We start from the raw sequence: 278,013 nt of genomic DNA, 5'->3' as shown, positions 1-278,013 counted from the left end.
GTTTAAGTTTAAAAAACTTTGGCTCTCAAAAGAAATTTCAATCATTGTACTGTTGATATTTGGCTCTGTTGGCTCATGAGTTTGCTGACCACTGCTCTAGTCTAGTGTATTTTAAAGGGTGTATTGGGAGCTGGGGCAGAACTTAGGCTACACTGCTGGACAAGAGCACAAGGCAGAAGTCTCAGTGGAAAGAAGGACTATCTTGGATGCAGGAAGATTCGGAGCCAAACATGAAGGAAATCAGGGACTCAGGAGGGAAAGAGTGGGAGCTCCAGGCAATGAGGTGTCCCTGTCCCTACTGATTCCCCGTCTGCCACCATCCCTTCCTAGAGGGTTTAAACCAGGGAGGTAAGTTCAAGGCCCTAGACCACTTCTGCTGGATGCTCAAAGAGTCTTCTAAAAGGGTGTCTGAACTGCTACCTAATCCAGTCTGACATCTTGGGTAAATAGGCTACTGCATTGACAGAGAAGAGGGCCCTAACTTGGTACACACGGCTGACTCTTGAGGAGTAGGTCTGGCAAGGAAGCAAGGTGGAGGTCTAGCAGTCACGGGTAGACTTGCATGTGTCACTGTGTAAATCCCTGCGCTCTCCCTGGGCGGGAACACATACATGCCAAGGAAGAGGGACATGGTGCCGTGTGAAACTAGTGAGTTTGGGCCCCACCCGGCCTTCCCTGGACTTGTATTAAGGCCCCGGGAAAGAAAGGGGATGAGTAAAAATGTAAGGAAATGGTTTCACTTGATGTGTCCGTGAGACGGACAGGGTTCGCTGAGTGTAACACAAAAAGAGAATGCAACTTTCTGTTTTCAACTGTGCTAAGCTAATCTCTAGGCCCAACAACTGTGCTCTATTTTGGGGTTCTCTCGGCTCTGCCAGTTGGAAGTGGGTAGCTGCTCGGTATGTTCTTCCCCACAACCTCACAACCAGACAGTGTATGACAATGAGTGTTAGGCTCCGGCCAGATTCCCGCACATGTACAGCCTTATTAGGAACTCGGTCCCAGAAGTCACACAACCAGTTTTGTGACGCCCCCTCTACTAGGCACCCCATACAGATTGTATTTGTTTCTTGGGGCTACACTAACAAGTGCCATAGTCTTGGAGGTTTAAAATAACAGAATGTGTTCTCGCACAGTTCTGGAGGCTAGAGGCCTGAAACCAGGGTGTCAGCCGGGCCGGCGCCCTCTGAGACGCTGGGTAAAACCCTCCATGACCCCTCCAAGCTTCTGGTGGTGGCCGGCAACCCTTGGTGATCCCTGGCTTGCAGCTGCCGCACTCCGATCTCTGCTGTACCCTCACATGACTTTCCCCCTATGCGTTTCTCCTCGTTTTCTTCTTGGTTATAGCTGCAGGGCCCTATTTCCAAAAAGGCCACATTCACAGGTATCGGGATTGGGACTTCCGCATAGCGTATTGGAGGACACCGTTCAACCCATGACACACACCTTGCCAGAAAGGGCCACCCCAAAGCCAACACAGCAGTGTCCCGGCCACAGGATCCCCCAGGCTTCTGGCTGAGCCCGGTGATGATGGCCCTTGTAAAGGGAAGAGCAGTGGGGTCCAAAAGCTTTGGCTAACTGGCAAGTGTTAGACTACAGTTCTTCTGACTCTTGTGCCCCAGTTTGCAAGAGCCAGACTCACAACTTGAACTGCTCCGATTACATGGGAGAAAAGTAAGCTCCCTTCTGTTAATTCGTCCTCTAGGATCAGGTTTCATGAGTATGTTGTGCCATGGTCCCCTTTGGCAGTCTGGGAAGCCCATGAACCCCTTCTCAGAAAAAAAAAAAAAAAAAAAAAAAGCTTTTAAAGGAATAAAATAAAATACATAAGGTCATAAAGGAAACCTACTATATTGAAATACACGTCTCAAAATAGTTTTTAAAAATTTGTGCCATACTAGCAATATATGTGCTTCTTTATTAACACTTTAAAAAACAAGCTCTAGAGGCAAGTCTAGTATTATTGTGGTTTTAAAATCATGATGAGTGTAAACAATATTTGGAGATACAGAAACTGTAACATCAAGGGAAAACCTGAGATTCCTGCCGTGGCAGAACCATTGGTACTCCCCACTCCCCAGCTTGCCGGAGGGAAACAGTATTTTGGTTTGTGGATGGTGAAAACAAAGATGTTCTTTCCCCACCCAAATGGGAAGACTTCCTGAATCCGCGCCTTAGCCCCTTGGAGGCCAGGGGGCTCCAGATGAGCAGCCCTGTCCCCGTGGATGCAGAGATATATTCCTGAGTAGGAAGCTTCCACCGCCTGGGAAATGCCATGACACTGTCCGCACTCAATCACATCAGCACAGGTTATAGGTCCTCTAACTGCGGAATTCTGGAGCCAGGGCCATGCAGGCACCATGCAGGAGGCTGCAGACACCGGGGTCCTGGCCAAGGTGGGAGGAGCAGGTCTCAGAGAAGCAGCATTGCCAGCTGGAAGCAGGGCAGGAGTGGGGAATGGAGAGGGTGGGGCTGACCGGGAGACAGGCCAGCACAGGGGAAAGTAAACCATACAGATGGTCACACCAGCAGGTAATTAGCTAGATGCGTTGGTAAACACTTGGAAGGCACCCCTGGTCACCACTGGACATTCCTGTGTCATTTGGTGGGTGGCTGGAATAAATGAAATATGTTCTATTTGAATGTTTCAGGTGAGTTTCATCTACAAACAGCCCAAGTTCAAAGCTTGAACTTAAGCAGATAGTTTTAGAGATTTGAAACAAGCAAACCAAAAAATTCAATACAAATTTTAATCAATGTATATTATTATTAAATTCCAATTACTTTTATCCATTAGTAATTGCCATTATTAATTCAATGTGATGAATAATATTAAATTGCTGTTCATAATCCTATATAATAAAGAGGTAATATGCAAATTGACCCGCACACCATAACGCTTCACAAGATGGCGGCGCACACAGTGGAGGCTGGGTTCCTGTAACAAGCGATCAGCAGGGACCTGAGGCTGCATGGTGCCAGGCTGGGGCGGGGGACCTGAGGTCACGCCCCCCGCCCAGCAGGGCTTGACGGGGGACCTCAAGGCATGCCCCCCGCCCCGGTGCCAGGCCAGGGGACCTCAGGCCATGCCCCCATCCCGGTCTGGGGGACCTCAGGCTGCGCCCCCTGCCCTGCGCCAGATCAGGGGACCTGAGGCTGTGCCCCCCTGCCCAGTGGGGCTTGAAGGGAGTGGGGCCGGCTGGGTCTGGGTCTTGTGCGATTTTGAGGCACGGGCGTGTGGGTGGGGACTTGACTCTGGGTCCCGCAGCATGCCCCAGACTCTGACAGGAGGAAGATTTTCATATACATTTTACTAATTTTCTTTCATCTCTGACACTTCTATTATAGAGAAAGGACAAATAGCAATATTAAAATATTTCCTCTAATTAATTCCCTTTTAATGTGCACAAATTTTGTACACCTGGCCACTAATCTATATATATAAAAGCCTAATATGCTAAGTGTCTGACCTAGCGGTCGACCAACTGGTCACTATGACATGCACTGACCACAAGGGGGAAGATGCTCTGACCAGTAGGTTAGCTTGCTACTGGGGTCGGCCGATTGGGACTGGGCAAGATGGGGCCAGACATGCCCTGGAGCCCTCCCACAGTCCCTCCCCAGACACCGGCCCTGATCGGCCCCAATTGGGACTGGGCAAGATGACCCTGATTGCCCCCGATCACCAGCCAGGAGGAGGGACCCCACCCGTGCAGGAATTTTTGCTGATTTTCGGTCTAGTTGTTCTATCAATTATTGACAAAAAGGTATTGCATTGTCCAATTATGATTATGGATTTGCTTATTTCTTCTTTTAGTTGTATCAGTCTTCCTTCACATATTTTGCAGCTCTGTGGTTTGGTGCATACACATTTAGGATTATCATGTCCTCTTGGTGGACTGACTCTTTTATTATATAACTAGAGGCCCGGTGCACAAAATTCGTGCACTTGGGAGGGTTCCCTCAGCCCAGCCTACTCCCTCTCACAGTCCAGGAGCCCTCGGGGGATGTCCGACTGAGGGCTTAGGCCTGCTCCCTGCGGCAAGCAGGCCTACGCTGGCAGTTGGACATCCTTAGCACTGCCATGGAAGCAGGAGAGGCTGTGAGCCCAGCTTCTGGCTGAGCAGTGCTCCCCCTGTGGGAGCACACTGACCACCAGGGGGCAGCTCCTGCATTGAGCGTCTGCCCCCTGGTTGTCAGTACGCATCAGAGCAACTGGTCGTTCTGCCATCAGGCCAAAACTGGCTCTCTGACATCCCCCAAGGGGTCCCGGATTGCAAGAGTGTGCAGACCAGGCCAAGTGACCCCACCAGTGCACAATCGGGCCCGGGGAGGGACGCGGGAGGCTGGCCAGCCGGGGAGGGACTGCGGGAGGGCTTCAGGGCATGCCCAGCCTGTCTCGCTCAGTCCCAGTCAGCTGGACCCCAGCAGCAATCTAACCTATCAGTCAGAGAGTCTGCCCCCTGGTGGTCAGTGCATGTCATAGAGAGCGGTTGAGCGACCTTAGCATATCATTAGCATATTATGCTTTGATTAGTTGAACAGATGACCAGACAACTGGACACTTAGCATATTAGGCTTTTATTATATAGGATGACCCTCTCTGTTCCTAGTAAATGTCTTTGCTCTCAAGTCCCTTGGATTATTCACTTTAGATCTTTCTTCTTTTCTAACATATGCACTCAATGCTGTAAACACTGCTTTTGCTACATCCCACAAATTTTGGTAAGTTGTAATTCATTTTCATTTAGTTCACAATATTTCTAATTTTTTTGAGACTTCTTTGACTTGTGTTAATTCAAATATTTGGGGATTTTTCCAGCCATCTTTCTATTGATTTCTAACTTAATTCTACTGTGGTCTGAGATGATACTTTGTATGATTTGTTTGTTTATATTTGTTTTGTGGCCTAGAATGTCATCTAGGTGAATGTTCCAACTGAACTTAAGAAGAATATGTATTCTGTTGTAGTTGGATAAACTATTATTTAAATGTCAATCAGATCCAGTTGATTGAGATGCTGTTCAGTTCAACTCCATCCTTATTGATTTTCTGCCTGTTGGATCTTCCAATTACTAATAGAGAGGTTTTAAAGTCCCCAACTATAAGTGGATTTGTCTCTTTTTTCTTGCAGTTCTATGTTTTTACCTCATGTATTCTTTTTAAATATTTTTATTGATTTCAGAGAGGAAGGGAGAGAGAAAGAGAGATAGAAACACAATGATGAGAGAGAATCATTGATTGGCTGCCTCCTGTGGATCGAGCCCACAACCCACAGCATGTGTCCTTGATCAGAATGGAACCCAAGACCCTTCAGTCTGCAAGAGGATGCTCTATCCACCCCACCAAAGTGGCTCGGATTACCTCATGTGTTTTGTTGCTCTGTTGCTATGTGCATGCATGCTAAGGATTATTATGTCTTCTGAGAGAACTGATCCTTTTATCATTATATAAAGCTTCTCTTCATCACTAATAATTTTCCTTGCTCTGAAGTCTGTTTTATCTGAAATTAATTAATATGGCTACTCCCATGTTATAGGTTGAATTGTGTTTCCCCAAAAAGATGTTAAAATCCTAATCCCTACTATTTTAGAATGTGACCTTGTTGCATGTAATTAAGTTGAGATGAGGTCACACTGGCGTAGGATGAGACTTTAATCCAATATAAGAGATGTCCTTATGGAAAAGGGAAATTTAGAGACAGACATACGCAGGGAGACCACCATGTGAAGGCTGGAGTTGTGTAGCCACAAGCCAAGGACCTGTCAGAATCTAGGAGAGAGTCCTGGAACAAAATCTTCTCCTGCCCCTTCAGAGGGAATATGGCCTTGCTGACACCTTAATCTTGGACTTCTGGCCTCCAGAGCTTAAGACAATTCCTGTCGCTTACGCCACCTGCCTATGGGATTTTGTTACAACAGCCTCGCAAATTAATTCTTCCGGGTCTCTTTTGATTAGTGTTAGTATGACATATCCTAGGGCTTAAGTATGCCATTTATTTTTTATTTTCTGATTTTTTTTCTTTGTTTTTCATTACTCTGTAGATTTTTTTCTGACTTCCTTTAGGCTACTTGTATATTTTTTTGGAATTCTGTTTTGATTTACCTATAGTGGTTTCTTTTAGTGAATCTCTTTTTTAGAGCACTTTAGGGGTTACTCTAAGTATTATATTATATATACATAAATTATCACAGTGTCTTGTCCTTATTATACCAGTTGAGTGAAGCATAAAAATGTATTTCCCATTATGGCCCTCTACTGTGTCCCACTAATAATATAATTTTCTTATTATTTCCTCTACATACATTTAGAACCACATCAAATAGTATTATAATGTTTGCTTTTATCATCAAACATAATTTAGGAAAATGGAGAGGAGAAAGAGAAAATACTGTATTTTTGCTTACTATGTTCTTTCCTGTATTTCTCAAGGTTCCTTCTTTTATCATTTCCTTTCTATTTAGAGACTTCCTTTATTCATTACTTTAGGTTAGGACTGCTGGGAACAAATTATTTAGTTTTCCTTCATTTGAAGATATCTTGATTTTTTCTTTATTTTTAAAGAACATTGTCATTGGATATAGGATTCTGCTGTCATTCAGTTGTTTCTTCCCTTTAGATAGGATGTTTCTTCCTGGCTGTTTTTGAAAACTTTTCTTCTTTCTCCTTAGTTTTTAGACTTTGACCAAATGCATCTTGGGGTGGAGTGTGTGTGTGTGTGTGTGTGTGTGTGTGTGTATTCTATTGGGGGTTTGCTCAACTTCTTCAATCTGTAAGTTTAGATCTCTTGTTAAATTTGGAGAGGTTTCAGCCATTATTTCTTTCAGGACTTTTAAAATCCTGCCCTCTTTCTCCTCTTATTCTGGAAATCCAATGAGATAACTATTAAATTGTTTGTGACAGTCCCACAGGTTCTGAGGATCCTTGACTTTTTTTCAGTCTATATGTTGTCTGTTGCTCAGACTGAGTAATTTCTATTTTTCTATCTTCACATTCACATATCCTTTCCCCCATTTCATCTATTTTGACATCAAGCCTATATATTACATTTTTGGTTATTGTAGTTTTCAGTTGTAAATTTTTCATTTTGTTTTTCTTTAATCATCTATTTCTTTGCCCAACTGTCTATTTCTTTGCTAAGAATTCCTGCTTTTGGGAGAAACCAAGATGGCGGCATAGGTAAACACCTGAACTTGCTGCCTCGCACAACCACTTCAAAACTACAACTAAAAGACAAAATGGACATCATTCAGAACCACAGGAAGGCTGGCTAAGTGGAAATTCTACAACTAGAAGGGAAGAGGAAAGCACACTAAGACTAAGAGGAGCTGCAGAAGTAAAATGCAGAGGTATGAAGGCACACGCACAGAGAGGGCTGGAAACTGAGTACACGGCTGGCTTTTTCAATTGGGAGGGAGACACAAGCTCCTGACTGCTCTAAACTCCAGTTCCGGGCGAGACTCTGGGGACCCAGACTCATACGGAGAGAAACTGCATTGTCTGGCAGCAGGCGGAACTTGAGGGCAGCTTTCTCTCAGAGGTGCTTGCAGCGATTACCAAGGGACACTGAGACCGGGGACCTCTTAGGGCAGAGCTGATGGGAAGCCAATGCTGTTTGTTCCGCCCTGAGACTCCACCCCATCCAAGCTGTGCGCAGAGGCTTTTACATATGAATGGCCTGGTCCTTTGAAATCTAAACTTACCTATCAAACTGCAGCTGAGTCAGAGAGACCTAGAACATCCAAAAGAAGGCCCAAGGCCCCACAGCAGATTGCACTGCTTCACAGCTGGGCCTCATCTGGGCACCTCCAAAACCCAAACAAAGAAGAGGAATCTGCAGATCTCTTCATACCTCCTGCTGGGTGGCCTCAGGCAGAGGCTAAATTAGCACCTCCTTAGAGATCCAAGAGCCAATGTACCCAGGGGTCAGAGTAGGACCATCCAGATTACAACTCCTCCGATCCATAAGGGACACACTCAGGGGGCAGACTCAGTGAGCACCAAAGCCCCACTGAAGCAAGTCTTGCCTCATAAGGGTGTCTCCAGCACAGAAGTTCTCCCATCATAGACACAGCTGATCCTCACAGCCAATTGGCCTGGAGGTCAATTCCTCCCAGTGATACCAACAACAATCAAGGCTTAATTACAATAAGACTGTGCACACAGCCCACAAAGGGGTGCTCCAAGAGTGTCCACCTCAGGTAACTGGTGAGGCTGAGCCACTGGGCCCTATAGGACACCTAGCACACAAAGCCACTCTATCAACACAGGAAAGCAGCCAAAATGTGGAGACAAAGAAACAGGTTGCAAATGAAAGAATTGGAGGAAAACAAATGACTGGACATAGAGTTCAAAACCACGTTTATAAGGATTTTTAAGAATTTTCTAGAAAAGGCTGATAAATTTAGTGAGACCCTTAAGGATATGAAAAAGGACCAACTAGAAATTAAGCATACACTGACTGAAATAAAGAATAATATACAGAGATCCAACAGCAGATGAGAGGATCGCAAGAATCAAGTCAAAGATTTGAAATACAAAGAAGCAAAAAACACCCAACCGGAAAAGCAAAAAGAAAAAAGAATCCAAAAATATGAAGATAGTGTAAGGAGCCTCTGGGACAACTTCAAGCATACCAACATCCGAATTATGGAGGTGCCAGAAGAAGAGAGAGAGCAAGATACTGAAAACCTATTTGAAGAAATAATGACAGATAACTTTCCCTACCTGGTGAAAGAAATATACTTACAAGTCCAAGAAGCACACAGAACCCAAAACAAAAGGAATCCAAAGAGGACCACACCAAGACACATCATAATTAAAATGCCAAGAGCAAAAGACAAAGAAAGAATATTAAAAGCAGCAAGAGAAAAACAGTTAGTTACCTAAAAGGGAGTACCCATATGACTATCAGCTGATTTCTCCACAGAAACTATGCAGGCCAGAAGGGAGTGGCAAGAAATATTCAAAGTGATGAACAGCAAGAACCTACAACCAAGATTACTCTACCCAGCAAAGCTATCATTCAGAATTGAAGGTCAGATAAAGAGCTTCACAGATACGAAAAAGCTAAAGGAGTTCATCACCACCAAACCACTATTATATGAAACTAGAGGCCTGGTGCACGAAATTCGTGCATGGGGTTCCCTCAGCCCAACCTGCACCCTCTACAATCCAGGAGCTCTCAAGGGATGTCCTACTGATGGCTTAGGCCTACCCCCCATGGTTCTCTGCTCTCTGCGGACCTGGAGGTTTCACTGCAGCCATGGAAATGAAGCCCCCATGCCCTGCTCTCCAATTTTTGCCGGCCTCCCCATGCACCATGCGAAGGAAGCCCCAATGCCCTGCAGTGTGCTCTGTCTGCCAGGCCTGGGGGCTTTGAGGACACCAACACACTAAGGAAGCCCCCATGCCCTGCTGTCTGGGCTCTGTTTGCAGGGCCTGGGGCTTCCCCGCTGCCGCTGAAGCCTCCATGCCCTGCTGTCCAGGCTGTTTGCAGGGCCTGGGGCTTCCCCGCTGCCGCTGAAGCCTCCATGCCCTGCTGTCTGGGCTCTGTTTGCAGGGTCTGGGGCTTCCCTGCTGCTGCAGAAGCCGCCATGCCCTGCTGTCCGGGCTCTGTTTGCAGGGCCTGGGGCTTCCCCGCTGCCACTGAAGCCTCCATGCCCTGCTATCCGGGCTCTGTTTGCAGGGCCTGGGGCTTCCCCGCTGCCGTGGAAGCTGCCATGCCCTGCTGTCCAGGCTCTGACTGCCATGTCTGGGGGCGGATCAAAATCCCCTCCAGAGGCAGATCCAGCTTTGCTGCTCCTGCCAACAGGCTGGACACTCCAGCAGCAGAGCTGAGAGGACTGGGCACCACCATCTTGTGGCTATGGGACCGCCATTTTGTCATGGAGTGATGTTTAATCTGCATATTACTCTATTATTAGATAGGATGCTGAAAGGTATTCTTTAAGAAGAGGAAGAAGAAGAAAAAGGTAAAGATAAAAATTATGAACAACAAATACATATCTATCAACAAGTGAATCTAAAAATCAAGTGAATAAAAAATCTGATGAACAGAATAAACTGGTGAATATAATAGAATCAGGGGCATAGAAAGGGAGTGGACTGACAATCCTCAGGGGGAAAAGGGGTGTGGGGGGTGTCGTAAGAGACTGGACAAAAATCGTACACCTATGGATGAGGACAGTGGAGGGGGGGTAAGGCCATGGGGTGGGGTGGGAACTGGGTGGAGTGGAGCTATTGGGGGGGGGGGGCGGGAAAGAGGAACAACTGTAATAATCTGAACAATAAAGATTTTTTTAAATTTAAAAAAAAAGAATTCCTGCTTTTGCATTTGCTTAAGCATATTTATAATTGCTCATTGAAGTATTTTTATCATGGCTGTTTTAAAATCTTTATCAGATAATTCTGACACCTCTGTCATCTTGGTGTTGGTGTCTATCATCATTTTTTAATTCAGTTTGAAATATTTCTGGTTCTTATGAGTGATTTTAAAAATTGAATCCTAGATGGCTTGGGTAGTTTGTTATGAGACTCTGGATCGTGTTTAAACCTTCTCTTCTAGTAGGCTTTGTTGACTCTACTTGGGCAGAGGTGAAGTTGCCACCTTGTTACTGTCAGATTAGGGTACATTCCAGACCCCCACCTGGCCTCCTTTGACACTCAAGGGTGATGAGGCTCCTCGTTAATGCTGAGTGGGGGTGGAGATTCATTTCTCCCCACTGCGTATGTTCGTGGTCCAGAAAAGTAGGAGTTTGTCATTTACTGCTCCCCACGTGGCCTCACTGACACCGCCTGGGAGCAGCCTTCCTATTGCTGGGCATGGACATCCCGAGTCCACCAGGCTCCTGTGCCACCCCGCTCCGGGGGGTTGGAGCACTTCTTTCCACCCGGTAGGGTGGCGTCCAGGCCTCTCGCTCCGCCTTTGCTGGCGTAGGTGGGAAAGAGGCCACAGGCTTTTTCTGTAGTATTTAGCTGGAAGAGAGCAGTTATTGTCTAAACATTTCCTGCCTTGTAGGTTCTACCTTCCCTGGTCCTTTCACTAGAAAAAGTGGGCGTTGTGGAGATATTTTTGTTTGTTTGATTGATTGTTTGTTGTTTCTTGTCTGCATCATTGTCATTTCCAGGTTTCAAGCTTCTTTCATTCTGAGTCTAGAATGTAAGAGGCAAAATCATCATCATCATCATCATCATCATCATCATCATCATCATCCAGGGAACCCACCAGCACGCCATTCCTTGGATCCTGAAGCCCAAGCTAGCATGCCTTCTCCTCTCCACCTTTCATTCTCCTTATGTTGTTTTCTGTATAATGTCAATGGTGTCTAGTGGAGGAATAGGTAAAGTACATCGGCTCTATTTTCCTGGAAGTGCCCTGGTGCTTCTTTAAGATTTATTTTGGAAGTTTTTCTTATAAGAAGAAAAGGAATAGAGAAGCTAGCTGTGCCACATAAGACCATGTTGCCTCAGCAATGACCTTTTCGATGGTTATCCAGTTAGAACAGAGTTGTCCCCGCCTGTCTGACGTTCAGTTCCCAGAAGTAGACCTGAGATGGGAATTTGGGTGGAAGGGATATATGAGGAAATGAATCGTAAGGGTGTGGGGAAGTGGGTTTGGGAAGTGAGGGAGGCCAAACAAAGGTGCTTTGTCACAGAGGGTAACTTTGGCTTGAGCCCTCAAGGATCAGTGGAGACAGCGCATGTGTCCTCTCTGAGTTGTCCTGATCAGAGGCAAGAGCAGGGCCAGCTTCGTGGGAATCCAGTCATATGGGGCTCCATACTCAGAGGGCCCCATGCCTCATTTAATGCTCTGCTTTCCTCATCTTGAAGTTCTTAATAATTTTTAATCAAGTATTCGTTTTGCACTAGGTCATACAAATTATGTAGCCTTTCCTGCAAAGAAGTTGGAGAGACTTAAATTCCTAAGCATTCTGGGTTCTTCTTTAGCTCAGGTAACTGGGTTGTGGAGTGTCTCCCTAACATTCATGTCTGCTGGAACCTCATGGCCTTATTTGGAAATATGGTCTTTGCAGATATAACCAGTTAAAATGAGGTCCTTCTAAGAAGAGAAAACAGACACACACACACACACACACACACACACACACACACACACACCCCAGAATGCCAAGTGAAGATAGGCAGAGGTTGGAGTGAAGTGCACACAAGCCAAAGAACACCAAGGGTGGCCAGTAGCCCACCGGCAGCTAGAAGAGGCATGGAACAGTTTCTTCTCAGACCCTCCAAAAGGAACAAACCCTGCTGACTTTTTTATTTCAGACTTCAGACTTTTAGCTCTGAGAGAACACATTTCTATTGCTTCAAGCTGCCCACCTGACAACAGCCCTCGGGAAAGCAGTACACCAAGCACTGGCGGTTGGAAGTGACAGCACACCCAGCCAGCATGCAGAAAATTGGCAAAGGACCTACAGGGCAAAGGCAGAGCCCTTCTGGGGCCAGGAGGAATTGTGGGTTGGGGCCCTGGACATCTGTAAGGGCCTGCACTTACCCTGTGAGAATCCCCAGGTCCAAAGGAGCACATTAAGTAACAAGTTTAAAAAAACAGTGTTTCAGGCCAAGAGAAAGACAGAGACCACAAATGAAAAGAAAAAGCTGTTTATTCTTATAAATAAAGGGACCCACATTTGCATCTTGCACCAGGCCTTGCCAATGATGTAGCCTTGATAGCAATGACCCAATATACGGTGTACTAGTATATAAGCCACTCGCTGAGCTGAGGAGCCCCTGGGCAACTTGTTGATACACTAACACAGCCCGGACACCCTAAAATGTTAAAGACACCTGTAATGATAACAGTAGCACAGCAGGGAGGACCACCTGGGCACACTGCTCCTAACAGCTCAGAACTGCGCACACCAGCTCTGGCCTCCCTCACACACAGCCTCAGCTCACCCGCTCCGAGAAGGAGCTGTACCACGGACCCTTAGATTTGTGGTAACCTGTGTACAACGAAATTATGTTTACTTTGTTTATTGCTAAGTTTCGCCAATGGAGTCCTGGCGAGGCCCATAAAAAGTGAATCCTGAGCCTTCCCTTGACTTTGAGCTTCTAAGGCAGGGGTGGGGAACCTTTTTCTGCCAAGGGCCATTGGATATTTGTAACATCACTCACGGGCCATACAAAATTATCAACTTAAAAATTAGCCTGCTGTATTTGGTCAAACATTTCATTAACTCACCCCTAATGCCTTGGCAGGGCCAGAGCAAATGATTTCGCGGGCCTTATAGGGCCCTCGGGCCAGACGCTCCCCACCCCTGCTCTGCGGGAACACGGAGGAGAGGCTCAGGTTGCCCTCCACCTTCCTGCCAGCTTGTCACCCTGGATTCCTCAGACTAAGGTTGCAGTGTTATCACGTGTTTCTGGGTGTGTGCCAGCCCTTCAGAGCAAACAGAATTGCTGTCCAGAGGGGGGCTTATTGCTTCGGTCCACCGTGATCATTCCTGTGTTCTCTCCTCTTAATTGTGTTTCTCTGGGACGTTCACGCTGCTCTTATCACTGCTTCCAACACCAGCTGACCAGCAAGATGGGCTCCTCCTGGGCCTGCTCCCCAGCAGCTGGCAGGAACAGAAGCAACGCACTTGAGCCCTGTCCAGCCTCCGCCTGGGCACAGGAGGGAAGAGGTGGCCAGGCAGGGGCAGCTGCAGTAGGGGCTCTGCGTCCCAGTGACTCGGGCACAGAGGGAGCAGGATGCACCCAAAGGACAACATAGGCCTTCCTATGCCCGTCCACGCGGGGTCCGTGGAGGAGCATTAGAGAACATGCCTGTGACTCAAAAATAATCAAGCACAAAGAAAGGACCTGCCTCTGCGGGGGCCCCTGAGGGCTGTGCCAAAGCAAGCCCGCCACGGCTCGAGTCTTCCGTGGTTCCCTGGCAAATGAGCTCAGCCATTTCAGGTCCTCACTTAGCCCCTTCACCGGAAGTCACCTTAAAATATAAGCTCCACTGGGGCCTGACTACAAATGGGTGTGACGGATTTTACTCTGGTGATGGAAATGTTCTAAAACTATATTTGGGGGGAGGGGTTGCACGACTCTGCACATTTACTAAAATTTATTGTTATACACTTAAAACGGGTAAATTTTATGGTACATAAATTATACCTTGATAAAGCTTTTCAAGGAAAAAGAGGAAACAAAAAGAAGTGTGTGTGTGTGTGTGTGTGTGTGTGTGTGTGTGTGTGTGTATTCCCTTGATAATTCCTTTCCATTCAAATGCTCACTCCATGTTGAATTGTATTTGTTTTTAAGTCAATTTTGTGGAGGTATAATTTACATATAAACAAATATAGTCTGATGAGTTTTGACAAGTGTACATGTCTGTGTAACCACTGTCACGTCGTGATATAGAACATTCCCGTTCTCCCCGCGTGTCTCCTCGGGGCCCTCTGAGTCCGTTCTCCCCGGCACCGCAGGCCCAGGCCTCTGCTGATCTGCTTTTTGTCACTGTGGGTTAGTTTTGACTCTTCTTGAATTTCATAAAAATGCAGTCTTTTGTGTCTGGCTTCTTTTGTCAGACATATTTTTGAGATTCATCCTATGTCCTTCTTTAAAAATAAAACAAACTTGTGTTGGTGGTCTCTCCAATGTGGAAAGGCCCTGAGAAATTAAAAATGGTGGCAGAGTAGGAGGATGCTGCATGGACATGCTCCCAGGAACAAGCTGGAATTACAACTGAAATATGGAAAGGCTTCCTGAATAATCAATGGAAAACTCACAGGAGAGAACCCTGATACCCAAGGACCGAAGGTGGAGACCACATAGAGACTGGTAGGAGGCATGAAAGGGCTGGCCGGGCACCCACAGACGGCAACTGAAGTCCCAGAGAGATATCTCAGCATGTAGCATTATTTAATTATTATTAAATAAAAAATAATAATTTTTTATTTCTTGAAATAAAAAAATTAGGAAAAAAAAGTGGAAAGGCCAGATCTAGCACAAGAGTACATTTTCCGAATGAGGAAACAACTTCCTTCATTAGTCTAAGGCTCCTAGCTGATATTTTTCTCAAAAATGAGTTTGGGAGAGGAACTTTCATTTATAATTTAGATTGAATTTTTATATTATCTCTGTTAATTTTTTTTTTTTTTAAGAGAGAGAGAAAGAGGGTCAGGTCGGAGGGAGAGAAGACAGAAGTATTTTAAACTAAAACACCTGCCTGAAGATGCCTCATAGTTCACATTGTCAGGCCAGATGAGTAATTCCTCAGGAAGGGCAGAATATTTGATCTCACGGCACGTAGTAGACACTCAAGCACTTGCTGGAAGATGGAATGATTTTGAAAATGTAATGCTCACAGGAACAAACAGTATTTCTCCAACCTTGCCCAAACTGCTGTATGAAAGAGGTGTGAAATCTGCCCTTAGTTGTGGGCAAGTTTTGCTCACAAGATAGCAAGCCGTCACGTTGAAGATGCAGAGTGACTTTTTAAAACAGATAAACCAAAAGAACAAAATGTGGGTGTTGGCTGGCATAGGAGAGTGTGGAGTCAAAAATGAGGCCTGCAAACTATTATTGAAGCCAAACACTGGACTTCAAATGGTTGAAACCTTTTGGGGAAAGAGGTAAGACCATGAGATTTAGCAGAAGGGGCTCCACGGAGAGCGTTCTGCACGGATGAAGGAACATGGTCCCGAAGAGGTTAGATCTTTCTCGGCCCTGTCCCCTGACCATACACGCCATCTCCAGAAGTTCCCAAGAACAGGGTCCTGGAAGTCTGTTTCTATAACTAGCACCTGGAAAGACATTCAAAGCCTCTGCCTGGGCTGCCCTCTCCTGCGTTCTAATTAACAGTGTCATTTTCCAAGTATTTCAACTTAGAAGAGTACCCGGGAGTCTAAACACGCTCATTCCTTTGTGCTCTTTGTTCCCTGTGTGTCCCAGCTTCCATAAGGGATCAGCTTCCTTTTCACAGTCTAACTATTGTCTTCGATTCACTTTGGGTCACCCAGATCCCACAGCCTCCTATACCTTTTCCCACGACAGCTTGGAGCCTCCCACCCCACTGGCTCATCCCCATTGGCATCAGGACAGAAAGCTTTTATACCTACACAGGTGCTTTCTACCTAGGGAGCCCTCACCCAGTCCAGGGCCTGCCCCATCCCTCCCTGAGTATTATGGGTTGAATTGTGCTTCCCTAAAAATGAGTTGTTGAAGTCCTAACTGGCAGTGCTGCAGAATAGGACTTCATTTGGAAATAGGGTCAATGCAGATGTAATTAGTAGAGATGAGGTCATACTAGATGGACCTCTAGTCCAATATGACTGGTGTCCTTAATAACAAGACAGCCATGTGAAGACACAGACACACAGGTAGAATGCCATCCTATATAATAAAAGCCTAATATGCAAATCGACCGAACAGGAGAATGACTGGTGGAACAACCAGTCACTATGACGCACACTGACCACCAGGAGGCAGACACTCAATGCAGGAGCTGCCCCCCGCCTGCAGGCCCCAGGCCAGCCAAGGTAGGTGCCAGCGGGGTTCCCCCCCCCCCCACCAATCGCCCCACAAGTCGCCCCACAGATTGGCTCTGATCGCCGGCCAGGCTTAGGGACCCTACCCATGCACGAATTTCGGGCATCGGGCCTCTAGTGTGATAATGAAGGCGGAGATTGGAGCTATGCACTACAAACCAACGAACACCAAACATTGCCAGCAAACTAGCAGAAGATAGGAAGAGGCAAGGAAGGACTGACTGCCCTGGAGGCTTCAGAGGGACCCTACCGACACCTTGATTTTGGACTTCTAGCCTCTAGAACTGTGAAGCAATACATTTCCACTTTTTGAAAGCCACCTAGTGTGGTACTTTGCTAGGGCAGCGCTAGGAAACTAATTCAGTAGGTAACTCATCTGCCCTCACCTGTCACCTCCTGCAAGAAGCCAGTCAGAGGGAGGAGCCACTCCTCTGACACCCATGTTCTACCCTCTGTGTCGCTCTCGGGTGAAATGAGATTTCTTGAAGAATGATTTTCAAAATTTTTTTGCTTTCCTGCTGTTTCTCCCAAGCACATGATCAGCCCTTTTATAGTCAGGGATGTGATAGGACTGGGGAGAAAAACCTACCAGCGAGGTCCTCCCTGACTTTTGGAATCCAGAGCCTGGGCCCCTAGGGAAATGTGGAGGACTGAGCACAGACATGATATTTGGGAGAAATGAAGTTTAAAGAATGGGGCTCACTTCCATCCCTGCAGGTTAGAAAGGATGCCAGGTGTAGAGGGAGGAGATGCGAGCTTAGGACTGCAGCGTTTCAGGGAAAGAGACTGCAACTGGTTTCCCTAGAAGAGCTGGGTAATGTGGGATTGGAGAGGCCCGGGAATGGCTGAAGCCCTTTACCAGCATTTAATCCTTATAGATCCCTACAAAGTAAGCACAGGGTGGGCCAAAGTAGGTTTATAGTTGTGAGTACGTGGAACAGAATTTATTCTTGTATTATTACTTATTACCTACTAGAGGCCCAGTGCATGATTGAATCATGCACATGTAGGGTCCCTTACACGCTTTCGCTTTCAATCACGGGGAGCTGGGTGCCTGTCCGCTGGTGCACCAGGCGCCGGAGGCTTCTGAAAGGCCTGGTCCCTGAGTGGACAGGCACCCAGCTCCCACGCTTTCCTTTCGATCGCTGGTGCATCAGGCCTTTCAGAAGCCTCCGGCGTGGCAGAGGCTTCTGAAAGGCCTGCTGCCTGAGCGGACAGACACCCAGCTCCCACGCTTTCCTTTCGATCACTGGTGCATCAGGCCTTTCAGAAGCCTCCGCCACGCCGGAGGCTTCTGAAAGGCCTGCTGCCTGAGTGGATAGGCATCCAGCTCCCATACTTTTGCTTTCGATTGCGGGGGAGCTGAGTGCCTGTCCGCTCAGGCACTCAGCTCCCCCGCTTTTGATGGTCCGCTCGGCGGGACGTCAGCTCGCTGCCCCAGAGGCCCCTTCTGTGCCGCAGCACAGCCATGGCGCAGACGCTGAGCTCGTGCCGCTGCTGGCGACGCAGCTCAGTGTCCCTCCAGCCCAATCAGCTACCCCGGCCACCCCAAGTCCTGCCCCCCGTCTCCCCCCCCCCGCGCCTCCTGGCCAATCATGGGCATAGCAAAGGTATGGTCAATTTGCATATTTGTCTATTATTAGGTAGGATATTAGGTAGGATTGTATTCTTTTCCATAGCAACAACTGTAAACCTGCTTTTATTATTTACAAACTAGAGGCCTGGTGCACAAAAATTCTTGCACTGGGGCGTGGGGGGGGTTCCCCTCAGCCCAGCCTGTGCCCTCTCACAGTCCAGGAGTCCTCAGGGGATGTCCTACTGACAACTTAAGCCACAGTCTGGCCTCCCTCTGTGGGAGGCAACCGGACAGCCGATCAGGGGACAGTGCCGGCCCCCCCATCACCCCTCCCCCACTGCTGGTTGCCGGCACTCCCCCCCCCCATCACCGTTCCCTCCCTCTGCCCAATGGCACGTGCCTTGGCTGGTCTGGCACCACCTGCTCGCCGGCCCTGCGGCCCCCACTGGTCATTCAGCCATTCAGCCGATTTGCATATTACTTTTGTATTATATAGGATGAGGGAACAGAGGCTTAGAGTGAGTAAGTTGCACAAAGACACACTCCAGGTAGGTAGGTGCAGTAAGTAGCCAGCCTCCACTATGGCCTCCTGCTGTCACCAGTGAGGGGTCTTGCCCCCACCCCAAGATAGAAAACAAGAGAGGAGGTGAAACAGATTTTTTAAAAGAGGGTTGCTGAAAACAAGGTGGAGGGAGAGGAGAAAGGGAGTGAGCTTGATGCATCACAGTGCGCACTGAAGGAGAGCCTGGCTCCTTGAACAGGGGTGGCGCACACAGGCGGGGTTCTTCAGGCAGGTACAGAATAGACGTCTGGTGTGGACTAGTGCAGGGAGAGTGGAGCTCTTTGGGGTGCACCTGAAGAGAAACTTTAAACTTATCTAGGAGAGGCTTAAAATGAGCGGAAGACCATTCCCATCCACTTAAGAGAGGCTCGGCCTGTGTCACCATGAGCCCTGCTTCCTGCTATCACACCCTATGTAGTCCCAGCCTGCCCATAGAATAAAGACAGGCCTGTGGGCCCCAGCAAATATGGCAGAAATGATGGTATGTCGCTTCCAAACCTCAGTCCTAGAGGACCTGCGACTGCTGCCTTCTCTCTGGGATTGCTCACTCTTGGAGAACTTACTGACATGTTGTGAGGACACTCTCGCAGTCTATGACGAGTCTCACACAGCAAAGAACTGAAGCTTTCTGTCAATAGCCACGTGGGTGATCCCTCCAGCCCCAGTCAAGCCTTCAGATGACTGTAGCCCCGGCTGACATTCTCGAAGCGTCAAGCTGTTATCCTTTTTCAGAAGGTGGGAACCTCAGCCCAAATGCAAGTGGGCAGCAGCCCTAGGTGTGGCCATTGCTGGGGTTCACTGGGAGGTACCCAAGTCACCTGAAAGTGCCCATATTTAAATAGCACTGACTAAATATCTTCTGAGCTCTTCTGCATGCAAGGCACCGTGCTTGGCATTGCAGTATCCATCTTCAAGAAGCCAAGAGTGTGAGACAAGCACTCAGAGACTTAATACCCAAGAAAAATATTCTGGGTCCATGAGGTTGATGACATAGATCATAAGCTAAATCCTGGCCTGTGATGCTCAGAGGCAGCTGGGGATTGTGGCCTGGGCATGGGGATGGCCACTGGAGTGAGAGGCTCTGGCAATTGGGAGCTTGTGGTCAGGTTTTTCAGTACAGTAGCGTCAAGGGAAACTATACATATTTTTTCACCAGCAAAACCAAGACACACTTGGGGATAAAGGTCTGAAAGCTCCAGATCAAAAGAAGAAATGTATAGGAACAACGCTGAGAGTCCAGTTGAGCATGAAAATTCCGGTTGGATAGAGGGAGCCAGGAAAGGAAGTTTGAAGGCTGGTTTTGGAGACACTTTGCCAAGAGCAGAGGTGTGACTTGAGGTGTCAGAGTAATAGTCCTTGCCTCCCTAGAGAGTGGTAACTGGACTGAAAAGACTGTGAAGACTGCAGTCCAGGAGGTAGAAAGCAAGTTCACATCTGGTTATAGAACAGGGAGAGGCTGTAGGATCTGAAGAATAGGCAGCAGTTCTAGCAGCACCGTTGGAGGGATCGGATATGGGAAAGTGCAAGGGATGCTTGATGGACATCACACAGCAGTCACACACCAGTAGGGAAAGCGGGAAGAATGGGATCAAATTATAGAAGAAAAGGCATTTGACTGGTCATTCAACCCAATTCTTCAGTTTAGTTTTGTCTTCATGGGTGGGGGGCTCTGAATGCCAGCCTGCAGCATTTGCCCATTGTTCTGTGGGCACTGGGAAGACAATGGGTTTGTTGAAAAGCTGGGGTTGGGCTTCATTTCTAAGTTAGAGAACTGGCATTCAATTTAGTAGAAAAAGAAGTACCACGTGCTCTAGAGCTCTATTTCCCCTCCTGTTTGGACTATTTTCTATTTGAATCGTAAACCTATTGTAAAATGTTGGTCTTTGCAAAAGTTGGTGCTGCTCCATGGAAGAAATTCACCTGCCTTACCAGCCCGTTGGATTCACACTAAGCTGAAATGCCATAGACTACTTTTCACAGTTTTTACATTTTTATTAGCTTCTAGACAGAGGAATGTACTGTGATGGGCTTGTCGTTGCCCACACATATGCAAGTTTAACCGTGTGTGACAGTTTGATGATTTGATTGTCACTTCAGTTGAGTTATTGGCATTGGTAGTGTTGTGGCAGAATGCACGGGAGAATGATCAGCCAGCACTCCGAGGGAGGAAAGTTTAACCTTTATTTCGCAGATCTGCTAGTCCAGGGGAATTCCGGATCCAAAGCCTGAACTCAACTCGCGGGGAAGCTCTGACCTATAAATCTCCTCCTGTGGTGAGGGCCCTGGGGTTAGACTCTGCAGCTCTGCCCAGTCAGTCAGAGTGGGGAAGTAAGACTACAGTTTTAACCAGATACTGAACTAGGTCGAAAGCCTCCTCGCTTTTTCATTTTCAGTAGCACCAGGCAAGATTGAATTTAAACTTGAACGCAATTCCCTACTCACCACTTAACATGAGTCTTGAAAGATTATATATGATGCAGAACTAAAACTAAAAATAATTTTATATGCAAAATTCTCTGAGCCTTCTGGTTCTAAAATGCAGCATAAAGAGGGCAGTTTCCCTTTTCTCAGAGAAATCACCCAAAAGGAAGAAGTATAAGAAACAGGAACAAACCTCTTGAAAGAAATCGAGAGACATCTGCAATCCTAAACCAAAATAGATAAGGAAGGACTCCCAAGTTCAGCGAAGGTCAAGTAGGCACCAGAACAATAACGAGGAGAATATCACGGTGGGAAACATCAGGCAAATCCAGGAAAACCTAGTTCCTCAAAGTGAGTGACACACCCTAAGTGACAAAACCAGAAATCTCTTTTTTAAACAATAGGAACAGTGTACAGTGTTGAGCACTTAAATCCAAAGGCTGGACAAAGAACAAGGCAGGGCTGAAAGAGGAAGACAGACAAGCCATGACTGCAAGCTGGTGGCCAGGCGGGATGGTGTGAGCTCCTGCCCAGCATATCTCATCTGACTGCGGAGAAATAAAGGATAAAAGAACTCTCACACATACAATCACCTTTAGCCTGGAAAACGGCTCTGCCCCTCTTCACTCTAAACCTCCAGGAAGAGGTGTTTTGTTTTGTTTTGTTTTGTTTTGTTTTGTTTTGTTTTGTTTTGCTTTGCTTTGTTTTGTTTTGTCACAGAATCTAAACAAAGTTACCACATTAATAAAAAGATGAAAGTAACTGTGGGAGTGGCAGATGAACATTCACCGAAAAGACTGTTGCCACAGAACAGGCGAAAAATTGACTAAGCATAGTACCAGAAATTTTACAAAGAAATGAATGAAGTATTTGTTCATGGGGAGAGAGAGAGAGAGAGAGAGAGAGAGAGAGAAGAGAGAGAGAGAGAAATGCAGCAATTGAGGAGCCCAGGAAAGATAAGCCCAGGGAAGAAGAAATAAATGGGTTAACCCAGCATAGGGAAGCAGTGGGATAAAAAAAGAAAACAATTACAGAAACAAAGACTAAAATAGATGTAGAGAGAAAAGACTTAGCTGATAATACAATAAGATAAAACGAAGACAGAGCCCTAGCTGGTTTGGCTCAGTGTATAGTGTTGACCTGTGGACTAAAGGGCCCCATGTTCGATTCTGGTCAAGGGCACATGCCAGGACAGTGGGCTTGATCCCCAGTAGGAAGCATGCAGGTGGCAGCCGATCAGTGATTCTCTCTCATCATTGATGTTTCTATCTCTCCCTCTCCCTTCCTCTCTGAAATAAATAAAAATATTTTTTTAAAAAATAGAGAATGAAAAAAAGTGAGCAAATTAAGTTAAAATGACCAAAGAATTTTAAATGATTTGGCGATATCTCCAACTATGATTGAGTAGTTTATATCAGATCAACCTTCCCCATCTTCCCTATACCCCTCCCAAAGAACAACAACAGATTAGACACAGAGGAGGGAATTAGAAAGTTGCAAAATAGGCCAGTTGGAATATCTACATTAAAATCCCGAAAGGAAAAATAAAGGACAGCAAATACAGAAAAGAGCATAAGAGACACGTGGGACACAGTGAAAGAGTCTGATATACATAGAATTCAAGTCCCAGAAAGAGAAAAATATAGGGAATACGCTGCAGAAAGTCTGGCTTATAATTTTCCAAAAGTGGTGCAAGATATTGTTACAGAAGACCAAAGAAATACCAAGCACGCTTCCTAGAGAAAGGGGGGACCCCTGTTTATTAACACTCGTGGACTCAGGGAATAATTTCCAAATCAGAGTGAAGAAACACGCAGAGGGCTTCACTTTTATAACCTTCTGGGGTCTTTGTCTTGCAGATATGGTTCCGCCCCCTTTCATGGGCTTACAGGAAGGCCCCCAGGTGTTGGGGGTCCCCAAGCCATATCCGATGATCTGTCCTGGGGCCAGCGATAACGACCCCCACCCTCCAACCCCGCCCCAGGGCAGTGCATTGTTCACAATTTTTATGGCCTGACAGGCCTTGCAAGACCAGTTTCCTCCTCAATATCATGTCACAGATTCAGGAATTCTAGTACCATAAATACAAAGAAAACCATACCTAGGGACATCATTAAAAGGCTGCAGGCCAAAGATAAAGGGCACATTTTAGAATCAATTTTAATTAGAGCCCTAACCGGTTTGGCTCAGTGGATAGAGCGTCGGCCTGCGGACTGAAGAGTCCCAGGTTCGATTCCGGTCAAGGGCATGTACCTTGGTTGCAGGCACATCCCCAGTAGGGAGTGTGCAGGAGGCAGGTGATCAATGTTTCTCTCTCATCGATGTTTCTAACTCTATCCCTCTCCCTTCCTCTCTGTAAAAAATCAATAAAAAAAAAAAAAATTTTAATTAGAAATTGAGAATAAAAACACTTTACATTCAAAGAAACAACACTTCTAGCTGACTTTCAACAGAAAACTTGAAAGCTCAAAGAAATGCATTGTCATCTTTAGGTACTGAAAGAATATAACTGGAATTCTCTATCCAAGAAAAATAGCACCTAAAAATGAAAGAGAAATAAAATCATTTTCAAAACAAAAACAAAAAAAATAAAATAAAAACCTAAGAGACTATTATCAGCAGACTACCTAACTGAGAACTAAAATTTCTTCTTTCTACTATTTTAAAGTCACATGACCTCAGCTGGAGGTGCGGGAGGGAATGAAGAAAACCAGAAAAGTAAAAATGAGGGTAAGTCTAAATCAATATAGAGTTTAAAATAGGACTTTTTCTTGAGGAGTTTAAAATATATATTCTATTAAAATACATGACAATAGGACAAAGGTAGAAAGAAGGTAAGGAATGAAAGTGTTCAAAGGTCTTTGCACTGTTTAGGAAGTGGTGAAAACCTTTAAGGGAGACTCTAAAAGGTGAAAGAAGCATGTCACAATCTCTAAGGCAAATAAATAATAAGAAAATGTGTAACTAACAATAAAGGGAGAGACATGGAATGACATAAAAGTATTAAAAAAAAAACAAAACACCCTGTTAATCGAAAAGAAGTGAAGAAAGGAGAAATATAAGGAAACAAAGTAAATATAGGACAAATAGAAAAATAGTAAGTTGATTTAAACCCAATATATCAGTAATTATATTAAAGGTAAAGGGACAAATTAATTAAAGACAAAAAGACTCCCAGGGTTCATTGAAATGAGTCAAATTCTATTTTAAATATAGGGACTCAGAAAGATTGAATTAAAAGAATAGAAAAAATATATGATATAAACAATAACTAAAAATAGGCTGTAGTAGCTATACTAATATTGTTAGGGGCAAAAATAGAGTATTGGAGACTAGCTATAGTTATGGGAAATATTAATCATGCTCTATGAGCCATGATTGCCTTGTGTTGATTAAAGAAAGGACATTCTGACCTGGCTGGGAGTTTTACGCCCCCAGGACCTGGCAGTCAACCTTGGAACCATTCTCATTCAAGAACTGCCTATTATCATGCAAAATTAATGGCCTTGTTGCCCAAACAATGGAGTCCCACCCCTCCCTCCTACTTCCCCTTGCCTACTTCCCCTTGTAATCCTTGTTCTACCCAATATAAGCAGCTGGCTTATGGGGGGGCTGCAGAGCAGATTTTTGTGGGTGACCTGCTGCTCTCCTATACTGCCAGCAGTATTGGAATAAACGCTCATATTTGATTCAACCCTGTCTCTGCTTAATTGGCTCAAGTAGTGCAGCGACAGAGGGAGAGCGGTTCTGTGGGTGCACGTGGAGAACCCCATGGTCCTATGTGTTGCTCAGAGAGGTCTTCCCAGAAGGGTGGAGGCAGGGCTGAGGTACCAGAATGAGCTGGCCTTAGTATAGGAGGTTGGGGAAGGGCCAAGGGGAGGAGGCAGCGCTCTGTGGTTGTCATGGAAACCACTGAGGCCCTGGAAATCACAGCCTGCCCTTGTGCTGCTATTTAATTAAGCCACCAAACTGTGGCAGAAAATTGCCATTCCCTTAACTTATTTTTATACTTTATTTCATTCCAAAAAGAGTTAAGGAGGGGTGTAAGCACAAGCATACAGCACAACAGGATAAAAATAGAAACCCTTAGGCTGAATGGAAAGAAAGGACAACTAGGAGATGGACCCAGAGGCTCCGGCTTGTCTCCATCCTCGGCAAACCATCAGAGATTAGTCACCAAGGAAACCCTGCCTGCTGTGACATCAGGGATCCAAGGCACTTAATAGCATAGTAGTAGGGTCCCCAGGTAGTACCCAGCCAAACAATTGCCCAAGGATGAGGGTGATTTTGAGGAAGGCAGCACCACAGAGCCCTCACAGTTCCGTAAGTGCAGGGATCAAGAACGTGTAACCTACACCTGTTACTTAACACCCTGCGATGGGTTGAATTGAGTCCCCCCAAAAGCTATGGTGAAGTCCTAACCCCAGTATTTCAGAATGTGACCTTATTTGGAAAAAGGGTTCTTGTAAATGTAATCAAGTTATAATGAGGTCATTAGGATGGGCCCCAATCTAATCTAACTGTGGAAATTTGGACACAGAGACAAACACAGAGGAAGAGGAAGGGATATAGAGAAATATTGATGAGAGAGAAACATCATCGATTGGATGTCTTCTTCACACCCCTTACTGAGGATTGAGCCCACCACCCAGGCATATGCCCTGACCAAGAATCAAACCATGACCTCTTGATTGCTGAGTTGATGCTCAACCACTGAGCCACACCAGCCCAGCAGGAAGAACATTTTAACATGTAAGCTGTTTAAAATAGGATGGGCTGTCCAGGGAGCTAGTATGGGTATTGTCCTTGGTGAAGGTCACCAGTTAGGAAGGCTATAGAAGAGATGCCCATGTTAGTTGGACCAGGTGGCCTCTGAGGTCCATGTACAACTCAGAGTTCCAGGATGTAATATGTTACAAGCTACTCTGTGCAATGAGAATGAAACTAAATTCATCACCCTTCTCCAAAATCGGACCTCCGCCTAGATTCTTTGCCTCAGCAGATGATATCACTGCCTCACTGCTCACTGGGAGTCACCTTACACACCGCTCCTTCATCTATCTCCTTCCTGTCCCCAGGAGTTGTCGGGGAGCACAGGAGACTGCGTTGGAAAGTCTGTAAGGAGGAAAGTGAGCTGAAGGCGGCCCACCCCATTTATCGGAATTCCAACTTAGGGGAGTGTGGTCAAATGCGGCTGCCCCTAATTGTTCCTTGACCTTTCCAAGCAAGTCTGGTACATGCGGACCCTCAGGTGTTTACCAGAATCTTTATGCTTAATCTTTAGGTGTCCTTGCTTAAAGGACACTGCAAACACATGTGTCCTCCCAAGATTACTTACCCTACTGATTGTATCTAAAAGATAAACTTTATCTCAAACTGCTGTTACAATAAAAGCCTGAAGAGGCAGGCGATCGAGGCTGTCTGGTTCCTTTAGCCAGGCAGTCCCTTAGCCCTCTCTTTCACAGCAATCCTGTGTCAGAGTAATCATCCATTGCTCAGGGTCTGTTGGTCAGCCCTGGCAAGTAGTCACCACATCCTTGGAATTGTTGTTCCAAAACATCTCCCACATCTGTGCTCTTCTCCCTCCTGGGTGCCATGCCTCACTTGGCCTGTCTTTTAGCCCTATAGCTCTCTGCCCAACCTCTGCTGCTCTATACACTGCCACTAAGACAAGCTAAGAAGTGTGAAAGATGTTAATCCGTCTTATTTGCTATCACAGACTCTGTCTTTTTTAACCTTCTAGGAAAGACTTTCTTCCAGGTCAAGGAAGGAGTTGGGGGAGGGGCTGAGTATCACACTTGCTAGAAGCTCCTTGTGGGCAGGCAGGGCCTGGAAGACCTTTCAAACCTAACACCCTGGCGCCTAACCATGTGCCAGCCACAGTTGCCAATTAACTGTGAAGCCCACAACCTGTGAGGCCGTGTTAATATGATTGCTATTTGGCAGATAATGGAAACTGAAGCACAGAAAAGTGTTCAAAAAAAAAAAAAAATCAAAAGCCATCTTACATTGGGATGCTGTTATCCAGTTGAATGTGTAGTTCTGTGTCTCTCATCAGTCGGTGCGCCTCTCAAGGACAGGGATCACACCTTCTGCATCGTTCATTCATTCCCTCGAGTATCTAATTTGAACTTTGCCTTCAGGGGGTTGCCATAGCAGGAGCTGGAAAACCAGCATGCACGATTTTTGAAGGCCTATCTCAGCAGCTGCCATCACATGTCGCCAGATGTGCCTATTTAAATAAACTAAAATTAAAAGTCCAGTTCCTCAGTCCCACTAGTCACATTTTAAGTGCTTAATAAGCCACATGTGGTTAGAAACTACCACATGGAACAACACAGCTATGGAACATTTCATCATCACAGACATTTTCACTGACAGAGCTGGTCTAAGAGCATCCCACAACTGCGGCCCCTAAGGCCACTCTTGGTGTCTGTCCATTGCTCTCCTAGCCCCTCTGAGCTATGCCAACTAGCTTTAGCCCTGGGAACAGAAGACATAACGAAAACCACACATCCCTCTGTAAGAATCATGAGCTAAAGGCCCCTTACATTGGTTTTTGCTCTTTATTAGTTTCTTCTTTTAGTTCCTTTGGTTTTATTTGGATGATCTTTCTCTAGTTTTCTTGAAATGGTTAAAACATAAGCTGAGGCATTAGAATGTTAAGAGTTGATTTGAGCAAAAATTGATCATAGAGCAGTGCCAAACCTGCAGTGGTTCGAAGAATGCCACTGGCAGGAACTACTAGAAAGACTGTCACAGAGGGAAGTTGGAGGCAAAGCAAGGCAATTATCTGCTTTGCTGTAGTGCAAGCATTTGCCTTATTTGGGAAAGCCTAGCTGGCTGTTTGTTATTGGTTGTCAGTAGGGTTAGAGTTTTAACCTTGAGGCATTTCCAGGCTTAGGTTTGGTTTGCTTACAAAGGCTGGCTAAGGCCTTAGACCCACCTCAGTGTAATGGCTTCTTTATTTAATAAATTTAACAAAATGGATGCTTACAAAATTGACTTTCAGCTTTTTTTATCTCATAATATATGCATTTAAAGCTATAAATTTCCCTCTAAGCATGGCTTTAGCTAAATGTCAGATTTTTGTTTTTGTTGTCATTTAACTTGAAATATTTTATATTTTTCACTGTGATTTCTTCTTTGACCTCTAGATTATTTAGAATAATTACATTTCTCAATAAATCAATAAAAACATATTTTTAAAATGTTCTTCCTTACTCTTAAGACTATGAAATTCCACTAACTAAAAATTCAAAATTAAGAAATAGGTTAAAATCTTAGGCAAGATTTGTACACAAAGATGTATACAGGCAAATATTTTTACCAGTGATGATTGTAACAGCCTAAATGCCCCAAATTTGAAGTTTGTTGACTACAACTATTGAACTTTTAAAAAATATATTTTTTTAACTTTACCTAGTGGACACAGATGCACGCGCGCGCGCGCGCGCACGAGCACACACACACACACACACACACGCACCCGAGTGTTTGTAAAACTGGTGAAATCTGACTAAGTTCTATGGATTTGCCAATGTCAGTTTCCTGGCTTTGATAATATGCTGCAGTTAAGCAAGTGTTATCAGTGGGGGAGACGTGTGGAATCATGTGAAGACTACCACAATCAGAATTGCTGTATCACCACAGAGATCTCCACATGCTACCCTTTTATAGTAACAAGCACCCACTATCTTCTCACTTCCTTCGTAACCCAAAACAACCACTAATCTGCTCATCACTAGAATTTTGTAATTTCAAGAATATTGTATAAATAGAATTACATACTATGGAATCTTTTGAGGCTGGCTTTTCTCACTCAGCATGATGTCCTTGAGGACCATTCAAGTTGTTATGAGTAAGAATAGTTCCTTCCTTTTCATTGTTGAGTGGTATTTCATGGTATGGATGTTCCACTGCTTGCTTAGCCAGTCAACTGTTGAAGGACACCTGGGTTGATTCTAGTGTGGGGGGCAATTACGACTTAAGCTGCTATGCACAGATTTTTGTGTAAACATAAGTTTTTATTTCTCTAGGATAAATGTCCATAAGTGCAATTGCTGGGTGTGTAGTAGCTGCATGTTTAGTTTTACAAGAAACTGCCAAACTATTTTCCAGACGACAGTACCATTTTACATTCCCACCAGCAACATATTCTGGGAATACTTGCCTGCATTTGATGCTGCCACTATTTCTCATTTTAGCCATTCTGTTAGGTAGGTGGTGGTATATCATTGTGGTTTTAATTTTTATTTCCATAGTGGCTAATGATACTGAATACCATTTCATATGGTTAGTTGCCATTTGTGTGTCCTTTTTTGTCTTTTCATGTCTTTTGTCCATATTTCAGTTGGATTTTTAAAAAATATATATATATTTATTGATTTCAGAGAGGAAGGAAGAGGGAGAGAGAGATAGAAACATCCATGATGAGAGAGAATCATGGATTGGCTGCCTCCTGCAAGTCCCCCACTGGGGATCAAGCCCATAACCCAGGCACATGCCCTTGACCAGAATCAAACCTGGCACCTTTCAGTTCACAGGGCGACACTCTATCTACTGAGCCAAACTGGCTAGGGCTGGATTTTTTTTTTAAATGATGAGTTTTGAGAGTACTTTATATATACAAGGTGTCCCAAAAAATGTATACATTTTCTTTCTGATAGCTCAATTGAGGTTTCTTTCTTTTCATATTTAACCCATTGGAATTAATAATTCTTCAAAGTATGTATACATTTTTGAGACACCTTATAGATACAAGGGCTTTATTAGATACTAGAGGCCCGATGCACAAAGATTCGTGCAAGAATAGGCCTTCCTTCCCCTGGCTGCCGGCACTGCCTTCACTCCAGCCAGAGCTGCCTTTAGCCTCTCGCCTTCTTGCATCGCTTTGCATATTCCCTCCTTATTGGCTGTGGGCGCCACCATCTTTGTTGCAGAGTTACAGTCAATTTGCATGTTCCATCTTTATTAGATAGGATATGACTGGGGAATGAGCCCACAACCCAGACATGTGACCTGACCGAGAATGGAATCATGATCTCCTGGTTCATAAGTCAATGCTCAATCACTGAGCCACACCAGCCAAGCTATGATTTGAAAATATTCTTCCCAGATTTTTATCTTTTTTCTATACTTTTTATCTTTTTGTAGAGCAAATATTTTAAATTTTGATGAGGCCCAAATGTATCCATTCTTCCTTTTATGGATTGTGCTTTGGATGCTAAGCCTGAAAACTTTTCACCAGGTTTAAGGACCCTTGTGTTTTATCCTATGAATTCTGTGGCTTTAAGTTTATAACCCCTTTTGAGTTGATTTTTGTTTAAGGTATAAGGCTTAGGTCAAGGTTTATTTTTTCGCTCATGGATGTCCACTTGCTCCAGTGCTACTTGTAGAAAAGGCTGTCTTTCCTCCATTGAATTTCTCCTGCAACATTTGTCAAAAGTCAGTTGGGCATATTTGTGTGGATTTATTCTAGGTTCTCTATTCTATTCCATTGATCTATGCATATATCTCTCCATTGATAACATATGCTTTGACTAATGTAAGTAAGGCTTAATATCAAGTAGACTGTTTTTGATTTATCTATTCTAGTTCCTTTACCTTTTCATATAAATTTTAGAATAGTTTGTCTATATCTAGAAAAAAAACATTCTGTGCTTTTGATAGGAATTACATTAAGTCTATAGATCATTGGAGAGAATTGATATCTTTTCTATGTTGAGTATGACAATCCATGAATAAGGACTATCTCTCCATTTATTTATTGAATCAGTATTTTGTAATTTACATCATACAGATCCTGTACATGTTTATTAGATTTATACCTAAATATTTGAAATAATTACATGTTAGCAACTTAAAAAATTTTTGGATTCCATCTGTTTTTGTTAGTATACAGAAACATAACTGAATTTGTGTTGCTGATCTTTCATCCTGAGACTTTACTGAGCTCCCTTATTAAGATACTAGAGGCCCAATGCATGAAATTTGTGTAAGAGTAGGCCTTCCTTCCCCTGGCTGTGGGCACTGGCTTCTCTCCAGCACCCAGGACCCGGGCTTCCCTTGCAGAGGGAGGCCCCACCCATCCGCTGCAGCCTGCTGGTTGGTGACCTGGGCCTCCCTCTGCAAGGCGATCATGGGGCGATGGCCAAGCCCCTGACCAATCGCATCGCACCTGCCTTGGCTGGCCTGGCACCAATGGGTGTCATAGCATGGTCCTGGATGGTCGTCCTGCTGTTTGGCTATTCGATCAATTTGCATATTACACTTTTATTATATAGGATGATTCACATATATACTAATTCACCCTTGTAAACTGTAAAATTCATTCTTTTTTAGTATATTCACAAAGCAAGCACGTATCACCACTATCTAATTCCAGAACATTTTCATCACCTAATAAAGATCCCCCTACACATTAGTAATTACTTTCCACCCACTTCTCCCCCAGTCCTTGGCAACCACTGACCTACTTTTGTTTCTGTGGATTTGCTTATTCTGAACATTTTATGTAAATAGAATTATACAATGTGTGCCCCCTGAATCTGGTTTATTTAGTTCAGTCATATAACAATTTCAAGGTTCATCCATATTGTAACATGAATCAGTGCTTCATTCTTTTATGGTGGAATTATATTTCCTTGTATGGATATGCCCTGTTTTATTTATCCATTCTTTGGCTGATGAAAGTTTTGATTCTTCTCACTTTGGGTTATTATGAATAATATTACTATGAACATATGTGCACATTTTGTGTGGGCATATAAAAATATTTGCTTTCAATTCTCTTAGGTATATTCTTAGAAGTTCAATTGCTGGGTCATATGATAACTCTATATTTAAGTATTAAAGAAACCGCCAGACTGTTTTCAAAGTGGCTGCATCATTTTACATTCCCACAAGCAATTTGTGAGAGTTCCAATTTCTCTACAGCCTCTCCAACATGTGTTATTGTTTGTCTTTTTCTATTTTAGCCATTCTAGTAGGTATAAACCGTTATTTCATTGTGGTTTTAACTTTCATTTTCCCTATGACCAATGGTGTTGAGCACCTTTTCATGTCTTTATTGACCATTTGTATATATTCTTTGAGTAAATGTCTCTTCAGGTCATTTGCCCACTTTAAAATTTAATTACTTGCCTTTCATTGTTGAATTGTAATAGTTATTTATAATTCAAGTTAACTTCTGCATACTAGATCTTTATCAAAAATTTTCTCCCATTTACTAGGTTGTCTTTTTATTTTCTTTTTTTATTGATATATAATTAACATACAGTTCTGTATAAGTCTAAGGTGTACTGCATAATGACTTGACTTACATATATTGCAAAATGATTACCACAAGAAGTTTAGTTAATGTCCATATCCTCATATAGTTACCAAAAAATATTTTTTCCCTTTTGATGAGAACTTTTAGGATCCACTCTCTTACCAACTTTCAAATATACCATTCAGCAGCATTAAGTACAATTATTATGTTGTACATTACATCCCCAGGGCTTATCTATACTAATAAAAAGGCAATATGCTAATTAGACCAGATGTCCACAAAGCCGACAAAGCCACAGCTGCGAGGGCAGAGGGCTGGCGGTATGGGCCATTCCGGGGGTGCAGCCCCTCTTTCCACAGAGGTGGCAGAGGGAGAGGTGGCAGACCAAGGCCCTGGTCTGGTCCCACCACCCATGCCACGGCCCCTCCTTCTGCAGAGGCGGTGGCGGGAGAGGCCATGGCACCTCAGTCCTGGAGCCTCCGCAGAGGCTGGACGGGATGCAACCACAGTGCCTCAACCTCCCACAGCCCCTCCCCTAGCTGGCCTGGCCACAGATCGCCCCTTCCCACCAGTGGGCAGGGGGCAGGGCCAGCGCTAAGAAGCAAGGGCCGAGGGCGGTCAACAGTGGCAGCAGCAGCAGGGTGATAGGGATGGTGCCTTCCCCTGATCGATCAGGTCACCTCCTGCAGAGGGAGGCCAGACTGCGACTTAGGCCTAACATCCTCTGAGGGCTCCCAGACTGTGAGAGGGGGCAGGCCAGGCTGAGGGTCCCCCCAACCCAGTGCACGAATTTTCATGCACCGGACCTCTAGTTTATTTTATAACTGGAAGTTTTTACCTTTTGACCACCTTTATCCAATTGCCTCACCACCACTACCTGCTTCTGGTAATCACAACTCTGATCTCTTTTTCTATGACTTTGGTTTCTGGGGGGCAGAGGATTAGATTACACATATAAGTGAGATTGTACAGTATTTATCTTCTGTCTGACTTATTTCACTTAGCATAATACCCTCAATGTACATCCATATTGTCCCAAATAGCAGGATATCCTCCTTTTTTATGGCTGAATAGTATTCAGTTGTACATATGTACCACATTTTCTTTATCCATTCACCTGATAGTGTCCTTTGAAGCACAACAGTTTTTTTTTTTCTTTTGATTAAGTCAAGTTTATTTGTTTGTTTTTGGTTGTTTGTGTTTTTAGAATTATAGCTTAAAACAGTGTCTAACCAAAGTCACAGATACATACATATGCTTATGTTTTCTTCTAAGAGTTTCATAGTTTTAGGTCTTAGATATAGGACTTTGGTGTGTTTTTTTAGTTGATTTTTGTATATAGGATGAGGAAAGGATCAAGTTTCATTCTTTTTGAATGTGAGTATGCAGTTTTTTCTGTATCATTTGGTGAAAAGACTCTTCTTTCTTCCTTTGAATGGTCTTCACATTTTTGTCAAAAATCAATGGGTAATAGATGTATGGGTTCATTTCTGGACTCTCAATTCTGTTTCATTGAACTATATATTTATCCTTATGCCAATACCACACTGTCTTGATTATTGTAGCTTTATGGTAAATTTTAGAAATTAGAAGTGTAAGTCCTTCAACTGTGTTCTTCTTTTTCAACATTCCATAAGAATTCTATCTTTATACATTGTGTATCTGTCAATATAGATTTGCAATTATTGATTTATGCAATTGTCTTTTAAATCAAGTAGGGGGGAAAATAAGAAGAAAAAATACATTTATATTTTCTTTTATATTTACCTATATAGCAACATATACTGGAACTCTTTATTTTTTCAGCTGGATTCAAGTTACCATCTAGTGTTCTTTTACTTCTGTCTGAAGGATTTCCTTTAGCATTGTTGATAAAGCAGGTTTGCTAGTGATGAATTTTCTGTGTTTTTGTTTTTTTTTTTCAATTTGGTAATATCTTAATTTTGCCTTCTTTTTAAAAGATACTTAGAAATCCTGGTCAGTGTTTTTCATTCAGAACTTTGAATATTTTATTCCACTGTCTTTTGGATCAAGGGTTTCTAATCAGAAATAATCACCTAATCTCACTGAGGATTTCATGTGTATGATGATTTGCTTTTTTCTTGCTGCTTTCAAGATTCACATTTGTCTTTGGCCATCAATTTTATCCTTTGAAGCAGGCTGAGATTTTTTTGATGTACAAATTAATGTTTTTCATCAAATTTGGGAAATTTTGAGCTATGATTTATTAAAATATTATTTGTGCCCCTTTTCTCTTCTGGGACTTAAAAAGACTCCGAGAGTCTCTGTTCATTTTCTTTCATTCTTTTTCCCCTCTATACTTGAGACTAGATTATCTCATTTGATCTATCTTTAAGTTCACTTAGTCTTTCTTCAGAATGCTGAAATCTGTTGAGCCTTCTAGTGAATGTTTATATAAGTTATTGTACTTTTCTATGTGGTCCTTTTTATAATTTCTCTTTATTAATATTCTTTATTTGGTGAGACATCATTGTCATAGTTACCTTTAGTACTTTATACATGGTTTTCTTTAGTTCTTTTAACATGTTCAAAATAGCTGATTTAGAATCATTATTACCATGATTCTGGGTAGTTGGTTTTCAAGGCTGCAACAGAGCTGGGCTGGAGAGATAGGGGGAAGGAAGAATAAGTAGAGGACAACTTAAAATGCCAGAAAAATCACTGATCTTACTCTAATTCATCTATTGAATGAACACTGCTCTTGGGTTGCCAAAAGCTGTTGGCTAGTTTCCAAAATTCTGAAAAATTTGCCATTTTTCTTATTGTTTTTATGGAGTTTTGCCAATCCTTACTCTGCCATTTTTATTGACATTGCTTAATTTCATTGATTTTTGGTCTTATTTTGATTATTTATCTTCTCAGCATTGTTTTAAATGCATCCCTCAATTATCAATATATTGTACTAGAGGCCCGGTGCACGAAATTCATGCACGGGGGTCCCTCAGCCCAACCTGCACCCTCTACAATCCAGGAGCTCTCAGGGGATGTCCTACTGATGGCTTAGGCCCACTCCCCATGGTTCTCTGCTCTCTGCAGGGCCTGGAGGTTTCCCTGCAGCCATGGAGATGAAGCCCCCATGCCGTGCTGTCCGCTCTCTGCCTGCTGCTGCCATGCGCCATGCGAAGGAAGCCCCAATGCCCTGCAGTGTGCTCTGTCTGCCAGGCCTGGGGGCTTTGCTGACAGGGACACACTAAGGAAGCCCCCAAGCCCTGCTGTCTGGGCTCTGTCTGCTGGGCCTGGGGTGTTCCCGCTGCCTCTGCTCTAAGGAAGCCTCCATGCCCTGCTCTCCGGGCTCTGTTTGCAGGGCCTGGGACTTCCCCACTGCCACGCTTAGGAAGACAACATGACCTGCTGTCCCGGCTCTGTTTGCAGGGCCTGGGCTTCCCCGCTGCTGTGCTGAGGAAGCCGCCATGCCCTGCTCTCCAGCCTCTGTCAGCAGGGCCTGGCGGCTTCCCCGCTGCCGCGCTGAGGAAGCCGCCATGCCCTGCTCTCCGGCCTCTGTCAGCAGGGCCTGGGGCTTCCCCGCTGCCGCGCTGAGGAAGCCTCCATGCCCTGCTCTCTGGCCTCTGTCAGCAGGGCCTGGGGCTTCCCCACTGCCGCGCTGAGGAATCCGCCATGCCCTGCTCTCCGGCCTCTGTTTGTTGGTCGGACAGGCCAGACACTCCAGCAGTTGGGCTGAGGTGACTGGGCGCCGCCATCTTGTGGCTATGGGGGCCACCATTTTTGTCGCGGAGGTACGGTTAATTTGCATATTAGTCTATTATTAGATAGGATTTTATTTTCATCCAATTTCATTTATTTTTTTCCTTTGAGACTTCCTCTGTCACCATGGATAGTTTAGAATTCTGTTTTTGTTTGTTTATTTCATATATTTTTTATTGATTTCAGAGAGGAAGGGAAAGGAAGAGAGGGATAAAAACATCACTTCCTCTGGCCGCCTCATGTGAGATCTGCTGTCATTCAAATTGTGTTTTCCATCTAAGTAAAGTGTCATTTCTCTCTGGATGCTTCAAGATTTTTTTATTTGTCTGTAGGTTTGACTATAATGTGTCTTGCTGTAAATTTCTTTGGGTTTATTCTATTTGTGGTTCACTCAAATTCTTGAGTATGTTGTTTTATATTTTTTCCAAAAGCTGGAAAAATTTCAGTAATTATTTTTTAAATATTTTTCATCTCCATTTTTTTTCTTCTCTCCTTCTAGGACTCCATTAACATGAATGTTGGATTCTTTTTATTATTGTCCCACCAGTCATGAGACTGTTCTTTTTCTTTCAGTGTATTTTCTTTAAAAAAAATTCTTTTATTGATTTCAGAACGGAAGGGAGAGGGAGAAGGAGATATAAACATAGATGAGAAAAAATCATTGATCGGCTGCCTCCTGCATGCCCCCTACTGGGAATCTAGCCCACAACCTGGGCATGTGCCTGATGGGAATTGAACGGTGACCTCCCAGTTCATAGGTCAACACAAAACCACTGAGCCAGTGTATTTTTTGTTGTTGTTCAGATTGGTGGGTGTAAAATCTGAGTCTCCATCAAACACATCCCATCCTGGTGATTCCCTGAGCACTCACCCCACCCAACTAGCGCACAAACTGGAACCTCTTTCAGTATCTATCACGTACAAGGTTGGCCTTGGCCAATGCTATAGACTTCCCTGAAATCTCTGAAAGGTTGACAAACCCCAAACAAGCAGTGGCTGGCCTTGGCATGCCCTGTACCTCTTGCTAAGTGGCCCCAACCCCAACACTAATGGCACCCAGACTTGATTCACAGCGTAGCCTCTCCCACATGCCTCCTAGGCCAACTGCAGATCACTTTGTAACTCCTACTAGGTTGCCCAAAGCCAAGCAAAGCAGCAACTGAACTGGGCCTGCACCAAAGCTCTGCCCAAGAGGCCCCAGAACCAACACACCCAGTGACTGGCTTCAGACCACATCAGAGCACCACCCAATTAGCAGCTCCACCAATGATACAACCCTGCGGTGAACTCAGCAGGCATTAGAGCCCTGCTACTGCAAACCCCACTCCCTGGGGTACGTTTGTACACAACAGCTTGTCTGCTGTAGTCGTAGCCAGTCCCCACAGCCATTAACCTGAGGGTCAGTTCCACTAATTGATGTGTCAACAGCATTCTAGGTTCAACAACAATAGAATATCACGCACCATCCACACAAGAAACACCCCTGGAGCATCCACCTGAGGTGACCAGGGAGACTGGCCTCTGGGCTCCACGGGACACACACTACATAAGGACACTCTTCCAAGACCGGGAGATGTAGAAGACCTACCGAGTACATAGGAACAAACACAAAGAGGCTGCCAAAATGGGGAGACAAAGAAACATGCCCCAAATGGAAGAACAGGAGAATTCTCCACACAAAAAACTAAATGAGATGGAAGCAAGCAAGCTACCAGATACAGATTCAAAAAATGGTTATAAGAATGTCCCAGGAACTTAGTGAGAACTTCAACAGCATTAACAAAAAGGAGGGTGGGGTGACATAGAGGCCATAAAAAAAAGAACCCAGTCAGAAAGGAAAAATGCAATAGAAGGAATCAACAGCAGGCTAAATAAAGCAGAGGACCAAAACAGCAACGTGAAAGTCAAGGTAGTAAGAAACACCTAATCAGAACAGCAAAAAGAAAAAAGAATTTTTAAAAATGAAAACAGTTAAGGGATCTTTGGGACAACATCAAAAGTACCTGCATTTGTATCATAGGGGTACCAGAAGAAGAGAGAGATCAAAGTACTGAAAACCTATTTGAAGAAATAGTGACTGAAAATTCCCCTACCCTGGCAAAGGAAATAGACATACAAGTCCAGGAAGTACAGAGAGTCCAAAACAAAACGAACCCAAAGAGGACCACACCAAGCTACATTTTTTTAAAAAATATATATTTTATTGATTTTTCACAGAGAGGAAGGGAGAGGGATAGAGAGCTAGAAACATCGATGAGAGAGAGACATCGACCAGCTGCCTCCTGCACATCCCCCACCAGCTGCCTCCTGCACACCCCCCACCGGGGGATGTACCCGCAACCAATGTACATGCCCTTGACCAGGAATCGAACCTGGGACCTTCCAGTCCGCAGACCGACGCTCTATCCACTGAGCCAAACCGGTTTCAGCCCAAGCTACATTATAATTAAAATGCCAAAAGTTAAAGACAGAATCTTAATTGCAGTAAGAGAAAATCAGTTAGTTACCTACAAGAAAGCTTCTATAAGACTGTCAACTGATTTCTTAACAGAAACTTTGCAGGTCAGATGGAATTAGTACAAAATATTCAAAGTAATAAAATGTAAGGACCTACAACCAAGATTACTCTACCCAACAAAGCTATTATTTAGAATTAAAGGACAGATAAAGAGTTTCCCAAATAAGAAAAAGCTAAAGGAGTTCATACCACCAAACCAGTATTACAAGAAATATTAAAGGGACTTCTTTAAGAAGAAAGATAAAAAAATATGAATAATAAAATGGCAATTGATATATATCTACCAACAATTACTTTAAATATAAAAGGATTAAATGCTCCAATCAAAAGACATAGGTGGCTGAATGAATAAGAAAACAAGATTCTTACATATGCTGCCTACAAGAGCACACACAGATTGAAAGACACACACAGTCAGAAAGTAAAGGGATGGAAAAAGATATTTCATGAAAATGGAAACAAACAAAAAACCTGAGTAGCAATACTTATATCAGACAAAATAGACTCTAAAACAAAGGCTATACCAAGCAACAAAGAAGGACCCACTAATTCCACTTCTCAGTCTTTATCCGAAGAAAGCCAAAGCACTAATTCAAAAAGACGTATGCATCCCTATGTTCATCAAAGAATTATTGTATGGAAGCACCTAAGTGTCCATGGATAGATAACTGGATAAAGAAAAGGTGGTACATATATACAATGGGATATTACTCAGCCATAAGAAAGAGTGAAATCTTGCCATTTGTCACAACATAGATGGATCTAGAAGGTATTATGCTAAGTAAAATAAGCCAGACAGAGAAAAACAAAAACCACATGATTTCACTTATATGTGGAATCTAAAAAAACCCACACAAAACAAACAAAAGAGAAGCAAACATAGATATAGAGAACAAACTCACCCTCAAGGCCATGTGGGAAGGGAGTCAGGGGGGCTGGATGAGAAAGGTGAAGGGATTAGGAAGTACAAATTGGGAGGTACAAAATAACCACATGGATGGATAGTACGTCATAAGGAATATAGTCAAAATATTGTAATAACTATGCATGGTGCGAGGGGATACTAGACTTATCGGGGGTATCACTTCATAAGTTGTATAAATGTCTAATCACTATGCTGTATACCTGAAACTAAAATAATATTGAATGTCAACTGTAACTGAAAAAAAAACTTTTTAAGTTTTTAAAAGATAAATAGGATAACTTCCCCTGCTGGAATATATGAGTTCTTAATTACTAAAATTGGGACTAAAATTAAACATGAACTTATTCTAGTATATCTCCAAGAATATTTTGTAGGCTGCTAGTTTCGTGGGCTGTTTAATAGTATTATATTGAATCATCATTTGCCATACTGCATTATAATTATGTGTTTACATGTCTCTCCTTGTGACCTCGTTTCGAGACTGTCACCTCCTCCAGGGCAGTAATTAATGACTCATTTTGATATACTCAACATACAATATAAGGCTAGGGGTTGGCAGCATCATAAGTATTTGTTGAGTGAGCATAGTCTTACTTCAGAAGATGACAACCAGTGTAAAGCAATGATCAAATGACACATGGTCCGATTTTTTTGTAGCATTAAAGCAACACACTATAATCTCAGGCATAGTTAGAAACACAAAGTCTGAGGCCAGACTGCCAGGGTTCAAGTCTATACTTTATCTCTTGCTACCAGCGTAACCCAAGGCAACTTAATGAACTTCCTTTAGCCTCAGATTTCTCATCTGGAAAATGAGGATACTAGCACCCTCTACCCATAGGATATGTGAGGATTAAATTAGAAAGTAATGTAATATAGCTAGCACATAACATAGAAAGCACTCAGTGAGCAGTGGCTATTTATATTATTGCCTTTTCTGTTTCTCATCTGCCTCCCACCACCTCCCCTCCTAAGCATCAGTCAATTATCAGTATTCTCCCTTCTAGCTTCCTTATCCACCCAACCCCCTGCCTGTTACTACCACCCCTCCTCAGTGTCTTTCTACCCACTCATACCAAAAGGGCAGCATAAACTGTCAGCATGTTTCACCTTGTATTTATACCCACTTACACCTGGAATGCTTCATGCACAGGCCCAACTCACCCTCAAGGCCAGATGATATCTTAGCCTGCTCATGAAGCTTTACTAGCACTTAATATTGCCCTTCCCTCCTACATCATTTGTCTGGTGCACATGATTTGGCATTTGGCTGTGTTCTCTCATTGTTTCACATATGCAAGTGCTCTTCCCTCAGAAAGACTCCATTTCCTTCTGGCAAGGCCTCCTAGACTTGGGACCCTGGAAAGGACCACTGTAGAATATTTGGAGAGCAAGAGGTCATCAAACCAGCTCTGTAGATGTCTTTGGGGTTGAAGAAATTGTGTAGCAGGAGTCACATACTCAGCTTCCCACAGAGTCCAGGTGGCAGGTTTGTGTGTGAGATACTCAAGGTTTTAGATAACTGAACATTATAACTCAACTAGAAGCCTGGTACATGAAAATTATGCACTCAGAGGAGGGGGTGTCCCTCAGCCCAGCCTGCACCCTCTCAGTCTGGGAGCCCTCAGGGGATGTCCTACTGATGGATGTTCTCTGTGGGAGGCAACCAGGCAGGTCAATCAGGGGAAGGTGCCACCCCCATTATCCGGCCACTGCCAGCCTCCCTCTGCAGGAGGCGATCCAGCAGCTGATCAGGGGACAGCGCTGGCCAGCAGGGCCCTGCCTCCCCCATTGCCCCTTTGCCACCGCTGGTTGCAGCCACCTCCGGTTGCTGCCACCTCCTCCCCTCGCCATTGTCATCCCCTCCCTCTACCCACTGGCATGTGCCTTGGCTGGCCTGGTGCCGCCTGCTCACTGGCCCATCCCCCCACCGACTAGTCATTCTGCTGTTCAGTTGATTTGCATGTTATGCTTTTATTATATAGGATGTTACCCAAAGGGGTTTTATGGTCTTGGACTTCATGAGTAGAAGATAGGGTCCAGAACAAGAGCAAGAGTTCCGTATTCTCTCAGCTGGTGTGGCATAATTGTATTCCACCCTGCACACTAATGGGTTGTAGTGGCATTTCCAAGCACAACCAAAATAAGGAAGCAAGGATGTTGAGTAGTCTAGAAAAGGCATCAGAGGGTGAACAGGTAAAAGACATGAAGATATTCAGTTGAGGATATCTTAGCATAATGTCCTTTAATAAAAATTGTTAGAGCTTTCTCTAACCCTTAAAATCTAGCCTTGATAGTGACATGGTTATAGAAACTTAGCAGCAGGCTTTTTATCAACTTACCTTCTGTTAAAACTATTGACCAAGTGTCTTGGAAAGGTGCTTTTCTCCTTTTTTTCTCCCATGACAATCTTAACTACGAAAGAATCAGCCTACATTATTCTCCTCAGATAAGGGCTTTAAACAAATATAAACTATCCCATACAAAATGTGAGGTCTGGACACCAATGGGAACAATACTCTCTTAGCTGACTGTTAATTGTAGAAAGATGGTGGATATTGCGATGCTCACATTATGATTCTGCAGACGTGTTAGTCTCATCCACACATGTCTGCATGAGATCAGAATAAAGAGAGTCAGTAGACACAACCAATGATAGAGTTTATACTCTAAGAAGTAATGATAAAAAAAAACATTCTGAGAGATTTTAAATATCAAAAAAGACAAAGGAATGAATAGGACCCATAAGGCAGGAAGAGAACATTGGATAAAATAGAGAACCAAAGAGAGATTTTGAAAATGAAATATATAGTCATTAAAATTTTTAAACTCAATAGACCAGTTAAACAAACTAGAAGATGAGAGAGAGAGAGAGAGCTGGTGGTTTGGAGGGTGGGTCTGAGGACATTACACCAAAAAACTGAGAAAGAACAGAAATTAAGAAAATGAAATTAACATAATCTCATGAAAAAGATGACAAAATCCATATAAATCGAATAGAAGTTCTAAAGGAGAGAATAAAAGAATTAGGGAGAGGCAACATATTGAAGAGATAACAGCAAAGAATTGACCATAATTGAAGGAGGATGTGCTCAGATTAAAAGAATGCACTGAATTATGAGCAGGATAGGCAAAAATAAATCTACCTGTAGTCACATCATAGTGAAGCTGAGGAGCACCAAAGAAAAAAAATTAGGGTCCTCTTAAGGAAAGGAACTAAAGTAGGTTACTGAGAAGCCACATCCTATTCTACCTGGTGGTCTGGTGGTCTTTTCAGCTTCTGGCCAGAGACAGGAGCAAGAACTGAGAAATAGCCAGTTATTCTCCAAATTAAAGGTAGGAAATCTGAGAGAGACATTGGGCCCAAAAGAAAATGATGAATTAATTAGAACCATGTTGCAAGGCTTCATTGTTAAGATTTATTGATAATACTAGGGGCCTGGTACATGAAAATTCATGCACTGGAGGGGGGAGTCCCTCAGCCTGGTCTGCCCCCTCTCACAGTCCAGGAGCCCTCAGGGGCGGGAGGTGACCTGGCGATCAGGGGAAGGTGACGGCCCCATCACACCTCTGCTGCTGCCACTGCTGGCAGCACAAGCCCCAGCCGGCCCTGGTTACCTGAGCCTCGGGCGACCCTGGGTGGCTGGGCAGCCGCCATCCGAGGCTTGCCTGTGCCTTGGGCTGGCCCTGGGCAGCTGGGGAGCTGAGGGGACTGGGGGACTCAAGAAGCAGGCATGCCTGCCACCCCGGCGGAGCTAAGGGAACTGAGCGCCGCCATCTTGTGGCTGTGGGCACTGCCATCTTTGTGACAGCATGAGGGTCAATTAGCATATTCCCTCTTTATTAGATAGGATTAGCTGGGCTTTCACCCATTAATTGTGTGTGTGTGTGTGTGTGTGTGTGTGTGTGTGTGTGTGTGTGTGTGTTGGGGTTGGTATCAGGAATCATAAATTTTCCGTAATACATCTCCTCCTTTTTAGTACACATGCATAAAAGGACTGTGGAATTGTCCTCCCATAGCAAGGTTTTGTTTTTTGTGGTTTTAAATTAGGGTCCTAATATATAATTTCAGAGAGGAAGGAAGAGGGAAAGAGAGATAGAAACATCAATGATCAGAGAGAATCATTGATTGGCTGCCTCCTGCACAGCCTGCAACCTGGGCATGTGCCCTTGACTGGAATTGAACCTGGGACCCTTTAGTCCACAGGTCGACGCTCTGTCCACTGAGCCAAACCAGCTAGGGCCAGAGCAAGGGTTTTTAATCCTGGCTGCACCTGAGAATCAGCTGGGGAAAATTTTAAACATACTAACTCCCAGGTGATCTCGACACATGGATGCTTTTAAAAGCTTCCTAGGGATTCTGATGTGCAGTTATAGTTGAAGTCCATTATCTTAGAGTTTCTCAACTTCAGCACTTTTGACATTTGGGGATGGATAGTTCTTTGTTGTAGGGTGTCCTTTGCATTGTAGGGTGTCCTTTGCATTGTGGGATGTTTAGTAGCATCCATGGCCTCTATTCAATAGATGTCAATGGGAACCCTGCCCACAGTCATGAGAGTAAAAAATGTCTCCAATCTCCCATTGCTTCAGAGAATCCTTTGACTATGACCCTTAGGTGGACACACTCACGTACCTGAAACAAAAGTCTTAGAACATATTTCTTATCTTTAATACAAGAAATGTACTCTGGCTTTCTGGTCTTTTCCATTCTTTTCTATTTTTGTCTTTATTTAATGCTCATTGTGACTTATTAAACTTCTGGTCACTTTTAAGCCAATCCAATCTGATTTTTGCCTCATGATTTTATAGAAACTGTTCATGGTGAAGATCATCAATGGCCTCCTCATCCAATAGTTCCTTTGCAATCCTCGGTGTACCTGAGCTTTCACTACACAGAGCTGACCACACTTTTTTCCAAGATAGTTTCTTCCTTTCTACCATGACATCATACCCCCTGGTTTTCCTCTGCCCTGTTTTGGCTTATTTATCTTCACTTCATTGTCTGATATCTGTATTGTGAAGTTTCATAGAGGTCTGTCTTAAACCTTTCTTTTCCCCTCAGATCTTCCATATTCATATGGCTTCCAATACCAACTATATGTCAAAGACCCCCAAATTTATGTTCCCCCCAGACCTCTTTTCCGAGCTTGACACACACAGATCCAACTGCCTTCCTAACATCTCCCTTTGATGTTTCACAGACATTTAAAACAATGAATTCTTGTCCTTCCTCCAAACCTCCAAACCTTTTATTCTTCCAACTTTTTAAACCTCAGTAAGTGGCACCACCAATCTAGCAGTTGCTTAAGCCAGAAACCTAGGGGTCATACTTGACACCTCCCAGACATTTAATGTAACAAGTTTCTCAACCTGCAGGGTACATTCTGAGTCTTTCCATTTCCCTCCACCCCAAAGCCACCATCCTACTCCAGGTCACCATCACCTCTCACCTAGAGCACTGCCACGGCCTTCTAATGGCCATCCTGGTTCCGTTGTAATCCAGTCTCCAGCCAACAGACAGCAATTTCCTGTTTAAATCCCTTCGATGACTCCCTTTGCATTTGGAATCAAGACCAACGATCTCAGCCTGGCCTATGAGATTCTATGACCTCACCCTCCCTGTCTCCCTAGACCCACTTGACACTGCTTACCCACTAGCTCTTCAGCTCTCAACACACTGGCCCGCCTTCTTTTAGTTTTATGAATTCTCTGTCTTTTGTCCTTTATTCTTGTTCCTCTGCCGGGAACACCTTCTCTCACATTTCTGCAGGCCAACTCCTGCTACTCCTTCAAGTGTCAGATTGACCTCCACTTGTTCAAAGAAGTCTTCCTTGATAACCACCTTCCACCCAATCTAAATGAGTCCCCTATTATACTCTCTCCTAACACTCTCTGCTTCCTTTATTGTGCCACCAGAGTTTGTAGCTGGGTGATTCATTGTGTTCCCCCACCGGAAAGTAAGGTCTAGGAGACAAGGTCTATGTCTTTTATGCTCGCCTGAGCCTATGTCAGTGCCTGGCAAAAAAAGGTTCAGCACTTTATAAATATTAATTAGATAAATGAACAAACTGTGTTACTTTGCAGAAACAGAAAGTGGGATGAGGACCACCTGGATGACTAATAGGTGTTGAGGAGGTTAAGATGCCAAATTTGCCTTATTCATTTGAGAAAATTGATGGGAAAGGGGATATACCAATATAACTGTTTGGACAGACTCTGCAGGGTCAGAGGAGAATTTTTTGTCTTAAGCCAGTGGTCGGCAAACTCATTAGTCAACAGAGCCAAATATCAACAGTACAACGATTGAAATTTCTTTTGAGAGCCAAATTTTTTAAACTTAAACTTCTTCTAACGCCACTTCTTCAAAATAGACTCGCCCAGGCCGTGGTATTTTGTGGAAGAGCCACACTCAAGGGGCCGAAGAGCCGCATGTTTGCCGACCACCATCTTAAGCTATCTGGAGAGCGACATCAATGATGTAGGTAAGTATGACATCAGGCCTTCTTCCCTTCCATGACCTGCAGGAACGCAGCCAGGGTACCATGAGGATGCGCCAAGTGTCAGGTCAGAACAGATTAGGTTCAACCATCTACGACAGAGTGCCTGGTTCCCCCCTCTCTCAGTTTTCCTCTAACTATGGTGTGTCCACCGCACACCCCTCTCTCTGTAGTAATCTCAGCCCCAATGTGCATAAGATTATAAGACCTTCTCTTTTCAGACAACTTTCTGGCAAAACGTAAATATGACCTCTGACAACTGCTAACCTGAACACTTGAAGGTTGATTCCAGTAAGAACTAAGAATTTCTGCATAATTTTGACTTTCATAATTACAAGGTGATGACAAAAGTGGAGTTTTATAATGAGTTTTAACTATCGTCACCCAGAAAAGCTTCACTCCTGGCTGTAGAGTCACAGTCCATTGGAATATGATTGATGAAAAGGCATCTTTCATGCGGGTGAGGTTGCACAAATCACTTAGTATTTTAGAGCTCAGTTTCTCAGTGAAATGAATGAAGGGGCTGGATTGGACTTTGGGTTGCAACAGGATTCACACATGTTCAGACCTCACAGACGACCCTCTGACTCAGGGGGTTGGACCCAGATCAATGTATTCTAAGAAGCCTCTACAGATGATTCTGACATGCACTGCTGGTTACGAGTTTAGAATTTTTTAATTCCTGAATTTATATTAACACTCCCAGTTCGCTTAAAGTAAAACCTGCCCAACAATTGTACTAAAATTTCTCTCATGACATTTTGGTGCTATAATTGCATTTAAACTGTTGTTTTTTTCAAAAGACACTTTATTCGATGAATAATTTATTTATAATAAAGGAAACCCAAGTACTAATGCCTTATTAATCTCTATGGCTCTAATAAATATACTATTTATTTATTTATTTATTTATTTATTTATTTATTGTTAATCCTCACCCAAGGATATTTTCCCAATGATTTTTAGATTAAAACTCAGGATTAAAACTCAGAAAGTGGAAGGGAGGGGGAGAGACAGAGAGAGAGAGAAACATCACACATCAAATTGGTTGCCTCCCACACATGCCCTGGATCAAGCCTGCAACTGAGGTATGTGCCCTTGTCCGGAATGGAACTTGACCTTTCAGTCTACGGGCCGATGCTCTATTCACTGAGCCAAACTGGCTAGGGCTATATACCCATCATTTGAATGAAACTTAAGTACTTGATTTAGGAAGAATGCTACCACACTAAAGGAGGTATCTTTATTAGGAAACGTTCTATAATATTCATGATAAAAAAGGACAGTGTAGGCGTTTCCAGGAAAAACTACCTCATTTCATCACTGAACCTTTAGTCCTGAGAATCAGAGTAAAGTTCTTATATCAGGGATGAGAATAGAGAACTGAAACTTACCACGGAATTGAGAACAGAAGTGACGGGCAAGGCTAAAAAGCAGAACATTATAGGGAAATCGCCTTCTGTAACAGAGCCCAGTGGGTGAGTCGGAAAGAGCTGATGAAGAAGAAATCCTGGTGGATGGACTCGGATCCTTGCTGGGCAAGACAGGAGGCAGGAGTATGGTCTCAGCCAGCCAATGCTCCGCCCACCCAGGGAACAGATACGGAACCCACACTGCTGAGCAAGGTGGGGCAGGACAGCACCTCTACCGCTGCTAGTGCTCCAAGTCAAAAGCTAGCCTCAGAGTAGGAATTGGGTTAAGTTACATAAAAATGAAGCTGTTTTTCTGGCGCACCCAAGTTTGCGGACTGGGCTCCATCCCTGCCACAGGATTGCTGTTGTCAAGACTTTTGTCATCACTATCCCTTCATTCTGGGAGCCCTTGCACCTCTGCTCTGGGGCTCAAATGGAGAGCATTGACATACCGAGTCTTTCCTGCTACAAGACACCATCTCTCCTTCCATTCACCCAGGTCCAGAGTGTCCCTTTCTCCCCACCATTAAAAGTGGGAGAATGCATTCATTCATTCCTTCATTTCATTCGTTCATTCTAAAAATGTCATGTGTCAGAGACCACTTGAGGCAAGGGAAATATAGCAGGGCATAGATAAGTTCCTCCTCGCCTGAAGATTGTATCCCGAAGGTGAGAGACAGACAGTAAAGAAATAAATATATATCGCAGACATATAATGTAGTGACACTCCTCTGCAGATAAATAGAGTAGGGTAAAGAAATGAAGAGAGACAGAGGCATAGATGCTATTTTAGAGATAGTCAGGGGGCCCCTCTGTTGAGCTGACGGTTATGCAGAGAGCTCTGTGAAGTTATACAAAAGCTTTAGACAAATGATAACTACAGATAACCAGCCAACTGGCACAGCAGGGCGAGAGTTCCCTTGGCAGTGTACCCAGAGCCATGCCACAATCTAAGACTAAATCACATGACGTCTAAAAGACAGGTAAATGCCAGCTGGATGCGCATCTTTACCAAAGAGAGAAACAGACCAAAAGTAAAATCTGGTAGCAGCAGAAACGGGCTTCCACTTAAAACAACATTCCTTTAAACATATATAAAAGTACTTAGCAAAAGACTAAGATTATGACAAAATTTAAATATCTGAACCTATCAATTAGCATTTCCAATTAGTGTTTTTCCTTACACTGTACTGATCTGAAAATGCTGAGAGGTTGGGAGTTTGGTCCCAGCCATGCTCCAAGGTGCCACAGAGAAACCGAGAATAAAGCCAACAGAAGGCCTTCTCTCAACGGCAAGGGAGAGACAAGACAGAGAAGTGGAGACAACGAAGCTGGGAAATCAGGCGGCCCTTGGTTTGAACGGAAACTGAGACAGAGAAGTTATGTAACTGGCCTAAGATCACACAGCCAGTAAGACGCAAAACCAGATTAAAACTCAGGCAGATCTCAAGGGAATTGTGCTGAGGGGAGCAAAAAGCCAATCTCAAACCAGTATTATACGACCTGATTCTAGTCTTCAAGTAACAGAACTACAGAAATGGAGAGCAGATTAGTGGTTGCCAAAGGTTATGGAGGGAGGTGATAGCTGTGAGAGTAGCATGAGAGAGCCTCGTAGTAATGGACCAGCTCTGTATCTTGATTCTGACTGCATTTACACAAATTTGCATGTGATAAAGTGCAATGGAACTAAACACACACACACACACACACACACACACACACACACACACACACACGAATGCATTAAAACTGGTGTAATCTGAAAAAGCTTTATGCATTGTTTCAATGTTTAATTTCCTAGTTTTGACAGTACTGTAGACTATATTTCTGTGAGATATTGCCATTGGAGGAAACTGGGTGAAGGGCACCCAAGATTGCTTCCTGTTTTTATTTTTTACAATTGCATGTGTAAAATACACTTCAAAATTAAAAGCTAAAAAAGCATTGTAGAGCAGAAGCCTAATGTGTTAGCAATCGAGAGCTAAGGCATTCATCTGTCATTTGTGCCTATCCAAAATCTTCTAAACCAAGCATGTCAAACTCAAAGGCTAACACAGGCCAAATAAACAAGGTTGAAGTTTATGTGGGCTGCAAAAAAACAAAAGCTTCAATTTTCTTAGAAACATAGGTTTATTTCAAGAGACATGCTTAATCCAAAGGGCTAAAATGAGTCATCGTTAACATAAAATAATAGAACATTTTAGTAAAAATTAATATTTTTTCTTGAATATTTACTTACCAGACACTGAATAACTGCACAAATTAATAAGCGTAATGCAAACTTATTTTTCATTATCTCTGAAAGCAAAATATTTCCTGTTGTGCACACCAAACTAGTCAGTCCAAGACTAATGACGTGGCCATTGGCTGCTAAAATATTCACTGCTAGTATTAGGTGAGAGAAACTGCGCCTGCATGTAAGGCGTGTGAGGGAAATGAATGCGACACGATTGTAGTGATCAGTCATTACCGAACATTATAATTCGTTATTATAATTATTATAACAGGATACTGTAAAAATTAAGTTACAAAATTTTTATTCAAATGTTTCTTACATACCGTTATATTGTCTGGGCTGCAAAAATATTCGTTGTGGGCCGCGAGTTGGACATGCTTGTTCTAAAGTCTATTTGATGATTTCCTGGATTGTGAATTCACCTTCAACTGTAGAAGCCAGATCCTACCTTTCCCAGCCTTCCTTCCCACCACGATCCAAACATTTGACTTGGGCTCCACCTGTCAGATGAAATCGGTGTGAGACATGGAGTGGACACCCCTGCAAGGGCCCGGGGAGCCATGGTGCTGGTGAGGTGCCGGTCAGGCAGCGTGGTTCTGGGGTCAATGCTTCTTACCAGCCTGATTCTGAAAAGGGGTTGAGCCTAATATATCCCGTCAGCCCTTCTAAGGACATTGTGATCTTTCTAATAAACTTCCTCCAGTTTAAACCAGAGCAGCGGATACACGGTTTTAAAGCTGAGCTCTTAGTCACGAGGACAGAGCTGAGCATCATGTCTAATAGTCAAGATGATCTCCAGAATGAAAGAAAAAGTGAGTGAAGCGGGAAGCCAGAAGAATGGTCATTCAAACAACCATTTTCAGATTAACTGATTTTTCTCTATTGTTTGTCTGTTTTCTATTTCATTAATTTTCACTCCTATATTTACTATTCCCTTCTTTCTATTTATCTGAGCGTAATTTTCTGTTTTTCTAGCTTCTTAAGATGGAAGTTTACAGCATTTGTTTTAAGCTTTTATTCTTTTCTATTGTATTTAAAGTTATCCTTTTCCTTCTAAGCAATGCTTAAGCTTCATGCTACAAATTTCAATATGTCAGGTTTTCATTATCCTTCAGTTAGACATATATTCTAGTTTCTCTTGTGATTTCTTCCTTGAACATGCATTATATAAAATCTTTGGAACAGATTGATGAATCTCAGAGGGAAGGTGGGGGTGGGGTGGTGGATGGGGAGAGATTAATCAAAGAATTTGTATGCATATATGCATAACACATGGACACAGGCAATAGTGTGATGAAGGCCTGGGGGGCAAGGGGCAGGGTGGAGAGGATCAAGGGGGGAAAAAAAGAGACATCAGTTATACTTTCAACAATAAAGATAAATTAAAAAAATAAAATTTTTAATTTTCAAACATGTGGGGATTTAATTTTCCTGATATCTTTTTAAAATATATATATATTTTTATTGATTTTACAGTGAAGGGAAGGGAGAGGGATAGAGAGAGAGAAACATCAATGAGAGAGAAACATCAACTGGCTACCTCATGCATGCCTCCTAATGGGGATGGAGCCCCAAACCCTGGGCATGAATCCTGACCAGGAATTGAATCAGTGACCTCTTGGTTCATGGGTTGACACTCAACCACTGAGCCACCCCAACTGGGCTCTTTTTAAAGCTGATTTCTATTTTAATTCTTTTGTGGCTGAAGAACATAATCTATGATTTTAGACCTTGTAAACCCACCGAGGATTGTTTTATGGCCCAGCAGATGGTGTATCTAGATGAACTAACATGCACTTGAAAATAATGAGCATTCTGCTCTTTCTACCTGGAGCATTCCATAAACATCAATTCAGTCAAGTTTTTGGACAGTGTTGTATAAGTCTTCTCTGTTTTAATGACTTTTGCCTACTTTTTCTATTAAGTACTGACAGAAGAGTATTAAAATCAGCACTATAACTTTGGATTAGTCTAGATCTCCTTTCATTTTCATCAGTTTTTACAATTTCCTTTTTATTTTGAATACTTACAACCCCTTGTATTAGTTACCTATTGTTGTGTAACAAATTACCCCCAAATTTAGCAGCTTAAAACAACATTTATCAACAGGAATCTGGGTACAGCTTACCTGGGTGCTTCTGGCTCAGAATTTCCCAGAAGTTGGCCATCAAGGTGTCAACCTGGCCTGTCGTCATAGTCATCTCAAGGCTCCCAGTTAGCTTCCAAGCTCACTCACGTGGCTGGTGGCCGGCCTCGGGTCCTTGCTGGCGATGGGCTAGCCTTGCCCCGTGGGCCTATCCCCAGGGACACTCATAACATGGTAGTTTTCTTCCCCCAGAGGGGACACAGAGAGCTTTTTGTAACCTAATCTTGAAGTAAAATCACATCTCTTTTGTCATATTCTATTCATTAGAAGTGTTATTAGATTCAGCCCATACTCAAAGGTTAGAGAGGGTGGTTTTCAGAAAGGTGTGAATGACAGAATGTGGAGATACCTGGAGACTATTGTAGAGGTTTCCTACCACACCCCTCAAGGTACTTAACAAAGGATGAAACCTCAGTCATATACAGTATATACTTTGTGATACTGGATAATTTCATGGCACCCATGAAAGTGATGAGTGACCAGTCCTCAGAAGACTGGGACTTGAGGCAGCTCCAGGGACTCTGCAGCAGAAGTTTGTAGATGGTTGGATGTAAGCTCTGCCAGTTACATAACTCAGAATTTATCCTCGATGTCCATACCGCTTAGTGAAAATTTCAAGAGAATCTGATTGGACCAGACTGGGGTAGGCATCCATTGCCAATCAACTATGGCAGGGAAAGCAGATCATGAAGAATAAACCCAGGTGCCAGAGGTCCACCCCCGGGCATGGGAGCAGTGCTCACAGAGGAGGATAGGTTCTGTCCCAGGTGTCACCGGTGATACTCACAACCAGCACCCCTGCTATGAACAGACTGGAGTGATTGGAACAGAGAGTGGGCTGGCTCAGGGGTGAAGCATGCAATGAGGACCGGGGCCTTAGAAGGCAGGGAGGAGCATCTGTAGTCACTCTTGTGTGTCACATCCCAGGTCTGGTTGTGGCCCAGGCTCATGTCCCTCACATTTTTGCATATTTCAAAAGTCTCTGTGAACCATGTTAACTACCAACAGAACTTTAGTGCCCTGCCAGGGTCACCGAGTAACCCGGGAAGAGGAGTGTAGCTCAGAGTTAGACACAAGTCTCACTTGTTGGACTGTACAAGCAGCTGTGGCTTCTGGAAGCCCTGAGCACTCGCCTCTTTAGGGGGCAAGAACGGGTGGTTCTGAGGTATGGGCATTACCTGCTGCCACCTTGGGCTAGTTTGGTTGTTTCCAATATTTGCCAAGCACACAAGTTTCCTGGGACTCAATGATTTGTGCTCTCAGGCCAGGCCTCCCAGGTCAAAGTGATGGCCGAGGACCCTTTGTTAGCCATGTCTAGAGAAACTAGATCTGGGGCTGAAGCAGCTGGAGGCCTATTACTGTATTTAAAATTTTATTATGGAAAATTCCAAGCATACCTAAAAATAGAGAGACTGGAATAATAAACCTCTATGCATCAATGATCCAGCTTCAACAATGATCAATTCATGGCTAATCTTTCATCTATAACCTTACCCACTGTCCCCACTTACCCTGTACATTATTTTGAAGCAAATCCCATCACATTTTATTCATAAACTAGAGGCCCAGTACAAGAAATTCGTGCACGGGTGGGGTCCCTAGGCCTGGCTGGTGGTCAGGGCCGATCAGGGCCAGGCTGATCAGGGCCGGGCCAGAGAGGAGGCAATAGTCGCTGGGCCGGGCGTGGAAGAAATGGGTGCTGACACCGCCATCATCGGCACTCTGCTATCATGCAGTTCCCTGCCTCCCCCGTCCTCCTTCCCTCGCCACTGCACTGCCACCACAGTGGGCGGATAGGGGCCTGCTGGCTGGGGGGAGGGACAGGGCATGGGAGGTTGGTCGCCGGCCCCAAGGAGGGAGCCAGCCCTTTGTGGCCCCTGGAAAAAGGGCTGCATCCACCACCACCCACCCCCGGTTCCCCATCCCAGCCTGGGGACCAGGGGGAGGGACCGTGGGAGGTTGGCCAGCTGCGGGAGGTTGGCTGTGGGAGCACACTGACCACCAGGGGGCAGCTCCTGCATTGAGCGTCTGCACCCTGGTGGTCAGTGTGTGTCATAGCAACCTGTTGTTCCGGTCACTTAGGCTTTTATATATTTAGATATTTCAGTATGTATTTCTAAAAGATAAAGTTTCATTTAAAAAATCTATAGTAATCATTATTACACATATGATAATTAACAATTTCTCAAAAAAAAACAACAATTTCTCATAAAAAAATCAAGCTAGTATTTAAATATTCCCTGTTACTGCTCTTTCAATGTACAAACTCTAAACATTAAAATTTGAGTCCCCCAACTGCTTCTAAAAGCATTCATATTTCATTGATGACTATATTCACCATAAAAATATATTAAATAAATAAGAAAATATGCATGATAAAAAATTTAAATTTGTTCTTTACAACTAATATTCATGAGAAACTAAAACCAGTTTCCATCCTCTTCTCCCAAGCTGCTGTTTCTTATTTCCCAAGAAGAAAAGAAGTTAAAGCCTGCGGTGGTCATTGAATATTCCCGCCTGCCTCTCTTCTTCCAGACGCCGGAGGGTTATACTGCCCCAGGCCCTGGAAGTTGGGTGTGGTCATATGACTGGTTCTGACCAATGAGTTGTGAGTGGAAATGATGAAATGTCAGTTCCCATCAGATAATTCAATGGCCTTTATGAGACCCCACACACCCAGAACCCTCTTTTAACTTTGCTATAGTGACCCACGTTACCCCATCAGCCAGGGTCTCAGATGAACATGTATTGGAAGACAGACCCAAATCATTAAGTCATATTTTGAAGTTGTTTGTTATCACAAAGAAAAATGTTATTAGAACAAGAAAAATACTAGAGGTAACCTGGTTTACCTTGACTCATGTAAAGTGCTTATGCTTGAGCACGTGACCAGGGAAGTTCAGGCTATGGTTAATATCATTTTAGTGAAACCCTTTTAAGCAATCATTTGATTCACCTCTTACAATGTCATTGAATTGATTTGTACTGTCATTTAGGTAGAGCGGTGGTATTTTCATTCTTTAGCCTTGACATTATAATAAGATTAATACAATAATTATAAGAGCACTCTGCCAAATAAAACACTATTATAAAGATATTAAGTTAAATGGATCTAAAGATGAAACAAAAACGGAAACTCTGGCCTGGGGAGTCATGTCTCTGCCCTGCCGAGATCTCACACAGGTCCCTTCATTAACGGGCCTGCTTCCTTTTCTGTAATGATAATCATTATTGCAACAGTGGCATTGCTGAGCATCTGTTATGTGCTAGGTAGTTCCATGAAATTTAGTTTATTCAGTCCTTACAATGAGACTTCAGTAGTCATTTCTGCCATTTTGAAACTGTGGAGATACTGAGAAATTTGCCCACAGTGCTGGGAGTAGAGGGGACACTATATTTAAGGTCAACTCCTTGTTCTAAAATCCTGTGAATATTTGGTGTGAAGTTACGAGTAAAATCACATTGTCAAAAAATCCTTTCTCCAACAAAAAGAATAGTTCCTTTATTTGCAATTATATTTTCCATCATGTGCAGACATATTTTATAAATATCAAGGACTCTGCTATGACTATTCCTGGCCTGTGCAATAGCAAAGGGGTTCGAAGCACCAAATCTTTGTGATGGAACACAGATGCTAACTATGATGTAGGTTAACTCTGAAGCATGAATGTTACCCTTGAGAAGTTGCATAGACTATTTCTTTGATAACATTTTTTTTCATTTTTTAAAGCTCTATTTAAATGAATTTATTGGGGTGACATTGGTTAATAAAATTATGTAGGTTTCAAATGCACAATTCTGTAATGTAGCATTTGTATATTGCATTGTGTGCCCACCATCCAAAGTCAAACCTTCTGCCGCTATATTTTTTACCCTCTTTACCCTTTACAACCCCCTTAACCCTCCTTCCCTCTGGTGACCAGCATACTGTTGTCTGTGTCTATGTGTTTTTGTTTGCTTATCTTGCTTATTCATTTGTTGATTTCAGTTTTATATCCCACATGAATAAAATCATATGGTTCTTGACTTCTCTGCCTAATGTACTTTGCTTAAGATGGTAATCTCAAGAACAAGTCAAAGATTTGTTAATTTGTGGTCATGAAGACATTTTTACCAGCCATGTTAAGTGGTTATAAAATGCCGGACTTAAAATACCAAATTTAACTTGTGTTTAAAATAACAGAAATTGAAGTGATGACATTCAGAGAAAGCAGAGTTCACTTTCTGGAAAACACTGCCAAGGTGTGTGTGTGTGTGTGCGTGTGTGTGTGTGTGTGTGTGTGTGTGTGTGTGTGTGTGCTGGGATGCCTACTTTTAGCTGTCTGCTGTTACAGTGTCCGCACAAAAGGGCCAATTCCTGATTCCTCGTTTAGGGAACTCATGCCAGGCTTGGCAGAGAGAACTGTGTCTCCTTCTACCTCATTTTCATCTCAGTAGTGGCCATGATTTTACTGTCAGACATTATTAGTGTTTTCATCATTTCTGGTTTCCATCTGAGCATCTTGCATATGTTGGCCTTCCCCTTACTGGCCAGTTCTGGCATTCTTTACAGCTACAAATAGCTAAATAATAGGGAGAGGTAGAAACAAATGTCCCTCAACGCATTGTTCAATTTCCTTTCCACCCTGAGTGATTTTCCAAGGCTGCTAATTACCATCCAACCATGGCATTTTAAGTACAAATGAATGATGGTTGAAGTAGGTTTCTTTAACAATGGTGTTTAGTAAAGTTCAGAAACTCGGGACAGCCTAAAATTAATTTTCAAAGTACTTACTGAGCACTAGAGAGGACAATGGTAGGGGAGGTGGGAGGAATTAGAAAAATACTAGAGGCAGCCTCTGTCCTCAAGAATATTATTTCCCTTCTTTTAATGGAAAGACCACCAAACAACAGGAACATCTCAAAAAGTCATAAGATTGTATCTTTCCTACCTCAGCTTCACCTCAGCAGTTTCCTTTTATTTTTTTACTGTCATACATTATTAGTGTTTTAGTTGTTTCTCATAATTTCTGGTCTCCATCTGAGCATCTTGATTATGTTGGTCCTCACCTTTACGGACCATTACTGGAAGTTTTACAGTTACAAACAGTTGAATAATAAGTATTCTAGGAGAGAGAAAATTAGAGAGGTACTGGATCCTATTGTGGAGAATTTGAAATGGCAGGCTGAAATTTTGGTTATTTCAACTTAAAATTTTGCCATGAAAATGCTAGGTGTGTAGAATGCGTCAGTTGGTTTGGAAGGGAACTAGTGAATAAAACCATAGTTAATTCTAGCATCTAAATGCAATATGCTTATTAGTTGAGGGGTGTGTGTGGTAATGGTTATGGTCTTTGATCAGGTCTTAGTTCATGTGAATTTGGAAAATGCAAAGGAGTCTAGTTTTCTTGAAGAATATATGAGTAAAGAGCTTCAAATTGGATAAAATCCACAAAAGCATCAAACTCAGCCCACCACCTCACAAGCTACTTCCTCATGCTACAGCATGGACCTGCATGGGGTTTATTTGTCCACCCCATACATAGGCTACAGCAATTTACCTAGCAAGTTGAATATACATAAACCTGGGGCTTGTGAATTAATTTTTTTAAGAATAATAGTTGGGGAAACCTACCAAAGAATAAGGCACCCAGCAGACAAAATGAGCAGAATACTCTATATATTGAGGAAGATTGTCAATATGCTACATTTTTTCTCATTCACTTGATTGCTGCGGGCTTTATTCATACCCTGGACTAGATGAAAGAGACAAAGAAATAAAAACAAAGGAAAATCAGTCGAAAAGGCGGGATAAATACAGAAATTGGTAGAACCCAGAGTTGCTTTCCTTTAATCTCTCTCTCCTCTTTTCTCCTTTGGTTCACTCCCTCCTATTATGTTCTGTACATGTTTATCTTACCCACTAGATTTTAAGTTCCCTTGAGGGGAAGGACCATGTCTTGCTGATCTTTATCTTTTGGTCTATTTATCCATCCATCCACCCATCCAATCATTCATTCATATTCCACAAGTGTTACTGAGTGCTTAATATATTCTAGAAACTTGGGATACATCAGTGAACAAAAATAGATGGGGGGAGAGGGTTGGTGGAAAACATGGTAACAATGTATAATGATTAAGTTATATGGTATTATAGAAAGTAACAGGTTTTATGGAAAAAAGGAAAATGAGCGCAGGATAAGGAGGACTGGGCCTTGGGAGTGGGTATATTAAACTTTAGTATTAACAGTATTAACAGTAGTGATCAGAGTTTGCTTCACCAAGGTGATAACTAAGCCTAGATTGAAAAGAGGTGAGACGGTGAGGCAAGCAGAGAATTAGGGGAGGAGAAAGCACTTGGGAGAGAGGGGAGACCCGGGGCATAGGCCCTGGAGCAGAAGCATACCTGGTATGTGGTGAGTTCAGCTGAGACAGACTGAGCCTGGAAGAGTGCAGTAGAAATGGAAGGCCAAGATCACAGTGAACCAAATCATGTGCCACAGTTAGTATCCTAAGAGCTTTGGCTTCTACCATGAGATGGGAGGCCCTGTAGGAGGGGCACAGGATGACCTATATGTTTTTTTAAATCTTTATTGTTGAAAGTATTACATATGTCCTATCTCTCCTCCCCCATTGACCTCTGGAGCCCCACCCCCACCCCCTAGCCCCAGGCCTTCACCACCCTATTGTCTGTGTCCATGGGTTATGTATATATGCATTTACATTCTTTGGTTGATCTCTTCCTACCCCTCCCCCCTCCTTGGCCTGTTTTAAATGTGTCATTTTAGATACAGTGTTGACAAGAGACCATATATGTTCAAATTTATGTCAAAATGTAAAGCAAAGACCACAGGGTCTCAAACAAAAAAATTTCAAGGCTGAGTATATGTACTTGCCAGGCAAGGAAACAAACCAGTGAAAAAGTTCACTAAGTAACTCATTAGTTGGGAAAAGTCAAGATTTTAAATTTTTTATTTATTAAATTTATTGGGGTAACATTGGTTAATAACATTATATAGGTTTCAAGTGTACAATTCTGTAATACATCATCTTTATATTGTGCTGTGTGCTCACCACCCAAAGTGTAGTCTCCCTCCATCACCATGTGTATATTTGACCCTAAAGTCTTTACCCTCTTCATCCTCTCCCTAACCCAATTCTTCTCTCTTGTCTATGAGGTTGTTTGTTGCTATTTTATATCCTACATATAAGTGAAATCCTATGTTCTTTGTCCTTTTCCAAGTCAGGGTTTTTTAAATGCTAGAAAGAGGAAGGGGGTTCAAGATGGTTATACTAATCAAGGATTGAAAACCAGCAGTCTGGATAGTTTGGGATAAAACAAGTCCTTTGTCTGCTGGACAGGAATGAGTCTCCAGTTAGGTCTAACAAGGGTCTGGCCAAGGGGGTCACTGAAAGTTCACAGTCTTTCATCAGCTTTAGTTTGTTTTTAACCAGCTGAGGTATAACAGCATTCCATTTTGATTTCTCCCAGGCAAGTGCTGTTAAGTGGAAAAATTTCCTGTTGCAGTTAGAAACAAGGAAAGCTGTTAGAAAGCTCTTGTAAAAATCCAGGCAGAAGATGATGGGGCTCATTTCAGTATGTACACAGAGGTGGTGAGAAGCAGTTAGATTCTGGATGTATCTGGAGAGGAATAAAGAATGGCTCCTGGGTTTTTGGCTGGTGCAACCGATGGCTAGAGTTACCCTGGAAATAGGAAAAGCTGTGGGTGGAGCAGGTTCCAGAAGAAGATTAGGAGTTCGTGGGAGTTCAAGATGTTTATTAGATGCCTGAATGGGGACAGCAATAGAGACTGGTTGGCTGGTAAAAGAAAGTTGCGACTTGAAAGAGTATAAGATGGTGCTGAATACCAGACCAAATGCATTCACCTGGGGAGCAGTGAGAGAGCTCTGGGGACTCCAATAGTGTTTTCCCCACCTCGTCCCCAATTTTAATTCATATGTATTTAATTATAATGAAAGTATTCTTGTAAGCCTTCTCAAATATTCTGTGGAATGAAGATCTTTGAAAGTTTCACTGTGCCTAATACGGTGTTTTGAGAAAAGTAGGTACTCAATAATAGCTACCTTTTACAATCTCCTACTATATGCCAAACACTATTTTATATGTTTACACATTTATTAGAAGTCTTTTTACAGATAAGAAAACTGAGGCCAAAAGAGTTGAGTAATTTGCCTAGGAGTACACTGAGTAGCCAGATTATTATGATCTCTGAACACATAATAATCTGGCCACTCAGTGTATATCCTATATAATAAAAGGCTAATATGCAAATTGTCCCCTAGACCAGGAGTTCAACCAGCAGGCAGGCCGGCCAACCGCCCATGTCCCCTCCCCCTGGCCAGGCTGGCTGGACCCCACCCATGCATGAATTCATGCACCGGGCCTCTAGTACACATACACACACACACACACACACACATACACACACACTGAGTGGCCAGATTATTATGTGTTCAGAGATCATAATAATCTGGCCACTCAGTGTATATAAATAGGTAAGAAAGGCAGGGCTGAGATTTAAGTCCAAATTCATCTGAGTCCCTTTAAATTCTGCTTTCAATAGTAGTTTACTAATCTGGGTAGAGGAAAAAGTGAGCAGAAGGTGAGGAGTTCCAACAGCTTGTAATCCCTGGCACATATCAATCTAGTACAACGGTCTTCAAACTTGACTATGTATCAGAACCACTCCGGAGGCTTGTTAAAACACAGACTGCTGGACCGCAACTGTTTTTCATTGCACAGGCCTGGGATGTGGCCTGCTGATTTGTATCTCTAACAAGGCCCCAGGTGATGCTGATGCTGCTGGTCTGGGATGACACTGAGAACCACGGGTCTGGCAGGTTTTTCCTGATTTTGCCAGCTAAATAGTCTGTCTCCACCTGCCAAATGCCCAGTCTAATTCCCAAAAAAGGGGAGGGGGTTCCGGAGCTAGTCAGAACGTCATAAGGGCCCTTGTGATAGTTACTTCAGTGTGGATCAGAACTCTCTGATTCCCAAGGCACATGGGTATTAGAGGAGAGGGAATGAAGGGGTGACAGTGGCTCAACTCCAGGTGTCTTCCAACACACAATTTACCAACCTGTCTAGTGAGAGTCCTTCTTTTAGCATTATTCCCCCGGCAGCCTCATCGTCCTTTCCTGGGAACTAACTTCATCATCACCCCTCTGGCTCCCACTGTCCATCAGGCACAAGGAAGGTTCAGGTATAGTGGGCCCTATAAACTTACAAAACTATTGAGGAGGCCCCTTAAAAACAAGAATACAAGATTATAAATACACAATTAAGTGCAGGGCCTTTGAAGGAGGGGCCCTAAAGTTTAAACTTCATTAGCTTCATGGGAAATCAGTCTCCCATCAAACATGTCTGTATATGTCTAACTCCAATTATACACATATCCAAGTTATTTCCCATGGGGCTCATGAGCCTGGGGCTAATCAGAGGACGTGGTTTATTTCTGTGTAAGAGAACCTGAATATTTCATGGTTGGGAGGTTCGTCTGCCCTGAACATGGGAAAGGGCTGCTGACTCCTTGTATAGCACATTAGCAGGTAAGCTGGGACCCAGCTCAGGCCCTCAGTTACCTTAGCTGCCTTGCTCAGTTTTCTTGTCTCTGTTGCCTTAGGTCAGTGGTCGGCAAACTCATTAGTCAAGAGAGCCAAATATCAACAGTACGACAATTGAAATTTCTTTTGAGAGCCAAATTTTTAAAACTTAAACTTCTTCTAATGCCACTTCTTCAAAATAGGCTCACCCAGGCCGTGGTATTTTGTGGAAGAGCCACACTCAAGGGGCCAAAGAGCCACATGTGGCTCGTGAGCTGCAGTTTGCCGACCACGGCTTAGGTTATACAAATACGAAAAAGCCAACTTAAGAGATAATGATATTCCTATTTCACTACATCAAGAACAAAAAGATTACTCAATTTTAACACTAATATTCAGAAAAGTAAAATTGCTTTTCAAAGTCATTAGGGTAAAGCCACTAAAATGAATTAATTTGTAAATAAAATAAATTTAAGGGCTTGCCTAGGGTAGCACTTGGAGGTCCTTTTGCCTTTCTGAAATCTTATTTTCCTATGTAATTTGTTCTAAGCTGTATTAAGGGTGGATTTAGCCTTAAAAACTACAGAGATTCACTCAACAAATACTTCTAAGCTCTGGAGTTGAGGGAATTACTAAAATAGTCACTAAGTTAGGAGTTTGGGAAAGTTACTAGGATGAGTAAAAAGGAAGTCCCTTAAGGAGCTTAAATTTGGAGACAAGAGCCACATGCACCAAGAACCCCAACCTAAGGGCATCTAAGAGGCATAAATGAAGGCAACTCAAGGGGATGGCGTTTGATTTAGGCCTTGTAGGAAATCCTATCTAATACAGATGGAATATGCAAATTGACCATCACAAAGATGGCAGCACCCAGTCCCCTCAGCCCGCCTGAGTCCCCCAGTCCTTTCAGCTCCACGGAGGGGGAGTGTGTGGGGAGGATGGGCAGCAGCAGGCGCATGGTGAGGCCAGACCTGCCCTCAGCCCCCCAGCCACCCAGGGCTGGCCTGAGGCGCAGGCAAGCCTTGGATGGCAGCTGCCCAGCTGACACCCGAGGTGCATCAAGCCTCAAATGTCACTGCCCAACTGCCTAGGGGCACCCGAGGCTCAGGTAACCAGGGCCGGGCTGAGACTTGCACTGCTGGCAGTGGCAGCAGCAGAGGTGTGATGGGGGCGTTGTCTCCCGCCCCTGAGGGCTCCCACACTGTGAGAGGGGACAGGCTGGGCTGAGGGACCCCCTCTCCAGTGCATGAATTTTCATGCACCAGGCCTCTAGTCCTATATAATAAAAGAGTAATAGGCAAATTGACCGTACATCTGCTACACCCACAAACCACGCCCACCAGCCAATCAGAAGCGAGTATGCAAATTAACCTAACCAAGATGGCTGCAGCCACGGAGAGAGCAGGAGGCTTGGGTTTCCCTGGCAATGGAGGAAGCCAAGCTTTCTGCCTACCCTGGCCCGCTCAGGCCTCCGCTTAAGGCTACAAAGTTTCAATTATAGAAGATAAAAAAAACCCAACAAAAATGGTGGCAGCCACGGAGCTGGAGAGAGCAGGAGGCTTGAGTTGCCTCCGGCGATGGAGGAAGCCAAGCTTCTGCAGCCCTGGCCTGCCTTGGCCTCCGCTCAAGGCTACAAAGTTTCAATTATAGAAGATAAATAAATCCCAGATACCAGGGCCTCGACTTGGGTCGTTGAGGGGCGTGGCCAGCCTGCAAACCACCACAGGCCCCTCACCCAGGCCGCCCCATGCCCCAAGGGAACCCCTACCCTGATCCAGGACACCCTTCAGGGCAAATCAGCTGGCCCCACCCGTGCACCAGGCCTCTATCCTATCTAATAAAATAATAATATGCAAATTGACTGTCACTCCAACACACAAGATGGCTGCCCCCATGTGGTCAAAGATGATTGCCCCCATGTGGACACAAGATGGCCACCACAAGATGGCCAACAGGGGAGGGCAGTTGGGAGGGACCAGGCTTGCAAGGGAGGGCAGTTGGAGGCGATCAAGCCTGCAGAGGAGGGCACTTAGGGGTGATCAAGCCTCCAGGGGAGGGCAGTTAGGGGTGACCAGGCCTGCAGGGGAGGGCAGTTAGGGGCAATCAGGCTGGCAGGGGAGCAGTTAGGCATCAATCAGGCTGGCAGGGAAGTGGTTAGGGGGTGATCAGGCTGGCAGGCAGAGGGGTTAAGGGCAATCAGGAAGGCAGGCAGGCGAGCAGTTGGGAGCCAGCAGTTCTGGATTCTGAGAGGGATGTCCGACTGCCCGTCGGGCCTAAATGGGCAGTCGGACATCCTCGAGGGGTCCCAGATTGGAGAGGGTGCAGGCTGGGCTGAGGGACACCGCCCCCCCCCCCTGCCCCTGTGCACGAATTTCGTGTACCGGGCCTCTAGTCTATAATAAAAGCGTAATATGCTAATTAGACCAGACAGCCGAACAACCTTCCAGACGAAGCCAGGGCTGCGAGGACCAAGGCCCTTGCACTAATTTCGTGCATTGGGCCTCTAGTATGTTAATAAAACGTCTGAAGACAGCGTAGGGCAGCAGGGCCCCCTGGATGCTGAAGACCAATCTGCCCTCTCCCTCCAGGGTCACTGCTGCTTTACACACACACACACACACACACACACACACACACACACACACAGCAAAGCGGGCACAATCCAAGGGCAAGAAGTTTCCAGTAAGCGCTCCTGACACCTTGTCCAGAGGATACAAAGATGAACAGCGCAGGTCACCGTCCTCCTGGGAGCGCCACCAGGCATTCCCAGGCGGCGGTGCGAGCGGCGGAGTCACTGCGAGGGATTTTCCGCGCTGGGCTGGGGTGGGTCCGCAGGCGCGCTCACTCCTCTGGAGGCTCCCGCACTGCAGCGACGCGGATGCGGTCACAGCTCCCGCGTCAGCGCAGCAGTGGGCCTGCCCGGCGCCCCGCCTCGCCGCGCCCGCAGCCCCGCCCCCATCCCACGGCGGCTGCGCCGCGAGGCGTGCCGGTCTCCACGTGATCGACGTCACAGCCTCCGCGAAGCGTGCGCCGCCATCATAAGTCCTGGCGGCCGCGCCGGGCCGCCTCTCTCCTCCTACCTGCGGGCAGCGAACGGGTTGGGGTTGTGCTGTCCCCGCTCCGCTGGCCGGTGAGCCGTGGGCCTGCGAGAGCCTGACGAGCAGATCGGGCCCTCGGCGTCCGGGCGACAGTCGACCGGCGGCCCCCGGTGACGGCGGGGCGGTGCCCAGGGCCGCGCCCCGCCCCTCGCAGGCCTGCGCCCGTAGCCGTGGCCGTACCCGTCTCCAGTATGGCCGCCCGCCGTGCCTGACCCGCCGCCTCTCCGCCTCGCCTCCTCGCTTGCGATGTGGAGGCCGCGGCCGTGACTGACACGCTCGCTCCCACGCACACACGGGCCCAGACCCACGCCCGGAGCTGAAGCCCTGGGCCCTGAGCCGCTCTCGTCCCCGGCGCCGCTGCCCGAGCCCAGAACACGGCGCCCGCGCCGCCGCCGCCGCCGCCTCGCCGAGAAGGGCCGCGCCAGACTCGGAGCGCGGCGGCCCCCGGCCGGCAGGGATGGGGAAGCGGGCCGGAGGAGCCGCAGGAGCCGCCGCCGCTTCCGCGGCCGCCGGGGCCGGTCTGGAGCCCGCGGCCGGCCGCGGCGGGGGCCCGAGGAGCGCGGCCGCCGGCCTCCTGGGAGCGCTGCACCTGGTAATGAGCCTCGTCGTGGCCGCGGCGCGAGCCGAGAAGGAAGGTGGGTGTCCCCGGCCGGCGTCCCCGGCCCCGCGCTGTCACCGCGCCCTCGCGGAGGCCGCTGTCGGGCTGCCACCGAGAGGCAGGGCCGCGGCGTGGGGCTCTGTGCGGCCGAAGTTGCCGGGTCGAGCCCGGTCGCGAGCGGCGAATTTGCCGTCCGGAGACCAGCTCGTGGCGTTGGCCGCACCGAGTTGCTCTTGTCCGTGATTCCTTCCCCTGGCCCTCCTTGTCTTCTGTCACTGCCATTTCAAAACTTCCTGACTTCTCGGATATTCTTGCCACTTGTCCCACTGGGAGGGGGGGGGGGTATTTTTAGACTTGATCGCTGTTTATAGGCAAATTTTAGGACACTTTTTCCCTTGGTTGTGGTTTTAATAACGGCGTGCAAACAGTTCACTTTAAAATGTAGTAGTAAAAATGGCAAGACTGGTGGAAAGTCTTCGGAACACAGCTTACAACATTTCCCTTTGAATTTGTTCAAACATTTCTAGGATGGGAATCTGGTTTCTTCAATTTGCCCTTCAGGATCGCTTTGCAGTGTTGGCGGACGTTTAGCTTAACAGTTCTCTCTCTAATACAGTTCTAGTTAGCGTCCCAGGAAGCTATGGAAAGTGTTTACATTTTTTATTCTAAGATAGTGATTGGGTGTCTTTGTCTTCAATATGAAAGTTTCTAGTTTGCAAATCTTCATAATTTCCAATCGAAAGGGCTGGCCTCTGTTTTAAAAACTCTCATTAGTATTGTATGATTATAAACAGGCACTTGCACAGGGTTAAAAACCACTTTGTCACCTAGAAGACCAAGTCTGTAATTTGTCAATACTACCTGTTTTTGAGCCTAGGGAAATGAGTCACAGAGTCTTCCTGAAGAAAGTACTGAAAGTGAATGGTTTTTACAAAGCTAAGCAAAACTTGTTAGCTTAGCTTTTGTTTCACACTGAACTGCCATGGCAAGAAAATTTAATGTTCTACGTTATGACCAAAGTTACTTGCTTTTTATTGTTATTGAAAGCACCAGCAAATGCAAACCAAATTAATGTTAAAGTGCAAATGTGCTTCCGTTTACTGTTTATTATTGTTCAAAACATTACATTTCCTCAGTTCACTCTCTAAGCAACCTTAGCCTGGGTTAACACAGGTGGAAAGTATTCAAAGACGTGGCATCTATAGAAAGGATTAATGGACAGATGCAAGTTTATTTCCAGAATAACATATTGATGCTTTAAGACCAGTCAGGCCTGGAGTGGTGGTAGTTCATCAGTGGTTACCCAACTGTCGTGAGTTGATTGTTCTTGTGTGTCCATGGTGCCCAGCACAGTCTGGTGTGTAGTTGGTATCCAGTAAACCTAAAATAGTACAATAATGTAATGGGCTTCTCTCCTTGAGTTTAAAGTTGTCCTTGGCAGGCATGCGTCCTTGCTTTTCTGTACCTCAGCTTACCGTGCACAGTGCCAGGCACACAGTAGACATTTAATATTTGTTTGAGTGTATGACGTTCTTCATGGGCCATTAGCACATGGAAATAAAAGAATGATTCAATCTAGTAAAACTTTAAGTTTGTATTATCCTACTGCTTATTTTTCCAAGAGCCATATTATACATTAATTCTTTGTATATAGATAAGGAAACAAATCCCTGGTTTGAGAAATATCAGCCTAAATTATATTTGCTAATTTCCCATTTGTATAGTTTATAAGTTTTAGTGCACCTCTCAGATCCCCATAAATGTAAGGGCCAGGTGAGGAGAATGCCTGCCAGGATGTAAAGTATGAAAAGAAGTCATTGAGTCAGCCAGTGGTCCTGGCAGAGTCAGGCATCTTGTGGCCGTGTTGTGTCTGTGTGAACAATTAAATGTACAAGTGAGCTGTTTAATATATTGATGGTAATTATACTTACATAGAACAGAGGCCTCTACCCATCATGAATGGGTCTGGTTCATATCAAATATTCCTGAACGTAGTTCCAAAAATGGCTTTTGCTTTCAATCTCCTGCTGATCAAATTCTAGTGTTTTTGCTTAAGTAGGAGAAATGAGATTGATTTTCTCACATGATTGTGATACTGTGAGTTTGACATCTGACAGGGCACAAACGCAGCATTTGCCCCAAAAGGATGCTGTTGATTTTTTTTTTTCAGCAAATCTGGGCATATTTCTGAAGGTAACTGAGTTCTCTTTGTCCATTGACACCCTAGGGATTTTTGTGCTTATTTTAGTAATGTAAACTAGTTTTCTTTTTCAAAGTTAAGATTTACCTGTAATTGTAATGATGGTTCTCTGGGTATTTTTTAAGTTTGTATAGTTTTTCTCCATTGCAGTATAATTTCATCAAAAAAATCTTAAAAGCAAAATAAAATTCATTGTCTCCTGAAGAAAATCAGCAGAAATAGCTAGATTACCTACTGCAGATTTTCATACTTGGATTAGATGTTGTTAATTTTCTAAAGTCAGTGAGCCATTCCTTGTCTTACCATCCTATATGTCTTAACGTAACTATATCTTAACATCCATCTTTACTGACCTATGAGGCTGTATTATGAATAGTCCAGAGAAAAGGGACTTTGAGAATGTTTTAGTTGTGCTATACAGTTTGTAAGGACTTTGCAAGAGTTGCCAGAAGTAGAAGTTACTATAATTACTACAAATAACTCGTTTTTCTGGATGTGTCAAGATTTTTCTTGAAGCTAAGATTTAGCTATTGAGAATCGTGAAAGCAGGTGTGTGTGCATGTGTGTATAGTGAAAATATATTAAAAATATATCTCTGTATATACTAAATGTATAATTTTAGTAGTATTTTGATTTACCAATCAGCCCATTATGACCAGCAAATGGGATCTTTTTAAAAAAAAGCATCATGTCGGGGGCATGTGGGAGGCGGCCAACCAGTGGTTCTCTCTCATCATTGTTATTTCATATCTTTAAAAGCATCATGTCATGTAATATATACTCTTGTGTGTTTTTTTCTGGCATGGTTAAGAACTCTATTTCTGATACAGAAGCCACCAGTGCATGCTAGTCTTGTAACTCCTGCCAAAGTTTGACTTGCTTGTTTTATGGTAAAAACTAGTGGCCCGGTGCATGAAATTCATGCACATTAAAAGGGAATTAATTAGGAGAATTATTTTAATATTGTTATTTGCCCTTTCTCTATAATAGAAGTGTCAGAGATGAAAGAAAATTAGTAAAATGTATATAAAATCTCCCTCATATCAGAGTCTGGGGCGCGCCGTGGGACCTGGAGTCAAGTCCCTGCCCACCACCTGCATGCACTTTGAAAACGCAGGAGACCCAGACCTGGCCGGTCCCAACCCCATTGGGTGAGACCCAGACCCAGCCGGCCCCACCCCTGTCAAACCCCTCTGGGCAGGGGGCTCAGCCTCAGGTCCCCCAGCCCAGCGCTGGGTCGGGGGCACAGCCTCACGCCCCCTGTCAAGCCCTGCTGGGCGCGGGGGGAGGCGCAGCCTGAGGTCTCCCGGCCCGGCACTGGTGTGGGGGGCACAGCCTGAGGTGGCCCAGCGCTGGGGTGGGAGGTGTGGCCTGAGGTCCCCCATTAAGCCCCACCGGGCAAGGGGCATGGCCTGAGGTCCCCCATCAAGCCCCGCGGGGCAGGGGGCATGGCCTGAGGTCTCCTGGTCCGGTGCCAGGATGGGGGCGGGAGGGCGCAGCCTGCGGTCTCCCGGCCTGGAGCTGGGGCGGGGGGCATGGCCTGAGGTCCCCCGTCAAGCCCTGCTGGGTGAGGGGCACAGCCTGAGGTCCCCTGTCAAGCCCAGCGCCGCCCCCGCCCCTGTCCGGGCTTCTTTTAATTTATTATAAATAAAATGGTCATTTTATATGTCTAGTAAATATAAATTTGGATAAAATTCCAGAAATGACTGTTTTAGTAGATGATAATTTATATTTCAATTTTGTTTTAATCTGTATATGTGACAGATGTGTAGGAGGATATAAAAATGTTTCACCTACAAAGTATACAAACAAAGTGCTTAGGAATAAAGGCCAAAAGAAGGAGTTAAAAACCTAATTTGATTAGGTGATTTGTTTTAGGAAGTAGAATTGATTAGGAGTAGTATTTACTTTTTTTAAAAAAACTATTGTTGAGAGTATTACAGATGTCCCCCATTCACCTCCATTATCCCGCCGCCCGCCCCCCCGCCCCCCTATCCAGTTCCTGTGCCACCCCAGGCCTTCATCACCCCATTGTCTGTGTCCATAGGTAATGCTATGCATATAAGATCTTTGGTTAATCTCCTCCTGCTCCCTCCCCCCCTTCCCTCTGAGATTCATCATTCTGTTCCATATTTCATGCCTCTGATTCTATTTTATTCATCAGTATATTTTTTCATTAGATTTTTTTGTTCTTTTATTTTGATTATAGATTCAATTGTTGATAGAAATGTATTTATTGCCATTTTATTGTTCATAATTTTAATCTTTTTCTTCTTCTTCCTCTTGTAAAAGAATACCCTTCAACATTTCCATCTAATACTGGTTTGGTGGTGATGAACTCCTTTAGCTTTTTCTTGTCTGTGAAGCTCTTTATCTGACCTTCAATTCTAAATGATAGCTTTGCTGGGTAGAGTAATCTTGGTTGTAGGTCCTTGCTGTTCATCACTTTGAATATTTCTTGCCACTCCCTTCTGGCCTGCAAAGTTTTTGTTGAGAAATAAGCTGACAGTCGGAAGGGCGCTCCGTTATAGGTAATGAACTGCTTTTCTCTTGCTGCTTTTAAGATTCTTTCTTTGTCTTTAACCCTTGGCATTTTAATTATGATGTGTCTTGGTGTGGGCCTCTTTGGGTTCCTCTTGTTTGGGACTCTCTGCGCTTCCTGGACTTGTAAGTCTATTTCTTTCACCAGGTGGGGGAAGTTTCCTGTCATCATTTCTTCAAATAAATTTTCAGTATCTTGCTCTCTCTCTTCTCCTTCTGGAATCCCCATAATGCAAATGTTGGTAGGCTTGAAGTTGTCTCAGAGGCTCCTTACACTCTCTTCATATTTTTGGATTCTTTTTTCTTTTTGCTCTTCTGATGGCGTGTTTTTTGCTGCCTCATATTCAAATCATTGATTTGATTCTCAGAATCCTTTACTATACTGTTGAATGCCTGTAAATTATTCTTTTTTATTTATTTTTTTTTTTTTTTATTGATTTCTTACAGAGAGGAAGGGAGAAGGATAGAGAGCTAGAAACATCGATGAGAGAGAAACATCGACCAGCTGCCTCCTAAACACCCCCTACCAGGGATGTGCCCGCAACCAATGTACATGCCCTTGACCGGAATCGAACCTGGGACCTTTCAGTCCGCAGGCCGACGCTCTATCCACCGAGCCAAACCGGTTTCGGCTGTAAATTATTCTTTATTTCAGTTAGTGTATGCTTAATTTCTGACTGGTCCTTTTTCATGTCTTTGACATTCTCACTAAGTCCTTTGAATCTCTCTTTGAGTCCCTTGAAGCTCTCATTAAGATCCTTGAGCAACCTTATAACCATTGTTTTGAACTCTGTATTCAGTAGGTTGCTTGCTTCCATTTCTTTCATTTGTGACATGTTTCTTTGTCTCTGCATTTTGGCTGCTTCCCTGTGTTTATTTCTGTGTATTAGGTAAAGCTGCTATATCTCATGGAATTGGTAAAGTGGCCTTGTGTAGTAGGTATCCTCTAGGGCCCTATGGCTCAGCCTCCCCAGTCACCTGAACTGGGAACTCTAGGTACACCCCTGTGTGGGCTAAGTGCACAGTCTTGTTGTAGTTGAGTGTTGATTGCTGTTGGCATCACTGGGAGGAATTGACCTCCAGGCCAATTGACTGTGAGGACCAGCTGTGTCTGCAATGGAAGAGCTTCTGTGCAGGAGACACCCCTTTGGTGCAGGACTTGCTTCAGTGGGACTTTGGTGCTTACTCAGTCTGACCCTTGAGTGTGTTGCTTGTGGATGTGTAATCTGAGAATGGTTTGAAGCTGTCCACTGGGTACACTGGCTCTAGGGCCTCCCGGGAGGTGCAAAGTTAGCCACTGCCTGGGGCCACCCTTGTATTGGGCTAGGACAGTGGTCGGCAAACCGCGGCTCGCGAGCCACATGCGGCTCTTTGGCCCCTTGAATGTGGCTCAGCATTAGAATCACTTCAAAATAGACTTGCCCAGGCCGAAAACCGACTTCTGTGCATGGGCCATGAAGTTTCAGTTGCACTGTACGCGCGCGCCCGCACATGGTATTTTGTGGAAGAGCCACACTCAAGGGGCCAAAGAGCCGCATGTGGCTCGCGAGCCGAGGTTTGCCGACCACTGGGCTAGGAAGTGCCCAGGCAAGGTACAGCTGTGAAGTAAGGCAGGCTGCTGGTGCTAGTGCTGGGTCTTGGTCCTCTTATTGATAGGTATGGGGCCGTGGTCGGCAAATTGCGGCTCGCGAGCCACATGCGACTCTTTGGCCCCTTGAGTGTGGCTCTTCCACAAAATACCATGGCCTAGGCAGTCTATTTTGAAGAAGTGGCGTTAGAAGAAGTTTAAGTTTAAAAAATTTGGCTCTCAAAAGGAATTTCAATCGTTGTACTGTTGATATTTGGCTCTGTTGACTAATGAGTTTGCTGACCACTGGTATGGGGCATGCTAACATCAGTTGTTGCTTGTTTAGGAGATTTTAGGAAAGTATGAAGCTTGACCAGGACAGACCATATGGAAAAGCTGCTGCAAACACCTTGGGTGGGGCTGCAAATTGCAAAGGGGAGGTTCTCAGGGAATCACCAGGGCAGAGCAAAAAGTGTGAGCCAAGCTTATGGAAACTCAGATACGGCTTCTAGTCAGCTCTGCAATGGGGGAGATCCTAGGACAGGAACAATGATCACCACCCCCTAAATCTGGGAGAAAGCCACCCCTAAATTCCTGCTCCAATGCCAGACAATCAGTTCCTCCTTGAATGTCCCAGGTTCCTTTCAAGCCACCATCCCCCAGCATTGGAGTCCAGAGGGATTGAGCCTGAGTAAGTCTTGAGCTGGCCCTTTCAAAGGAACTCCCTGGGTCTCCAGCAGCCTCTGTGTCAATCAGCCACGATCCAGCTTGTTTTTACAGCCCCTAGTGGTGGGGACTCCATTTCCCAGCACTGGAACTCTGTGCTTAGGGGTCTGGTGTGGGTCTGAGACCCCTTGCTTCTCATGGGAGGCCTCTGCAGCCACATCTCTCTCTCCCGATTATAAAAACACCACACGTGGGTGTCCGATGAGCCTGTTCTGTGCCTCCACCTCTCCTTGGCTTCCGCCCCCTCACCACTAACCGGTCTCATTGTGCTTTCTTTACTTCTATAGTTGTAGGACTTCCATTCAGCCAGATTTCAGGTGGTTCTGAATGATGGTAGTTCTATATTTTGGTAATTTTGATGTGGTTGTGGGTGGTGGCAAGTACCTGCGTTTACTTACTCTGCCATCTTGGTTCTTCAAAACATATTTACTTTCTTCTAATCAAATTATTACATTATATAAATGTAAAAGTAATTTAAAAAGTGGTTTTCTTAACAGAGGTGTTTTAATCCTTTGTATAGGGGTGCAGAGTGGCTACTCTAATCTAGGGCCTAGTAAGTAGAATTAATATTATTTAAAGCTGTTCACTGCTGCCAGGAGCCTTGGAGTCCTGTAGTTGGAAAGTGTCCTCTCTTCCTCTTGTTAATGACTATTTCCTCCTCTTTATAGTCCTTGCAGGACTCAGAGACACCTGCCAAAAAGATCACCTTTGGGGGGTGGGGTAGATAGAAAATTATCTAACTTATTATCATCTAGAGTAGTAATAAGCCAAACTACTCTTGTGGAAAATTAAATTATTGCTGGTGCTTGATATTTTAGAAATTCTCCTTCATCTGCATGTGGCTTGAGCTTTCTGATTGTCTTTTCCAGACTGCCAAGAGGCCTGTTTTCTGTGGCTGAATTTCTCTTGCTATCTGTTGTAGGCAGCATCAGGCATTGTTGATAGCTGCTTCTTGGAACTTTTCTGCCTTGGTTTCTGTGACTTTGTACTTCTTGGTTATCATCTTGTTGTCAGTCACTGTCCTCTAGCTGCCGTGAGGATGTCTTCCTTCATGTGCATGTCTAGGCACCAACACGTTGCACATGTCCAGAGCAGAATTATCTTGTGCCACCTCCACTTTCCCTGTTTTTATTAATGCCATGATTATTCTGTCTGCCACATTGATCTCATTTTTGACTCCTTACCAGGCAGCACCAATGCCTATTAATTCTCTTGGTGAGCTCTTTCAGCCCCCAGCCTTGGGCACTGCAATGGGCTCTCACCTCCCAACTTTCTCTATTTCTCTTCAGTCCTGCAATCCCCTCTGAATTTGCTTGACCTCATATTCATTGGGTTTCATTCATTTCTAACTTAATTGTGTACTGCCTTATTTAGCTACTTAAATTATTTTATCAGTGTCATTCTTTGTCCAGATTGGAATTTCTGTAGGGCAGAACCTCTGTTAACATCTACAGTTTATGCATAGCAGACATTCAGTTTGAATGAAGGTTGACCTAAAATGACCTTCTCCCCTTCTCGAATCCGAGACCTCGATTGAGGATCAAGAGTACATGTAAAACTCTGAACTTAAGATGTAGATGTTAGGAATTCCGCTCTAATTGGACATAAGGTGACACCACCTTTTTCTTACCTAAATGAGTAGTAAACAACTACTTGAATCATTACTTTGTAACTTTTGGATTTTAAGATTTCAGATTCTCATAAAACTCCAATTTATAGATAATGAATCAGGCACAAAGAAATGAAGTAATACAGGCACACCTCAGAAATATTGCAGTTGGGTTCCAGACCACAATGAAGCGAGTTGTTTTTTTTGTTTTTTTTTTTTGCTGGTAGAGGGTTTTTGCCTTTATTTATAAAACACCAAAACATCTGTGAATAAAATGAGGTGTGCCTGTATTCCAAGGCAACAGATCTGGTAGGTAGTTGAGCCAGGATTTCATTCCAAGCCACCTGGTCAGAAGCTAAGCTATCTAATCCTGAAGGAGTATTTAAGGTAGTAGTAGATTTTGTTGTGTTGTACTCCCGCTGAAGAGAGCAGACCTGGCAGTTAGGGCAAAACCAGTGTATGCTATCAACATTCATATTACTTCCTATCAACTTCTTAATCATTATGATGATCACAGTCCATTCTGGACCATGCACATTCTTAAAAGGAAACCAGGGGACCCCATGAACAGATAAACCAGGGAATGTGCTTGATATTGATGATTTAGGTACCTGGTAATTGCTTAGATTACATTAGGCTATATTGCATTCTGTGAATACTTCTTAATTCTAGGTTGATGTGGCAAGTTTGTCTAGAAATGTAGAATATTCTCTGAATCTGGCCATGGATTGAAAGGAATTGGAGATATTTCTGAAAGCCGGCATTGACATCAGCTTCTCAAAATCTCTGATGGACTTCTATGAGAGGCCCAGGAGCTCTAGAAGTTCATTTTCTGTTGCTTTGTCCTTAATGAAGGCATTTTTGGGTTAAGTCAATGATTTTTCTAACAGTGTGCCGCAACACACTGGTATGCTGCAAGAATTTTTAAAACATGCAATACTGACTATGTAGTCAGGGGCACTGACCTCTTTTCTTTCAGATAGTCAGATTTAAAAAAAAGAGAACACTAGCCATCCCATGTGAATGAATCAAATTTATACTTATATTTTTGTCAGAGCAACAAAAAAATGTATTTTTTGGTGTGCTGAAGAATTTTAGTAATTAGTTTATGTGTCATGAGATGAAAAAGATTGAAAAGTGCTGGATTAAGTAGTAATTAGTTTCACCTGTACTAGTAGATGAGTTTTTCTTTCATTCCTGTGTGATTGCTTTAGAAAGATTTTTAGAAAGCCGTAACTCTTTGATTTATATTGTATATATCACTTAGGGCAAAGGTCTGAAAAATGCCTAAGGTCTAAGAGGATCTTTTACATGGTCTGTCATGATAGAGGGTCAAATCTGCTATATTTATTTGGTGATTTCTATATACTTTTAAAAACACTTGACATAAACTTACAATTTTAACCATTTTTAATTGTACAGTTCCATAGTGTTAAGTATACTCAGATGGCTGTGGTACAGGTCCCGAGACCTTTTTTATTTTGCATAACTTAAACTCTGTACCCATTAAACAGTAACTCCCCATTTCTCTTTCCCTCACCTAGCCCCTGGAAACTTCCTTTCTACTTTTTGTTTTTATGAATTTGACTACTTTAGATACCCATATAAGTGGAATCATATAGGATTTTCTTTTTTTGGTTTATTTCACTTTGCGTAATGTCCTCAAGATTTATCATGTTACAGCATGTGACAGGATTTTCCTCTTTTTAAAGGCTGCTCTTGAATGTATATAGCACTTTTGCATTTTGTTTGTACATTTATCTATCACTGGACATTTGGGTTGTTTTCACTTCTTGGCTATTGTGAGTAATACTGCTGTGAATATGAGTGTGCAAATGTCTCTTTGAGATCCCCCCTTAATTCTTGTAATTCTTTAATTATATACCCAGAAGTGGGATTGCTGGATCAGATGGTAGTTCTATTTTTAAGTTTTTGAGCAACTGCCATACCATTTTCCATAGTAGCTACACCACTAACAGTGCAAAAGGTTCAGTTTACAGTTTCTCTAACAGTGTACAAAGGTTCCGTTTCTTCACAGCCTTGCCAACACTTATTTTTTATAGTGTTTTTAAAAGAGTTTTTATAGTGGCTATCATGATGGATGTGAGGTGATATCTCATTGTGGTTTTTGATTTACAGTTCTGTAATAATTAGTGATACCAAGCATCACTGTTTGTATGTCTTATTGTTTTTAAAATTGGGTTATTTTGTTGTTGAGTTTAGGAGTTCTTGATATATTTTAGATATTAACCCCTTATCAGATACATTATTTGCAAATGTTTTCTCCCATTCTGTAGATTCCCTTTTTACTTTGTTGATTGCATCCTTTGATGTAGAGCATTTTTTAGTCTGATGTAGTCTCATTGTCTATTTTTTGCTTGTTGCCTGTGCTTTTGATGTAATTCAAGAAAACATCACCAAGTCCAAGGCCATGAATCTTTTTTTTTCATGTTTTCTTCTAGCATTTGTATAGTGTGGAGGTCTTACATTTTATTCTTGAACCTGTTTTGAATTAATTTTTGTATATGATGTAAGATAAGCATCCAAAATCATTCTTTTGCATTTTTTCCAGGATTGAAACCCTTGTTTTTGAAGATCATGTGACCATTTTAAAAAAAATAAATCTTTATTGTTTAGATTATTACAGTTGTTCCTCTTTTTTCCCCCATAGCTCCCCTCCACCCGGTTCCCACCCCATCCCCTTCCCTTACCTCCCCCACTGTCCTCGTCCATAGGTGTACTATTTTTGTCCAGTCTCTTCCCGCACCCCCCACACCTCCTTCCCCCCCGAGAATTGTCAGTCCACTCCCTTTCTATGCCCCTGATTCTATTATATTCACCAGTTTATTCTGTTTGTCAGGTTTTTTATTCACTTGATTTTTAGATTCACTTGTTGATAGATATGTATTTGTTGTCACTTTGTTGTTCATAATTTTTATCTTTACCTTTTTCTTCTTCTTCCTCTTCTTAAAGAATACCCTTCAGCATTTCATATAATGCTGGTTTGGCTATGATGAACTCTAGCTTTTTCTTATCTGTGAAGCTCTTTATCTGAGCTTCAATTCTAAATGATAGCTTTGCTGGGTAGAGTAATCTTGGTTGTAGATTCTTGCTACTCATCACTTTGAATATTTCTTGCCACTCCCTTCTGGCCTGTATAGTTTCTGTTGAGAAAACTGTTTTTCTCTTGCTACTTTTAATATTCTCTCCTTATCTTTTGTCCTTGGCCATTTTAATTATGATGTGTCTTGGTGTGGTCCTCTTTGGATTCCTCTTGTTTGGGGTTCTCTGTGCTTGCTGGACTTGTAGGTCTATTTCTTTCACCAGGTAGGGGAAGTTTTCTGTCATTATTTCTTCAAATAAGTTTTCAATATCTTGTTCTCTCTCTTCTTCTGGCACCCCCATAATTCGGATGTTGGTTCTCTTGAAGTTGTCCCAGAGGCTCCTTACACCGTCTTCATATTTTTGGATTCTTTTTTCTTTTTGTTTTTCTGGTTGGGTGTTTTTTGCTTCTTTGTATTTCAAATCTTTGACTTGATTCTTGTGATCCTCTAGTCTGCTGTTGGATCTCTGTATATTATTCTTTATTCCAGTCAGTGTATGCTTAATTGCTAATTGGTCCTTTTTCATATCCTTGAGGGTCTCACTGAATTTCTCGGAGGTTTCTAGAAGATTCTTGAGTAACCTTATAACCGTGATTTTGAACTCTATATCCAGTAGTTTGCTTTCCTCCATTTCTTTCATTTGTGACCTGTTTCTTTGTCTCCACATTTTGGCTGCTTCCCTGTGTTGATAGTGGCTTTGTGTGCTAGGTGTCCTATAGGGCCCAGTGGCTCAGCTTCCCTAATTACCTCAGGTGGATGCTCTTGGAGCACCCCTTTGTGGGCTGTGTGCACAGTCTTGTTGTAGTTAACCCTTTGCACTCGCTTGCTTTTTCCTCAATTCCTTTATTCTACTCGGGATTTAATTTTTTAAATACCCCAGATTTTACAAAGCGCGGCAGTAGAATAAAAAACTGGAGTTTCTTTTCATACAAACTTACTTATTTGGATTTTTTTATATTTCAAATTATTGATACATTCAATATAATTTGACATACGAGCTGCTACCAATGCTAACCGTGTCGAGTCACACTCGACATCCAAGTGAAAAAGGTTAAGCCTTGATTGCTTTTGGTATCACTGGGAGGAATTGACCTCCAGGCCAATTAGCTATGAGGACCAGTTGTGTCTACAGTGGGAGAACTTCTGTGCTGGAGACACCCTTATGGGGCAGGACTTGCTTCATTGGGGCTTTGGCGCTCACTGAGTCTGCCCCCTGAGTGTGTCTCTTATGGATGTGAAGAGTTGTAATCTGGATGGTCTCACTCTGACCACTGGGTACAATGGCTCTTGGATCTCCAAGGAGGTGCAAAGTCAGCCACAGTTGAGGCCACCCAGCAGGAGCTACAGAGAGATCTGCAGATTCCTCTTCTTTGGGGTTTGGAGGTGCCCAGATGAGGCCCAGCTGTGAAGCAGTGCAAGTTGCTGTGGAGCCTTGGGCCTTCTTTTGGAATCCCTGGGGCTCTCTGACCCAGCTGTAGTTTGTTAGGTAATTTTAGATTGCAAAAGGCCAGGCCATTCATATGCAGAAGCCTCTGCACACAGCTTGGGTAAGGTTGTAAATGGGGCGGGGCAGGGTTTTAGGGAATCACCAGGGCAGAACAAACAGCAATGGCTGATGTCAGCCTTGTCCCGAAGAGGTCCTTGGGTCTCTATGTCCCGCGGCACCATGCAGGGACAATGATTGCTGCAAGCACCTCTGAGAGAAAGCCTCCCTCACATTCCGGCACGATGCCAGACAGTCCAGTTTCTCCCCGTATGAGTCTGGGTCCCCAGAGTCTTGCCTGGAACTGGAGTTCAGAGCAGTCGGGAGCTTGTATCTCCCGATTGAAAAAGACAACAGCTTACTCAGTTGCCAGCCCCTTTTGCGAGCGCCTCTGTACCTCCACACTTCACTTCTGCACCTTCGCACCTCCTACCGGACTCAGTGTGCTTTTCTCTTTCCTTCTAGTTGTAGAATTTCCACTCAGCCAGCCTTCCCGTGGTTCTGGATGATATTTGTTTTGTCTTTTAGTTGTAGCTTTGATATGGTCGTGCGTGGCAGCAAGTTCAGGAGTTTACCTATGCCGCCATCTTGGTTGTTCCATGTGACCATTTATATGACAGTTATTTCTGGGCTCTATTCTGTTTCATTGATCTTTTTGTCTCTCTTTATGACAGTGCCACGTATTTTGATTACTGTAGCTTTGTGATATGCTTTGAAATCAGGATGTGAGACCTTAAACTTTGTTCTCTTTCAAGATTGTTTTGGCTATTTGGGGTTCCTTGAGATTCCATATGGGGGATTTTTCTGTTTATGCAAAAAAGTGCTATTGTGGTTTTGATAGGGATTGCATTGAACCTCTAGATTGCTTTGGGTAGTATAGACATCTTAACAATATTAAGTCTTCCGGTCCATGAACGTGGGATGTCTTCCATTTATTTGTGCCTTTAAATTTTTTAGCAGTGTTTTGTAGTTTTCAAAGTACAAGTCTTGCACCTCCTTGGTTATTATATTTTCCTAGATATTTTATTCTTTTTGAAGCTATTGTAAATCAAACCTGCATTTTTAAAAAAATGATTTGTCACTGTGTAACTAAGAGTTGTGAACATGTAGGTTTTTGTTTTTCAAGAGATTGATCTATCCTTCTCCCCCCTGCCCCCTTTAATCAAGAAAAGTATATATATACACACACACACACACACACACACACATACACACACACACACACACACACACACACATATACACACACACACACATATATACACACACACACTTTTTTTTTTAAGTGTGTACTTTAAAAAATGCTTATCTGAATTGGTGACTTGGGCTCATCTGAAGTATTGCTTCTTCTTTTTTTTTTATAATATGTTTTTTCTTGATTTCAGAGAGAGGAAGGAAGAAGAGAGATAGAAACATCAATGATGAGATAATAATTGATTGGCTATCTCCTGCATATCCCCTACTGGGGATCAAGCCCCCTACCAGACCATGTGCCCTGACTGGGAATCAAACCATGAACTCCTGGTTCATAGGTCACCACTGACCCACACCAGGCTGGCTGAAGTATTGCTTCTTGATTTGCAAATTTGGGGGCATGAAGTAGTGGTTAGCAATACCAAGAAGTAACTTCTGTTTTCAGAGCCAGTGCAGCTGTAGCTATGTTTCCCATGTAGGGGAGTTATTTTGTATTTAGAGATTTACCTCACTTACTAGGGGCTTTTTGGGTTATGGCTGGAGGAGAAAATGGGTTACTGAGAATTTTGCTGAAGAGAGAAAGTGTAAGAGGGAAGAAGCAGTTTAGATTTAATTTTATTGGAATCCTACAAATTCTTGTAAGTAGAAAATATTTTCTGAATATTGTCCCTTTTCAACTGCTTCTGGAGGTTAAGGACTGGGTCATGTTCTTCTTGTCCCTACCATTTTAAGGGGTTCAGCACATTGAGTTCTGTCTTGGTAGGAGAAGCAGTGAACCATAAGCAATTAAAGATGAATCAGAATAAGAAAAAGTATTTCTGAAGTGATAATATTTATCTAAGTTTGATGTTTTTACCATTTCAGGAATACATTATGTATGCAGTTATTGCCTATATTGGTAACACCTATAATTACTTGATCATGATGGCTAATGTTTATCAAGTACTGTCTTTGTATTGATTGAACACTGTTCTAATTGCTTTGCATGCCTTATCTCATTTAATCCTCACATTAGCCCTATGTGTGCCACAATCCTCCTTCCCTCACTCCGCAGATCAGTTTGTTCTTGGCTATAATTCCTCTGTGGCTGTCAGTACGGCTGGGGGGTGCTTGTTTATGATAGTATAATACTCTATTTTAATCTCTAGTAAAATGAGATACTATAATATGTAACAAATATTTTATTCCCTGTGAACCCTGAAAGGCTGAAGAAAATTTTTGAAGACAGTTTTAAATTACTATTTGCTTTTCGATTAGCATTGCATTAAAATGTTACAAATTTGGAACTTGTTGACATACTTATACAGCTTTCTATTTATTTTCCTTACACACACACACACACACACACACACACACACACACAGTTGAACTGTATGAAATGGGCCATTTTTGTAGAAATAAAATGATTGAATGACAACTGAATGTATATATAGTATTGCATTGCATTGTCTAGATCTTGAGAACAATGTTAAGTAAGAGTGGTTCAAAAGTGAACTATCCTTATCTTTTTCCAATCTTTATAGGGTAAAACCTTAAGTGTTTCATTGTGATATATGATTCTTGTATGTAGTTGGTTGAAATTAAACATTCTTGGTAATAGGAAATTTCTTGTATATTTATTTTAATTTTAAGAGTTACTAGGATAGATATGACATCAAATGAAATGTCTTATGCTCTTTTTTTTTTTTTTTTTTTTTTTTTTTTAATTTCTTTATTGATTAAGGTGTCACATATTTGTCCTCATCCCCCCATTCCCATCCCACCCCTCTCCCCACGCGTGCCCCAATCCCCTGTTGAACTTAACCGTTGGATAGGCTTATATGCATGCATACAGGTCCTTTGGTTGAACTCTCCCCCTCCCCCCACCCTCCCCCTACCCTCCCCTATCCTCCCTCTGAGGCCCGATAGTCCGATCGATGCCTCCTTGCTTCTGGTTCTGTTCTTGTTCCTCAGTCTATGTTGTTCATCATTTCCCCTAGATGAGCGAGATCATATGTCACTAGGTATATACTAATAAGAACTGAATGTGAGACGAGCAATAATAGTTATGCTGACAGGCAAATGAATCAATCTGTAGCGAGCTTCCCCCTGGACCAACAGTTCTTTTGAGACCCAATTTCAATGTCCAGTAGTTCCTTATGTGTACATGTCAGCACTGACCCCTCAGCTCTGGATGGTGGACAAATGGTGGTAATGGAGGTCCGACTCCCTCTGGTTTGGTCTCGGCCGAACCCAGGGGCACGGCGTCACCCAGACTAAGGTGCACGTGGCCTCACCCTTACCCAAGGGGCGCGTGGTCACACCCGGGCCTGGGACCCAGCCTCACCCGGATGGATCCAGGGGCGCACGGCCTCACCCGGACCCAGGATCTGGCTTCACCCGTACCCAGGGACGCTTGGCCTCTCCCAGACCCAGGGGCACGTGGCCTCACCCGGGCCTAGGTGCACGAGGCCTCATCCGTATCCAGGGACACATGGTCGCACCCGGACCCAGGGACGCTTGGCCTCTCCCAGACCCAGGGCCACTTGGGCTCACCCGGGCCTAGGTGTACGAGGCCTCACCCGGATCCAGGGACACATGGTCTCACCCGGACCCAGGGACACTTGGCCTCTCCCAGACCCAGGGCCACTTGGGCTCACCCGGGCCTAGGTGCACGAGGCCTCACCCGGATCCAGGGACACATGGTCGCACCCGGACCCAGGGACGCTTGGCCTCTCCCAGACCCAGGGCCACTTGGGCTCACCCGGGCCTAGGTGTACGAGGCCTCACCCGGATCCAGGGACACATGGTCTCACCCGGACCCAGGGACGCTTGGCCTCTCCCAGACCCAGGGCCACTTGGGCTCACCCGGGCCTAGGTGCACGAGGCCTCACCCGGATCCAGGGACACATGGTCGCACCCGGACCCAGGGACGCTTGGCCTCTCCCAGACCCAGGGCCACTTGGGCTCACCTGGGCCTAGGTGCACGCGGCCTCACCCGGATCCAGGGACACATGGTCTCACCCGGACCCAGGGACGCTTGGCCTCTCCCAGACCCAGGGCCACTTGGGCTCACCCGGGCCTAGGTGCACGAGGCCTCACCCGGATCCAGGGACACATGGTCGCACCCGGACCCAGGGATGCTTGGCCTCTCCCAGACCCAGGGCCACTTGGGCTCACCCGGGCCTAGGTGCACGAGGCCTCACCCGGATCCAGGGACACATGGTCTCACCCGGACCGAGGGACGCTTGGCCTCTCCCAGACCCAGGGCCACTTGGGCTCACCCGGGCCTAGGTGCACGAGGCCTCTCCCGGATCCAGGGACACATGGTCTCACCCGGACCCAGGGACGCTTGGCCTCTCCCAGACCCAGGGCCACTTGGGCTCACCCGGGCCTAGGTGCACGAGGCCTCACCCGGATCCAGGGACACATGTTCGCACCCGGACCCAGGGACGCTTGGCCTCTCCCAGACCCAGGGCCACTTGGGCTCACCCGGGCCTAGGTGCACGAGGCCTCATCCGGATTCAGGGACACATGGTTGCACCCGGACCCAGGGACGCTTGGCCTCTCCCAGACCCAGGGCCACTTGGGCTCACCCGGGCCTAGGTGCACGCAGCCTCACCCGGATCCAGGGACACATGGTCTCACCCGGACCCAGGGAGGCTTGGCCTCTCCCAGACCCAGGGCCACTTGGGCTCACCTGGGCCTAGGTGCACGAGGCCTCACCCGGATCCAGGGACACATGGTCGCACCCGGACCCAGGGACGCTTGGCCTCTCCCAGACCCAGGGCCACTTGGGCTCACCCGGGCCTAGGTGCACGAGGCCTCACCCGGATCCTGGGACACATGGTCTCACCCGGACCCAGGGACGCTTGGACTCTCCCAGACCCAGGGCCACTTGGGCTCACCCGGGCCTAGGTGTACGAGGCCTCACCCGGATCCAGGGACACATGGTCGCACCCGGACCCAGGGACGCTTGGCCTCTCCCAGACCCAGGGCCACTTGGGCTCACCCGGGCCTAGGTGCACGAGGCCTCACCCGGATCCAGGGACACATGGTCTCACCTGGACCCAGGGACGCCTGGCCTCTCCCAGACCCAGGGCCACTTGGGCTCACCTGGGCCTAGGCGCACGAGGCCTCACCCGGATCCAGGGACACACGGTCTCACCCGGACCCAGGGACACCTGGCCTCCCCCAGACCCAGGGGCACGCGACCCCACCCGGACCTAGGTGCACGAGGCCTCACCCGGATCCAGGGACACACGGTCTCACCCGGACCCAGGGACGCCTGGCCTCCCCCAGACCCAGGGGCACGCGACCCCACCCGGACCTAGGTGCACGAGGCCCCACCCGGATCCAGGGACACATGGTCTCGCCCGGACCTAGGGGTGCGTGGCCTTTCTCAGACCCCGGGGCACGTGGCCTCACCTGGACCTAGGTGCACGAAGCCACCCGGACCCAGGGGCGCGTTACCTCTCTCAGACCCCTGGTCACGTGGTCTCACCCGGATCCAGGGGCTCACGGCCTCACCCGTACTCGGGACCCAGCCTTACCCGGATCCAGGGGCCCACGGCCTCACCCGGACCCAGGGTTCAGATTCGCCCGGACCCAGGGGCACATGGCCTCACCCGAACCCGGAATCCAGCTTCACCTGGACCCAGGGGCACGTGGCCTCACCCAAACCCAGGGGCGTGAGGCCTCACCTAGACCCAGAGGCGTGTGACCACATCTGAGCCCAGAGGCTCGCAGGCTCGCCTGGACTCGGGTCTCAGCGGGGTTTCGTCTTCTTGATCCCAATTCCTGTTGGTCAATTCCCTCTCAGCAATTCCTTCGGTCATTTTCTCAGAGCTCCAGGGCGGCTGCCGCAGAACTCGTTGGGCGGCGGGCTCGGCAAGGCTCCGGTGTGCTCGGTACCCGGCGGTGGGCTGGTCCGGTGTCGCTGCGTCGGCCCTTGGGTCTGCAACGGTGGCCAGTCGCTGAGCGTGCGCACCTGGCCACTTCGGGGCATTGAGATTCTTGAAGGACTCGGAGGTCAGCAAGCACGGAGTCTCCCACCCCATGTCTCCCAGGGGCTCGTCTGTCCGTGCTTGGCAGCGAGTGGAGCCGTCCCCTCAGCCGGAGACCACCGGGGGAACTGCGCCGAGCACGTTCCTGGCCACCATTGTGTCGCCTGAGCCATAGTTCTTAAAGTGTGGACTTTGGGTCACCGGCATCAGCATCATCCTGCGTACCCCTCTCTTTTATTCTAGTTGTAGAGCATCTGCTCAGCCAGCCCCCCGGTCTTTCTGGCTGGTGTCTGCTCTGGTCTCCCGTCGTAGTCTCGATATTGTTGTGGTAGGCAACGATCAGGCTGCCGCCCTATGTCTCCATCTTGGTCCTCCTTTGTACAGTTAAGTCTTGATTGTTGTTGGTGTCACTGGGAGGAATTGTCCTCCAGGCCAATTGGCCGTGAGGACCCTCTTTGTCCATATAGGAAGAGTTGCTGTGCAGGAGACATGTTTGTGGGCCGGGTCTTGATGCAGCAATGCCTTGGCGCTCACTGAGTCTGCCTCTAGAATGCCTCCCTTATGCAAGTGATTGAAATCTGGTGTCATCTCCCACCAACCACTAGATGCCCTCGTTTCTGGGTCTCCAATGCAGTGTGGGTCAGCCACTACCTGAGGCACTCAGCAGGAAAAAGCTTCTGCTCAGTTTGGCTGGGGCGGAGCTACAGGGTGGAGCCTACAACCTTGGCTTCCTGTCAGCCCCGCCCTATGAGGCTCCTGTGTCTGTGTCCCTCTGTATTCCTTGCAAACACCTCTGAGAGAAACGCGCCCTGGAGTTTCGCCCACTGCCAAACAGTCCAGTCCCTCCCCTAATGAATCTGGACTCCCAGATTCTCGCCTGGAACTGGGCTTCAGTGCAGTTGGAACTGGGTCTCAGCGCAGTCTGGCGTCCCTGTCTCCTTCCCAGCAGGGCCACCCAGTGGCGCAGGCAAAAGTTCGTCCTCTGCGCACCTTCCAGTGCGCGCGTCTGGAGCCGCCGCTTCTCTGTGCCTCCGCCACCACAGCCCAAATTCATTCCCCCAGCGTGCGCCTGGCTTCCCAGGGATTCGCCCGGAACTGGGGTTCAGTGCAGTCGGAACTGGGGTTCAGCACGGTCCTGAGCTTATGTCTCCTTCCCGCTAGGGCAGTTCAGTGGCGCAGGCAACAGTCCGTCCTTTGCGCCCCTTCCCGTGCATGCCTCTGGAGCTCTGCCTTCCCCCGCTCCTCTGTGCCTGCGCCCCACAGCCCAGATTCATTCCCCCAGCCTGCGCCTGGCTTCCCAGGGTTTCGCCCGGAACTGGCGCTCAGTGCAGTCGGAGCCGGCGCTTAGCGCACTCCGGAGCCTTTATCTCCTTCCTGCCAGTGAACGCCGGCCAGGCCATCAGCCGCCCCTTCCTCTCCGGCTCCATCCTCCCCGCAGGCGCGCGTGCTCGTGTCTCCGCCAGTTTCTCCATACCTCAGGCTTTTACGGCTCCCCCGATTGTCCCCGTGGCCTTCTCCTTCCCCCCATCTGTGGGCATTTCAGTCCGCCAGCTCTCCTGTGGTTCTGGACGATGTCCGTTCTGACCTCTAGTTGTGCCTTTGAAATTGTTGTGCCTGGCTGCAGGTTAGGTGTTTCACCTATGCCGCCATCTTGGTTTCCTTATGCTCTTTTAAGTTATTAATTTAGGCTGTTTGGATTACAGCAGCAGTTATCTTAAGTCAGCACCACTGAACTCTTTTGGTGAATTAATCCATTTCTCTATCCCATCTAACAAACCTGCCCATTGATGCCGCTGGACAGGGGCTGCTAGCTGCTAACACACCACTCTCTCACACTTTCACACATTTCCTCCCTGTAGTTGATGTGTTTGTATTTTTATATTGTGGGAGGGGTGTTTTTTTTAACCCAAAACACTTTTTAAAGTTTTAAAAAATATACTTTAGACATTGTCAAAAGCTATCAAAAGTTTTAACAACAACAAAAAAGTAGTTTTAAGAATAAATTTAAAAACAAGAAATGTTCAGAAATGCGGAAAACTTTAAAACATTCTTGAAGGCAGAGAAGATTTGAACAGTGAAAAGACATCCCTTATACATGGATAGGAGAATTCAACATTGTAAAGATGTCAAGTCTCTCTAAGTTAACATTAATTTAACACAATGTGATTTAAAAATACCAACAAAACTTTTTATAGAGTTAGAAAAGTTGATGTTATGGTTCACATGGAAAAATAAACATGTAGGAATGTTGGGGAAAGGTTGAAAAAGAAAAGTTAAGAGGGGTTAGCAGCACAAGCAACTTATTTAAAACATACTCCTACGCCATTATATAATTGAAAAAGTAAGGTATTGTATAAATAGGTAGGTGGAATAGAATAGAAATTCCATAAATAGACCTAAGTACATGTGGCTTACGCTAACCACTTGCTTTCCTTCTGGGAGTCAGGAATGTGCTGGACAGATGTGATCAGCCCCAATTTAAATCCTTAGACCCAACACTAGTTTCCTATTGCTGTTGTAACAAATTACTACAACTTTAGTTGCTTAAAACAACACATATTTATTCTCTTATAGTTCCGAAGGCAGAATTCTAAAATCGAAGTGTTGGCAGATCTGTGTTCCTTCTAGAGGCTTCAGGAGAGGATTCGCCTTACTCCACTGTCTTTATTTCAACTACTTGCTCTTTTTTTCCTGTTCTGTCCCTCTCATCACCTGCCTCCTTCTTATAAAAACCACTGTGATTATATGTTTTATGCCCCATAATACATCATGACTTTTGTTTAAACTTCAATTTTTTTTTAAAGAGAATTATATTGTGTGTGTGTGTACGATTAACATGTAGTTACCGTTTCTGGAGATATTCATTCTTTTTTATATCCATAGTTCTTTTGCTTGGAGGATTTCCTTTAATGTTTCTTGTAGTGTGTATCTTCCAAGAATGAATTATTTTAGCTTTTATATGTCTGAAATTGTCTTATTTTGCCTTTGGTTTTTAAAATGTATTTTTGCTGGGTACAGAATTATACTTTGACATGTCTTAAATGTTTTACATTTCTTTTAGTACTTTTGAGGTATTATCTTTACTGTTTTCTCCCTTGCATTGTTTCTCATGAAAAATTTGATATCATCTTTATCTTTATTCCTTTGTATGTCATGTATCTTTTTTCTCTTGATGCTTTTAAGATTTTCTGTTTCTCACTTGTTTTGAGCAATTTGATGTCTCTTAGTATATATATTTTCATGTTTCTTGTACTTAGGGTTTATTGAATTTCTTGAATCTATGGATCTATAGTTTTCATTAAGTTTGGGAAATTTTCAACTATTATTTCTTTATATATTTTTCCAGTTGTTCTCTGTCCAACTACAGTTTGGGGACTCCAATTATTCATGTATTAGGCAGCTTAAAATTGTTGTCACAACTCACTGGACTATTTAGTTTTTGCATTAAAAAATGTTTTTATTTCAAAAAGAGGAAGGAAGAGAGAGAGAGAGAGAGAGAGAGAGAGAGAGAGAGAGAGAGAAACATAAACGATGAGAAAGAATGATTGTTGACTGCCTACTGGGGATCAAGCCTGCAACCCACACATATGCCCTGACCAGGAATCGAACCATGACCTCCTGATTCATAGGTTAATCCTCAACCACTGAGTCACACTGGCCGGGCTGCATTTTGGTTTTATTGCGTTGCCTTCAAGTTTCTTAATCTTTTCTTTTTCGATGTCTAATCTACCATTAATCCTATTCAGGGTATTTTTCATGTCACAGATTGTGGTTTTCATGTCTAGAAGTATGGTTTCACTCTCTTGTATTTCTTTGATTTCTCAGTTAACTTTTTGAACATATGGAACATAGTTATAATACCTTTTTATTGTCATGTCAGCTAATTTTAACATCTGTGCCAGTTCTGGGTTGGTTTCAATGGATTCTCCTCATATTTTCTTACCTTTTAGTATGTTTAGTAGTCTTTAATTGGATGCCAGACATTATGAATTTCACTTTGTTAGGTGCTATATTTTTGTATTCCAAATATATTCTTGAGCTTTCTTCTAAGATACTGTTAAGGTCAGCCTTTTTTGGGGTCTTGCTTTTAAGATTTGTTAGGTTGGTATAGAGCAGTGCTCAGTCTAGGACTAATTATTACCACAGCTTAGGTAAGACCTTCTGAATACTCTATCCAAAATCGCAATGATACTCTGAAGACCTACACCTTTAAAAAGTATATTATAGTTTGTCTATCATACATAATATATGGAGGTAATTTATTTTTATTTCAGATACAATTCTGATGCTAATTTTTATTGATTACTTCACAAAATTGTGATTTGAGAATTTTCAGCCCATTATTACCTGGCAATCTATAGAAACTTCTCAAGTTGCTACAAATGTAATTTTAGGCAGGTGTCAATCTACCTTATATTTCAGTATATTTTTTCAAATATATTTTACTGATTTTTTACAGAGAGGAAGGGAGAGGGATAGAGAGTTAGAAACATCGATGAGAGAGAAACATCGATCAGCTGCCTCCTGCACACCCCCTACTGGGGATGTGCCCGAAACCAAGGTACATGCCCTTGACCGAAACCAAGGTACATGCCCTTGACCGGAATCGAACCTGGGACCCTTCAGTCCGCAGGCCGATGCTCTATCCACTGAGCCAAACTGGTTAAGGTCAGTATTTTTTTTTCCCCTTAAAATCATATAATAGTATCTACCCCTCTCTCACTTATCACAGTTACCCTCTTGTGTGCTTTGTCACTTTTTATCACACAGAGCAGCTGGTCACTCCTTGTGTGTTCTTTCCTGTCAGGCCTTCAGCAGTGTTAACTCCCACATGCCAATAATTTAAGTGCTCTTTGACAAGTGTCGGTGCTGTAGATCTGTGATTTTCTTCCTGTCCTTTCCCCACAATTCTTTGGGAAGGGTTGTGTATACTTAACCCTTTGCACTCGCTTGCTTTTTTCTTGATTCCTTTATTCTAATGCTAACCGTGTCGAGTCACAGTCGACATCCGAGTGCAAAAGGTTTATATTGATAGCTTATATACAACAGCTCTGAGTGATTCTCACTTTCCCTTCTGTTGTATTTAACTCCCATCTTCTGCATATATCTAAATAAGTATTGATGGAATTCTGAAGTAGTTGTTTAATACATTTTTTCTTCATACTATTTCAGCCAGAAGTCAGTGCATGAAAGTAATGATAATAAAGAATGGTAATGCAGATTTTAATCCCCCACCACCACACACACACTCAAATTAAACACAAAACAAACCAGGCTTTTGCATGTGTAAGCATAGTTGAAGGTCAGTAGGGTCAGTTTTGAGCAGGTTGTCAAGCCAGTGACATTTGTTTTTGAATCCTGCTTTGCTGCCACTGGCACACACCCCTGGGTGAAAGTGCATTAGATGTGCCCAGCATGGTAGACCAGTAAGAAGTTGGCCAAAGCACTCAGCACTTTGTCCCTGTTGCAGGAAGAAGCCTGGGGTTGTCACCCTTCTCTGGCCACAGTTCTGGGACCTGGTCCCTGATTGGCTGAGCACCTGTTTTTCCACCTAGCTGGTCTCTGCCTGGGGTCTGGTGCCTGGTAAATAGACAAGGTCAAGGCTTTGCAGATGGATGACTTTTCTTCACATATTAGTTTATCATTTACTAGCTCTATGTGTCCTTGGGACAAATTATTTAATTGTAGACTTCTCTAGCTATAAAATGGACATACATGTGCTTAATAGAGTTTGTTACTTTACATGTGTACTCAAATGTTAGTTTTTGATATCTTTAGAGAAGACTTTCTACCATTAAATGTTTTTGCTTTCTCTGAGCTATTTTTTTTTTCTCTCATTCCAACATTGAAAGAGATTCCATTTCTTAATATTCTGCCACATGAATTCAGGTTCAGCCTAACTAAATAATGTTCTAATATTATTTATATCCTATCTGTTTTATTGTTTAAAGTATTACAAATAGAAGTACATATGTCTTCTTTTTCCACCATTGACCTCCCCGCAGCCTCCCCCACCTCTCGGCACATGCCCTCACCCCCTCTAGTATCTGCGTCCATTGGTTATGCTTATATGCATACAAGTCTTTTGGATGATCTAATACCCATCTCATCCCCCCCGCCAACTCTCCCCTGCCTTCCTGCTGAAGTTTGACAGTCTGTTTGATGCTTCTTTGTCTCTGTATCTATTTTTGTTCATCAGTTTATGATGTTCATTTTATTCCACAAATGAGTGAGATCATGTGATATTTAGCTTTCTCTGACTGGCTTATTGCGCTTAGCATAATGCTCTCTAGATCCATCCATGCTGTTGCAAATGGTAAGAATTCCTTCTTTTTTATAGCAGTGTAGTATTCCATTGTGTAGATGTACCACAGTATTCTAATCTACTCATCTGCTGATGGGTACTTAGGCTGTTTCCAAATCTTAGCTATGGTGAATTGTGCTGCTATGAACATAGGGTTGCATATATCCTTTCTGATTGGTGTTTCTAGTGTCTTGGGATATATTCCTAGAAGTGGGATTACTGGGTCAAATGGAGTTCCACTTTTAGTTTTTTGAGGAAAAAACTAAATACTGTTGTTCTCCACAGTGGCTGCACCAGTCTGCATTTCCATCCTGGCCAGCACTTGTCATTTGTTGATTTGTTGATAGCCATTCTGACAGGTGTGAGATGGTATCTCATTGTCGTTTTGATTTGTATCTCTCAGATGATTAGTGACTTTAAGCATGTTTTCATATGTCTCTTGGCCTTTTGTATGTCCTCTTTCAAAAAGTGTCTATTTAGGTCCTTTACCCATTTTTTGATTGGATTGTTTATCTTCCTTTTGTTAAGTTGTAGGAGTTCCCTATAAATTTTGGAGATTAAACCCTTAATCGGAGATAACATTGGCAAATATGTTCTCCCAAACAGTGGGCTTTCTTGTTGTTTTGTTGATGGTTTCTTTTGCTGTGCAGAAGCTTTTTATTTTGATGTAGTCCCATTTGTTTATTTTCTCCTTCGTTTCCATTGCCCCAGGGGCTATATCAGTAAAGCTATTGCTATGACAAATGTCTGCTATTCTGCAGCCTATGGCTTCTTGTAAGATTTTTATGGTTTCCCGTCTTACATTTAAATTCTTTATCCATTTTGAGTTTTTTTGTGTGTAAGTTGGTGGTCTAGTTTCATTTTTTTTTTTTTTTTGCATTTATCTGTCCAATTTTCCCAACACCATTTATTGAAGAGACTGTCTTGACTCCATTGTATGCTCTTGCCTCCTTTGTCAAATATTAATTGAATATAATGGCTTGGGTCCATTTCTGGGTTCTCTGTTCTGTTCCACTGGTCTATATGTCTCTGAGCTATTTTCTTTTGCTCTGTCTCTACTTACATCTTCCCACCCTTTTCACCCAGGGAGAAAAAGTGCCTGGAGCTTTTTGTCTGTTGGATCTGCCCTTAACACCTTCATGCTCCCTTCTAAGCAGTTGCGTGGGGGCAAGGAAAGCCTAAGGACACACCCAAAGAGGTAGTCATTCCTTTAAGGTGTTATGTGTTTTATTTGAATAATGTATACAAATACTGCATTTTATTTCATGCTAATTTCAATAGAAAACCAATTATTTCCTAGGTGGATCCTCCTGCAAGATGTCTCAGGTTTTCTACTTCTAGCTCACAGCACACAATCCTGGAAACCATTTTTCACTGACTTCAGCAGCCTTATTCAAGTCATTTTCAGTCAGCATGGAGGGTACAATGAAATGATGCCAGCGTCTAAATGATGCCAGCATCTTTGTTTGCAGAGGGGTCCCTGTACTGCTCAGCGTCAGAGGTTGTGAAAGGCAATGAGGAAAAGTTGGAGAACTGGTCGATTTTGCTTTACTTATGGAACACCAGATAGTCCAGTATATTCCATGATCCCCTTTGAAAGTGAAAGCTCGGGAGAAAGTGTGAGGCTTTGATTTCATGGTTCAGTTTCTGTAGATTCCTACTGCATCAGTTTTATTTTTTATTTTATTTGAGCAGGTTGTCTACAGTGATGATGTTACTGAACAGGGGCCTGGCCCTGAGTGGGTCTTCCTAGGGCCAGGTCATGTGTGTTGATTCTTGACATCGTGCAGGAAAGATTTCACAACTCGAGTCCAGGTGTTCATGTGGGTACGTTTATTAAACCTGGGGACAGTGAGACAGGGAAGGGCTTAACATAGAAGAAGCAACATGAGAGACCTAGACTGGGCTGCTTTGCTTCTCTAGAAATGTCATAGGAAATGAGTCAAGGTGACTGCTTTAACTCACTGGGAAGTCAGAACAGAGGGGGCCTTGCAGACAGGTTCAGTGGATTAGCCTGGGAAGAGCTGCTGTTGCCATTGCTTCCCTGGTTGCAAGTCCCATGGGGTCTAGATTTTAGAAGATGAGTTCCAGTGGGAGAAGGGAAAGGTGTATGTGTGTTTCCCAGGGGAGAGCACCACTGGGTCCTTTGTCTTGAGGCTTTTATTTCTCTTTTGCAGGCAGGAATCTTAGGTGAGTTTTCAGGGGAGGGTTCCAGAAAAATATTGATTACTTTTCCAGGTGTGCCCTTTCAGGGTCGTGGTCACCACTGATTGGTCAGCGCTGGGGTCCTTAGTCATTGCAGCTGGTTCTGGCATCACCTGGTTTTGCTGTTTTTCTGGAGCTGAAATACATCTGAGGCCTAGATGTTATCTTTAGGGAGGCGACCTTCTGTATCAGACTGTAAATTACTGGGGCATTTTGTTCAACTATTCGTCTTAGTTTCCCCATTCCACTTGCCAAGGAATTTTCCTAGCTTTTTACCATCTTGCCTCAATATATGAATAATCGTCACCAGATGGGTGTGTATATACATGCTGCAAGATCAGGAATAACAGGTTGGGTAAAGGAGTGCCAGCACAATAAAGTACATTCAAGGATATCAAAGAAGGCTTAAGTTGTCATTATTAGATTCTGAAAAGGAAATGTTTTCAAAAACATAAGATAGGCATTTGGGTGTCTGCCGACAGGGGAGGAAAGAGATAATGGGCTAGCCGAGGGAGTCTGTACTGGAGGAGTTGGATGGAATGGGAGGAGGGGGAGGCAGAAAGACCTAAGCCCCCTGAGCTTGGCCTGAGGCCTGGAGGAAACTGGTGAAAAAAATGTTGGGTCTAAACCTGCATCCCCACCTGGACCTCTAAGGCAGTGGTCAGCAAACTCATTAGTCAACAGCGCCAAATATCAACAGTACAACGATTAAAATTTCTTTTGAGAACCAAATTTTTTAAACTTAAACTTCTTCTAACACCACTTCTTCAAAATAGACCCGCCCAGGCCGTGGTATTTTGTGGAAGAGCCACACTCAAGGGGCCAAAGAGCCACATGTGGCTCGCGAGCCGCATTTTGCCGACCACGGCTCTAAGGTATCTGTAGGGGGCTGGCCTTAAGATAAGCATTGTGTACAAGGTGATTTCAGAGTCTTTGTACAGTTGAAAATAAAAGTCTTAACTTACATGTTTGGTAGTCATAACACATCAACAAATTGTATTTTAATGAGTGAAGTCAGCTAATTAATTACCAACTGTTGTTACATCCTTTTTGTTCTGATAGGAAGCCTTGCCTGGGAAACCTGGCTTGGGGGTTGGGTTTAACCCCCTGATGCTGGCATCCAGGAAGCTGTCAGGTCTCTGTCTTCCCCACGCAAAGGCAAGTGGAAGGTGTTGGGAGTCACCATTGGCTTTGTACAGGCTGCCCTGCAAGCACACTCCAACACTGCTTGGCATACTTTCTGAAGATTTATGTTTTTGTCTCAGTATCTCCCTTCTGAGGATGGAATCCATTCTCAGAGGCCTCATTAGGGGGAGATAGGAGTCCCCACTATTACCTGCATTATGCCTGGTAACAGCAAATGCTCAGTAAATCTTGACTCAGTGGGAAATTGAATGATACATCGTCGGGCTGGTTCATGACCATTTCAGTGTTTACCTCAGAACTTCATGTTGGTGTCTTAAACTGTTTGTACTTAAAACATTAAAACACCACGTTGATTTTTTTTTTTTTTAAAGCATAGACCCTCTGAGCCCTTATCTCATAGTCACACCTCAATTCTTATTTGGTCACCAGAGAAGGCTGAACACTGGCAAGCTAATTCATTTTCATTCACTGGGCGCTATGTCTTAGCCTGCGTCTACAAAGATAAAGGCCCAGTCCTGGCCCTGCAAGGAGTCTCCAGTACAGTTGGGGGAGACAGACACCGAGTTACAGGTTACAGTGGTTACCGGGAGAGGCCAGGGATGTGGACAGGACTCTCTAGTGTACTAGGGGCTTGGGAAACTTGAGAAAAAAAACATTCACTATGATCCAGTGTATGCATTTCTTTCTTACAAGCAAAATGTTTAGCTTTGAATAAAGCCTTTGGGGTCCATAAGTAAGCAAGCACATTGTAAACTGACCTAGCTCAGAATAAGGAACCCATTTTGGGGGTCTTAGGCTTGATGTTCTAGCTATGTTATGATGTGTCTGTGTCTCGAAGAGGGGGTTTGGATTCTTTTTCCTACTCTCTAACTCCTACCTTAAAAACAAACGAACAAACTGTGTTATGTGAGAATACAGTATGGTTTGATAAAATGAAAAGCATTGAGGCTCCAGCGCTTACTATCTCTGTGACCTTGAATAAGTTACCTAGGCTGAGTCTGTTTCCTACAAAAGGAGAGTAAAAGGAGAGTTGTGGAGTTTAAACTTTTGCTTCTAGAGTACTTAATCTGTCTACCACCACCTTTTCTCCTCTAGCATTAACCCTCTTGAAAAATTCCCCATTGTAAGCTTTGGATTAGCAAGTATACAGTTTTTAATTATAGGTAATTTGTTAATTACCTATTAAAATTCCTAATTTCCATGTGATCTTTATATGTCGATTTTATTTCCTTCTTTTCTGCTGGTTGGTTTGTACCTAAGGAATTTAAATTAAATGGAACCCTCTCAGACCTTCCATTTTGTAGTCACATATGAGTAAATGTAACACTGTACTGTTTTAAGTTACACATCCTATTCTCTATCAGTGTGTGTGTCTCATGCAGCCCGTATTTATTGAGTACTTTGCTGGGCTCTGGGAACATGTTTGAATAAGACATAGTCATTAACTTCCAAGAATTTCTTGTTAGAGGGACAGACATAAACAAATAATTACAATGTTGGGTTAAAGATGCATATCTAGGTTGTGTGTGCCACAGGTGGGAGTGAGGTTGACTGTATAAATAAACCTGTGTTGGTTAGCTTATATAAAGGAGAGAACAATACTAGTGAGGATGTTAGGCCTGGATTCACATAACCCAGATTTTTAGTGAGTCAAAACACTGCCCTAAAGTTTCATTTGACCCACCCCTGCTACCCATGTAAAAAGTGTGCCCTTTTTTTGTAGTTTCAAGGGGGATGGCGGAAGGAGTAGGTGTGGCTGAATTAAAACCTGTGAACCCTGGGAAAAGTTTGGTCAGAGCAATCTCACATCTTCCTGATGAGTGACCCGTCTTGTCATCTTGCATAAGAAGCCTGGCTACCTATCTCCTGTGGAGGCGAGACATACAGCTGATGCGGAATACCACCTTGGTTGTGACCTTGAGAGTAGGTTAGCTAGGCTTCATGCCTCAGCTTCCTGATATGCTTTAATGGGGATAGTAGGAGTACCTCCCTTCTAGGGTGGCTGTGAGGACACAGTTACTCATCTGTAGGGTTTGGCATGCAGTAAGTGTTATATGAGTGCTAGCTCTTGTTGTTGTTACATATTCATGTTATGTTTCAACCCCAACCACTAGTGTAACACCCAGGTAGCCAGATTGACGTTCCTCTCAGACCAACTCCTTGGTTGGAAGGAATTCCATGTATTCAGCTCCCAGACATTTACTGAGAGATAAGAAGCCTGTCAGACACTAGGTTGGTCATTGAGGCCTCAAAGATGAATAGGAAGTGATCCTGTCCTCAAATAGTTTGTGCTTTTTATTTGTTTTGCATTCTTTACTTTCAAGATCAGGACACTTAAATAATTTGAAAAAATGAAGAAATAAGAAAATTAGTAAAGGATTCTCTTTTAAAGTAAAATATTAGGTGGTTTAGTAACATTTCCCCCTCTAGACCTTATTAACTACCCCAGGTCCTGTGCAGGTTTAGCAGAAAAGTCAATATACAAAGTTTACATGTTCAGTGTATGCACTGTCAGCCCTAGTAATCAGAAGTTTAACAACATATCCATGACTGAAATTTGTTTTATGCCAAAAAAACTATAGACACTCCTGTCAAATTAATGATGATAATTCAAATTAAAAATTAAAATGGATAATCTCATGTCAGTTTTTATTTAATTTCTAATTCTGCTTTTGATTAATTTTTTCTTTAGGTCTCTTCACTCTTTTACTGAATTGTTCTTACATTACTGTTCTTTCCCTACATTTATGTTTTTAGATCTAGTTGAGAGCTATACTGGGAAACTTGGTTATTGCTATCTACCTTTATGTGAATTTCAGAATTGTATTTGCATCATTTCTTCATGGGCAGACTAAAGAAAGGTAGAAACTAGCTTTTGAAGTTAGCCTGTATAGGGGTAGGCCAGCTTACACAATGTAAATTCACTGGAGAATTTCTTTAGATTTCCAGAAGCAGTAATTTTCATTACAGTGGGGCAGTGATTTTCATTCTTTTTCATCTCATGGCACACATAAATTAAATACTAAAATTCTGAGGCACACCAAAAAAAATTTTTTTTTTTTGCTAATTTGACAAAAGATAGGTATAATTTTTATTTCTTCACACTGAATGGCTGTTGTTGTGTTGGCTATTATCATTTTTTAAATTAGATATTCTAAGGGAAGAGGTCAGTGCCCCTGACTAAATAGGGTATTGCATATTTTAAAAATTCTTTAGGCACACCAGTTGAAAATTGCTGCACTAGGGAATTTTTAAACAGTCTGTGCAGTTTATGAGATCAAGTAAGTTGGTGCCCAGTCATAGGGTTTGTCACACCATCCAGATTTATCATCCCTGGTTTCCACTAGGTGCTTAGCCCAGTGACTCTATAAGTGGCACTGACAGTAGTAGGTGCTTAGTAAGGGGTAGCTGTTACGTGCCAGGTACTCTACAGTAGTGCCTGTTTTAACCAGTTTGTCAGTATTTTACAGATGATGGGTTTAAAGACCATGAGTCAGTGTTTTCCCAGATTTTCCTGGTAATGGTTAATAGTATATGTTTAATAATTTTACCATTTGATAATGTCACCCTGTTTTAGAGATGAATACCTTCCTCCCCAGGATTTGTTAGGTTTGATACAAATATCCCATGCAGATTGCTTAGCTCAGTGCTCAGCATGTAGAAGGCATTCACCAGATGGTGTTAGACTTTTAAAAATATATATTTTTTTGTTGAGTTCAGGAGAGAGAGAGAGAGAGAGAGAGAGAGAGAGAGAGAGAGAGAGAGAGAAACATCAAGGATGAGAGGGAATCATTGATTGGCTGCCTCCTACACACCCCCTACTGGGGATTGAGGCCGAAACCCAGGCATATGCCCTTGACCAGGAATCAAACCTGGGACCCTTCCATCTGCAGGCCGATGCTCTATCCACTGAGCCAAACCGGTTAGGGCTGGTGTTAGACATTTTATTCTGGCTATTGTTTTTAATGTGTTTTTCTGTCTCTGAGTGAAATATGTAGTATAAAGAAGAACAATCTGATTGCAGGATTGACTTAGTCAAGGACATTATTCTTAAGTATGCATTTAACAAGCTCTATTCTTAGTTACATGTGATTTTTGCTTCCCTCAGTAGTATTTTACTTCTTCCCTAACTGTATTCTGGTTATTTGTTTGTAGTGGGACTGAATTTACTCAAAGGGAGGTATGTGACATGCATACCAATTTCAGTAATAGGAAGTAAGCAAAATTGCAAGGAAATGGAGTTCATAGATCAACCTTGAATAAACCTAGTATAAAAATAGAATCTTTAACAATTCTCCTAATTTCCTAAATTTAATAGCAGTATTTTTGAACTTATAGATGATGGTGTCATTTATTTTCTTTTGTCTGGAGACATAGGAGTCTGATTGAGAAAGAAAAAGAGACCTTTGACTGCAGTTGTGTGTGGTAATGGGTGTGTTGGAATTGCTATCGTCCTATTGGCCGAACATTCAAGAAAGTTTGTAAGTTTTCTTGGAAGCAGGTGGGAGTGTTGTAGAACATTACTATACCTATGTCACTTTTATATAAGCCTATGGATCAGAAAAACTGGATTGAGAAAAATGTTTATATTTGAAAAGATTATCATTCTTTTTTAAAATTTAATTTAATTTTTTAATAATTCTTACTTGTTGAAAATATTATATATATCCCCTTTCTCCCCTTCAACCCCCTCCAGCACTTATCATTTTTTCAAACATTAATTCATTCCATACCCAAATATTTTGAATTTTTAACAGAAATTTACCACAATATATTTGCATAGAGGAAACACTCTTTTTAATACATTGTTGACTGAAAATTAATAGAGACTAGGCATTTTGTCACCTAAAAGGATTTATGCAGGAAAAAAAAGAGTGGCAACCCAGCCTGTGCAGACATGGCAAGCCAGGTGCACAGTCAGCCTGGTGTGCCAATTTGAAGAGGTATTTTTATACAAGGGAAGAGGAAGTTAACAGAAGGGGAAGTTAGAACCACAGAGCTTTATTATAAGCATAGAGAGTTCTTTCTGTAGAGTTCTCATGTACTCTCGTGATTGCCTAGGAGAGACTTCGATAAGCCCTAGCTCCTTCCATAGATCATCTGTACTGATTGTGTTTTCTTAAAAGTTCCATTAGTTTTTATCAACATAATGTAGTACAAACATTTTCTGGTTTTTAAAGTGAAAAATCAAATTATTTTAGCAATCTTTAAAATTTTTTAAGCTGACTACTTCCTGTGACCTTTTAAAAAACCATGAAGAAGCAACGTAACTCCTTTTCTCCCCTTAATACAAAGGAAATTAATAAAAGACACAAACTAGGTGACAGGTATATGCCTTAGGGGTATTTTGAACATATGTATCTACAGTAATATGCACCTAAAACAGCCCAGTTTGGTGAGTGAACTTTCTGAACTTGTGCCAGCTTTATGTTTTTAACCAGCTTTATTGAAGTATAACTTGCTTAAAATAAATTGACCAGGTTTAAGTGTACACTTTGATTAAGTTCACAAACATACCATGTCATTAAACCACCACCATCATAATATAGGACATTTTCATAGTCTTAGAAACTTCCCTTGTGCCTCTTTATAGTCAGTGCCTTCCCTTCATACTAGCTCTAGGCAGCCACTGATCTGCTTTCTGTCACTATAATTTTGCCTTTTGTAAAATTAAAAATAAATGGAGTCATACTGTGTGCAGTCTTTTATGCCTGGTTTGTTTCACTTTGCACAATGCTTTTGGGATTCATCCATGTTGCATATATAGAACTCAGTTTCTTTTTATTGTTGAGTAGAGTAGTGATCTTTTATATGGATACTAGAGGCTCAGTGCACGACATTTGTGCACTTGGGGGGAGGGGAGTGGGGCCCCTCAGCCTGGCCTGTGCCCTATCGCAGTCCGGGAGCCCTCGGGGGATGTCCAACTGGCTTAGGCCCTGGCAGTTGTACATCCTTAGCGCTGCCAAAGAGGCTCCCTCCACCGCCGCTGAGCTCACCAGCCACTGCACTCGCCAAGCCATCAGCCCAGCTTCTGGCTGAGCAGCGCTCCCCCTGTGGGAGTGCACTGACCACCAGGGGGCAGCTCCTGCATTGAGCGTCTGCCCCCTGGTGGTCAGTGCACATCATAGTGACAGGTTGTTCTGCCATTTGGTCAATTTGCATATTGCCCTTTTATTATATAGGATAGGATTATTATATAGGATACTACAATTTCTGTATTCACCTGTTGATGAATGTTTGGATTGTTTCAAGTTATGATCTTTTACAATTAAGGATTAATGAACATTAAAGTAAAAGTCTTTTTCTTTTCTTTTCTTGTAAGTAAATTACCTAGGAGTGGGACTGATGAGAGTTTGCTAAGATTACCTTTATAACAACTGCCAAAACATCACCAGCAGTGTGTGAGTGTTCTAGTTGTTCTTGCGGTACATCATTGCATTTTTGTGGATGTGTACTGGTGTTTCATTATAGTTTTCATTTGCTTTTGCCTAATGGCTAATGATACGGGTACCTTTTCATGTGGTTATAGGCTACTTATAGATCTCCTTTTATAAAATTTCTAGTTAAATCTTTAGCCCATTTTTTATTGAGCTGTTTGTCATATTAACTTTTGTAAGTTTTTTAATACTCTGCATGTGATTCTTTTATCAGATATATATTGCTAGTATTTTTTCCAAGTGTATGGCTGGCTGGCTTGTTTGTTTGTTTATTTATTAATTATTGTTAACCCTCATCCAATGATATTTGTTTCCATTGATTTTTAAAGAGAATGGAAGAGAGGGGAGAGCCAGAGAGAGAAACATTGATGTGAGAGAGAGACATCGATTGGTTGCCTTCCACATTTGCCCCACCAGCCAGGGACTGAGCCTTCAACCAAGTAATGTGCCCTTGACCTGAATCAAACCCATGACCCTTCAGTCCACAGGCCAACGCTCTAACCACTGAACCAAATTACTCAGGGTTGTTGTTGTTTTTAAACAGTGTTTTTTGAGAGCAATTATTTTACATTTTAAAGAAGTCTAAATTTTCAATATTTTTATTTATGGTTCTATGCTATTTGAATCTTAAAATAATTTTTGCCTACCACAAAGTCACAAAGATTCCTCCCATGTGTTTCTCTAGAATATTGTAGTTTTAGCTGTTATATTTAGGTCTGTAATTCACCTTATTTTTGTATATGGTATGAGGTAGGAGTAAATATTTATTACTTGCATATAGGTATTTAGCTGTTCCAGCACCATTTATGAAGACTTCCTTTCCCCCACCGAACTGCTCTGTATCTTAGTGAAAATCATCTAACCTCAATAGTATATGTATTTCTGGTTCTGGATTTTCAATTCTATGCCATTGATTTACATAGAAGTCTTTAAGAGGCAGTGTAAATTCTCCAACTTCGTTCTTTTTTAAAATTGGATTAGCTGTTTTAGTTTATTTGCATTTCCATATAAATTTCAGACTTAAGTTGTCAATTTTTTAGAAAGGCTGCTGGGATTTTGAAAGTGTATAGATCAGTTTGGAGAGAATTCACATCAACAACGTTGAGTCTGTCAGTATATAAGTATTGTGCATATTTTGTTAAAGTTATTAAATTTGTCTCATATTTTTGAATGCTACTGTAAATGGAATTGTATTTTTATTTTCAATTTTTAGCACATAGAAATATAATTGATGTTTATGTATTGACAGGGTATTCCTGCAGTCTTAATTTACTTACTAATTCTAAAAATGTCCTTTTTTGCGTAGGTTCATCAGGATTTTCTACAGACATAAATTGTATGTGAATAAAAACAGTTTTATACCTTCCTTTTCAGTCTGTATGCCTTTCGTTTCTTTTTCTTGCCTCAGTGGCTAAAACTTCTAGAATAATTTATAATAATAAAAGTGCAATATGCTAATTAGACTGGACAACCTTCCGGATGACCTTCTGGACTACCTTCTGGATCAGGCATCCTCAAACTACGGCCCACGGGCCACATGCGGGTGTTTTTGCCGTTTTGTTTTTTTACTTCAAAATAAGATATGTGCAGTGTGCATAGGAATTTGTTCATAGTTTTTTTCTAACTATAGTCCGGCCCTCCAACGGTCTGAGGGACAGTGAACTGGCCCCTGTTTAAAAAGTTTGAGGACCCCTGTTCTGGATGAAGCCGTGGCAGCGGGGGCCGAGGCAGAGGCAGCCGCTGTGGCGGCACGGCCTGAGCCCCTTGCACGAGTTTTGTGCATTGGACCTCTAGTGTTGAATAAAAGTGGCAACAATGGTAATTCTTGCCTTGTTCTCAATTTTAGGGGGAAAGCTTTCAGTCTTTCATTATTATTAATTGTAGGATTTTTATAGAAGATCATACTCAGGTTGAAGAAGTTCCTTTCTATTCTTAGCTGACTGATAGTTTCCATCATGAATTGGGAATTTGTCAAATGCTTTATTTTTATCTGTTGAGATAGTTATATATATAGTTTTTTTCTGTTTTTAGTATGGTTAGTATATTTTTTAATGTATAGTGCAATACATTTTAAAAGTTAAATCAGCCTTGCATTCTTGTATTCTCATTTCCACATATTAATGCATTTGTTATTTATTGCTGAACTCAATTTGGTAAAGCATTGTTAAGCATTCTAGTATTTATATTAAGGCCTATTGGTTTCAATATTATTTTGTTTTTTTCTTAAATATATTTTTGTCTTTTTCTGGTGCCAGAATAATGTTGGCCTCATAAAATAAATTGGGAGGTATTTTCTTTAATATTGAAATATTTGTATAGAATTGATTTTACTTTTAAGTTGTTTCAGGAAACCATCTAGAACATACACAGGAAAACTACAGGTGATTCGGGAACATTTTATTGTGCCGGAAACCAGAGATATGCTCAAGGACTTATGGGAACACTAGAGGCCCAGTGCACGAAATTTGTGCATGGTAGGGTCCCTAGGCCTGGCTGGTGATCAGGGTCCATCAGGGCCTTCTGGCTGCCGGCTGGGGCCTTCCTTCATTCCATGCTGCCCCTTGGTGGTCAGCGCACGTCATAACAAGCGATCAAACTTCTGGTCAAATTCCCAAGGGGACATGTTACATATTAGCCTTTTATATATAGGAGATATATGGAGATATATATATATATATGTCAGAAGGACATAAGCACTGGCTTGAAGGGACTCCAGTTGGCCATATTTGGGACATTTTGAACAGCAAAAAAAAAAAAAAAAAGGAAATCTTTATATTAGGAGGAAAAGTTCATGAGTCCATAGTGACTCTCAAAAATGAAAAGAGTGGAAGGAAATTAAAATGGCATTACCAAAAAATGTCATGTACAAATAAAATGTACAAGGAATGATTAAATTAGGAAATCACCATTTACAGCTACCAGTGTAATAATTGATTCAGGCAAGAATCATCAATGAATGCTAAAATCATTGGTGAAAGGTTGTTGAATAGATGCACACTATCTCAATGTTTTCAACTTATTAATTACAAAGGGAAAGAGACATTTTTATGAAAGAAAGATCTTGTGGATACTACATGAGCCAAGTGATTTAATTTAGCATCACCACTAATATCTGAAGAATCGACATCTGCCTGATGATTGGATGCACAGTCCTATATAATAAAACCTTAACCCTTTGCACTCGCTTGCTTTTTTCTCGATTCCTTTATTCTAATGCTAACCATGTCGAGTCACACTCGACATCCGAGTGCAAAAGGTTAATATGCAAATCGACCGAATGGTGGAACGACAATTCACTATGATGCGCACTGACCACCAGAGGGCAGATGCTCAATGAAGTAGCTGCCCTCTGGTGGTCAATGCACTCCCACAGGGGGAGCGCCACTCAGCCAGAGCTGGGCTCACGGCTGGCGAGCACAGCAGTGGTGGCGGGAGCCTCTCCCACCTCCACTGCAGGCGGGTGGTAAGGAGCGAGGGGTCCGGACTGTGAGAGGGCGCAGACTGGGGCTGAGGGGACCCCCCCCCCCACCCGCTACCCACGACCCCCAGTGCATGAAATTTCATGCACCGGGCCTCTCTTGTCTATATATTATTCTTGTCAAAATGTTTAATGTGAATCTAAATCATGAGGACACAGTAAAAACAAGATTGTGGGACATTCTGTAAAATACTAAGTCTTGGTTCTTCAAAAATATGTCATGAAAGACAAAAAATGAAGAGACTTTTGATTTAAACGAGACTAAAGAAACATTACAGCCAGTTGTAATGCTTGATACTTCATTAGATTCTGGACTTCAAATTGGGTGGTTAATTAAAACTTAAATTTCAGAGAGGAAGGAAAAGGGAGAGATAGAAACATCAATGATGAGAGAGAATCATTGATTAGCTGTCTCCTGCATGCCCCCTACTGGTGATTGAGCCCAAAACCCAGGAGTGTGTTCTGACCGGGAATCTATCCGTGACCTCCTGGTTCATAGGTCAATATTCAACCTCTGAGCTACGCCGGGCTGGACTACATATTTTTAATACTGTATCAGTGTGAGTCTATGTGCACTAGATGTACCAGTTAATAATACAGATTTTTTTCAATAGATGGAGTTACACATATGGTGATATATATGTGAATTGATATGTATGTTACTTTGTTGTATTGACAGCAAGCTTCAAAGCTTCATATGTCAAATTTGCTGAAGGTGTTAACATCATAGATATTTTTATGCTTAAAAATGTCGAATTCCGTGCCAAAAAAAAGCATTTGCGGGAAGTTTTAATTCATTATTTTGAAGAAAAAGTTATCGTGTACTTCAGGAAACTTATGGTGAACATGTTCCATCTCAAGATACTTGTGAATGCTGGTTTAAATGCTTTAAAAGTGATTATTTCGATGTGAAAGACAATGTCCAGGTTAACTGAAAAAGTTTGAAGACCAACAATTATAAACATCATTAGATGAAGATGTGTGTCAAACTCAAAAACAACTTGCAGAAAGATTAAACGTTGCTCAGCAAACAATCTCCGATCGTTTACAAACAATGGGAAAGATTTTAAAGGAAGGAAAATGGGTGCCACATCAATGAAAGACAAATGGAAAACTGAAAAGTCATCAGTAAAATGTTGCTTCAGCGGCACAAAAGAAAGTCTTTCTTGCATCGAGTTGTGACTGGCAATGAAAAGTGGATTTATTTTGAGAATCCTAAATGCATAAAATCATGAGTTGATCCAGGTCAACCATCAACATTGACTGCAAGGCCAAATCGCTGTGGAAAGAAGACAATGCTCTGCATTTGGTGGGATCAGGAAGGTGTGGTGTATTATGAGCTTCTAAAACCAGGTGAAACGGTTAATATTGATCGCTACCAACAACAAATAATCAATTTGAACCATGCTTTGATCGTGAAATGACCAGAATGTTCCGGAAGACATGGCAAAGTAATTTTGCTTCATGATAATGCACCTTCACACACTTCAAAACCAGTTAAAGACACATTAGAAGATCTTGCCTGGGAAGTATTAACCCACCCGCCACCCCACATTCACCAGACCTTGCTCCTTCAGATTAGCACTTGTTCTGATCGATGGCACACGCACTTTCTGAGCAGCACTTCAAAACATATGAAGAAGTGGAAAATTGGGTCTCTGAATGGTTTGTCTCAAAACAAGAAAAGTTCTATTGTGACGGTATCTACAAATTACCTGAAAGATGGGGGAAATGTGTAGCTAGCGATGGACGTTACTTTGAATAAAGCACTTTTGATATTTCTCTTGAAATTATCCTGTTTTCTTTGATTACAAAATCCGCCATTATTAACCGGTAAACCTAGTATGTGATCATAGAATTGTGATTGTGTTGAATGTCATTATTCTTAGAGAATGCATGCTGAAGTATTTACTGGGAGATGCTGTGATAGCTGTAGCCTACTTCTAAATGGCCAGTAAATAAACAAATAAATATATATAGAGAGAAGGAGAATGTACTGAAACAAGTTTGACAATACCATTTTTCTGTAGGTTTAAAGTGTTCTACAGTAAAAGATTTGGCAGAAAATGTTTTCCTGTTTGAGAGTCCAGGCTGTGCATTCTTTACCCTGTGGCTGGGTTGTACAGGCTTGTCCCTCTCTCCCTCGCCCCTTATCCCCAAGACATGACCTGAAGTCTTAACTTAATTGAAGACAGTCCTGGTAGCATAGGCTTCTTTATTACCTCTCCCTTCTCTTAACTTCAGTTTGTGTCTCTTCACCCACATGTTTCTTTACTTCGTCTTTAGAAAGATCATTTCCAAGGCAAACCTTTCCCCCCTTCTCTTAACCCTCTGAGGCAACCACGTTCTATAGTCTGGCTTCTGCTCTGACACTCAGAAACCTGCCTCAAGACTGACCAGTGTCTTCCAGTTGGCCAAATCTGGTGACTTATTTTAAAATCTTTGCCTCCCCTTCCCTCTTCCTCTCTGTATGATAACCTTTGACACTGTTGAACCCTCCTCCCTCTTGGCTTCCATGACACCTGCTCTCCTTTTCTGTTTCTCTTTCTCAGACATTCTACCATCAGTAGCTCCACTGCTGCCTGAGGGAGATTCTGCCTTGTGTTAAATTAAACTATAGACTTCAGCTCTACTATTTCTTCCTTGGTAACTTTTTGTTTTGTTTTGTTTACTTTAAATTTCAGTTATTTTTTAAAATTATCTTTATTGTTGAACATATTACAGATGTCCCCCTTTTTTCCCTATTGACCCCCTCCACCCTGCACACACATGCACCCTTAGGACTCTCCCACCCATTCACCCACCCATCCCCACCTTCTCTCTTTGATTTGTCAGTCTGTTCCATGTCTGTGGATCTATTTTGTTCATCAGTTTATTTTGTTCATTAGATTCCACATATGAGTGAAATCATGTGATAATTGTCTTTCTCTGACTGGCTAATTTCACTTAGCACAGTGCGCTCCAGGTCCTTCCATGCTACCTCAAAGGGTAAGAGATACTTCTTTTTTACAACTGCATAGTATTCCATGGTGTAAATACACCACCACTTTTTTATCCATTTACCTACTAATGGGCACTTTGGTTGTTTCTAGATCTCAGCTATTGTAATTGTGCTGCTTTGAACATGGGGGTGCATATATTCTTTCTGATATGTGTTTCGAGTTTCTTAGGATATATTCCTAGAAGTGAGATCACTGGTCAAATGGCAAGGGAAACAAAAGAAAAAATAAACAAATGGGACTACATCAAAATAAAAAGCTTTTACACAGTAAAAGAAACCATCAACAAAATGAAAAGGGAGCCCACTGTATGGGAGAACATATTTGCCAATGATACATCTGAAAAGATGTTAATTTCCAAAATATATAAAGAACTCATACAGCTTAAAAGGAAGACAGATTTAAAGATGAGCAGAGGACCTAAGTAGACACTTCTCCAAAGTGGACATACAGATGGCCAAGAGACTTGAAAAACTGCTGAAAGTCACTAATCATCAGAGAGATGCAAATTAAAAGGACAATGAAGTATCACTTCACACCTGTCAGAATGGCTGCCATCAGCAAATCAGCAAATGACAAGTGCAAGTATGTGGAGAAAAGGGAACCCTAGTATACTGCTAGTGGGAATGCAAGCTGGTGAAGCCATGATGGAAAACAGTATGGACTTTCCTTGGTAACTTTTTCTTCATTTTTCATCTCTGTGGGTATCTCTAGTTAGTTGTGACCTCTTTCCCCAAGTTCAGATATTGCCCTGGGACTGTCTGCATCAGCGTTTTCACTTGCATATTCCGTTGTCCATCTCAAGTCCTGTATGTCCAAAGTTGAATTAAGCCTTTGCCTTCATACTCCCCTTCAAATCTGGCATCCACCTAGCTTCAATTGAAAAGACATTTACATTACTGACCTCCAAAGCATATGTACAAACGCCCAGGCTGAGTCCCAGATGTGATTCTGAAGGTTTAGAAGGAGGCCCAGAACCTCCAATGTACTGAGTATCCAGGTGATTCAGTGCAGGAATCCAAGGACACTTGAGAATTGCTGTTTTAATGACCTGTTTAAGGGTTAGTTATTATACTAGTAAAGCATGGGATTTTTCTTCTTTCAAGCAGCCAATCTTGTTGCATGACACTTCCCCCACTACCAAAGTATGGAGGATTGTTGAGAGGCAGCCTGAGCTTGAACTCTGTAGAAAAACAGACCTGCGCTTTCATCTTGACTTGCCATTTACCAGCTGATGTGACCTGGGTCATGTTACTACAAAATGGGAAAAATATCACATAACTTCCATGAGATATCCTAGCATGGGGTATGGCTCAGCCTCTACTTCCCTCTTCAGCTTCTTCTCTAATTCTTCCCAGTGCTCCCTAAATTGCAGACCTACTACATGACCATTATTTTCTGAGAGTACCATCATTTCTCACACCTCTAATTCTTTTGCCTTGGGCTTTCTGGTAGTAATGCACATCTATCTGACTCTTGCTTGCCTTTCTCATGTAACTACTGCTTGTGTAACTGAACCCAGGTTCTGCTGCCTGCTGCAACAAAAGTCAAACTTGAAAGCCAATCTAGTGAGACAGGTGCTGGTACTAAGGAATGAGGTTTATTTGAGTGCTGGCATCTCAAGAAGATGGACTTTTTCCAGTCCTCAAACCCATCTTAATATCTCAGTGCAGGCAGAGGTTTTTATAAGGATGGAGAGGAAAAGCAGAACAGAGATTAGGGGGAGGGGTTGTGGACACATCTCTCCCATGAGTAAAGGGAAGGGGAGCTGAAGGGGAATTTGTAGATTTACAGGGGACACCTGACACAGCTGGTGCCCAGCAGCTCTTCTCTCCTGGAGCAGGCTGCTATAAGCTGTTAAAAAAAAAAAAAAAAAAAAAAAAAGGCTAGTTAAGAAGTAAAAAACAGGAATGTACTGTATGTACTCTAAGGAAATAGAGTTGCTGTAGCCTTGATCACTTCATTGAAATGTTAAGTCATGGTTACCCTTGGAAGCATTTGCAGCCTCTTGGAGCTGGATTTGGTGGTGTCAGTGCACCTGGAGCCCAGTACTTCATTTGTGTCCCATCTTAGTTTTGTGCCCAGCCTTAACCCCAAGCAGTGCCCAGCCTTAACCCCAAGCACTGTGCCTGTGTGCAGTAGCTTCCTATAAAAGTTTACTTTTGTGTTTTTAAAAAATAGCTACCAGAGTACTACTCTGACGTTAGCTAACTGTATTTTGGAGGTTTAATTTTGAAAATTTCTTCCTCACTTGTCAGCATACTTGATAACCATACCAATCGGCAGGGTAACTGTACATCCGTTTGTAGTAGAAGTTTTAGCACTTCACATTTTTTCTGATGTCTAAAGAGGTAACTTGCTTCTTGTCTTAACTTTAGGTTTGTAATTGACTCACCCCACAATGAGATGGTAAAGTAACCCTACCCCTCCCTAGGAATGAGTTAGCTGGTACATTCTATTTATAGTCAGAGGTTAATGCCAAAAATGGTATCCCTAGAGCTTTGAAGCAAACCAGGACAGATGAGGTATAATTAAGATTTATGTCTAGTTACTAGAGCAGTGATTTTCAACTGAGGTGCCACAAAAATTTTTTAGACATGTATTACCTGAGTATTTGGTCAGGGGCACTGACCTCTTTTCCTTAGATTGGCAAATAAAAAAATGACAACAGCCAATACAACAATAGCTGTTGGTGTGAATGAATCAAGATTTATACCTTTTTTTTGTCAGATTGGCAAAAAATATATACTTTTTGGTGTGCCTCACAATTTTAGTAATTAGTTTGTGTGCCACGAGATGAAAAAGGTTGAAAATTGCTGTACTAGAGAGAAAAATATATATAACTACATTTTTATGTTCATGTAATTATTATGAACTATATAAGTAAACTTAAAAATAAGTAATCAAAATTTATAGTAATGCTAAAATGTATATTTAAGTAAAACATTGAGTACTTAGGCACAATAGGATTCTTGTGGTTTTTTGTTGTTGTTTGGAACCTGTCAAATTTGGAGTCTTTTATTTTCTCTTTGTAAACGTCTCACATTTGCTTGAACATCTAACTTCATTTTTAAATTAATGCTGTTGGACAATTTTATTTTTATAAACTTAGGGAATAAGCTATTAAAGACTGATAGTGAATAAAATTAATTAGGCATTTACAAAAGTCATGTTTAATAGTAAAAATAATCTAGTTTACATTATTACTGAAGAAATGTTCTTTAACTCTTCTAATTATAACATTTTCTCAATTTTTTAAATATAATTTATGTTTTCACTACAATTACTATGCCCAAGAAAATTTTCCAAATTTTAATTCTTTATTTTCTTTAACCACTTATGGAGTGTGACTTAAGTGTTATCTGTAGGAGCTCCTTGAAAGAAATTTGAAATTTTAATTTGCACCCAGAAACTGTTTGATCAGAATATAGGAGATCACAACCACATGAGTTAAAACAAAGATTGGAATTTTTTTTTTAAAAGTATTCTCTTGCCCTGGCCTGCATGCTCAATGGTTATAGAACCCACCAAAGGGTCTTGGGTTCCATTCCGCATCAAAGGCTATGTGCAAGTTTCAATCCCAGCTACAGTCAGAGGTCAGAGTACGTGCAGGAGACAACCAATGTACGAGTCTTTCTCAAATTATGTTTCTTTACAGCCTTTATCCTCTGCAGTCCACTTAGTGGTGGACTCCGTTGAGAGAAATTCTTCAGCTCTCCCCTTTCCCCTCTCCCCTCTCCCTTCTTCCCTCCTCTCTCCTCCTTTCCCCTCTCCCTTTATCTTTCCCCCTTTCTTTCTTCTCTTTTCTCTCTTCCTCCCCTCCTTGCCTTCCCTCTCTCTAAAAATCAGTGGAAAAATGTCCTGGGATGAAGATAAGCCACAAAAAGTATTATCTTTATAATCAACAAATTATCTGATGGGACATTGTAACTATTTCACACTTCTACTTATCACAAGCAAAACAAATTGTTGCAAGATACAAAAATGTTTGGCATTTGTTTGATCACGGATGTCCAATTGCTCTAGCACCATTTGTTGACAAGGCTGTCTGCCCTTCCTGTGCTTCTGCACCTTTGAAATCAGCCTGGCTTATCTGTGTGGTCCAGTTCTATCTCTGGGCTCTATCTCACTGATCGATGTGTATATGCCTCCCCTGTACTACACTCCCTGGAGTACTCTAGCCATATAGTGAGGTAGGTTACGTCTTTCCACTATTATTTCAGCTACTTTAGAGAGTGTGCTTTTCTCTGTAAATTTTAGCATGAGCTTGTCCTATGTCTGAGACATTGATAGGAATTGCATTAAATCTGTGTATTAATTTGGGTAGGATTGACATTTATACTATGTTGATTACTCCAGTATGTGTGTTTGTTTATTTAGGTCTTTTTTAAAATTAGCATTTTGTAATTTTTAGCATACAGATCCTGTGCATATTTTTGTTAAGTGTATACCTAAATATTTTATTTTATTGTGTGTTGATTGTAAATGGTGTTTGGGTTTAATTTTGGTTTCCACATGTTAGTATTATAAAACTGTTACTGATTTTTGTGTGTTGATTTTATATCCTGCTACTTTGCTGAACTTACTTATTCTAGTTTTGGTGTTTTCCATAGATTCCTTTGGGTTTTCATGTCATCTGTAAATAGGGACGGTTTCATTCTTCCTTCCTAATTGATCTATATGCATTTTATTTGTTTTTCTTATTGCAGTGGGTAGAACTTCTAATACTATGGTGATAGGATTTGTGAAAGCAATACCCTCACCTTTTCCCCCAGTTAGGAGCAAAGGATTCATTCTTTCACTGTTACAGATATTAGCAATAGGTTTTTTGGTATTTGGTTGGTTGGTTGGTTGGTTGGTTTTTGTTTTGTTTTGTTTTGTTTTGTTTTGCAGATGCACTGTATCAAGTGGAGGAAGTTCCATTCTGTTCTCGGTTTGCTGAGAATTTATGTGATGAATGGGTGCCAGATTTTGCCAAAAGCTTTTTTTTCACCAGTAATTTTTATCATAATTTTGGTATGGTGGATTCCATTGACTAATTTCCTAATATTTGTCTTGCATATACGAAATTAATCCCAATCAGCCATGGTATATAGTTCTCTATTTTATACATTGCTAGATTCAGTTTGCTAATTATTTGTTAAGGATTTTTATATCTAAGTTAGTGAGGGATAATGGCCTGTATTTTTTGTTTTCAATTTAGGTTTTTGTCTGGCTTTGGTATTAGGGTAATACTAGCCTCAAAGTAAATTGGAAGTATTCCATCTTGTATTTTCTGGAATAAGTTATGTAAAATTGGTACTAATTCTTCTTTAAATGTTTGATAAAATTCTTTAGTAAAGACTTTTATGCATGAAAAATTCTCTTTCTGGAGGTCTTTCGATGGACAAATTCAGTGTTTTTGTGACTAAGTGTATGCTGTCCATCTGTTTCATCTTGGTTGAGCTTTGGTATTTGGGGATTTTGATGAATTGGTCCATTGTTTTGCAGGTTGTTGAATTTATGATCACAAAGTTGTTCATGGTATTCTTTTGTTGATCTTGTAATGCTGTAGTGCTACCCCTAGTATTGGTGATTTTTTTTCCTCTTTTTGGGGTATCAGTCTTGCTAGAGGTTAGTCAGTTTTGCTGATTTTTTATTATTCTTATCACAATCTGCAGCAGCATTTTGGATACCAAAAAACCTATATATCCAATACTTGCAATGTAACATAAGTAAGGAGCTTACTATTGCTTGACAGAAGGCTTTTTAAAAGAGTGTGTTTAAACAATCACATTTTTATAAGTTGAAAGATGATTTTCTTTCTTGTAAACTTTTTATTTGAAATATTTTCAAACTTTTAGAAAATTTCTAAGAATTAAGATAGAATAAAAAATGTTTTTACTCAGATTGACTTATTGTTGGCAGGTTACCCCATTTGCTTTATCGTTTGCTGTTGGCTCTTGCTGCCCACACACATGTGCACACTAATAAGTGACTTTCTGTAGTGAAAGAACTATTAAGCCTAGAGTTCTTCTGGAGTCAAGTTACATTTCGTTTCAGTACAAAGTATTTAAAGTGCCATTCAGGCAACCTTTTAAGAAAAGATTTAGAATATAGAAAATAAAACCATGCACTGTCATTTTTTGTTGATTTTTAAAATATTGAGATACAGTTCCCATATCATAAATTCTCCTTTTTAAAGTATATTCAGTTGAGTGGTTTTTTGCTATAGATTTGTGCACCCATCATCACCCTCTAATTTCAAAACATTTTCATCACCCCAAAAAGAAGCCTCATACACATTAACAGTCACACTCATTTCTTCCCAGCCAGTAGCAACTGAAAGCTCATTTAACTTTCATTTCTGTGGATTTTTCTATTCTGGATATTTTATGTAAATAGAATAATAAAATTTGTGGCCTTTTGTGTCTGTCTTCTTTCACACTTTGCACTATGTTTTCAAAGTTCATGTTGAAATGTTGTAGCATTCTTTGTTTTGAGGCTGAGAAACATTCCATCACATGTTTATCAGTCATCAGTCAGTGGACATTTGGATTGTTTCTACTTTTTGCCTATAATATCCTATATACTAAAAGCCCAGCGAGCGAATGGCGGAACGGCCAGTCAACTAGTCTCTGTGACGCATACTGACCACCAGGGGGCAGACGCTTAACGCAGGAGCTGCCCCCTGGTGGTCAGTGTGCTCCCACAGTGGGAGAGGTGCTCCCACAGCGGCCTGATCCTCACAGGCCACGCCCCCCACCAGTGCACGAATCCTATGCACCAGGCTCTAGTTATGAATAATACTGCTATGAACATTTTAAAATAAGTTTTACTTTGCACATGTTTTCAGTTATTTTACATCCTTCCTATATAATAACAAGCTAATATGCAAATGATTGTCACGCCCTCACTCTGGGGCCGGGGGACATGAGGCCGTGCCCCCACCCCAGTGTCAAAGCCAGGAGACCTGAGGCTGCGCCCCCCGCCCCAGTGCCAGGCTCGGGGACCTAAGGCCGCACCCCCACACCCCGGCGGGGCTTGACGGGGGACCTGAGGCTGCGTCCCCCACCCTGGTGCCAGGGCTGGGGACATGAGGCCATGCCCCACACTTCAGCGCCAAGGCCAGAGGACCTGAGGCTGTGCCAGGGACCTGAGGTCGTGCCCCCACCCAGGCGGGGCTTGACGGGGGACCTGGGGCTACGCCCCCTGCCCAGCGGGGCTTGATGGGGGACCTGAGGCTGCGCGCCCCCCCTTCTCCCCCCTGCCCTACGGGGTTTGACGGTGGGGCTGGCTGGGTCTAGGTCAGTGATGGGCAACCTTTTGAGCTTGGTGTGTCAAACTTCGCCAAAAAACTGAGCATAACTCGGGTAGTGTGTCACTTTGAGGAAAAAACATTATTTCGCAAATGTTTCATCCTCAGGAGCAGCAAATGTTTCATCCTCGGCATGTGGCCACCTCAGCGGCCGCGTGTCATCAGAAATGGCTATGCGTGTCAGTGCTGACACATGTGTCATAGGTTCACCATCACTGGTCTAGATCTTTCTAGGCGCATGCAGGTGAGCAGGGACTTGACTCTGGGTCCCGCGGTGTGCCCCAGACTCTTAACAGGAGGGAGATTTTTATATATATTTTACTATTTTTTTTTTTCATCTCTGACACTTCTACTATAAAGGGCAAATATCAATATTAAAATATTTCCTCTAACTAATTCCCTTTTAATGTGCACGAATTTCGTCCACCAGGCCACTAGGATATACATAACAGTGGAATTGCTGTTATGTATATCCTAGTGGTATATATGGTATCTCTATATTTACCTTCTTGAATTTTCCAAAGTGGCTGCTTCATTTTTTACTCCCATCAGCAATTTATGGGTTGCAAATTTATCCACATCCTCACCAGTGCTTATTATTGTCCATCTTTTTTATTTTAGCCATTCTAGTATGTGTAAAGTGGTATTTTTGTTTTCATTTACATTTCTCTGAGAACTGATCTTGAGTGCCTTTTTATGTGTTTATTGACTATTAGTATAGTGTTTATTCAGATCCCTTGACAATTTTTTTATTGGGGTATTTGTCTTTTTAAAAATTGAGTTCTGCCTGGCTGGCATAGCTCAGTGGTTGAGCATCAGCCTATGAACCAAGAGGTCACTGGTTCAATTCCTGGTCAGCGCACATGCCTGGGTTGTGGGCTCGATCCCAATGTGGGGCGTCCAAGAGGCAGCCAATCAATGGTTCTCTCTCATCATTGATGTTTCTATCTCTTTCCCTCTTCCTTCCTCTCTGAAATCAGTAAAAATATTTTTTTAAAAATGAGTTATAAGAGTTCTCTATATTCTGTGGACATATCTCTTAACAGATACATCATTTGCAAAAATTCTCTATTTTTGTCAAATATATCTCTATAAAGCTGAAAAAAAGGTTTTCTTTTCACATTCTGGATAGTGTTCTTTGAAGCATGAAGTTTTTTTATTTTGATGAAGTCCAATTTATCTTTTTCTTTGATTGCTTATCCTAGTTTAGACATATCGCCTAATCCAAAGTTCCAAAGATTTACCTAGTTTACCTCTAAACATTTTATAGTTTAAGCTGTGACACTGAGGTCTTCAGGCCATTTTGAATTAATTTTTGCATATGGTGTGAGGTAAGGTCCAGCTTAATTTTTTTTGCATGCAGATATCCAGTTGTCCCAGCATCATTTGTTGAAAAGATTATCCTTCCCTTTGAATTGTCTTGGTACTCTTGTAAAAAAGCAACTGACCATAAATGAATGTGAAAGTTTCTTTCAGGACTCTCAATTCTATTATATTGATTTATACGTATATCTTTATTTTAATACCACACTGTCTTGATTAGTATAACTTTGCAGAAAGTTTTGAAGCTTGGAAGTAAGAGTCCCCTCTCTGTTCCTTTTCAAAATTGTTTTGACTATTTTGGGTTTCTTGCATTTTCTTAAGAATTTTAGGATCAATTTGTCAACTTGGAAATAATTGCTGGATTGTGTAGTAAAAGTGTGTTAGCTTTGTATCTCGGCTTTGCATTGTGCTCTGTTTCTTGGAACAGAATAATCTTTTTGCCATTTTCCTCACCCACCCCTACCAAGTCTGTTTTGACTGTTGATCCCAAGTCATATCATCCCTTTAAAAGAGCAGATGATATAAAATGTCAACTTATCATTTTGGGGGGAAATACAATCCTGTAGTGATCTTTGCTGTGTGTTTGTGTTATTTCTAGTAATCTGTCAGTGTAAATAATCAGCTACATTAGTCAAATATGACTGTTTTGTGCTTTCTGGCAGTATAGTAGGAATAGATATTTTGCAAGTGGTTTATACAGCCTGTAGTTTGTTTAAAACTAGTTTCTAATTGAGTTGTGTTATTTTATTTTAAAGCATTCAATTGTTGCTAAAACCCTGAAGCATTAGTCATATTTTCCTCTATCTCCATCAAGCAGTATATTTTTAAAATATAAAAACTGTAGCAATTAACTTTAAGGTAAAAATATTTTAAGTAAAATTGATGTTTCTTTAAATGATCATATGTTTTGTTTCCTTCACAGCATTTATTCAGTCGGAGAGCATAATAGAAGTACTGCGTTTTGATGATGGAGGGCTACTACAGGTAATTTTATTTTAAATTCAACAATTATCTCAGTGTCAAGCCTTAAATGATATCTGATTATTATTTTTTTTAAATATGTAGCTGCCTTCTGTGAAATATATTTTATGAGCTTTATGTGGGGAAAGGTCAGTAGAATCATCTATATACATAAAAGCTTAAGTGACCATTAACAGCCAAATGACTGGTCGAACAGTCGATATGACACGCACTGACCACCAGGGGGCAGACGCTCAATGCAGGAGATTCCCCTGGTGGTCAGTGTGCTCCTATAGCCAACCTCCCATGGCCCCTCCTCCTGGCTGGCCAACCTTCTGTGGTCTCCCCCCCTGCTGGACAAACTTCCACAGCCCCTCCCCCTAGGTCCCGATGGGTGGAGAGCAGCAGGCCAACCTCCCACGGTCCCCCCCTCTGGCCGGCCAGGTAGAGGGACCCCCACTCATGCACGAATTCGTGCACCGGGACTCTAGTTGGTAATAATTTAAAAAACCCTCCTTAGTTATAGGAATTATCTTTTAAATTAAATATTTCCACGAGGGGTAGGAAGTGAGTCTGATTAGGAGCAGTGGAATCTGTGTCACCTCCACGAGGATGGAACCAGTGAGTGAAACACTGAACTCAATGTTGGCCCTCTAAATATTTATCTGGATAAGAACTTCTCTAGAGAGTATAACTTCTATAGATTTACATCTATGTCATCCTTCCACTTGCCATCTTAAGCCCATCTTTAAATATCCTATCTAATAAAAGAATAATATGCAAATTAACCATCACTTTGCTACACCCACCAACCACGCCCACCAGCCAATCAGAGTGAGTATGCAAATTAACCCCAACCAAGATGGCTGCAGCCACAGAGAGCAGGAGGGAGGCTTGGGTTTCCCTGGCAATGGAGGAAGCCAAGCTTTCCACACACCCTGGCGGGCCAGGCCTCCACTCAAGGGTACAAAGTTTCAATTATAGAAGGTAAATAAATTCCAACAGAAATGGCGGCAGCCACTGAGCTGGAAGAGCAGGAGGCTAGGGTTGCCCCAGGCGATGGAGGAAGCCAAGCTTCTCCAGCCCTGGCTGGCTCAGGCCTTCACTCCAGGCTACAAAGTTTCAATTATAGAAGATACATAAATTCCAATAGAAATGGCTGCCGCCATGGAGCGAGCAGGAGGCTTGGCTCCGCTCCAGGCTACAAAGTTTCAATTGTAGAAGGAAAATAAATTCCAGATACCAGGGCTTCTGCTTGGGTCACCGGGAGCCGTGGCTGGCCTGCAAACCACCATAGGCCCCTCTCCCAGGCCGTCCCACGCCCCAAGGGAACCCCCACCCTGATCCGGGACAAACTTCAGGGCAAACCAGCTGGCCCCCACCCATGCACCAGGCCTCTATCCTATCTAATAAGAGAGTAATATGCAGATTGACCATCACTCCAACAACAAGATGATTGCCCCCATGTGGTCAAAGATGGCCACCACAAGATGGCCAGCACGGGAGGGCAGTTGGGAGGGACCAGGCCTGCAAGGGAGGGCAGTTGGGGTGATCAAACCTGCAGGGGAGGGCAGTTAGGGGTGACCAGGCTGGCAGAGGAGGGAAGTTGGGGACAAACAGGCTGGCAGGGGAACAGTTAGATATCAATCAGGCTGGCATGGGAGTGGTTAGGGGGTGATTAGGCTGGCAGGCAGAAGTGGTTAGAAGCAATCAGGAAGGCAAGCAGGTGAGCAGTTGGGAGCCAGCAGTCCTGGATTGTGAGAGGGATGTCCGACTAAACAGGCAGTCGGCACTGGGATCGGGCCTAAACGGGCAGTTGGACATCCCTTGAGGGGTCCCAGATTGGAGAGGGTGTAGGCTGGGCTGAGGGACACCCCCCATCCCCCCGTGCACGAATTTCGTGCACCGGGCCTCTAGTATTTTACATAAAATTAGAAAATGTAATCTGATAAAATCCTGTCTTTCAGACCCAGTTCAGATATTACCATGAAGCCTGCTTTAGTGTTCTCAACTAAAATCAGTTCTAGAATTTCAGAGCTGAAAGGAACAATAAAAGCTGTCTTAACCAGTCCTCTGGTTTTTGTGGCTGGTGTGTTTCCTGCCCTCTACCCCAAACTTTATTTATATTCTATGCTTGTCTTACCACCTTGTAATGATAGCATTTGTTTTTAATACCATGTTATTTGGCAGCATAACTGACAATTTTTTGTTCATTTTATATTTAAAGGAAACCAAGTTTTAGATTAAGAAAGTTGCCCAAGATCCTAGGACTTTGTGGTAGTGGGATTGGTATTAGAATTCTGGTCTTCTCACTCTAGGTGTGATTGTTAGTCTCTGTATTATGTTGTACTGCCTATAATGTTTTTGTTTACTTGTTTATAACTAAAAACATGATAAATATTGCTGAAAAAGTATTTTCTGTAGTTGTGATAAAAGCAGAGTTCTTGACACCAAAGATTTGACACAGAAGTACAATCTCCATAAAGGAAAAATTGATGAATTAAAAACTTGCTCTGCAAAAGACCATCTGAAGTAGGTAAAAAGTCAGGCTGTGGACTAAGGGACAAAGAACCTAGTTCTTAGAATATATAAAGAACTCTCAAAACTCCATAATAATTTAAAAAATCTAATTAGGAGCTGGCAAAAGACATGAGCAGACATTTTACTGAAAAGGATATAAAAATAACAAAAAGGACATGGGAAGCTATTCAACATCATTATCCATCAGGAAAATGCAAATCCAAACCACACACACAAAATAGTGACAACACTAAGTGCTAGCCAGGATGGAGAGAAACTGGATCACTCATGTATTGCTAGTGGGTCTGTACCTGTACCCCACTCTGGAAAATGGTTTGGCAGTTTCTTACCCTGTGAAACAACCTGGCACTCTAGTGAATTCTCCCAGAGAAATGGAAATTTATATTCACAACAAGATATGTACATAGAGCTTTATTTGTAATAGTAAAAAACTGGAAACAACCCAGGTGTCCTTCAGTGGGTGACTAGTTAAACAAGCTATGGAGCATTCATGCCCTGGAGCACCTGCTTAGCAGTAAAAAGAGGAGGATTTCTTGCCACATGCAGCAACCTGAGTGAATCACCAGAAATTACGCTGAGTAAACAAAGCCAATCCCAAGATTCTACTTGTATGATTTTGTGTACATGACAGTTTTGAGATGACACATTTTAGATATGAACAACAGAGTAGTGGTTGCTGGAGCTTGGGGGAGGGGGAAGCAGAAGGTGGGTTGTAAAGGGTAGCACCCAGACTCCTTGTGGTGATGGACTGTTCTGAATTGTGACTATGGTGGTGGATTCATGAACCTACATGTGTGAGAGTTAGTAGACACGCAAATACATAGATGAGTACAAGTAGAACTGGGGAGATCTGAACAAGGTATATAATTGTGTCGATGTCAATATCCTGGTTGTGATCTTCCACGATAGCTTTTGCAGAATGTTACATTGGGGGAAACTGGGTAAAATGTAGCTTTCTATTATTTTGGTTCTTACAGCTATGTGTGAATCTACAATTATCTCAATAAAAATTACATTAAAAATACACATAGGCAAACACGTGAAGCAAAACAATTGTTTCAAAAAGTTAGGAAGACCCATTTTGTGAGTTAAAACTTTCTACAACTGCCTCACAGGCGCTTTACCTGTTTTCAATGATGAGATTATTTACAAAGAACCTTTTGGGGGATGGGGGTGGGTGGTTGATGAGAGGCAAGAACACAAGTTTAGTTTTCTTAAGCAAGTTTAGTTTTCTTAATTCTCTACCTCTACCCCAGGCCTTGAAGTATGTCCTTTTATATCTGAAGGTGGCAAAAAATCTGGTCATGTGCAAGGAAACTTGGCTCCTCTCCTCAAGCATAGCCCTGGGGAAAGCTGCACAGGATGTGACACTGGTACACTGCCCAGATGGCCCCTGGTATCACTGACCTGTGTACACGCCCTTCCTATACATCGAGACCTTAATTTCTTGGCTGGCACATAACTTGTCTTACATCTAAGCACCTAGTGCCTTGTACACAACTAGCCTTGTTTGCCTAATTCTGTAGCAAATTTCAGTTAGTTGAATTTTTCTTTCTAAGGGAATTAAATGTTCTGTTCAACAATTATATAGCATAAAATGATGACCACATTAAATAAAAATTTTTAGCAATAATATGGCCAACTTCAGCTCATGTAAGGCTAAAAGAAGTCAGTATTGGGCACATACAGTCTTATCCCTTGGTAAGACGTATAATAACTATTTATAATAACTATGTAATAGTAGACCAGATTATAGGATTTGAGTTTTGACTCATACCATTTACTCCTTGGCCAGTAATTTGAATCATTCAGAGGCTTAGTTTCCTTATCTGTAAAATATAATCCTCTATGCTCCAATATGTTAAGAACTGCAAAGTTTACTAGAGATATAAATGTGACAATCAAGTACTTTGATTTATAATGCAAGGAGATTACAAATGAAAAATCTAAATTAATTCTATTTCTTAAACCTTCCAGACCACTGTACCGATTTTTTGGTAATTTCCGAATCTGCCTCTGTACCACTGTACCTAATTTTCGGTACTTTGCCTAGACCTATTTTCTACAATGTCTCCAAGTTCCATCTTATTCTAACCACTTGTTTGCATGTAACATTTTTCTATATCATGTTGATTTTTTTCTCTTTAATGCTCAGGAGCCCAGGTATAGGGGACAGTTAGGTTCAGGGCCTCAGGTCTGGTAGGGTTAAGGTTATAGTAGGGTTTTCAATCTCGTCAATACTTACATTTTGGACCAGATAAGTTCTTTGTTGGGGTGGAATGGGGGAGGAAGGAAGAAGACTGGCCTGGGCAGTATAGAGTATTTGTCAGTGTTCCTGGCTTCTGCTCTCTAGATTCCAGCAGTGTAGCCCCTCAGTTGTGACCATCAAAAATATCAAGACATAGCCAAAACCGGTTTGACTCAGTGGATAGAGCGTCAGCCTGCGGACTCAAGGGTCCCAGGTTCGATTCCGGTCAAGGGCATGTACCTTGGTTGCGGGCACATCCCCGGTGTGGGGTGTACAGGAGGCAGCTGATCGATGTTTCTCTCTCATCGATGTTTCTAACTCTCTATCCCTCTCTCTTCCTCTCTGTAAAAAATCAATAAAATATATTAAAAAAAAATATCAAGACATTGGCCAGGCCAGTGTGGCTCAGTTGGTTGAGCATTGTCCTGTACATCAGAAGGTCTTAGGTTCTTGCCCTTTGCTTACATTTCAGTCACAATATTCTTTTCTCCATTTTCTTTATTTTTTTTCTTTTTGCTCTTGATGTATCAAAAATTTTACTCAAGATACAAGGTTATTAATGTGTGACTCTGCCTGACTTGCTTTTTCTCCTCCTCTTTTGATACAATCCTTTTGTCTTTTTTAAATGGACAAATTGATCTCATTTAATCATACTGTATTTGTGTTTAATCCCAACCATCTAATTTTTATGCTTTCCTTTTTGTTTTCTCTCTCAATTTAGAGGCTTAATTTTCAGATATATATTTAAACCTTTATTTCTCAGATTACCTTAAAATAAATAGTGTCTATTGTGATCTCTCCCTTTCTCTCAGTACTTAGGGAGTGTTGTTGGCATATCCTGAGATTTTTACTCTTCATTATAGTTAAATAATTATTTTTCTACTTTGTTATTTATACTTCAGAAACAACATTTACTTTCTACTTTTCTAACTTTATTTCCACAGTTCCTTTTCCTTGAGTACCTACTTATCTTTCACAAGACAGCTTCCTCATTTGCAATTCTTCATGACTAATCTTTTTGGCTAGATTATCTTCCTAAAGGTTTTCCCCCCCTAAGAAAGTGTACATGGGTGATACATTTCCTGAATCTCCTTTCTGTCAACTTCAAATGGGAACCAGGTTTGCTCTTCTACAATTGTTAGGTTATACTGCTCTGAAGTAACATACAGTGAAGTGTCACTTAACATACATGTGGTCACTTAGTGTACAATTTGAAAAGTTTGACCTATTTATACTCCTGTGAAACCATCACTACAGTCAAGATGATGAACATACCCATCACCCACGAAAGTTTACTTGTGGCCTATGGTGATCTGTCCACTCTCACACTCCATCTCTAGGCAAACACTGACCTGCTTTCTGTCACTACCAGTTAGTTTATATTTTAAATCACTTTGTATAAATGGAATCATGCAGCATATACTCTAGGGCGATCTGAGTCAGCATAATTATTTTGAGATTCATCCATGTTGCTGTGTGTACCAATAGTTTATTATTTTTTTCACTCAAATGTTATTTTCTTTTAAAGTTCTTTTTAAAATAATGCATACTTATTGTAAAACTAGAGGCCTGGTGCACGAAATTCGTGCACAGGTAGGGTCCCTAGGCCTGGCCGGCAATTAGGGCCGATTTGTGGGGTGATCGGTAGGGTAATTGGGGCCCCCGCTCACACTCGCCTTGGCTGGCCTGGGGCCACCCGCTCACTGGCCGCCCCCCCCCCCACCAGTCGCCTCCCTCTGTGGGGCAACCAGCGGGGTGATTGAGGGGGCCCCGCTTGCACCTGCCTTGGCTGGCAGCCTGGCACCGCCCACTTGCTGGCCCCACTCCCCCCCACCACCACCGGTTGAGCATCTGCCCTCTGGTGGTCAGTGCACATCATAGCAAGTGGTTGAGAGGCCTTAGCATATCATTAACATATTACACTTTGTTTGGTTGAATGGCTGACCAGATGACCAGACACTTAGCATATTAGGCTTTTATTATCTACTAGAGGCCCAGTGCATAAAAATTCATGCACTGGAGGGGAGGTCCCTCAGCCCGGCCTGCCCCCTCTCACAATCTGGGAGCCCTCAGGGGCGGGAGGCAACCTGGCGATCAGGGGAAGGCGACATCCCATCACACCTCTACTGCTACCACTGCCGGCAACACAAGCCTCAGCCGGCCCTGGTTACCTAAGCCTCGGGCAGCCCTGGGTGGCTGAGCGGCTGGGAAGCAGCCATCCGAAGCTTGCCTGCACCTTAGGCTGGCCCTGGGTGGCTGGGGGGCTGAGGGAACTGGGAGACTCCAAAGGCAGAGCTGAGGGAACTGGGTGCTGCCATCTTGTGGCTGTGGGCACCGCCATCTTTGAGGGCGTGGCAGTCAATTAGCATATTCCCTCCTTATTGGCTGTGGGCGCCACCATCTTTGTGACAGCGTGAGGGTCAATGAGCATATTCCCTCTTTATTAGATAGGATACTAATAAAAAGGTAATATGCTAATTAGACTGGGAGAATTTCTTGGAGATCTTCCGGCTTCCTTCTGGACAAAGTCATGGTGGCGGGGCTGAGGCAGAGGTGGTTGGGTGATCAGGCCAGGAGGGGAGGGCAGTTGGGGGTGATCAGGCCTGCAGGCGGGCAGTTGGGGGCAAGAAGGCCGGCACGGGGGGCAGTTGGGGGAGAGCAGGCTGGCAGGGGGCAGTTGGGGGTGAGCAGGCCGGCAGGCAGAGTGGTTAGGGGCGATCAGGCAGGCAGGTGAGCGGTTAGAAGCCAGTGATCCCGGATTGAGAGAGGGATGTCCCTGTGGGATTGGGCCTAAACTGGCAGTCGGACATCCCCCGAGGGGTACCAGATTGGAGAGGGTGAAGGCTGGGCTCAGGCTCCCCCCTCCCCCCCTTTGCACTAATTTTGTGCACCGGGCCACTAGTATAGGATAATAAAGACATGTTTAATGGAAAAAAAAAAAACAAAGGTTCCCAATCTTGAGTTTATTCTTTTTTTTTATTGCTGAGTAGTATTCCATTGTACAGATAGCACACATTTCATATATCCATTCACCTGTTGATGGAAATTTGAGTTGTCCTAAGAATTGGCCAATTACTAGTATAGCTAAAGCTACTATAAACATTCATGTACAAGTCTTTGGATGGACATAAGCTTTTGTTTCTCTTGGGCAAATATCTAGGAGTTCAGTGGCTAGGTCATATGGCAGGTGTATGTTTAACTTGGTAAGAAATTGCCAACCTTTTTCTAAAGTGGTGGTTCTATTTTGCTTTGCATTCCCACCAGTATGTATGAAAGATAGTTCTAGTTACCTCACATCCACTCCAACCTTTATCTGATTAGTCTTTTCAATTTTGGACATTATAATAGATTAGAGGCCCGATACATGAAAATTCATGCATTGGAGGAAGTGTCCCTCAGCCCGGCCTGCCTCCTCTCACAGTCCAGGAGCCTTCAGGGGCGGGCAGCAACTCGGTGATCAGGGGAAGGCAACACCCCAATCACACCTCTGCTGCTGCCACTGCCAGCAGTGCAACCCTCGGCCGGCCCTGGTTACCTGTGCCTCGGGTGGCCCTGGGCAGCTGGGCAGCCGAATTCCAAGGCTTGCTTGTGCCTCAGGCCCGCCCTGGGCGGCTGGGCAGCTGCCATCCGAGGCTTGCCTGTGCATTGGGCCGGCCCTGGGTGGCTGGGGGGCTGAGGGGACTAGGGGACTCCGGAGGCAGGTGCCCCGGCGGGGCAGGGGACTGAATGCTGCCATCTTGTGGCTGTGGGCACCACCATCTTTGAGGGTGTGACAGTCAATTAGCATATTCCCTCCTTATTGGCTGTGGGCACTGCCATCTTTGTGAGGGCGTGATGGTCAATTAACATATTCCCTCTTTATTAGATAGGATGTGTAGTTAATTGTAGTTTACCTTAGTAGCTGATGTTGAATGTCTTTTAATGTGCTTAGCTGACATTTGTGTAATGGCCAATTTTTAAAAGTTGGGTGGTTGATTATTCAGATTCCTTATATGTTCAGGATATAAGTTCTTAATCAAATATGTGATTTGCAAATATTTGCTCTCAATGTGTGGCTTGCATTTTCATTTTCATAACAATATTGTTTGGTGAGTATATCTATCGTGTTTTTTCTTTTATACCTAGTGGTTTTTTTGCCTTGTTCAAGAAATCTTTTTCTATTTCAAGGCAATGAAGATAATCTCCTGTTTTCTTGTTGAGGTTTTAGAATTTTAGTTTTTAATCTTAGAACTCTGGTTTATCTAAAGTTAATTTGAGTGCCATGTATGACATACGGATAAAGGCTTACTTCCCTCCAATAGGTTTAGCTAGTTGTTCCAGCTCCATTTGTTGAAAAGGTATGTTTCTCTATTGAATTGCATTGATGCATTTGTTGAAAATCAAATGACTACAAATGTGAGTTCATTTCTGGACGTTCTCCCGTTCCATTAATCTATTTGCCTTTATACCAGTACCACACTGTCTTGATTGCTTATAGCTTCTTTTGAGTGTGGCAAGATATACATAATTTAAAAGTTGCATTTTAAACCATTTTTAAGTGTACAGTTTAGTGACATTCGGTATGTTTACATTTATTTTCACAGCAGCACCATCCAGCTCCAGAACTTTTTCATCATCCCAAACTGAAACATTGTAACTCTCCTTAACCCAAACCCTGGCCATTCTATTACACCATTCTATTTTTTTGTCTCTATGAATTTGACTACTCTAGGTACCTCATTCATATAAGTGGAATCTTACAGTATTTGTCCTTTTGTGACTGCTTATGTCACTTAGCATAAGTGTAAACTTAGTCTTCAAGGTTCATCCATGTTGTAGCATATATCAGAATTTCCTTTCTTTTTAAGATTGAATAATGTTCTGTTGTATAAATTACATTTTTTTTGTCCATTGATTGATTGATAGGCATTTGGGTTGCTTCCACTCTTTGGCTTATTGTGACTGATGCTACTATGAACATGGATGTCCACATGTCTGAGTCCCTGCTTTCTGTTTTCAATTCTTTTGGGGTGGATTTACTGGATCATATGGTCATTGTTTAATTTGTTGAGGAACTTCCATACCATTTTCCGCAGCAGCTGCACATTTTACACTCCTGCTAACAGTGTCCATGGGTTTCAATTTCTCCACATCACCAACTTCACTTACTCCAGTTACCAACACTGGCTATTTCCTGTGTTTGTTTTTGTAGTAAATAACCTGATGGGAGTGGAGTGGTATCTCATTGTGGTTTTTGGTTTGTACTTCCCTAGTGATCAATAATGTTCAGTATTTTTTCATGTGCCTGCTACCCATTTGTATGTCTTTAGAGAAATGTCTGTTCAAGTCATTTATTGATTTGAGAGAGAAAGAGGGAGAGAAAAACATCAATGTGAGAGAGAAACATTGACAGGTTGCCTTCTGTACACACCCTGATTGGGGATCAAACCTGCAACCTGGGCATGTGCCCTGCCTGGGAATCAAACCAGTGACCTTTTGCTGCACGGGACAATGCTTAACCAATTGAGCCACACCGGCCAGGACACTGATGCTATTTCTTAGAGTTTGGGCGTTTGCTCACATATCATTAAATGTTTTATTTTCTTCATTGGTTGCCTCCCAACTTCTTGCTTTCTCTTTTATCCTCCTCAAATCTGTCCTCTATACTAAATCCAGAATAATATCTTTAAAACCATGTCTGTCTCTGTCTCTTACTCCTCCAGACCCCTTGTATTGCATTTAGAATATACACAATTTGAACTTCTTACCATGGCTTCTCACCAGAGCACAATGTAATCTGAATCTGCCCCCTGCCTTGCCTTCCAGCCTCATTTTCCTCTCTTCTTTACCTTCTCTCCAAACTCCAGCCACATAGACCTGCTGTCTTTTTTCCAACATGCAGGCTCTTCCCTGTCTGAGGACCTGTGCCCATGCTGTTTTCTCCACCACCACCCAGTCTTGCTTCCACCACCCAATCTTACTTCTGCACACAGCTCTCTTTACCCTTTAGGCTTTAGTGTAAATGTTATCTCTGAGGACAGGCCTTCCCTCATCACATGTTTAAGCATGTCACCTATTCTCTGACACAGCACCTTTCCAGGGTGTTCATAGTCCTTTATTCAATGTTTAAACACATTTTTCTTTACTTTTTTACCCATCACTGTTTATCCCCCTATATCCTCCTCCACCTCTACCCACCTCGCTCCCTCTCCAATACCTTGGGGTCTATAATGGCCGTAACTGTTGTACACCAACACGTGGCACACAGCGGTCAACAGTGAGCAGTGAGAGGCACATGGAAGAGGACTCTTCTCATTGGAGGTGTTGGTCTGACAAACTTTTAAAAACCAATTACATTACTTTTTATTATTTTCTTGTGTGTTAAAAAATGTAATCCAAATTATTCTCACACTTAAATTATAGGTTTCCCCTTCTATCTGAAAGCAAAGTTTTCTGTGAAACTTCTCATAAGCCAAAATGGTGTAAAGCAGAGAAGCACAGTCATATCTATGGGGAAAATTTTAAGTGTTCCCAGACCCAAAATTCAACACAGGCACAACGTCTTTATTTTGTTCATCACGATCAATATGCGTAATTATGTCCAGTTTCATGCTAAAACTTAACATTCTTACGAGTTCTCTCAGCCTTTTCTGATACCCTAAGGACACGGCTTGCAAAGGGACATACAAAATCAAGGGAGATAAGACTCAGATGCTCTAGGTTATTTTGGTTACTGAAAGCAGGTACTAATGCAGGTGTTTCGTCAAGTGAAGTGGCATAATGTGAACTTACAAAAAGCAGAGGATACCTGTACATACTAGTAGTGTGACAAATCATTTCATATGATTTGGGCATCAGGTTTAACCTGAAAATTCAAGTGAGCATAAGATCATGATTGAAATTACAACAAAATATTTTGGATATTTCGTATGTCTCTAGAATAAAGATTTTATTTTAGTATTTTTACCATTGTTTTCTTCCTTTCACAGACTGAGACAACACTTGGATTCAGTTCCTATCAACAAAAAAGGTAAAGAAGGCATATATATATTTTTTACAATATATAAAATTCAGTAGATTTAGTAAAATACTAACATACTTTCAGTTCCTTCTGGGGGATTCCTGCAATGTTCCCCATTTCTTCCCCATACTTTTTTGATGAAGAGGGAAAAGTATATTATAAATCATATTATATCATGTATTTCAACTATTGTGTATGGAAAACCAGGTTTAAATCTGAATTTACATGTGATGCATTGTGTAGTATATCATATATGAAAGGTTTTTACTCCGAGCTGAAACTTCCTGGCTTTTTCAGAGGATCAACTTTGTAACTCCCTAGAGACTTCTCTTGTGGCTCTCCCTGCCTTTTATGGACTGACCATTGCTGCCTTCAGTATCGCCAGAGGTCATTCTGTCTGCAGGCCCCTAGAGGGGAAACTGGGAGTAGTGAGACCCAGTCCCCTGAAAAGGATGCCTTTTAAACACAGATTCTCACGACTACAAGAGAGCTGTTTTACCCTCAGGTGTTATTAAACTGTTCCAGTATACACGCATGTGAATTGAAGATGCCTTTTACACCTCCACATTTTTTGGTCTTTTGGTAGCTTCTCACATGTATTATGGAGACAATATAAAGAATAATACTGCCTGATCCTCTTCCATATTCAGAGAGGGCCTGGTTTCTGGAGGGAAAGAAGAGTTTTTTGTGAATGAGAGATCCTTGATACTGAAGTACATCCAGAAGTATCTCCACACCAGTGAAATTCAGATGGCATCAACAGAACATTTTATTTTGAGACAGAAGTAGCAAATATTCCGATTAAGACTAGGACAGCTAGAAACTTTACTTTAAAAATATGTATAATTGAAACTCCTTCAGTAATCACTGTGTTGTTGTTTTTTTGCTCTTTCATATCTGCAGTTAAATGTCCCTGCTCCCCTATTGCTCTGTCCTTCTCCCTAATGTTTTCCTTATGCCTCTTAGGACCTGATCTGCTTGTAACCCATGCCCTAAGGAGATGCCCACTGGCAATAGTGAGGTGTAGACTTCTCTACTATTATGCTTATAAGTTGTAATGCCACCTTCTGTCCTTCACCCCTCCCCAAATGTTTTTGACTCTGGTGGGATTATTTCCAGACCACTGAGAGTCTAGCCTGATGCCACCTTGGCTGGACCGTCTAAGAATCCTAGAACTCTGACCCATCTGAAGCAAAATTAGTGTTGAGAAAAGCATGCCTGATAGCTTGTGCTTCTTCCTCAATCCTTTATTCCAGCAGTTAGGAAATTAGCTACGGAATTATACTGGGCTACATTTATGAAAATGATCTTATTCATCATGATCTTGATCAAGATCTGGGCTTTGAGTTATTTTCCTTGTATAATGAAGAATTTACCTGAATACGTAATGATATTCTGATCTCACGTTCCACTTACCTGTTATCTGCATCTGTCTAATGAACTACCCCGAAACTTACTGGCAAAAAACAATCATCATGCTATGCTGTCAGATACTGTAGGGCAGGAATTCAGGCAAAGCTCAGCAGAGACAGCTTGCCTCTGCTCCATGGTGATCGGGGCCTCAGCTGGGGAGACTCCAGCGCTGGGAATGACTCAATGGCAGGGGGCTGGAGATAGGATTGCTCTCATGTTGGTGCTAGCTTGTTACCTGGGACTTCAGCTGAGCAGTCACCTAGAACACCTGCATGTGGGCCCCTCTGTGTGGTCTTTCACAAAGGTTTGGGCTTCTTTATTTTACAGCCTGTGGCTGGATTCCAAGAGTGAACATCCCAAAGAGATCCAGTGGGAGCTGGATCACCTTTTATGACCTATCCTCATATAGTGTTACTTCTGTCATGTTTTTGGTCACTTAGATTGGCATGGAATTAAGGCATTAGTGAGGTGGAGGCAGAGATTTATACCTATTGGATAGCAGGAATGTTGGAGAATTTGTAGATAAGTTTTACAACAATCATACCTTTTTTTCTCACTGAGACAATGAATTAGATAGACATTAGGTTCAAATTGGTATGCAGTAATACCATATGGTATGGACTGGATTGGGCAGTAAACAGATGTTTAGTCAGCACAGGCTGCTACAACAGAATACCACAGATTGGGCAGCTAAGCAACAGACATTTATTTCTCACAGTTCTAGAGGTAGGGAGTTCAAGATCAAGTTGCCAGCAGATTTGGCTCCCCAGTGGGCTCTCTTCTTGGCTTGCAGAGATCTGCCTTCTCCCTTTTGTCCTCACATGGCAGAGAGAGAAAGAGGAAGCAAACTTTCTGGTGTCTCTTCTTTTAAGGGCTTAACCCTGAAGACCTCATCTAACCCTAATTACCTCCCAAAAGCTCCATCTCCAAATGCCGTCACATTGGGGGTTAGGATTTCAACATGTGAATTTTGGGAGGATGCCGTTCAATCTATGGTCATATACAAGTTTAAATTTAGATTTTAGCTCGTACCAACCAACTAAAAACTAAAGAGCTGTCCCTGGCTGGTGTTGCTCAGTGGTTACAGTGTTGGCCTGTGCACCGAAGAATCACTGGTTTGATTCTCAGTCAAGGGCACGTACCTGGGTTGCGGGTTCACTCCCTGGCCTGGATTGGGACACCTGCAGGAGGCTACCAGTCGTCGTGTCTCTCTCATACTGATGTTTCTCTCTCTCTCCCTAGATCCCTCTCTCTCTCTCCCTCTCCCCCCCTTACTTCCTCTATCTCTAAAAATCAATGAAATAGAATAAAGCAAAAAAAAAACAAAAAAAAACTAAAGAGCTGTATTTATGAATTCTATTTAATAAATCATTTGTTATTTAATAAATCATTTGTTTAAAGCATGTGACTTGGAGAAAATATAGTCTCTGTATTTACCTAGCAGTAATGATCAGAACATAGCTTCACACTGGAAGAATTTAGCCAGTCCTTTTTATATGTGGCTCAGTGTTGCACAGTCAAATTAAACAGTTCCTGAACTCTCATTTAAATATGAATAACTTTAATGGAAATGTACATGTAAAATAAAATGTGAAATGGAAATATAAAATAAAATGTGCAGTCGTGTAACAACAGAAATTGTAAATGTATAGTTGTATCAGAATAGAAATTGTATTTTTTTTTTCAGTCCAAATACAAACTTCTATCAAAGTGTCAGAGTTTGGGTTTGAAAATTTCACTAAGATGAAAGTTATCATATAATCAGAGATTATTCTAACAAGAGACCCCCGTAGATTGTCTTGTTGAGCCCCTTTGTTTGATACATGAAGAAGCTGAGACTCATCCAACCAAGGGATGTGCCCAAGTTTAGTTAGAATTCATTATCTTCTTCTTTTTTTAATCCTCACCTGAGGATATATGTTCATTGTTGTTTTTTTTTTGGAGGGGGGGTGTATTGGTGTGAGAGAGAAACATCAGTTGGTTGCCTCATGTCTGTGGCCAACTGGGGATTGAACCTCAACCTAGGTATGTGCCCTGACTGGGAATCGAACCCACAACCTTTTTACTATATTGGACGACACTCCAACCAACTGAGCCACCAGGCCAGGGCAGAATTCATTCTCTTCTGATTGCTAGCTCAGTGTTGCCTTCTCTTTGACTATTCTTATACCAAATATGGAATTCTTCAATATTCACTATATGTTCTCTTTCAGCCAACATTCCTAGAAGAGGAATATAGAGAATTAGTAGGGATTAGAGGGGAAAGGCGATGAAAGAGCAGGGATGCCAGTGGAGGCATGCGGAAGGCATGCTTCAGAACTTGAGAGTACATGGCAGGGAGGAGTGTTGAAGAGAGGTAGGAGATGGGTTCTGCTTTCAGCTTCTTACAGTATCTGCTCTGTGTGGGGACTCTGGATATACCCCCGCCTTCAGGGGTCTGGAAGGGTCGTGAAGACACCACTTCAGATGAGGTTGTCAAGCATATGTGTTGTTGAAGGGACAGGATACAGTCTACCTGTGGAAGGAAACAGCACACTTGGAGAGGGTATTAGGATCAATCGTGAAAACCTCAGGTTTTAGTTTAGGGGATCAAGGTATCTAAGACAAGTGGCTTAAAATATCTATTTAAAAGCTTTTTCACATTTTGTGTCATATTTACAAGGGAAAAAAATGAACTTTAAATTACTTCACAACATAAACCACAATTAACTTAAAAAGAACAGTAAGCCTATATGTAAGATCTAAAAGCATAAAACATTTACAATAAGTTTAGTAGAAATGTTTGCAATCTGGACAAGCTTTTTTTAGGACACCAAAAACACATAAAAGAAAAAATGATACATTGGACTCATCAAAATTAAAAACTTTAGCTCCTCAGAAGGCACCATTTCCCCAACTATATTAAGATATAATCCTATATAATAAAGATGTAATATGCAAATGGTTGTTATGCCATGAAGCATAACCACCAACCTCGTAACGACCCGATCACGGATCAGCGGGAGGGTGGGGCAGCAGAGAGCTACAGGAGGGGGCAGGGCAGCAAGCTATGAAGAGGGGGGCGGGGGCAGAGGGAGCTACAGGAAGGCGGGTCAGCAGGTGGAGAGCTACTGGCGAACTACTGGTACATGGATTCGTGCACAGGGCTACTAGATGATATATAACATTGTATAAGTTTAAAATATATAATACGATGATTCTATTTATGTATATATGCAAAATGGCATGCGGGGAGTGGGCCTAAGCCGGCAGGCGGACATCTCCCAAGGGGTCCTTAGCACTGCTGTGGAGGCAAGAGAGGCTCCCACCATTGCTGCTGCACTCGTCAGCCATGAGGCCAGCTTCTGGCTGAGCAACGCTCCCCCTGTGGGAGTGCACTGACCACAAGAGGGCAGCTCCTGTGTTAAGCGTCCGCCCCTGGTGGTCAGTGTGCATCATAGTGACTGGTCATTCTGCCATTCAGTTGATTTGTATATTAGCCTTTTATTACATGGGAAAATCATGTCATCTGCATACAGAGATAATTTCACTTTTTCTTTCCAATTTTGTTGCCTTTTGTTTCTTTTTCTTGTCTGAATACTCTGGTTAGGACTTCCAGTATTATGTTCAGTAGGAATGGTGAGAGTGGGCACCCTTGTCGTCTTATGATATTAGAAGAAAAATATTAATTGAGCATAGTGGTTTGGGTCGATATCTGGATTCTCTATTCTGTTCCATTGATCTATATGTCTGTTCTTGTGCCAGTACCAGGCTGTTTTGAGAACAGTGGCTTTGTAATACAGCTTGAAATCTGGTATTGAGATCCCACCTACTTTATTCTTCTTTCTCAGGGTTGCTGTGGCTATTCGGGGTCTTTTTTTATTCCAGATGAATTTTTGAAGAGTTCTTTCTAGGTCTGTGAAATATGCCATTGGTATTTTAATGGGGAGTGCATTGCATCTATAGATTGCTTTGGGTAGTATGGACATTTTAATGATGTTGATTCTACCAATCCATGAACATGGTATGTTCTTCCATCTGTTTACGTCTTCCTCTATCTCTTTTTTCAGTGTCCTGTAGTTTTCCGCGTATAGGTCTTTTACCTCCTTAGTTAAGTTTATTCCTAGGTATCTTAATTTTTTTGGTGCGATGGTAAATGGGATTGCTTTTTTAGTCTCTCTTTCTGTAAGTTCACTATTGGTGTATAGAAATGCCATAGATTTCTTGGTGTTAATTTTGTATCCTGCTACATTGCCAAATTCATTTATTAAGTCTAATAGTTTTTTGATGGAGTCTTTAGGGTGTTTTTATGTACAGTATCATGTCATCTGCAAATAAGGACAGTTTTACTTCTTCTTTTCCAATTTGGATGCCTTTTATTTCTTCTTCTTGTCTAATCACAATGGCTAATACTTCCAACACTATGTTGAACACGAGTGGTGAGAGTGGGCATCCCTGTCTTGTTCCTCCCTGTCTTGTTCCTGTTCTTAGGGGAAATGGTTTTAGTTTTTGCCCATTGAGTATGATGTTGGCTGTGGGTTTGTCATACATGGCTTTTATTATGTTGAGGTATGATCCTTCTATTCCCACCTTGGTGAGAGTTTTTATCAAAAATGGGTGTTGGATTTTGTCGAATGCTTTTTCTGCATCAGTTGATATGACTCTGTGTTTTTTATCTCAGTTTGTTTATGTGATGTATCACGTTTATTGATTTGCGGATATTGTACCATCCTTGCATCCCTGGGATAAATCCTGCTTGGTCATGGTGCATGATCTTTCTGATGTACTGCTGGATCCGATTTGCTAGAATTTTGTTGAGGATTTTAGCATCTATGTTCATGAGGGATATTGGCCTGTAATTCTCTTTCATTGTGTTACATTTATCTTGTTTTGGTATTAGGGTGATGCTGGCTTCATAGAAGGAGCTTGGAAGTGTTCCTTCCTCTTGAATTTTTTGGAATAGTCTGAGAAGGATAGGTTTTAGTTCTTCCTTGAATGTTGGGTAAAACTCCCCTGTGAAGCCGTCTGGCCCTGAGCTTTTGTTTGCTGGAAGCTTTTTGATGACTGCTTCAATTTCTTCCAGTTACTGGCCTGTTGAGCTGTTTAGATTCTTCCTGATTGAGTTTTGGAAGGTTGTGTTTTTCTAGAAATATGTCCATTTCCTCCAGGTTGTCCAGTTTGTTAGAATAGAGTTGTTCATAGTATTTTTTAACAATCCTTTGTATTTCGGTGGGGTCTGTTGTTATTTCTCCTCTTTCATTCCTGATTTTTTTTATTTGGGTCCTCTCTGTTTGCTTCTTGGTGAGCCTGGCTAGAGCATCAATCTTGTTTATCCTTTCAAAGAACCAGCTCTTGGTTTTGTTGATCTTTTGTATTATTTTTTTGGTCTCTATGTCGTTTATCTCTGCTCTGATCTTTATTATTTCCTTCCTTCTGCTTACACTGGGCTTTTCTTGTTGCTCTCTTTCTAACTCTTTGAGTTGTAGGGGTAGGTAATTTATTACCATTGTTTCTTGTTTTTTGCAGTAGGCTTGTAGAGCTATGAACTTCCCTCTCAAGACTGCTTTTGCTGTGTCCCATAGATTTTGTATTGTTGTTTTTTTATTGTTGTTTGTTGCCATGATGTTTTTTATTTCTTCTTTGATCTCTCTGGTAATCCAGTCATTGTTTAATAGCATGCTATTTAGTCTCCATGTATTTGGGGGGTTTTTTTGGATTGTTTTTATTGTAGTTGATTTCCAGTTTTATGCCAGTGTGATCTGAGAAGACGCTTGATATGATTTCTATCTTCTTGAATTTGAAGAGAATTTGTCTGTGATCCAATATATGGTCTGTCTTTGAAAATGACCCATGTGCACTTGAGAAGAATGTTTATTTTGTAGCTTTTGGGTGAAATGTTCTGAAGATGTCAATTAATTCCATCTGGTCTAGTGAGTCATTTAGGATTCATGTTTCTTTGCTGATTTTTTGTTTAGAGGATTTGTCCAGTGGTGATAGTGGGGTATTAAAGTCTCCTACTATGAGTGTATTGCTGTCAGTCTCTCCCTTGATATCCTCCAGGAGTTTTTTTATGTATTTGGGTGCTCCTGTATTGGGTGCGTATTTGTTTACCAGAGTTATTTCTTCTTGTTGGATTGCTCCCTTTAGTATTATGAAGTGGCCTTCCTTATCTCTTTTTATGTCCTTCAATTTGAGATCTAATTTGTCAGATATAAGTATTGCTACCCCCACTTTTTTTTTCATTTCTATTCGCCTGAAAAACCTTTCACCATCCTCAGTCTGTGTGCATTTTTTTTTCTGAGGTGGTTTCTTGTAGACAGCAGATATATGGGTCATGTTTTCTTATCCAATCTGTTACCCTATGTCTTTTTATTGGGGCATTTAATCCATTTACATTTTAAGTTATTATTGATAGGTACTTGTTTGTCGCCATTTTTATTCTTTACCCCTCTGTACCTTCTTAGCTTCCTATTTCTTTCTTTTTCTTTTTTTTTTACAGCTGACCCTTTAGCATTTCTTGCATTGCTGGTTTGGTGGTAATGAACTCCCTTAGTCCTTTTTTGTCTGTGAAGCTCCTGATTTCACCTTCAATTTTGATTGATAGCCTTGCTGGGTACAGTATTCTTGGATTCAGACCCTTATTTGCATGATTTTGTATATTTCATTCCATTCCCTTCTGGCCTGATGTGTTTCTGTTGAGAAATCAGTCGCTAGTTTGATGAGGGATCCTTTGTAGGTAATTTTCTGTCTGTCTCTGGCCACTTTTAAGATTCTGACTTTGTCGTTGGTGTTTGCTAGTTTAATATAATGTGCCTTGGTGTCAGTCTTTTGGGGTTCATTTTGTTTGGGACTCGGTGAGCTTCTTGGATTTGTGTGGCTTTTTCCTTCCCTATATCAGGGAAGTTTTCTGTCATTATTTCTTCAAACAGGTTTTCTATTCCTTGCTCAGTTTCTTCTCCTTCTGGAACCCCTATTATGCGGATTTTTTGTTTGTTTGTTTCATGTTGTCCCAAAGTTCCCTTAGGCTCTCCTCCTGCTTTTTAATTTTTTTTTTCTAGAAGCTGCTCTTCTTGGGTATTTTTTCCTAACTTGTCTTCTAGCTCACTGATGCGGTCCTCTGCTTCTTCTAGTCTACTCTTAATGTTTTCTGTTGAGTTCTTTACAGCAGCGATGTCATTTTTCATTTCTTCTTGATTCTTCTTCATTTCCTTTTGATTCTTACACATATTTTCGAATTTGTCTTCCATTCTTTTCAGCCACCTTATGACCATTTCTCTGAATTCTTTCTCTGACAGGTTGCTTGCCTCCATTTTGTTTACTTCCTTTTCTAGTGATGCCTGCTTTTCTTTCATATGCGGGCTGTTTCTTTGTCTCTCCATGTTCTCTCTTCTCTGCGTGTCTGGTTATATAGTTCTCTCTCTCCTGCGTTGATTTAAATGCACAAAATACAACACAACAAGGCACTGAACACAAATATATTCACGATATTAACCCCAAATAAAGGTGACCACCAGAGAAAGGCGAATTAGAGGATAAGAAAGAAAGAAGAGGGGGAAAAAAGAGTGCAAAAAGGAAATTGGGAAAAGAAAAAAAGAGAGAGAGAAAAGAGAATGAATAAGAAAGAAGAGGGGAAAATACTATAAATATGGGGAGAAAACTCCAATAGAACAGCCACTGACCCCAACACATGCCAGCAACAAGTACCTGGAGATAAATGCAAACTACAAACAACAACTAATATCAAGTGAGGCAAGGGAAAACAGAAGCAAAAAACAAAAACAAAACAAACAAACAAAAAGCAAAACAATCTCATAAGCCAGCATAAAAAAAATCAATATAATCAGCAATCAAGGAAACAACTACAAAAGGACAGAGAGAGAAAAAATTTTAGATAGTCAAGAAAGAGAAGAGAGGTGTGTATGAACTTGGAGCAGGGGATTAGAAATTAGATATATAAGTAGGGTGAAATTTTAACGGGGTAAAAAGAAGGAATAGGGAAAATCTAAAACAGGAACAGGGTAATAGAAACAGGACAACAAAAGGGGAAAAGTGAGGAAGAGAGTGATGGTGTAAAGGTAAGGTTGAGATAGAGTAAAATGATGCTAAAGGAAAGATGAACATAGAATGTAGAACACTAATCCCAAAGTAAAATAAAGAGAAAATAAATGACACTTTTTTTTAAAATAAAAGGTAAAATAGTAGTAGTAATAATACTGACTGAAAATAAAAATGTAATAATTAAAAAGGTAAAATCAAGTGAGGAAAAAAGGAAAAAAAATAGTTTCTTAAGTAGAAAATGAAAAAAAAATAAAAATGTGCAGTAGTGAAGGTCATTCACTTCCTCTTCTGTTCTGTTGGGCACACCTGTTTCCTAGTCAGGACAGTATTGAAGTTGCCTGCATTCCACTGCTCCTCAGTGTTGTAAGCCAGTCCTGATTTTTAAGCAGGCAGTTTATTTGTGTTTACACAAGAGTTAATTTGTGATTCAACCCTTGGGTGGCAGTGTTTCTGGATTGACCTCCAGGTCTATAGGTCCTCTCTAGCTAGTGTTTAGATATTGTTTTCCCTGTGGCACTTAATACCGTTTTGGGGGAGTGGGTTGCCCCAGAGCTGGTTCTCTGATGGTTATTCCCCACTCTGATCCCCAGGTTCCAGAAAAACAACTTTCCCTTGAAGTCTCTTAGAGTGTCCCCAATTGGGGGATCCTATGTATTGGGCTTAGTAATCAGAAGGAAGAATTTAAAGAGGGGGGAAAAAAAAGAGCCAGAATTAAGTGTGCGAATTCCAGGGCTTCGCGCAAGTATGTGCAGTCTTTTTTCCCCTTGGGTCTAAACAGCCGGCACACTTTTAAAATTTTTAGGCTGTCCTTTTGCGCCCAGATCAAAATGGGTTGCTTTTTAGAGATCCCTTCTCTTTGCAGCTCTGCGAACCCCCTTCCACATTCATGGATCACGGCAGTCCTAACAGCCACGGATTTTTGTAGGCACAGACTTCCTCAGGTCTCCAGCTCCCGCGTGCGCGTTTCTCTCTCCTGCTGGGACCATAGACCTCATCTTCTCTAAGGCGAAATCTGACCTTTCCATGGTGGAGTGTAGAGCTCCTCTGAATCCGTGTGCTTGCACCACTTGGGGACCGGTGTTCTCGGGTTCGCAGCTGTTCATTAGTTCCGTAGTTGTAGATTCCCCAGGCTTTTCAGGCTTCCGATAACATCCACTTTTCCTTCAAGATGGCGCAGTCTCCACGTCCAAGATGGAACCCAGCAGCAGTGGGGGCTGCCCGGTCAGGGGAGCCCCGTCCAACAGTCCCCTACAGTCTCCTGGGGTTTAGCTCACCAACAAACACTCCCCGTGCGACCACACACTCTCTCTTTGTGTTCTCACTCACACACTATCTTGCAGTCTGCCTTCCCGTCAGCAGCCATCTTCCTTCTCCTGAAGAATGCCCTTTAGCATTGTTTGTAGGAAAGGTCTAGTGAAAGTGAACTCCCTTAGATTTTGTTTGCTGGGGAAGTGTTTAGATGGTTTTGTTAGTTGTAGTATTGTTGATTGGTAGTTATTTTTCCCTCAGTATTTTGAATATATTTTCCCATTCTTTCCTGGCCTGCAAAGTTGTTGTTGTTTTTTGTGGGGTTTTTTGTTTGTTTATTTTGTTTGTTGTTGTTTAGAAATCCACCTATAGTTTTATAGGGGTCCCCTTGTATGTAATGTGTCTCTTTTCTCTTACTGCTTTCAAAATTCTCTTTGATTTTTTAAAAATATATTTTTATTGATTTCAAAGAGATAGGGAGAAGGAAAAAGAGAGAAACATCAGTGTTGAGAGGGAATCATTGGTCAGCTGCCTCTTGCATGCCCCTTATTGGGGATCGAGCCCACAACCTGGGCATGTGCCCTAATCAGGAATCAAACTGAGTTCCTGGTTCATAGGTTGACACTCAACCACTGGGCCACACTGGCTGGGCTCTGTCTTTGATTTTGACAGTTTAATTTTAATGTGTTTCAGTATAACCTGTTTCAGGTTCAACCTATTTGGGGTCATTTGGGCCTCATGAGTCTTCGTTTTGTTTTATTTTGTTTTTGATATATTTTTACTAGAGGCTTAGTGCACAAATTCGTGCACGGGTGGGGTCCGGCTGGCCTGCCCCAATGGGGGCCTGTCGGGCTGGGCTGGCGGGGGGGAGGGGACGTGGGAGATTGGCCAGCTGGCCCTACCCCAATCAGGGTGGGGGGCTGATTGGGTACAGATGCTGATGGGGGAGGGGCCATGGGCAGTTGCAGGGGCTAATCGGGGCCCCCATCAGACCATTTGGCCCCCACAATGCGTGTCATAGCAACTAGTCGTTCTGTTGTTCTGGTCGCTTGGCTTTTATATATATAGATTGATTTCAGAGAGAAAGGGAGAGGAGAAAGAGATAGAAACATCAGTGATGAGAGAATCATTGATTGGCTTCCTCCTGTACACCCTACACTGAGGATTAAGCCCGCAACTCGGGCATGTGCCCTGACCAGAATCAAACTGTGACCTCCTGGTTCATAGGTCGATGCTCAACCACCGAGTCATGCTGGCAGGATGGACCTCGTGAATCTTAATATTAATTTCTCTCCCCGTGTTTGTGAAGTTTTCATTCATTATTCCTTTAAATATACTTTCTTTCCCTTTCTCTGCTCCTTCTGTGATTCCCATAATATTTTTATTATTTTTCTTGATTGTATCCTGTAGGTTCCACATGCTTTCTTCACTTTTTTTTGTTTTTCTTCTTTTTGCTCCTCTAACTAGATATTTTCAAATTAACTATCTTCCAGACCACTGTTTCTTTCTTCTCCTTTGTCAAGATTATTGTTCAGTGCATTTTATTTTTCAGCACTAGGATTTCTGTTTGGTTTCTTTTTAGTAGTTTCTATTTCTTTGTTTTCATTTTGTTCATGCATTGTTTTCCTAATTTTGTCTATATGTCTTATAGTTCACTAAATGTATTTAAGAATATCGTTCTTAATTCTTGGTCAGACAGTTCGAATATCTCTTTCTTTAGGGTCAGTTATTGGAGCTTTATTAGTTTCCTTTGGTGGTATCATGTTTACCTGGTTGTTCATAATTCTTTATTTTTTTCCTTGGTAACTACACGTTAGAGTAAGTGGTGTCCTCTTTCAGATTTTATCGCCTGCTTCAGCAGAAACAGTCCTTCACCACTCAGCTTAGGAGGCTTGATGGGTCAGCTGGTAGTATCTATCCATAGCTTGGGTCTCAGTTTATCCAAGGTCACAGGGGTGGGGAGGGAGATGCCAGGCACTGGGAGCTACGACCTCAGGCACCAGAGGGTTGCCAGGGAGGCTGCAAGGACAGTTGACAGGTGTGGAGCGCGGCAGGGAGGCCCTGAGGAGGCACGCTGTCCAGAGGCCCGGAGCGGCTGGGGGGCGGGGCTGACGCCATCTTTGTCGGGTTAATTTGCATAGTCACTCTTGATTGGCTGTGGGTGTCGTGAAGTGATGGTCAATTTACATACTTCTCTTTTATTAGTATAGATCAGTGGTCGGCAAACTGCGGCTCGCGAGCCACACGTGGCTCTTTGGCCCCTTGAGTTTTTAGTAAAGGCCAGCTTAGGAGTACCCTAATTAAGTTAATAACAATGTACCTACCTATATAGTTTAAGTTTAAAAAATTTGGCTCTCAAAAGAAATTTCTATCATTGTACTGTTGATATTTGGCTTTGTTAACTAATGAGTTTGCCGACCACTGGTATAGATGAATGAGTTACACATTTACTTTATGCAGTATGCTTTCCCCTTGATTGGATTAAGACGTCATGCAAGTTTGGGTTTCACACCCTTAAAACTGATGAACTTTATCAGTAGTAGTATCTCTTGTTTCAAAGGAGCCAGAGTTACATCTTGTCTTAGAAGGGCAGAAATCAAGAGTAGATTCTGTACCTCTTGCTGCATGTAGCAGCTGTCTTGTGAGAAATTGGCCTTCTTTGTCCCAACATCTTTAGTTTTGTGCTTTAGTACAGTATTGGGTATTTTTCTTCTTGTTGGAACATCTTTGTTGGGTATTTTTCTTCTTGTTGGAACATCTTTGCTGTTCACCATATGTAGAGGGATTTTCAAGCAGCACAGAGGATTGCTCTTAATTGGTAGGACTAAAAACACCTTTTACTTTAGAGCTTTTAATTCAATTATTCTACTCCTCAGACTATTTAATCGTTATAGAATTGAGTTAACCTTTTGCACTTGGGATGTCGAGTGTGACTCGACACGGTTAGCCTTAGAATAAAAGAATCGAGAAAAAAGCGAGCGAGTGCAAAGGGTTAAAGCTAAATTTCCTACATATTTTGTATGTTCTTGTCTATTTCTAATGTATTTTCTTTGTTTTTTGAGTAAAATTACTGTATTATTTGAAGCTTGTATTCTTGTGAATTGTGGTGGTGATGGAAATAGTCATCTCCCAGAATGAATTTTGTTCTTATATCACTTCTTAAAATGCAACAGAAAGATAAATATTGACTATTTAGAAACTTTAGTGGTCGACTGAATTTCTGACTTTCTTGGTATGTAAACAGATGACTAGTTATGTGGACTCAACCCCCATGTCGTTTATATTTAGCATCACTATGAGATCGTGGTGATGCTGAGAAGGTTTGCTATTCCGAAACCTGTTCTAGTGGGAAGTACTAGTATCAGATGGGATGGTTAGACAAGATACTCAAATATTTAGGCCAAGATGGCATAGATCAGTGTATTCCAGACTCAGGTTAAAAAGGTATGTCAGTTCTTGGAAATTTCTATCCCAAAATTAATTTTTATTTAATTCCTTTGCCATTTTTTAAAATTGATTTTTAGAGAGAGTGGAAGTGAGGGGAAGAGACAGAAAAACATCAATGTGAGAGAGAGACACATTGATTGGTTGCCTCTCGCACGTGCCCTGACCAAGGCCAGGGATCAAGCCTGCGACCGAGGTACATTTCCTTGACTAAAATCGAACCCGGGATCCTTCAGTCCACAGGCCAATGCTCTATCCACTGAGCCAAACCGGCTAGGGCTCCTTTGCCATTTTAGTTATAATATGTATATTGTCTTCTAAGTATGTGTAGTTGTATTATCTATTTATAGTTCATTGTACATATATAAAAAATCCAAGTGAATATGTTAAGGTATATTATTAACAACTATATCAACCAAATAAATTTTAACATTGCATCTACCTAATTAGTTTGTTTGTGCATTACCTTTCCATAGGAAAATTACTCCTGTGTTGTTGGTTTTTTTAATTTTGTTAAAACATACATTTACTGATATGCTCTAATAAAGTAATGCACATCCCTAATAGAACATTAGACTTAACCTTTCTTAAAGATATGTTTTTGTGACAAAATTTAAGTGTCTGACTTTGGCTTGGGAAATAGGTTATTTGAGGAATTGCTTCTTATGCTGTTTTCTTTTTACTTGCAGTATATCTCTGTACCGGGGTAATTGCAGGCCTATACGATTTGAACCACCAATGCTGGATTTCCATGAACAGTAAGTTTAAAATGTTCAGACCACAGTTATTCCTTTCAAATACTGTGTATACTTTATTCATGCATTGTCTTGCCTTTTGTCTGTGTTATCTACATGAGAAAGTTAATGTTCAAGTCACCAGGGAAACAAATAATGTTTAATGCAGTTTACATATGGGAAACAATATTATAAACCAAACATATAATATTAACTTTTGAAATTTAAAAACTACTCACATATTTCAGTCTTTTTTCAGAGACTCCTATCTTCAGGAGCAGAATAAAATTTATAGGTTACCTTTTCTGATTTGCACTTAATTTCCATTTTTATTATTTAAATGTTTCCTGTGGATATAGAAGGATATACTATTTGTTTAATATACTACATGTGCTTTTATTTTTATTTTTTAATCCTCCCCTGAGTATATGTTTTTGTTATTTTTTAGAGAGGAAGGAAGGGAGGGAGAGAGAAAGGAACATTGATGTCAAAGAGAAAACATTGTTTCGTTGCCTCCCATATGCTCCCCAATCAAGGATTGAACCCACATCCTAGTTATGTGCCCTGACCAGGAATGGAACCCGCCACCCTTTTTTAGGTGTTTAGGATGATGCTCCAACCAACTGAGCCACCTGGCCAGAGAGATACAAACTTTTTAAAAAATTGATTTGAGAGAGAGAGAGAGAGAGAAACATTGATGTGAGAGAGAAAATCAGTCAGCTGTTTCCTGAATCCACCTGGACCAGGGATGAAGCCCGCAACCTCTCTGTGCATGGGACAACACTCAACTAACTGAGCCACACTAGACAGGTCTAAAGTACAAACTTTTATACACCATCAACACAATAATCTTAATCAACTACAGTAAGAGCATTTAAACACATAGAGGCTAAATAGCATGTTAAAAACAATGAATGGGTTACCAATGAGATCAAGAAAGAAATAAAAAAACTTCCTGGAAACAAATGAAAATGATCACACAAAAACCCAAAATCTATGGGATACAGCGAAAGTAGTCCTAAGAGGGAAGTTCATAGCACTACAGGCCTACCACACACACACACACAAAAAAAAAACACAAGAAAAAATAATAATAAACTATTTAACACTACACCTTAAAGAATGAGAACGGGAACAATAAGAAAAGCCCAGAGTAAGTAGAAGGAAGGAAATAATAAAGATCAGAGCAGAAATAAATGACAGAGAGATTTTAAAAAAACCCATACAAAACATCAGCGAAACCACATATCTCACTCATATGTGGAATCTAATGAACAAAATAAACTGATGAACAAAATAGATCTAGAGACATAGAAGCATAGAACAGACTGTCGAGTCTCAGAGGGAAGAATGGGATGGGTGGGTGGATGGGAAGAGATCAACCAAAGAACTTGTATGAGTATATGCATAACCTATGGACATGAAGTCCTGGGGTGGGGGTGGGCTAAAAGGGGTCAGTGGGGAAAAGAGGAGACTTTTAAAAAATAATAGTATCACCGTCCCAGAAGAGCAAACAAAAGCAAATCCCACAGAAAGACAGTGTTCAGCTACAGACTTGCTTCCTCAAACTTTATCTCTGGCTCACCTCCTACTTCTGGGTCTCAGGTTTTGCACATTGCAGATACACTAGGGGAAGTCTTCACCCATATTTAGTTTCAACCCAGTTTAGCAGGTGGATTAAAAGAATATCTTAAATGATATAGTTGCTTCAATAATGCCCCTATGGTGAATTAGAAGGATCAGAATAAAAACTGATGAGCTCCATTTCTAAGGCTATGGTGTGAGCAAAATGAGGGTATATGAGTATATATGAGGGTGGGGTAGAGGAGATCAGTGTATAGTACTAATATTTTTAGTCTAAAATAGTGAGTTTTTACTTTGAAAACCTTAGTAGTAGGCATTCTAGACAGATTATTTCAAAAGTTATACTCAACTCTTTTTCACTTCATTAGTTTTTTGTTGTTTTGAGGGAGTCTTGCAAATTTCATGGATCCCTTGAGATAAAAAAGTTTTCAGGAATTCAGAATACCTTATTTGGAATTGGGAATTCCTATTCCAGATTATCTGTCCCTCAACCCTTTAAATAATGACCCACCCCAAATAGGAGAAACTGAATTTTCATAAATCCTTATTATAAAACCACCACATGAATATAAACAGAGTTTCCTAAATTTAGAACTTTTGACTGTAGAAAATCAGAGGGGATGTGAATGAAAGAATTTGCCTGGCATTTTTATTTTTTATTTTTTTTGTCGGGCATTTTTAGAGTTAAGGTTCGTTTTTATGAAACTTGAACGTAGTTTAGAACAAACAATGAATTGTTTTGCAGAAAGTAAATGATCACTGAGTCAGAAAGTAACTGATTGTTAAAGGAAATCAGAGATGTGTTAGCACATATCCTTTTTTAAAATGTTTGTTTTTCACTCTCAGAAACATAAAACTTAGTTGATTGAAATTTTTTCCTTCATGGACTACTTTTCTGTTTTTGCCTCAAAAAATCCCTGCTCTTTCTTAAATGAATATTAAGTGGAAAAAGAATTATATTAGGATACCTTAGTATAGAATGACCCATTTTCATATCCCCATGCCAGGTTAGTCACCATCCACACCACCCTGCATTTTTGTTCATACATTGCCAGTTTGTTTTGGGGTTTTTTGTATTCCTCCCCACTCCCCCAGTTATCCAGCCCTTAAGATAAGTGAACCTGTTTCTAGCTCAGTAGTAAATCCTGATTAATCTGCGTCAGCTGTAATAATCCTATTCTTTTTTGTGATCAATTCAGGGATGGATGTGACTCCATTTTACCCAACATAATGAGGTCTGGTCTACTAAAGGATTTCTGGGGAAGAATTTTTTTTTTCACTTTAAAAGCGAGATAGGTACAATAAAGAAATACCCCTCTTCCTTGCTGAGTATTGTCTGCTTGTGATTTCTGTGGTGCTTTGGCAACTCTGGTAATCAGAAGTGCTAGCCTGAGGACAAAGTCAGCGAAGTTCTTTCCATTTTTCTTCTCTGTCAGACAAACTTCGCTGACTTTGCCACCCCACCCTAAACTACACCTGTGGAGAAATACTTACCATGTTCTGAAATACCTGGTCTTTTTAAGCTCTAGTATGTATTTTTAAATACATACTTTAGGAGTCTCCCATATAAAAATACTTTTTATGGAAGCTTTTATACAGTCACAAAAGTATAAAGAACAGATGATGAATGTACTGTTAGCCCAAATTCAATAACGAACATTTCTGCCATATTTTACCTCACTTTTGTTGATTTTGAATTATTTGAAAGTGGTAGACATTATGACATTTCATTCCTGTGTTCTTCAGCAGACATTTGCATGTATAAGGACATTCTCCATAACTGCAGTACCATTACTATATTGTAAGACAATTAACAGTCATTACATAGTGCCTTTAATTCCTCTGCTTTGGTCAGTGCTATAGTTGTTTGGTTCTAGATCCAAGAGGGAAAGTATGCAGGCTTTCTTACTGGTTTGCTCAGGTGTGGAGCATAAGGTGAAGGGACATTTGGGGCTTGAAACTGTCAATAATCAAACATCAGACATGGAGTTAGAGTCTTCATTACTCATGACATCTTCTAGCTTCTGTTAGTACACTGGTGATCGCCCTGATTGTTTAGATATCTGCCTCCCCACCAGGCCAGGCTACTGAGAGAAAACATGTTGTTTATCTTTGTACCTCTGGCACATATTTCACATTTTACAACTTATATACAATACATTAAATCTAACAATGTTGCCTGGTGATTTCTTTAGCTTTAGTTAAATTAGTTTTACATTTTCAAGTGTTTTTGCTGGACTACACTAAATATTTGCTATACCTTTTCTTTTTGTTCCAGCAGTGTACTGATTTAATGCCATGCTATAAATATTTCATTGGCTTGATATATATAGCAGTAATTTTAGAACTTTGGAAGTATCCTTAAGAGAACAATATTTTTTCCAAAAATTTTAAGTGCAGTTGTCATTGCTCACTACCATAACTGATGCACTGAAGTTTTGTCTTAAGTTTTCAGTGAACATTTTCACACTGCTTGTCATGTTTGCTAAAACCAGTCACTCTTTAAAAAAAAAAAAAAAAGAATAGTTTATTAATTTTTAGAGAGAAACAACAATGTGAGAGCATAACATCAGTCCCCTGCCTCCTGCATGCTGCCTATGGGGGATCGTGCCCACAAACTGGGAATCAAACTGAACCACACTGGCCAGGGCCAGAAGTCACTCTTAATTTAAGATGCCCTTTGCAGTATCTGGAGGAACTTTAAGTGAGATCGAATTTAACACTCCAGGTTGCATCTGGTTGCCATGCAGGGCCTCCAATAGTGTTTCAAGCTCTTTAGCCAGGAAGCAGCTCTAGTTCCCTGGCCACTTCTAGACCCCTGTATTGGCTTCTCTAACTACCTGAACGTCTCTACTGCCCTCTACAACTTCTTTCACAGTAAATTAAACTAATTTTTATAAAAAATGATTGACTTTCCCCTAAGCAGTTTGGCTCAGTAGATAAAGCGTCGGCCTGCACACTGAAAGGTCCCAGGTTCGATTCCGGTCAGGGGCATGTACCTTGGTTGCAGGCACATCCCCAGTAGGAGGTGTGCAGGAGGCTGCTGATCTATGTTTCTCTCTCTTTTTTTTTTTTTTTTTTTCAAAAAAAATTTTTTTATTAAGGTATTATATGTGTACATATCTTACCATTGCCCCCCCACCCCACTCCCATATATGCCCTCACCCCCCAGAGTTTTGCGTCCATTGGTTATGCTTATATGCGTGCATACAAGTCCTTCAGTTGATCTCTTATCTTCCCCACCTCTCCCTAACCTTCCTGCTGTAATTTGACAGACTGTTTGATGCTTTACTGCCTCTTTATCTTTTTGTTCAACAGTTTCTCTCTTATGGATGTTTCTAACTCTCTATCCCTCTCCCTTCCTCTCTGTAAAAAATCAATAAAATATATATATTTTTAAAAACAAACCTGGGGGTGGGGCGGTGATTGACTTTGTCTTCATCCATTTTGTTTAATTTTTTTCTTTAGTTCTTCTTGTCCCCTTGTCCTCTGCCTTCCTTTTCTTTCCCTCCAGCCTTCTCCTCCTTTCTTTAACGATTGGCTGGAATAATCTGGGCATCACTGCCTCTTACCTTCCTCCCACCCGCCCCCCACCCCCCTTTTCAGTTATTTACGCCAGTGCTATTAAATATTTTCTTTTTCCATAGCTCTTTCTTTCAAACATTTATTGTAGACTGTAAAAGATGTTTTGGGTGGAAACTTGGTTTACTGTGTTCTTTTGGTTTATATCATAATTAAGAGCAGAAAAATCTTGATTTCAAATCTAAAGCTTAAAATGGAGACTTATGGAGATTGTGAATAGACTTGCTAAAAAGGAAGATCTTTATTGTCAAGTTAAATTCCGCTTATGAAAGGCATTTCTCCCTTGTCACTTGTTGGTATTCCAAGAAAATCAAGTAGGCCCTTTTTTCTAAAGGCATGTTTGGTGCCTTTAGCTTTTTAATTTCTAACTTTCCCACCAACACCCTAGCTAAACCCTCAATCTACAGTGTGTTTGAGAAGATGGTTGGGGGTGTGGTAGTTTAGTGGTACAAGTAGTACTTACTGATTTGGTGCAATTTCCTGCCAAAAGTTGTGTTATTAAGAGTGCTGTGTCACTGTCATTCATAAGATTTGTCTCAAGGCAGTTGCGCAGCCATATTTTCAGCTGTTTCCTGGCATTGCATGTCCTCTTTCTGGGGCATAGGAAACTTGCCATTGGCCACAGAATTGCAACTTGCTTTCCAAAGCTAGTTTCTAATTCATAGCTGCTGCTTCCTAATTCTTTGGAGCCTCAGACTCTTCTAAAATATGAATAGTTAGTAGCTAGCTCTGCATTCAGAGAACAGCTGCATATTTGATTCAGCTTGGTTTATCTAAATAATTCACACTATCCCCTTTGGCCCAACTTCTGTCTTTGAAGCAGCTCGTAATGGAAACAGGACAAGCACCAGTAGACACTTGAAAAACTTGGTTTTATTTTTAAATCTACCTGTCTAGCCAAGCAGTCACACACATGCTGCTTATGACAGGCAGAATTCTAAGATGGTCCCCATCTTCTCCCAATTGTATTCAGTCAAGTACTAATCTCGATGTTGCTGTAATTGATTTGATAATATAATTAAGGTCCAAAGTCACTTAATCTTTAAGATAGGGAGGTGATCTGGGGGCCTGTCCTGATAACCTGAGCCCTGTTACATCTGGCTGTGGGAGTCAGAGGCAGAAATGTTAGAAACTTGAAGCGTGAGAGGTATTTGATGCAAGGGATTTTCTTTGTGCTGGTTTTAGAAATGGAGGGGGCCATATGGCAAGAGACTGAGAGAATCCTAAATTTTGTTAATGACCTGAATGAGCTTAGAAGAGGACTTTGAGCTTTGATGAGTGAGGGCCTGAGCAGATAAACAAGGCATGCTCTTTTATGCATGCTGGACTTTTGACTTACAGAATTGTAAGATAAGAAATGGGTATCACATTAAGCTTCTAAGTTGGTGGTAATTTGTTACGTAGCAGAGAGCTAATGCACTGCTTAATTATAGTGCATGTATTAATTGGCACTTGACCAAAGTTTTCCATGGTTTAATGTGACCTTTCTCTTTCTTCAGTCTCCCACTTTATCGTGGATTCTGCTCATATCACCAAGGGAACTGAGATGAGAGAGTGGCAGGAAAAGCTGTTCATAGGAGATCTATAAGTAGGTCTGGTCAAGGCCTGCTCCTTCTACTTCCAAGGGTGAGGACTGCCTAGAACTGCAGGGCACCTGCTGACACTCTTCCTGAGACCTTCCCTCTGTTCTTGTTATTCCAACTTCTTTGAACAACATACTAGGTGTACTGGTTAATAATGCGGGTTTTGTAATCAAAGAAAATACGATAATTTCAAGAGAAACATCAAAAGTGCTTTAGTCAAAAGTAATGTCCATTGCTAGCTACACATTTCCCCCATCTTTCAGGTAATTTGTGGATACCTTCCCAATAGAACTTTTTTTGTTTTGAGGCAAACCATTCAGAGACCAATTTTCCACTTCTTCATACGTTTTGAAGTGCTGCTCAGAAAGTACGTGTGCCATCGATCAGAACAAGTGCTAATCTGAAGGAGCAAGGTCTGGTGAATACAGCTGGTGGGTTAATACTTCCCAGGCAAGATCTTTTAATGTGTCTTTAACTGGTTTTGAAGTGTGTGATTGTGTATTATCATGAAGCAAATTTATTTTGCCATGTCTTCCGGAACATTCTGGTCATTTCACAATCAAAGCGTGCTTCAAATTGATTGATTGTTGTCGGGTAACGATCAGTATTTAACAGTTTCACCTGGTTTTAGAAGCTCATAATACACCACACCTTCCTGATCCCACCAAACACAGAGCATTGTCTTCTTTCCACAGCAATTTGGCCTTGCATTCGATGTTGATGGTTGACCTGGATCAACCCATGATTTTGTGCATTTAGGATTCTCAAAATAAATCCACTTTTCATCGCCAGTCACAATTCGATGCAAGAAAGACTTTCTTTCGTGCCACTGAAGCAACATTTTACTGATGACTTTTCAGTTTTCCATTTGTCTTTCATTCAGTTGATGTGGCACCCATTTTCCTTTCTTTAAAATCTTTCCCATTGCTTGTAAATGATCGAAAATTGTTTGCTGAGCAACGTTTAATCTTTCTACAAGTTGTTTTTGAGTTTGACATGCATCTTCAATAATGCTTGTAATTGTTGGTCTTCAAACTTTTTCGGTTGACCTGGACGTTCTTTGTCTTTCACATCGAAATCATCACTTTTAAAGCGTTTAAACCAGCATTCACAAGTATCTTGAGATGGAGCACGTTCACCATGAGCTTCCCGAAGTATACGATAACTTTTTCTTCAAAATAATGAATTAAAACTTCCCACAAATGCTTTTTTTGGCACAAAATTAGACATTTTTTAAGCGTAAAAATATCTATGATGTTAACACCTTCAGCAAATTTGACATGAAGTTTTTGAAGTTTGTTGTCAATACAACAAAATAGCATACATATCAAATCGCATATATATCAACATATGTGTAACTCCATCTATTGAAAAAAATCCACATTATTAACCACTACACCTAGTAAGTAGATGACCCTTCTCATCTGAGTAAGGGTTATTTTTTGTAGGGTGGGGCCTATGGCCTTTGCTCTGGTCACTCTTAGAAAGGGCAGGGCAGCCTCAATGGCCTTGCAAAATCAAGCATTCTGAGGCTCCTAGAGTCTCCAGACTTGTTTCCTAACCCATAGTTTTCATCTGTCTTCTTGAAGGATTGTCCATCTTATACCTGTCTTTTGTATCTTAACTAAGGTTGATTGCATAGAGGTCACAGGAGGAAAAACATTAAGTTCGAATTCTTAGGGAAATGAATGACTAGTTGTCAGTTAGCCTACAGGACATTTTAGTTGTAAAAGAGCACATTTGTTGAAGAAAACACATAATCGGTAACTTTCAGGATGTAGGGAGGACATTTTAATTTTTGTATGCTGTTAGTCTACTTGTATGTCTATATAAAGCTTAAGGAGGAAGACTCTATCTTCCATACTGTCTTTATACAGCTTCTTCCTGCAGCAGCATGGCCATGATTTGAGGTCCCAGCTGGATCTGTACCCACTTCCTTAATTGTGTCATGATCCTGGGATTGATGAGTCTGTTGGGTGAGGGATCCAGCTCCTGAGAAAGTCAGCACCCAAAGCAGGAGGGATTTCACACATTGGGGGCTCCTGATTTGAGGAGCTCATAAACTTCCCTCTGGATACCCTTGTCCCTCAGGACCCAAGCCCTGGTTCCACTTTTGGGCTTTTTCCTAATGGCTGAATGATATTGGCCCTCGTGTTGGCTGGGCTATAGGCCATGGGATGCTGTTGGACAAACACTGGCAGGCACTTGAAAATCTTTGTTTTATTTTTAAATCTACCTGTCTAAGCAAGTAGTCATACCTGCTGCTTAGGACAGGCCAAATTCCTGGCCTGTGAGATGCACATACATCTTCTCCCAGTTTTATTCAATCAAGTACTAATCTAGATGTTGCTTCTCTGGGTAGAGCAGAGAATGTCTTCTATGGGATCCTACCTTGCACAGGCAATCTGGGCACAGCCTTTCAGTGACTGCAAATGCAGCCAACTCATCTGCTCCCACTTTTGCATCTGCAGTGATAAGTTCTCAGAAGACCGATAGGACTTGGTTTGGACCTTAAAAGCACTAGAAAACATTTAATCTTAACAACCGCAAAACTTTATGTCAGCATTGCAAATTCTCAAACTGATGGCAAAATAAATAGCAGGGCAAACTGTTATGAAAACTTTAAAAATGCATTAAATGTTTACAAAAGACAGTGATAAGTTCTTATTTACATAGTTTGTGGACCTTATGCCTGTGAACCTGACTTTTGGGGGTAATATAGAAAGAAAATATTGTTACTCTATTATAGAAGAGAAAAACATTTAAAATAATCCAAGACAGTCCCCATGATCCTGGGATTGATGAGTCTGTTGAAGCTGTAGAAGAAAATGAGTAAAGTGCTGGTGAATTAGATTGATATATACATGATATTGACACTTCATAAAACCTTTCGATCAAGAATTATTTCAGCTTTTTTAAAATTTTGGATTTGGCTCATTATTTTTGTTCATATTCTTCAAATAGTTCTACATTTCAGTTTTCAAATATTAACACTTCTAGTTATGGCCTACATATCTCTATTTTCCTTTTGATTTTATAGCTCTGTCTTAAAATATTTTAAATATATAAATAATATTCTTTCTTGCTGAATACTGAAGTAAATTGTCAATCTGTTCTTCTGACTCTAATAGATTTTTACATACCTGTCCTATCTGTTGCCTTTATATGTTATATTTTTATACTAAGATTTTGTTTTGATTTCTTGCTTTTTCCTAATATCTTGCCATTTCTCCTTAAGTATATTACATTAGACTTATTTTTAATTCTTGGTTCAATTTTTCTAGCTTCTGGTCTGCATTATTCAGCCTTCATTAGATGATGCTGTGACCACAACCAAACCCAAAATCTCACTGAGATTTAGACTAAAGAGCACTCCTCAATGGGAAATGCCACTTTCTTGGCAGAGGAAAAAGAAGCAAGAAGGCTCTTAAAACTTAATGATGGATGTCACTTTTGCTCACATTACATTGGCCAAAGCAAGCCATATGGTCAAGCCTAATGTTACTGAGGTGGAAAAGTGTAATCTCTCACAGGTTCAGAAGCAAATTGGTAACATTACAGCCTATGATGACATAGTATGTTTTTTAATGGATAGTTTTCCTCACAGATCCTGCTATTTTTTTGGTGTGAACTTAGGAGCTCCTATCTTGTATATTGAAGAAGGAGAGAAGGCCAGGCCTTGGTCTTTGTCACCTGTGAATTTAAGAAGGGAGATGATTCCCAAGGTGGAGCCCCAATTCCACACACAGACCACTAAGATTGTGTTATATTTATCCCTTGAGAGGAGACAGTGTGTTAGAACATGAGCTAGAGTCAGATATGACTTTGGACAAAATAATTAAATTTCATGTGCCTCAGTATCCCCATCTATAAAGTGAGGGTGATAATAGCCCCTAGCTCATTAGGCAGATCTTCTCACATAACTGCCAATTTCTCCTCCTAAATTGAAGCATGTATCAGTGGAATTGGGGAAGAAGAGGACACAATTCAAATTAGTAGGAAGGCAGAGTGAGTGGTTTTACAGAAAGAGATAAAAGGATCTGACCATTTTGTTTCCATCCTGCTTCCTTACAACACTGCAAGCTTCATCCAGGTGGAGACTTGCTTCATTATTTCCCAGCACCTGGCTCAGTATGTGACATATAATTGTCACTCAAATATTTGTTGAATGGCTAAGTGCATTTTTATGTGTAACTTTAAATATAAATTAATTTAATAAATTGTTTTAAACATTTATAAATGTATTTGCCTAATAACTTCAATGTTTGATTTTTTTCTTTTTTATTGAATTTATTGGGGTGACATTGGTTAATAAAATTATATAGGTTTCAGGTGAACAGTTCTGTAATGCATCATCTGAATATTGTATTGTGTGTTCATCACCCCAAGTCAAATCTCCTTCCATCACCATTTACCCCACTTATGCTCTCTTTAATGTTTGATTTTTTTTTTTTTAACAACTAGAAATTAACTCACAGCTAGAAATGATCTTTGAAGCATTTGTGACAGTAATTTTTTTTTTTTACAGGCCAGTTGGAATGCCAAAAATGGAAAAAGTTTACTTACATAATCCTAGTTCTGAAGAAACTATTACTTTAATATCAATATCTGCTACAACATCACATTTTCACGCATCATTTTTTCAAAATAGGGTAAGTCTTATTTATAGCAGATTTTTATTGAGTTTGAAATTGAAATGTCTAGAATTTTTAAGCATATGTCTTTAATTTTTTTTGAAGGGGGGGGTTGAAAGAAAGAGAGAGAGAAGAGAAACATCAATCGGTTGCCTCCCATACACACCCTGACTGGGAATTGAACCTGCAACCTAGGCATGTGCCCTGACTAGGAATCGAACCAGCAACCTTTTGGTGCACAGGATGGCACTCAACCACCTGAATCACACTAGCCAGGGCTATGTATATCTTCCTTATTCATTCATCTATCAGTGGACACCTAGGTTACTTCACTATTGCAAACTGGAGGCCCAGTGCATGAATTCATGCATGGGTGGGGTCCTTCAGCCTGGCCAGCGGCCGGTCCTAATTGTGCCCAGCTAGACGGGGGAAGGGACCATGGGAGGTTGGCCAGCCACGGGGAGGGACTGCAGGAGGTTGGCTGTGTTAGCGCACTGACCATCAGGGAGCAGTTCCTGCGTTGAACATCTGCCCCTGGTGGTCAGTGCGTGTCATAGCAACTGGTTGACTGGTCATTCAGTCGACCTGTCTTAATGGTCACTTAGGGTTTTATATATATGGATAATGCTGCAAGGAACATAGGGTACGTGTATCTTTTTTAATTAATGTTTTCATTTTCTTCAGAAAAACACCTAGAAGTGGGATTGCTCGGTCATAGAGTTATTTCATTTTTATTATTTAAATATTTTTATTAATTTCAGATAGGAAGGGAGAGAGAGAAAATCATAGATCGGCTGCCTCCTGTATGCCCCCCACAAGGGATTAACCCCACAATCTGGGCATGTGCTCTGATCGGGAATTGAATCGTGACCTTCTGGTTCACAGGTTGATAATGCTCAACCACTGAGCCACACTGGCCTGGCCGTAATTTTATTTTTAATATTTTGATCAATCTTCCTACTGTTTTTCATGGTTACTGTACCAGTTTGCAATCCTACCAACAGTGCAGGAAGGTTCTCTTTCCTCCACATCTTTGCCCACACTGTTGTTTGTTGATTTATTAGTGATTGCCATTCTGATAGGTGCAAGGTAATATTTCATTGTGGTTTTGATTTGCATTTCCTTAATGATTAGTGATGTGGAACGTCTTTTTATGTGTCTTTTGGCCATCTGCATGTCTTCTTTGGAGAAATAAATGTCTGTTCATGTCCTCTGTCCATTTTTTTAATTGGATAGTTTGGAGTTTTTGTGTGTTTTTTTAATGTTAAGTTGTATGAGTTCTTGATATATTTTGGATATTAACCTCTTACAGATATATTATTTGCAAGTATCTTTTTCCATTCAGTAGGTTGCCCTTTCGTTTTGTTAATAGTTTCCTTCACATTGCAAAAGCCCTTTAGTTTGATGTTATCCAGTTTGTTTATTTTCACCTTTGTTGTTTTTGCCCTAGGAGACATACAAAAAAACCACATTGCTAAGACTGCCCTGGCTGGGTGGCTCAGTTAGTTGGAATGTCATCCTGCGCACCAAAAGGTTGCAGGTTTGATTCTCAGTCAGAGCACATACCTACATTGCAGGTTCAATTCCTGGTCCAGGGTGTGTGTGGGAGACAACCTATCTATGTTGTGTTCGTTCTCTCTCTCTCTCGCTCTCTCTCTCTCTCCCCCCTCCCCCCACCCCTCTCCTCCCCCCTCATCTCTCTAAAATCAATAAAATCATATTCTTGGGCAAGGATGAAGAAAATATTTATACTAGAGGCCTGGTGCACAAAATTTGTGCATTCAGGGGGGGAGGGGGAGGTTCCAGAGCCCTGCAATCGATCACCCTAAAGAGATAGGCCCTGCCCACCCGGCCAGGGCTCCTCGATGAATTGCCCCTGCATAGGGAGGCCCTGCCTACCCACTGCAGCCTGCCAGTCGGTGGCCTGGGCCTCCCTCTACAGGGGCCTCTGACCAATCACATCGCACCTGCCTTGGCTGGCCAGGTGCCAGTGGGTGTCATAGCATGGTCGTCCAGAAGGTCATTCGGATGGTCGTTCTGCCATTTGGTTGTGCGGTCGATTTGCATATTATGCTTTTATTTTTATAGATTGCTAAAATTGATGATAAAGACTTACTGCCTATGTTTTCTTTATTTGTATAATTTCATGTCTCATATTTAAGTCTCTAATCCATTTTGAGGGTTTTTTGTATATGGTGTAAGAAATTAGTTTCTTTTTTTTCTTATGTATCTTTCCAGTTTTGCCAACACCACCATTTATTGAAGAGACATCTTTATTCTTGTCTCTTTTGTCATAGATTAATTGGTCATGTAAGCTTGGGTTTATTTCTGAGTTTTCTATTCTGTTCCATTGATCTATGTGTCTGTTTTTGTGCCAGTAACATAGTGTTTTGACTACTATAGTTTTGTACAATAGTTTGAAATCAGGGAGCGTGATACCTCCAACTTTGTTCTTTCTCAAGATTTCTTTGGCTATTCAGGGTCTATTTTGCTTCATCCTCACATGAGGATATTGTTTTCCATTGATTTCTTTAGACAAGAGGAAGGGGAGGCAGAGAGAGAGGGAGGGAGGGAGGGAGGAAGGGAGGGAGAAATATTGATGTGAGAGAGACACATCGATTGGCTGCCTCCTACACGCACCCTGACCATGCCAGGGATCCAGCCTGCAACCAAGGTACATGCCCTTGACCAGGAATCGAGCCAGTGACCCTTGGGTCCATGGGCTGATACTCTACCCCAGCGCTCTAACCACTTAGCAAACCAGCCAGGTTATATTCAGTGTATTTTGTGCTTCCATATAAATTTTAGGATTGTTTATTTTAGTTCTGTGAAAAATGCCATTAGTATTTTGATAGGGACTGCATTAAATATGCAGATCACTTTGGGTGTATAGACGTTTTAATCATATTAATTCTTCCAATCCATGAACATATCCCTCCACTTATTTGTGTCTTCTTCAGTTTCTTTCATCAGTGTCTTATAGGTTCAGAGTAGAGGTCTTTTACCTCCTTGGTTAAATTTATTCCTAGGTATTTTATTATTTTTGATGCCTGTTGTAAATGGGATTGTTTTCTTACTTTCTCCTTCTGCTCATTCAGTGTTAGTATATAGAACCATGACAGGTTTCCCTACATTAATTTTCTATAATTAAACTTTTCTGAATTTGCTTATTAGTTATAATAGTTTTTGGTGGAATCTTTATGTTTAGTAGCATGTCATCTGCAAATAACAGTTTTACTTTTTCCTTTCTAATTTGGATACTTTTTATTTCTTTTTCTTGTCTGATTGCTATGGCTACAAATTTCAATACAATGTTGAATAAAAGTAGCAAGAGTAGATATCCTTGTATTGTTACTGATTTTAGAGAAGAAACTTTTAGCTTTATACCATTGATTATTATGTTAGCTGTATGTTTGTCATATATGGCCTTTATTATGTTAGGGTATGTTACTTCTATACCCACTTTGTTAGAGTTTTTTTAATAAACGGATGTTGAATTTTGTCGAATGCTTTTTTTGTATCTACTGATAAGATTATGTGATTTTTTTTTTGTCCTTCATTTTGTTTATGTGGTGTATCAAATTGATTGATTTGTGAATATTGAACCATCCTTGTGTTCATGTGATAAATCTCTTTTGATCATGGTGTATGATATTTAAGGTATTGCTAAATTGCGTTTGCTGATATTTTGTTAAGGATTTTTACATCTGTGTTCATCAAGGATATGTGTCCTATAATTTACTTTTTCTTTGTAGTGCCTTTGTCTACAAGGTTTTGGTATCGGATTAATGCTAGCCTCATAGAATAAGTTTTGGGAGATTTCCCTCCTTCAGTTTTTGTTTGGAATAGTTAGAGAAGGATGGGTATTACGTCTTATTTGAATATTTGGTAGAATTCATCTGTGAAACTGGTTCTGGAAATATCTGTTATTTAAAATATTTCTTTAAATGAATTTCCCTCAAGTTATTCTTTGTTGTTACCTAAAAGCTGTTTTAAAAGTTTTTATCCCATCTAATAAAAGAGTAATATGCAAATTGGCCATCACTCCAACACACAAGATGGCTGCCCCCATGTGGTCAAAGGTCCTGCCCCCATGTGGACACAAGATGGCCACCACAAGATGGCCAGAAGGGGGGGGCAGTTAGGGGTGACCAGGCCGGCAGAGGAGGGAAGTTGGGAGCGACCAGGCCTGTAGGGAAGGGCAGTTGGGGGAACCAGGCCTGCAGGGAAGGGCAGTTAGGGGTGACCAGGCCTGCAGGGGAGGGCAGTTAGGGGCAATCAGGCTGGCAGGGGAGCAGTTCAGCATCAATCAGGCTGGCAGGGGAGTGGTTAGGGGATGATCAGGCTGGCAGGCAGAAGCGGTTAGGGGCAATCAGGAAGGCAGGCAGGAGAGCAGTTGGGAGCCAGCAGTCTTGGATTGAAGAGGGTGGTGCAGGCTGGGCTGAGGGACACACCCCCCCCCCCCCCCGCACGAATTTCATGCACCGGGCCTCTAGTAATTATACAAAATTTCTTTTCTTTTTCCTCACCAGAGGGACATTCTTAGTGATTAGAGAGAGGGAGGGAGGAAGAAGGGTGAGAGAGAAAGAGAGAGAGAGAGGAGGACCAAGAGACCAATGTGAGAGAGAAACATTAATCGGTTGCCTCCCGCACGTGCCCTAACCAGGGATCGAACCTGAAACCCAGGCATGTGCCCTGACCAGGAATTGAACCCACAACCCTTCAGTGCACGGTGGGTCGCTCTAACCAACTAAGCCACACAGCCAGGACTTTAAAATTTCTTAATGCAATAGTTCTCTCGAGTTATTTTCTATATCTTTACCTATAAGCTGCTTTTGCAATTTTTTATCAAATGACTAATGGTCTCAAATAATAGAATCCCAATACTGGGAGAGACCTGTGTATTCATCTAGACCAGCACCCTTATTATAGAAGTGAAGAGCTAAACCATAGAGGGGTTGGCCCTAGTGAAACAGTTAGTGACTGACTAATGGCAAGAGCCAAGCTGAGGGTCTGAGTGTTTTGTTGGCCTTACCCAGTGATTTGGATCATGGTAAGGTACAGTTTGTGACATGTACGTTACAACTTGTACATAGAGATGCACATATGGATGATTGAAATCACCCAGCTGTCAGGCATTCAGACATGTTGGGTTAAAGGCAAAATAATGAAGTGCAAATAGAAGCAGTTTTAAAATAGTTCACAACTGCCTACAGATTTATTTTTAACTTGTTAACTGTCTTTGCTAATTCAAGCAGTGTTTTGTTTCTAAACTTATCCAGGCTTCAGCCTTATTAAAAGTGAGGGTTTTTACTTTTTTCATGGTGCTATCACAATACGGAGAATAGAACAATAGTTCCAAACACAGATTCTTACAGGGGTCATGTAGGCAATATAAATAAGTGGGAGTGTAAGCCCATGTGCAGTTCTTCGAATTTTCCAAAAAGTCAGAAATAGTCATTTTTATATGATATCCTAATTTTTACACATTGACATTGAATTCAACTTTAGAAAGACAGGTAGTGTGGACCAAACAAAACCAGCCAAACGTCATCCATGTGATATTTTGACATAAACTAGGCTCTCACAGGGACTGGCTTCTATCTATGCATATTATAAAAAGAGAATAGTTTTTCTGAAAATTCTTCAAAAGACAAATGTGTAGTCAGAGAACAAGTTAAAAACCAACCTGTTTTCCATTCCTCAGGAGATGAAATTTAACAATAAAAATTAATCTGTACCTATAAAAATCTGCCTTTAGGTAATAGAGGTTTAATTTCAAAGGATATAGCTAAAATCTATGCTGTCTTGTTTTTCTTCTTATTGCTCTCCATCTTTTTTCTCAGTAAGGTATTGACCTCATAAATTCAAGAAGTAGAGATGGAATGAACTCTTGTGGGAAGAAAACATCTTATTTTCTCTCCACTTTAATTTTATGCCTATGATAAGAGCCGTTAGGGGAAAATGGAGCAAGTTTCTCATGTCCAGAAGAGCAAACCCTTTTTGTATATTTATTCTAACTCTGATTGCCTTTATTACCTTCAGAGTTCCTGGCCAGATTATATTTCTTTGAGACTGAAACATTTTCTGTAATTCAGAGAAGTTTTTGATTATTAACCAATATCATCTCTACATTAACCGACCAATAGCAAATACAGAAAAGAATAATTATTGTTTAAAAGGCTGACTGTATTTTAACACACACAAATAATCCCTCTTAGAAAAGTTTTGATTTTTAAGACAACTTGGAAATCAAGGCAAAGGATGGGTGTATGACAGTTTATTTTTCTATATATATAATTTCTGATAGTTATCTATTGTTTGTAATTATCTGTTAATTAACTCTCAATTGTCTTATTAACCATAATTTAAAATTATATAATACTAGAGGCCCGGTGCACGAAATTCATGTGGGGGGCGGGGGGCTGTCCCTCAGCCCAGCCCACTGGGCAATCAGACATCCCTCTCACAATCCAGGACTGCTGGCTCCCAACTGCTCCCCTGCCTGCCTTCCTGATTGCCCCTAACCGCTTCTGCCTGCCAGCCTGATCACCTCCTATCCAATCCCCTGCCAGCCTGATTGATGCCTAACTGCTCCCCTGCCAGCCTGTTTGCCCCTAACTGCCCTTCCCTGCAGGCCAGGTCCCCCCAACTGCCCTTTCCTGCAGGCCCGGTCGCCCCCAACTTCCCTCCTCTGCTGACCTGGTCACCCCTAACTGCCCTCCCCTGCAGGCTTGATCACCCCCAACTGCCCTCCCTTGCAGGCCTGGTCCCTCCCAACTGCCCTCCCCTGCAGGCCTGATCGCCCCCAACTGCCCTCCCTTGCAGGCCTGGTCCCTCCCAATTTCCCTCCCCTGCTGGCCATCTTGTGGTGGCCATCTTATGTCCACATGGGGGCAGGATCTTTGACCACATGGGGGCAGCCATCTTGTTTGTTGGAGTGATGGTCAATCTGCAAATTACTCTTTTATTAGATAGAATAGAGGCCTGGTGCATGGGTGGGGGCCAGCTTGTTTGCCCTGAATTGTGTCCCAGATTAGAGTGGGGGTTCCCTTGGGGTGTGGGGCAGCCTGGCTGAGGGGCCTGTGGCGGTTTGCAGGTCAGCCACTCCCCCCAGTGACCCAAGTGGAGGCCCTGGTATCTGGGACTTATTTATCTTCTACAATTGAAACTTTGTAGCCTGGAGCGGAGCCAAGCCTCCTGCTCGCTCCGTGGCTGCCGCCATTTCTGTTGGAATTTATTTATCTTCTATAATTGAAACTTTGTACCCTTGAGTGGAGGCCTGGGCCCACCAGGGTGTGTGGAAAGCTTGGCTTCCTCCATCGCCAGGGAAACCCAAGCCTCCCTCCTACTGGCTCAGTGGCCGCAACCATCTTGGTTGGGGTTAATTTGCATACTTGCTCTGAGTGGATGGTGGGCGTGGCTTGTGGGTGTGGCGGAGTGCTGGTTAATTTGCATATTACTCTTTTATTAGATAGTATTAAGACTGAATTGTAGGCCTGTTTATCTTTATGGCTGTATTGTATGTTGGTCATAATGTAATAACATGTTTTGCATCAAAGAATACAGATTTTTTTTATACTCAATAAAAGTCAAATTTTAAGAATTCTAAAATGGGATACCTTACACAAATTGGTAAACAAAAAAAATGTTTTCCTTTATTATTTAGAAGCTTCTGTTTGGTTAAATTTTCAGATAAACTGAAGATTAAGATAAACTTCGTTTCAATCTGTGACTAAAATTAAAGTGTTTTACTACTAGAGGCCTGGTGCACGAATTCGTGCAGGGGTGGGGTCCCTCAGCCTGACTGGTGATTGGGGCCGGCCGGGTGCCCGGGGAAGGGAACACGGATGTTGGCTGGCCAGGGGGAGGGACTGTAAGAGGTTGACTGTGGGAGCGCAATAACCACCAGGGGGCAGCTCCTGCATTGACCATCTGCCCCCTGGTGGTCAGTGTGCGTCATAGCAACTGGTCAACCGGTTGTAATGGTCACTTAGGCTTTTATATATAGAGATGCTTAATATAATAAACTAGAGGCCCGGTGCACGAATCTGTGCATTGGTGGGTTCCAGGCTGGTGGGGGGAGAGGTGCAGGAGGTTGACCCACCAGCCCCGCCCCTGACCAGGGTTGGGGGAACAATCGGGGCTGGGCGGGGCTGCGTGCGGTTGGCCGGCCATCCCCTCCCCCTATCAGGGGAGGGGGGCAATTGGGTGGAGGGATTGTGGGAGGCGATCAGTGCACTGATTGGGCCGGTTGGCTGCCGCAGTGCATGTCATAGTGACTAGTCATTCTGGCGTTCTAGTTGCTTGGCTTTTATATATATACTAGAAGCCCAGTGCACAAAATCGTGTGGCCCTGCCCACTCACACGGCCTCACTGTGCCCACCCATGCCAGTCTTTGGTCATTGGGGCCACAGGCCTTTTATAATAGAGATTTTATATTTTATATATATATATATATATATATATATATATATATATATACACACACACACATACATACATACATACACACACACACTGATAAAAAAGAAACATGCATATTTACCATACCTCCGCTACACCCAAAGCCACAACCAACAGCCAATCAGGAGCAAGTATGCAAATTAACCCAACCAATATGGTTGCGGCCATGGAGTGAGCAGGAGGCTTGGGTTTCCTCAGCAATGGAGGAAGCCAAGCTTCCTGCCCGCTCTAGCCAACCCTTGCCTCTTCTCAAGGCTACAAAGTTTCAATTATACAAGATAAATAAATCCCAACAAAAATGGCCGCATACACGGAGCTGGAGATAGCAGGAGGCTTGAGTTGCCCCTGGTGATGGAGGAAGCCAAGCTTCCCGCAGCCTTGGCCTGCCCTGGCCTCCGTTCAAGGTTACAAGGTTTTAACTATAGAATATAAATAAATCCCAACAAAAATGGCAGCAGCCACGGAGCTGGAGAGAGCAGGAGGCTTAAGTTGTCCCCGGCGATGGAGGAAGCCAAGCTTCCCAAAGCCCTGGCCTGCTCTGGCCTCCGTTCAAGGCTACAAAGTTTCAATTATAGAAGATAAATAAATCCCAGATACCAGGGCATCCTCTTGGGTCGCCGTGGGACGTGGCTGGCCTGAAAACCACCACAGGCCCCTCGCCCAGGCTGCCCCACGCCCCAAGGGAACTCTCACCCTGATCTGGGACACCCTTCAGGGCAAAGCAGCCAGCCCCCAAACGTGCACCAGGCCTCTATCCTCTCTAATAAAAGAGTAATATGCAAATTGCCTGTCACTCCCACACACAAGATGGCTGCCCCCATATGGACACAAGATGGCCACCACAAGATGGCCAGCAAGGGAGGAAAGTTGGGAGGGACCAGGCCTGCAAGGGAGGGCAGTTGGGGGTGATTAAGCCTGCAGGGGAGGGCAATTAGGGGTGACTAGGCCAGCAGAGGAGGGAAGTTGGGGGCGACCGGGCCTGCAGGGAAGGGCAGTTGGGGGGGACCCAGGCCTGCAGGAAAGGGCAATTGGAGGGACCAGGCCTGCAGGGGAGGGCAGTTAGAGGCAATCAGGCTGGCAGGGGAGCAGTTCGGGGCAATCAGGAAGGCAGACAGGCGAGCAGTTGGGAGCCAGCAGTCCTGGATTGTGAGAGGGATGTCTGACTGCCTGTTTAGGCCCAATCCTACCATGATCGGGCCTAAATGGGCATTCGGACATCCCTTGAGGGGTCTCAGATTGGAGAGGGTGCAGGCTGGGCTGAGGGACACACCCCTCGTGCACGAATTTCATGCACCGGGCCTCTAGTATATATATACTAGAGGCCCGGTGCATGATTCAATCATGCACGTGTAGGGTCCCCTACATGCTTTCGCTTTTCTCGGTGGAGCTGGATGCCTGTCCGCTGGTGCACCAGGCCTTTCAGAGTTCTGAAAGGCCTGGAGCAGACAGGCACCCAGCTCCCCCGCTTTTGCTGGTCCGCGGCTGCTGAGGGGGGCTACCCTGCAGTTGAAAGGCGCAGGGGGGCGGGAGTCCCGCCCCCCTGCGCCTCTCAATGGCCGCTGAGGGGGGCTGCCGCGGACACCTGGCTACCCTGCCGTTGAGAGGCGCAGCTGGGTGTCCATGGCAGGCCCCCTCAGCGGCCGCGGATCTGGCCGTTGAGAGATGCAGGGGGCGGGAGTCCCGCCCCCTGCGCCTCTCAACAGCAGGGTAGTCCCCCTCAGTGGCAGCGGATCTGGGCCTCTCAATGGCCGGATAGGCCACCCCGAGTCCCACCCCCCAGCCTCCCGCCGCCCAATCGTGGGCGTAGCGGAGTGATGGTAATTTACATGTTATTCTATTATTAGATAGGATAATCTCTTCTCTTGGGTTGAAGGTCATTAATGAATGTTCATGATCATTTTTAACTAGAGGCCTGGTGTGCGAAATTTGTGCACATGGCGGGGGGTGGGGGTCCCTCAGTCCAGCCTGTGCCCTCTCGCAACCCCCCTCGGGGGATGTCTGACTGCCAGTTTAGGCCCGATCCCTGCCGTCAGACATCCCTCTCACAATCCAGGATCCCTCTCACAACCCAGGACTTCCTGCCCCTAACTGCTTGCCTACCTGCCTGCTCAGTGCGCGTCATAGCGACTGATCGTTCTGCCGTAACGTTTGCTTAGGCTTTTATATATATATATATATATATATATATATATATATATATAGATAGATTAGATGTAGAAGCCTGGATATTATTTTATTTCATGTTAAACTCTGACATCCATGCATGTTTTTGGAAATTGACAAAATGTGATATTATCAGTAGTATAGAATACTATGGAGATAATAAAAAGAATGAATTAGAACTGTTCTGTTAATATGGAATAACTAGAGACCCGGTGCATGGATTCTTGCACCGGCAGAGTCCCTTAGCCTGCCCTGCGGGGATCGGGCAGAAACTGAATGTCCGACATCCCCCGAGGGGTCCTGGATTGCGAGAGGGCGCAGGCCGGGCTGAGGCACCCCACTGGTGAATGAATCCATGCACTGAGCCTCTAGTATGCGTGTAAGATCTTTGGTTAATTTCTTCCCGCCCTCCATCCTCCCCCTTTCCCTCTGAGATTCATCAGTCTGTTCCATGTTTCCATGCCTGTACGTTGAGCATCTGCCCCCTTGTGGTCAATGTGTGTCATACCTACCAGTTGAACAGTCGAACGATCGCTTAGGCTTGTGTATATATAGATGTGCTATGGCAGTGGTCGGCAAACTCATTAGTTAACAGAGCCAAATATCAACAGTACAACGATTGAAATTTCTTTTGAGAGCTGAAAACCAACTTCTGCGCATGGGCCATGAAGTTTCAATCACACTGTACGTGCGTGCCCACATGTGGTATTTTGTGGAAGAGCCACACTCAAGGGGCCAGAGAGCCACATGTGGCTTGCTAGCCGCAGTTTGCCGACCACTGTGCTATGGTATATATGTTAATACTAGAGGCCCATTACACGATATTCATGCAAGAATAGGCTCCTGGCTTCACTCCCAGCCGCCCAGGAGCCGGCAAGTCACTCCTGGAGCCGGCACGTCCCCGCTCCCCGGCCGCCTGGGGCCTGGCAGCCGGCATGTCCCCGCTCCTCGGCCGCCTGGAGCCGGCATGTCCTCGCTTCTGTCTGGAGCACCACTCCAGTAGCTCCCTCCAATGTCCCCCTTCCCCTCATAGCAGGCACTCCACTCTGTGCCTACGTATGCAAATTATCCTCCATCTTTGTTGGGTTAATTTGCATACTCACTCTGATTGGCTGTGGGCATAGCAGAGTGATGGTTAATTTTCATGTTTCTCTTTTATTGGGTAAGATGTAGTAAAGCACATTGTAGAGTAGAATATGGCACCATTTTTATAAAACAGAAAATTTCTATATATTCAGATACCTTAAGAAGAGTCAGAGTAATGTAATGTATAGACAGATACACAGGTTAACTGGATAACGTGAAAAGGAAGAGAATTAGTTTCATACATCTTTACAAGGTTTCCCTAGGTGAAATAAGCACTTACTACTTTTGAAATTTAAAACATAAGAAAATGTAAATTAAAAAATAGTTTGCCATCTGTGTGGAAGTATGAATTAATTTAACAAATATTTGTTGAGTACCTACTAGTTTCCAGGAACTTTGGATTTATCAGTGATCAACAGAGATTCTTTTAATGATACTTACCTCTGTGTAGGGGGGTATGACAGCACCATAGGGGATGCAAGAGTTGTAAATAAATATATTTTTTTCCTGAGATATTATTCACTGACTGCTTTATTCCCTAATAAGTAAACCTCTCTCCTTTACATCCTAAATATAAAACAAAAAAAGAAAATTCAATTAAAAGAGCATTTTGAGTGTCAGTGACATTCCTAGTTGGCAGCATTCTATAAACTGAGGAAATACAAGAAACCTGTGTGGCCCCTAGACATTAGGTAGTTTATAACCTAACTGAAGACTGTATAACCCTCTCCAGGAAGAGTTGACAGAGAACGTTTAACAGACTGAAATGAGTGTTACAAATATTCAGTCTAATGAGACTCAGTGGGCAGAGACCTATGCAGGCTGGAGGAAGACTGCATGGAAGAAGACAGGCTGGGCCATAAATGCATTCAGTGGGAGGATGTGGACCGACAGAGAGTCCTCCACCCTCAGGGCCTTCTCTCCCAATGGACCACTAGGCTCCTGGCTTATCTGATGGCACCACGCCCCTTGGCCAAGGACTGCTTCACTGTGTTACAGGCCCTATTGTACCTGCACTTACCAAGGGTTGGACTTTACTGAGGTAAAATAACTCATTACCAACATTCTATTTGGACCATAGTCAACGTATGCTGACGAGGTTTATGAACAGCAGACACCATGCCACTTCTCACACCCCCTGCTCCCACTGCATCCACAAAAACACCCTCACCCACCTCAAACCCACTGAAGGCTGGTTAGTCTCAGGACACCTTTCTCACCTGTCACCCTCAGCAGCTACCCAGAGGGCAAGTCTCGCACCCATCTGTCCTCTCAGAAGCTCACATTCTATGCTAATTACTACTGCTCCCATCTCTCAGACCCACTTCTGAACTCTCATATTTTTTCCCCTATCTTTGGGAAATTCTACTCTACAAAGTGACTTCTTGGACAGTTGAGTCCATTTTAGTCATTTAGCATTTAAGTTCCTGTTCTTTGCTAGCACTGTGAGAGGCCCCAGTCTACAGGAGGAATAAGTAAATTTTATAAGATGTTAGGTGATGAAACAAACTGGGAAGAGATGGATTAATACAGTGGGGGTGTGGTTCATTTTTTTCTTTTAATCTGAGATATAATTGACATATAACATTGTGTAAATTTAAGGTACATTGTGTAAATGTACCTTGAATTGGCACATTTATATATTGCAGCATGATTACCACCATAGGGTTTGCTAACACCTCTATCATCACATGATTATCTTTTTTTTCTTCTTCTTTGTGGTGGGATCATTAAGATCTAGTATCTTAGGAACTTTGAAGTTTATACTACAGTATTGTCTGTTATCACTATTCTTTGCATTAGATCTCCAGAAATTATTTATTTATTTAATTGCACATTTGTACCTTTAAACAACATATATCCCTAATCTTCTCTCCTCCAACCCCTGGTAATCACCATTTACTCTGTTTTTACAAGTTCAGCTTTTTTGATTCCACATATAAGTGATATCATGAAGTATTTGTCTTTCTCAGTCTGATTTATCTCACCATAATGCCCTCAAGATTCACCTATGTTGTCAATTGGCAGGATTTTCTTTTTTCATGCCTGAATAGTAAACCATTGTGTATGTATCACAATTTCTTTATCCATTCATCAGTTAATGGACACTTAGTTGTTTCCATAGTGACTATTGTGAATAATGTTGCAATAACTATGGGTGTGCATATATCTCATTGATAGCCTGTTTTCATTTCCTTTGGATATATATACCCAGAAGTGAGATTGCTGGATCATATGATAGTTCTTTTTTTTAAATATTTTGAGGAATCTTCATAGTTGTCCATAATGAGTGCACCAATTTACATTCTCATCAACAGTGTATAAGGATTCCCTTATCTCCCCATCCACAACAACTGTTACCTCTCCTTTTCTTAATGATAACCACTCTAAGAGGTATGAGGTGATATCTCACTGTGGTGGTTTTTTTAAAAAATATGTTTTTATTGATTTTTTATTTTGAGGGGGACAGAGAGAAACATCAATGTGAGAGATAAACATTGATTGGCTGCCTCCTGTGTGCCCTCAACTGGGGATCAAGTTCACAACCCAGATACATGCCTCGACCGAACTGGCAACCTTTTGGTGCATGTGTCGGCATTCAACCACTGAGCCACACCAACCAGGGCTTACTGTGAATTTGATTTGCATTTTCCTGCGGATTAGTGATGTTGAACATCTTTTAATATACCTGTTGGCCGTTTGGATATCTTATTTAGAAAAAAATGTGTATTCAGGGCTTACTGTGAATTTGATTTGCATTTTCCTGCGGATTAGTGATGTTGAACATCTTTTAATATACCTGTTGGCCATTTGGATATCTTATTTAGAAAAAAATGTGTATTTAGATCTGCTGCCCATTTTTTATTTGGCTTGTTTATTTTTCTCTTACTGAGTTGTCTGACTTTTTTATGTGTTTTGGCTATTAGTCCCTTATTTGATTCTAGGGGCCCACTGCACAAATTCGTGCACCTTGAAATGAACTGTGGGCTGCGAGGCTGCAGTGGGCACAGAGGTGGGTCTCGGCCCATCCCCCGAGCCCCCACCTGACCCCTCCCGCCATGGCCCCTGGTCCCTTATCTGCTGGCAGCCCCACTCCCGCTGCCACCGCTCCCATGCACTGTTGGCATGGAGCGATTGGGGCCAGCGCCGTCAGCGGGTGTGAGCACCCGGCAGGACTGTGTCGCACAGGAGCAAAGAATTTTCAGTAATCACCAAAGGCTTTCCCCGATGGCAGTGACTGGCACCCCATCTTGGTCTGGCACCCCCACTCACCTGCTCCACCATCCCACTGCAGCCGACACCTGCCATGTCTGCGCACGCCCCCTGGTGGTCAGCATATGTCATAGCGACCAGTTGTTTGGTTTTCTGCTGTTCAGTCTATTTGCATATTAGCCTTTTATTATATAGGACTAGAGGCCTAGTGCACGAAATTCATGCATGGGAGGGGGGCCCTCAGCTCAGTCTGCACCCTCTCCAATCCGGGATCCCTCTCACAATCTGGGACCACTGGCTCCTAAACACTCGCCTGCCTGCCTGATCGCCCCTAACTGCCTCTGCCTGCCTGCCTGCCTGATTGCTCCTAACCCCTCTTGCCTGCCTGCCTGATCGCCCCTAACTGCCCTCCCTTGCCGACCTGATCTCGACCCCAACTGCCCTCCCCTGCTGGCCTGATTGCCTCTAACTGCCTCTGCCTTGGCCTCCACCACCATGGCTTTGTCTGGAAGGTAGTCGGACATCTGGAAGATGGCCAGTCAACCTGGTCTAATTAGCATATTACCCTTTTATTAGTATAGGTAGATTATATAGGGTAGGATTGCTTAAATGGGGTGGGGAGCCTTTTTCAGCAGGAGGAGATGCTCTTGGCAGACAAAAATACATAATCCCTATATCTAGACTGATAGCCAGCCATATGCACTATACTGCCAAACTGGTCATTAAAAAATTGAACCACTTTTTACACCTTACACCAAACAGCTGTTGCCCTTAAAACCCCTCCTCAGCCCCCACCTTAAGTTCTGCCTTCGCACTTCACCCAGATTAGGTTCTGATTGGTTGGTTTATATGCCAGTCGGCATCAAAAGCTCCGCCTCCTAGGCAGCCATTGGCTCCTCGCAGTTTACCCAGATTAGGTTCTGATTGGTCAGTTTCTATGCCAGTCAGTGTCAAAAGCTCCATCTCCTAGGCAGCCATTGGCTCCTCGCAGTTAACCCAGATTTGGTTCTGATTGGTCAGTCTCTATGCCAGTCAGCATCTCTGGGCCTGATCAGAGAGGCAGGGCTGATCAGCAGCCCCATGGCTGCTGGTGATGCCTGGAGAGAAAGAGAGGTAAGGGCTGATCAACAGCTGCCAGGGAGGCTGCGGATCAGATCCTGCTTCTCTCTCCAGGCCTGATCCACGGCCCCCTCAGCAGTCAGTGCTGGGATGCTGCGCCTGCAGCAGCGGCAGTCAGTGCTGGGTTGCCACAGTAAAACAGCACTGACTGCTGAGGGGGCTGCGGATCAGACCCTGCTTTTCTCTCCAGGCCTCCCTCTGGGCCTGATTCGCAGCCCCTTGGCAGTCAGTACTGGGTCGCCGCAACTGCAGAAACCCAGCACTGACTGCAGGATGGACCTAACACTGACTTCAGGACAGACTTCTGTTGTTCGGTCGTCCATTCGGTCGTTTTGGACGTTACGGACCCTGGCTCTTTATGTATATATAGATTGCATTTAGTTATTTCTCCTCAGAATGAAATTTTTATGGCAGTTGCATTAGATATATTAATACTTTAACAATATTGACTCTTCTGATCTATGAACACAGTATTATCTCTTCATTTTTTAAAAGCCTTCTTTCATTACTTTCCGCAAAGTAGATGTGCATGTTACTAGACTTATCCTATATAATAAAGAGGTTATATGCAAATTGACCATCACACCCTTGCATAAGATGGCCACCACAAAATGGCCAGCAGGGGAGGGCAGTTAGGGGCAACCAGGCCTACAGGGGAGGGCAGTTAGGGGCGACCAGGCTGGCAGGGGCGGGGCATTTGGGGGCTATCAGACTGGCAGGGAGTGGTTAGGGGGTGATCAGGCTGGCAGGCAGAAGCAGTTAGGGGCAATCATGCAGTCAAGCAAGCGAGCAGTTGGGAGCCAGCAGTCCCAGATTGTGAGAGGGATGTCCCAGATTGGAGAGTGTGCAGGCTGGGCTGAGGGACAACCCCCCCCCCAAGTGCACGAATTTCATGCACCAGGCCTCTAGTACTTCAATATTTCTTTCTGTGTGCATATTATTGTAAATTATATGTTTTTAAAAATTAGAAATCCAGCGTTAATTGCTGGGATAGGGAAATACAATTCAAAATTCAACATTCCTCCAACTTTGTTAAACTCTTTCATTAGTTAGTTCTAAGAGCATCTTCTAGGATATTTTTGGGATTCTTTCTATAGAAATCTATGTTATCTGAATAACAACTCATTTTTCTTTCTTTCAAATGGGTAATGCTTTTTATTTCTTGCCTCATTGCACTGGCTAGTACTTCCAATACAATGTTGAATAGCTGTCATGAGAGAGGATTTCGTTGCTTTGTTCCAGATTTGGAGGAGAAAGCATTCAATCATTTACCATTGAATGTGGTAGTTCTAGATCCCCTGTAACAGGTTGAGCAAGTTCCTAGTTTACTGAGATTTTAAAATCATGAATGGACATTGAATTTTGTCTAATTAGGTTATACTAAAGGCCCGGTGCACAGGGGTCCCTCAGCCTGGCCTGCGCCCTCTCGCAGTCCGGGAGCCCTTGGGGTATGTCTGACCGCCAGCTTAGGCCTGCTCCCGCAGACATTCTTAGCGCTGTTGCGGAGGCGGGAGAGGCTCTCGCCACCACTTCTGTGCTCACTAGCTGTGAGCCCAGTTCAGGGCTTCTGGCTGAGCAGCACTTCCCCTGTGGGAGCACACTGACACCAGGGGGCAGATCCTGCGTTGAGCATCTTCCCCCGGTGGTCAGTGTGTGTCATAGCGACCAGTTGTTCCTCCAATAGATTTGCATATTAGCCTTTTATTATATAGGACTAGGGTAAAATTCCAATAAGAGCAGAAAGTAATATTTGACTTTAAAATTTGAATGGAAAAGAAAGAAGGAGGAGAAAAAGGGATAAATATTTTTTCTCTTTCTCATTTTCAATCAGTGGCTTCCTTCTTGTTGCTTTGAAAAATGAGCCAAATATGCACCTGACTAAATATTAACATATTTTAGCTTTTAAGAAAGCTTAGCTATTTGGTGCTATGGCTTCAACTTCCAACCTCCATTTCTGTCATGTAGTTTTGTTAAGCAGAATCATAAGCTTACTTTTTAAAACGCAAGTGCAACTTTCTATTTGAAGCTATCTGTCTAGATATACAGGGTGTCTCAAAAAAATGTATACTATGCCGAAACCGGTTTGGCTCAGTGGATAGAGTGTTGGCCTGCAGACTCAGGGGTCCCGTGTTCGATTCCGGTCAAGGGCATGTACCTTGGTTGCGGGCACATCCCCAGTGGGGGGTGTGCGAGAGGCAGCTGATCGATGTTTCTCTCTCATCGATGTTTCTAACTCTCTATCCCTCTCTCTTCCACTCTGTAAAAAATCAATAAAATATATTTTTAAAAAAATGTATACTAGTACATACTTTGAATAATTATTAATTCAAATGGGTTAAATCTAAAAGGAAAGAAACATCAATTGAGCTATCAAAAAAGTGTATGTGTATACATTTTTGAGAGGACAATATATATATATGTGTGTGTGTGTGTGTGTGTGTGTGTGTGTGTGTATGTATGTAGGTATGTATATGTGTGTATATATATATCTCACTAATTTTTAAAAATCATTATTAAAATATAGTTTTGATTCAAATTCCATATAGGATAACTATAAATTGATGATTTTTGCTGTGCCCATTAAGAAGAAAAATTAATTTTATTTAAAAATGCAGACTGAAACATGAGAAGGCATACATATCGATGTGATCATGAAGAAAGAAGCCTACATTGTCAGTGCTGACATGCAGTCGATACCAAACGGAGCTAAATCCAAGAGTTTCTTTTCAAATTAAAAGGGAAATTTTAATTGCCACAAAGTGGAAAAAATATTAGGCCAAAACAAACTCTAGTATTTACAGTTGCACTAAGTAATGGAACCTGTAAGAATTTCCATAAAGTTTAAAGATCAACTTTTGCTAGAATGTTAATTTATCAAGTTAGATTTATAACACACTATCTTAAGTATGTATACCAGTGGATGGATGGATGATGTGTGGGTGGGTGGGTTGGTAGACAGGTGGGTGGGTGGATGGACAGATAAGGATCACAAGACCTAGACTATTTCAAATATTCAATATTAATAAAAGAATAAATGGTATATATCCTACCTTCTGAACATCAGCATCATGTTTCTGTTGAAGTTTAAGCTTCTCTTCATGACATTTAGCTTTTATCATTTGGTTTTCATGTCCAACTTTAAGGAAAATATTTTAAATGTGTTCATAATTTGCTTTTCCCTTTGGCAAAAATACACAATTAAAATAACTCCGAATATGAAAGAAAATAGTATTTTTCCACTTTTACCCTATAGCTAAAGGTCTAGAAATCACATATATATACCAATATGTTGGTATTACTTCCAAGCTAATTAAAAGTCTTTCAAATAAATTGTACCTGCCCTAACCAGTTTGGCTCACTGGATAGAGTGTCAGCCTTCAGACTGAAAGGTCCCAGGTTCGATTCTGGTCAAGGGAATGTACCTTGGTTGTGGGCACATCCCCAGTAGGAGGTGTGCAGGAGGCAGCTGATCGATGTTTCTCTCTCATCGATGTTTCTAACTCTATCCCTCTTCCTTCCTCTCTGTAAAAAACCAATAAAATATATTTAAAACACACACACACATATATATAAATTATACCTGATGGGAAAAGCTGACACTACTAAATATGGATTTATCAATTATCCCCCCCAAAAAAAGTCATTTTAAAGTGTTATTTTGCTAGTATTTTGACGTTTATTATTTCCTATCTGAGGAAGTCTCTATTTAACTGTTTTACTTTTTGCTTTTCTTATATCTGTGTGCTCCTTTAAAAATACATTTCACCAATGTGATAGTTTGAGACTGAACTTCCATAATATGGCATATTACTGATAAAAACACTTCTCTCGCCCTAACTGGTTTGGCTCAGTGGATAGAGCGTCAGCCTGCGGACTCAAGGGTCCCAGGTTCGATTCCGGTCAAGGGCATGTACCTTGGTTGTGGGCACATCCCCAGTAGAGGGTGTGCAGGAGGCAGCTGATCGATGTTTCTCTCTCATTGATGTTTCTAGCTCTCTATCCCTCTTCCTTCCTCTCTGTAAAAAAAAAAAAAATCAATAAAATATATATATTTTTTAAAAAAGCACTTCTCTCTCCGGGAGTCATAGACCCTGATGCCCTCCAGGCAGTGACTTCATCTCCTTTTTTTTATTTTTTTATTTTATTTTATTGATTTTTTACAGAGAGGAAGAGAGAGGGATAGAGAGTTAGAAACATCGATCAGCTGCCTCTTGCACACCCCCTACTGGGGATGTGCCTGCAACCAAGGTACATGCCCTTGACAGGAATCGAACCTGGGACCCTTCAGTCCGCAGGCCGACGCTCTATCCACTGAGCCAAACCGGTTTCGGCTTTTTTATTTATTTTTTTATTCATCTCCTTTTGAGCACTCATTAACTCCCATCCTGCTCAAACCAATAACTAATGCACAATGTTTGCAGCAAAGCCAACAAAACTGTAACCAATAATTGTTGATAATAATACGTGTATCTTTGAATTAAAAGAATAGTAGTAACTGGTTTTAAGAACAGCATAAAATTGGTTTTCTCAACTATAAAAGTATTGGACTACCTGATTCCTTACTATTTAAAAGAATATGCACAACAGAGTCTGACAGACCTCATTTCTAACTCTAGTTCTAATCCCATTATGTATTAACTAATACCCATCCCGCAATATTGCACTCAGTCACCCACCACTTCTGTGGGAGCCGGCGGGAACTGCAGCATGCCGCCGGGAGCCGCGCCGCTTCCACGGGAGGCGGGCCCGCCGGCTTCTCTCCGGCCCTCTGCTAGGCTGTGGAGGCTGCAGGCCAGCTCCCTTATCCCCCAGAGGCCCTCCACAGCCGGGGCGTTGCTGCGGCGACGAAGCAAGCATGCTGCCCACTCTCAGCAGCAGCCCTCCAAGGACTGAGGGATTCCGGCAAGGCTGAGGGGACTGAGTGCTGCCATCTTTGTGATGGAATGACAATTAATTTGCATATTATCCTTTTATTAGATAGGACTAGAGGCCCAGTACATGAAAATTCATACACACGGGGTCCCTCAGCTCGGCCTGTGCCCTCTCACAGTCAGGGATCCCTCTCACAGTCCAGGAGCCCTCGCTCCTTACTGCCCACCTGCTAGCTGCTCCTTACCCCTCCGCTCGCTGCTCCTTAGCGCTGCCGCAGAGGCAGGAGAGGCTCCTGCCACCACTGCCACTTTAGCTCTCCAGCCATGTGCCCGGCTCAGGCCTTCTGGCTGAGCAGTGCTCCCCCTGTGGAAGCACACTGACCACTAGGGGGCAGCTCCTGCGTTGAGCATCTGCCTCCTGGTGGTCAGTGCACGTCATAGCGACTGGTCATTCAGCCGTTCAGTCAATTACATGTTACCCTTTTATTATATAGGATGTACCTATTGAAATTACCATATGGTTTTTCTTCTTTAGTAAGTTGATAATATCAGTTACATTGATTTGATTTTTTAATGTCGAACTAGAATTGCATTGTCAAGATAGAAACCACTTGGTTTTGATGTAGTCTTCTTTTTCATATATTTGCTAGATGTAGTTTGTCAGTACTTTGTAGATGATTATATGCCTATGTTCATGAGGAATATTGGCTTATGGTTTTCTTACCAACTCTTTGTCTGGTGTGGGTACCAGGTGAATGCTGGATTATAAAATGAGGTGGATAATGTTCTTCCCTCTTCTGTATGTTGGTAAGTTTATATAGATAGGTATTATTTATTTCTTTAAATGGTTGGTAGAAAATTCTTCTTACCAGTGAAACTATCTGAAAAAAACTATGGTCTTTTCTTTGTAGGAAGGTTTTTTAATTTTTACTTTTTCAATTACAGTTGACATACTATATTATGTTAGTTTCAGGTGTACACATAATGATTAAACATTTATATAACTTATATAATAAGCCTAGTACCCACCTGATACCATACATAGTTATAATATTATTCACTATATTCCCTTTACTGTACTTTACATCCTTGTCACTCTTTTTATATTTGGCAATTTGTTCTATGGGAAGATTTTTAATTACAAATTAAATTTCTTTAATGGATATAGTACTGTTATAGTTACCTGTTTCATTTTGAGTGAGCTTTGGCAGATTGTGGTTTTTAAATTTTTTTTAAATCCTCACCTGAGGATGTTTTTATTGATTTTAGAAAGTGAGGAAGGGAGAGGGGAGAGAGAGAGAGAGAGAGAGAGAGAGAGAGAGAGAGAGAGAGAGAGAGAGAGAGAGAGAGAAAGACATCAATGTGAGAGAAACATTGATCAGTTGCCTCCCATACATACCCTGCTGGGAATCAAACCCACAACCTGAAATCGAATCTAAGACCCTCCAGTGCATAGGACAATGCTCCAGCCAACCAAACCACACCAGCCAGGGCAGATTGTGGTTTTTAGAGAATGTGTCCATTTCTTCTAGTTATTAAGTGTAGGGATATAGAGTTGTTTGTAGTATTCCCTTGTCATCCTTTTTACATGTAAAGGATATATATAATGTCCACGTTTCAGTTTCTTTTATTTTTTATTCTTGATCATTCTATCTAGGGTTTTATTAGTTTTATTTATTTTTTTGAAGCATTAGCTTTTTGTTCTGTTGATTTTGTTTGTTTACTTCATTCATTTCTGTTCTTTGATATTTTGGATTTAATTTGCTCTTTTTCTCGTTTTTTTAATTTCTTTTAATCCTCACCCAAGTATATGTTTGTTTGCTTTAATCCACACCTGAGTTTATGTTTTATTGATTTTCAGAGAAAGAGGAAGGTGAGGGAAACATCAGTGTGAGAAAGAAACATCAGTTGGTTGCCTCCTGTACACACCCTGACCAGGGATTGAATCACAGCCATTTGGTGTATTGGACGATGCTCCACCTAACTGAGCCACCAGCCAGGGCTTTTTTCTAGTTTTTTAAGGTGGAAACATGGATTATTGATTTGAGGCTTTGTTTTTTTAAGTAAGTGTGTAATACTGTAAATTTCCTTCCAAGTATTGCTTTAATTGCAGCCAACAATTTTTTATATGTTGTGTGTGTTTTCGTTTTCGATTAAATAAAAATATTTTATAATTTCTATAGTGACTGCTACTTTGACCACTGGGTTATTTTGAAGGTTTTGGCTTCATTTCAAATTATTTAGGAATGTACCAGCTACTTTCTCTGACTGATTTTTGGCTCAGGTGTGGCCTCTACTTAGTGTCTATAGTGTCCAGAGGTTCTATACTCTCATGTTTTAGCCCACACTCAGCCCTTAGCAGTGTGTAAACATTTTAGCTGAATTTATTTTACCTTCTTGGTGGAAGCCTCATCTCCCATTCTCTGCCAGGTGTGAGCCAGTACTCACATTCCATCTCTCCTCGGAGAAGCTTGTCTCTCCTTAGATTCTGGGCTAGTTTGATACACAAAGGTTATTAGTTTGTTACTGATAATGCAGGAGAAATGTGCTTCATAGCTTTCTACATACTAAGGTAAAGTCAGAAGTCTCAATGTCATATATTTTAAGCTATAATTTGGGGAATATTTCAGAGTTCTAGACATAGAGGCAGAATGAGCGAGGTTGATGACTTCATTAAAATGCATTTTAAGGCTTTGTTGCAGACGGAACTGCAGTCACAGTCTCTCGAACTTCTCAAGCAGCCCTGTTGTTTTGTTGGTAATAATTTTTTTTCTAACTAAAATGACATTCTCAATTTGCACAAGACAACAGGAGTGAGTTCTTGCACATACTGTCCCTCCTATCGTCTTTCCTTAAAGAAGGTGCTGTATGTTTGTGCCTTGTGTGAATGGGGAGCAGAAGACAAGGGGTTGAGGTCTGCGCTTATTTCTTTGGAATAGCTCAGATTGCTGCTTCATAGGAGTACAAGTATATAAAAAGTTCAGCTTCTGCTCACTCTTGCTTGATTGTGTGAGGAGGGGACAGCAGCCTATAATGAGGCACTGCATTCCAGCCCAGTGATTGATGAATAACAGAATCCAGGGAAACCTTCTGTTGTGTGGGGTTTTAGACTGGTATTGACAAAGATATGTGACTAAACTTCCATTCTGAAGACATATTTTTTGTTATTTTCCATTGCAAAATAGTTTGGCTAATTTAAAGCTTAGACTTTTGCGGGGGTTAGTTTATGGAAATGATTTTAAGATATTTGTTTTAGAGAACTTTAGCTATCTAATTGTGAATAACATGATCTGCTTTTTTGGTTACTAATTTATTTATTGCTGTTCTTTTACAGAAAATTCTTCCGGGAGGAAATACATCATTTGATGTAGTTTTCCTTGCAAGAGTAGTAGGAAATGTAGAAAATACTTTATTTATTAATACATCTAATCATGGGGTATTTACCTACCAGGTAAGAACCGATATTAAAACGTTCATTTGTTTTCTAAAATATAGTCATCATCTCTGACCTAATAACATGACCAGCTTTTACAATCTCTCTTCAATAACTTTTAAGGATAATAGAAAATGTAAGAGTTTAGACTTGAAGCATTTGTATACCTATTGTTGTGTCTGTGAATATCCCTGTTCAAATTAGACTGAACAGATGAATAAAGCTACTGCTAAAGTGTTAATGTAAGATTGATTAACAAAAGAATCATAAAAATATTTTCACACTAAATTCTCTTTACTTTTTGCATACTTGTGAAGCATACTCAATAATAGTTTCAAGATTAAAACATACATGTCTGCTTTTCTTAGTAAATATATAGTAAATACATAAATTTCTTAGTAAATATATAAAATTTTTAATAAGCTTATTTTTTATGTACAGTTATTCAGGTTATTAAAGTAAGTTACTGTTTTGTGAATCAAGATTTTTATAATCAAGGTTATCAAGATTTTTAAGAATTTCTTATACTTTACATACACTTCTGCCTGTGTTATAGATAGTTATTCTCAATTTTTTAGATAAGGAAGCTGAAACGTATAAAGGTTTTTTAATTTGCCCAGATTATGCTATTAGTAGGTTGTTGAGCAGCAATTCAAACCCATGTCTTTGTAACTCTGAAGACCAGCCTCTTAGCCACTGTGCTATTGCCATGGAACTCAATTGTTTCATTGTTTTACTTTATAGTTTTTGTGATTTTTGTTTTTGAACATTTCTTCTCCAGTGCCCAGAGCACTTCATTTATTTTGAAAACTAGTATCAAAGTAAACAATTCCATTTAGTCATAAGCATATATTGTACTTATTTAATGAAAATAAGTCTTTAATGGTTGTTTAGTGGCAGTCAGTAAACTTTTAAAGGCTTGTATAGATAAATAACTATGGCACTTTATAGGTGACACTCATATTAACACATTATGGACCAGTAATTTTATTGCTAGCTTTACCCAGTGGCCAGATAAGTTTCTATTGAACGAGTATAGAAAATGTTTAACATAAATGTTAAAGGCACGCTTTAAAATTAAATACCCATTGCATTTTGAAGTTATTTATTACTCAATCGATAAGGATGTTCTTACAAGCTACTATCTTTTTAAAGTATTCTCATGATTGGCCACAAGCCTTAGAATAGAAAACACGAGAATTCTCGTGATCCGTCCGCAATGTGTTAACATGCACCTGTGGCGTAAATAAAAAGGCTATCATTAGAATATGAAGACCTTTGTCCTGCAGAGGCACCCCAAGTGACCTAGGTGTCGTGGCCAGTCTGGACTACTTGAGTGTCATGATCAGGTTGTTCTCAAGATGAGCCTCAGTGGCCAGCTGTATTTCTTTACCTCAGTCTTCCTCCTAAATATATATCGAGTCTGTCTACCTCTCTCCTCTTCACTGCCATCTTCTAAGCCAGGGGTGAGGAACCTTTTTTCTGCCAAGGGCCATTTGGATATTTATAACATCATTCACAGGCCATACAAAATTATCAACTTAAAAATTAGCCTGCTGTATTTGGTCCAACATTTAATTAACTCACCCCTAATGCTTTGGCAGAGCCAGACCAAATGATTTTGTGGGCCTTATAAGGGCCCACAGGCCGGATGTTCCCTGTCCCTGTTCCAAGCTGTCATTACCTCTCTATTACACAGTAGCCTTCTAACTGGCCTTCCATTCCTCCCCAATCCCTGTAGTCAGAGTGGTCTTTTTTGAACATAAATCAGATCTAGTTGACTTCCCATGTACATCCTTGGGTTTTCCCATTGCTCTTAGAGCAAAATGTAAACTTCTGACCAAGACCTACAAGGATCTAAGAATCTGACTCCTATATAGATCTCCTACCTCATCCCATTTTACCATACTTCTCTTTTTCTTCCAGATCTTCAAACAAGCCAAGCTCTTTCCTGCCTCTTACCTGTACACTTTCCCTTGCCTGAATCCACTCCCAGTGCTGGCTTTTATCATCTTTCAGATGACAACTCATGTCACACACACCCCACCCCACCCCAGAGAAGACTACCCTGACCACCCTCTATAAAAGAAGTCCCATCCCTCCTTTAGCCAGTTACTCTAGATCACATTTCCCATTTTTTAAACCTTTTGTTGTTATGTAGTCTCTTACGTACACTAGAATGTAAGTTTCATGAGAGCAGGTGCATTATCTGTCTTGTTCACTATTCAGTTATTCAGTACTGTTTGTTTGTGCCTAACACATTGAAGGCACTTTGTAAATATTTTTTATTTGAATGACTGGCTAACACTGATTAGTCAACCCAGGATCTCCCACGTGGGCATGACCTAGGGCTGGGCTTGGTATTTGAGAGATTGTTTGGCCCCAGATTCATCTTTAAGGGTTGGAGTAGGGAACTCTTTTGAGGCCCTATTTTCTTGTCTATCCCACAACTTCCTGACGTACTGCTATCATTTTGTTTCCAATATATCATATAAATTATTCCAAATGCATGTATTTGTAGTAAAGCAAATATGTCGCCAAATCAGATATAGAAACCACATGTGTGCTCCTTTTGAAGGGAGCTAAAACTCTTCTCATCTACATTAGACTCACCAGTTTTCCCTAGGTCAATCAATCATAACCTATAAAAATGTTAATTATAAGAGCAACTCAAATTGCTTTTTTTCCTACTTTTGAAACAGGTATTTGGAGTTGGAGTTCCAAATCCTTATCGATTGAGGCCATTCCTTGGGGCTAGAGTCCCTGTGAATAGCAGTTTCTCACCTATAATAAATATACACAACCCTCACAGTGAGCCTTTGCAGGTGAGTTTATAATGGTGACTTTGAATGAGCTTCATTTTGGTAGAAATTAATGCTTAGCTTAAAATCTCAGTTATAGTTTTCAAGACTTTAAAATAATGGGGTTTTAAAGATGTGTTGAAGAGGGGTATTCTTTTAATGCATCTTGCTGTGGCCTAAATTTTGAATGTCAGCAGTCTAATACTGGATTTTTGGAACCATTACAATTATGGCTTCTCTGGTATTATAGTTTAAGCAGCTCTGCATTTAATTTAAGAAGAGCTTTCCACTATACAAGGCTTCTGCTTTTCTTGCATATAATCTATTTCTGGTCCAATATAAATTTTTAATAACACAGTTTATACCTTTTTTTTTTTTTTTTTACCTATTTTTGATAATTTTTTGGTGATAGTAGTCTGGAAATTGAAGTCTAAGAGAAGGGTAAAAAAGAATCATGATTAAAAGCAACTTTATTTTTATTTTGTTTTGTTTTCTTTAATTCGCACCAGAGAATATTATTTCCATTGCTTTTCAGAGAGTGGAAGGGAGGGAGAGAGAGACAGAGAAACATCAGAGTGTCTCTCTCACATCAACCAACTGCCTCCTGCACACACCCCTGACCAGGGGACAGGGAGCAAACCCACAGCCCAGGCATGTACCCCTGACCAGGAATCGAACCTGGAATCCTTTGGTGTGTGGGCTGATGCTCTAACCACTGAGCATACCTGCCAAGGGGAAAATTTTTTAAATCTAACTCTTTATCTTATCCAATCTTTTAGTAGTAATTGTTTTAAAATTTGAAATCCCTCCTCACTGGTTCTTTGTCTCTTCCACAGTGGGTATGGCTGGTGTGTGGCTCCTTCAGATATTTTCCCAAACCCCACCCACATCCTTAGTGACTCCCAATCGCCGCTGTAGCTTATCTAATTCTGTTGTCTGTGTTGGAAGGAGATGCGGTTGTTTTCCAGAGTGGGTCCTAATATCTACACCCAGAGCCCCCAGAGTTCGTTAGGACCAACCCTGCAGGACTTACAATATCTTGAAAATGACAGGTGGAGGGAAATACTATATATTGTGGTAAGCTGCTGAGCTGTGGTAACCAAAATGGTTTTTATTATCCAAGAATCCCCTGGTAGACATGTTCATAAACAATGAAAGGGGAAAGGAGGAAGAAGATGGCATTTTAGGGGCTTGAATTATGAAGTGCTTAGGAATCCTGTGCTGAAGTAGTAAGAAAGCAGTTCTCCCCAGCACTTGCTCGCACTGGCTGAGGAAAGCTACTAATAAAATACTCTGCCCGAATTTTAATTTTTTTTTAATTTATCTTTATTGTTGAAAGTATAGCAGATGCCCCCTCCCCTTTTTTTTTTCATTAGATAGCTTCATCGCAAAAGGAGAAATCTTGTGTCCTGCTCGCTTGTGCAAGAAAAGTGTTTCCTCTTCATCACTATCACTCTCTCATTTCTATCTTTTTTCTACTTTAGGTAATGATGTATTTTCCCCGCAGAAACCTCATAAATTCTTGCTACTTTCTTGTTTTGACTATTTTTAGTCAAAGACATTGAAAAAAAAAAGCTTGTTCTTCATTCTGTCAGACCCTGCTGCATGAGCTGCCACACTGCTACAGTGAGGTGACAGAGCTCCCAGGGTGCCCTCCTGGGGTGGGCGGAGTGGAAGGAGGGGTCCTGGACATGGCAAGCAGTGGGCAGCCTCCAGTTGTTTAAGTGGCCTTACAACCTGTGCCTTTTCTCCTCAGCCTCAAGTCAGCAGGCTATCAGCTAGAACAGTTCACTCTCTGGATTCAATACTGACTTTTTTCTTTTGTTCATCCAGTCTTTTTCTAGTTAAACATTTTAATTCAAGAAGTTTTAGCCCAATATACTTTTTACCACACACAAGAGAGCAAATAAAAAAACCAAAGTTGTCTTCTTAAAACCAATGTAGATTATCTGGAAAGCATTCTTCTTGAGGGAAACATTGTTTTTATCCAAGTTCCTACTTGAAGGGCTTTTTAAAAGATTGATATATAGTTGACATATAACATTATATTAGTTTTAGTTATACAACATAATGATTCCATATTTGTATACTAGTATATTGTGAAATGTCACCACAGTAAGTCTAGTTAACATCCATCACCACACATAGTTACAATTTTTTTTTTTTTGTGACAGGAACTTTTAAGGTCTATTCTTAGCAACTTTCAAATATGCAAAACAGCATTATTAGCTATAGTCACCATGCTGTACCTTTACATTCCCAGGACTTGTGTATTTTATAACTGGAACTCTGTATGGAAGTTACCTTAACCTAATCCTATCTAATAATAGACAAATATGCAAATTGACCATAACTCTGACACACCCACAAGCCACGCCCACCATCCCATCAGAGCAAGTATGCAAATTAACCAAAAACAAAATGGCTACAGCCACAGAGAGCAAGGTTTCCTAGGTAACAGAGGAAGCCAAGCTTTCTGCCAGCCGTCGCAGGCCTAAGCCTCCACTCAAGCTACAAAGTTTCAATTATAGAAGGTAAACAAATTCAAACAAATGGCGGCAGAATGGAGCTTGAGAGAGCAGGCCAGGGTTGCCGGCGGCAACAGGGGAAGCAAAGCTTTCCACACACCCTGGCTGGGCTCACCCGCTTAAGGCAACAAAGTTTCAATTATAACCCCAACACAAATGGCCGAAGGCCTCGGAGGGAGCTCCAGGCTTGGCTCTGCTCCAGGCTACAAAGTTTCAATTGTAGAAGGAAAATAAATTCCAGATACCAGGGCCTCCGCTTGCGTTGCCAGGGGGCATGGCCCGCCTGCAAACCACCACAGGCCCCTCGCTCAGGCTGCCCCACGCCCCAAGGGAACCCCACCCTGATCAGGGACACCCTTCAGGGCAAGTCAGCTGGCCCCCACCCCTGTACCAGGCCTCTATCCTATCTAATAAAAGAGTACTATGCAGATTGATCATCACTGCAACACACAGTATAGCTGCCCCCATGTGGTCAAAGATCCTGCCCCCATGTGGACATAGGGTGGCCACCACAAGATGGCCAGCAGGAGAGGGCAGTTGGGAGGCACCTGGCCTGCAAGGGAGGGCAGTTGGAGGTGATCAACCCTGCAGGAGAGGGCAGTTAGGGGTGACCAGGCTGGCAGAGGAGGGTTGGGGGCAAACAGGCTGGCAGCAGAGTGGTTAGGGGCTGATAAGGCTTGGCAGGCAGAAGCGGTTAGGGGCAATCAGGAAGGCAGGCAGGCAAGCAATTGGGAGCCAGCAGTCCTGGATTGTGAGAGGGATGTCCCAGATTGGAGAGGGTACAGGCTGGGTTGAGGGACAACCCCCCTCCGTGCACAAATTTCGTGCACCGGGCCTCTAGTTTCAATATAAACTTTCCTTTGATTATATAATTTAGACTTTTTCTGTCCCTATCTTCTCATTTATTTCCCTGTTATCAGTAGTATAACTTTCAAACTTTGTTACACTTATTTCCTTAATTCCTTAGAAGGTTAAATGAAATAATATGTGATGTTTTCTGTTTGTTTTGGGGTTCTTTTTGTTTTTTGGAGGTTTGGGGGGTTTTTTTGGTTATTTTTGTTTGTTTGTTTGTTTGTTTGTTTGTTTCAGAAAAAGTTCCATAGTTACCCCATCAGTTAATCTGTTATTACTTACAATCAGTGCTTCAAGGTAACAAACACTGTTTTAAGAAATTAGAAAACAAGTAGTAATACTCAGAAAAAATCCTAACCCACTAGTCTTTTCCCAGTGCATTTCTTTAACAGTACCACACTCACCAAAAACCTTTAAGTTTATACTAAAGTATTACTGTTTTCCTTCTTTGTTCTTTTTTTATATGCCCCTGGAGGACTTTTGTAATAAAACTACTGATGTTTCCACCCATTCTTTTATTACTTCACCCCAGATTTGCATAATTAAATATACTATTTCTTATTAGGAGATAGGGTTACCTGCCATTAAAAGGAAGTCTCCTACCACAGGACCTATTCTGTTCTTAGGTCTTTACTAAGAGAAAGGAAAGCAGACGTCCATACATAGATTTATAAATGCAATGTTCATAGCAGCTTTATATGTAATGACCAAAAACTGGAAACGACCCAAATGTCCATCACTAGGTGAATGGGTCAAAAATTATTGCATAATCCACAGAATTGAAAAGAAGTTACCTATAAATACATACAACATGATGGATTTCAAAATCATTATACTGATTAAAAGCAGCCAGACACAAGAATACAGACTTGTGATTCCATTTATGTAAAACTTTACAAAATACAAATGAATCTAGAGTGGACTAGAGCAACTCGGTGGTTACCTGGGGATTGGAGGGGGTCCGAGAGGGACAGTGGATTGCAAAGGGCATGAAGAAACTAGGAGGTAATGGGTATATGACATATCTAAATTGAAGTGGTAGCTTTACACTGTATACATATGTCAGACAGAATACATCATCTGTATACTTTAAAGATGTATAGTTTATTGTACATCAGTTATACCTCATTAAAACAACTTTAAAAAATCATGAGTATAGGTACAAGCCACAGAGGCAGTAACAGCACCTGTGATTTTGCGGCCAGTGGAAACCAAATGTTTTCTTACTACATTAAAATTGTTGTATATGTCTCAGAAAATACACTCTTCACTGTTTCACAATTATAGCAGCTATTAGGTCCACTGCTGGGACTTATTATAAACTAGGGGCCCAGTGCATGAATTCGTGCACCTTGAAAGGAATTGTGGGCCACAAGGCTGAGGTAGGTACAGGGGTGGGTCTTGGCCCATCCTCCACACTCCCACCCGGTCCCGCTCGCACCCACTGACGGTGCAGAGCGATTGGGGCCGGCGCCAGCAGCGGGTGCAAGCGGTGGCTGCTGCCCCAGTGCCCCTCAGGAAAAGGGGGAGGTGAAGAAGCCCTCAGGGGCAATCAGGGCCAGCAGTCACCCCTCGCACCCACTGATGGCGGACCGACGCCGGCAGCAGGTGTGAGAACCAGGCTGGACCACTGCACACGGAAGCAAAGAATTTTCAGTAACCACCAGAGGCTCGCCCCGAGGACAGCAACGGGCACCCCGCCTTGGTCTGGCGCCCACGCTCACCTGTTCCACCATCGTGCTGCAGCCAACACCCACCATGTTCCGCACACGCCCCCTGGTGGTTAGTGCACATCATAGCAACCAGTTGTTCAGTTCCTGATGTTTCACCGTTCGGTCTGTTTGCATATCAGCCTTTTAATAGGATGTGTGAATAAAAAAGCACTTGTGTTACTATAAGAATTTGTATTTCTATAATTTGATCATTTTCATAAACTGTAAGTGTCCGATGGATGGATTTTTGAAAATTCAGTATTTGAGATACTTACATTGTTTCACAGTTTTATATTTCAAAGTCAACTTGTTTTTGTTAAAACTACCACCATTGTTTACACATATGGGGCACTGACTCTGGTGATATGACATGACACTTACCCTACATTTATATCTGTAAATGTTTTTAAATCTTTTCTGATAAACAATTAGGTTATCAAACTTATTTCCATATAACAGCAAGTCACATGCATTGAGGATATGATTTCGAACTTAACTGTCATGGCTCTTTTGTCGCAGGTTGTAGAAATGTACTCTAGTGGAGGAGATCTTCACCTAGAACTTCCAACAGGTCAACAAGGAGGGACCAAAAAATTGTGGGTGAGTACTAACACATTTTCTTCTCACATGTGGTTGCACGAAACCAATGATTTTATTAAATACACCACAAAAGACTTAATTCCTTATCACCTGAAAAAATAGGGTTGACGATTTCTTAATTGCTGTTTAATATTGAAAATTGTATATTTGAAAATTGGTTGAGAGAGGGAGAGAAAAGTAATTTTTGGAAAGAGTAGTGAATAAAATTGGTGAAATCTTTAATCCACTGTGTGGAAAGGAAGGGATTTTATATTGGTAAAGGTGTCTCTGAATCTAATCGTTTATAATTTGCTTACTCTAAGATTTTAAAAAAAAAAGAAAAGAAAAGAAAAACACCCTGTGGAAAGGTTCCATTCGATTTTTGAAGGTAGAGAATTGACCCATCGGACTTACTAGACGAGATGGCATTTGCAGAGCAAACATAGTCAAACCCTTTATGATGACTTGGAAATTTTTAAATTCTTAGGTGACCTATGTCCACCTTTAATGTTGACTATTTAGCAGTAGTTTCTGTCAGTGCATAGAAAACCACTTTTCCTTAGAGAATACTACCAAATATTAACCAAATTAATGAATATGTTGTAACTACCTTACTTGCAAAGGTTCCTGCCATAGGAAAGTTTGGGGTTTTAATGTCATCTACCATGCTTTAATCAAAGGGGGAAAAGACGTAAGTAAATGCAGCTTTTGTATCAAGGCCACTCACATTGACAGTGCCACTCTGAAAAGTTCTGAAGATAAACGTTTCTTTATGAATTGCACTGTTAAACACCAGTCTCAACCAGTGAAAGGATATGTGGGGTCTTTTTAGGACTTAAACATTTAGAAGCAAATTTGTCAGTAATCAGCTAACTGCTAAGATATAGAAACATACTATCAGGTAGCAATACATAACAGTGGTCCATTTATATCCTTTCTGCAAAATATTTTACCTTATAATTGTTATTATTTGAAAAGCCTTTGAGAGAAATAGTGTATAAAAACAATGCTTCAGAAAATTAACTTTATAAGGTATTAAATTTTTATATTTAGATAGAACTAAGAATTTACTATGAAATATAATGGGTATCTAATAAACATAAGAGAATTCAGATTTCTAATTATTTAAGAACTATAATGAATGGTAGCAGAAATTGCGTAATGTTTTAATACTCCCAGTGAGTACAAGAAAAGATAGAGTGACTCCTAGTCCTACAAAGCTAGAGAGAAAAACGTCAGTTGGCCTTGACCTCACCCCCAGTTCATTTCAGTACCTGAAAATCCAGAGACCAAGCCAGCTCCCAGAGATGGGCAAATTGGATGAGTGGATGGTCTCGCTCTAGTAGCCCCAGGAGGGTTCCAGTCGCCTCCTTCCTACTTTAAAAAGTTGAGAGTAGGGTGACTGAAGAACAATAAAATGTAAAACACAGGGATTTCCTAAAATATGCCAAAAGGTGCAGAGAAATTCCGATCATCCCAGAATTGTTCTAAAACAAGGAAAGCCAGATTGTTCTAAAACCAGGAAAAGAATTACACTTCCAAAAAAAGCCTATTTTTTCAATGTCTTCTTTCTAGTGCCTGAAAATTGGTGCTGTCTTCTATGACTACAGCCTTCCTGACCACAGTTGGCAAACTGCAGCTCTACTTGGGGGCTTTGTTTTTGTTAGGTTTTAAATGAAAGGAAAGCAGAAAGGAAGCTCTCTTGATTATCCATATAAAGGCTCCTATACAACCTTCCTTCTGATGGTGACATTTCTGTTGATTAGAGCATTTCAGGACTGAATTATACACCTAGGCACCACCGATACATTGAAGAACAACTGACTTTATAGATTAATTTTACCTTTTAATGATGATTTTGAAAGTGGCAATGCACATTTTTGACATTTTAACATCCTCCCAAATTGGAATGTATTTTATAGTCAGTGGAATGTATTTAATTATCATTGTATTTTTTCTTAGTATCCTATATAATAAAAGCCTAATAATGCTAAGTGTCTGGTCAGCCATTCATCCAATCAAAGCATAATATACTAATGATATGCTAAGACCACTCAACCGCTCGCTATGATGTGCACTGACCACCAGGTGGCAGACAGTCGACCGATCGACCAGTCACTATTACGTGCACTGACCACCAGGGTGCAGACAGTTGACCAGTCCACCAGTCACTATGATGTGCACTGACCACCAGGGGTCAGACACTTCTACCGGTAGGTTAGCTTGCTGCTGGGGTCCGGCCAAGCGGGTCTGAGCGAGATGGGCCCAACATGTCCTGGAACCCTCCCCAGTATCCCTGCTGGCTAACCTCCCACATTCCTCCCCGGCTCCGATCATGCACCGGTGGGGTCCCTCGGCCTGGCCTGCACCCTCTCGCAATCTGGGACCCCTTGGGGGATATTGGAGAGCCAATTCCGGCCCTATCCCGTAGGCCAGGCCGAGGGACCCCACTTGTGCACGAATTCGTGCACCAGGCCTCTAGTATAAAATAATTATGCATTTTTCAGTCCATGTCATCTTATTTAATAAACTGGTGGCTTTGCAACATTAAAAAAGGTGTGCTACATTATGGTCTGTTAACTTGTCAGGAAATTCCTCCTTATGAAACCAAGGGAGTGATGAGAGCCAGTTTTTCCTCCAGAGAAGCAGATAACCACACAGCCTTCATAAGAATAAAGACTAACGCTTCAGACAACACAGAGTTCATCATTCTTCCTGTTGAGGTTGAAGTTACAACAGGTTCGTGGAAAACTGAAGGCACTGCAAGTTTGTTTGTTTGTTTGTTTTCATTGCGTCTGACTCTGGCAAAGTGAAATATATAATTATTTACTTTTCTTCTTTCCAAGCTCCTGGAATTTATTCCTCAACAGAAATGTTAGATTTTGGTACACTGCGAACACAAGGTAAAAAAAGAGACAGTGTCTTTATAAGTCTTAAAAACACCCTGTTTGGTACTAAATGGTTCTACTTTAACCCCTTTGTAATTCAGCTTTGAAAGTTCCTTCTTGTGGGTTGTATGATCTTGTAGAAATCTACTTGGGGAAACTGAGAATCCTTGCAGTTTATACCCCATTCCTCTGAGGGACACCATTGCTTACCAGACGGCAAAGCAAGGTCATGGGACACCTTCAGAAAGGTGTTCTAAATGGAAGTTGAAGCACAAAGTAGCATCCCAGTGTTGGAATCCAATTCCACACCTACTTCTGGATTTTTGTTTAGATATTATTTAATTGCATTATAATGACATGATGTTAAAAATGTGTCCAAGATGGTCAGAGAAAGAATTCAAATTCTAAAATTGAAAACAATCAAGTTAAGGATTTATTAAGGAAAAAGTGAGAGTGTAGTTGACGATTGAACAATGTGTTTGAACTGCACAGGTCTGTTTATATGCAGATTTTTTCAATAAATATACAGTTGTCCCTCTGTATCCCAGGTTTAGCATCTGTGATTCAACCAACCAGGCATTGAAAACCAGATTTTCAATTTGTGTTTGGGAATCTGTGGATGTGGAGGGTAGACTGCATTGTTCTGAACCTTTTTATATAAGGAACTTGAGCTTCTGCAGATTTTGGTATCTGCTGGGTGCCTTGGAACCAACCCCCCTCAGATACGGAGAGAATGTAATTAAGTTTTAGGAGGGTCAAAAGTGAGATGTGGATTTTCAAATACGTGGGGATCAGCACCCTTAACCTCTGCGTTGTACTTGTAATTTGGGATGTCTGTGGGCCATGTGTAATTAAAAATTGCTTGTTTGAAATTGAAGATCCATTTTTCAATATTAGATTCAGTTTTAATATGATTTCACATTGCACATTTTCAATTTGCTTTATTATGCTTTGCTAGAAAATTACAGGTGTTAATGTCAACTTCACTAAAAAATGTTTTGGTTTGGTTTGTTGAGGTAGGGGCAGTTCTTGTAACGTACACTGTACATACTAGTATGAGTAAGGTGATTCCTACCTAATGTTTATTTTTATTAATGTGATGGCCATTTTATTTCACGTTCTAGAATAGATTCAATTTGTTATCTAATAAGATTCTAACTTGCTATAAAACACACCATTTTAAGAAATATTTCTTTTCCTCAATTTTAACAGATCTACCAAAAGTTTTAAATCTTCATTTATTAAATTCAGGAACAAAAGATGTACCAATAACAGTAAGTTTTTACTTATCTTTTTACTAATTTATATATTCTTTGTTTTTAAACTTATGGCAAAGTTAAAAATAATTAAACTCTTCCTCTAAAAGAACTTTGTTCCGTGGTGACCTGGTGACAACTTGATTCTAAGTATGATGTGAGAAACCTATTCTGCCTTAACCACCAAATTTTAAGGATGAGAAGGGAAAGTAGGCGATCTTCTCCAAGTTAAGTTTGAACCGAAGTTTATGAGGTTGACAGAATCATATAAAAGGCATGTGGATTCTGGTAAATCCTATCTGGCATGTGCAAAGAAGAACAGGTTATACAGATTCCATCAGGTTTGGTTGTTAGACTTAATGTATAGGAAGATAAAAAGAAAAAAAAATTCAGATGTGTTGGCAAGAGAAATCATGAAGCAAAGAAGTATGGTAGGTAACAGTAGAATGCTGTTTACATTTGTCACAGGTGTTCCTTCTAATTGGCAGCTCTAGTAGTTACCTAAGTAGCATACTATAAACTAGGGCCCCCACTTCCCCTCACACATATACACAGAACAGATGACTTTTATTCCTTTAGTGGATTTGGCGTGCCATTAAATGGTTTTAGGTACACAAAAAGACCAAAAAAAAAAAAGACAGGGATATTCATAGTTTGTTGTAGGCATAACCTCGCCTCTTAATGAGGTCTCCAAGATACGTTCATAGGGAAAAATGGAAAAGGAAAGCAGTACATTTTTATTATAACATGTGCTGATGTTAGAAACCTAAATTCGGAGAACTCTGATAAAATGAGGGAGAATAGATGGGCTGGAGACTTAAGGGATGGCCAAACCTAGAGTTTACCACCAGGTGGTAGAGACCAAAGAGAGGAGAGTATACAAACCCAAAATGAGGAAGCGAGAGGTTGTCATTCCAGGTAACCACATTTTAATGCACTAGTGGGATCACTAGTAGGATCATAGTCTAGGCAGTGTCTTTAATCTCTGACCTGTATCTCTTCCTGCTAGGTGGAAGAATTGGGGGAGAGGGAGCAAGGGAAGTGGGGTCTGGTAGAGAGCTTCCCTTGTATGCACAGGGGCTGAAACCACCCCACCTGGGGTTCCTGCCCCTCCAGTGTTAGGCAGGTTGAGAGAGACCTGTGATGCCATTGGCTGTGTACTGGTATATTGCCATATTCCTGGAGTGGGCCCAGGACCTTTCCATAGATGACCTGGCCACCCTGCCATTGAAACAAAAACACCAGATCTGTAAGCAGCAGCATTATGTCTCTTGTTCTTGTTATCTTTCTTTTTAAATAGTAACCTTAATGTATATCCTATATAAGAGGCTAATATGCAAATAGACCGAACGACGGAACTACCGGTCACTATGGCACACACTGACCACCAGGGGGCAGACGCTCAACGCAGGAGCTGCACCCTGATGGTCATTATACTCCCACAGGGGGAGCCACTCAGCCAGAAGCCGGGCTCACGGCTGGCAAGTGCGGCAATGGTGGCGAGAGCCTCTTCTGTCTCTGTTGCAGCACTAAGGACCCATTCCCAGGGAGTGGGCCTAAGCTAGCAGCCAGACATTCCCAAGGGGTCCCGGACTGCAAGAGGGCGTAGGTTGGGCTGAGTAACCCTCCCTCCACCCCACCCCACCCCCGCAGTGCACGAATGTTGTGTACCGGGCCTCTAGTATTTTTATAGACTTGCTTTCAAAAATATATTCATGCCCCAGCCGGCTTGGTTCAGTGGATAGAGCATCAGCCTGCAGACTGAAGGGTCCCAGGTTCGATTCTGGCCAAGGGCACATGCCTGGTTGCAGGCTCGATCCCCGGTAAGGGGTGTGCAGGAGGCAGCCAATCAATGATTCTTTCTCATCATTGATGTTTCTATCTCTCTCTCCTTCTCCCTTCCTCTCTGAAATCAATAAAGAAATAATAAATATATATATATATATATATTCATTTTAAGTGTGTGTATGTTTAAAAAAGTTTAAAATACACTTTCTAGAAAAGGACTATGCTGCAATAATATGCTGTTTCTTTGTTTGACATTACAATAGCTGTCACTTTATGAATAGAGGTGTGTGTGTGTGTGTGTGTTGTTGGGAAGTGTTTCCTCCTCTTCTATTTTTGGTAAGAGTTTGTAAAAGTTTGGTGTTAATTTTTCTTTAATATTTGGTAGAATTCACCGATGAAGCCATCTATCTAGGTCTAGGCTTTTCTTTGGGGGAAGTTGAGATTTACTAATTCAGTCTCTTTATTTGCTGTAGGTATATTCACATTCTGTATTTCTCCTTGAATCAATTCTAGTGCTTATTCTTCCTAGGGATTTTTCATTTTATCTAAGTTATCTAATTTGTTGGCATACCATTGTTCATAGTACTTTCTTTTATACTTTTTCTTTTAAGTAGGTAATAATGTCCTGTTTTTTTGTCCTTGATTTGAGTAATTTGAGTCTTCTCTATATTAAATTTTTTTTTATCAATCTAGCTAAAGGGTTGTCAATTTTATTAATCCTTTCAAAGAACTAACGTTTGGTTTTGTTAATTTTTCTGACATTAAAATATCTTTTATTTTATGAATGAAAGTAAGAGGAGAAGGAGATTCTCCTTCCCCCACCACCAATATTCTCACATTCACAAAATAAAATTTAGGAAACCTCTCTTAGACTTCCCTCCACAAGCATAAACACATGCACATTCTAGATTTTACCAGTCAGTGAAATTCAAAGGCCTAGGAATCACTGCTGTATGTTAACATTTTCAAATCTTTCTTTTATCCAGAACTGTGATTTTTTTTTAATACTTTATTTTTTGTTCGTTTGTTTGTTAATCCTCACCCAGCGATATTTTTCCATTGATTTTTTTTCTTTTTTTTAGAGAGAATGGAAGGAAGGAAGGAAGGAAGGAAGGAAGGAAGGAAGGAAGGAAGGAAGGAAGGAAGGAAGGAAGGAAGGAAGGAGGAGAAGAAGGAGAGAGAGAGAGAGAGAGAGAGAGAGAGAAAGAAACATTGATGTAAAAGAGGTACATCAATTGGTTGCCTCCCACAGGTGCCCCAACCGGGGCCAGGAATTGAGCCTGCAACTGAGGTACGAGCCCTTGACTGGAATCGAACCTGGGACCCTTCAGTCCATGGGCCAATGCTCTATCCACTGAGCCAAACCAGCTAGAGTCTGAACTATGGTTCATTTTTTCAAAATTTTATAGCTTAGTATACCAGAATTTCCTGTCCTTCTGCTAGATTTGTCCTGGTTGCTTTGGCCCTACTTATTTTCTCTGCTAATGCTGGATTTCTTCTTTAGCCTATTATTTACATGGAACAAATTTATCCCATACCTGGTAACACAGCCACACTCCCTTGCACAGAGGGGCATCAAGAAGCACAACTTCCTTGCAGCATCCAAGATTCCTCTTCAGCTTTGGATAGCCAGTGGACCACCCTGCCATTGCCTGTTTCAGATGTCAGATTATTTGTATTGTTTGTGTGTTCTGCATACTTTTTGTCTGTTACTGGTTTCTTCAGTGTGTGTGGGGCCATTGCACAGAGCAGGGTCAGAGTGGGAGCTTTTGTGCTTGTTGGACAGACTTCAGGCCTGCAATCACTTCTCCAATGTCAGGGATTAGAGCAAGCATGTCCACGAGTTTGACATGCTTGGTTTAGAGATTTAATGGGTAAGTGCCTTTACATAGCCCAAACATTCTGGTCCAACTTTTTACATACAATGAATGGACCACAGCAAATGTCTTTTTTATTTTTTATTTTTTTATATATATATTTTATTGATTTTTTACAGAGAGGAAGGGAGAGAGAGAGCTAGAAACATCGATGAGAGAGAAACATCAACCAGCTGCCTCCTGCACACCCCCTACCGGGGATGTGCCCGCAACCAATGTACATGACCTTGACCGGAATCGAACCTGGGACCCTTCAGTCCGCAGACCGACGCTCTATTCACTGAGCCAAACTGGTTTCAGCAGCAAATGTCTTTTTTAATAAGCATTTCCTAGAAAAATGAAATTAGCAATTAAGCCTAAGAATGTGAATGAAAAAAAGTTAGTGTTCAGTGCATTTATGATGGAATTAAATAGGCCCATGTACCCCCTTTTCTCTTTTATTTGCTCCATGAGAGGTTCTTCACAGGGATTACCTTATTTAATGCAACAATTCTATAAGGCGCATGAGTTTTCCAAATAGTGAAAATGAGTCAGGGTTGTTATTTTTAATCCTCATCAAAGGATATATATTTTTTTATTTTTTTATTTTTTTAAGAGAGAGTGAAAGGCAAAGACAGAGAAATATCAATGTGAGAGAGAAACATCAATCGCTCCTCATGTATATGCCCCAACCAGGGATCAAACCTGCAGCCTTTTGGTATATGGAACGACACTCCAACCAACTAAGCCATCTGGCCAAGGCAGAGTCAGAGCTTATTATTATTACTAGAGGCCTGGTGCATGAAATTTATGCATGGGATTGGGGGGTGTCCCTCAGCCCAGCCTGCACCCTCTCAAATCTGGGACCCCTTGAGGTACATCTCTCTCACAGTCCTGGAGTACTGGCTCCCAAACACTCGCCTGCCTCTGCCTGATTGCCCCTAACTGCTTCTGCCTGCCAGCCTGATCACCCCCTAAACACTCCACTGCCAGCCTGATCGATGTCTAACTGCTCCCCAGCCAGCCCGATTGCCCCTAACTGCCCTCCCCTGCAGGCCTGCCCTCGCCCAATTGCCCTCCCCAAAAAGCCTGGTCACCCCTAATGGCCCTCCCCTGCAGGCCTGGTCCCCCCACAACTGCCCTCCTCTACTGGCCCGGTCACCCCTAACTGCCCTCCCTGGTGGCCTGATGGCCCACAACTGCCCTCCTCAGCAGACCTTGTCTCCCCCAACTGCCCTCCCTGCTGGCCTGATTGCCCACAACTGCCCTCCCCTGCAGGCCTGGTTCCCCCATCTGCCCTCCCCTGCTGGCCTGGTCTCCCCGCAAATGCCCTCCCCTGCAGGCCTGGGTCCCCCCCAGCTGCCCTCCCCTGCAAGCTTGGTCCACCTCAACTGCCCTCCCCTCCTGGCCTTGTCCTCCCCAACTGCCCTCCCCTGCAGGCCTGGGTCCCCGCAACTATCCTCCCCTGCAGGTCTGGTCCCCCCCGCCCACTGCCCTCCCCTGCAGGCCTGGTCCCCCACAACTGCCCTCCCCTGCCAGCCATCTTGTGGCGGCCAACTTGTGTCCACATGGGGGCAGCCATCTTTGACCACATGGGGGTGGCTATCTTGTGTCTTGGAGTGAAGATCAATTTGCATATTACTCCTTTTATTAGATAGGATTACTAGAGCCCGGAGCATGAATTTGTGCACCAGTGGGGTCCTTTGGCCTGGCCTGCAGGATCGGGCTGAAACCAGCTCTCCGACATCCCTAAGAGGTCCCAGATTGTGAGAGGGCACGGGCCAGGCTGAGGGACCCCACTGGTGCACAATCGGGACTGGGGGGAACGTGGGAGGCTGGCCAGGCGGGGAGGGCTCCAGGGCATGTCCAGCCCATCTTGCTCAGTCCCAATTGGCCAGACCCCAGCTGCAAGCTAACCTACCGGTCAGAGCATCTGCCCCCTGGTGGTCAGTGCACATCATAGCAACTGGTCGACCTGTTGACCCTCTGCCCCCTGCTGGTCAATGCACGTCATAGTGAGCAGTTGAGTGGCCTTAGCATATCATTATCATATTATGCTTTGATTGGTTCTAATGAAAAAAGAAATAAATAATAACCGATTTATATATATGTCTGTACTAGAGGCCCAGTGCACGAAATTTGTGCATGGAGGGGGGTTGTCCCTCAGCCCAGCCTGCACCCTCTCTAATCTGGGATCCCTCTCACAATCCAGGACTGCTGGCTCCCAATTGCTTGCCTGCCTGCCTTCCTGATTGCCCCTAACCGCTTCTGCCTGCCAGCCTGATCATCCCCTAAGCACTCTGCTGCCAGCCTGTTTGCCCCCAGATTCCCTCCTCTGCCGGCCTGGTCACCCCTAACTGTCCTCCCTTGCAGGCCGGGTGCCTCCCAACTGCCCTCTCCTGCTGGCCATCTTGTGGTGGCCATCTTGTGTCCACATGGGGGCAGGATCTTTGACCACATGGGGGCAGCTATATTGTGTGTTGCAGTGATGATCAATCTGCATATTACTCTTTTATTAGATAGGATAGAGGCCTGGTACAGGGGTGGGGGCCAGCTGGTTTGCCCTGAAGAGTGTCCCTGATTAGGGTGGGGTTCCCTTGGGGCGTGGGGCGGCCTGAGTGAGGGGCCTGTGGTGGTTTGCAGGCCGGCCACGCCCCCTGGCAACCCAAGCGGAGGCCCTGGTATCTGGAATTTATTTTCCTTCTACAATTGAAACTTTGTAGCCTGGAGCGGAGCCAAGCCTGGGGCTCCCTCCGTGGCCAGCAGCCATTTCTGTTGGGGTTATAATTGAAACTTTGTAGTCTTAAGCAGAGGCCTGGGCCCGGCCAGGGTGTGCGGAAAGCTTTGCTTCCCCTGTTGCCGGCGGCAACCCTGGCCTGCTCTCTCAAGCTCCATTCTGCTGCCATTTCTGTTTGAATTTGTTTACCTTCTATAATTGAAACTTTGTAGCTTGAGTGGAGGCTTAGGCCTGGCAAGGGCAGGCGGAAAGCTTGGCTTCCTGTTACCTAGGAAACCTTGCTCTCTGTGGCTGTAGCCATCTTGGTTGGGTTAATTTGCATACTCGCTCTGATTGGATGGTGGGCGTGGCTTGTGGGTGTGTCAGAGTTATGGTCAATTTGCATATTTGTCTATTATTAGGTAGGATATCTCGTCTGTGTCTGCCTATGAATGTATTTTTTCTAATATCCAAAGTTTACAACCAGCCAAGTGTTTTGGTCCCCTTGCTATTCTGTCCTAGTCAGTCAAGCAGGTGAGAGAGTTTGGAGCCATATTTGTGAAAGTCCTCCACAAAGCTTGGTAAGATTGTCTGACAATCTTGACCTCAGGATAAAAGTGGCTAATTTGAAAACACAGCCAAATTAATAGAATAAAAAATGTTGTAGCTAGATGGAGTCTTGGAAGATAGCTAATCCATTCCCCTAGGACAGTGATGGGCAACCTTTTGAGCTTGGTGTGTCAGACTTCACCAAAAAACTGAGCATAACTCAGGTAGTATGTCACCTTGAAGAAAAAACATTATTTCGCAAATGTTTCATCCTCAGGAGCAGCAAATGTTTTATCCTCGGCATGCAGCCGCCTCAGCGGCCGCATCTCATCAGAAATGGCTACTCGTGTCAGTGCTGACACACGTGTCATAGGTTCGCCATCACTGCCCCAGGACCATGGTTGGCAAACTGCGGCTCGCGAGCCACATGTGGCTCTTTGGCCTCTTGAGTGTGGCTCTTCCACAAAATACCACAGCCTGGGCAAGTCTATTTTGAAGAAGTGGCGTTAGAAGAAGTTTAAGTTTAAAAAATTTGGCTCTCAAAAGAAATTTCAATCGTTGTACTGTTGATATTTGGCTCTGTTGACTAATGAGTTTGCCAACCACTGCTTTAGGATTTTACAGATGGAAAAAATCAGGCCCACAGTGGATGGGCAGCTTACTCAAACTCACCCTTGTAAACTGTTCACTATGGAATTGTCACATGTGCTTCTGTACTGCTTCCCTTTCCTTTAGAAGAAATCCTATCTAATAAAGAGACAATATGCAAATTGACCATCACTCCAACACACAAGATGGCTGCCCCAATGTGGTCAAAGATGGCTGCCCCCATGTAGACACAAGATGGCCGCCACAAGATGGACGGCATGGGAGGGCAGTTGGGGGTGATCAGGCCTGCAGGGGAGGGCAGTTAGGAGTGACCGGGCCTGCAGAGGAGGGCACTTGGAGGGGACCAGGCCTGCAGGGGAGGACAGTTGGGGGCAATCAGGCCAGCAGAGGAGGGCATTTGGGGGGGACCAGGCCTGCAGGGGAGGGCAGTTGGGGGGGACCAGGCCTCCAGGGGAGGGCAGTTGGGGGCCACCAGGCCAGCAGGGGAGGGCAGTTGGGGGGAACCAGGTCTGCAGGGGAGGGCAGTTGGGGGCAATTGAGCCGGCAGGGGAGCAGTTAGGGTCCATCAGGATGGCAGTGAGTGGTTAGGGGGCAATCAGGCAGGCAGGCAAGCGAGTGGTTGGGAGCCAGCAGTCCTGGATTGTGAGAGGGATCCCAGATTAGAGAGGGTGCAGGCTGGGCTGAGGGACACACCTCCCCATGCACGAATTTCATGCACCGGGCCTCTAATACTAACATAGTAGTACAGAGTAATGGAACCAAATGAAATGTTATCCAGTTTTTGTTTATCTTACAGTTCAAACTGCTTTGAGCACACACACACTCTTCAAGGAATGAAGAGACTTGTACTTTAAGTGGTTGCTAATTGCAGTAAGCTTATTGATAATAAGTATATTAATACTAGAGGCCCAGTGCGTGAATTCGTGCACGGGTGGTGTCTGGCAGGCCCGGCCCCAATCAGGACTGATCGGGGCTGGACCTGTCAGGAGGAGGAGATGGCAGGAGGTTGGCCCACCAGCCCACCCCAGTTGGGGCCAGGCCGGTTGGGGGAAGGGGCCACGGGCGATTGGCCAGCGGGCTCCGCCCCTGATTGGGGTGGGGGGTACTGATCGGGGCCAGCAGCCTGGGGGAGGGGCCGTGGGTGGTTGGCCGGCCAGCCCTGCCCCTGATTGGGGTAGGGGGGCTGATCTGGGGTGGGGCTGGGTGGGGGGAGGGGCTGCAGGAGGTTGGCCGGCCTGCCGGCCCCACCCCCTATTGGGGGGGTGCGATCAGGAGTGGGGCCAGCCAGGGGGAGGGGCTGTAGGCCTATCATGGTCGGGTGGGCTGATCAGGGCGGGAGGGAGAGAGGGGGCACTTGGCCTGCCGGCCCCACTCTTGATCGGGGTGGGAGAATACTATCAGGGGTGGGCTGACAGGGGGAGGGGCCATGAGGTTGGCAGGCGTCTGATCAGGCTGGTTTGCTGGCCACAGTGGGTGTCATAGTGACCGGTCATTCCTTATGGTCATTATGGCTATTACAGTTGCTGGCTTTTTGTATGTATAGATAAGCAAATCAACTCACAGCCTCAATGAGAGATTACAAGCAAATTAGGAGTAGTCAAAGAGAAAAGGGAAGGAAAAGAGTAGAATTGTGAGAGCATGAGGCAGGTGCTATACCTGTGAAGATTTCAGGCACAGAAACTATAGAGCTACTTAGGGCCATGGTTCCAGGCCCAGTCAAGACCTGCTGATGGCTGAGTTACCAGCATTGGGCCAGAGATGCTCTGCCTGTAGGTAGTGGAAAGCAGTTTGTGTAGTGGTTATGTTAGTGTATGTTTGGGCAAGGGCTGTCAGGTGAAGAAGGGCCCTGGACCGAGTTGGGACCCTCCCTTCCAATTCTGCCTCTTGATGCCTAGCTACTGAAACATCACTCAGTACTGCATGGTTCTCTTCATCTCTAAACAGGGAAAGAAGGTGGGATCTTTAAAGTTCCTTCCAATGAAAAGTGCTTTGTGTCAGTGAGGATCATCAGTTAAAGTTACTTCTTATTAAGTTTACATCTTCCGATTACATCTCCCTGCGATCACATCACTGCTCAGTGCTCAGCTGGGAATGAAACCCTGCCTCTGGCCAGCAGTACCACGCTTGCACAGAGCGCCCTGGACAACAGAAAACAGCGTTAGGAATGGGTCTGCAACACCGTCTTGCCAAAGGAGCAGCAGCTCCCAAATTCATGTTCATTGTTCATCTTCATCTAACCAGGATGACAAATTTTAGTGTTATGGGTTCTTTCAGAGGGACTCGGTCATAAATCTTCGTGTCTCCCTCTCTTAATTTATGACTTAGGCATTCACTTGAAAAAGTATATACCTTTTTTTGTTTTATGTACTCACACCCCATATACTAGTTTGTCTTTAGATTTTTATCTATCATACATTTTTCTTTTGATCATTTATTTCATAAAGATATTCTACTGAAATTAATTTAACATTTTATTAGTTTGGCTTACTCCATTTTAAAGGGACCACATAGTTAAAGTTTTAAAATTTTGATTCTGCCTTACTTTTCCAGTATACTTTCCAGTGTAATGTAACTGAACAATTAGACTAAAGCATTACTATCTGTATTTTTCTCTTTGCAGAGTGTTCGACCCACACCCCAAAATGACGCCATAACGGTACACTTTAAACCAATTACCTTAAAAGCTTCAGAAAGTAAATATACCAAAGTTGCAAGTATTAGTTTTGATGGTAAGTATTAAACTTTTTCTAATACAGTGCCTTATTTTGATAAACAAAAGGCCTCTGTATCAACATCTTTATATAGAGAACATCAAGAACTCTTATTTGGTTGTTTAATGAAAGGAAATAACATAACTTTATAAGCCTAAATTAGTATTGGCAAATACAATAGAATTAAATTAAAACTGGGCTCTCCTATATATATATTCCAATTATGCTTTGTTTTAATTATGAAGTCATTAATTTTCATAGTTAGATGATAATGTATTTGAATTTTGGAAGCATGTTTGAATTTGAGAGCAAAAATATTCTCTTAACATTTTCATATATTTGCTTTTATAAGCACAGCATACAGTTCTGCCCAAGCTAAAGTGATAGCTTTTGTGATAAAATTATTATGCTATATATTTTGATACTTGAAATGTTAACTCAACCTACACAAACATATTTGAGTAGTATTTTTTATTAATTTTTCCCACTTTACTAGAATATTTTTCAAATAGTGACATAATAGCTGCTTAACTATATGTAATTAGATTTAATGAGAACTGAAACTTGCAGTGGGGCTTGTGTCATCGGGGCCCATAAAAGTGAGGATCCCTGAAGCTTATACTTTGGCTGTATGATAAAGCCATATCTGCTCACAGTCCACATCTTATAGCTAAGCTCCTCATCAGAAGAGTGTTTGATCACTGAGTAGCCTTCTGCGTGTAGCAGAACGTTGGAACACTGCACAGTGTGAGAGCACCATGCTTGCTGCTTGCACGTGGAGGGTTCCCAGGAGGGTCTGGACCAACTGCACTAGCTGGGTGCCACCTTCAGTCCTCATCCCATGAGCTCAGGGAAAACTCCAGAGGCACTCAAGATGAAATATGTTGCATACTGTCATGATCCAGCTGTCAAGTAGGATTATAGAAGTTTTTGATGCCACAATTATTTTCAGGCCTGTGATAAATTGTTTCTTTGTTGCTAAGATACCACAATCACGACCACCAGTATCAGAATTAGCAGGTACATTCTCTTTTCTTTCCAAGAAAGAGAGCAGCCAATAGTAATTCCTGACCCCTGAGAGCACTGAGGACCCACCCTCCTGATAAGTCCTAGGAATGAGGTCTGCGTCAGGACAGTGCTGTCCCTGCCTCCCATGTTCTTCTCAAGCTCATGGACTGGCAACCCAGTGAATGTTTTCATTCTTGAAATGAATGAATGTCAGTGATGTTGGTTCTTCTGAGATCATGGACTCTAAAATAAGTGCTGCTTAAAGAAATTGTGTAAAATTAAATACAGAGGCAAAGGGGGAAAGCATTGTTTAAAGCAAGTGCTATATTTCTTTTATATATATGTTGACTTAAAAGAGAGGAAGGGAGAAGGAGAGAGATAGAAACATCAGTGATGAGAGAGAATCATTGATCAGCTGCCTCTTGCATGCCCCCAACCGGGGATCCAAGCCTGCAACTCGGGCATGTGCCCTGACCAGGAATCGAGTTGTGACCTCCTCATTCATAGGTCCACACTCAACCACTGAACTATACTGGCAGGCACAAATGCTATATTTATTAAAGTCTATTTCTTTCTGATATAAATATTGCTGCCACAGCTTTTTTCATTTGTTTCCATTTGTATGAAATATCTTTTTCCATCCCTTTACTTTCAGTCTCTGTGTGTCTTTTATTCTAAGGTTGGTTTCTTGTGGACAGTATATATTTGGGTCTTGTTTTCTTATCTATTCAGCTACGCTAAGTATTTCTTTTCTTTTTTTTTTTTCTCAATTTGGAGAGGTTTTATTTTTTAATGCTTTTCACATTGAACCTCAGTGAATTAAAGCCAAAGGTTATAAATAAAAATTCCGGAAGTCTTAATTCAGAAAGCAAGATGAGTCAATATTTGTAAAATGTTTATAGATTTTTGCACATATCTATTCCAATTATAGGTCAAATCCTATTAGAGTAGACACCAGGACTGTAGAGTGCGCTCTTTGTAATGGAATTTTATTTCACTTTTTAAATTTATCTTTATTGTTGGAAGTATTACAGATATCCCCTCCTCAGGCCTCCCCTGCACTATTGTCTGTCCATGGGCTATGCATATAAGTTCATTGGTTAATCTCTTCCTCTCCCTACTTTCCCTCTGAAATTTGTCAGTCTGTTGCATGCTTCAGTGACTCTGGATCTTTTATGTTCATCAGTTTATTTTGTTCCATTAGATTCCACATATAAGTGAGATCATGTGATACTTGTCTTTCTCTGACTGGCTTATTTCGTTTAGCATAATAATCTCCAGGTCCCTCTCCCTATGTTTTTTGATTGGTGCATTACAGCATATGTCTATTATCCTATACAATAATCCTGTATAATAATAGGGTAATATGCAAATTGACCAAATGGCAGAACGACCAGTCGCTATGACGCGCACTGATCACCAGGTGGCAGATGCTCAATGCAGGAGCTGCCCCCTGGTGGTCAGTGCACTCCCACAGAGGGAGCGCCACTCAGCCACAATCCCGGCTGAGGGCAAGCGTAGCCACAGTGGCGGAGCCTCTCCTGCCTCCTCAGCAGCGCTAAGGATGTCCAACTGTGGCTTAGTCGTCAGTGGGACATCCCCCAGGGCTCCTGGACTGTGAAAGGGTGCAGGCCGGGCTGAGGGATTCCCACCCCTACCCCCAGTGCACGAATGTCATGCACCGGCCTCTCATATGTTAAGAAAAGTGTCTATTCAGGTCATCTGCCCATTTTTTAATTGGGTTGTTTTTTGGTGTTGAGTTATATCAGTTCTTTATAAACTGTATCACTGGTGAATAATATCTTTTCCCATTTAGTAGGTTGTCTTTTGATTTTGTTGATGATTTCCTTTGCTGTGCAGAAACATTTTAGTTTGATGTAGTCCATTTGTTTATATTTTTTTTGTTTCCCTTGCCCAAATATCAGAAAAAATACTGCTGAAATGACAGAGATTTTACTTGCCTATTTTTTATTCTAGGAGTTTTATGGTTTCAAATCTTGACATTTAAACCTTTAATCCATTTTGAGTTTATTCTTATATATGGTGTAAGAAGTTTATCTAGTTTCATTTTTTTGCATTTGTCTATCCAATTTTGTCTATACCATTTATTGAAAAGACTGTCTTTACCCCATTGTATATTCTTTCCTCCTTTGCTTTTGATTAATTGACCATACAGGCCTGGGTTTATTTCTGCACTCGCTATTCTGTTCCATTGATCTATGTGTCTGTTTTTATGCCAGTATCATCCTGTTTTGATTACTGTAGTCTTGTAGTATAGTTTGATAATTCAGGTAGTGTGATACCTCCAACCTTGCTCTTCTTTCTCAAGGTTGCTGTGATTATTCAGGGTTTTCTGTGGCTCCATATAAATTCTTGGATTATTTTCTTTAGATTTGTGAAATATGCCATTGGTATTTGAATAAGAATTGTGTGGAATCTATAGATTGCTTTGGATAATATGGAAATTTTTATGATGTTAATTCCTCCTATTCATAAGCACAGATATATGCTTCTATTTATTTGTACCTTCAATTTCTTTCTTCACGGTCTTTAAATTTTCTGAGTACGGTGTTTTGCCTCATTGGTTAAGTTTATTCCTAGGCATTTTAGTTTTTTTATGTAATTGTATCAGGGATTGTTTTCTCAGTTTCCCTTTTGGATATTGTTATTTTTGGTGTATAAAATGCAACTGATTTCTATATGTTTATTTTGTATCCTGCTACTTTACTGAATTCATTTATCAGTTCTGGTAGTTTTTTGGTAGAATCTTTGTGGTTATCTATATACAGTATCATGTAATCTGCAAATAATGACAGTTTTACTTCTTCCTTTCTAATTTGAATGCCTTTTATTTCTTCTTCTTGTCAAACTGCTATGACTTGTACTTCCAATACTATGTTGAATAAGAGTGGTGAAAGTGGACATCCATGTCTCATTTCTGATCTCAAGGGGAACACTTTTAGTTTTTCCCCATTAAGTATAATTTTAGCTGTGGGTTTGTCATATATGGTCTTTTTTATGTTGAGGTATGTTCCCTCTATTCCTACTTTGCTGAGAATTTTTATCATAAATGAGTGCTGGATTTTATCAAATGTTTGTCAAATCATTGATGTGATCACATGATTTTTATTCTTCATTTTATTTATATTGTGTATCATGTTGATTGATTTGTGGATATTGTACCAACCTTGTATCCCAAGAATAAATCCCACTTGATCATGGTGCATGATCTTTTTATTGTATCACTGAATTCAGTTACCTAATATTTTGTTGAAGATTTTAGCATCCATGTTCATCAGGAATATTGGCCTATAATTTTCTTTATTTGTAGAGTCTTTTTTTTTTTTTTTTCCACAGGAAGGGAGAGGGATAGAGAGCTAGAAACATCGATGAGAGAGAGACATCGACCAGCTGCCTCCTGCACACCCCCCATGGGGGGATGTGCCCGCAACCAATGTACATGCCCTTGACCGGAATCGAACCTGGGACCTTCCAGTCCACAGACCGACGCTCTATCCACTGAGCCAAACCGGTTTTGGCAATTTTGTAGAGTCTTTATTTGATTTTGGAATTAGGATAATGCTGGCCTTGTAAAATGAGCTTAGGAATCTTACCTCATCTTGAATTTTTTGGACTAGTTTGAGGAGGATAGATGTTAGTTCTTCTTTGAATGTTTGGTAAAATTCACCTGTGAAGACATTCAGTCCAGGACTTTTTGTTTGTTGGGAGTTTTTATTATTATTATTATTACTGCTTCTATTTAGTTGTAATCAGTCTGTTCAGATCTTTTATTTCTTCTTGATTCACTTTTGAAAGATTGTGTGTTTCTAGGAATTTATCCATTTCTTCCTGATTGTCCAATTTGTTGGCATATACTTTCAATATTTTCTTATAATCCTTTGCATTTTTGTGGTGTCAGTTGTTACTTAACCTCTTTTATTTCTGATTTTATTTATTTGAGTCTCTTTGTTTCTTGTCAGTCTTGTTTATCTTTTCAAAGAAGATCTTGGTTTTATTGATCTTGTGTATTTTTTTCTTTTAGACTCCATTTCACTTATTCCTCCTCTGATCTTTATTTCCTTTCTTCTACTTGGGGCTTTTTTCTTAGAACTGTTTGTGCTGTGCCCCATAGATTTTGTGTTCTTGTGTTTTTATTTTCATTTTTCTCAAGGTATCTTTTGATTTCTTCTTTGATACCATTGTTTACCCATTCATTGTTTAGTAACATGTTATTTAGCCTCCATGTGTTTGTGTATTTTTAGTTTTTTTTCTTGCGATTAATTTCTAGTTTCATACTGTTGTGGTTGGAGAAGATGCTTGATATGCTTTCAGTCTTTTTGAATTTAGGACTTATTTTGTGTCCTAACAAGTGGTCTACCTAGAAAATATCCCATGTGTACTTGTAAAGAATGTATATTCTCCTTTTGGTTGAAATGCTCTGAAGATTATCACTTAAATCCATCTGATCTAGTGAGTCATTTAAGGCCACTATTTCATTGTTGATTTTCTTTCTGAAAGATCTATCCTTTGATGTCAGTGGGGTGTTAAAATCCCCTACTATCACTATTACTGTCAATCTCTCCCTTTACATCCATCAGTATTTGCTTTATATATTTAGGTGCTCCTGTGTTTGGTGCATAAATGAAGGTTATAGTCTTCTATTGGATTGATCCCTTTATCGTTATGTAATGTCCTTATTTGTCTCTTATAGCCTTTGTTTAAAGTCTATTTTGTCTGATATAAGTATTACTATGCAAGTGCTGTATTTCTTAAAAGTGGTTTTTATTATCATGGACAATCCCTCCAACATTCTACCTGCCACCCCAGATTCCAACACAAAATACCACTGGGATTGCTGTGAAAATCACCAGGAAATATGTGTTTTAATTAACTTTTAATATTTTCAGAAGACACATATCAACTCTATGGTGTTGACTTACCAAGCAAACATCTTTCTCACCAAGTCACTATTCTTTAGGATTTTTAACTGACTTTTCTTGAGGTTTTTAAAAACTTTATTTGCTAAAATATAACTTTATAAGATATCATGAAATACCTTAATTATGGCCCTTGTGATCAACTTTACATCAGAATAAATAGTGAAAAATTAAGAGCACCCAGGAGTGGCTAAAATAGCAAGCAGAAATAAATGAGGCTTAATAGAGGTTTTAAAAATCTAAGTCATCATCTGTGCATAGCCAGCCACACAGTAGATATCATACCTTTTTTATTTTTATTTTTTTATTTTTTTATTTTTGCCAGAGTTGGGTAGCACCCATTGCAGAGCCCACCTGTAAATTCTTCTAAGTGGAAGCATTCCTGAAGTACTTTAAAGGGGATAAAAATAAGTGGCTTTAATTTGCTTTGAAAGGAACATCCTATAGGTACTCAGGTTGGATCCAGCTGAATCTACTTTTATAATTCCAGTGAGAATTATGTAGAACAGAATTTAGAGGTTTTATTTCATTTGTGAAGGCAATGTGATGGCCGAGAGGAGATGTCTCCTCTTATTTCTGTGAGTTAGGGTTGGCTAATCTAAGAGGTCAGAGCTTAAAACTCTACTTAATGGGAATTTGTAGCAAGACTGGCCACACAAGTAATGTTATTTCTTTCTCAGTGTGGTTGTAAACCAGTGGCTGTCAGTGAGGGGCAGTTTTGCTCCCAGGGACATTTGGCAGTGCCTACAGGCATTCTTGATTGTCACAGCTGTTGGTGCTTCCACTGATTTAGCAAATGGAGGCCTGGGTTGCTGCTGAACTTCCTACAGTGCAAAGGACAGCCACCCCACCCTACAACAAAGGGTTACTCTGGCATAAAATGTCAATGGTGCCAAGGCTGAGAAACCCTGCTATAAATATAAGCAAAGCTGGGGGCAGGAGCGGCCGATAGAGGTCAGTGGGGGGAAAAGGAGACATATGTAATACTTTCAACAGTAAAGATTTAAATTTTTAAAAACAGAGAAAATAAATATAAGCAAAACCAACGCTTATGGCTGTAGAGAAGTAGCTCAAATACAGTAGCTCAGTCTTCCTGAATTGTGTTTATTTGCTAATTCCTTATTTGTCCCATTACAGGAAAATTAAAACATTATTTTTTATGAAGTGTGATAATTTGATTTAAAAAACTGTAAAACTATTCAACTTGAAAGCTCAGTTTTCCTTTTAATATTTTTTCAGTCCACATAGTCACCCTCATACTTCTGTGTATAAACTCTTTAGAGATAGCAAAAGGTGACAGATATTCTTGTGTGTGTGTGTTTCCTTTCAGCATCAAAGGCAAAAAAAACATCTCAGTTTTCTGGGAAAATCACTGTTAAAGCAAAGGAAAAGAGTTATTCTAAACTTGAAATACCATATCAAGCAGAAGTATTAGATGGGTGAGTTTCTCTTTAAGCTTTGTTACTTTTTACTAATCAGTAAATTCTGTTTTCCTGCTAATTGACTTTAGTAAAAATGTAGTAGCTAAATTCTCATAAACTCATGGAATTATTGTTGAAAAGAACAACTTGAACTATAAAGAAGAAAAGTCTCCTATATTTTGTTTATATTTTACTTAGAAGAAAAAGGTAAATGGGTTGATGTGATTTGGACTTAAAGTCTTGATGACTCAGTAATTCAATAGAAAAAGGAATCTATGAGTTTTAAATAATGTTTAAGTCAGTTGAACTGTTTCCTTTCTATAAATTCCTTTTGTAACATGGAAGTGGTCATGGCTTGTTAGTAAAGTATGTTGGCACTTGAAACAAAATCATATATATTCCTTTATAAGCTCATATGCACTGTTCTAGAATTGCAACTTTTTGTAAATGGGTGATAATATATATAATTCATTTACTAATTATACTGTAACCCGGCAATATTCAACCTTTTTCATCTCATGGCACACATAAACTAGTTACTAAAATTCTGGGCACACCAAAAAATTTGTTTCTGCAGATGTGAAAAAAAAAATAGATATAATTTTTATTCATTCACACTATTGTTGTGTGGATATTGTTATGTTGGCTATTGTCTTTTTTTTTACAATCTAAGGGAAAAGAGGTCAGTGCCCCTGACTAAATAATCAGATATTGCATGTTTTAAAAATTCTTGTGACACACCTATTGAAAATCGCTGCTGTAACCAATAAGTTAATATCCAACTTGGTAGGTACAAAGATGTTTATAATTTAATGATAAACATTTTTATTAGCTTACAATTCTTTCTGTTAATATGTTCTTGGTTTTAACTTTTTGATTACATATAATTAAGTAGAAAATAGTTCTTTATATTACATGTCAATATTTTGCATTTTGAATTTTGTTTTAAATCATGTGGTCAATCACTAAAATATTAATAGTTTTAATTCTCTAATAACAGCCCTTAGTGCTAAATATAAATTATTGCCCACAACAAAAGAACTTGGATTTTAAGTTAACACATGGAAGTAAAAATGATTTTTTTGTTGTTTTGTTTTGTCTCTAATAGTTATTTGGGATTTGATCACGCTGCAACATTGTTTCACATCCGAGACAGTCCTGCTGATCCTGTGGAAAGGCCGATTTACCTTACTAACACTTTCAGTTTTGCGATCCTCATTCATGATGTGTTGCTACCAGAGGAAGCCAAAACAATGTTTAAAGTATGTCTGGGACCCCTCATACTTCAACTTCACTGATCTATAAGCTAGGAGATACTAAGATGTTTTTTTCTCTCCCATCATTTCCTAGGTTCACAACTTCAGCAAACCAGTCTTAATTCTTCCAAACGAATCAGGATACATTTTTACCCTGTTTTTTATGCCATCCACATCATCTGTACACATAGATAACAACATTTTACTCATTACCAATGCTTCCAAATTTCATTTGCCTGTGCGGGTATATACAGGCTTTTTAGATGTAAGTATGTTATCTACCTTTAAAATTTAAACCCTTCCCCATTTCTGTGTTTTCAGGTATCATTAGGCAGTCATTATTAGGCACCCTTGCATTTTGCCACTTACTGTGCTTTACAAGTAAATCTAATTCCTCCCTAGTCTGTACTTTAAGAAAAGTGGTTTTTACCCTTCCCAGCAGCTGTCTCCCCTCATGATACAGTTGAATCTTCTAGTTACAGTCTCCACTTAGATCTTCTCCACATTCTCCTTTCTCTTGAGTTTGCTTTTAAACTGTTATAATCATGGGAAAGCTAAAAACAAAACAGGGGGAAATTCATAATGGGGGGATGGGGGCGCGGGGGCAGAGATAACAAGGAGGGTGAAGAGGGAACTATGTAGGGAAGAGACCAAGAAGCATCAGGGTGAAGAAAAGAACCAGGTAATAAAAAGAAAGGAAGGTGATAAAGACACATAATTGGAATAGTAATCTAAGCAGAAGTTTAGCATGTAAGTCTTCCTAGTACAGAAAATCAGACAGAAAAGAAAAAAAATCCAGTGTCCTGAAAATAGTTGATGAAAGTTTATAAAATAAATGAAACTGATAGGAAGATAAAAAGAAAATGAGAACAGAGATGTAGTTCTCCAAAAAGCTGACATCAATAAGAATATTAGAGCTGGAGGTCTTCATATTATTCTGCTCCTTCATTTGTTTTGCTTAAATTATTATGTATTTGTAGCTGCTTTCAGGATGTGTGGTGTTACCGAGACCAAGGGCTTTCAGCCTGTCTTCTAGGGCTCTTTCCACTTACCCTCTCCCTTTCCATTTCTGCTGCTTTTCTGTGCCTTCAGAGGAAGAAAAGCTGTTGAGTAGAGGCCATGAGTGTTTTCATTTCGATTACTCAAAATGTTTTCATTATACAAAGTTCTTAATTATATTTTATGTGTGTGTATATGTGTATATTTACATAAAATATAGAAACCTTAGAATATCTTAATGTAGTCACTTTTTCTTGATAACTACATTTAATCTAGTTCTTTTATATCTTTTCAGTACTTTGTATTACCCCCCAAAATAGAGGAACGTTTCATAGATTTTGGCGTACTGAGTGCTACAGAAGCGAGTAATATTTTGTTTGCAATTATAAACAGTAATCCAATTGAGGTAAAAAAAAATCTCTTTTTATTCTAAATCACATTTAAGGATGTTATTATAGTGCTGCAATAATCACTTTCATATCTTTCTCTTTTTTAAGTTGGCTATAAAAAGTTGGCACATCATAGGAGATGGCTTGTCAATAGAACTCATAGCTACTGAAAGAGGCAATAGAACGACAATAATTGCAAGCCTTCCAGAGTTAGAAAAATCCTCTTTATCAGACCAGTCATCAGTAAGTAAACCTCATTGTTTCCTTAAGTGTAGATGTATGTCTGTCTAAACACCAGACATAAGACTGTTGCCATGTCATATACTTCAACTCATAATTTTCATGAGATTCGTAATAGTCGTGGTTATTTGGTTTTGAAAGGACCTCATTGGTCATTTACTTCAAGCCCCTCCCTTTATGATGAGGGCACTTGAAACCCAAAGGGGTTCTACCTTGTCATAAAAAGTTCTGTAACAAGCAAAATTTAAATTGACCTATATAATAAAAGCCTAATATGCTAATTGTCCGGTCATCCGTTCAACCAATCAAAGCGTAATATGTTAATGAATGCTAAGGCCACTCAACCGCTCGCTATGACGTGCATGACCACCACGGGGCAGTCAACTGGTCGACCAGTCGCTATGACATGCACTGACCACCAGGGGGGCAGACAGTTGACAGTCACTATGACGTGAACTGACCACCAGAGGGCAAATGCTCCAACCAGTAGGTTAGCTTGCTGCTGGTTCCAGCTGATATAGACTGAGTGAGATGGGCCGGACATGCCCTGGAGCTCTCCTGCGGTGCCTCCCCAGCTGGCCAACTTCCTGCATCCCTCCCCAGCCCTGATAATGCACCAGTGGGGTCCCTCGGCCTGGCCTGCACCCTCCCACAATCTGGGCTGAGGGACACTCCACCCCTCTCCTGAGTTCATGAATTTCGTGCACCGGGTCTCTAGTCCTTTTATAATACAAGTGTCATTACAGGAGAAGGTCCCATAGGTACTAGATTAACCCTGTGTTCAATGATACAATAGTTCTGGTCAATTTTCTGCACTAATTAGAAGAGTTCAATGAGGTAAACATTGTTTGATCTCTACCCATGTACTTTTTTCTGTCTTATAAATATAGACAGCTGGGAGCACACAACAAGAGAAAGTGGGTATAGTAGTATCAGTCTAAGCCCTCCCCACTGCTAAAAAGGGAACTTGGAGTTTACACCTACTCAGAACAGAATTAGGACCCCCTCTCATGAGAAGAACTGAAACTGACCACATCTATAGGTGCGGATAGAACCTCTTACAGCAGTTTTACAAAAGGAAAATCAGATGCCCTAATGCAGAGATTGAGGACAGATACACTTTCAGGGAATGCCTTAGGTTTTAAAAACTGATTTAAAACTTGTCTTTAAAATCTATGGAAGGATTCCCCCAAAACAGTGTTTTTGGAGGGCAGTTTGACAATATATACCACTCCTAGAAATTCTTTCCATGCAAGCAACTTAAGAGCCAAAAGCTGTGAGAATGAAGATGTTTATAATAGCATTATTAATGATTCTAAGCAACAGGAGGTAGCCAAATGCATAAAGGAAATCATGATTTTATAATAAAGTATTGAAGCAAAGAAACAATTATAAATATGATTGTGTGTAGAAACTTGGAAAGGATTTATGAAAAAGTCCGAAACTACTAAATAATGTATTCTAATTACAGCTATGAGCATTCAAGCTGCATAATTGGATATTTCTGAATAATAGTAGATTTATGGGTGTTTACATTTTAATAATTTATAATGTTTTAAGTTTGGTTCAGAAATAAAGCCTCTTTTTAAAACAGAAAGACATGTTAATGAGAGGTAATATTTGTCACTCCAGTTTAAATTTTATTTCTAATTCAAATAAAATGCTGGAAAAAGTTAATAATGAGACCAGCCATTAATATGTTCCTTCCAACAGTAAAATTGTATGTGTGTCTAATCCCAGATGGCTGAGTTATACTGTTTCCTTACAAGACATTATAAATAATTTTAGAAATCTGGATTATTTCCTAACAGTAAATAGCATATGTAACACATACTATTTAAATTTGAGAGATCCACTTAACAATATAAAGTCTGTTTGACAATTTAGGGTTTTAGAATTTATTTTTAAATAAAACTATAAATACAGCCTGGTCTGTGTGGCTCAGGGGTTGAGCATCGACCCATGAACCACCAGGTTGAGGTTCAATTCCCGGTCTCTGAAATCAATAAAAACATATTTAAAAAAAACAAACAAAAACAAAAATTTTAAAAACTATAAATATAGAAACAAGGGACAAACAGATTAGATCATTTTTATGAACCCTGACTTAAAATCAGAAGTTGTGAACTTCAAAATAGAATCTCCAAAAATGACTTTCTTAAAGTTTGTAATGCCTAATCTTTCGACTGTTTTCTAAAAAGCCAAACCTGTGAGCTAAATTAGCATTGTGTACCTTATAAAACACACATTGCCAACATTCTCTGCTCTTCAGACCTTTGTTCTGACTTGGGTAGTTATAAATCACTAGAGGCCTGGTGCACGAATTCGTGCATAGGTAGGGTCCAGCTGGCCCACCCCGATTGGGGCCGGGGGGAGGGGCCATAGGAGGTTGGACAGCCACAGTATGCGCCGCGTCATAGCAACCTGTTGTTCCAGTCATTCAGGGCGTTCTGATCATTCTGGTCGCTTGGCTTTTATATATATAGATGATGAAAATACTAGAATCACAGAAAACCCACACAAAAATGCTTCTAAAAATGGGAAAGTGAATATATTTGGTCTATCAACATTTGTTGTTTTGATGTAAATACAATTACTAAGATCTAAAATATATCTCATGGTTTACTTGGGTGTTTTTTTTAATTCCACAATTGAAAAGATTGTCAGAAACATCAGTAAATAGCTTGAGCAAACAAAGAAGGTCCCCATTCTTCTTTCAAATTTGTATTGCTTAACTTTTCTTTCTTTCCATGATATTTGATGTTTTTATATAACCCAATCTCATTTTCTCTGACGACATGATTATCAACATGGCAGAACCAACTTTGTGTGTACCTGTGCCCTAATGTGGCTGAAGGCTAGGTGGGAAGGCTGTGTCCCTCTGCTCCATGAAGGCACCTGGGGAGTTCCTGCAGACCATACCCTGCCCCACCTTGGCAGTTGGGACTCTGTTCCTCAAGGATCCAGTTTTCTAAGTGGCACATGGAATAAGTGTAGATAAACAGCCAAGGATGGGCATTGTTTTAAGATATTTATACATGATATGGTAACTCAGTGTCATCCTTGTATATGTTAGGATTCAGGAGTCAGTTTATCACTATAACCTTTTTCATTTTGGCAGGAACTTCAACTAGCAAGACTAATGAATCATTGTCATTTCTGCTACATACAGGTGATATTAGCTTCAGGCTATTTTGCAGTTTTCAGAGTCAAGCTTACTGCAAAAAAACTGGAAGGGATTCATGATGGAGCCATACAGATCACAACAGATTATGAGGTAAGGAATTTATGAGTGTTTCCTGAATAATTGAGGGTTTTTTGTTGTTTTTATATAAACAGAACTATATTTACTCATAAAGTTATAGTTTACCTGTTTTATACCTTAAAAACTGAGCTTTTGAGAATAGTTTAGAGCAGCGGTCGCCAACCAGTGGTCAGTCCATGGACCACTGGTGGTTCGTGAAGGCCAAAAGGTTGGCGACTGCTGGTTTAGAGAATATTGGTCTTCTAATAAAACCTAAACCTCTTAACTGAAAATCTTCACACACAAAAATGCTTTGAGCACATTGAGAACTCTGCTTAGCAGTGGTTGATAGCATTGCAGAGACCCTGGCTGAGGTTGATGAGCTAGAGCTCTGATTCTTCCTGTAGTCATAAATCTCCTCCTATGTAACGTTTCTGAAAAGGAAGACAGTCGGGCAATCACATCTTAGAGTTCTCATGAGTGTTTACATGAGTCGTTCTACATCACAGACAAAATTTGAATATATGTATTTGTGCCAGACCTAAATATTTTTATTTTTAATATTGAAACGCGCTTTGGGAAGTTGTGCATTGCTAAATTCGGTGTATTGATACCCTTGTTCTCCTACCTGTTTTCAGCACATTTAGCCCCACATGAAAGAAAACTAATTGAGAATAAACATTTAATAATAAATGATTTGTTAGGAAAATATCAAATTAAATCTATGGAATTCATGTTTATCACTCATGATAGAAATAATTATATTTCATGGCTAAGACAAGTTTTTGTTAATATGGATGAAAATAAAAATTAGGGAAAATTACTTTAGACAAATATCTTTGTGAGTTACAAATGAGTGTGAGTTAAGATTCAAAATCTAGAATGTTTAGCCCTGGCCAGTGTGGTTAGAGTGTTGGCTGGGAGGCAGCCATTTCTTTCTCTCTTCCCCTCTCCTCCTCCCTCCTTTCCATTGTCTCTAAAAATCAATGGAAAAAAATAGCCTTGGGTGAGGATTAAAAAAAATTTTTTTTAATTTGGAATGTTTAAGTCATTGTTTATATTAGGTTTTTATATTAACTTATTGCTATATATGAAAAATATAAAGGTGTATAACTCTAGAAAACACTGGATTTTTCATGCATTGTTTTAGGAGTACAATTTGACTTTTCTTTTTAAATTATTATAATTTACAAAATAACCTGTATTGTGGGAAAAAATGTGTTCTTTATTCCTTCCCCATTATTTGGTCTTGTTTACCATGTTTTTAATGAGTCACTGAGAAGTACATGGAAATTGATTGTATTTCAGTGCATTTTATGGAGTACATTGGTCAGATTAAACAGTACCCATGGTTGTTTTTAATATTGCGTAAGAGTTGGTTATTGCTAATGTAAGTCCCAAAATGAGTTGTTTTAATCCCAAAAAATAATGCAGTAATGGTCAGGATCAATCTCAGACTTAAACACTTCCTTATGGTCTGCCTTTTCACTCCCCAGATCCTAACAATTCCTGTGAAGGCTGTGATTGCCGTGGGTTCGCTGACTAGCTTCCCAAAGCATATGGTCCTTCCACCGTCCTTCCCAGTAAGACAATTAATTTAATGACGTTTTCTTGCTCATTTTTTTCTTTGTCTTTACCTCTGTTCCTCAAATTCAATAGAAAAATTATTTATTCTCTATTAATTGCTTATTTTAAGGTAAGACTTTATACCAGGTTTTGTAGGAGATTCAAAGAGGAGTATGGAATGGTTCCTTCTCAAGAAGCTTTCCATTGCCCTGGCCGGTTTGGCTCAGTGGATAGAGCATCGGCCTGCAGACTGAAAGGTCCCAGGTTCAATTCCGGTCAAGGGCATGTACCTTGGTTGCAGGCAGATCCCCAGTAGGGGTGTGCAGGAGGCAGCTGATCGATGTTTCTGACTCTCTATCCCTCTCTCTTCCTCTCTGTAAAAAAATCAATAAAATATATATTTTTTTAAAAAGAAGCTTTCCATTTAGAATAGGAAATGGGCCCATGATTCAGAGATATGAAGCAGGATATAGAAATTGCTCTAAGAGTATAAAAATAAAACACTGTGAGAGAAATGCATACCTAATTGATGAAGGTGCAGTGTGAACTCGCTCAAATTGTCTTCTGGCAGGGATAGATCAGAGGTGGCAAGAACTTGCAAGGGCTCAGGGAACAACTTAGGTAAAGACAGAGCAGTAAAGTCTGAGAGAACTTTAGGCAGTCATTTGCCTAGTTTGGCAAGAGTAGAGATGGAATGTTATGTTGGAGTGATAGTATAAAATAAAATAAAAATGAGTACCTTTAAATTCATGAAAATCTAAAGTTTTTGAGCAGAGGATTGACATCATCAGAGCTGAGCTTTCAGGATGGACTCTGTCAGAATACATATGAAAATAACAATATAGTGCCTGGAGGCCAACCCTAGACTGGCCAGAGTCCACATGAAAGTATGGAGGGGAGATTTGGCTGTTAGTCTGCCTTCAAAGAACTTATCTTTCCAACTTCAGTTCTCTTGTCATCTCCTCTCTGAAGACGGCTTGACTCCACTAGACAGTACTAGTTGTTTTATGTGATCTTGGAATGATTTGAAATTACCTCTCTTGCAGCAAGCCTCACATTGGGCTATAAATATTGCCTTTGTGTTGGTCTCCCCAATGAGACTCTAAGATGCTCTAGGAAAGGGATGGAGGGACCTTTTATCCCCAATAGTAGGCACTTAGTAGATGATGGGTAAAGAAGGAGCAAAATGATGGAGAAGAGAACATAGACAAGAATCATTTGAGCTATTCTTTAATATTCTAAGGGGACTCATCGAAGCAAATGTGGTAGGCTGGCAGATAGAGGAGTCAAAAATATGACTTAGAGTTTGAGCCTGGACAATAGGAGAAAAGAGGTGCAAAAACAGGAGATGGCCACTGCCTTTTGCAGGAAGATGATTCAGTCAGTTCAGGGCACATCAGGGCAAATGTGTGTCTTTTATTTTGTGGTAGGAGACATGGTAGGTTAAGAAAATATTACATTGTAAAAATCTTGATACATGAAATAAAACTTAAATTCAGATCTTAGCTGCTTAAAAATATAATTTTTTATTTAAAAGGTTCAGCACATTTAAGATTAGGTCTTACTTAAAAGCTTTATTTTGTCAAAGGATTAGTTCCTTCAGTTGCCTTTTCCATCAATGATATCCTTAATCAGTACATAAATCCTACAGTGAATGAGAAAACATCTGTATAAAAACAAGGTGCTGGTTTTGAACTACTTTAGATTAAGCTTTCAGATATCTGTCTTCAGGTGGCTTACAAGACCAGCTAATTGCTTGAAATTACAAAGTAACTTGATATTACTGTGTTACTTGAGCTGCTATAACAAATTCCATAGAGTGGGTGGCTTAAACAACAAACATTTATTTCTCACAGTTCAGGTTGGGAAGTCCAAGATAAGGCACTTAGAAGGTCCTTCGTACTGTGCAGGCCCTCTTCCTGATTTTTCTGATGGCCATCTTCTCATTGTGTTATTACTTAGCCAAAAGAGCAAAGAGGAAGGGCAAGTTCCGGTCTCTCCTTTTAAGGCAGGGTGGGGAACGTCTGGCCTGGCCCTGCCAAAGCATTAGGGGTGAGTTAATTAAGTGTTTGACCAAATACAGCAGGCTAATTTTTAAATTGATAATTTTTGTATGACCAGCAAATGATGTAAATACCCAAATGGCCCTTGGCAGGAAAGAGTTTCCCCACCCCTGTTTTAAGGACACTAATTCCATTCATTAGATTTCTACCCTCATGACTTAATTGCATCTCAAAGGCCCCATCAGCAAATACCATCACATTTGGGAGTTAGCTTTCAACATAAATTTTGGGGGTGACACAAACATTCAATCTATAACAGTTATGAAATGCTGTAAAGTCTTTCATCAGATGGAGAATACAGGAGCTAACTGAAAATAATACTTAAGAATAAACATTTCAGTCCTAGCTGGTTTGACTCAGTGGATACAGTGTCAGCTTTGGACCAAACGGTTCCGGGTTCAGTTCCAGTCAAGGGCACGTACCTTGGTTGTAGGCTCCTTCCCAGCCCAGGCCCTGGTCAGGGCATGTGCAGGAGACAACCAATCGATGTGCTTCTTTCTTTCACATTGATGCTTCTCTCTGTCTTTCCCTCTTTCTTCCACTCTCCCTAAAAATCAATGGAAAAATACCCTCAGGTGAGGATTAACAACAAAAACAACAAAAAATAAACATTTCAAATAACTCATAGTTTAATTCTTACTAGTAGTATTTGAATTCCATTGTTGAATACCATCGTAAAATGAACTTTTGTATCTGCTACTCTTTTGATCCTCAATATACCCCTGCAAAAGAAGACATGGACATGAGAGAAGTAGTTCTTACAGGGACAGGAAGACTAGGTAACTGCCTAAAAGCCACAACTGATTAGAGGCCAAGCCGGGACTCAGCAGCATTCCTGCCCTCTAACGTCTTTCTACTGCATTTAATCTGGCTAGACTGTAAATGATGAGTATTAGTCTTAACTTCACCATCATTCAACTCTTTTTCTGTGCATTCTCTTAAACTCTGAGTCTTTTAATACCAAGTATTAGACCACTGGGTAAGAACATCTTAGATCCTTCTTTAAATAGCTAAGATTTAGTTTATAAGAACAAAAAATTCTGTTTTCAAACAAAAGAAAGTAAAAGACTATAATATGATTCTAATTAAGAATTATTTAAATTACACAATTCTTTACTTAAAATCTGGTACCCTATCATAGAAAGAGGCATGCTGCTGATAAGAGCTCTGATTGTAAATTTAGAGATTATCAACTGATGAACATTCTAAATGTCCTCTGAGCTTTGGTTTCCTAGAGAGATGTCTGTTGCCACTTAAATGTGTGTTGTAAGGAAGTCCAGCCATATACAAATGACTTTGTTTGTTTTTTGTTTGTTTTCTTCAGGGAAAAGTAGTTCATCAGAGTTTAAGTATAATGAACTCCTTCTCACAGAAGGTAAAGATACAGCAAATTCGATCTTTGTCAGAAGATGGACGGTTTTACTATAAGCGATTACGGGCCAATAAAGAAGACTTGGAGCCAGGGAAAAAATCAAAGGTTTGACATGTTCTAATTAAGAATTCCCATCCATAAGTGTTTTATTTTTGTGACCTTCTGTGGACTTGGGATTCATGAAGCTCCTGTACCTCTTCATAGATTGCGAACATTTATTTTGATCCTGGACTGCAGTGTGGAGATCATTGCTATGTTGGCTTACCTTTTCTGTCCAAATGTAAGTTACTTTGCTGTTTTTTCACTACCCACAAAATATTGTTTTTCTTTCTTTTTTTTGTGTGTGTGTGTGTTTTTTTGTTGTTGTTAATCCTCACATGAGGATATTTTTATCCATTGCCTTTCAGAGAGAGTGAAAGCAGAGGGGGTTGGGAGGGAGAAAAACATTGAAGTGAAAAAGACACATGGACTGGTTGCCTCCTACATTCCCCCCGACGGGGGGTAGGAAACAAACCCAAAACCCAGGTACATGCCCTTGACTGGGAATTGAACCAGAGACCCTTCAGTGTGCTGCCCAACACTCTAACCACTGAGAAACTCTGGCCAGGGGCACAAAATATTCTTTAATGAAGGCTGCCATTTTTAAAGTCCATCCCTATCTATTGGGTAGAAATCATTTGAAGGAAAATTGGCAAGTGGATCAGATGTAGAGTGAGTATATCATAACTTATGTTCCTGTCCCTGGCTAGTGGTAGCTCAGTTGATTAGAGAATCATCCTGATACACCAATGTTGCAGGTTCAATCCCCAGTCAGAGCACATATAAGAATCAACCAATGAATGCACAAATAAGTGGAACAACAAATCAATGTTTCTCTCTTTCTCCCCCCCCCCCCCTGCTTTCTCTCTAAAATTAATTTAAAATAATAATAATAACTTATGTTCCCTGTTTTAGCTGAACCCAAAGTACAGCCTGGGGTAGCCATGCAGGAAGATACATGGGATGCAGACTGGGATTTGCATCAAAGCCTATTCAAAGGATGGATGGGAATAAAGGAAAACTCAGGTCATAAGTGAGTGGTTTTACTTTAAGTATTTTGACTACTTTTACAAGTTCAAAACGTCTCAGTTGATGTTACTTCCCTAAATATTATGTTTTATATTAGATTATTTTACTTTACTATAGCTAAGAAAATATTCTAATCTTCAGAAAATTATTAATGAGGCATCTTGAATTGCCATTTTAATGTATGTTGCTCAGAAATATACACACTACCATTTTTCTCTTTACTCCATCATTCTAGATACTTCAAAGAAACTATTTGAAGTTGTCTTTATGTAGGATGACAACAGTGTTCACTTCAGACACATCCATTTGCATAAGAAAGTTTTGTCTACTACTGACCTCCGTTAAAGGCAAGGAAAACATGTTCTCGGTTTAATCCCATAGCAGGAGACCGAGTGTGTATGTGGTCATAGTGGAAAGACCACCTTTTCGAAGTGCTGGGCTGTTAGGGGTACACAAGGCCCAGTTCCAGTGGGCTCAGCATGTCTTTGGCAGGGAGAAAACATGCTAATGACAAATCTATTCAAAACATGCTAATGACAAATCTATTCAAAACCAGACCTTATAGAAATGTGATCTTTTCAGTTACTTCAGAAGAAAATTTGACTAGAATGATGTTAATATGACAACTGATGAAAATGATTCTTCTCATTTGGCTAATTTGAAATGTATCAAGATATTGCAATTTATTGTACTATAAAATTTTCAAACCACTAACAGTTAAATCTGAGGTTTCTGATTATCTGAACTATCTGCTGTGAAAAGTTTTCTTAAAGCAAAGAGTTAAATTTTTACTTTCATATGGTTAAAATAAGTACAGAGAGACAATGAACTCACTAAGAAAACACTGATTGAAACACTTATTTGTCTCCTAAGTTTCCATAGAGGACATTATAATATACAGGCAGTCTCCAAATTAACATTAAATTGTGAATAAGTCACTTAGAGTGCTGCCCTAGGCTCAGCTGACAAGGAACCTCATCGCCTCCCACCTACTGACACCCCTGGCCTTCCTCTTTGTGTGCCCAGCATTCCACTGCTAAAGACCGGGGCTCCCTGTCTGCCCTGTGCCTCCAGGACCCAGGTGCATAGGAGCAGGGCATGCTTGCTGCTCCTGCCTCTGTGGTATCTTGTCAATGTGTACGTTACAGGGAACTTCTGTTACTAGTTTTTTGTTTTTTCTTTAATATGTTTTTTTATTGATTTCCGAGAGGAAGGGAGGGAGGGAGGGAGAGAGAGAAACATCAGTGATGAGAGAGAATCATTGATCAGCTGCCTCCTGCACGCCCCCTACTGGGGATCGAGCCTGCAACCCTGCCAGCATGCCCTTGACCGGAATTGAATCCGGGACCTCAGTCCACAGGCCGACACTCTGGCCACTGAGCCAAACCAGCTAGGGCTCTGTTACTAGCCTTATAAAACCTGTGCTCTTACCAATATTGCAGTGTCATAATTTGGTATTATTTATGGTTAAAATAGGCTTCAGTATTTGGGTCCAGGAACCTTTGCCCCATTTATACTATTGTTTGCTTAGGAAATGTGTTCTGAGCTCTAAACAGCTGGTTTACAAACATTCATAAGTAGGGAAATATTCAGATGCGTCCCGAATGTTGCTGATAACATTACATATATCTGCACAAAGCCCTCCTATGGATTACCTTGCAACTGATGTCTTCACTGCATGTAGGATTTTTATTTTTATCTCAAGGGAGGGAAAACTATATGCCAAGCAATGTACCGCCTTCTCATTAGTTCTAAAAATGTTCTTAGCACCCTGCTCTTAGTGTTTAGATCTTTCCACTAGGCATGCAAGATCCTTTGGGATCCCCATACATTATATGTTATCTGCCTGTCTTTTTCTTTACATACGCAGTGGAAAAAACGATACAGGTGATCAGGGATACATATTTTGGCAGCTCTTTGTGCCAAAATAGAAACAACTTTATACATCTCTTTTAAAGCACAGTGAAATGTTAGAGCAAATAAAGCTGTGTTTATCCAGAGCCAGAATAAAATTCCTCAAGCACACAAGCCTGATAGAATTTCTTTTTAGAGAACTTATACTTCATTTTGACCCAGTGGCTTATAAAATTGTGGGGTTTTTTTCCTAGATTGAGTGCTTTATTTGAAGTAAATACAGACCTTCAAAAAAATATACTATCAAAAATCACTGCTGAGCTCTCCTGGCCTTCCATACTTAGCTCACCCCGGCTCCTGAAATTTCCACTCACTAATACCAACTGCTCTTCGGTAAGTATTCAAAGCAACGTCGGGTTTTGGAAGTACATAGTAGGATTATAAAATATCGACTCTTTCTTTTAACTATGGATTTTTCATTTACTGTTTGGTTACTTTCTTTAAGGAAGAAGAGATTACTTTAGAAAATCCTGCAGATGTTCCTGTTTATATTCAGTTTATTCCTCTAGCTTTATATTCCAATCCTTCAGTCTTTGTAGATAAGTTAATATCAAGGTAAGCACTTCTTCAGGTAATCAAAATGTTTTTATACTAGCATTGAATCCTCACTTTACACATTTAAAACTCTATTGCAGCTCATATAGTAATAGATTGGGCTTAAAGAAATTCCGGGTCTGTAATTAAAGTTGAGAGGAGGTTCGGGGAAGAGAGATTGATACTATGTTAAACAAATGGAAAAATGTTCAGTTTTTTGTGGGGGTTTTTTTAAGTATACAACTTTTTTATTTTTTTTAATCCTCATCCGAGGATATGTTTATTGATTTTAGAAAGGAGGGGAATGAGAGAGACTCTAACATCAATTGGTTGCCTCCTGTAATCGCCCCAATTGGGGATCAAACCTGCAACCTAGGTATGTGCACTGACCGGAAATTGAACTTCAACCTTGTTTGTGTATGGGAGCAAATTTCAGTTTAAGATAAGAAAAGGCAATGTAGAGGATCTTCCTACACAATTATAAAGAAAGCAAATGGAACCTTTGAAATATTTTACTTTTAAAAGTGAGCAAAATATTAACTGTAAGTTGTGGCAATTAATTTTTAAAGGCTATTAATCTGACAAAATAGTGATCTCAAATCTGCCAAAAGATAATTTGCAAACAAAATATAGACTTGATAATTACTCTATCATCTGTTTAATTATGATGCTGCTTACACAGAAATATGTATACATTTTTATTTTAGGTTTAATTTGAGCAAGGTGGCAAAGATAGATTTAAGAACACTAGAATTCCAAGTCTTCAGAAACAGTGTAAGTATTCAAACTTTATACTATTTCACAGAAATAATTCTGTAACATGATCAATGCTCATGTGAAGGAAAATTATTACCTGCCCTTCAATTTGGCTGATGGGCAGGTTACCTAAGAAGTTAGAACTGTCAGTAATGGTACTAGAGGTAAAAACATAGGCAGAATAGGTAGGATTTAGATCAACATGAAGCACACTGGGTAGAAGATTCCTGTTGGTGGTCATTAAACATTAAGGCCATGATTATGTATAACAGCTACTAGAAATTCAGAGACTATCTTGATGAAGTGTGTATGTGTGTGATATGCGCCAACTACTGGTGACACCATGGTTGAGTGATGTCCGCCAGGTCCTGTCCTCGGTGCCCTGCTCAGCTCTGTAGACTCAACCTAAGGCTTCTTTTATGGAGTCAGTCTGTCCCATGTTTGGTCTTCCTCTTTTCCTTCTGCCTCTTTTCCCAGCACAACTGCCTTTTGCCAAGAACCATGTCTTCTCATGATGTGCCCAAAGTAGGACAGCTTCAGTTTTGTCATTTTTGTCTCCAGTGATGTTTCAGGCTTAATTTGCTCTAGGGCCCACTTGTTCGTCTTCCTGTCACAATATCCATAATGCTTTCCAACACCATATTTCAGATGAATCCATGGTTTGTTTGGGGGTTTTTTAAATGTTTTTATTTTAGAGAGAGAAGAAAAGAGAGGGATATAGAGATAGAAACATTTGATGAGAGAGAAACATCAATCAGCTCCCTCTTGCATGCCCCCACTGGGGATCGAGCCCACAACCTGGGCATGTTTCCTGACCAGGAATTGAACCATGACCACAGAGCCACATTGGCTGAGTTCCATGCTATTGTTTTTTATCAGCCTTCTTCACTGTCCAACTTTCACATCGGCACATGGTTATTGGGGATGTGAGGGCTCTAATAGCACATCTTTGCTCTTGGTGACCTAATTCTTCCATTGCTGCCCTTCTGAGTCTCGACCTTCTCTTGATTTCTTGGATGCAAGTCTCTCTCTGAGTTGATGACTGAACCAGCAAAATCTATTAACAATTTCAGTGTCTCCATTGTCTACATTAAAGTTGTATATTTCTTCTGTAGTTATCATTCTTGTCTTCTTGATGTGCAAATGTAGTCCTGTTGGCACTTTCTTCTTTCACTTTCATCCAAAGTTGTTTCAAATTGTTAGTACTTTCTGCCAGTAAGTTGGTGTTATATGCATAGCTTATCATTTCTTCCACTGATTTTCACTCCTCCTGGCTCTGAGTATAGCCCAGTTTTTCATGTGATATGTTCTGCATACAGATTAAACAAATAGGGAGATAAAGTGTGCCCTTGTCTGATACCTTTGCCTCTAGGAAACCATTGCTTCTTTATATTCTGTCCTTACAGTGGCTCCCTGTTCACAATACAGGTTATGCATCAGGACAGTGAGGTATATGCTAATACATAATTTACTTTATTAAACCTCAAAATAGTGTGCGTGGTCATTTAAATGTTTATTTTGGATAATTGCCAATAAAATTCTAAACTCCACGAGTGCCAGACCCATGGCTGGCTGTATTTATACTTTAGCACAGTAGTATGCATAGTTTTCACTCAGTCGATCTTGAATTAATAAATTTTTACATAAACTGATTGGTTCCAGGATCAAAATATTCTCTATCATACAGGTCAGGATGCACAGCCACTAACCACTCATGTTGTAAGGCCTTACTGTACAGGGTATGTATCAGTTATCAGTCAGGAAATCAGCACTTGGAACTAAAGCCTTCTGCAAACGGCGAAGTCTCAAGGCCTCCATGCCTCTCATTCTGCCCTACCACATACCCCTCCATCCCTAAACATCCTGTTCATGGCGCCCTGCTGGCTGGGAAACCTTCACTTTTGAAGCTGTCCTGATTCTCCCTGACTCTTCCCTTACACCCATGCTAGCTTTACTTTTTGATTTCTTTTTGATGTATGATACCTTGTTTCCAAAATCTACTCATATCCTGGAATTTTATCATTGGCAACAAATACTTTAGTTGTTTTCCTTGAAGGGACAAATGCATTGCATTTTCATGAAAATGTCTACCTAACACCCCATCTGAATAACCATAGGTTGCTTGTCAAATCATTTTCTCAAAATTAAATGGTGTTCCATGAGAAAAGCAGTATGTTCAGTTTGCATCTTAAACACTAGCTTTTCAAGACAGTGTGGAGCCTCATGCAGCAGGTGTACTTTATACAAACTTCTTGTTTTATCCCCCAGAATATTACAAAGACATGTGTCCAGGGTTGAGATTTAATAAGATTGATATTATTGCTGAATCCAGAACTTGGTTCTCTCTCTTTTTTTTCTTTTATAATATATGTTTTGATTTCAGAGAGGAAGAGAGAGAAAGAGAAACATCAATGATGAGGGAGAATCATTGATTGGCTGCTTCCTGCACGCCCCCCACTGGGGATCAAGCCCACAACCTGGCATGTGCCCTGGACTGGAATTGAACCTGGGACCCTTCAGTCCTCAGGCTGATGCTCTATCCATGGAGCCAAACCAGCTAGGGCAAGAATTTGCTTCTCTTAACTGCAAGTGCACACAGGGAAGAGGACTGGCTTCTCAGAAAGTTTGATACTGCTGCCTTGCCTTGTGCGAAGGGGTCAGCAGGTTTACCCACCATTGCTTTTGCTGACTTATCAGTACAGATGTCAAAACACTGAAAAAGTCAGCTAGGTCTGCCAGTATTGGGGAAATAGTTCAGACACTGGATACTCGGAAAGATCTCTGAGCATTCCTAGGGTCACTCTGTGAAAACCACTACTACATAATGATCGAGAATGTTGGAGGCCCTTAATGTTGTCTCTGAGGCATCACAACATCCTCAGGTTTTCCCAAGTCCTCAAAGTTTATATTAGCTAATGTTTGTTGGGAATATATCCTATATAATAAAGAGCTAATATGCTAATTAGACCGAACAGCAGAACAACTGTCCGGACAACCTTCCAGACAAAGCCGGGGCTGCAAGGGCCGAACCCCTTGCACCTAACTGCCAAGTAGAGTAGAAAGATCCTACAAAATTCACTTTCCTTTCACACAGTAGCAGAGCCATGAAGCTCACGGACCCTTCCCACAGAAAGCTTAAACTTAATGTTGCTTAAACGTCAGAGCAGAATATCCTGAATTGTGAACTATGATTTTTTTAATAATCTGTAACTGGCTGTCAAAAAGTCATATTTTTATTATTAAACTAAGCTATTCTCTAAATTTGAAATCATCAAGTGTTTATGAAACAGTAATTATGTGTTTATATTAGCTTTCAGAATAAAAGTCAAAGATAAATTAATATGAATTGGAAATAGTTTTACAAATAAAAAATAGGATGCAACTTTAAGACCCTTCAGCTGATACCCTTCAGCGGGAGGAGCAGGACAGCAGGGATGGCAGGAGGGGACAGCGGCAGTGGGACCTGCGGTGCTGGTGTTGGTTACACAGCTGTTTGCTTTCTTTTAAAACACTGAGCTATTTATTTTAGGTTTGTGTCGTTTTCTACATGTGTGTTATGTTTCAAAATTAAAAGATCTCTATATAAAAACATGACTAGTACAAACATGAAGACTTTGGACACATGTTCCTTTCAGTGTCCTGGGGAACAAAGCCCATTTAGGGGCTGAATGCACTGGCTGCCCAGCTCTGCTTATCAGCTAACCAGTGTTTAAATTGTGACAGATTATGTTGTTTACATATTTAATCAATTCAAGAAGCTGGTGATACTGATACTGGGCTGTAGATGGGGTAAAGGAAAAAACATTTTTCCAGAGACTTTATTAATGATTGCCATTTGTTACCCAAGGCTCATCCACTGCAGAGTTCAACAGGGTTCACAGAGGGCCTCTCTCGACATTTCATCTTGAACCTCATTTTAAAACCTGGAGAGAAGAGGTCTGTCAAAGTAAAGTTTACTCCCGTTCACAACAGAACTGTTTCCTCACTGATCATAATCAGGTATGGCCTGGGATGTAAGTGCGCTGTGATTTTTAGCACTTCTGTAGAAGTTGTTACTTGATTTGTGTCCATATGAGTTTGCATCTTTATTTATGGACATGTGTTTTGGCTTGGTCCAAGATACACAATGCCTGATGAAAGTTACTTTGTGATTGTGTTCATAGCTAAAGACCTGAATTGTGCTTACTGTGCATGTATGGTTCTTAAAAATAAAATATCTTTTTTGAGGAAATATTTTTTAATTCTTAAAGTATAAATGTCTCATTCTTAAATTTACTGTATTAATTTCCACATGGTGGTTTATAAAATAATAGTAAAAAATATGGATCAAAATATTGTGCGAATATAATAGAAAAATCTGTAGTTCTTTACTTGATCTTAGCCAAAAGGTCAAGAAGTGATGAAATATCTGTAATTCTTGTTCTTGCATAGAAACAACCTGACCGTGATGGATGCTCTGATGGTCCAAGGACAAGGAACAACCGAGAACTTGAGGGTGGCAGGCAAGCTTCCTGGTCCAGGGAGTTCTTTACGCTTTAAAATCACAGAAGCATTATTAAAAGATTGTACAGATAGTGAGTATTGCTAACAGGTCCACGGCACAAATTTCAGCATTTGCTTTCAACAGTGAATAATTCCAAAAACAAGAACAGTATTTCTGTCAGTACACATGTGCATATTCGTGATGAATACTTGATTTTCTTAAAAATACTATGATTTTTAAGAAAACATCCTGACTTGCTTTCAGGGTTGTTTGATTTGGATCTTAAAAGATTTAAAGTACCAGTATTCATTTCATGCCTTAGATGACTTACTCTGATGTAAAAGATAAAGCATGATCAAACTTTGGCATCTGAGAGGACATGCAAAGTGGAGAGCTTCCTGCTGAAGTCTGGTAAAGCTGGTCTCTGGCACGAGGAGGTGCTTCATGGTCACCAGACTGTTCATGAGGAACTTGCTCATCATTTGGGCCTGGAGCACATGGCCGCAAGATTTATACTCACTCCCATATTTTTCCCCTTAGGTTTGAAACTGAGAGAACCGAATTTCACATTGAAAAGAACATTTAAAGTAGAGAATACAGGACAACTTCAAATTAACATAGAAACCATTGAAGTCAGTGGGTACCCATGTGAGGGATATGGCTTTAAAGTCGTTAATTGTCAAGAGTTTGCACTAAGCGCCAATGCCTCTAAAGACATAATTATATTGTAAGTATTTTCTGATAGGGTATAATGAGTCAGTAGCTTCTCATTAACTTTTTAAACTAGAGTTAGTAACACTTGGTGCAAATATGTTTTCATACTTACAGAAAAGAGTCTTTATCCACAAATGTATTTACTTGATGTTTTTTGTTTTGTTTTTCACTTAATCTTTGGTTAAGTTATTTTTTTATAGCTTGGTTTTCAAAATTGTGAAACTTCTAACTCTGGAATGGATCAGATAGTCTTAGAAACCAGTTTCAAAATTACTTTCCAGCTTGTGTTAAAGCAGAAGGTGTTGGTAGTCATACATGCTGTTTTCCATGTTGTACCATGTACGAATGTGTGGTATTTTTGTCAAGACAGTTTCAATTCCTGTGTTGGTGATAGTTGCAGCGTATTTTAACAACTAAATGATAAGTTGTCATGTTGTAAAGTTTATGTAATAAAATGTAACCTGTCCCCGTAATTGAATGACAATGTCATGATCTTAAGTGGACATTGTCTTAACAGGGAACTGCATTCATCACTGAGTAAGGCACAGTGCTTGGCACCGACAGGTCCAGTGAGGAATAGCACACCTTTCCTCAGGTGCACTCATCTGGTTGGGGAACATACAGTTTACAAAAATAAAAACACAATAGTTGGGCAGAAAGCAGGACTGCAGGAGACAAAGAAAAGATCACTGCGGCTTGGACAGCATTTTTTAAAAGTATCATGGGAATGTATCCTGGGAAAACTATGGATTTAGAGAGAGAAGGAGGGAAGGGAAGGAAGCTCAGAGACTACTTTCTGAATTAATACTTACAGGAGCAGGTTGTTATTGTTATTAACCTCATGGGAAACTTTCTCCATCTTAAAATGAGGAAGGTGAATAAAAAAGTGTTACACTGAAATTCTGTGTTATGTTTCAAAGGTGTATGGGACTGGTGTTATATTTAAACTGCTTGCAATATATTTTTAAAATTTGATCTTAACTGCCATTATTCTGTTTTAGGTTTACCCCTGATTTCACAGCATCTAGGGTTATTCGTGAGCTGAAGTTTATAACAGCCAGTGGCTCTGAATTTGTGTTTATTTTGAATGCATCCCTTCCATACCATATGTTAGCAACCTGTGCAGAAGCCCTACCCCGACCCAACTGGGAGCTGGCTCTGTATATCATCATCTCAGGAATAATGAGGTACTTGTCTTCTTTCCAGGTTGGTATTCAGCATCACTGGGCATTGTTCATCGAGTGCCCACCGTGTCCAGTCGTGTTCTGAGTGTCGGGGGTCCTCCATGAACAGACAGACCCAGCTTACATACCAGCTAACAGTCCAGCTTATATATCTGTTCCACGTCTAGTAGAAGCAGTCAAAACTGAGCATTTTTTAGTGGCATATACCATAAACAACTGTCTGACTTTGCAATTCGCTATATAAATTAAGTGCATGTTAATTTCTTAAAGGAAAAAAACACTCCTAATTTATCAAAGTTATGCGATTTGGGCATATGTGATTTACCCTACAGTGTATTCTTCTGGAGTCTCACCTAAGCAACAGAAAACTGATTAGAAATTGTTTTTAAATCCTTAGCATTCTTTTTTCCCCCCAGTATATTTCTTTATGTGTTTTGAGAATCAGATATACTCTAACCCACACATCCTTTAAGGGAATAGAGTTGACCTAGAGTTAAAACTGAAAGAAAAGATAAAAGCTGCTTTTGGTAAAAGGAAAGTATCCTTTAGTGTTTGTTCTGATACAAATAATTACTTCCCCCTTATGAACCTCGTATAAATTGGCATTCTATAAAAGTTTTATCCATAGTGCTTTGTTTTTTGTCTGGCCCATTAAAAACTTTCATAGGCATTTTGTCTTTTATATGATACTAGAGGCCTGGTGCACAAAATTGGTGCAGGAGTATGGTCCCTAGGCCTGGCTGGCGATCAGGGCCAATCGGGGCCTTCTGGCTGCCAGCCGGGGCCTTCCTTCCCCCCAGCTGCCAGTTGCTGGCTGGGGCCTTCCTTTGTTTTGCACCGCCCCCCTGGTGGTCAGCGCACATCATAGCAAGCGGTCAAACTCCCAAGGGGGCAATTTGCATATTAGCCTTTTATTATATAGGATTGTACCTTACCAAGAAATTCTGCCTTTAATGTCAAATTGGGTTACTCTTGCACTAACTCATGAACCCAATTCTCCCTTTCTGTCCCCACAGTGCCCTGTTTCTTTTGGTCATCGGAACGGCCTATTTAGAAGCTCAAGGAATTTGGGAGCCATTTCGAAGACGGCTGTCCTTTGAGGCCTCAAACCCACCCTTTGATGTGGGAAGACCATTTGATCTCAGGAGAATCATTGGTATTTCATCTGAAGGAAAGTATGTTCACCGGCTGGAAATAAACTCTATAGAATGTATAGATTTGGCTGATGTAATTAAATGAAAAATGCCTTTTCTTTTCATTTTTATCTGGGGCGGGGGGATCTTAATTCTAATTAATAACATGCTGCATATAGCTCTCAGTTACTAAGAACTCATAGCAAGTAATCATTATATTGGTGAAAGTTAAAATATTCTTAGACCCTGACTTGATTTCTAAATTTTTGATAGAACAGACCATATAGAGTTGTGAAAAGTATTCCTATTCTTTTTTTTTCTCATTGATTTATAGACAGAGTAGAAGGGAGGGGTAGCGGGGAGACAGAGAGAGACACATCGATTGGTTGCTTCCCGTACCATACATGGTTCAAGCCTGCAACTGAGGTACATGCCCTTGACCGGAATTGAACCTGGGGCCCTTCAGTCCACAGGTCAGCCAAACCAGCTAGGGCGAGTATCCTTATTTCTTGTTGTTTTTCTTTAGAGTATTTATATTGTAATGGCTCTACTGATTAAATAAACATTATTTTTAATCTAAGAATTTGTATGTTGCTTTTTACTAACTGCTGTTCATCCTTTTTTCAGCTTGAACACACTTAGCTGTGACCCCAGTCATAGTCGGGGGTTCTGTGGCCCCGGGGGCTCGTCATCACGACCTGGTGCAGGAAGTCATAAGCAGTGTGGTCCATCAGTCCATCCACACAGCAGTCACAGCAATAGAAACTCAACTGACATGAACAACGTCAGAGCCAAAAACAGCACCAGTACCTCTAGCAGGACTTCTGCACAGTCTGCTAGCAAAGCAGGCACCCTGGTCCTTGACTCGAACACAGTGGCCCAGGGTCACGCAGCAGGCAGAAAGTCCAAAGGAGCAAAACAGAGCCAGCACAGCAGCCAGCACCATGTCCATGGCACGCTGGAGCAGCACTCTCCCCCTCCACCACCATCAGTGCCTCAGCACCAGGAGCCACAGTCTGGAAGGCTGTCACCCACCCCCCTCGTGCACCCTTCCCACCCAGAACATGCCAGCAGCACAAGGCACAGCTCAGAGGACTCAGACATCACCAGTCTCATAGAAGCCATGGACAAAGATTTCGACCACCATGATTCCCCAGCCCTAGATGTGTTTACAGAGCAGCCACCATCGCCACTGTCAAAAAGCAAAGGTAAGCACTGTTCTCACTGTGGGAACAGCACACCACGTGAGGGGGAAGCCAGTGCATGTCTCAGGAGCTATTGTAGTCAGAGTTGTGACACTCAACTAATTCAGTAGATGGTCAGATATTTCTCCATCATTGGACATCAGCTCTTCCTTGTCAGAATGCAAATAGAGGTAGTCATTTGTCATAAAAGATACTTGTGTTTCTTAGATTACTGGCCAAATTGAGAAATTTATTAGACATCTACTGTTTTCCTTTTAGCTGCCTGTGTTACTATGATAGATTGAGTTTGTTTTTAATTATTAAAATAATTTTTAAGACAATGCTAAAATGGAGATCATTTTAACTCAAAAATAGTATTTCTGTACAGCTGGGGTTGGCAAACTATAGCTGGTGAGCCAAATCACTGCCTGTTTTGTAAAATAAGTTTTATTGGCACATAGCCATGCCCACTTGTTTATATATTGTCTTTGGCTGCTTTTGTGCTGCAACAACAGAGTTGAGTAGCTGCAACAGAAGCCATAGGCTCCACACACCTGAAACTATTTACTGTCTAGCTTCTAGCCCTTTCAGAAAAAGTTTGACCCCTGCTTTGGAGTTCTGCATTCTCTGTAAGTTATCTTTTGCATGGTAACAGATGATTCTCTCATAGTTCCTATGGGTCAGGCATCGGGGTGCAGCTCAGCTGGGTTCTCCAGCTCTCACAGAGCTGCCGTCAGTGTTGGCCAGGACTGAAGTCGTCATAAGATTCAGCTGAAGGTGGATCTGCTTCCGAGCTCACTCAGGTGGTTGATGGCAGGATTCATTTCTTCACAGCCTGTTGGGCGGAGGGTCGCACTTCCTTAATGGATGTGACCAGCAGCCTGCTGTGGGTCCTCTCCTTAGAGCAGCTCAAAACAGTTGGCTTCCCCAGAGCAAGCAAGCACAAGAAGGAAAGAGAGAAAATAAGCTGGCAGGACAGAAGTCTGTATCTTGTGACCTACTCTGGAAAGTGACACCCATCTCTCCTGCAGTACTCTGGTCATTAGCAGTGTGGTCCCGCCCACAGTTCAGGAGAGAGAATTCCATAAGAACACATATACCAGGAAGTGGGGTCCCTGGGAGCCATCTTACAAGTCTGCATGTCACACATACATACACAGGTAGGCTAGTAGGTAACTTCCAAAATCAAATGTAAAAAGCAATAAATGGCCTACCTGTACTTACATTAGTCCTTCATATCCTGAACTGTTTTGCATCTTCGTTTCCTATGGCAGCCATTCCAATGCACATTACTCCTAGCCTATTTAAGTACCTCCCTCACTAATGTACCAAGGAGGTTTGCTTTTGGTTTACATAGGGAATAGGGAACTCATAGCCCTAAGAAACCTGACGTCCCAACAGTCCAGGAGTTTTTTTATAGAAAATTTCTTATCGCACTGATGTGAAGATGTGTATGTGGAGTCCTCTTAGAAGTACTTGCATTTAGGAGGAGATCAGAATTACAACTAAACTACAGAACAACCATCACTCAGAACTGCCTGAAATATAGCTGAAATGGAAGTCCTACAACCAACAGTACAAAAAAAAAACACATAAAGACTGCTAGCAGGGGCAGAGACAGTGAATGAGTTAGTCCCACACCCACATGTGGTAGATAAAAATCGGGAGGAATATCTCAGCAGTAGAGGTCCCCTGAGGAGTGAGGGGTCCCAGCCCAGGGTTCCAGAGCCAGAAAGAGAAGTCCCTATAATTTCTGGCTTTAAAACCCAGCAGGAATTGTGAGACAGAGGGCTGCTGGAGTCCCAGACAGTTCCTCTTAAAGGGCCCATGCACGGACTTACTCAGACTCATTCTGTCTAAGCTCCAGCACTGGAGCAGCAGCTCAAAAAGCACCAAAGATACAGAGGGAGGAACTGAATTGTCCTGCATCAGGGTGAGAGCTGGAGGGGCAGCTTTCTCCCAAAGAAAAGTACTGGATAAGCCATTGTTCTTTCTCTGGTCCCTCCCCACCACAGAGCCAGCAGGCAGGTGCCATATCTGAGTCTTCATTGTTCAACCCGCCCTATTGATTCCCTGAGACCCCACTCCACCAACTTGCAGGCCCATCCAAGCTATTTCCAGTGGCTTTTCCATACAAATGACCTGTCTTGGCTCATACTTCAGACTTTCCTAAAATCTCTCAAACAAGCAGCTGATCTTGGTGTACCCCATAACTCTCACTAAGTGGCCCCAGGCCTGGCAATAGCAATAACCAGCCTTGGTTCCCAAGTTGGCCTCTTCTGGGTACTTCTAGTAGCAGCACCATCTTCACAATGCTTTATAGCTCATTCCTGGAGACCCTGGACAGAACACAGGCAGCAGTTGACCTTGTACTGCGCCTCCCAGGAGGCCCAGAGGCAACACAACAAGTGGTCAGCTTCAGATCATGTCAAGGCACCACCCAACCACCTCCACAAGTAACACACTCATGAGGCAAACTCAGAGGGCACCAGAGCCCTGCTGAAGTAAGTCCTGCGCCATGGGTGCGCCCTGCACAGCTAATCCTCCACCATGGTCCCAGCCTCCTCGAAGTTGATCAGCATGAGGGTAAATTCCTCCTCTTGAGGTGCCAACAGCAATCAAGGTTCAACTACAACAGGAGGGTGTACAAAGCCCACATGGGGGTGACGCACCTGGAATGCCCAGCTCTGGAGAACGGGGAGGCTCTGCCACTGGACCCTATAGGTCAGCGGTCACCAACTGGTGGTCCGTGAGGTCCAAAAGGTTGGTAACCACTGCTATAGGATACCTACTATATTAGGTCACTCTACAAAGCCCAGGAGATGTAGTAGTTCTACCTAACACATAGAAACAAACTCAGGAAAGTAGCCAAATGAGGGGACAAAGAAACAAGTCCTAAGTGAAAGGACAAAAAAAAAAAAAAAAAGCTAAATGAAATGGAGGCAAAGCAAGCAAATTAACAGATAGAGTTCAAAACCATGGTTATAAGGATGCTCAAAGAACTTAGAGAGAATGTCAACATTAAAAACATAAAAACCATAAGAAAGAACCAGTCAAAAATGAAAGATATACTAACTGAAATGAAAAATAAGTTACAGGGAATCAACAGTAGAGAAGATAAAGCCTAAAATCAAATCAGCGATTTGTAATATAAGGAAGCAAAAAATACCCAATCAGAACAAAAGAAATAATCCAATAATAATAATAATAATAATAATAATAATAATAAAAAGTGAGGATAGTGTAAGGAGCCCCTGGGACAACTTCAAATGTGCCAACATTCACATAATGGGGTTGCCAGAAGGAGAAGAGAGAAAACAAGTAATTGAAAACCTATTTGAAAAAATAATGACAGAAAACCTCCATAACCTGGTGAAGAAAATAGATATATAAGTCCAGAAAGTGCAGAGTCCAAAACAAGGTGGACCCAAAGAAGCCCACACCAAGACACATCATAATTAAAATGCTAAAGGTTAAAGACAAAGAGACAATATTAAAAGCACAAGAGAAAAAGAGAAAAATGTAAAGATTTCCCCAGACAAGAAAAAGCTAAAGGAGTTCATCACCACCAAACCAGTATTACGTGAAATGTTAAAGGGTCTTCTTTAAGAAGAGAAAAAAAAAGATAAAAAATATGAATAATAAAATGGCAATAAATACATATCTATCAACAATTGAATCTTAAAAAACAAAATAAGTGAACAAGCAGAACATAAACCAAAAAAATCTTTAATCCATTTTGGTTTAATTTTAGTGAGTGGTGTAAGATATGGGTCCAATTTCATTCTTTTGCAAGTGGATATCTAGTTTTCCCAACACCATTTATTAAAGAGATTATCCTTTCTTGATTGAGTTTTTTTAAAAGTGCATGCATTTGGAGTTATAAAACAATAACATGTCTCCAATATATTAGTGTCTTCCATAGAAATCTTTTTCTTGTTATCTCAGTAATAGAACTTGTGTATTTTAGGGTAATTTTATAGTAATATTAATGTATAAAATTTTTAAATTAGTTCAAGTTACCTAATGTGTTTTTCCTCTATTGAGGGAATGAATAAAATAAATGGATGTTATCTTTCTTACCACAAGCAAAGAGTTGAGTAGTAAAATTGAATCCCTTGCTGCCTGTGTCTGAGATAGTCTCTAACCTGAAGGATAGGACCATTCTTACTTTCAGGGTTACTCATCTAGAACAGGAGTAGGGAACATCCGGCCTGCAGGCCGTATAAGGTCTGGCCCTGCCAAGGCATTAGGGGTGAGTTAATTAGATGTTTGACCAAGTATAGCAGGTTAATTTTTAAGTTGATAATTCCATATGGTCCATGAATTATGTTATAAATATCCAAATGGCCATTGGCAGAAAAAAGGTTTCCCACCCCTGGTCTAGAACATAATTTTAAAATTAAAGACTTTTTTAATTTTCACAGTGGTCATAGAGCTGATCTAAAAGATACTTCCTGATGGAGCATTACATTGGTGATTCCACGAGGACACAGTTATCACAAGCTACACATCAGGGGATGGCAGGAGAGAACAGGAGATCGAGGGTTGGGCTTGAGAAGGCACCCCAGTTAGCTTTTCCAACTAGCCACGTGAATGGATGAGAATGGCCAACCTGTTTGGGAAGCACCAGGCCTCTTCTTAACCCCTGGAGTCAGGACATGAAGAACATGAAGAACCAGAGAGCTTGTCACATAAGCACTGGCCAACCACATGTCAAAAATTGTCCTAGCTGATTAGAACAGGCGTGTCTTTAGCGGGCTTAATCTTTTAATTTGCTGTGGTTGATGGGCTTAAAACCAAATAATTTTTGGTGATTAGAATTTCACCTATCAAATGAGTATCCTCCCTCCCTCTCTCTCTCTCTCTCTCTCTCTCTCTCTCTCTCTCTCTCTCTCTCTTCAATTTAGGCAAGCAAATTACTGGTATATGTTTCTAAAAGCACCAATAGTCTAGGATTCACAGATTATATGAAGAAAATAATAGTGGTAGCTGTGTTAAAAAGAAGAGTATATGTTCATAGATTATGGAAAGCACATTTTCTGAAGCATGACAAAGCCATAAAAACAATATAATGCACACATCCTTTGAATCTGTGAGCTCGTATCTGGAAATTTAATATCAGGGAATAATCTTATAAACATTATACGTTATAATAGTGGAAAGTGGGAACTGCTTATATGTTTTAAGAACAGGGGGTTTGTAATTACAGTAAATTAACTTAAGGCAGCATCGTACAAAATAATTATACCTAGAGTCTGTCTGTGATACAGGAATTTGACAGATCATTGTCCACTGCCAAAGCTAGTTTCCTGTTTCCTTGCTGATGAAGTGGGGTCTGGCAGTGGTCACGTAGGAGGTGAACATTTGTAAATCTCCCATTTTTCTCAGACAGGATGCTAGAAAGAGAAATCCAGTCCTTGGCACATTGAGAAGAAAGTTGGAATAGAACTTGGGAGGATGGCTTTTAGACCCAATGGGCCTCTTCTTCACATGAGAAAAAGTGTGGTTCGTTAGCTTTTTAGAGGAAACAACACTTCATGGTTCTAAAGAATGAGCACACTTGACAAGAATTAGTCCGACTATGTGGACGTGCCACAGCCTGGTCACTGTGTGCTCTTGGGGGCTCTGCTTTTAAAGTGTAAATGAGACATACACCTTTTTATTTTATTTGTTATTTTATTGATTAAAGCAAACCCCCAGGGTGGTCACTAGTATAAAGGGAAAAGAAAAGTGCCAAGGTCAGATCCCTGGGGGACCGCAGCTCCGATGGAGTGTCGGAAGAATCACTGTGCCAGGAGAGGGGACGAGGCTGGGCAGAGGGCGGGGAGGAGCGTTCCATGGCATCCAGTAGAACAGAGGCCTGTGGACTGAGGAGTGCTGGAGACGTTGGCATGGACAGGTAAGGTCATTGCTCACGTTTTCAGCATAGCATTATTACGGTGCTGGGGCAGAAGGCCACGTGCAGCAGGTTAAAAAAGATGAATCTGTAGGTAAAAAGTATAAACTACTCTTTCATAAAATAATTTTGTGCCCAAGTTTTCAACTTAACTAGTGGTTTATTAAGTATTTATTTTCTTCCTTTGTGTGTCCCTGGCTTCAAGATTCAAGTGCAGTAAGAAAAAATATATATATCACTTTCAGCCCTTTCCTATTTATTAAGGAGGTTTCAGGTTATTGTAAATACAGATGATTTCTACACAGAGCCTCTTACCCACTGAACCTAGCCATGATAAAATAGTCTAACAGCAAGTGGGACATTCATATCAGGGCTTGACCTTGGTCAGATGGGGAAGACTGAAGGACTCAGTATCAACTACTGAACCTACAAAATCCAAAGTCCTGAGGCTCGTGGGGCCAGAGCAGGACCGCGCCTTCCCTCTACCCTGGCTGGGGAGCTCCGGCTGCTCGGGTGGGCCAAGGCTGGTACAGTTAAACCAGCTGGCCAGTCTTTTTGAGACTTAATGTCCCAGGTAATGGTTTCAATCACACCTCCAGAATCAGGGGGAAAGTAAAGGACCAAGTGGCATTTCTAAAAGTCAGAGCCGTACTGCTTTTCTAGGCCAGGCTCGGCCAGTTTTTTCTGTAAAGGGCCAGATGGTACTTACTTGAGGTTTGATGTGCCACAGACTGTGTTTGTCATATATGCTGCTTTTGTTTTGTTTTGTTTTGTTTTGTTTTGTTTTGTTTTGTTTTTTAACCTCTTAAAAATATAAAAATTATTCTCTGCTCACAAGTTCTAGAGATCTGGCTACCGGTCAGATTTGGCTGGTGGCCCATAGTTTGCCAACCTGTTCTACATTCCAAAGTATGTCTCAAGTGCCTGTTAACAGTGGCCATAAAATAGCCTTTAAAGATGCTGTACTAAGTCACATTGTCAAAAGGGCATATTTAACAATGATGAGTACAGAATGGGTTACCTGTGGCTCGGGCTCCTATGGCTTTCCCCAGCCTGCCCGTTGGCCCAGGTGCTCCTGCCTGCAGCACAGTCCAAGGTTTCTCTCCACTGTCAAGTCAGGCAGGAATGTAAGCTCCAGGAGGACAGGACCGTGCTGCTGGTGCTCACTGCTGTGTTCCCAGGACGTGGAACAGTGCCTGGGAAACAGTGGGCACTCTGGTATGTGTGATGGGTTGATTTCTTATTTGTCTTGGCAACACCACACCCTTTAAAATATGGGCTTCTGTAGGTGTGTTGTATGTTCTCCAGGTATAACATCATGAGGTATTTGTGTGCCAGGCACTGTTCTAAGGGCCTCACATGATCCTTCAGTACAACTCCAGGAGGGCCTGCCTCCCCAGCTTACAGATGAGAGGTCAACATCGCGCAGCTGGGTGCAGAAGAGTCAGGATTTGGACCCAGCCAGCATGCCTCTGCACCAGGGTTCTTGGCACCCTCACCTAACACATGGGCTGCTCATCATGTCACCATAGACTTTCATCTCCAGATGGATTTAAAACGATCTCTGGTTTTCACTTCTGTGGCTTTTCAAAGCTGTATCACCCTCTATGGTCTAAAAAAGTATTCCAAGAAAGACATACAGAATTGTCAGAACTACTGAGTTTACCAAAACTCTTTGATCTATACACTTAAAATGGGTACATCCTATTGTACAAAAATTGGGCCCTGAAGTTGATTTTTAAAATATTCTAATCAACAAGTCAAACATGATTTGGAAACCTTTAGTTAGGAATCCTATATAATAAAAGGCTAATATGCAAATTGTCCCCTCGACTGGGAGTTCGTACACCAGGCATCTAGTAAATAATAATTTTCTAAGGAATGAAGTAGAGAAAGAAGCTTTATTAATAAGAAACAGTCCAGCCGAAACCGGTTTGGCTCAGTGGATAGAGCGTCGGCCTGCGGACTGAAAGGTCCCAGGTTTGATTCCGGTTAAGGGCATGTACATTGGCTGCGGGCACATCCCTGGTAGGGGGTGTGCAGGAGGCAGCTGGTCGATGATTCTCTCTCATTGATGTTTCTAGCTCTCTATCCCTCTCCCTTCCTCTCTGTAAAAAATCAATAAAATATATTTAAAATAAAAAAAAAAAAATAAAAAAAAAATAAGAAACAGTCCAGCCTCTTTAAAAAAGTTTTAATGGCTTACTATTCTAAGCTGTTTAAAAATGAAGAGTTTGGCCCTAGCCGGTTTGGCTTGGTGGATAGAGCGTCAGCCTGTAGACTGAAGGGTCCTGGGTTCGATTCCGGTCAGGGGCACATGCCTGGGTTGCAGGCTCGATCCCCAGTGGGGGTTGTGCAGGAGGCAACCGATCAATGATTCTCTCTCATCATTGATGTTTCTATCTCTCTCTCCCTCTCCCTTCCTCTCTGAAATCAATAAAAAAATATATATTTTTTTTAAATGAAGAGTTTGAAATTTTACTTTGATTTTCACCCCCAGGGAAAGGAAAACCTCTTCAGCGCAAGGTTAAAGCACCGAAGAAGCAAGAGGAGAAGAAGGGAAAGGGAAAGCCCCAGGATGACGAGCTGAAAGACTCGCTGGCTGACGATGACAGCTCCTCCACCACCACAGAGACCTCCAACCCCGACACAGAGCCTCTCCTGAAGGAGGTGGGCAGGACCAGCGTGTTCTGTTAGTGTGAGCACGTGCTCTAGGATTAGCGCTCAGGCTCACAGGCGTGTCTAAGCAGGAAGCAGTCACAGCTCTGGGACAGATGTCTTCCTTTCCCCCAGGGAAGGACATGGGGAAGCATGTTAACAAAGTAAAATAGTTAGAAGCTGGAAACACTGCTTAAAAGTTAGGGGCTATCTGGAATAGTAACTACTCTGACTTGTGAAATTTGTTTCATATTTTAAGTATCAGAAGAGAATAAGAAGGAATTGTACCATTTTAATTAGACTGACTTTTCCTGTAAGATCAGTCCTGGCATGGGCTTCAGTAGAAGCTCACTGCCCACACAGGTGGCAGTCACCCAGAATGGGACTGAGCGAGCCCCACACACATCAGCCCATCGACAGGGTCGCCTGTCCTCGGTCCTCAGTTCTCAGCATCAGGAGCAACACTGCGAAGTGTCAGGTCCTAGTGGGCGTTAGGAAACAGGTTGGGGGGGCGGGGGAGGAGGTACCTGTTGTGATGTGTCTAAGGGTCTGAGGTACAAGCTGTATGCAGGATAGGTAAAGCAGAATTCTATTTTGGCATTCTTATTTTTAGGTAACTATATTTCAAAAGTAAAACAATGCTAATAGAGACATTATTGTAGACCAGAAGTTTTTTGTGGGTGTTTTTGTTTGTTTGTTTGTTTTCAGTTTTAACCTAATGTCTAGGGAACCATTTCTTAAAGCTATCCAATAGTGTCATCTACATATATTCATTTTTAAATAACGTCTATATGTAACTGTTTTTCTTAGCTGCCTTCCCCTTTGCACCCTCACATTGCAGTGCTCTGTGCCCCTCAGCATCGTTGGTAGCGAGTGTCGGACTTCGTGCTTTATCTCCTAACGCATGACTGCCAGGCGTAGAGCAGAACCCCAGCAGTTGCAGTGACAGGAATGAGCACTCGGAAGGCACGTCAGCACACACTTTCTTCACAACTGTTCCACCTTTCCAGCATTTTTCCTCAGTGACCCCTCCAGCTACCCCGACTCCCGGCATTCTCTCTGCACTCACTGCCATAGTTCTTACCTCTCAGTTGTTCCCTGTCATTTGTGTCCTTACAGACATGGCCTCCATGCCTGGTCCCCTCTCCTGCTGCTTGGGTGTATCCCACCCAGCACTCTGCGGAGGGTTCCTGTGCTCTCCCTTCTTTATGAATGACCCATTTGCCGGTTGTATGTAATTTCTTCCCCACTAGATTACACACTCGTGTGTTGATTGCAACTGTATCCTACTCATTTATTCAGCATTCTGTACTGAGTGCGTAAGCACCAGGTGTTATGCTGTGAGCTTGGGAAACAGCTGGACAAGACCAGGTTCTTATCCTCAAAGAGCTGAGTCTCCATGTTCTTGACGAGTCAGGTGCTCAGGAAGTGCTTCCTGAAGAAATCAGAGGGTGTTCCGCCCTTTCTCTGGTTATTCCCTCTTGACAGTTAAGCGGTTGACTTGTTGTGACTTGTTAAAATCCAGGCTTCCTTAATAAGCACACACTGTGAGGCGGGACCCTGTGGGGTTGACTGTCACTCCCCATGTGCTTGTAACTCCCCACACACAGCTGTTCCCTTTTGCTGCATGTCCCTCTCCTGTCTGTCCCCTTGTTAGACTCAGTGCATCTCAAACTATCTTTGGCCTTAGCTGGTTTGGTTCAGTGGATAGAGCGCTGGACTGTGGACTGGAAGGTCCCGGGTTCTATTCCGGTCAAGGGCACATGCTCGGGTTGCGGGCTCGATCCCCAGTAGTGGGCATGCAGGAGGCAACCGATCAGTGATTCTCTCTCATCATTGATGTTTCTGTCTCTCTCCCCCTCTTCCTTCCTCTCTGAAATCAATAAAAATATTTTTTTAAAAAACTATCTTTGATGACGAACCAGGTTTTTAAAAATTGCGTGTCTGTCATATACATGGTCCTACTATACATGTGTTATGCACCCAGTCCACATGCCACTCCCCAGGCAAATTTAGCGGCACCCGAGCAGACACATGCCATGTCCAGGAAACAAGACCTCCAGTTGGTGCTTGGACACCGCCACAGTGTCAGGTTACTGTAAAAAAGTGTGAGTGTGGCTTCTGTACGTACCTGGTCACAGACCCGAAATAGCAGTTGCTGGACCAGACAAGTAGCACAGCTGTAAGATGCAGTGTAGGCATGGCCTTTTCAGTCTGGGCTCGACACGCGAGCCAGGGAAGTGGCTCTTCTGCTACAGTCGTGGCCGGTGAGCGTTCTCATATGTATCTCCCTCCTGTTGGACCTCACAGCCCTCAGGGGAAGGGCCTCAGCCCTCTTGGTAATCCCTCCGCCTGGCACCTGACCAGTAAAATGCTGAGTAAGTGAATGAGTGAGCCCTCCCGTTTATGGTGAGTAGTAGTTAAATTAACTCAAAACTCTATGGACAGTCACAGTGTCACTGTGAACACTCAGTGAATAGGCGTGAACACTTGTGTTCTTGGCTTGCATTGTGCTTGGGCTCAGCATTGAGCACACTGCTAAAGTGTTTATATTGTAGTCCCAGCTGAACTTTTCTTGTAAATAAAGGCAAGTTTTGCTCCCTAAGTCTGAAAAGTAAGAAGCTGTCAATTTGCTGCTGCCAGTACCACCACACACTTCTGTCAGGATGTGGGTATAAATTAAAACGGCACTCTATAACTCAGACTCAGAACAATACATTTATAAAAGGTCAGAGGCTAAAAAACTGACAGAACCACATGTTTAAAATAGATTTGAAGAAAGGAGTTTATTGTTTTTATACATGTGACATATATATCTGCTGCATCTTCAGTTTTGTATCCCTACCTTTAAATAAGACTATATCAGTTATTTTTATTGGTCCTTCTCAGCAATTAAGTGTACTTTTTTTTTTTTTACAGGATACAGAAAAGCAAAAGGGAAAACAAGCCATGCCCGAGAAACATGAAAATGAAATGTCTCAAGTGAAACAAAAAAGCAAAAAACTTTTGAATGTTAAAAAGGAAATCCCAACAGATGTGAAAACCAGGTGAGAAAAAGAAATGAGTGCAGGGAAATAAAGAGTAAGAGAAGTTACTGGTAAAAACTAGGTAACGTTGCTTGCTTGCTTGGTCTTTGGGGGTGCTTGCAACAAAAGCCCGGTGCTGTATCATGTTCCTCTCGGTTTTCTCAGATGCCTGATGTGTACCGTTAGGAATGGCCCCCTGCTTCTGATGTCAGAAACATAGTCTGTTTTACATACTCACACCTGTAAACCTACTTTTGCCCCACCCTGTATATACATTTTTTACAAAGGAATATCATTAAGAGGCATATACTATCACTTCCTTTTGGAATCTTTATCTGATTGGGAATAAATTTTTTATTTTCTATATTAGGCAAAAAGTTGATCGTCTAATGCTAATTAAGCCTGTAGTTTTAGCTCACATTTGCTTTATTAAAAATTAGTCTTTAAATATTATCAGTATTATGGGAATAGTATATCATCTCTAGACCAGAACACCGAAATCCTTAAATGCTGAAGCATTTGTTTTCCTGTAAGTCAGTTGTGATAAAGCCAGAGGATGTCTCAGTCTCCATCTGCAGCCCCTCCTATCAGACCCCAAGAGTTGACGCACAAAAATCAAAGAGCGTGGAGCATTGGGTGGCATGGCAGAGCTCTGGTCCAGGCATTCTTTAGCTTCAACCCTGCAGAAGCAGGCCTGTGGCCCTTACAGGTCCAAGATGCCAGGAAGTGAATTAGGGCTTCTAGAGAACCAGGGAAACCCTGATTTAAGACACCAGCTAGCTGTTGATCCTTTTGTTTTCTAATTGTTTCTCAACATTTTACACTTATGGAACAAATGTAATAACCTAACTTAGTACAGTGTTTACTAGAATAATTGTGCTTTCTCATAACCTGCTCGAATAGCACATTCGCCTCAGGGCCCTTGGCGCCACATGCCACACACTAGCCTCCAGGTCTGTAGGCACAGGGGAGCCCTAGCCTTGCCCTCAGCTTCCTGCCTCCTTGTATGGGGATTACCATGTATTGCGTGAGTCAAAGTCTGGCATCTGAAATATCTTTCTGGTTTTTCCTTTTAGAAAGAATCACTTAAGTTGGGTCTTACCCATTTATTCAGAAGCTTTAAAAAAGGTTTCTTAATGGAGATCATTTGGCTTAATTTGGGAAAGTATGATTCAGCAAAAAGAAAGTAGTTATCTGGCACCTTTTTTTTAAAAAACCAATTAATTTTACAGTGGCACAGAGTCAAGCTTTGTATAAATGGACAGCCCTCATCCTCCACATTTATAAACCACTTATTTAAAAATAATACACATGGGTGTCTATGTCATGGGAGCTTTTGGTACTTTAAAAGATGGAGTTTTTAAATAACCCTGTCAAAAGTGGAAGGAGGATGGAAGAGTTAATAAAGCTGTAGCATTAATAGTCTTACCCATAGAGGGTGGATTTTTTCATGTCATTTTGTTATCTTTCCTAATTCTGTTTTGGGTTAACTAAGACTCATTGGATTTTTGCTTAGTCATTTTACTAATTCAAAATATAATACCTAATTCTGAGAGAAAATTGGTGAAATATAGAGAACAAAACAATGTAAATAAAATGACCTTTGAGCTAGTATCTTATAACATGTTTATAAATAGCCTTCATTAAAATGTATTTATTTGGTTATGAGGTGATACTTTATTCTATCAGCTGCTTACTTTGGGAGAAGTAGTGTGCCGTTAGATCTGGAAAGTTGAGCCATTCTAACCTTTGAAATCTGGTGTGGATTAGCTGCCTCTGGGAGGGAGACTTTGGGGTGACAACAGAAGGAAGACCATGTGGTACATAAAGATCCTGAAGGAGGCCTAGGAGAGTCCTGAATGGTGGCACACCTTGAGGGGTTGGGGACAGGAAGTGCACTAACTAGAAAATGCCATAGACATATCTATTGTAGCCTGTCCAGGTCAGATTTTCAATGAAAAGCAAGCTATGAGCTCAGCCTTGAACTGACAGCTCTGTGGCCATCACCAGGAGCATAGTGGGGGTCTCTGATGATGCTTGGAAGAATTCTCGTAAGGAACCACTGGGCTCTGGGCTGTGGCCAGCCTAGTCCCATTGCTCACATGCTGATTTATATGCACTATCTACCCAATCCATTTCTCCTAGAGATTGCTTCTTGCCCATCAGACTTGAAGGTTGTTATTGTCCCCCCCTCCCCCGCCCCCGTCAGGCTATGGAAACTTAAAATGGCTCATCATGCCTCCCATTTCACCTTGGCTGACAGGAAGTTCAGGGCCGATTATCCTAGTTACAGGTGTTTATGATGTTAAGCTTACTGCTAAACCTTTTAGAAAGCATCTACCTAATAAAAGAGTAACATGCTAATTGACTGTACCTTCAAGACACCCACCAGCCAATCAGGAGTGAGTATGCAAATTAACCCAACAAAGGTGGCAGGTTAATTTGCATACATGGGCACCAAGTGGCCAGGGGTGGGGCGGGACACTTGTGTCGTCGCCATGGCAACGATGCAGGCGTCCCGCACCACCCCTGGCCGCTCTGGGCCTCTGAGAAGCGTAGGAAGGCGGAAAGGTGGAGGCTCCGGCCAGAGCGAAGGCGGTGCCAGCATCCAGGGAAAGGAAGGCCCATTCTGGCACAAATCTTGGTGCATTGGGCTTCTAGTATATACTCTAAGTAAAAATTGTATTTAAATATTTGTCTAGGTTTAGTCCTGAATTTCAAGAATAAAGAAAACAGTTCATCTCTCCCCACTCACCCTAGGCAAATACGGCAGTCCTGCTACTCTGCAGTAGGCTGTGCAGTTTCATAGATAGCCCAGGAGCTCAGCCTGGTTCATTTCATAGTTTCTACTACAAATGTCTTCAAAGTTCTGAATAGCAGAACCTTGAATCTCCATATTCAGGAACCCCACTAGTACTGTAGCTGCAGGGAGAGAGTCAACAACCCCCAAATGGCAAGTTCCTGCTAATGGCTTTATGCACATTACCTGAGGCAGGTGCTGTAAGAGGTGTCTGCAAGTGCTGAGCTGTCTCTTGCACTGTGCTTGTCTTTCAGTTGCTTAGAGCTGCCGTACCCTCCCCCATTGGAAAGTAAACAACGGAGAACCCTTCCAACCAAGATCCCTCTTCCAACTGCATTGACCAGCAGCTCCAAGTCACGGAATTCCCAGAAACCAAAAGGTATTTCCCTGATGGTCATACAGACATTTCTATTAACAGTTTTTAGTTGTGAATTACCAGTGATCCATTAGTAGTTAGTAGTCGTGAAAGGCTATGGTTGTGTTCTCGTCCTCATTAGAAGGGTCATTGAAGTAGACCTGAAAGAAAGGAGTTACCGTTCATTAACAACTTTCTTTTCTTCTTTCTGTGCAGGTACAAATAAGTTAGTGGATAACAGACCATCTGCCCTAGCGAAATTCCTCCCAAATAGTCAAGAACTAGGCAACACCAGTAGCTCAGAGGGTGAAAAAGACTCTCCCCCACCAGAGTGGGACTCTGTGCCAGTCCACAAGCCTGGCAGCTGTAAGTATGGGAATCACTCTGGGCATGACTACTCAGCAGGAACATGCTGCCTTTTTATTTATTTATTCATTCATTCTCACCCAAGGGTATGTTTTTATTGATTTTAGAGGGAGAGGAGGGGAAAGAGAGAGAGAAACATCTATCAATTGCTTCCCATATGTAGGAAATGGGCCTCTGTGATCCATCTCCAGCATGGTCAGCTTTTGATGGAAATGGTCGCTGAATTTCCCCAGGGCAAACAGAATGTAGGGAGGAGGGAAGAAGATGGAAGAGCAAGGAACATGGACGTGGGCCAGCATCATGGTGGAAACCCCCGAAGTGTCTGCCTCAGCTAGACAGGGGGAGGTGGAGGCAACTAGAAAAGACCTCAGCCCAATTTTTTAAATGGCCCAATGGGAGACATAAGACCTATTAGATGGATAAGGAAACAGGTGACCCCATAGTACTCGCCAATGAGGAATTGGAAGAGGGACTGAATAAATAGGCTGTGTTCCTTACCACAGGTGTGCCTGTACAAATGGACACCCTCGAGAACGTATTAAAAGTCTCATTTTTGCCATACTTCTGTTTTCACCATATTTCTCACACATTGACGCCCCAACCGGCGATCAAACCCACAACCTTTTGGCATGGGACGACACTTCAACCAGCTGAGCCACCTGGCCAGGGCAGAACATTACTTTGAAAGGAGACCCAGTGTTTGGTTTGCTGGAGCCGGCTTCTACCAACCAGCAAAAGCCCGTTGTTAAATAGTCTGCCAGTTGTTATAATGTTGTAGTTTAATTGGTCATGGTGAGAGTATTCCCAGAGAAAATGGGTTCTCGTGGTGTCACGAGAAAAGAATTTCAAGGGGTACATGCGTGGGAGAATTTTTAGCATAGTGGCAAGATTTATTGGGGTGAAAAGAAATAATATACCCTTGGGACTGTAGAGTGTGGGCAGGCTCTAAAAGCTGCCCCTAAGTCCTTCCTAACCCTCCATATATTTTCTAGGCTTCAGGAGCAAGCGGGCTGTCTTTCACACTATCCAACCCAATCTGTTTCCTAGGTTTTTCCAGGGCTGTGCTGGGCTCTCCCCTATCCAATCCCTTTCCTAGACCTTCTGGGGTTGCATGCCCTTATCCTATCCTATCCTTTTCCCAGGCTAGATTCCTCCCCATTTATGGTCGTTATTTTGGCTTCTACTGCACAAGTCTCATAGTTTTGCTTTGTCATCTGGCTACTGCACATGCCTCAGCAGAGGAATCTCCCCTTACTGGTTCTCCCTCCCCCGGTAGTGGCCGTTGTTCCTGGGGAGATTGGAAAGCTAGTCTTGCTGCCTGCTTGGGAATTAAGTCCCTTTGGGGAGTCTGTGAGGCTGCAGCTTCTCCTTTCTTTGTTAATAACGTCCTACCTTCTGTAATAAGAGTATGTGTGTAACCAGAGAAATAGCAGATGATTCAAATCAGGTCTTTGTTTCCCAGAAGCTGGTGCACCAGCACACCACTGCCCAGTGTCCAAAATGGGAAGACCTGTTTGGATTGGGCAATCATTCTAAAAAACTGCTTCTTTAGGAGAACATTAATTCCACATTTCTTTTTTATAATATATTTTTACAAATGTAAGATTTTTAATTATTATCATCATTATCATTATTATTATTACTACTACTAATACTAGAGGCCCAGTGCACAGATTCGTGCACCTGTGGGGTCCTTCGGTCTGGCCTGTGGGGATCAGTGGACCTCAATGCCGCCGCAGCCTGGCCTTACCCACCAGCTTATCGGGCTCCAGCCTGCTGTCTGCATCGATCCCGCACAGCACAAAGCAGTGCAGGAAGAGCAGGCAGCTGGGGAGGAGCCCGAGCCCAGGCTGGGCACCGCACTGCTCCCACTCATCCTGGGCCTGCTGCACCTGCCGCCACAGCTGCATTCGCCAGCCATGAGCCCAGCGTCTGGCACCTGTCTGTCAACTGAGTGGCACTCCCGCTGTGGGAGCGCACTGACCACCCAGGGGCAGCTCCTGCATTGAGCGTCTGCCCCCTGATGGTCAGTGCATGTCATAGCTGTTGTCTGGTTATCTGGTGACTTAGGCTTTTATATAAATAGATTTTATAGGGAGAGGAAGGGAGAAAGAAACATTGATGTGAGAGTAAAACAATCAGCTGCCTCTGACACAACCCCCAGTTGAGCCACATCAAACGGCAATTCCACATTTCTTTACCTGTCTTGTTTCTCATACAGTTACAGTGTAATCATTTTCTAAAAATTCAGTTTATTCTCAATTTTACTCAGTCTTTTGCATAAACAACCTATTCTGAAAAATTCATTATTTTCCTCACTAGCTTTTTTACCTTGTTCTCAGATTTCCCCTGCAGTCAGTCATGACAGCAGCACAGTCTACTAAAATACGGTCAAGGTCCTCGCCTGAAAATACAGTCTAACCTCATCTCTCGAACGTCTTCCATCTCAAACAGTTCAGTTCTCAACCAAGTTGTTCACAAAAATACGTCTTCATTGTCAAACCAAATTTCAGTTTTCCTAGACCTGACAACCCTTTATAACAAAAAGCGTTTCTCGGGCAACAAAGAAAGGAAAGAATGCTTTTGTAACACAATTTTAAAACAAAAAGGCCATCAAGAGTGCTGATGTTGCCCTAGCTGGTTTGGCTCAGTGGATAGAGCGTTGGCCTGTGGGTCTTAGGTTCGATTCCGGTCTAGAGCATATGCCTGGGTTGCGGGCTCGATCCCCAGAAGGGAACGTGCAGGAGGCAGCGATCAATGATTCTCTGTTGATGTTTCTATCTCTCTCCCTCTCCCTTCCTCTCTGAAATCAATAAAAATATATTTTTTTAAGAAAAAAGTACTAATGTTGCTAAGGGTGTGAAAGAAACAATGGTCACTGGCAATTGAAGAGTTGGGAAAACGGTTGTTGATTTGGATAAAGGAAAAGCAGTTAGCCAGTGACAGCATTTTGGAGGCAATAAAATCTGAACATGCGAAGATGCCGTATACTGACCTGAAAAAGACACCCCTGGAACAAGGCTAGTAGGAGGTGGTTTGATAAATATTAGAAAAGAAGTGCTTGTTTATAGATTAAACAGTACATTAGACAAGTACGGTATATAAGAAAGGTTAAAACGGAGTCATTTGGGGGTCTGGAATGGATTAATTCAATTTACATTATTTCTAATAGGAGAAAAGATATGTTTTTTAACAAATCACTTCTCAAACAGCCTTCTGGAATGAATTAAGTTCGAGAATCCACATTCCACTATAGAAGACAGAGACAAGCATAGGCAGGGACCTGATGGTAGGATTTAGAATGACGAGAGGGCCAATCTTAGGACTTACTTGTGTACACTCACCACGGAGTTAGAATAAACTCACATTTGGCTTGTTTGCACTAAAGGTAAAAAGGTTAAGCAAAAGAGTGTTCCTTGAGGGGGAATGTAAATGAAGAGTGGGTGATTGAAGCCTCCGTAGTTTGGATGAAGGCTAAGAACTTGGAATTCAGGTGAGGGGCACAGGTGTGGGCAGTTCACAAGGGGATAGGTCACTTCGAGTGGTGGTGGAGGAGGTCAGAAAATGACTCGTATAAGAGGTGGCTAGGGAAGGGTCAGAACAAGTGTACAAATAGTGAAGATGTGATATCAGATCGGCACACTATGCTGCAAGGGCTTCCAAGAAGAGCAGGAGGGTGGAGAGATTTAAGCAAGGTTCATACAGGAGGTGCCATTTGAGATGGGTCCTGAGTGTGGGCGCCAGGTCAACAAACAACACAGCCTAAGAGGGAAGGGATTAGCCATGTGGTCAAGGGTGACAGTGGGTGCGGTGCCAGCACCATTGAGGAGGGTCAGGGAGAACTCTGGAACAGTCACCAAGTGGCACTGAAGCTGGCAGATGGGTAGCTTGGGCTTCAGAGAAGCGTGCTTTGCTTGGTGGTGCCATAAGGGGGCCTTGACACAGCCAGGGCACGTGTAGCCTTATCTCGGCCCTGAGCCCTAGGGGTCTAGGGAGACGCCTCCTATGTAGGAGAGAATTACACGGAAGTAGAACCTCCATGAGAGCAGGCTTCAGTCTGGAAGTGAGGCCCTCACTTTTAGAGCACTCCCCTCACTGTACACAGGACTTGCATGGGGCACAAAAGGCCAGCCAGGAGGGCCAAAGGGAAAAGCGTCAAGCTGAGCAGAGCTGTTTTGGACAAAGATAAGAAAAGAGGGCAGTGGGGCTATGCAGTTGTGCCAGTGTAACTAGGTCAGTGGGCAGCCTCAGAGACTGGGAGCCATGGAGACTGAATTCGGAGAGGCCAGAGCACTTTCCTTACTCTTCTCTGTTATCACAGTCACGGACCAGCACCCAGGTACACATGGTAATGCAATGGGATCATTCTTTTGTCTTATTTTAAAATTTTTTACAACATTTTTATTTTTCAGTTATAGTTGACATACAGTATTATATTAGTTTCAGGTGTACAAATTAGAAATTTTATAAAGTGATCACCCCAATAAGTATAATAGCCCTCTAATACCATGCATAGTTATTACAATATTGACTGTATTCCCTTTATAAGTGCCGATTCGTACACCTTTTCCACCCATTCCCTAAATCCCCTTGCATCTGGCAACCATCAATTTGTTCTCTGTATTATCAGCTTGTTTGATTTGTTGGTTCATTCATTTAAGTTTTTAGATTCCACATATAAGTGAAACCGTATAATATTTGTCTTTCTCTGACTTATTTCACTTAGCGAAATACCCTCTAGGTCCATCCATGTTGTCACAAATGGCAAGATTTCATTCTTTTTTATGGTTGAGTACTATTCCACTGTATCTGTGTAGCACATCGTCTTTATCCATTTGTCTTCCAATGAACACTTAGTTGTTTATTTGGCTATTGTAAGTAATGCTGCCATGAACATAGGAGTGCATGTATCTTTTCAAGTTTATGTTGGGGTTTCCTAGGATAAATACGCAGAAGTAGAATTGCTGGGTCATGTGGTAGTTAAATTTTAATTTTTTGAGGAACCTACATACTGTTTTCCATAGTGGTTGCACAAACTTGCATGCTCACCAACAGTACACAAGGGTTCCCTTTTCTCCACATCCTTGCCAACACTTGTCTGTTTATTTATTGACAACTAGGGGCCCAGCACACGAAATTCGTGCACGCGTAAAGTCCCTAGGCCTGGCCGATGATTAGGGCCGACCGGGGCCTTCCTGCTGCCAACGGGGCCTTCCTGTGTTCCGCACTGCCCCCTAGTGGTCAGCGCACATCATAGTGAGTGATCAGTCTCCTGGTCAAATTCCCATGGGGACAATTTACATATTAGGCTTTTATAGATAGCCATTCTGACAGATGTGAGGTAGTATCTCATTGTGCTTTTAATTTACATTTGCCAGATGATTAGTGATGTTGATTGAGCATCTTTTCATATGTCCATTGGCCATCTGTGTGTCCTCTTTGGAGAAGTGTCTATTCAGGTCCTCTGCCCATTTTTTAATCCAGTTTTTCAGTGTTAAGTTGTGCAAGTTTCTTATATATTTTGGGTATTGACTCTTACCAGATGTATCATTAGCAGATACCTTTTCCCATTCAATAAGTTGTCTTTTCATTTTGTTGATGGTTTCCTTAACTGCAGAAAATGTTTAGTTTGATGTAGTCCCATTTGTTTATTTTTAGTTTTGTTTCCCTTGCCCAAGGAGACATTTCCAAAAAAAAAAAAAATTGCTAAGACTGATATCACAGTTTACTGTCTACATTTTCTTCTAGAAGTTTTAATGGTTTCGGGTCTGAAACATTTAAGGCTATAATCCATTTTGGATTCATTCTTATATATGGTATAAGAAAGTAGTTTAGTTTCATTTTTTCCACGTATCTCCAATTTCCCAAATACTACTTATTGAAGAGACTCTTTACCCATTTTACATTCTTGCCTCCTTTGTCATAGATTGACAATATAAGTGTGACTTTACTTCTGGGCTTTCTATTCTGTTCTATTGATCTATGTTTTATGCTGGTATCATGCTGTTTTAATATCAGGTAGCATGATTTCTCCAAGTTTGTTTTTTCTCAAGATTGTTTTGGCTATTCAGGGTCTTTGGTGGTTCCATGTAAATTTTAAGATTATTCTAGTTCTATGAAAAATGCCATTGGTATTTTGATAGAGATTGCATTGAATCAGATTGCTTTGCATAATATGGACATTTTAATGATGATGTTAATTCTATCTATGAGCATGGTATAGCCTTCCATTTATTTGTATCTTTAATTTCTTCCGTGCTATATAGTTTTCAGAATACTAGTATTTTACCTCCTTAAATTTATTTCTTGGTATTTTATTATTTTTGATGTTTGTAAGTGGGATTGTTTCCTAAGATAGTTTGCTATTGATGTAAAAAACACAACCAAATTCTGAATGTTAATTTTGTATCCTGCTACTTTACTGAGTTCATTTATTCTAATAGTTTTTTTAGGGGGGAAGTGGGGGGGTCTATTTATGGGATCATGTCATCTGCAAATAGTGACTGTGTTACCTTTATTTACTATTTGGATGCCTTTTATGTCTTTCTCTTGCTTGATTGCTCTAAGACTTCCGGTACTATGTTCAATATAATCAGTAAAAAGTGGACATCTGGTCTTGTTCCTGATCTTAAAGAAAAAGCTGTCAGCTTTTTACCATTGAGTATGTTAGCTATGTGTTTGTCATATATGGACTTTATTATGGGGAATGTTCTCTCTATCCTCACTTTGCTGAGAATTTTTATCATGAATTGATGTTGGATTTTGTCTAATGCTTTGTCAGCATCTATTATATGATCATGTGATCTTTATCCTTCATTTTGTTTGTGGTATATCATATTGATTTGTGGATTTTAGCCAACTTTGCATTCTAGGAATAAATCCCACTTGATTGTGGTATATGCTGTTTTTAATGTATTGCTTAATTTGGTTAGCTAAATTTTTGTTTTCATCAGGTCTGTTGGCCTATAATTTTCTCTATTTGTAGTGTCTTTATCTGGTTTTGGAATTAGGATAATGCTGGCCTCGTAAAATGAGCTGGTGAGTCGTCCGTCCTCTTCTATTATTGGGAATCGTTCAAGAAGGAGAAGTGTTAGTTCTTTGAATGTTTGGTAAAATTCACCTGTGAAGCCATCCGGTCCAGGACTTTTTGTTGGGAGTTTTTCTTATTACTGATTCAGTTTTCTTGGTGGTAATCAGAATGTTTAGATTTTTTGTTTCTTCCTGATTCAGTTTTGGAAGATTGCATGTTTCTAGGAATATATCCATTCCTTCCAGGTTGTCCTATTTGTTGGCACATAATTGGTCGTAGTATTTTCTTTTCTTTTTAAATAGTCACCTGAGGATATTTTTCCATTGATTTTAGGGAGAGTGGAAGAGAGGGAAAGACAGAGAGAAACACATCGATTGGTTGCCTCCTGCACGTGCCCCGACCAGGGCCCGGGCTGGGAAGGAGCCTGCAACCAAGATATGTGCCCTTGACTGGAATTGAACCCGAGACCCTTTGGTCTGCAGGCTGACGCTCTGTCCACTGAGCCAGACCGGCTAGGGCCGTAGTATTTTCTTATAACCCTTTGTATTTCTGTAGCCTCAGTTGTCACTTCTCTTTCATTTCTGATTTTATTTATTTGGGTCCTTTCATTTTTTTTCCTGATGAGTCCATCTAAAAGTTTATTAATTTTGTTTATCTTTACAAAGAATACAGTTCTTGGATCTTTGATTTTTTTCTATTATTTTAGACATTTTTTATTTCTGTTCTGATCCTTATTTTTTTCCCTCTACTCACTTTGGGTTTTATTCGTTCTTCTTTTACTATTTCTAATTTAGTTGTAATTTTGATGTGGTCATGGGAGGAGGCGAGTGAGCATGGTGTTTACTCCACCATCTTTATCAGAAGTGGTGATAGCTTTTTCTGATAAAGGTGTTATATGTGTTTCCATTTAGTGAGTGCAGAAGTATTATTTCATGACAGTTTTTGTTTTAAACTTTTTTAAATAGCTGTGTAGACATTACCCTAGAGGGCAGCGGGAAGATATTAGGAGTTTGTATTCTTACAAACCAGGGACCAGGAACGGCACCGCAGTAGGTGTGCCAGATCACGGGGTATTGTATGATGAACTGGGGTGGCAGGGGTGCCCGGGCTCTGCTCCTCCACAGTGTGTGAGCCTGTGTGGAAGCACAGAGACGCCAGGCCCCACGCAGCGATTTCACCTGCCATCCCTGAAGGACCTGGGGGACGGCACAGCTCAGCAGAGACGGGCCTCACTGGTACTTCTGAGAGCTCTTATGCAGAGAGAAGCTACCTCTCGTTTTCTTTAAACCTTTGAACAGAGCACACGGAAAGGTTTAATTATGTTTTTCTTTGTAGGAGCACTTGAGTTCTGCATAGTATCAGATGGAACACCAAAAGTAACTGATTTTGAAGAGTAAAGATAGCACATTAATGAGGCCTTTTATTTTTACTTTCCAGCTACCGATAGTCTTTATAAACTTTCTCTGCAAACCTTCAATGCAGACATTTTCTTAAAACAACGCCAGACCTCACCAACACCTGCCTCTCCGTCTCCCCCGGCGGCACCGTGCCCGCTTGCGTCCCGTGGCAGCTACAGCAGCATCCTGAACAGTAGCTCCAGCAGGTAGGTTCACTGGTCGCTTCCTAGTCCTTGAACAGGAAAGTGTCCAGAAACCTGCGGCTCACTCCCATTAAGTGGAAATGTCTGTGGCCACAGACTGCTGTCCTGTCTTTCTTCCTACATCTGTCGGCAGCTCGCCCTTGCCCTGGGCGGTTCCCCTGGCTGCCGTCGTACTGTTGTCAGGCCCAGCAGTGCCTCCTTCCATCCCTGGGCTTTTATAACCCATCAACTGGAAATGCATCATTTAACTTAACTAGAATTACTAGAGGCCCGGTGCATGGATTTGTGCACCATTGGGGTTCCTGCACCCTCTCACAATCTGGGACCTCTCGAGGGATGTCAGAGAGCCAGTTTCGGCCCGATGCCTGCAGGCCAAGCTGAGGGACCCCACTGGTGCACAATTCCGTGCACCAGGCCTCTAGTATGCATATAAGGTCTTTGGTTAATCTCTTCCCGCCCTTCCTCCATCCCCCCTTCCCTCTGAGATTCATCAGTCTATTCCATGTTTCCATGCCTCTGCGTTGATCATCTGCCCACTGGTGGTCATTGCGTTTCATAGCTACCAGATGGTCAGCCCTCTGCAGTTGCTTAGGCTTTTATATAGATAGATGTTCTAATTCGAGAGTGAATAAACACACTGACATTAAATGAAGATCTATGGATGTCCTGTGAGTTGAGGAAATGGCTTTGTGGTACATTTATTTTGCTCTTATGGCAGTTAGCTTAGCAATTAAAAGGGCAGGGTCTAAAGCAAGTCAGCTGTAGTAGGGGACGTGCGCACAGCAGGCAGCCTCCTGACAGGGAGGTGGGACACCTCAGCTGGTGCTCCTCCCTAGAGGCACAGCCACACTTGTGTTGGACTGCCTTTAAGGGGACAGTGTCACTGTCACCACCTATCAGTTCTTACCTTGCGCCTGCACTGTTCTCAGCAACACACAGCTGTCACTGCATGTCACCCTCCCAGCAAGCACAGATAGGTCCTGTCCCCACCCCTGTTTTGCTCAGTTTTTAACTCTTGCCTAAAGAGGCAGCATCCACTGTGTCTGGGGAAGCCACCCTGCCTGGGCCGTCACCATGAGCTCCTTAGCCGTCCTGATAGGGGAGGATGCTTTCTAAGAACCAGCTTGTCCTGTGTCGTCACCTGCCAGGACCTCACATTCCACTCCTTGTTCACTGCCCAATGGCTCCCTTTCTCATGTCCTCTCTAAAACAGTCTTTCCAGTCCCTAAATTGTGAACCTGGTCTCTCTTAGACGGACCTGTATTTTCTTACCTTTCCCCCACAAGTTTTTTACTTTCCATCTGACTACACAGTTGTGGGTCCCAGCTCATTTACATGAGGCCAGGCGGTGGGCTGCCCTGGGCCGGCCACAGCCCTGAGACAGTGCGCCTCCAGGCCTCCAGCAGGCAGTGCTGGCGAGGAATTAATTATTCTTCCTTTGCTTCTTCAGTGACCCAAAAACCAAGCAGCCAAGTGGAAGCAAAAACAAATTGACAAAAGCAGCCTCCCTCCCTGGCAAGAACGGCAACCCCACTTTTGCTGCAGTCACGGCTGGCTATGACAAGAGCCCAGGTGAGTGGCCTGCGTCGAAGGCCTGCCTCCGCGGGGCCCGGCACAGTGGAGTTACCTTTGGCCAGTTCGCCTTCGATTGATACAGAGTCCATTGTTACAGGTGGGAATGGCTTTGCTAAAGTTTCTTCAAACAAAACAGATTTTTCCAGCAGCCTTGGCATTGCACACACTCCTGGTGACAGCGATGGCTCAGACAGGTACAGTAGACCGTTCTTACTCGTGAGAAGGATGGACAGGGTTCTCAAGTCAGGTTAGCGGCTGTTGTCCATACATGTGTTCCAGGCATTTCTCCCCTAGATTACAAGTAGGCATTTGTCAGAAGTGGTCCAGGCTTCTAGGGGCTTTTGTCTTGGGTAGAAGCAGACAGCCCAGTTGCTGTGCTCCCCGCATAGCGCCCCTGAGAGAGGGGAGGCGGTGCACACGACCTGTATAACCCAGCGGAGAAGGAGGCTTATGTCCCCATTTTAAATCTGTTCTCATCCTTCTCCGTTATCATGGTCTCCTGTAGGAAAGGATGTGATCTGATAATTAGGTATAGAAGAACAGAAGTGAAATGGAGAGAAGGAAATGGGAGCAAATACTGGGTCACTTACACTAAGTTAGTGGACATGCCTCTTTCTTGACCCAGAGCACCTGGTGGCATTCAGCCAAGTGCCTCGGTTTATCTTCCCAGATAACTAACAACAACAGTAATAATAAAGGCTGTCAGCGAGCAAAACCCAGTTTTACCTGCTTGGCACTAAAGGGAAATGAGTCCTGGATTTTAAATCTTTCTTTACCAAATAGTAACCCTAAAGAAATATATCTCTTTTTACTGCAAAATTTGCTTTGAACCAGGCTCTCATCTTTTTTTTTCTCTTTTTTTTTTTAATGTTTTTATTGATCTTAGGGAGGGAGGAAGGAGAGGCAGAAAGAGAAAGAAACACCCACTGGTTGCCTCACTGTAACCTGGGCATGTGCCCTGACCCAGAGTCAAACCAGCCACCTTTGGTGCATAGGATGACACCCAGCCAGCTGAGCCACACCGGCCAGGCAGGCTCTCAGCTTTGCTGAGGAGGAGGAGCTCTGAAATCCTCTGTGCCTTCACTCCTCTGTGGTATAGAGCTGTTTTTCAGTTCTCCCCTTTCCCTTTGTGTTTAATACTTGAGTACCCTTAGTTGAAGCAATGTCCCCTCTTTGTGAAGCCATACTTAATGATTCTGTGCTGCTGACCCTCATCCGTTTTGTGTTGCATTTTCTTTCCTCTTGAAACATGCAGCTCGGGTTTGTGGAGTCCTGTCAGCAACCCCAGCAGCCCTGACTTCACACCCCTCAATTCGTTCTCCGCCTTTGGAAATTCTTTTAACCTAACGGGTGGTAAGTGTTTAACACTAGACCTCTAACTAATAAGCCTGTGGGCAAGGAAGGAAGGAAAATGAAGTCTAGTTTTATGTGTGGAGAAACAGAGATGGAGAGGAAAGTGTGATTATTGTTAGTAGACATTTTTTAAAAGATGCATTTCTTTGTACCTGCTGTCAGGCATCAATAGACATAAACTATGTGGGCTGACCTTGGGAAGTGGATCTGTCCTTGCTGTTTGGACAGATGCTTAGGGGCCCAGCACAAGGCTCTAGGAAGGGTCCCCTCCCACTCTCCTCTCAGCCCAGAGGTGCCGTGGAACAGGCTCAATGCTGTGAGTCTCGGTTGGGTGTGCTCCGCAGCAATTACTTAAGAACTTCAGGGAAGGATTCTGTGTCTGAAAAGTGGTTCCTGGCTATTCTGGGGCACCTTATGTTTTCTTGCTGCACAGAAGTAGAGAGCTTCATGAGAGTTTTGCACTAGCTGTGATTGTAATGTTAGAGTTGGGAGATAGTTGCATTTTATGTCACCCAGTGATGGGTTTTGGGTAAAGTATTCAAATTGTGTGCTGTATGCCTGAGTTCTTGGGAATATCCCCCATTCCTCTCCGGAGTGTGGTGGGAGCTAATGAAGTCGGTGTGAGGGTTCCCAAGTGGCAGCGGCGGTGTGTGCCCAGATGAATGCCCATTCTGTCCTCGGTGAGCAGGACAAAACAAAGTATGGATTTGAAATTGTGTTCTTACTTTCAGAAGTTTTCAGCAAACTCGGGTTATCTCGATCGTGCAGTCAGGCCTCACAGAGGAGCTGGAATGAATTTAGCAGTGGCCCTTCATACCTGTGGGAATCTCCAGCGACAGATCCCAGCCCTTCCTGGCCAGCCAGTTCCAGCTCGCCGACCCACACGGCCACGGTGAGTACTCGGGGCTCGCTCATCATCACCGCCACAGTTAAAAGCAGCAGAGAATGGTGTGGGAAGGTCGGGTTGTACTGTTATTATCTGTCTCGCTGTGTCTTCATATCTGCCAAAGTGGCCCATCAATATTTTTCAGAGCCACTGTAGGCAGGAACTTAGGGGAGAGGAGGCTTCTGGCCAAGATGGTGGAGTAGGTGAATGTGGTGCTCGCCTTGTCCCACAACCACATCAAAATTAACCAAATCATAGAGCAGCATCACTGAGAACCACCTGAAGAGCAGCTGAACAGAAGTCCTGTGAGTAAGGATATAAAGAAGCCACCTCCAGACTGGGAGGAGAGGTGGCCATACAGAATGGCGAGGGCTCTCCTGAGGAGTGAGGGGTCCAGCCAACCCGGGCTCCTCAGCCTGGAGACCAGCGCCAGGAAGACGAGTCCCCGGGGCATGTCTGTGAAAGCCAGCGGCGCTTAAAGGGCCTGTGCAGAGACGCACTCACTCCGCACTCTAGCACAGGGGCAGCCGCTCAAAAAGCACCAGGGTGAAAGTGGGAGGAACTCGGTTGACTGGCTCTGGGGAAAGTGGGGAGGCGGGAGGGGAAGAGGGAGGGGCAGCTCTTTTCGGAGACAGCAGTGCCAGCAGATGACATAGTTCCTTTGTTGAGCTCTCGCCCCAGCCAGCCAGCCTGGCACCAAATCTGAGCCCTTCGTTCGCCTGGCGAACAAGGTTCACCCCCCCCCCCCCCAAATCTGCTCAACCAAACCTCTTGCCGGGGCTCCTTCACACAAGCAACCTGCCTTGGCTTGCGCTAGACTCCTAAAACCTCTCACAGATCTTCAAACCCCATGCCAGCAGTGGCCGGCTTTGATATGCCCAGTACCTGCACAGTGAAGGAAACCAGCAAATGAACGACAACCTGCTGAGTGGGAGAAGATACATCCGAGAAGGGGTTAATGTCCAAAATACATCAAGAACTCATACAGGGAGGGGCAAAAGTAGGTTTACAGTTGTGAGTACAGAAACAATTAGTGTATTTTCCATACAAACAAATGTGAACCTACCTTTGCCCCTCCCTATATAATTAACACACACACCAAAAAAATATCCAATTTAAAAATGGGTAGAGGACATGAAGGGACATTTCTCCAAAGAAGACACACAGATAGCCAACAGACATGTGAAAATATGCTCAACATCACTAATCATCAGGGAAATGCACATGAACACTACATACCTGTCAGAATGGCTATCAAAAATATTAAAAACAAGTGTTGGTGAAGATGTGGAGAAAGGATTGTAAATTGGTGCAACCACCATGGTAAACAATATGGAGGTTCCTCAAAAAATTAAAAGTGGAACTACTATACAGTCCAGCAGTTCAACATCTGGGTACTTATCCGAAGAAACCGAAAACATGAATTTGAAAAGATACATGCGGCCGTGTGTTTATTGCAGTATTATTTACAATAGCCAAGATATGGAAGCAACCTAAGTGCCTATCAATAGACAAATGGATAAAGATGTGGTACATATATAGTAGGTCCTCGGGTTACGGCAGAGATCCATTCCTACGGCGCGACGTAACGTGATTTTCGCCGTTAAGTCAGAACCCCCCTACATAAGCACCTACGTCACATGGAGCACACACACAGCAGTGAGGAAGTGACACAGTAAAGAAAATTTAAAAGCAAGATAACTTGTGGTAAATAAATAAAAAACATAAAGCACATATGTACATACGTCAAAATGACGGAATTTTTTTTTGTTTTATAAATAAATGGGAGATGGCAATGTAACCACAAAACAACATCCGTCGAGTCCGGCGTAACCCGTCTGTATACACTGGGATATTACTCAACCATAAAAAGGAATGAAATCTTGCATTTGTGACAGCATGGGTGGACCTAGAGGATAAGAATGGCTAAGTTAAATAACACAGACAGAGAAAGACACCATATGATATCACTTATCTTTGGAATCTAAAATACAAAATAGCCCGGCCGGCATGGCTCAGTGGTTGAGCATTGACCTAGGAGCCAGGAGGTTACAGTTCGATCCCCAGTGTGGGGCAGGCAGGAGGCAGCTGATCAGTGATTCTCTCTCATCATTGATGTTTCTGTCTCTCTCCCTCTCCCTTTCTCTCTGAAATCAATAATATATTTTTTAAATAAAATATAAAATAAACCAAAAAAAAAAACAGAAACAAACTCCGGTACAGAGAACAAGCAGGTGGTTGCAGGTAGAGGCTTTGGGGGTGGCATTAGTTTTGTTCTGAGGAGCACATGTGCCCTTACGTGAGCTTTCTGGTGTGCATTTGTTCGTTTTTCAGTAAAATTCTTCTGCAGGAACCATGTTCTAGAAAAGCAATCTCACCAAGGAAAGTAATTACTGGTCTCAGCTTTCACAAAATTGTGATAGAAAAGTATGATCCCACTGTGGCCACTTCTTCATCCTCAGGAGAACTAAACGAGACAAGCAGGGTTTATCGGTACTGATTTAACTCAATAGATTCTAACGTGTGTCTCTACTTGTCATTGTTTGGCTTTAGCTTTAAAAGCATCTCAACCATTCTTTAAGCCAGGGTCAGTAATATCTTAGGCTTTGTAGGTTGTGCTGTTTCACTCGCACCTGTTCTCCTCTGCCATCCTGTGCCCAGCAGCCAGGGCAGTACCTGATCAGATGGTGCGGCTGGACTCCAGTGGAACTTTCTCTACGGAAACAGGCAGGGCTGGGCTTGGCCCCTGGCTTAATCGGACAGTCCTTGTTTAAAAGATCACAACCAAGCTCCCCACTCCCCACCCTCCTCATCTTCACAAAACAGACGCGAGCAGGGCAGGCTTGTGCCACTCGCTGCTTTCAGATCCTTCTTGCCCTGGCTGGTGTCACTAAGTGGTTAGAGCATCAGCCCATGCCCCAAAGGGTCAAGGGTCCAATGCCAGGTCAAGGGCATGTACCTGGGTTGCGGGTTCGATTGCCGCCCTGGTCGGGGTGCCTGTAGGAGGCAACCAGTTGATGTCTGTCTGTCTGTCTGTCTGTCTCTCTCTCTCTCTCTCTCTCTCTCTCTCTCTCCCCTCTCTTTCCCCCTCTCTCCCCACTCCCCCATTCCTCCTTCCCTCTACTCTTTAAAAAAAAAAAAAGCCAATGGAAAAAATATCGAGTGAGGATTAACAAAAAATAAAATATCACAGTCATCTGCTCAGATTCTGGGATGGTTATACATATAACACATTTGTTTTAAAATAACATGAGAGATACCGATGGCCCAGCCCGTTTCAGCAGAGCCTTCAGCACTTGCCCGCCGCCTGCCCTTCTCAAGCCTGACGCCCCTGTTGTGTTTTCTGTTTTGCAGTCAGTCCTTGGCAACACCAGTGGCTTATGGTACACCCCCCCATTCAGCAGCTCCATCTGGTCCAGCAACCTTAGCAGCGCCCTCCCTTTCACCACTCCAGCAAGCACGCTGACCAGCATCGGCCTCATGGGCACAGAGAACGCTGCTCCTCACGCCCCTTCGGCCTCCGGTCCAGCTGATGATCTGGGACAGACCTACAACCCATGGCGGATATGGAGCCCCACAATTGGAAGAAGGAGCTCTGACCCGTGGTCTAATTCGCACTTCCCTCATGAGAATTGAAATTAGGCAACAAAAAAAAGTGGGGGCCCTTGTCTAGATCATGATCTGCCAGTTTCTGAGACATCTTTCTAAGGCTCTTCCTGCTGTAGCTCCCCACTCCCCACCCTCCTCTTCACAAACAGACTCGGGCAGGGCAGGCTTGTACCACTCGCTGCTTTCAGATCTTTCTTGCAATTATGATAATGAGATTTGCTGTTTGCTTTTAGAGAAAAGTCTGGACTCGGCCACAAACTTCAGTAAGACCTGTACGTCTGAAACCTTAACTGCTGTCAAGTTGCCACCGCCTGTCTGTCTTCCATTCTTTATCTGTAGGAACACAAATCTGACATTACAGCTGAAGAAATAATTTGAGTTGATTCAGAAGTCCTGGCATGTGACAATTTTATTAAACTACCAGGGTTGGTTTTTTATAATTTCACAATATTATGCGCCAAGATCTAATTTTAAAAATGTATGAGGACTTTGTGCTGGAAAATACAGAGTATTTTTTTAAAATAAGGCTGTCCTGGCTTAAAAGCAGATTACAGAAATGTGAGTCAAGCTGAACAACAGAGAATGAATGTAAAAACATTCAGTAAGACCATAGGCATTTTCTGTGCTATTTGTACTTGAGGTATGTAACATTTGTATACCTGAATTTATTTTAAAGATAAACTGAGATGCACATAGCCAAGTCTTGAGATACAAGATTGAATGTGTATTTCTTAAAAATACAACTTTGTGTTGTACTTTGAAATAAATGATGCTTTTTTCAAAAGCCTTGAATTGTCGTGTGCCTTTTTTTACATGCAAGATGCATTTATTTGGATTCTCTCACACCCAGGTAAGCCATGCCATCATTTATTTACTCTGGGATTTGGTTTGTCATGGCTGGAACCCCGTGCCCTACTTAAATTCTGAGTATTTCCATGGTAGTCGCCGAAGGTCCTTGATAGAAAAAGTTTACATATTTAATTCTTATTTTTCCTTTCAACTGGAAGTGTGCTGACCCTTTTCCAATTAAAACTCCCATAACTCCTCCACATGGTCTTGTCGAGGGTACGCAGGTACCGGTGTGCCGTGGTGCATCAATGTGGTTTGGGCTTCCAGAAAGTCCTGCCCAACTTGCTTTTCTCCTCTTTCATTTCCAGTTTAACACCAATCTGGGGACATACAGCCTTTGCTGGGTAACCAGGAAACACAGCATCAGTGTCCTATTTGAGGTCAAGTACATCCTGAAGAACTCCAACCATCCCCAAGGTCAGGGTAGTTGAAACCGTGTGCAGAGTGATGTTGAGTCCGACCTTTTCTCTGCTTCATACCAGAGTTCAGTAAAGCAGCTTCTCTACCCTGTGCTCTGCCCTCGGGGACACCAGTTGCCCCTACGGTCGCCGTTTCGGGCCCTGGGAGACCTGGTCTCACCGATGGGGCCTCCTGTGTGCACTTACTTGCCTTGCAAAGCCAGGACACCCGAGGCTAGAGTTCTACACCAAAGCAAGCAAGTGTTGCAAAGCTATGAAAAGGGGGGCATCATGTTAGCCCTCACTTATGACAGAAAAATGCTGGCAAATTTTCCCTGCATACCTGTCTCAGGCTCCGTAGCGAGGTCCCGAGACGCCACGTGGCTGCTCCCGGCAGCACTGAAACCTCCTACACTTGGAAAGGGAGGAAGTACAGATAAGTGTCAGGGTAGGTATTCTAGCAGCGACATGTCAGTCAGACCTAGAGCTCCCCCGGAGGCGGAGCTACCGGAGACCTGTGTTCACACAGTCCGTGCTCAGCACTTACTAGGCCCAAGTTGAATTTAATATTAAAATTTATATGTATATTTCCTTTATATATAAATACACATGTATAATTGTGTTTAAATAAAATAACTGATAACTCTTTAAATGGTTTATTTTATAAGATTCTTAAAATGCTAAAAATTCATGAAAATGTAATACATTAACAAAATTTTAATGTTCAAATTGGTAAGTTTAAAAGCTTAGACTTAAATTAATTTATAATCTTGAAATAGTTGTACAGTTTCTTAAACGTACAAAAAGAATTTTAAACATTTCTTAAAACGTCAGATTAACAATATGCAAATACTTTTAGGTGATATGTTTATCCCTTTCAGAATTTTAATGTAATGAGTTTGATGCTCATAAAATATTAACACTTTATATTTGTCTGGAAGTCACGGGTCTGAAGGAAAAAGTATGTTTTTTTATTACAGGTTACGATTCTGCTAACAGAATCTCTACTAACTATAGAGACATTCAGGAATATGCACAAGGTAATAGACAACGTGATTTTCAATTTATTTTTAAAAGTTGTTACCATTCATCCTAATAAATTTAATGCTATATATAGTATTTAATATACTAAAAAGTTTATTATATTTTAAAGCTATAGTTAAAAACTCTAAATCATTTTTTATATCTTTATATGCCTATATGCATACAAATAATGGTATCTCTTTAAATTTGTTTCTTACATAAATAATGTACCAAAGAAGTAAAATTATAATCTGGGTTTTTCATATAAAATGATTTATTAAAATGCATCAAATGAAGAGAGATTCCTTTTTGTCACCAAGTTATTGGTAACTCTCAACCCTTTTATGACAGATCATAAAATCAATATATTTTAAACGCTACAAGCAAACTGTCTAGATCTGTCTACTTTTAGTGCTTCAATTAGCTGCATATTCTGTAATTACTGTAGTGAAGTGTTGGAACATTCTTAGAAGCAATTCATAACAAGAGTGATTTTGGCAACCTTCTTAGCACCAATTATAACTACTAAATGGGACTCCTACTACCTCTTTATTGAATGTTCCAATGAGCTCCCTAGTCAACGGCTTATGTTATAGAGGCCCAGTGCACTAATTCATGCATGTGTGGGGTCTGGCCGGCCCAGCCCCAATTGGGGTGGATCAAGGCTGGGCCTGTCAGGAGGAGGAGATGGTGGGAGATGGGCCAGCTGGGGGAAGGGGCCATGGGTTATTGGCCAGCTGGCCCCACCCCCAATTGGGGTTGGGGGACCAATTGGGGGTGGGGCCGGCCTTGGGGAGGGGCTGTGGGCAGTGAGTTTGCCCCCAAATGAGGTAGAGGGTGCTGACTGGGGGCCAGTGGCCTGGGGGAGGGGCATGGGTGGTTGGCCAGGTGACCCTGCCCCTGATCAGGGTGGGGGGGCTATCAGGGATGGGGTCGGCTGGGGGGAGGAGCTGTGGGCTTATCCGTGTGGTGGGGGCTCATCGGGGAAGGGGCTGCAGGAGGCTGGTTGGCCAGCCCCGCCCGCTGTTGGGGTGGAGGGATGCAATCGGGTGGGGCGGCAGGCAGGACTGTCATGGTGGGACAGGCTGATCGGGGGTAGGGCTGGCTGGGGGGAAGGGAAGGGGTGTTTGGCCAGCCCCGCTCTTGATCGGGGTGGGAGAGTCCGATCAGGAGCAGGCCAGCAGGGGTAGGGGCTGCAAGGTTGGCTGGCAGGCCCCACCCCCTGATCAGGCCGGTTCGCTGGCTACAGTGGGCGTCATAGCGACCAGTTGTTACGGTCGTTATGGCCATTACGGTTGCTGGCTTTTTATAGAGAGATATTTCACAGAAGAAACCAGTGTTCCACACACAAGGTTACCTGTGTGTTCCTTCAAAGAGTGAATCATGTTCCCACTATGTGATGCATGAATTAGTCTATTACATATTGTATAGTCAATACATTTGTAATCGTTACTAGCAAACTCTGGCTAGACCTGTTTTATTTTAATGTTTCAATTATCTACGTATTCTGATACACAGAAGTAATTCTTCCAAGAGGGATTTTGGAAAACTTTATAGCACAAATTATAACAACTAACTCTGTATTGAATGTTCCAACCTGCTACCTCTATAAATGGCATCCTATATAATAAAAGCATAATATGTAAATTGACCAAATGGTAGAACAACCGGTCAGCAGTGGGGAGGGGAGGGGAACCGGTGAGCAGGCCAGCCAAGGCACATGCCAGCGGGCAGCGGGAGGGGACGGGGGGCGGGGGGGGGGGGAGGGCGGCAACAGCAACCAGCAGCAGAGAGGGGCGATCACAGGGACAGGGCCTGATCAGCCTGCCCGGTTGCCTCCTGCAGAGGGAGGCCACCAGCGGCAGCAGGGTGATGGGGGGCAGGGCTGGTCACTGCGCCTCCCCTGATCGGCCCACTGGTTGCCTCTTGCAGAGGGAGGCCAGACTGCGGCTTAGGCCCGCTCTCTGTGGGGAGTGGGCCTAAGCCGTCAGTCAGACATCCCCTGAGGGCTCCTGGACTGCAAGAGGGTGCAGGTGGGGCTGAGGGAGTGCACAAATTTGTATTATAATATTTCACAGAACATAGCAGCATTCCACACACAAGGTTTACATTCCTTCAAAGAATGAAATGAGTTCTCACTAGGGGATTCATTTGTTAGTCTATGACATAATATAGAAATAATATATTTGTAAACACTACTAGCAAACTGGCTACATCTGTTTAGATTATGTCTCAATTAGCTGCTCCTGTAATGCCGCAGTGAAGTGTCTGAACTCTTACATAGTTCATACCAAGCACAATTCTGGACATCTGTTTTTAGACCAGGCTGTAACTACCAAATGATAATACCACTAAAAAGGTAACAAATGTTCCAACGTGCTCCTTCAATAAGTGGCATTACATTTTATTTTCCACAAGATACCCGCATTCCACACACTAAGTTTACCAGTGTTTTCCTTCAAAGAGTAAAACAATTCCCAGTAGTTAATACATGTATTAGTCTATGACAACATACAATCAATATATTTGTAAATGCTACTAGGAAACTCTGCATCGATTTTTCTAAATTTAGAGTTTCAATTGCCTGTGCCTTCTGTAAGACCGGTAGTGAAGTGCTTGAACACTTAGAATTAGGTCATACCTACTGGGATTTTGGAAAACTTTCTATGACACAGAGAATAACTACCAACTATGTAATGAATGTAGCAAAGTGCTGCACCAATAAATCCATTATATTGCAACTAGGGGCCCAGTGCATGAATTTGTGCACCTTGAAAGGAACTGTGGGCCACGAGGCTGCAGTGGGCACAGGAGCAGGTCTCAGTCCATCCTCTGTGCCCCCACCTGCCCCTCCCACCACGGCCCCTGGTCCCCTGTCTGCCTGCAGCCCCGTTCCCGCCAATGCCTCACCCACGCTCTGACAGCGCCAGCTCCGCTCACACCTGCTGACAGTGCAGAGCAATTGGAGCTGGCACCAGCAGCGGGTGTGAGCAGGGCCAGTACCGTCAGCGGTGTGAGCAGCGGCTGCTGCCCCGATGGCCCCTCAGGAGCCAGGGGGAGGTGGAGAAGCCCTGAGGGGCCATTGGGGCTGGCAGCCACCACTTGCACCCATTGATGGCACCAAGTGATCAGGGCCAGAGCCGAGCGCCAGCAGTGATGCAAGTGGGGCCGGCGCCAGCAAAAGTGCAAGCACTGGCCGGAACTCAGCACACAGGAGCAACGAATTTTCAGTAACCACCAGGTCACCCTGATGACAGCAACCAGCGCCCCACCTTGGTCTGGCGCCCCCGCTCACCTGCTCCACCATCCTGTCATGGCTGACACCCGCCATGTTCTGTGCACGCCCCCTGGTGGTCAGCGCATGTCATAGTGATGGTTGTTCGATTCAGTTGTTACATTATTTGGTCTATTTGCATATTAGGGTTTCATATATATAGATATTTCACAGAAGATAGGTCCACACACTAGGTTCACCTGTGTTTTCCTAGAAAGAGAAGCATGTTCCCGGTAGGTAATGCATGTATTCATCTCTGACATTACATAAAATCAATACATTTGTAAACACAACTAGCAAACTCTGGTCTAGAATAGTATAGTTTCAATTTGCTGTGCATTCTGTGATACCTGTAGTGAAGTGTTTGAACACTTTTCTATACAAGGGTTTTGGCCAACTTTAGCATAGGATAAAAGCTACAAAATTAAACTCTCTATAAGTAATTAATTACCAATATGTTCCACAGTAAAAGGACTTATAATATTTCAGAGAAGATACCACACACTAGGTTTACCTTTGTATTCCTTCAGAGAGTGAAAGGAATTCCCTGTAGGTAATTTATGTGTTAGTCAATTATATAACGTATAACCAATACATTTGTAAGCACTACTAGCAAACTCTGTCAACACCTGGAGTTTGTGTTTCAATTAGCTGCACATGCTGAAATTCCTGTTGTGAAGTGTTGGGACACTCTCTGAAGTAACTGGTACCAAGAGGAATTTGGCAAACTGTTTTTAGCACAAACTACAACTACTAAAAAAAACTCCTACTACCTCTGTATTGACTATTTCACCGTGCTCCCGCAGTAAATGGCATTATCCTATCCTATATAATAAAAGCCCAGCAACCATTACGGCAGAACAACCAGAACAACTGGTCAACCAGTCGCTATGATGCACACTGACCACCCGGGGCCAGACACTCAACGCAGGAGGAGGGGGAGGGGGCACAGTGAGGCCTGGAGGCACACTATGGCCCAGGGATTCCAGGAACTGCAAGCCCAGACAGAGCTTGCTTTCCAATTGAAAAAAAAAAAAAAAAAAAAAAGCGGCCCACGCCACCACCCTGGGAAGAACGGCTCCAGGAGGGAAAAGGCCTCCCCAGGCCCCGCCCAGCCCGGCTGGCATGCCACGGGCTCCTGGGGACTCGCTGGCGACGTGCAGGAAGCACAGCCCCTGACTCCAAAGCTGGTCACACCAACAGCTGCTCTGTCCAGCTCCATGGCGGACACAGTGCTGCTGGGCCACCTCAGCTCTGACTTCCAGCTTCTGGCTTCCTGCCTGCTCCTTCATATGCTACGTGTGCTTTGGGCATGGCTTCAGCTTCCCCAGCCAATAGCACCACAGCACAGCCAGAGAGTGTCAGGACACAGCCACCAGGGCTGGCTGGGCATTGATTTGGCTACTGACTGACGTCCATGTGCAGCTACACTATGTGTTTACATTTGTAGGGAAGCAGGGCAGACCACCCCTGCCGCCCGCCTCACCTTCTAGGCTAAGAAAGGCCCGCTGATCTCCATGTTTCTCCTCCCATCCAGAATCAAAACCTCTTGGAGATGAATGATCCCAGCAATGACCCCAACACATGCTTGGTGTCACTGTCACAGACATTCCCAGTCATTACAGCCCGTTCCTCAGCCCGCAGTGCCCTGCTCCACCCACTGCCACTCCTCACCTGTCACCCCATGAGGACCACCTCATGTTATCCTATCTGAAATGTGAGCAAGATCTCAAATGCCCCCCTGTCAATAGCTCCCTGGCCCTACCTTTCTTCCTCTAAAAACCTTGCATTTTAAATATATATATTTGATTGATTTTGGAGAGGGAAATAGAAATAGAAACATCAATAATGATAGAGAATCATTGATTGACTGTCTCTTGCACATTCCAAACTAGGGATCAAAACCTCCCCTGGCCCCTCCCCCAGCCAGCAGGCCCCCGGTGGCGGCGGGGCACCGAGGGAAGGAGGAGGGGGGGAAGTGGGGAACCATGGGGTGGCGGGGCACTGAGGGCAGCATTGGCGCGTAGTATCTGTTCCTTCTGCAGCCAGCCTGGTGCCCATCACCTCCGCTCCCGACCCCACCGGGGCCTTCGGGCCCTGATTGGCCTAGACCTGATCGGCCCTGATCGCCTGCCAGGCCTAGGGACCCCACCTGTGCAGGAATTTCATGCACCGGGCCTCTAGTATTATATTTCACAGATGATACTAGCATTCCACACACTAGGTTCACCTGTGTATCCCTTCAAAGAGTGAAGCGTGTACCCAGCAGTTAATGCTTGTATTAATCTATTACATAATGTATAATCAGCCCTAGCCAGTTTGGCTCAGTGGATATAGCGTTGGCCTGTGGACTGAAGGGTCCTGGATTCGGTTCCAGTCAAGGGCACGTACATTGGTTGCAGGCTCAAACCCCAGGCCCTACTTGGAGCGTGTGCAGGAGGCAACCAATCGATGTGTCCCTCTCACATCGATATTTCTCTCTCTCCCCCTCCCTTCCACTCTCTCTGAAAATCAATAGAAAAATATCCTTGGGTGAGGATTTACAACAACATAATATATAGTCAATACATTTGTAAATTCATTCGTACTTAGTGGGATTTTGTCAAATGGTTTTGAGCACGACCTATAACTACTAAATGAAACTTTTACTAACTAGGTAATGAATGTACCAACATGCTCCATCAATACATAGGTTTACCTGTGTGTTCCATCAGAGTGAAATGTGTTCCCAATCGATAATGCATATATTATTACTCTATGACATAATGTATAATCAATACACTTGTAAACACTACTAGCAAATTCTCTCTAGATTAGTAGAGTTTTAGTGTTTTAATTAGCTGTGCATTCTGTAATACCGCAGGGAAGTGTTTGAACACTATTAGAATTAATGTGTACCAATTGGGATTTTGGTAAAATGTTTTTGGCACAGACTACAAAATGAAACTCCTACTAACTCTGTAAGGAATGTACCACCATGCTCCAACAGTAAATGGCATCATATTATCCTATTTCAAAGAAGATACCAGCATTCCACACTCTAGGTTTTTCTAAGTGTGCAAAGTATTTTTAGTAGGTAATACACATATTAATCTATTACATAACTACTAAATGAAACTCCTACTATATAAGTAACAACATGATCCACTAATAAATGGCATTAAAGTATTCCACAGAAACCTGGCCAGCATGGCTCAGTGGTTGAGCATTGACCTAGGAACCAGGAGATAATGGTTCAATTCCTGGTTAGGACACATGCCTGGGTTTCAGGCTCAATCCCCAGTGTGGGGCATGCAGGGGGGCAGCTGATCAATTGATCAATGACTCTCATCATTGATGTTTATCCCTCTCCCTTCCTCTCTGAAATCAATACAAATATTTTTTAAATAAATAAAATAGCAGACAAAAACACAAGGGAAAAGAAATAATGCACAGAGAAAATTGAAAACAAAAGATAAAATGACAGTAGTAAGTCCCCATCCTATCTAATAAAAGAGTAATATGCAAATTGACCATACCTCCGATACAACCACAAGCCACGCCCACAAGCCAATCAGGAGAGGGTATGCAGATTAACCCGACCAAGATGGCTGTGGCCACGGAGAGAGCAGGAGGCTTGGGTTTCCCCAGCAATGGAGGAAGCCAAGCTTTCTGCCTGTCCTGGCGGGCCCAGGCCTCTGCTCAAGGCTACAAAGTTTCAATTTAGAAGATAAATAAATCCCAGGTACCAGGGCCTCCACTTGGGTCGCCAGGGGGCATGGCTGGCCTGCAAACCACCACAGGCCCCTCACCCAGGCCGCCCCACGCCCCAAGGGAACTCCCACCCTGATCCTGGACACCCTTCAGGGCAAACCAGCAGCCCTCACCCATGCACCAGGCCTCTATCCTATCTAATCCTATCTAATAAAAGAATAATATGCAAATTGACCATCACTCCAACACACAAGATGGCTGCCCCCATGTGGTCAAAGATGACTGCTCCCATGTGGACACAAGATAGCCACCACAAGATGGCCAGCAGGAGAGGGCAGTTGGTAGGGACCAGGTCTGCAAGGGAAGGCAGTTGTGGGCGATCAGGCCAGCAAGGGAGAGCAGTTGGGAGGGACCAGGCCTGCAAGGGAGGGCAGTTAGGGGCAATCAATCCTGCAGGGGAGGGCAGTTAGGGGTGACCAGGATGGCAGAGGAGGGAAGTTGGGGGTGACCGGGCCTGCAGGGAAGGGAAGTTGGTGGGAACCCAGGCCTGCAGGGGAGAGCAGTTGGGGGGGACCAGGCCTGCAGGGGAGGGCAGTTAGGGGCAAACAGGCTGGCAGGGAAGCAGTTAGGCATCAATCAGGCTGGCAGGGGAGTGGTTAGGGGGTGATCAGGCTGGCAGGCAGAAGCGGTTAGGGGCAATCAGGAAGGCAGGCAGGCGAGCAGTTGGGAGCCAGCAGTCCTGGATTGGAAGAGGGATGTCCAATTGCCCGGTTAGGCCCTACCTGGATCGGGCCTAAACGGGCAGTCGAACATCCCTCGAGGGGTTCCAGATTGGAGAGGGTGCAGGCTGGGCTGAGGGACAACCCCCCCCCCCGACATCCCGTACATGAATTTCATGCACCGGGCCTCTAGTATATCAATATTATCCTCAATGTAAAAAGAATGAACTCCACCCAAAGACACAGACTATGTAGTGAATGGACCAACAGGCTCCACCATAAATGGATGGACTTAAAAAACAAGACCCAACGCTATGTTGCCTTTAGGAGACCTATCGCAGCTACAAAGACAAACACAGGCCCAACGTGAAGGGGAGAATGAGACAATCCAAGCAAATGGTGACCAAAAGGAAGTGCTGCCATACTTACATCAAACAAAACAGCCGTCCAGCCATAATAGTAAATGGAACAATCCATCAAGAAGACAGAGCCCTGGCTGGTGGCTCAGTGGTTAGAGTGTCGGCCTGCACGCTGAAGGGTCTTGGGTTCAGTTCCCAGTCAAGGGCATATACCTGGGTTGCAGGTTTGATCCCCAGCCCTGGTCGGGGCATGTGCAGGAGACAACCACCTCTCTCACATCAATCTTTCTCTCTCTCCCTCTTTCTCTAAAAATATCAATAAAAACATCCTTGAGTAAAGATTTTTTTTTTTTTAATTTTCTCACCATAAAGGGAGACACTTTGTAAGTACGTGGTGCAGCGCTGATGTTAACTAGACTTACTGTGGTGGTCACTTCTCAATATATACAAATACCAATTCTTTCTGTTGTACACCTGAAATTAATATGATGTTATATACCAGTTATATCTCAATAAAGAAATTTTAAAAAATAAATGGCAACCCTTCTTATTCTTATTGGTCACTGTGGTAAATTATTCCAAGGGCATTTCAAATGTTAAGCCTTTGAAATGCAAACTTCCCAGGGAATCAAACCAATACTGGCCAAAGGGGTGGGGCCACAGACGTGGAGCACTCTGAGCTCCTTGCCACCTGGCTTGGCCCCTGACCCCTCCACTAGCCCACCCCGACCCACACCAGGGGGCGTGCCCTTTGCCTCAGCCCGCCTGAGGGCACACCCTGTGGAGTAAGCCCAGGGTTGAGTTCCTTAGAGGGACTGCACTCGGATAAAGTGTCTGCTGTGGCCTCTCCTCCTGGCCAGACCCCCTTTTTTTCAGGAGAGGAGGCTGCACCAGACCTCTGTGCCCACAAACCCATCCCCTTCTCCAGTTAGTCAGGTGGCACTGCAAGCTCTCATGCCCTCGGCATCCTTCTGAAACAATTCTTTTGCCCTAAGCCACCTTCCCACTTCTGTCTGTGTGCTCACAGGCATGCCTTTGCTGCCACCACTGAAGACATGTGCAGCCTGAGCCCTTGACATCCACCCACACCCGGGCCGCCATGGCTGGGAGAAAGGCCCACCGCTAGAATCCCCTGGAGCCTGCCCCATAAGTGTCCCCTGGGGAGCAGTGCCTCCCACCTCCCGCCCCAGCCTCCATGTCCCTCTCCCTTCTCCCCAAAGGCAGGCTAGGGCACATGCCCTTGTGGTCCCCCACTTTTTAAAATGTTTTTATTGATTTTTTAGAACGCGAGGAAGGGAGAGGCTAAATAGGAAATGCAGAGTCACTATGAGTAATACTTCCTTTCAAAATGCATTCCCAACCTCATCCGTCCGAGACGCATCCGTCTAAACCTAACAAGAGCCAATGAGATCAGGATCAGCATGTTCTCGTGGTCTCCTGGGGAGGAGGCAGCAGGAATCTGTGAGAAATTTTATATAAAGTTGTTCACAGAAAATAAAATTTGACTTTACAGTGCTATGAAATTGTATATTTTATAGAATGAAAATTGTATATGAGGAGTGGCATGAACTAGTTTATAATAATGGGCAGGGCAGGGGTAAAAATGGCCCTAGGAATGCAGTGTGTCTGTGTCAGACACAGCGCAGTGGCCACCAGGGGTCAGTCTAGTACAATCATCAATAAGAAAAAAACAACAAAAGACTGTGCTTCCTAGACACTACCCAGCATTCACTAGGCCCGCGCACACTGACTTTTCATGGCCACATTCTTGTTTTCTTCGAAGGGCTCCTGGTGGCCGACTGGGCTCCCCTTTTTTGAAGCAGGGGCCGCTCACGCAGACTGCACTTTAGGGGAGCCTGCCCTGACCTGCTGCCTGCAGTGCCGCTGCCATCTGGGCCAGCCCTTATAAAAGGCTTCCTGGAACCCTCTTCCAACCAAAAGGACGGAGGCTTTCCCCATCCAATCAGAGCTGCACAGCTAGAGCCTCATCTTCATTAACCAATCACAACAGCTCCATTCTGGCCAATCAGGAAAGTGCTTACTGAATCAATCAAACTGCAAGGATTGTCTTCGTTTGCATGAGGACAGACCAATTAGAGACCCGGGGTGGGGACTTCTGTCTATATCAGTCAGCTCCCCCCTGGCTCTGGGCTGCACTTACCCTTTCCACTGAGGCCTGAAAGAGACTTTGACCCCAGCTGTGCTGAGCCCCAACACCGAGGATGTCTCCCTCGTGCAGCAGAGCAGAGCAGACCAGCAAAGGCCGGAGGAGACTGGCACAGAAGGAGCAGACCCGCAGCGCCAGCAGACCTGCGAGGAGCAGAGCTGTCTGGCCTGGCCCCTGGGCTGCCCCACAGCCGTGCGGTTTTCACAGCCTTTCCACAGCAGTGCTTTTCACAGTTGGGCTGTTTTGCACTGAATGAAGTTTCCTTCTTCACTACACCCCAAAGTGGGACTCCTTTTGGCATTGAATTGGTGCCCATGATCATCAGTTGACACGTGTCACGTGAGGAAAGTCAGAACAATAATAAAATTCAGAAGGAAGAAGAGCCTCTTCTTTATCAAATAAAACCTGCTTTAAATTTGCCAAAAAACTAAGTTTTTGATCGTTCATTACAAATACTATACCAACACATAAATTCTAAGAAATTGGTCCCCCACAATGGCTAAATTAGGATTAATGCCATCACCAACCTTATGAACAAATATTCCCAACATAACCATTGCCCTGGATTAATAAACTGTAGAAAAATAAGATGCATGGGCCCAGAGTAGATTACTGTATACCGTGAAGAAATGGAGAGCCAAGGAGGAGCTGCATACCTATTGCTTTACCACCCTCTCGTTATTGATCAACAGGTCACCTATTAATTTGGAAATTTCTCCTTCGATGTTTTCCATTCCTGGTTCTAAGTTCTAGGCTTCAGGCTCCATTGCAAGGACTAATAGTCACTTTGTACCTGACAGTTGCCTGCATTAGAGGTGGCAGATCTAACCTGTCCACATTGTCACAGTTCCACAAGCCACCCTACTGTCAAGGGGGATGAACCTGATGCAAGTACAGAAGGTTCAGAAGACATTCTTCTGACCGCATTCTCACGTTTTTGCTATGGAATTTACAATTTTAACTGTTTAAAAGTGTACAATTCAGTAGTTTTAAGTATTAAGGCATACCTCATTTTATTGTACTTCGCAGATACTGCATTTTTTACAAATAGAAGGTGTTGGGAAAATTGGACCAGAA

General features: G+C 42.4%; 1 protein-coding gene across 1 annotated transcript; it reads left to right on the top strand.

Moving 5' to 3' along the window:
- Window positions 1-64,393: 64,393 nt before the first annotated feature.
- Window positions 64,394-265,238, top strand: TMEM131 (transmembrane protein 131). Its single transcript, XM_054728464.1, has 41 exons — window positions 64,394-65,066; window positions 116,550-116,611; window positions 128,345-128,385; window positions 143,208-143,276; window positions 154,530-154,653; window positions 178,889-179,005; window positions 181,690-181,812; window positions 187,400-187,480; window positions 190,048-190,198; window positions 190,306-190,362; window positions 191,560-191,621; window positions 201,742-201,850; window positions 209,108-209,216; window positions 210,307-210,460; window positions 210,549-210,719; window positions 211,749-211,859; window positions 211,951-212,085; window positions 215,255-215,359; window positions 216,823-216,909; window positions 220,280-220,432; window positions 220,532-220,607; window positions 221,282-221,399; window positions 223,504-223,642; window positions 223,755-223,864; window positions 224,551-224,617; window positions 228,447-228,598; window positions 229,031-229,173; window positions 229,623-229,809; window positions 230,798-230,983; window positions 231,997-232,155; window positions 232,741-233,321; window positions 241,697-241,866; window positions 244,774-244,901; window positions 247,935-248,059; window positions 248,252-248,401; window positions 256,869-257,034; window positions 258,482-258,603; window positions 258,704-258,800; window positions 259,862-259,959; window positions 260,691-260,851; window positions 264,200-265,238. Exons 1-41 carry the CDS (start codon window positions 64,889-64,891, stop codon window positions 264,479-264,481), a joined length of 5,616 nt encoding a protein of 1,871 aa, XP_054584439.1. The 5' UTR covers window positions 64,394-64,888; the 3' UTR covers window positions 264,482-265,238.
- The last annotated feature ends 12,775 nt before the right edge of the window (window positions 265,239-278,013 follow it).

This window comes from Eptesicus fuscus, chromosome 16 (genome assembly GCF_027574615.1).
Source record: "Eptesicus fuscus isolate TK198812 chromosome 16, DD_ASM_mEF_20220401, whole genome shotgun sequence".
In the NCBI taxonomy this organism is placed as follows: Eukaryota; Metazoa; Chordata; class Mammalia; order Chiroptera; family Vespertilionidae; genus Eptesicus; species Eptesicus fuscus.
This window is presented reverse-complemented; position numbering and strand designations above follow the sequence as displayed.

What these genes read in the sequence shown, in the direction of transcription:
- TMEM131 (XM_054728464.1), top strand. Translation starts at nt 64,889, where the DNA reads ATGGGGAAGCGGGCCGGAGGAGCCGCAGGAGCCGCCGCCGCTTCCGCG. An exon ending in TGAGGTTGAAGTTACAACAG is followed by an intron (nt 190,199 to 190,305) that starts GTTCGTGGAAAA and finishes CTTCTTTCCAAG; the next exon opens with CTCCTGGAATTTATTCCTCA. An exon ending in CTTACCTTTTCTGTCCAAAT is followed by an intron (nt 220,608 to 221,281) that starts GTAAGTTACTTT and finishes TCCCTGTTTTAG; the next exon opens with CTGAACCCAAAGTACAGCCT.